General features: G+C 40.2%; 2 protein-coding genes and 2 non-coding genes across 9 annotated transcripts; 1 reads left to right on the top strand and 3 right to left on the bottom strand.

The window, feature by feature from the left end:
* The first annotated feature begins 11,136 nt into the window (after positions 1 to 11,136).
* On the top strand, positions 11,137 to 184,109 carry PPP2R5E (protein phosphatase 2 regulatory subunit B'epsilon). 6 transcript variants are annotated; one of them, XM_005561447.4, is made up of 14 exons: positions 11,137 to 11,735; positions 14,787 to 14,947; positions 100,148 to 100,344; positions 131,640 to 131,741; positions 138,225 to 138,317; positions 158,834 to 158,964; positions 159,988 to 160,047; positions 161,335 to 161,443; positions 163,220 to 163,273; positions 163,377 to 163,427; positions 165,502 to 165,621; positions 170,764 to 170,891; positions 173,189 to 173,290; positions 179,348 to 184,109. In XM_005561447.4, exons 2-14 carry the CDS (start codon positions 14,791 to 14,793, stop codon positions 179,445 to 179,447), a joined length of 1,404 nt encoding a protein of 467 aa, XP_005561504.1. In that variant the 5' UTR covers positions 11,137 to 11,735; positions 14,787 to 14,790; the 3' UTR covers positions 179,448 to 184,109. The 6 variants fall into 6 exon arrangements, with proteins under 6 accessions (XP_005561504.1, XP_005561505.1, XP_005561503.1 ...); XM_005561448.4 differs by having other exon boundaries at positions 14,784 to 14,947; positions 173,189 to 173,275; XM_005561446.4 differs by having other exon boundaries at positions 14,784 to 14,947.
* On the bottom strand, positions 11,174 to 11,707 carry LOC123574557 (uncharacterized). The gene has a single exon (XM_045396547.2). The coding sequence runs from the start codon at positions 11,705 to 11,707 to the stop codon at positions 11,174 to 11,176; it is 534 nt and encodes a 177-aa protein (XP_045252482.2).
* Positions 75,048 to 75,189, bottom strand: LOC123575006 (small Cajal body-specific RNA 20). The gene has a single exon (XR_006700178.2).
* LOC123574799 (U6 spliceosomal RNA) lies at positions 76,583 to 76,685 on the bottom strand. Its single transcript, XR_006699987.2, has one exon. It is a non-coding gene; the product is annotated as a U6 spliceosomal RNA (small nuclear RNA).
* Positions 184,110 to 219,890: the final 35,781 nt, after the last annotated feature.

Here is a 219,890-nt window from a genome sequence, read left to right as displayed (position 1 = left end):
CTACCTGCAAAGTGTGCTTCTCTCCAAAGACAGAATAGGGTTTCTTTATGTGTTTTGAAAAAGACTTAAATATCAAGGGAAACGAGCTGGAAAGGCATTATGTTTTCTAGATACTCTACACAGCACTATATATAGACCAGAATGTGTCGAACAGGGGTCCCCAACCCTGGGCCACGGACTGGTATCAGTCCAAGGCCTGTTAGGAACTGGGCTGGACAGCAGGAGGTGAGTGGCAGGCAAGGCAGCATTACTGCCTGAGCTCGGCCTCCTGTCAGATCAGCTGCAGCATTAGATTCTCATAGGAGTGCAAACCCTACTGTGAACTGTGCACACAAGGGATCTAGGTTGCATGCTCCTTATGAGAATCTAATGCCTGATGATCTGAGGTGGAACAGTTTCATCCTGAAACCACCTACCCAAGTCCCCACACCCCAGTCAGTGGAAAAATTGTCTTCCACAAAACCAGTCCCTGGTGCCAAAAAGGTTGTGGACTGCTGGTATAGAGGATTTCCACGGGGGAAAGGTAATAAACTAGTTTAGAATTTCAGCGCCTTTCTTCTAGTTAGAATTCCTACCCAAGCTCTGCCACTTACTAGATGTATAACCTTGGAAAAGAAACTTAAGCTTTCTAGCAGATATGGTGGCACCTGCCTGTAGTTCCAACTACTTGGGAGGCTGAGTGGGGGATTGCGTGAGCCCAGGAGTTTGAGGTTACAGTGAGCTATGGTTGAATCACTGCACTCCAGCCTGGGTGACAGAGACTTTGTCTCTAAAAATAATAATAAAGGCTGGGCGCGGTGGCTCACACCTGTAATCCCAGCACTTTGGGAGGCCGAGGCGGGCAAATCACAAGGTCAGGAGATTGAGACCATCCTGGCTAACACGGTGAACCCCCATCTCTACTAAAAACACAAAAAAATTAGCTGGGCATGGTGGCGGGCACCTATAGTCCCAGCTACTCGGGAGGCTGAGGCGGGAGAATGGCGTGAACCCGGGAGGCGGAGCTTGCAGTGAGCCGAGATCGCGCCACTGCACTCCAGCCTGGGGGACAGAGTGAGACTCCATCTCAAAAATAAATAAATAAATAAATAAAAATAATAATAAAATAAAGAAACTTAAGCTTTCTGTATCTTAGTTTCTGCATCTAAAAAAATGGAATAATAGTGCCTACATCAATAGGCTATTTTGAGGATTAAACAAGATAATACGGCCAGGCTTGGTGGCTCACGCCTGTAATCCCAGCACTTTGGAAGGCCGAGGAGGGCAGATCACCCGAGGTCAGGAGTTCGAGATCAGCCTGGCCAACATGGTGAAACCCCATCTCTACTAAAAATACAAAAATTAGCCGGGCATGGTGGTGGGCGCCTGTAATCCCAGCTACTCAGGAGGCTGAGGCAGAAGAATCGCTTGAACCTGGGAGGTGGAGGTTGCAGTGAGCCGAGATCGTGCCACTGCACTCAAGTCTGGGTGACAGAGTGAGACTCTGTTTAAAAAAAAAAACAAAAACCAAACCAAATAACAAAACAAAACAAACAAAACAAAAACCAAGATAATACAAGTAAAGTGTCTGCCACAGTTCCTAGCTCATAGTGTTCAATGAATGGGAGTTATAGTGATGCAGGACTTGGACCATTGTTTCTACTTTCTTTACTTTATGATCTCATAAAAGGTCACAGTTAACCTCTGTATCTTATTAGTCTTTCCTTTGTAAGACAGAGAAAATAGTAGCCACATATTCAATTACTTGGATATACTAGTAGCAAATGACTTAAACACAGAGATAACCTGGTATATAGTGTGAAAAGACCTGACCCTTGGACGAACAGGATTCAGATTGTGGCTCCACTCGTTACTAGCTGTCTGACATTGGGCAACCTCCTTGATCCTCAGTTTTCTTATTTTTGAAATGAAAATAATATGTATCTACAGAGTTAAGGCTTAAATTAAAAAGTGCATATGAAAATGCACTAAATTGCTATGCACATGCTTGCAGTTATTTTTACCAGTACCATATGAGATTTTTACAAGTACCATACTATGCATTGTCCTTATTGGTTTATTTTGTTTCAATAACAGTGTGCTCAGATTTCAGTTTTCACCCTCTTTTGGTTGTCTTGCCCCTTAGAATGTGTTAGCTCTGATTTGTACTATGTGCATAGATTTTACCCAATTATATTGATATCTCAAAAACAATGTTCTTTCTCTATGATAGATAAGAAGCCTAGATGTAACACTCAATTGTAGGTTGCATTTTCTAAAACATGGCCTTGATGTATTAAGAGACTCAGTAAAAATAACCTATTGAAAAGCAGCATACAGTTTGCTAAATAAGGCTTATTTCCATGTTTAGTAGGTCATTGCACTATTCTTTCCTTGTGTTCTAGAAGGATTTAACTCTATATGCATAATTCCTTTTTCAATTTTTTTTTCCTGAGCTCCCTGTCACTTAGCAAATGCATAGTTTTTATTTTTTATTTTATTTATTTATTTTGTTTGAGATACAGTCTTGTTCTGTTACCCAGGCTGGAGTGCAGTGGCACCATCTTGGCTCACTGCAACTTCTGCCTCCTGGGTTCAAGTGATCCTTCCACCTCAGCCTCCCGAATTGCAGGGATTTCAGGTTGCACTACCATGCCAGGCTAATTTTTTGTATTTTTAGTAGAGAGAGAGTTTCACCATATTGGACAAGCTGGTCTTGAACTCCTGACCTCAAGCCATCTGCCTGCCTCAGCCTCCCACAGTGCTGGGATTATGAGTGTGAGCCACCACGTCCGGCCAAAAATGCATAACTCTTAAGAATATCTTCTTTGAGTCTAAACTTTGAAGAAAAACAGAAATCAGCTGGGTGTGGTGGCTCACACCTGTAATCTCAGCACTTTGGGAAGCCGAGGTGAGTGGATCATGAGGTCAGGAGTTCAAAATCAGCCTGACCAATATGGTGAAACCTCTCTCTACTAAAAAATACAAAAATTAGCCAGGCTTGGTGGTGCGTGCCTGTAATCCCAGCTACTCAGGAGGCTGAGGCAGGAGAATTGCTTGAACCCAGGAGGTGGAGGTTGCAGTGAGCCAAGATCACGCCACCACACTCCAACCTGGGTGACAGAATGAGGCTTCGTCTCAAAAAAACAAAAACAAAAACAAAAACAAAAACAAGAATAAATTACACTTGATCAATTACATTAGGAAAGAACTCCTGGCAGGGTCACTTTAAATTATTTCCTTTCATGCTTAAGATTCATAAAGGGTTCATTTAGTTCTCAACATTTAGAAAACCTCAGATTCAGGGTCTAAAAAGTAAACTGAAGCTTGAAGAGGTTAAGTGACTTGCCTGCCAGTATTCTTTTGGGTTTCCATTGTAGAAATCAAACTCTACAGTAGCTTAAACAAAAAAGGGAATTTACTGGCTCATATAACTGAAACTAGCTTAGGTATAGCTGAATCTAGCAGTTCCAACAAGGCTGATGGAACTTTGGCTTCCACTAGGATGAACGAAGGAAAAGGGAGACAGTTATATCATTTCATGGTTTCTGATCCAAGAGGAAGAGAGGCATCCCTCCTCCAGCATTCAAAAAGCAAATCTTGGGGAAGACCCAGTTGAGTCATGTACCCATCTTGAGTCATGTACCCGTATCTCTGGGGGAGGAGGGAGGGAAGAAGGAAGCACCATGAGTAACAGTCCCATCAGAATCACATGAAGTGAGGGAGGGTGCGGGCCTCAAAGGAAAAGAAGGGGACGGTTGGGAGGCACATATTCAAAACACAAGGCCAGACCATTATTAAAGGCAGGGCTAGGATGATAAACTGGACTCTCAGTCCTGGTGCAATTTTAGAGGTTACAATGAGGAAGAGAAATAGATAAGCTTAGAGCAAAAATACTTTGAGCCTCTTTTATTTTTTGTGTGTTTGTTTTTTGAGATGGAGTCTCACTCTGTCACCCACGCTGGAGTGCCATGGCGCGATCTCGGCTCATTGCAACTTCCACCTCCCAGGTTCAAGCAATTCTCCTGCCTCAGCCTCCAGAGTAGCTAGGATTACAGGTGTGTGCCACCATGCCCAGCTAAGTTTTGTATGTGTGTGTGTGTGTGTGTGTGTGTGTATATATATATATATATATTTTTTTTTTTTGAGATGGGATCTCTGTCACCCAGGCTGGAGTACAGTGGTGCCATCTCAGCTCACTGCAAGCTCCGCCTCCCGGGTTCACGCCATTCTCCCGCCTCAGCCTCCTCAGTAGCTGGGACTACAGGCGCCCACCACCATGCCTGGCTAATTTTTTATTTTTTTATTTTTAGTAGAGACGGGGTTTCACTGTGTTAGCCAGGATGGTCTCGATCTCCTGACCTCATGATTTGCCCGCCTTGGCCTCCCAAAGTGCTGGGATTACAAGCGTGAGCCACTGCGCCTGGCCTAATTTTTGTATTTTTTAGTAGAGACAAGGTTTCCTATGTTGGCCAGGCTGGTCTTGAATTCCTGGCCTCAAGTGATTTGCCCACCAAAGCGCTAGGATTACAGGCGTGAGCTGCCATGTCTGGCCACCTCTTTTTTGTTGTTGTTGTTATTATTTTTTTTCAGAGACAGGGTCTCATTCTGTTGCCTGGGCTAGACTGCAATGGCATGATCATAGCTCACTGCAGCCTCAAACTCCTGGGCTCAAGTGCTCCTCCCATTTTAGCCACCCGAGTAGCTAGGACAACATTTGTGTACTACCAGACCTGACTAACTTTTAAATTCTTTTGTAGAGATAGGGGTCTTGCTATATTGGCCAGGCTGGTCCTGACTTCCTAGGTTCAAGCCATCCTCCCTCCTTGGTCTCCCAAAATGCTGGGATTACAGGTATGAGCCACTGCGCCCAGCCTGAGCCTCTTTTAAAGAAATATATATTAGAATGAAGGGCCAGGTGCGGTGGCTTACACCTGTAATCCCAGGACTTTGGGAGGCTGAGGCAGGCAGCTCACTTGAGATCAGGAGTTCAAGGCTGGCCTGGCCAACATGGTGAAACTCTGACTCTACTAAAAATACAGAAATTAGCCAGGTGACATGGCATGTGCCTGAAATTCCAGCTACTCAGGAGGCTGAGGCAGGAGAATCACTTGAACCCGGGAGGCAGAGGTTGCAGTGAGCCGAGACTATGCCACCGTACTCCAGCCTGGGCAACAGAGTGAGACTCCACCTCAAAAAAAAAAAAAAATTAGAATGAAGATAAAGCTCTGAAATGAAGTCAAATAACCATTTTGTTCAGTTTTAGAAGTAAACAGATATTCTAAAATGGAAATCCCTGCTATTGCTAATGAATGCTCCCTCACACACATTGTCTAATTTAGTGTGGAAGTAGATTGAGAGGCATGCCTGTGATTTCCCTGCTCCTTGTTTTCTTCCTGTCACAGGGGGTATGCCAGAAGAAAATTTTGAGGGGGAAAAAAAAACTCAACAGAAAACTTCCTAAAGTTCAGTTTTTAGATGGATAAGGAACTTTTTAAATTATTTTTTATGTTTTTATTTTTTTTTGAGACAGTCTTGCTCTGTCATTCAGGCTGGACTGGCACTATCTCAGCTCACTGCAACCTCCACCTCCCAGGTTCAAGCTATTCTCTGCCTCAGTCTCCCAAGTAGCTGGGACTAGAGGCATGCACCACCACACCCAGCTAATTTTTGTATTTTTTGTGGAGATGGGGTTTTACCATGTTGGCCAGGGTGGTCTCGAACTCCTGGCTTCAGTGATCCACCCACCTCGGGCTTCCAAAGTGCTGGGATTACAGGTGTGAGCCACCACACCTGGCCAGATAAAGAGTATTAAAAATAAGAAAATAGATGACTGTAGTCATAAGTAGTATTTATCAAGCAATTAATAGATGCAAGGCACTGTAGTAAATGCATAACATCATTTCAATTTGAGATGAGTATCCTGAGTTAGGAATTGTTAGTCTGCTTATTTACAGGTGAGGAAACCAAGGCTGGAGGAAAGGGTTAATAATCTGCCCTATCTCCTGACTGTCAGAGTTAAGATAACTTTGGATTTCAGAGTGGGTTCTCACCATCATGCTTATTATTAGGTATAGCTTTAAGCTCATTTAATTGTGTAATTTGATTATTTTACAAACAAGATTATTGCTTATGGTCCATTATTTTGTATTTTATCCTGTATGAAATAAAGGACACTTAAATGGACTTTCTCTTCCTGTTTTTTTTCCAACTCTGCTTCTCTGTCGGTGATATAAGGTCTCTCCATCTTGATCCACCAGTGACACAGGACTCTCACTAAGGACAGCGCAAGGGTCTGCTGATAGTCATCTCTGGAATGCAGCTTAAACTGCTAACTAAGGAACTGGAACACCTAAACACTTTAAATCTCAAGCAATAATTATACACATTAATCACATGGAAAGCTACGAATAAGCCATAACCTTTGAAGCACATCTCACAATGTAACCAGAGTATTTAAACTGTGACCCAAGAAAATGTCACTGCTGAGGATGTTTCCTGGTGGATAAATGTAACTCAAAGAAATATGACACCAAAATCCCTTGTCTCCAGTAGCCATGTGTATACTTTTTTCTTTGAGAGGGAGTCTCGCTCTGTCACCCAGGATGGAGTAAGTACAGTGGCATGATCTCGGCTCACTGTAGCCTCCACCTCCCAGGGTCAAGTGATTATTGTGCCTCAGCCTCCTGAGTAGCTGGGACTACAGGTGCGAGCCACCACGCCTGGCTAATTTTTGTATTTTTAGTAGAGACGGTGTTTCACCATGTTGGCCAGGCTGGCTTTGAACTCCTGTTCTCAAGTGATCTGCTTGCCTTGGCCTCCCAAAGTGTTGGGATTACAGGTGTGAGCCACAGCCCCTGCAGTAGATACTCTCTCTATTGTTTTCCTAAGAGGCAACTGTTGCCTCAGGCTTTCTCACCCTCACCATTCTTTCCTCTCAGTCCATGACCAGCTTTATGTATACACCTCCCTGCCCCCCCCCCCCCCCCCCCCCCCCCCGCCCCGCTACTCCAACCACACCAAACTAGTCTACCTCTGATGATGATATCTAATCAGCATAGGTCTTTTCCTCCTCTACTGGTTGACAATTGTTCTGACAATGCTTCTACTTACTATTTTAGTCCTCCTTTAGTTCACCAGTCAGCCATCATTTGATAGTCAGTGCCTTCGTCTCATCACGTGGCTAGCTCACTAGTAGATTCATGATAAGCTCAGCTTTGATATCTGGGAAGTGAACGCTTTCATCTGAGAGCAATAAACTACATTTTGTCACTTGATAATGGCCTCTCAGATGGCTATAATGTTTTTCTTTTTTTTTTCTTTTTTTTTTTGAGATGGAGTCTTGCTGTCATACAGGCTGGAGTGCAGTGTCGCGATCTTGGTTCACTGCAACCTCCACCTCCTGGGTTCAAGCAATTCTCCTGCCTCAGCTTCCCGAGTAGCTGGGATTACAGACACCTGCTACCAAATCCGGCTAATTTTTGTATTTTTAATAGAGATAGGGTTTCACCATATTGGCTAGGCTGGTCTTGAACTCCTGACCTTGTGATCCACCTGCCTCGGCCTCCCAAAGTGCTGGGATTACAGGTGTGAGCCACTGCGCCTGGCCTATGTTTTTCTTCACAGCCTCCATCATGTCACACTACAGAATCCAACTCCTGGGCTCAAGTGATCCTCCAACCTCAGCCTCTGGACTAGTTGGGACTGCAGGCATATGCCATTGTGCCTGGCTTCCAAACTTCTTTTTTTTGAGACAGGTTTTCACTTTCTCTCTCAGGCTGGAATGCAGTGGCATGATCATGGCTCACTGCAGCATCGACCACCTGGGCTCAGGTGATCTTCCTACCTCAGCCTCCCAGTAGCTGGGACAACAGGAGCGTGCCACCAGGCCCGGCTAATTTTGAAATTTTTTTTCGTAGATAAGGGGTTTCACCATGTTGCCCAGGCTGGTCTCTAACACCTGGACTCCACTGATCCACCCTCCTTAACCTCCCAAAGTGCTAGGATTACAGGCACTAGCTGTGACACCCAGCCGAAAAAATTCTTCCAAATATGTGTATTTGCCCATAAAGTACAGACATATGCTACCATCATTAGCTTAACTCAATCAAAATACAAACTTAGAGTGAAGTTCAATTCTCAATAACAGTAGATGTAGGCTGGGCGCGGGGACTCATGCCTGTAATCCTAGCACTTTGGGAGGCCGAGGGGGGGTGGATCATTTGAGGTCAGGAGTTCGAGACCAGTCTGGCCAACATGGTGAAACCCCGTCTCTACTTAAAATACAAAAATTAGCCAGGCGTGGTGGTACATGCCTGTAATCCCAGCTACTTGGGAGGCTGAGGCAGGTGAATTGCTTGAACCTGGAAGGTGGAGGTTGCAGTGAGTTGAGATTGTGCCACTCTACTCCAGCCTGGGCGACAAAGCGAGACTCCATCTCAAAAAACAACAGTAAAAAAAACAGTGGATGTAAATTTACATTTCAAGTAGCCTTGATTTTTTTTTTTTCTAGTCAAAATTTGGTTGAATTTATTTGATTGGTATTTTACTTTTGAAAAGTGGCTGTCAAAGATTTGATACTGGGCCAGGCATGGTGGCTCACGCCTGTAATCCCAGCACTTGGGGAGACTGAGGTGGGTGGATCACAAGGTCAGGAGTTTGAGACCAGCATGGCCAACATGCTGAAACTACTGCCTCTACTAAAAATACGAAAAAAAAAAAAAAGAAAGATTTGATACTGAAGAGTCAGTTCTAACATTTTCTTCTTGTTCTCCCGTGGTTTCTTTGCAAAGGACTCTTAAGAGTCATTTGTCTGTTTTATGAGGGTTAGTTTAATTTAATTTAGATAATATAATCAGTAAGCCCATTTAGTTGAATCCAGAAACTGCAATAAGTAACTGCAATAAGTCAAATGTGGTCAGGGGCTGATTGGGTGGGCCCACCACTGCCAACCCCTAGGAATGGGCAACTCCCAGTTTCCCTAAGGACATCTCCTATGCTGTTCTAGGCCAAAGCACCATTCCATGTACTGAGGGCACAGCCATTCACTCTATATAAAATAGTAGTTGACCGTAATGCCTTTTAGATTAAAATTAAACGTAAATATATTTCCTAATACTTTCTTTTACTGCATCCCAAATAGATCGTCTTGCACTATTCTTGGAGTATCCAAACCCCTGGGATACATGGGAGAAATTACTGGTCCAGAGAACAATTTCTCACATAGGCAAAGATGTTTCCATTTTAAAAAACCTGCTCATTTCAGTTGCTCAGCCATTTTATAGAAAGTGAAATGACTTTGAAATGAATTGTCTTTATAGAGATCCATAATTTGCAAGCAAAATCCCCACTCTGTGACATGTTCTAAGCAACAGCTGTGAGAATTTCAAACGTGCACTATGCTTTTAACAGTTCAACTGTTGCCAAGGGAAATTGAATTGGCTTCAAAATCTTCCTTGGTTTTAATTCTGCATTTACCCTCAATCAAAGATAGAAGAAACAAGTCCTTGGGTGGGACACTGAACTTTCATGAAGACTGTACAGGATATTGAGATATGGAAATTTAAGGTTCTTGAGGGTAGGAACCAGACTGCTGGTATTCTATAGTTCATACTTAGTGGTAATGAACTTTATCACGGCAAAAGTGGGCACTCGCCATACAGTGGCCAATCATCTGGAGTCAGTAGGGGGAGCCTGCTTCCATCTAAGAGTCATCTTTTCGTTTTCCATTTCAGTTCAAAGCAGGAATATTTTTATCTTTCATGGCACAAAATTATTTTTCCACTCAAGAGCCATTTCTGGGAGTGTGCAAAGAAAATTTCAAAACTCTAGTGTTTAACAACACAAACAGGAGAAATGCAAATGCATTTTTCGTTGTCACTTGTACATATGGTACATATAGTTTTATTTATATATAGCTCTATTCCCTAAACGTATCGAAAAGATGATATAATGCTGAGGGAAAAAACTAGGCTACAGATCGACACACATTATTAATATAAAAACTACTAAAAGGAAGTATGCAAATACTGTAGTTGGTTATCTCTGAGTTGAGAAAATATGAATGTTAAATTTTTTTGTTCCTCCCCTCCCCATTTTCTAAGTTTTGAACAATTGGTACTCTGACGTTTGTAGCTAGCATTAATAATTTTTCTTTTTTCCTCTCAAAAAATGTATGTAGGATGCATTCAAATAACATTAATCCAGGAATATTATCTGGAAATGTACCATTTGGCCGTTTGCATTCACCAAGCATAAAAACACATCTCCAAATATCTCAGCACTTGTTCTAGATAGATTTAAGTAGTCTTCTCCATTAACTCTTTCGGGTCCAACTTGCCAATTAAAATCTTGAAACTCCTAGTTTGGAGCTGGGTCTTTCCGAGCTCTGAGCACTCGGCTGACGGGGGCGGGGGGGAGGCGGATATTCTGAATGAATAGATGAATAGACTGCAAACTGTGGCGACAGCGTTTTCCCCACCTGCATTAACTAAACCAGCGCTGGCCTCAACGCTCCAGGGGGCTGATATTCAAAACAGACGTTTAAGGAAAAGGAGACGAGGTGAGAGAGAATTCGAAGGTTCAGCGGAGAGCGACTGCTGGGGGTTTCAAGGGACCCATTTACACAACCAGTGGCGCACCGGCGCGGGCCGGAGATCTTATTCCTGTCTACGCATCGCAGGGTCCCGTCCAGAGTGGGACTCCCCAAGCCCTGAGGGGCCACACTAGCTGCAGGGCGGGATCAAGTCTCCAGGGCTCCCCCACTCTTAGCCGACCCATGCCCTTGGAACCCTCTGGTCCAAGATGACCGCCGCCAAAGGCTCCGCAAAGCACGGAAAGCCAGCCAGCTGATCTGCTAGTCTTACACCTCCCGGAATTTAACAGCTCCTCTCAGGCCCAGCGGCTTCCCACTTCAGCCTGCCCCACCGCCGGGGCGGCTGCACCGCCAGAGATCGCGGCTGCATCCGGGTCCCTCACGCTTCGGCCCAATCCTCGACCTCCTCTCTTCCCACTCTCCTGTTTCTCCGCCCTCCTGCCGCCAATCCCTGATCAGGTCTCAACCGAACATGCTGTCAGGGGAGTGAAGGCGGATACTGGCCAATGAGGCCTCGCTTCCCGTTTGAAGTCTCCAGTGGGCGGGCGCCGGAGGCGGGCGCTGCTGGCCAGAAGGTTCGGTTGCGCGTGTGCCATGGACTCAGCCGCCCGGTGATATTGACAATAGGAGAGAGAAAGGGGCATTGACGGGGACCCACCGCGGGTAGCGAAAGGTGGCTCTGGCAGCGGCGGCTCCAGCTCCTGCGGCTCCTCCTCCTTCTCCTGTCCCCTTCTCTTGCTGCCGCTGCAGATCCAGTCTTCCTCCCTCCCTTCCCCCCCTCCCCACGTCGTCGCCGCCGCCGCCGGGTCCGGGGCAACGAGCTGAGGCGCCGCCCGCCAGGAATGTGAGCGAGGAGCCACCGGCGGAGCCGCAACGGGGTCGGTGCCGATTTGATGGGACGGGCCCGCGGGGGAGGATCGTGAGGCCGCCGCCGCCACCGGAACGCTGAGGTTCGGGTCCGGCCGTGAGGCCTAGAGGCTCCGCCGCCGCGGAACCGGAGGGACCCTGCACCGGACAGCCGTCGCCCCGGGCTCCCTGCAGCTGCCCGGACCTCCCCCTGCACGTCCCGGTCCCGCCGCCCGCCCCCGCTGCGGCCCCCTCGCCCGTCTCCCGCCCCTCCAAGCCACAGATCATCTTCGGATTCTTCCCCAGAAGCTTCAAGGTAACTTCGTTCCTCCAGCACCGCGGCTCGCCCGCTTCTCTTCTTCCTCCCGGTCCTCCTGGGGGACCTATGGGGCACCGGCCTTGGGAAGGCCTGGCCGGGCAGGCGAGGGGTGCGGTGAGGTGGGGTGCAGGAGCGGGAGCGCCCGTCCCACTTGTCTGATTTACCTACAAATGCTTCTGATGATGCCTCACATTCACTCTGCCCCCTCCCCCCTTTTTCTCCACCTTCTGGGATTGGAGGCGTTTTCTTGCCCCCCTTTATGAGGAGGATTCTCTAGCAGCTTATCTTCTCCAGGGCTTGGGGTGTGGGTTAGGAGCAAAGGGTGTATATAAGCATCCCCACAGACAAACCCCTTCCTTGTCTTTCCCTACTTCCCCTTACCACCTTTGGATTATCCTGAGCCGTGGAAATGCCCTGTGCCTGATGATTAGAGGATGATAAAGCTTCGGGCGCCCTGGCCCAGAGCGAAACCTGTTTCCCTGGGCTTTGCACGGACCCGCTGTTACCTTACGTTCAGTTTTGCAATGCTTCAGGGTTGCGATCCCTGATACTTATTCTGGGCCTCGGGCATAAGGGGTAAATGATTTTTTAAAAAGCTACCTATATATCATCTGTAGGGATGAGAGATGAGAGATAAAAAGAGACAAAAAGAACGATGGAGGAAGAGGATTTACTGAAATTTTGTAGTGTTAAGAGTTAGAATGAAGTCTAAATAATTCACATACCCGATTGGAAAATCGGCCCCTAAATTTACAACGTACAAATAAGATGTGGAGCTTTTGGCTGATGCAGTCATTTTGATATTTTAAAGTGATCTTAACATCTGTAGTCATTCATAGTTTGTGATTCTGTTTTGTATCCATCACATTATATTAAGGCTAAATTAGGTGGATTTTTAAAAACTTTTTTTTTTTTAAGAAAACCAAAGAAGACTTCCAAATTCCAAACGTCAACATCATATGTGTGTATGTGTTTTTAAATATTTTTGGTTATTTTTTCATTGTCAAAATCCACGTAATCCAGGTAACTTTTTGTTCTCACGTGTTCAGGAAGAAATTCCCTTACTCTTTTATTTAGAAGTTAAAAACCACTTGTCTTGTGTATTGGAATGACAGGTGAGTAATTGCATTTCAGCATTTCCCCCATATGCATTATTTCTATCCGAGTCTGCCGTTAGTCTTGCATGGAACCTCAGTGCCATGGAAATGATGGCATCTGTTTAAATTGGTGAATGAAATTAAGCTTAACGCTTGTTACTTTAAGGAAATAGCCTTCATTTTAATAACTCAAGAGGGTTAAACAATGCAAAAGTGCGGTTCGGTTCCATAAGTTTGATGGAATGAAAATTGGTATTTGATGATGAACTAAACTTCAAGGTCTAAACCTCAAGGGAACTCAACTTGGTTGTTTCAGTAGGCTGTGAATTTATGTTTTTAGTTCAACTTTGGTGCTTGATTTCCTCATAGTTTTTATTAAGCTTTAATAACGTAAGGTGGCTTTATTCAAAAAGAAGACTTCTTTGAAATATTTTAATTATACCTTTTATGTGTTTTGTTTAAAGTAATGTAGCCTGTCCTCATTTGCAGTGTGGTATAGTTTATCACAGCTTACATAGCACATCCCATTAAAAGTTATGCCTAGATAGTTTCAGTAGTAGTAAATTTCACCTTGCTCTGATACATTGGTATAGATTCTTGAAGTACACTAAGGGTTTTAACTCCAGAACCCATTCATAATATTAAATATCTTGGGAAAATGTATCGATGGAAGTTTTCCAGCTACAGAATAGCTCCAAAAATTACTTGAAGATGTGAAGAGCTTTGCAGTTAGAAAATGGGCAGGCAGCATAGAGTTCTTTAAGCCTCAATGAATATCTTTAATGCTTATAATGGAGTGGCACAATACATTAGAGTTCTGATATTATTTCCATGATACTTATATTATTTTCACCAAATTTTCATGTTTTCCCATTAACATATGACTTTTTTTTTTTCCTTTTTTTTTTTGGAGAAGGAGTTTTGCTGTTATTGCCCAGGCTGGAGTGCAATAGCGTGCTCTCGGCTCACTGCAATCTCCGCCTCCTGGGTTCAAGTGATTCTCCCGCCTCAGCCTCCCCAGAAGCTGGGATTACAGGCATGCGCCACCACGCCTGGCTAATTTTTGTATTTTTTTTTTTTTTTAGTAGAAATGGGGTTTCTCCATGTTGATCAGGCTGGTCTCGAACTCTTGATCTGAGGTTATCTGCCTGCCTTGGCCTCCCAAAGTGCTGGGATTACAGGCGTGAGCCACCGTGCCTGGCCTTTTTTTTTTTTTTTTTGAGATGGAGTCTTGGTCTGTGGCCCAGGCTGGAGTGCAGTGGTGCCATCTCGGCTCACTACAACCTCCGCCTCCTGGCTTCAAGAGGTTCTCCTGCCTCAGCTTCTCGAGTAGCTGAGATTACAGGTGCATGCCACTGCACCTGGCTAATTTTTGTATTTTTAGTAGAAACAGGGTTTCACCATGTTGTCCAGGCTAGTCACCAACTCCTGACCTCAAGTGATCTGCCCACCTCGGCCCCCCAAAGTGCTGGGATTACAGGTGTGAGCCACTGGGCCCAGCCCCTTTTTTTTTTTAAAGACAGAATCTCACTCTGTCACCCAGGCTGGAGTGCAATGGCAGGATCCTGGCCCACTGCAACCTCTGCCTCCCAGGTTCAAGCGATTCTTCCACTTCAACCTCCCGAGTAGCTGGGATTACAGGCACCTGCCATCATGCCCAGCTAATTTTTGTAATTTTGTAGAGGTGGGGTTTCACCGTATTGGCCAGGTTGGTGTTGAACTCCTGACCTCAAGTGATCCACCCATCTCAGCCTCCCAAAGTGCTGGGATCACAGGCGTAAGCCATTGCACCTGGCCAAGATAAGACTTTTCTTAACTGATTTTCTTTTCTTTAGCACATATTCCCATTTTCATGAATATCGTATATGGGAATTTTAGAATTTGTGTAACTCACATGTATGCTTCCACCTTGGGAATGTATGGGTTTATGATACTTCTTTCTCTTCAGTAGGGATATGTCCTCAGCACCAACTACTCCTCCATCAGTGGATAAAGTAGACGGATTTTCTCGGAAGTCCGTCAGAAAAGCCAGACAGAAGAGGTCACAAAGTTCCTCACAGTTTAGGTCTCAAGGCAAGCCTATTGAGTTAACACCTCTGCCGCTGCTAAAAGGTAAGGCTCATGACCAGGTGATGCATTCATTCTTTTTCAATTGATCTTTCTACATCTATATATAATTTCCTTTTTGTAGAGTTTTATATGTATTGCAAATTGAAGGGATGGGATACTTCACACACATTGAAGTTCCTAATGTGTGACCAGATATACCCACTCTCCTTTTTAAAGGGTCAACTTAGTCTGTCTTTGGGCAAGTTAAAAGAAACTTATTATCAGGAGAATATCTCACATTGATGAGTAGGTAAACTAAGTACTAGAAAAACTTTAAGATATCTGCGTTTGTGTTTTTCATTTTTTCTTCTGTTGACATTTAGGTGGATACATTATATACAATGACAACTACAGATTATGCTGCTTTAGGAAGTAGACCCTAGTAGAGGAGATGGTACTTCATTAATTTACATATAGAAAATGGTATTTGGAAGAATTCATTTTTAAAAATCAAGAAAAACATTGTCCATTTATAGTTGTTTACATGCACTCTTGTTTTCAGATAGTACAAGTAGAAAAGATATATGATGATCATACTTGTTTAGTATGATCTTTTCTTTGAAATTTGTTCATTTTTTTATTTTTACTTTTATCTTTTGAGACAGAGTCTCCCTCTGTTGCGCAGGCTGGTTCACAGCAACCTCCACCTCCTGGGTTCAATTTATTTTCCTGCCTCAGCCTCCCGAGTAACTGGGAGCACAGGTGCCCGCCACCATGCCCAGCTAATTTTTGTATTTTTAGTAGATACAGGGTTTCACCAGGTTGGTCAGGCTGGTCTTGAACTCCTGACCCCAAGTGATCTGCCCTCCTTGACCTCCCAAAGTGCTGGGATTACAGGTGTGAGGCACTGCGCCTGGCCTGAAATTTGTTACAAACAAGTTTTTTGGGTTTTTTTTTTATTTTCTTTTGAGACAGTCTGATGCTGTCACTCTGGCTAGAGTTCAGTGGGGACAGAGTGAAAGTGCAGGTTGAGGCCGGGCGTAGTGGCTTACGCCTGTAATCCCAGCACTTTGGGAGCCCGAGGCAGGTGGATCATGAGGTCAGGAGTTTGAGACCAGCCTGACCAACATGGTGAAACCCCGTCTCTACTGAAAATACAAGAATTAGACAGGTGCAGTGGTGGGCACCTGTAATACCAGCTACTTGGGAAGCTGAGGTTCAAGCTGCTTGAACTGGGAGGCAGAGGTTGCAGTGAGCCAAGATCGTGCCACTGCACTCTAGCCTGGGTGACAGAGCAAGACTCTGTCTCGGGAGGAAAAAAAAAAAAAAGTTCAGGTTGAGGCTCACTGTGGCCTCTACCTCCTAGGCTCAAGTGATCCTCCCTTTCCCACGTAGTTGGGATCAACTTCCCAAGTAGCTGGGGCTGCAGGAGCATGCCACCACGCCCAGCTAATTTTTCCATTTTTTTGTAGAGTTGGGGTTTTGCCATGTTGCATAGGCTGGTCTTGAATTGCCTTGGCCTTCCAGTGCCAGGATTGTAGGCGTGAGCCACCATCCTCGGCCCAACGTGTTTTTAATATGACGAGTTTTTTCTAAATTAGGCATTTCAACTTTTGTTTGGGTATGTGGTTAGTTTTTGTCCCTTTTAATTTGCATCATGTTTGCTTCATGTTCATGAACAGGTGTTGTTTGAAAAATATCAGAACATAGCTTTTATAGCGTGGAAACTATCAGAGTTTACCTTTAAAGGTGGATGTTTATGTGCTGAATACTGAAGAATGGGAGAACGGGGATATGAACAACACAATGAGCTTTAGTGGCTTAGAGGAAACCAGGCAACCTGGTTTGCTAGTTCATTATTGCAGACTTATTTCTGTAACAGTTTGTGAATTCAGAAGGTATAAGAAAAACTGGAATGTAACCGGAAAAGATCCTCAAAATTTAGCTTAGGGTATTTCAAGCTTCTATTTTTTCCATATGAATACTTTTTTTTAGAAAGGGAGAGAGATTCATGAATAAGATTCCAATGTTTATACAAAATTTTTGGAAACTGAATACCGATTACTGTAAAGATGATTTATCTACCAGTCAGTAAAGATGAGCTCCTATGAACTTTGGGGGAGACAATTTTGACTAGAGATTTTGCTAGTAAAAATGAAAATAGTCATCATGAGACTTTGGAGAGAAAATGAAGGAAACACTCTAGATTGAACTATGCTTGAAATACAAAGTTGGGAGACACTGATGTTTAGTAATTTATTTAATCTGAAGTAGATATGTAATAGCTGTTAACGTCTATATCTGTGAAGGACTTCATTCTGAGGAATCCAGTTAAACTTTTTTTTTTAGGATTAGAAGGAGTTTAAAAACTTACACTAATTTCTTGGATCTTATGGTAAACAATTAAATTAGGACTTCACTGGTCACTCATAGTCAGGGTATTAGTTTTGTGGGTAGTGAAAAGCATGCATGAGAAGAATTTGGACACATGCTTTTTTGTTTGTTGTTTTTTCTTTTTTTTTTTTTAATTATACTTTAAGTTCTAGGGTACATGTGCACAATGGGCAGGTTTGTTACATATGTATACATGTGCCATGTTGGTGTGCTGCACCCATTAACTCATCATTTACATTAGGTATATCTCCTAATGCTATCCCTTCCCACTCCCCCCACCCCATGACAGGCCCCGGTGTGTGATGTTCCCCTTCCTGTGGACACATGCTTTAATGTCTTTTTTTCTTTAATGCTTTAATGTCTTTTTTCTCATTTTTAAAAATTATGGTAAAGTATACATAACATAAAATTTACCATTTTAACCATGTTTAAATGTGCATTAAGTACCTTGACATTGTCATGCAACCCTCCCTACCATCCATCTCCAGAACCTTTTCATCTTCCCCAACTAAAGCTCTGTACCTATTAAACACTCACTCCCTGTTTCCAGTTCCCCAGCCCTTGGCAACCACCATTCAGTTTTTTGTCTCTAGGAGTCTGACTACTCTAGGTACCTCCTGTAAGTGATGCCATGCAATATTTGTCTTTTTGTGACTGGCTTATTTCACTTAGTCAAGTGTCTTCAGTGTTCATCTCTGTTGTAGCAGGTGTCGGAATTTCGTTCTTTTTTGAAGGCTGAATAATTTCAGTGTCTAGACGTACCGTATATTTTTTAATCCATTAATTCATTGATGGACTCTTGGGTTGCTTCCACCTTTAGGCTATTGTGAATAATGCTGCCGTGACCATGACATACAGATACCTGTTTAAGTTCTGGCTTTCATTTCTTTTGGGTATCTACCCAGAAAGTGTAATTGCTGGATCGTATGTTGAATTTTTTCAGGAATTGCCATACATATTGCCACAGCAACTGGACCATCTTTCATTCCCATTAGCAATGCATGAGGGTTCCAGTTTTCTATATCCTCACCATCACTCATTTTCTGCCTTTTAATTTTTTGATAATAGTCATTATAATGGGTATGAAGTGGTATTTCAGTGTGATTTTGATTTGCATTTCCCTAATGATTAGTGATGTTGAGCATCTTTTCCTGTGCTAATTGGCCATTTCTATATCCTTTTCTCACTTTTAAAAGTGAAGTCTGCTAGTATTGCCAGTTTTCCAAGCACGCTGCTTTCCAAGAATGTGATTTTTTGACCTTGTATATTTTGCCAGCATGAGAGAATTGGAGAGTAACAGGACTATATACTCACAAACCTAATTCCAGATTGACTAACAGTGATTGTTAGGTAGTAAGCACATTCTGGGTAAATATTCTGGAAAGTATTCTATAAATTAGATATCCATCTCTGTCTATGGAATAACATAAGGAAGTATAATCAGCAATAGACTTCAGTAATGTATTTTTGCTCTTGATTTTTTAGGAAGTAATTTATGGAATATAAAGAAAATATAGGAGGAATTTCTTTTCTAGGATTTTATTTTTTTGGCCATTGCCTTAAGAGAAACCAGGATAAACACTATATGCATGCTAAAGGATAATTATTGATTTAATTTTCTATAGTATTGCTTTGACTAAATTGGGTTAATTTTATTTGGGGTATAATAAAAATGTGGTTGAATTTTGTGAATGGTTTTAAATAATGAAGTAAAAGAGGTGTCCTTAAGGTCTTTAATTTCAGGGGAGTTTAAATATGATAATTATATAAACAGAATGATTATATAACTCGTCTTTTTAGTATGTCATTTTTGAATGCTCAGATACTCATTAATAACCACTTGTTTTGTGCATATGCATTATCAGATTGTCTATTATATGCATCAAAGTCTTTGACAGATTTATAAATACTGCATTAATTCTTAGCATTTTAAAGTCTGTTCACTTGCAAAACTGCAACATAATGTGAAGGAAAAGTTTTTGTTTTGCTCTATTTCTTTTTTTTGAGACCGAGTTTTGCTCTTGTTGCCCAGGCTGGAGTACAGTGGTGCCATCTCAACTCACTGCAACCTCTGCCTCTGGGTTCAAGTGATTCTCTTGCCTCAGGCTCCTGAGTAGCTGGGATTACAGGTGCCCACCACCACACCCGCCTAATTTTTTGTATTTTTAGTAGAGACGTGTTGGCCAGGCTGGTCTCAAACTCCTGATCTCAGATGATCCACCTGCCTTGGCCTCCCAAAGTGCTGGCATGAGTCACTGCACCCAGCCTATTTTGCCCTATGTCTTAATAGGTGAGGTTTTGAAATCTGTATCACTGATGTTATTTCCTGTAGAAAGCAACACCACCTGTAATTCTGTATAAATATACCTGTTTTTTTTTTCTGTATCTGTGTGTTAGGAAATTATAGGATGAACTTTGCAAAGATAGACATTTACATTTTCTCCATCTTTGTATGCTTTTGTGAAAGTGTTTTTAGAGAGTCTTAACATTTTTGAGACCGGGTATGATGACTCACGCCTATAATTCCAGCACTTTGGGAGACTGAGTTGGGAGGCTCGCTTAAGTCCAAGAGTTTGAGACCTGCCTACGCAACATAGGGAGACCTCATCTCTACAAATAATTTAAAACATTAGCTAGGAGTGGTGGTGTGCGCCTGTGGTCCCAGCTACTTGGGAGGCTGAGGCGGAAGGATTGCCTGAGCCCAGGAGGTTGAGGCTGCAGTGAGCTGTGATTGTTCCACTGTGTCCAGTGTGGCTGACAGAGTGAGGCCTTTGTCTCAAAAGAAAACATTTTTTTCTTTGAGTCTAAAACATTCTTACTCATTCACTGATAGGGAAAACCTAGTAGGGTTTAGTGCCTTACTTGCTTGAAAAGAAAGTAAAATCTTGGGGGAGGCCCAGAGGGGGCGGGTCATTTGAGGTCAAGAGTTTGAGACCAGCCTGGCCAACATGGTGAAGCCCCATCTCTACTAAAAATCCAAAAATTAGTGGATGTGGTGGTGTGTACCTATAATCCCAGCTACTCCGGAGGCTGAGGCAGGAGAATCACTGGAACCCGGGAGGTGGAGGTTGCAGTGAGCTCGTATTGTGTCACCACAGGCATACATAGACATAGACACTGTCTCAAAAAAAAAAAGTAAAGACTTGGATACCTTCCTTACGCTTACACAGCAGGACATGAAGCAAGCCTTGAGTGTTACCTAGGTAAGTTGTTGAATATGACAGTCAAACTGAACACTTAGGCAAACACACAAACACACACACACACACAAATTTATGTTAATAATAATCAGTGGTAGGACCACCTGGTTGGGTGATTTATGTTCTCTCCTCATCCCAGCCTCCCATGCCTCATTTCTTTGCATTGACTTTAAGCGATTCTGTAAGTTTAAATTTGGGTGAACGTTTTTTGAAAAATACTGCCTCTTTGAAGATGGAATTATAGTGAAAGTGGCATTGTTATTTCTTTTTTTGTTTGTTTGTTTTTTTGAGACAGAGTCTCGCTCTGTCACCCAGGCTGGAGTGCAGTGGTGCAATCTCGGTTCTTTGCAACCTCCGCCTCCCAGGTTCAAGCAATTCTCCTGGCTTAGCCTCCCGAGAGTAGCTGGGATTACAGATGTCTGCCACCACACCCGGCTGATTTTTGTATTTTTAGTAGAGACTGGGTTTCCCCATGTTGCCTGGGCTGGTCTTGAACTCCTGACCTCAGGTGGTCCCGCCCACCTAGGCCTCCCAAAGTGCTGGGATTATTGGTGTGAGCCACTGCGCTCAGCCGCCATTGTTATTTCTTGTTTCACCATTCATTATACATTTCCGAGGCATTTTGCAGATAGTCTGTACATTCACTTTTAGATATTCTTACAACTATGATGACTAGAGGTCCCATTTAGCAGAAAGAAACCCTTTGCCTCTTTGGTGTTGATACTCTTTCTCTAGTGAAAACACTTAAAAAAAAAAACCCACCATAGTTTTAAGGTTCAGCTTACATTTTTACTTTTTAGGGTGACACCTTGTAAGAACTTTAAAAATTATAATTTGAAACTAGTTTTCGTGCCTTTTTTTTTTTTTTTTTTTAGACGGAATTTAGCTCTTGTTGCCCAGGCTGGAGTGTAATGGCGCAATCTTGGCTCATCACAGTCTCCGCCTCCTGGGTTCAAGGGATTCTCCTGCCTCAGCCTCCCGAGTAGCTGGGATTACAGGCATGTGCCTCCATGCCTGGCTCATTTTGTCTTTTTAGTAGAGACAGGGTTTCTCCATATTGGTCATGCTGGTCATGAACTCCTGACCTCAGGTGATCTGCCTGCCTCGGCTTCCCAAAGTGCTGGGATTACAGGCGTGAGCCACCGTGCCTGGCCATTTTTGTGCCTTTTTAATGATTGGGTTGGTTAATTGTTTTTCGTCTATATCTGCTTTGTGTATAGTAAAGCAGGCACATGCAATATAATACCAGATTTTTATAACAAGTGAATACGCTAAAACCTAGTTAGGATAAGAATAGTCTCTTCAGAGGCCAGGTACAGTAAGTAGCTAACACCTTTAATCTCAGCACTTTGGGAAGTCGAGGCGGGAGGATTACTTGAGCCCAGGAGTTCAAGGCCAGCCTGTGCAACATGGCAGGCCCATCTCTAATAAAAAAATAAAATACAAAATTAGCTGGGTGTGGTGGTACACGCCTGTAGTCCTAGGTACTTGGAAGGCTGAGGGAAGATAGTTTGAGCCCAGGAGATCGAGGCTGCAGTGAGCTGTGATTGTGCCACTGCACTTGAGCCTGGGCAACAGAGTGAAACCCTGTCGCAAAAAAGAATAGTCTCTTAAGGAATAATGTCATCGATTTTAGTGTTTACTACGCTCCATGTCGTGATACAGTGTCGCATGGGCTTTGTTGGTCCACAAGAGTCCTTGCTTACCGCTAGCTGGGTTGCCTTGGACAAATGAGTTAACTGCTGAAAGCTTTGGTTTTCCTCGTCTGTAAAATGATGATGATGATAATAGTCAATAGATGTGACAGTGCTACATTCAGTAAATACTAGCTGTTGTTATTTAATGGGGGTTTCAGAAGTTAGAATATGAATAATATGAAATTTTTATGACATTTTCCTAGTAAAAAGGTGGAAATTGGAAATTTCTCTGAAAATTATGAAGAGCATATTTTTGCATCCACAAATGTATTTCAGCCAAAAAATTGAAAGAAGCAGTTTTTAAGTATGGTGAATTTAATAGAATAGCTATTCTAAATATCTTCACCTGAAGAGTTTCATCTACTGTATTAGTATCTTGCCATGTTACTTAGTGTAATGCTTTTTATTTTTTATTTATTCATTTTTTGAATAAATAATAGTCATATGGTTCAAATTCCAAAGGTTACGAAAGGATGTGTAGTGAAAAACCTTCCATCCCTTCTCCTAGTTTCCCTTCCCAGAAGCAACCAGTCATTATATTCTTGTATAGTAGATATAGAGATTCTTAAATCCTTGGTTGGATTTAAAATGCAGTGAGCAGCCTAAAATTATGTGAATATTTTATATGTGTATATCCATTTTAAAAATGGGGAATCAATAGCATTTTTCAGATTCTCAAAGGGGTATCTGACTTGAAATGGGTTAAGATCTGTTGATCTAGTTTGTACCTTGGATTAATGATGTGTGTTCTTTAGGCATCTAAGGGGTGGGTGGGGGTGTGTGTGTGTGTGTGTGTGTGTGTGTGTGTGTGTGTGTGTGTTCAGAGACGGAGGTTCGCTTTTGTTGCCCAGGCTGGAGTGCAGTGGTGCGATCTTGGCTCACTGCAACCTCTGCCTCCCAGGTTCCAGCCATTCTCCTGCCTCAGCCTCCCAAGTAGCTGGGATTACAGGTGTGCGCCACCACGCCCAGTTAAATTTGTATTTTTAATAGAGACAGGGTTTCACCATATTTGTCAGTCTGATCTCGAACTCTTGACCTCCAGTGATCCACCCATTTTGGCCTCCCAAAGTGCTGGGATTACAGGCATGAGCCAACGCACCCGGCTGTGTGTGTGTGTTTTTAAAAAATAACCATAAGCTTTACTTTTGAACTTAAAGAACATCTATACGTTAATAGATGTTAAAGTTCAGTTTTAGACCCTTTGAAAAAGTGTGGTAATAATTTTTTGGGGGGGAAGCAATTTTAAGATCTTGCACAAAAGCAAGTGCCAAACTATGTTATGTTTTTCTTTCCCTTTTTTTTTTTTTTTTGAGATGGGAGTTTTGCTCTTGTTGCCCAGGCTGGAGTGCAATGGCGTGATCTAGGCTCACTGCAACCTCCGCCTCCTGGGTTCAGGAGATTCTTCTGTATTTTTGTGTGTGAAAGATTGTACCCTGTTTTAATGAAGAGCTATTTCATTCATTTTTAGGCAGGAATATATATGTTTTAATACACCCTAATAGTTTGCTTCTGTAGCATAGATAAAATTATTGTACAGAGTTTTATGTGGGCCAAGAGAAACTGGCCAGGTGTGGTGGCTCACACCTTTAATCCCAGCACTTTGGGAGGCTGAGGTGAATCACTTGAGGTCAGGAGTTTGAGACCAGGCAGGCCAACATGGTGAAACACCGTCTCTACTAAAAATACAAAAAAATTAGACAGGCATGGTGATGCGCGCCTGTAATCCCAGCTACTTGGGAGACTGAGACAGGAGAATCTCTTGAACTGGGAGGCAGAGGTTGCATCACCGCACTCCAGCCTGGGTGACAGAGTGAGACTCTGTCTCAAAAAAAAAAAAAAAAGAAATCGAGAGTCAGTGTACCTGATATATTCATCACTTAAAAGTAGGATAGAAGCTTGCATTCATATTCATCCCATTAAGAACTACTTACTTAGTTCTGGCAGAGTGCTATGGCTTATGCCTGTAATCCCAGCACTTTGGGAGGCCAAGGCGGGCGGATTGCCTGAGGTCAGAAGTTTGAGACCAGCCTGGCCAACATGGTGAAAACCCTTCTCTATTAAAAATACAAAAATTAGCCGGGCATGGTGGCACGCGCCTGTAGTCCCAGCTATTCGGGAGGCTGAGGCAGGAGAATCACTTGAATCCGGGAGGCAGAGGTTGCAGTGAGCTGAGATCGCACCATTGCACTTCAGCCTGGGCAACAAGAGTGAAACTCTGTCTCAAAAAAAAAAAAGTTCTTAACTTAGGGTTCATAAATTTCTGGTTGGGACAGTGTGCATCTGGATGGGCTTCAGGGTTTTTAGACCTTCCTAAAATTATATGTAAAGTTTCTGTGTATGTGCATTCTTTTTTTTTTTTTGGAGACGGAGTCTTGCTCTGTCGCCCAGGCTGGAGTGCAGTGGCCGGATCTCAGCTCACTGCAAGCTCCGCCTCCCGGGTTCATGCCATTCTCCTGCCTCAGCCTCCCTAGTAGCTGGGACTACAGGCGCCCGCCACCACGCCTGGCTAGTTTTTTGTATTTTTTAGTAGAGACGGGGTTTCACCGTGTTAGCCAGGATGGTCTCTATCTCCTGACCTCGTGATCCGCCCGTCTCGGCCTCCCAAAGTGCTGGGATTACAGGCTTGAGCCACCGCGCCCAGCCTGCATTCTTTTTTGGAGGAGAGAATTCATTGCTTTCATCAGATTCTTAAAGATTCAGCCCTTCCATTCACACTGTCTCTCTATAGTTAAGAACTTTTGGCTTAGACTAAATGAGAATTGTGTTGTTACTATTTTATGAGTATCGTGTTAGCTGCTATGCATGCACATATGCATCTACCCTTACCATAAAACACTGTAAGGCATAAATAGCATTCATCATAATGTGCGTCCGTCCAGGATGTAACCTGGATATTTATATGCAATATTTATATGCAAGACAGAGCATATAAATATTGAAGTGCCAAATGAATGTTCTCATAAAATGAGGTGGTCCTTTTCTACCTAGAATTTTCTTTCCCAACTCCTTATCATTCAAGTTTTAGCTCCAGTGGGACGTCCTTGGGGACTTCCTTGATGAGTTTAAAAAATAGTCTTTGGGCTGGGTGCGGTGGCTCATGCCTGTTATCTCAGCATTTGGGAGGCTGAGGTGGATGGATCACCTGAGATCAGGAGTTCGAGACTAGCCTGGCCAACACAGTAAAACCTCGTCTCTACCAAAAATACAAAAATTTGCTGGGCATGGTGCTGTGCACCTGTAACCCCAGCTACTCGGGAGTCTGAGGCAGGCGAATCACTTGAACCTTGGAGGCGGAGGTTGCAGTGAGCCGAGATCATGCCACTGCACTCAAGGCTGGGCGACAAGAGCGAAACTCCATCTCAAAAAGAAAAGAAAAAAAAAAAGTGGCTGGGCACAGTGACTCATGCCTGTAATCTCAGCCCTTTGGGAGGAGGCAGAAGGATCTCCTGAGGCCAGGTGTTCAAGATCAACCTGGGCAACATAGTGAGACCTCTGTTCCTACCAGAACATTAAAAAATTAGCTGGAAATGGTAGCATGCACCTGTGTCCTGGCTACTTGGAAGGCCGGGACAGGAAGGAGGATTGCTTGCTGTAGGTGACAGCAAGACTCTTGTCTCTTGGGAAAAAAAGTGTTTGAAGTTTCTATTACTCTGCTGTTTCTTATAATCTGTAATTATTTTATCTTTGTTTGTTCACTTGTCTGATATATCTCCCCTTCCCCATTAAAATACGGTCTTCTTCCGTGTAGAAATCTTGTTTTTCTTATCTCTAGGGCTTAGAACAGTGCCTTGTACATAATTGGCATTCAATAAATATTTCTTAGTAAATGAGTGAACACTTTTAGTTCACATTTAGGTTGACTTAGTTGACTAATAAGTAATAAAGGCATTTATTTTTCCTTCATAAATATTTAAGCCCTCTTTTTTTTTTTTTCTCAAAGCCCAGGCCAATTTTATTTAAAATAAAATTTTAATGCCAATTTTTAAACTTACAATTTACACAAAATTATAAACTTGTTTAATGAAAACTTTTTAGTTTGAAAGGATCACATTGCTGAGTGTTCACTTAAAATCTTGAGTGGGTTTGTGCTTTGGTAATTCTGCACATTTCAGGTTAAAAACATAAGTGGTATCTTCTATAGAGAGAATGGAGTGGATTTTATAGATGACAAACTTAGAGTGATTCCTTTTACTTTGCAAATTCATCACTTTCATTTTACAAAAGTTAAGACGTTAAGTCCAGTGAAATCCTTCTGTTCTGCGTATTTGAGGACTGATAGGCTAATCAGATCACCAGACTTTATATAGTTTAAGAGAGAATAGCATATCTGAATATTATAATGGACTTTCAGAGCAGGGTTTTATGGGCAAATGTTCTCTGATTTGTAAAACTTATATTTTATAATAATATTGGCTCATAATAGTAATTAGATTTTGTAGTGCTTGAAAAGGATCAGTAAAGTTTCTAGATATTTCGAATAGGCTAAAGTAGTTCTTTTCATTTGCAAGTGATGACATCCTCTTTTAATACTTAAAAATGGTTTTCTACCTTTTGTATCTGAAGATTATTTTTTTGAAAACTTATATGGAATCTTATTTTTATGTTACAGTAGAATTAAGCATAGTTTCCTTCAGTAAGAATGTAAGCCCTGGGGTCACACATACCTGAGTTTGAATTCTAAGTCCACCATTAGAAGCCATTTGACTTTTTTTTCTTTTTCTTTTTTCCCTTGCATTGTCACCCGGCCTGGAGTGCAGTGATGCTATCTTGGCTCACTGCAACCTCCACCTCCCGGGTTCAAGCAATTCTTCTGCCTCAGCCTCCTGAGTAGCTGAGATTATAGGTGCCCACAACCATGCCCAGCTAAGTTTTTGTATTTTTAGTAGAGATGGGGTTTTGCCATGTTAGCCAGGCTGGTATTGAATCCCTGACTGTGTGATTCACCCACCTTGGCCTCCCAAAGTGCTGGGATTACAGGCATGAGCCACCATACTCGGCCAGAAGCTGTTTGATTTTCTTATATCTTGATTTTCTTATATCTAAAACTGGGAGAGTAATAGAAGCCATATCATAGATTCAAATTAAATTCCAGAAAGCAGGTAAAACATTTAGCCTAGTGCTGGATACATTGTATGAGTTGAAGAATATTAACTACTATAATGATAGGAAAAGTGCGCTATGGGAAGTGTTTACTAATGTCTTTTAGTTGATTTTTGTTCCTTTAACACATTACATGGATTCTTTCCATTTAAGGAAGAAAAATATGGAGTATATACAACTGTGAGAATTATACTTTTAAAGCAAAAAGGAGAAACTAGTTCTTATGGAATTTTCTCAGCATTACTGTTTAGTTAATGTCAGTCTGAGACAGATTTGTTGTTTCTGGAATCAGAAGTTAAAGTGGCTAATGTAATTATTTTCAAGGGAAATTCCATTTATGGAGCATTACCAGGTAAAATTATTATTAGATAAACTTTTCTTTTTTTTTTGAGACAGAGTTTCCCTCTTGTTGCCCAGGCTGTGATCTCAGCCCCCTGCAACCCCCACCTCCTGGGTTCAAGTGATTCTCCTGCCTCAGCCTCCCGAGTGACTGGGATTACAGGCATATGCCCCCACACCTGGCTAATTTTGTATTTTTAGTAGAGATGGAGTTTCACCATGTTGGTGAGGCTGGTCTCAAACTGCCAACCTCAGGTGATCTGCCCGCCTTGGCCTCCCAGAGTGCTGGGATTACAGGCGTGAGCCACCGTGCCCGGCCTAGGTAAACTTAATTTGGAAGTTGTTAGGCCGGGCGCGGTAGCTCACACCTGTAATCCTACCTAGCACTTTGGGAGGCTGCAGGTGGGAGGATCGCTTGAGCCCAGGAGTTCAAGACCAGCCTGGGAAACATGGGAAAACTCCATCTCTACAAAAATTAGGAAAATTAGCCAGGTGTGGGGGCATGCTCCTATCGTCCCACCTACTCTGGAGGCTAAGGTGAGAGAATCACCTGAGTCTGGGAGGTCAGGGCTGCAGCAGTGAGCCGAGGTCATGCTGCTGCACTCCAGCTTGGGTGACAGAGTGAGACCCTGTCTCAAAGAGAAAGAGAGAGAGAGAGAGAAAGAGAGAAAGAGAGAAAGTTGTTTACCAGGACAGGATATTCAAACGTTTTTGTAATTGCTTATTTCTATCAGAGAATATAACTTCAGCACTCTCCTTATATTTGTCCTATTATGCAACATTAAAACATATACAAACATAGAGATGTTTAAAAAGAATGATATTGAACAATATGAAATAGAGTTCTAATACTTTTGTGCCTCCATTTCTCTTGCCCATTCCCCAGCATACATACTGGTCTGGAACACAGCTTTGTTCTGATACTTTGATTCAAAGAGGGAACTTTTTCTTCCAGTTTTGAGCCATGTGAGTTTTGCAGCATTTTATTTTGAACCAGCAAAGGACTTAAGAGGGCCAGGCGAAGTGGCTCACTCCTGTAATCCCAGCATTTTGGGAGGCCGAGGCAGGCAGATCACTTGAAGTCAGGAGTTCGAGACCAGCTTGGCCAACACCCCGTCTCTATTAAAAATACAAAAAAAATTAGCCAGGTGTGGTGGCAGGTGCCTGTAATCTCAGCTACTTGGGAGGCTTAGGCAGGAGAATCTCTTCTTGAACCCATGTGGCGGAGGTTGCAGTGAGCTGAGATTGTACCACTGCACTCCATCCTGGGTACAGAGCAAAACTCCATCTCAAAAAAAAAAAAAAAAAAAAAAAAAAAGTTGAATGAGAAACTTCTTTCTTAGTGTACCTTCTTGAGGTCTTTCATTGGCTTTTAAGTTTATTGCACCTTAAGGAAACAATCTGAATTGAGGATTTTACCAGTTTAAAGAGTATCCCAGATGGCTCTTTGTTGATGGCTCTTATCCTGTGGTCAATGGGTGAGTTTTAGAGGGTCCTTGACCCTCTTGAAATTCCAGGGAGTATTTTATGTTTCTGTGCAGACTGACGCTTTTCTGGACAAAGGTTTAGAGTTTTCATCAGGCTCTCAAAGGAGTTTCTCCAAAGGCTAGGAACAGTTGCTTTGGGTGGTTGGCATGTTTTCTCACTCAGAGTGGAGAGAGAATTTGTCATCTCTCTCTGTAGAAGGAAGCTCTTATGACTAGAGGTTTCTTCTCCTATATTCCTTTCCTGATTTTTAATTCTTTTTGATACCAAATAGAATTTTAAAAGGTAGTTGAAGGGAGAAGTTACTACATGACTCTGGTGTGCGGTTGGCTGGAAAATTTTGATCTGCATCCTTTGAAAAATTCAGCTGGGTGAATAGGAATACCAGTGATAAAATTGAATGTGCCTCTAAAGAAACATTTTTCTGGAATGGCTGTGGACCTAGGAGAATTTGGGAGGAGAAACTCAAGTTGCTTCTGCTGGTAAAGAAATAGGTTAGCAATCAGTGAAGAAGAGATGTCTGTTGGTTTTTTGGTGTGCCAGGCAGTGTACCACATGGCGTCTTATTTAAGCCACATGCCCAACACCAAAAACAAGGGATGTTTGCTTTTAACTGAGGGGAAAGTAACTTGCCCACTCCAGCAGAGAGAGCCAGGGGTGGGACCCTAGGCCCATCTGGCTCTAAAGCTGGTAACTTCCTTGTTGTGGCCGTTAGCCATAAATGTGTGCAGGTGAGAACAGCTAACCACAATCTCGCTCATGCTGTGCTGGGGGTGATTTACGTTTTTGCAAGTACTCTAAAAATTACGAGGAGACTGAAGGTGGTGAGAAAGCAAAGTGGAGAAGAGAAGAATGAGGGGAGCAGCCAGGCCTGCAGCAGCACTGTGGGTGGTGATGGGGAGAGGTGTGGCGGAGTGGCCGGCTGTGGGCTCTGGGCTCCTCAGGAAGGCTGGCTAGGCCAGGGAGCTGGGCACAAGACGCTTCCCTGGGCCCCCCTGTGCAACTCATGCTGTGTCCTGGTGAAGGCATGTCGGTCATGTCAGTCACGGCATAGTAAGGAAGGGTTTGGTAAACTGGTAGCATTCTGGCTGCAGTGTCCTTGAACACTCATCCCTCCATCTTTGGGGAACTAACTTATTGTAGGAAAGAGCCTAGGTTCAAGTCTAGGTGATAATCCTAGCTTTGTGAACTGAGGTGCGTTACTTAAACCTCTTTGGAACGTCAGTTTCCCTTTTTGTAAAACGAGACTCATGCTGCCCAAGGTGGTTGTGAGGAATAAGTGAGGCATTGTGGGTAAACTGCCTGAATAGTGGTTGGCTGCTTAATAAATATGCGTTCCCTCATCTTTCTGTTTGCCATTGATCTTTCTTGAAGTCAGCCCTGTGGACCCGGATCTTGTTTCAGAATATGCAGTGTTGTGAGAGAAGCAGTCTGGCAAAAGTTCATCTGTTATGTAGGCACCATGAAAGACTTTTATCTCACAGTGATGTTAAATTTTAATTTAATTAATTCACGGCTGCTTGTGCCTGGAACACTGTTCAAAGTAAAGTGTTAAAACATTAAAAAGAACATGTAGCAAATTGAGACTTGGCACCATTTCAGGAAAAGTACTGTCTTCTAATAAGGGAGATACAGGCTTGAATTAACCTTTTACTGAAGTGCCCCCAGGAAACAATATCTGGCAATAGTAGGGCATACTCCTCCACCATATCTTATGAGGAAATATAGTGAGAATTCAGAGTAGGTTCAGGCTCCTAAGGGCTGTCTTCTCTTAGCAGTGTAGAAATCACAGCTGTTGTGTGCCTTACATATCATAAGCAAACAACACTCGTTTTGAATGAATGAGTATTTTGAATGCAAGGATATTTATAGCAAAGGTGAAGAGTTTTTTTGAGGGTCAGAAGGCTACTTTTGATCTTTATCTCATCAAATTAATTTTTCAGGAAGATAGCCATGCATCAGAAGGACTGGTGTTTTCCCTCAATTTGTGAGCAAAGATCAAAAGGACTGGAAAGCAGATTGACACAGGGGACTTTTTAAAGTAGAAGGAAGTTTCAGTACTCCCTGTCCTGTGAGGTGTTCTATACATCCATCTGCACTTGTCTCTCCAACTCCACCTACAACTGATACAACTAACTGGTGTTTTTTTTTTTTTCGAGACTGAGTCTTGCTCTATTTACCAGACTAGAGTGCAGTGGTGTGATCTCAGCTCACTGCAACCTCTGCCTCCTGGGTTCAAGGGATTCTCCTGCCTCAGCCTCCTGAGTAGCTGGGATTATAGGCATGTGCCACTATGCCTGGCTAATTTTTTCATTTTTAGTAAAGATGAGGTTTCTCCATGTTGGTCAAGCTGATATTGAACTCCTGACCTCGTGGTCTGCCTGCCTCCGCCTCCCAAAGTGCTGGGATTATAGGCATGAGCCATCATGCCCAGCCAGCTAACTGGTGTTTGTAACAGTAACCCGTCATCCAGAAATAATGCTCGTTTCACTTTAAGAAATTTAAAGATATTTTAATCAAAAACAGTTTAGATGAAGTTCTAAAACTTATGTTGAATAGAGCTGTATTGTATTATATTTAGATTTATGTCTTAACATTTTAAAAGGCAGTTCAAGTAACTGGAATTTATTTTAACTGTATTGGTTTAGTGAGATGTTCTAGAAATGGTATATGCTTTAGATACTCTTGGGCTTAGGAGTGGCAGACTCCACTCATACTCTTGAACTGTGGCAAGATGTGAATAAAATAAATTATACGCATGTGTTTTTCTTTTTTTTCTTTTTTGAGACAGAGTCTTGCTGTGTCGCCCATGCTGGAGTGCAGTGGTGCGATCTCGGCTCACTGCAAGCTCTGCCTCCCTGCTTCACACCATTCTCCTGCCTCAGCCTCTCCAGCAGCTGGGACCACAGGCGCCCTCCACCACGCCTGGCTAATTTTTTTTGTGTGTGTGTTTTTTAGTAGAGACGGGGTTTCACTGTGTTAGCTAGGATGGTCTCAATCTGCTGACCTTGTGATCCGCCCGCCTGGGCCTCCCAAAGTGCTGGGATTACAGGTGTGAGCCACTGCACCCGGCCATGCATGTGTTTTTCTAAACGTGTATGAAGCAAACAGCTGTGAAAGAAGTTCGTCTAGGACCTGGCTAACTCAGTCTCCTCAAGGGCTTTAAATTCTCATTTTTATAATCGTTAACAGTGGGCTGTGCAATTCTGTCCATTTATTCATTCGTTCAACACATTTCTGTTGAGCCATATGATACACCAGACATTGTTCTGGGAATACAGTGGTGAGCATAACAGGATTGGTCTCTGATATGGAGAGATAGATATTAATCAACTGAACAGACAAAGATAGAATTCCAACAATGGCAAGTGCTTTTGGAGAAATAGGGGGGGCATTCAGGGAAGGTTTCTCAGAGGAAGTGATTATGCTGAGAGAAGAAGACAGGGCAGGTAGGTTGATAAGGTTCTTCTCAAAAGACTGTTGTAGCTGGAGATCAGAGACTGGATGGGCTATTAAAGTTTTCTGGGGTGAAATCCTCAAGGCTGAATTAAGAGTTTGTCTGTAGGAGCCAGGCACGGTGGCTCATGCCTGTAATCCCAGCACTTTGGTTGGCCAAGGTGGGTGGATCCATGAGGTCAGGAGTTCGAGACCAGCCTGACCTACATGGTGAAACCCCATCTCTACTAAAAATACAAAAATTAGCCGGGCGTGGTGGCGCATGCCTGTATGCCTGTAATCCCAGCTACTCAGGAGACTGAGGCAGGAGATTGCTTGAACCCAGGAGGTGGAAGTTGCAAAGAGCCGAGATCATGCCGCTGCACTCCAGCCTGGACAACAGAGCAACTCTGTCTAAAAAAAAAGAAAAGAGAGTTTGTCCTTAGGCCAGGCGCGGTGGCTCAACATGCCTGTTATGCCAGCACTTTGATCACCTGAGGTCAGGAGTTCGAGACCCCCCCGGCTGGCCAACACGATGAAACCCTGTCTCTACTAAAAATACAAAAAAAAAAAAAAAAAAAAAAAAAAAAAAAAAAAGCTGAGCTTTGTGGTGTGTGCCTGTAATCCCAGCTACTCGGGAGGAGAATCACTTGAACCCAGGAGGCAGAGGTTGTGTCTCAAGGAAAAAAAAAAAGAAAAAAAAAGACTGGGCGCGGTGGCTCAAGCCTGTAATCCCAGCACTTTGGGAAGCCGAGACGGGCGGATCACGAGGTCAGGAAATCGAGACCATCCTGGCTAACACGGTGAAACCCCGTCTCTACTAAAAAATACAAAAAAATTAGCTGGGCGAGGTGGCGGGCGCCTGTAGTCCCAGCTACTAGGGAGGCTGAGGCAGGAGAATGGCGTGAACCCGGGAGGCGGAGCTTGCAGTGAGCCGAGATCGCGCCACTGCACTCCAGCCTGGGCGACAGAGCGAGACTCCGTCTCCAAAAAAAAAAAAAAAAAGAGTTTGTCCTTGATTCCAAGAACATTTGTACACCCTCAAATATACAACCACAGAATATATAAATCACCTCTGGATCCCCCACCCAGTCATAAGGAATAATATTTTCTCCTCATGTTTACATATTTTTTCTTTTTTTTTGAGACGGAGTCTCGCTCTTGTTGCCCAGGCTGGAGTGCAATGGCGCGATCTCGGCTCACTGCAAGCTCCGCCTCCCGGGTTCAAGCGATTCTCCTGCCTCAGCTTCCCAAGTAGCTGGGACTATAGGCATGTGCCACCACGCCCGGCTAATTTTGTGTTTTTAGTAGAGACGGGGTTTCTCCATGTTAGGCTGATTTCGAACTCCCGACCTCAGGTGATCTGCCCGCCTTGGCCTCCCAAAGTGTTGGGATTACAGGCGTGAGTCACTGCGCCTGGCCTCTTTTTTTTTTTGGAGTCTCGCTCTGCCGCCCAGGAGTGCAGTGGCGCGATCTCAGCTCACTGCAAACTCCGCCTCCCAGGTTCATGCCATTCTCCTGCCTCAGCCTCCCGAGTAGCTGGGACTACAGGCGCCCACCACCACGCCCGGCTAATATTTTGTATTTTTAGTAGAGACGGAGTTTCACCGTGTTAGCCAGGATGGTCTCGATCTCCTGACCTAGTGATCCGCCCGCCTCGGCCTCCCACGGTGCTGGGATTACAGGCCTGAGCCACCGCGTCCAGCCTTTTTTTTTAAGTGAAAGCAAGTTTAAGAAAGTAAAGGAATAAAAGAATGGCTACTCTGTAGGCAGAGCAGCCTGCATATTCTTGTATTTTTATTGTTCCATGTGATAATTTATAATAGCATTATGATGGAAGATCACTTTGAGGTAGTCTTATTGTTGGAGTTGGAATTTTAAAAAGTTCTTTTGTCATGGTAACATTGTGCTTATTGTATTTTTATGATATTGAGGTTTCCAGGAAAACAAGTTACTTCATCATTGCTTGCCTTTTAAAAGTATTGCTGATTTACTTTTAGACCATAAAAATGAAATGTACCACAACAAAAACATCAAGTCTCTTAAAAAAAAAACTGTAGATAAAATCTGTGCGGGCACTGTGGCTCACCCCTGTAATTGCAGTGATTTGGGAGGCTGAGGTGAGAGGATCTCTTGAGGCCAGGAGCTTGAGACCAACCTGGGCAGCAGAGTGAGACCCCTGTTGCTACAGAAGAAAAAAAAATTAGCCTGGCATGCCGGTAGTCCGAGCTACTCCAGAGGCTAAGGCAGGAGGATCCCTTGAGCCCAGGAGTTTGAGGCTGCAGTGAGCCATGATTGCATCACTGCACTCCAGACTGGGTGACAGAGTGAGACCAATAAATAAACAAACAAACAAATCTGGGCCGGGAATATTGGCTTATGCCTGTAATCCCAGTGCTTTGGGAGACTGAGGCAGGAGGATCGCTTAAGGCCAGGAGTTCGAGGCTGCAGTGAGCTGTGATTGCATCACTGCACTCCAGCCTGGGTGACAGAGCGAGATCCTGTCTGTAAAAAATAAAATTAATAAAATAAAATCTATCTGTAGGCTCAGCTATGTGTTCTATGGATGCCACTGTGTTATTAAAGTATACAATCTTAAGTTTTTATGTGTTTTAATTCACTGTTTTATGAACTACTGCTTGGAATAGTGGGGAACATAATGTAATAGATTTAATTCATTAAGAGATTAAAAGTTTAGAAGATTAGATCTAGTATTATCATCAGTACCAGTTGAAGTTCATTAAATGAGAAAGCAAGCAACAGTTAAACCGCAGTTAGGCGAAGCAATTAACATTGGTGGTGTTATGGTTACTGTGAAGACTGGAAAAATAAATAATTGAAAGTATTTCGAATTTGACAAATTGAATGAAGTTAAAAATTGAATCCACCTCCTTGTCACTTGCTAATTTTAAATTTTCCTGAGCTATTATAGTTTAAATTATTGAGAATTATCTGCACTGCATTTTGTGGGTGGTGAAAATTGAGTGGAGTGAGTGCTTTACAGTACCAGTGCTTGAAGCGGAACTGGATTTGTGATGGTTTACATAAGGAAGAAGGCATCATCCATGATTATGTCAGACTCTGACCTGACAGAGAGAGTCTAACAAAACAAATAAAGGACTGTAGAGCTTGGGGCTTTTGATAGTCAGTGCTTAAATGACCACTCTTGTACCTAAATGGTTAATTAATTTCAAAATGTTTTTAGTCATTTCATGGCTAGTCAGACTGTGCATTCCTGTGATCCCAAATCTATATTTAATATCAAAATATTCCTGGTAAAATTATGTTTCTTCACAGTTTTACTTAATGGAATATTCTTTTTCATTCGTGTGTTAATGTAGGGCACTACACCTACATTTCTTGACTGGGAGGATATCCTATTTTTATTTTATTATTTTTTTTTGAGCAAGACTAGTAATAATTATGTACTGTCGTAACAGAATAATTTTACCACACCAGGGTGGCCTAGTTAACAAATGATACTCATTTGTGCCCACAGATGCAAGGATAGTTGACCAATTCTCTGCCTCTTAAATAATACATATTTTTTGAGTCATAAGACTTAGGTTTCAAGTGGATCCTGTAAAGTTGATCTCTTTGTATGCTACATTTAGGGAAGTGAGTGTTTGTTTTTAAAAATCTATTTAGTTTGTCCATAGACTAAATTGTTTAAGCAAAACAATATATCACTATATATTATATATTAGGTTTGCTATTGAGCTCTAAAAAGCGTTCAGAGAGAATTTTTGAGTGAAGTAACATTTGGAAGCTGTCAAAGTTAGTACATTTCTGAAACGAAGGATTAGCCTAGCCAAATGTAAGCTGCTTTGCTTTATGACAGATGTGAAAGCATTGTGTTCACCTGTCTTCCCAGCTGGTGTGTGTTGAGTTGGGGAGGTTGGAGATTGGGGAATTGGATGTGTGTGATGATCTTGGCTATCTTGCCTGTGAAACATTGGGATTGGTGGTGGTTGCCAAATGTAGGAAAGAGGTTGATGCTACGTGGACAGATAGGAAATAGCTGTTAACCTAACACCTTTCATTCAGTGGGAGCATTGAAAAGTCTTTTAAACAAAATCCAAAGAAGTTGCTAGGAGTTTTGCAAAAGTATCTTTGCAGCAGGTGGCTTAGAATATGAATTTCATATTGTGTTAAGCATTTTTTCTTCATCTGTGAACTTAAAGCTATTTTTATGAACTGAAATTATGGATTTGTTGCATGCATGCAATTTTGATTAGCAATGAAACCTGTATTTAGTCTTTATTCTAACTTAGATTTTTTCTTTTTCTTCCTCATGGGAAGTTATGGTTATTACAATGTCCAAAACACTCATTTCTCATTCTTATCTCAAGATAATGAGCGTTGTCATTGACATGTCTTCAGTTTCTGTTGAGATAAGAAAATGTATTCACCCTTGTGGAATTTTACTTTCATAATGAATTTAAATAAAATAAGTGGCTATGATCTGGTATGGTGGCTCACACCTGTAATCCCAGCACTTTGGGAGGCCGAGGCCGGTGGATCACGAGGTCAGGAGTTCGAGACCAGCCTGGCCAACATGGTGAAACCCTGTCTTTACTAAAAGTACAAAAATTAGCTGGGCGTTGTGGCAGGCGCCTGTAATCCCAGCTTCTCCAGAGGCTGAGACAGGAGAATTGTTTGAACCCAGGAGACGGAGGTTGCAGTGAGCAAGATCACACCATTGCACTCCAGCCTGGGCAACAGAGTGAGACTCCGACTGAATGATACTGTTCACAAAAACAACATTATGTATGTTTGAAGTAAGTATATAACGAGGGAAACCAAGGCTCCAAGAAATCACTGACAGTGCAGAATTCAGTAAGTGTGATTGAATTGGAATGTCAATCAGAATTATTTTCTAAGTTATCTTCTTGACTTGGTAGATGCTGAAGTTTCTATTCTCCCTTGAGTTCTTACTTTTTATTCTAAAGAATTTGAATAATTCTCAGACTCTCAAGCGAAAGCTTCAATCAGAGGAGGGTATTTCAGTTGTGTTTCTTTGCTGTTTGACCTCAGCTTTATTGAAGCTTGAGATAGTGTCCCATATAGTTGTTTATTTTCTCCCATCTGTTAACACTTTTGACATTTATTTTTTTCTTCTGTTTTCCTCTCTCTTAGTAGTTTTGCAGGTGGGCTTGCTTAGGGTTGTACAGAGGTATGGCCCGGTCAGAAATACGGAAGTGGCATGGGAGCTGGGGAGACTGAAGATAAAGACATAGAGATAATACTGCATGTTTAGCAGGGTAGAGTTACGGAAAGAGGGATAGGTTTGGGAGCTAGGCAGAAATCTTAGAATTCTAGTCAGTTTTCCTTGTAAGCTAGGTGACTTTGGACAGATGACCTTCTCACAGCCTCTGTTTGCTTATCTGTAAAGTGGTGATAATATCGTCTGCCTTGCAGGATTCATTTTAGAGGTGATATATGTGAAATGCCTAGAGTAGCAGCTAAACATGATAGGCGCTTGATAATTGACAGTTGTCATGATATTTCCATCTTTGAGGTCAGAGAAATGGTCAATATTCCATGTCCATTTATGATTATATTCTTGCTCTCTAGGATAGTGCCCCTCTCATCTTCACTGCTTAGAGTACCTGCTGAGGGAAACTATCCTTTCAGGCAGAAAAGGAATTCTTCATGTTTTTAAAGCAGTGCCGATTCTTACTATAGTATTGCTTCTTACTCATTACTTTTTCTTTTCTGGTTTGCATCTTAAATATTCTTCTAGAGAGTCTCTCTCTCTCTCTTTTTAATGAAGAGAGTTTTTGTGTAATGTAGTGTAATAAACTGAACATAGCTTTAAAGGCAGAGATGTATGATTATGGCTTGCTCTGGTTAGCAGGAAAGGTGTGCTTTGGACAGAGCATAGTCTGTGAAAGACCCATGAGTATCAAAGGTGGCCAAACGCTTTGAAAGACTCTGGGCATAAGGTTCCTTTTCTGGTTTTATCATCAATCTTTTCAGTTGTGACTGAGAGCTGGCGGTGTCTGGCATGTAGGAGGTGTGGAGTAAGTGTTTACTGAATGAATAAATATGATGATACTTCAGATATAAAGATTTAGTGGGGTCTAAATTTATTGGGTAGTATTTATTTGATTAGATTTGAAGAGCAGAAATAGTATACAAACATTAAGTGACTTTTGCTGCAGCCTTGACAATAAAACAAACTGAGTTTCCTGTCATATCTGGGGCTTACACTGGACGGAGATTTGTTGGTTCACAAGAATTGCTGCTGACATTAACCTGGCACTTTGCAGTTCTCCTTGAAATATGCCATAGAAAACACTGGGCTGGAGCCCAAGACCTAAAGAGCACAATACCTTTGTGTCTGGCGGATGTGCAAGTGGAAGAGTGAGCTGAGAGCGAGGGTGTGATATTCTAGTCCTTTCTCTTACCCTGGCCCCTCTTGGCTTATAGGGATTCATATCAGCTCAGAGGCCCCAGTTCTGGCTCATCACCATTAATGAAAGATAAGTGCTATATAAGTTCCTTCTCTGGTCTTCCGTGTAGTTTCCCTTCCACTCACATGGACACCCAGGCTCTCTTTATTTTTGTTTGATGTGTGTTCAGGAAATATAAAAAGCTTATTTTAATTCCAGCTTTCAGTAAACAATTAGAAAGGAAAAGTTTCTGTTTGTTGTTGCAGGAACCCCTCCCCGTCTCAATCCCCTGCCTCCTAGCCTCTACAATTGGTTCATTTTTTTTTTAATGCAGGAAGTGAATTTTAGGTTCTCCATGTTTTTATCCCTTCATTAGTATGTATAATTAAGAGGTAACAGGATTTGATGTGGTTTTCTAAAGTTTTATGTAACATGAGAAGCACACTTAGTGAGTGGTTCATATTTTTGAAAGATTATACAGTATTTGAGGGGAGATTTTCTTTTACTAGAACCTCGTTTTCCACGCTCTTCATTTTGCTGGGCATAATTTGATAAGACTTAGCCTACCCTTATCCTTTTTACTTGAGGGCAATGCCGTGTGTAGTTTGAATACGCCAGTGCATGATCCTGAGAGGCCTTTCTTTGGTGAGTGTATCTTCAGAAACAGAATCAGGATCCATCTTCAGGAATTTTCTTTCTTCCTGAAGACTCATTTCCACATGTCAAGTATAAACTAGGCCTATAAACTCTAGTGAGTGGTTTCATGTAACCATCCAAAGAGTTTCTGTTTCAGTTCCAAAAAAGGCAATTTTTCCCCCCAGCCATTAAATAGCTGAGTTTTTTTTGTTGTTGTTGTTATTGTTTTTTTCCTGGCAGGGGGCAGGGCGGCCGAGAGTGGGGTTTTCCACTGCTGCTGGTGGGTTTTCTTTGGTGATAGGTGATGAGATGTTTCAGAAACCAAGCCATCTTAATACTAGTTGTTTAAAACTCAATATATAATACTAATGTTAGGTTTTTACAGAGTTTGAAAAGCTTGACAGAACATTTATAGGTAGGGAGGATTCTACTTAATTTATAAGGGTAGCTTGGAAGATATGTTTTAGTTTCCAAAATTACAGTATGTGACAATTAACTTTGTTTTAAAATTTTTTTTTATTTTTTATATTACATTAGTTATCATAAGTAACAGCAATTAATTTGGAAAAGAGAAATGGCCTAGAAGGAGATACGAGGAAACTTAACACTGGTCATCTTTGGAGAATAGGAATGGAAGGTTTCACTTTCTACCTTGACATTAAAAAAATTAGTTAAAAACAGAACGGTAGTTATGTGTCTTAAATCTGCCTTTCCAATTAATAGAAAGTAACAACTACTGAGAAGAAAAATGATATCTGTGAACATTGGTGATCATCACATTAAGCCTTTGTATGATCAGTTACAGAGTCTACCAGAGACTTTCAATACAGCATAAATGCTTCTACTCTTAAGTATTATTTGTGGTATGTATGTTTGCCCTCTATCCTTCCATCCACCCAACATCTGTCTACCCATCTGTCTGTATCTGCTAAGGAAGAGAAGTGCAGCTTGGTTTCTTTTGTGTAAGGAAAGAGCTTAATTGCTCCTCTATCTAGATGATCTTGAAAGAGCCTTATTTTTGATGTTTGGCAAGAGGGTAAAGTACTTAGTAGTTTTCAAAAATGGTATGTGGGACATTGAAAAGATAAATTGTATTGGTGTGAAATCTTTTGTTTTCAGTGTTCTGAGATTCTTTTTTTTTTTTTTATGACAGAGTCTTGCTCTGTCGTCCAGGCTGGAGTGCAGTGGCACAATCTCAGCTCACTGCAAGCTCTGCCTTCCAGATTCAAGCAATTCTGCCTCAGCCTCCTGAGTAGCTGGGATTACAGGGGTGCGCCGCCACGCCTGGCTACTTTTTTGTATTTTAGTAGAAACGGGGTTTTACCATGTTGGCCAGGCTGGTCTCAAACTCCTAACCTCATGTGATCCACCCACCTCAGCCTCCCAAAGTGCTGGGATTACAGGCGTTAGCCACTGCACCTGGCCGAGATTCTTATCTTGGTAATTTTTTGCACAGAGAACTCAGCTCCCTATCGTACCACATTTTAATGAGCTACACAGTAATTTATGACTTGAGCTCTTTCCTTTTCTAATCAGCTCATCAACACCAAGACCGTTCTATGTCAATTTACTTTAGAATTGAAATTTTACTTTTTGTATAATGCTATTAGGTGGCTTGTATTTGATTTGGGGGATGAATAGATTTTGAGTCAGCGTTTGCTGCTTAACAAACCACTCCACAACTTGGTGGCTTAAAACAACAGCCATTTATTTAGTTCACCATTTTGTGGTTTGGCAGTTTCAGCTGGACTCAGCCATGTGATGGTTCTCATTTCCTCTGGGCTCACTCATGAACATGCCGTTAGATGGATATTCTCACTCACATATCTGATGGTTGGCTAGTGCTACAGGGATACCTGGGCTTTGTGAGTTTCATCATCCAGCAGGTTAGCCTGGGCTTGTCCACATGGTGGCTTATGGGTTTCTCTAAAGCAGTAAGAGAGGGCAAATGCAAATGCAAATGCTTAAGAACTTTTCAAATCTCTGTTTGCATCATGTTTGCTATTGTCCCATTGGCCAAAGTGAGTTACAAGGCCAGCTGAAATTCCAAGGATGGAGAAAGACTCTACCACTTTGTGGGAGGAGCTCTAAAATTATACTGCAGTGGCATGAACACAAGGAGGGAAAGAATTTGTGGCCATTTCTACCATCTGCCATAAATGTACTTGGGACTTCCCACCTTGGTTCAACGGATATTGTCTTTATTTTGAAATATGTCTAGAATCCAACCACTTCTCACTATCTTCTCTGCCTCCTTTGCTACCTCGTAGTCCAAACCACTATCATCTTTTGCCTCCCAACAGGTTCCCTGCTGCTTCCATCTTTTCCCCTGTGTTCTACACAGCAGCCAGAGCAAGCTTTTAAAAATAGAAGTCAGATTATGTCACTCCTCTGTTCAAAACCTTCCACTGGCTTCTCATTTCATTCAGAATAAAATTTAAATTACCTTCTGAGGCTACAGAACTTTACATGATGTGGCTCTTTCTTCGACCTCATCTTAACTCACTGCTCTTAGCCACACTCCCTCCTTGCTGTTTCTCAAACACACTAACAGGCCGTAGGGCTTTGCATTTGTGGTTTTCTCTACCAGATACTCAGCATGTCTCCTTCCTTTACTTCTTTAAGGTCTCTGTTTATATGTCACTTTCTCAGAGAGGTGGTCAATGATACACTGCATAAAATAACATTCTTGCTTACCAGTCTCTGGCTTGCTGTATTTTACTCCTTAGACTTACCACCACCTGACAATTGTTTATTTTCTATCCCCTCCAGTTAGACTGTGCGCTCCATGAGGCAGTGACCTTGAGTATTTTGTTTGCTGTTTATCCCCAGTACCTAGAACAGTGCCTAGTGCAGAGTATATGCCACTTAAGCCTCAGCAGAATCACTGTCCAGTGACATTCATCACCTGGTCTTAGTGTTGGCTCATCCCTAGAAGTGAGGTGAGGTCTGTGTCCCATTGTTGCTGGGCTAGAGGCAGCTGATTTCCTCCCATTCTTTGATGCTCAGTTGGACCAGTATCGTGATATTTAAGGAAAGGTTCATCCTATCCCCTTTTGCCAACACAATTTTAATTTGATGACTTTGTGGTCATTTTTCTTTATAAATACCCATCTTCATGGATTTAAATATATAATCATTGGATGCTTATGGTTTACATAAGTGTATGAATATTCATATGTATGTTTTTTTGAAGAGGGTGGCACATGGAGCAAACACTTTTTACTTAGGCATGGATGCTCAGGTAGTGGTGTTGATGCCTTCTTTGTGTATTCTTGAAATTTCTGCAAGCTCCCAAACCTTTTTATACTCAGATCTATGTACCAAATTGCTCAGGTCCCAGTGGGCCAGACTTCCACTGAGTGTTAGCTAACTCAGGGATAGAGTTGCTGTCCTTCAAGTATAGTTTGTCTCTCAGATGGCTTTCCCATAGCTGATTCTCAGGCTTTGAATATGGATTCTGTTAGTCCACAGGCATTGACTCCATTTGCAGGTGTGTGCTTGTAACAAACATATAGTCAAACCTCTAACATTTGGAATAATGAGATGAGATGGGAATGAGTAGGAGGAAGGGCAGCCTGGTTTAGTGAAATATCTGATGCACAGAATATTTAAAAATAGGCCTGGCATAGTGACTCACGTGGCCTGTAATCCCAGCACTTTGGGAGGCCGAGGCGGGTGGATCACTTGAGGTCAGGAGTTCAAAACCAGCCTGGCCAACATGGCAAAACCCTGTCTCTACTAAAAACACAAAAATTAGCTGGGTGTGGTGGTGTGCATCTGTAATCCCAGCTACTCGGGAGGCTAAGGCACGAGAATCGCTTGAACCTGGAGGCAGAAATTGCAGTAAGCTGAGATCGTGCCACTGCACACCAGCTTGGGTGATAGAGCAAGACCCTGTTTAAAAAAAAAAAAAAAAAAAAAAAAAAAAGGAATATTTTAAAATAAAGGTAATTATGTTAATTATATGATTTTAAAATTATAGCGCATGTCATAGACTAAGATACAACTGGGATATGAGTCCCATAAGCAACTGTAATGGAAATATTTGCAGTCTACACAGGCCTAGAGAAGAAGTGAAGGATTTTAAGCAGCAAAGTCTGTGGAAGAGTTATTTGACTCAGACTTTGAAGGCTAAAGAACTAGATAAATCTAATTTGTTGAAACCTTTGATTTAAAAAAGTTACTGATTTTTATATTAATGGACCTGAAGATGTTCAGGTGCAGATTAACTTGTACTTGATTAGAATCACATTCTTCAAGTGTAAAATAGAAATTTTGCAGTGGAAAAGCTGAGACATGTGATTTCTCTGCCTGGCTTCTTCTGGACATTAAGGTAACTCTCACTGGAGATGTCTCCCATTCCAGAAGTGGACATTTATGTTTCGCTGCCCCAAAGCTGGTTGAATTAGAAAGCTGGAAAGCAAAGCAAGAGCTTTAAATATTTAGTGGAACGAGGGTGCTGATAATGACAGTCGGGATTGTGGGGCTCTTCTGGACTCTGGCTTCTTATGAGAGGAAGGGTTAAGAACATCCCCTTTTGGGGAAGACAAGCTAGGACTTCAGTCCAGTTTTGCCGTTTACTATTGGAGTGATCTTAGATAAGTTATTTAACCTCTCTATGCCTCAGTTTCCTTGGTGGTAAAAAGGGGGATAATGAGAGGGCTCATACTTTAGAGTTGTAAGGATTCAATGCAGTCATATGTGGGAAAGGCTTATTGTAGATGCTCAGGAAATGTTAGCTAATATATATAGAAGGCCTATTTTCTTAAGAATTCAGGAAAATGATACCAGAAGGGCTTAAATGGGCACCCAGGACACAGTTTTATGTGCCATTGTGGTCCCTATGAAACTAGTGAATATATGCAGTTGTTTTGTGAGAGTGACAGAACAAAGAGTGACAGAGGGAGGGGGTTGCCATAGCATTGGGGTAAACAAGTGAGCGGAGTGGTCTAGAGAGGAAAGCATTTGTGTGCACAGTGGCTCCAAAGAGGTGTGTGAGGTGTGCAAGGAGGGAAGAGCATACACCTGGTAATGGGGGCCTGAGAGCTGCAGGGGTTGGAAGATAACACTGGTATGTGTAGAAGTGTGTGTAGGGGTGGGAAGGAGGGTGGAGTGAGGATTTATGGGCTTGGATCAGGCTATTAGGTTGGATCCCAAAGGCATTAGGTGCCACTCAGGCTAGATCTCTACGAAGAGGAATCACGCAAACTGAGGCTCCAGAAGAAAAGAGTTCTTTCTGTGGGTTTATGCTAGATTCCTAGGGTCAGGCTTCTCAAACTTATCTAATCAAGTGCCCCTAGGCATAAGAGAGTTACCCTTGCTGGGACCTGCGCGGTGGCTTGCGCCTGTAATCCCAGCACCTTTGGGAGGCCGAGGTGGGCGGATCACGAGGTCAGGAGATGGAGACCATCCTGGCTAACACGGTGAAAACCCATCTCTACTAAAAAATACAAAAAATTAGCCGGGCGTGGTAGCTGTCGCCTGTAGTCCCAGCTACTCGGGAGGCTGAGGCAGGAGAATGGCGTGAACCCGGGAGGCGGAGCTTGCAGTGAGCTGAGATCGCGCTGCTGCAAGGACTCCTGCCTGGGCAACAGAGCGCAACTCCGTCTCAAACTTGCTGCAGTTTTTTTGAAGTCTTGTTTATTTATTTTTTAGTTTTTTTATTTTTAAAAATTCAGAGATTTTTGCATTTCATATTTGTTTCTTTTCATTATAAACATTGGTGTTTTTAGTAAAGTTAATCGCACCGAGGGAGAAGTGCCATGTTTATCTTATGGCTTCTAAAAGAAACCCACACTGCCCTTCTGAGATTAATCCAGGAGCAAGGTAATTAACAGTTAGGGTAGTTGGATGCCAGGAAAGAGAGAGGTCTTTAGAAGGGGCCTCGTACTCATAGCAGGTAGGCAGTTGGTATTCCCTCATTGCTTCTTCTAGGCCTCTGAGGCCCCAAATCCTTTCTGTAAGGCAACTTGTGGCTTTTTGAAGGCCCACTGATGGTCCTTTAGTGCTCACTACTTACCCAAGCTGCTGAGATTCTTCCTTGTGCCCACTGCAGCAGTGGCCTGGGACAGGAAGTAAGGTGCATTTAATACTCTTGTCCCAGGCTGAGCGCCTTGGCTCACACCTGTAACCTCAGCACTTTGGGAGGCTGAGGTGGTTGGATCACTTGAGGCCATGTTTTGCTTCGCTTTGCTTTGCTTTTAAAACCAGGACTCTGCCCTTCTTAGTGAAGCATATTGGGGGGCAGAGAGGCATACTGATTGGGATTTTTCCAAATGGTTTTCCTCACATCCTGACATCCGAACCTCTTAAATAAGGACTTTCAAGGCCCTCATGCAATTCTGGTAGCTTCAGTATATCTAAGAGAAGACAGATTATTAATGATTTTCAGATGTGAAATTCATTAAACTATATAAGAAATGAAAGTGCTTTTGGGGAAGGATAATACTAGGGAGTATTGAAACAGAACATCTAAAACAATTGTTTTCCTTGCAGTGTTAACATGTGATATAAATGTGGTGTTTTTGTCTTTACTGCTTGCCTTATGTTACCTCCTTGCTCTGGAACAGTTGTTTTCAGACTTCAGTATGTATAGGAATCACCTGAGAAATTGGTTGGAGTTGTTGATTTGCTATCTTTTACCTGGGGATGTGCAGTACAGATGGTTCAAATGCTTTTTGAGCAGACTGGATATTGCTTTGGAAGTGTCATAGTGTTAGTTTCTAACCTCTACATAGTGGCCTGTTCCTGCCTGTCACCTCACACCCTGCATTCTTCAATGACCTCAGTGCCTTTGCTTTATTCATTCCTCCCAAGATGGAAATTAATCTTCTGTCTCCTTAGGGCTCAGCTCAAGAGGAGACCTTCCCAAGAAGCTTTCTGTCTAGTCTAGCTCACTCTGATGATGCCTTTCCCAAAACCCCTCTGTACATACAGTAGTTAAAAAAAAAAAAAAAAGGCTAACTTTCCCTGTTTGGCTCTTGTAGGTATTATGTAATTTTTTATTTATGGTCTGTATTGCTCACTGGACCATTCCTGTATATTGCATTGCTTTACTGGTTATCTTTCAAGGTTCCCATGTACAACTTCAGAGGGTGTGCAGTGCATAGTATTAATGTGCTGTTCCTCTGTCTTTGTATTTTTGTTTTTGAGATGAGGTTTCTTGCTATGTTGCCCAGGCTGGTCTTGAACTCTTGGGCTCAAGGGATCCTCCCGCTTTAGCCTCCTAAGTAGCTGTGTGTGCCACTACACCTGGCTTCTCTGTCTTTCTATGTAAAAAATAGTTTATTTCTCTTAAGATTTCAAGTGCCTTGAAAGTAGGAATAATCTTAGATTTTGTATTTTTCATAGCATCCAGTAACTTTATATTTAGGCTTCTCCTCCTTCTCCTCCTCCTCCTCCTCCTTCTTCCCTTGCCTTCCCTTCCCTTTCTCTCTCTTTCTTCGTCTTCCTCTGTCCTCCTTCTTCTCCTTCTCTTTCTCCTCCTCCTCCTTCTCTCCTTCTTCTTCTTCTTCCTTTTTTTTTTTTTTTTTTCCTAATTTAAGACAAGATCTCACTCTGTCACCCAGGCTGGAGTGTAGTGGCGCCATCTCGGCTCACTGCAACCTCCACCTCCGGGCTCAGGTGATCCTTCCACTTCAGCCTCCCAAGTAGATGGGAGTACAGATGTGCGCCACCAGGCCTGGCTAACTTTTTAATTTTTTGTAGAGGTGGCATCTGTCCATGTTGCCCAGTCTGGTCTCTAGTTCCTTGGCTCAAGTGATCCACCTGCCTTGGCCGGCCTCCCAAAGTGCTGGGATTACAGGTGTGAGCCACTGTGCCTGGCTTCTTTTAATCTTTTTAGTCTGCCAGGCACGGTAGCTCATGCCTGTAATCCCAGCGCTTTGGGAGGCTGAGACAGGTGGATCGCCTGAGGTCAGGAGTTCGAGACCAGCCTGGCCAAGATGATGAAACCCCGTCTCTACTAAAAATACAAAAATTAGCCACATGCGGTGGCGGGCGCCTCTCCCAGCTACTTGGGAGGCTAAGGCGGGAGAATCACTTGAACCCGGGATGTGAGGTTGCAGTGAACCAAGATCCCGCTGCTGTACTCTAGCCTGGGCGACAGTTCAAGACTCTCAAAAAAAAAAAAAAATCAATTTCATATAGTAGAAAAATATGGTGGTATTCTTTTGTCTTATTTGGAAGAGTAGAACTGCACTAATGGAAATGATTTAGGATTCGGCCACAGAATCTGAAATTTGTTGAATTTTTTTTTAATTTTTAGAGCTCATTTTCTACCTGAGCTTCATTTCTGTTATAGTTTTCTAAGTATGCGACAAGTAATGTTTTAAGAACCATTAAGGTACTGTTCATTGAATATCATCTTGTAGAATATAATGTTGCTAAAGATTTTGATGTAAAGATTCTAGTTAGAAGCCTTGAGCTAAGTTTTTCTGAATCTTGCCCTGCCATCCCTCCCACCCTCCAATGTGGTTTTTGGTGTTCTTAAAAACAAAAAACAAAAACCTGTTTAAAGTTACCAGAGTCATGCATGTATTTTTGTAGAAAATACAGATGAACAGATGATTATCACTTCAAACATTTTGGTGTGTATTCTTCAAGCTTTTTTGTAGGGGTAGTGGTGGCGGCAGCTGTATTTGTATGGGCTCATGGTCTTACTAGACCAAAACAATTTTTTTTGGAGGACTACTTCTAGCCTATCCCAATGTAGTAATTAGTCTGATAAAAATTTAATAAGTCATCACTGTGGTAATTTATGATGATGCCTTTTTATCAAGTCAAATTGAGTAATTGACTTATCTAATTAGTAGTACATCTCTTAGTCAGATCAGTGCCTGGTTGTTTTTTTTTTTTTTTTTTTTTTTTTTTTTTTTTTTGAGACGGAGTCTCGCCGTGTCGCCCGGGCTGGATGCAGTGGCCGGATCTCAGCTCACTGCAAGCTCCGCCTTCCGGGTTTACGCCATTCTCCTGCCTCAGCCTCCCGAGTAGCTGGGACTACAGGCGCCCGCCACCTTGCCCGGCTAGTTTTTTGTATTTTTAGTAGAGACGGGGTTTCACTGTGCTTGCCAGGATGGTCTCGATCTCCTGACCTCGTGATCCGCCCGTCTCGGCCTCCCAAAGTGCTGGGATTACAGGCTTGAGCCACTGCGCCTGGCCTATCAGTGCCTGGTTGACCCACAAGACAAAGCTTTTGAATATAAAGCGGTCTTCTAGTGTATTAGGGAGTATGTGCTTCTACTTTAATAAACTGTGTATCCTTTTTGAGAACCACTGAGGTGTGGGTGTTTTTTTGTTGGTTTGTTTGTTAATTTGCTTTTTAAAAAGTTTTGAAAACTGAGCCAGAATAGTTTTGCTTATAGTTTGAGGAAGGAGAGTGTTCATGTTCAGCTTCTCTGCATTTTGGAGAATGATGCACAACATAACGTGTACATTTCTCCAGTTGCGTTTTCATCCGTCCCATTTTCCAGGCAGACTAGAATCCATGTAACTGCTGACTAGTGCCATTACACAGTGACACTAGTTCACAGAAGGAGTATGGTATAGTAGAAGAGAACAGGTCTTGGAGATTTGCGGCTTTCTACCTGTACGTTACCCTTAGCAAGACCTTCTTAACCCCTTTGAGTCACAGTTAGGCTTACTGTAAGATAAAAGTAAGCCCAAACACAAAATATTAATTTGATGGATAAAGTCTTAAGGTCCCGCCCTGTTTAATTCCTGACTTCTCCACATGGCCCACCATGAACTACTACCACCTTTATGATGGCCAGCAGGCATGAATTGTCTTGAACTTCATTTTTCCTTCTATTTAAGTGGAGAAGGTATCTCTTTTCCTGTTTATTAAATTCATTTTTCTGTCTCCTGGATTTCTCTCTGCTGCCTCTTCACTTTATGGGTGATCTCTTTTTGATTATCCTAGCTCTCTTTGTCCTTCTTTTCTTCTTGTTGAACTCTTATTGATCTGACATGGTCACCTGCAGGAAGGTAGCCTCCTGTGACTTCGCTGGCTTCAGGGAGGTGTCCTGTCCCCAGCACTCTTACAGCACTCTTCTCACAGAGGCTTTTGAGGTTTACTTGCCTGGTTTCCCAGTACAATGTAAGCTCCCTGAGGGCCAAAGATTGTCTCTTCATTTACCTTGTGCAGGGCCTAGGTTAATGAGTTGAATGAATGGTGAATGGCAGCTCTAAAGAAAAGCACATAATTTTTGATTTAGGGGCAGTATCCAAAGTGCATTAAGATCATGGACTCTGGGGCCATGTTGCTTAAGTTTAGACCCCTGCTCAGCATGTACCCTTTGACAAGAGCCTCAGTTGCTGCTTCTGTAAAGTGGGGCTAGTGACAATAGTACTTATTTTATAGTGTTGTTGAGAGAATTAAGTGACCCAATAGATGAGTAGGGTGGAGAGCAGTGTAGCACATAGAGAGTGCTCACTAAGAATTAGCTCTTTACTGTATACATATGTATATATTTGGATACAGAGACTTGCTCAGTCTCCCTGGCTGGATTGCGGTCTTGTAATCTTGGCTCACTGCAACCACTGCCTCTTAGGCTCAAGCAGTCTTTCCGCCTCAGCTTCCTGAGTCGCTGGGACTACAGGCGTGTGCCACCATACCTGGCTAGTTTTTGTATTTTTTGTAGAGACAGGGTTTCACCATATTGCCCAAGTGGTTTTCCCGCCTTGACCTCGCAAAGTGCTGGGATTACAAGCGTAAGCCATTGCACCCGGCCTAACTATTGAATTACTATATTTCATGAGCTTTCAGACACCTTTTTCTGATAGTTTTCTACTAATAATTTTGCTTTTATAAAATTTTATAAAATTTCAACATGGTAATATTTATCCTTCCTATAGATGGCATTTGAGTATTGTGGTGGGAGTATTTTCTTTTTCTTTTTTTTTTTTTTTGAGATGGAGTCTTTCTCTGTCACCTAGGCTTGAGTGCAAGTGGCATGATCTCAGCTCACTGCAGCCTCTGCCTCCCGGGTTCAAGCAATTCTCCTGCCTCAGTCTCCTGAGTAGCTGGGATTACAGGCGCATGCCACCATGCCCGGCTAATTTTTGTATTTTTAATACAGATGGGGTTTCACCATGTTGACCAGGCTGGTTCAAACTCCTGACCTCATGATCTGCCTGCCTCGGCCTCCTAAAGTGCTGGGATTACATGCGTGCGCCACTGTGTCCTGCCAAGTGGGAGTGTTTTCATCATGCCACCTTCTGTGGGGTCCCCATGGCAAGTGAGATGTTGAGCAGGATGAGTCTTGTCACCCTCAGAACTTCGAGAAGGGAAGTTATGGGTGTCAGGAGGCAGGGCAGCACCTCCTGCCTCTAAATCTGGTGCCCTCTGCTTCATGCTGTGTTGATGGTTCCGTTTAAAAAAACAACTTCCAGCTGGGTGTGGTGGCTCACATCTGTAATCCCAGCACTTTGGGAGACCGGGGCAGGTGGATCACTTGAGGCCCGAAATTTGAGACAAGCCTGGCCAACATAGTGAAACCCCGTCTCAACTAAAATTACAAAAATTAGCTGGGCATGGTGGCGTGCGCCTATAATCCCAGCTACTCGGGAGGCTGAGGTGGAAGAATTGCTTGAACCCAGGAGGTAGAGGCTGCAGTGAGCTGAGATCTCGCCACTGCACTCCAGCCAGGCCGACAGAATGAGACCCTGTCTCAAAAATATAAAAATTAACAAAAAACCCCAATTTTTATTCGGAAATAATTTTAGACCTAAAGTAGCAAAAATAGAGACTCAGACTGCTTCCCCTAATACTGGCAACTAACTATCTTTTCCATTGTTTTTTATTGCTGAGTATGGTTCCGTTTTGACTATATCTCACCACCATATTTTTTAACAGCTTTATTGAGATGTAATTCATGTACTATACAGTTCACTCTTCAAAAGTGTGCAATTCATTAGTTTTTAGTATATTCACAGAGTTGTATAACCATCTCTATATTTAGAACATTTTTATCACCTCAGAATGAAATTCTGTACCCATTAGCAGTCACTCCTCATTCCTCTCGCTACCTTTTCTCCCCAGCTGCAGGCAACCACTAATCTACTTTATGTATCTCTGGATTTGCCTATTCTGGACATTTCATGTAAAATTTCCACCATCATTATATCTTATTAACATTTTCTGTGCAGGTCCTGGCTCTCCCTCTTACAAGTGTCTGACTGTGGCCTTGTCATTTAATTTGTCTCTGCCTTGGTTCCCTGATTTGTAAAGTGGGAGATAATAATAGTATGTAGATGTAGGGTTGTAAGGATTAAATGAGTTAACATGTGGAAAGCAGTTGGCTCCAATTTGTACTGTATAAATTTTAGCTGCTGTTACACTAGGATGTCATAGTTTTTCTTTTCTTCTCTTTTTTTTTTTTTTTTTTTTTTGAGACAGAGTCTTGCTCTGTAGCCCGGGCTGGAGTGCAGTGGCCGGATCTCAGCTCACTGCAAGCTCCGCCTCCCGGGTTTACGCCATTCTCCTGCCTCAGCCTCCGGAGTAGCTGGGACTACAGGCGCCCGCCACCTCGCCTGGCTAGTTTTTTGTATTTTTAGTAGAGACGGGGTTTCACGGTGTTAGCCAGGATGGTCTCGATCTCCTGACCTCGTGATCCGCCCGTCTCGGCCTCCCAAAGTGCTGGGATTACAGGCTTGAGCCACCGTGCCCGGCCTTCTTTTTTTTTTTTTAAGAGATGGAGTCTCACTCTGTCACCCAGGCTGATTGTATAGTGGTGCAGTCATAGCTTGCTGCCACCTTAAAGTCCCAGGCTCAAGAGATCCTCCCACCTCAGCCTCCTGAGTAGGTGGGACCACAGATGCACCACCATGCCAGGCTAATTTTAAAAATTTTCTTGTGGAGATGGCAGTCTTGCTATATTGCCTATCTATGTCGCTCTATTGTCTCAAACTCTTGGCCTCAAGAGATCCGCCTGCCGTGGCCTTCCAAAGCCTGCTGTGCCCACCCAGGGATCTGTCATATTTTTAATTGGTTCATTTATAGTCTTCCATATTGGTATTTATTTTTTCTGTGTCATTACCAGTTAACCATACAAGTATGTAACAATTATTCATATCAGTTTTAGTATTTTGTCCTAAATCCTGAGTTTAGAATTTAGTCAATGTGAACTATTTCCTGTCACAAAAACTTAGTTGGTAAAAAGAACTGCAGCATTTGGCATTGTAAGTATGCATCTTCATTTGGCACCTTAGTGTATTTATTTGAATGAGAGGTGATGTACCCATCTGATTTAGTTAAAGTCAAAATAAATCTAGGGCATTGGTTTCTGAAAACCCAAGTTTTACTTTCATTAAAGTGAATTTCTTTCAAGAAGAGTTGCTTTTGAAACTAATTTTTTAAAAACACATTTATTTCTCATAGACTTTCAAGATCAAAGAGGAGATAAGAGAAATTCATAGTGCCCAAAACATACCTATCCCCACCCCCTCTATAGATGGGAAAACTGCTGAGGTTTAATTTGAGTGATCTGCAGGATAGTTAAATGAAGCTTGAGAAATACCGTTTACAATAGTTATACATTGTCAAAATAATTTTCAACATAAATAATGAGTCAAATCCAGATTAGGATGTGGCAGAGGGATTGTGAAACACCAGACAAAAAAACTGGAGATATTGGGCTAGGAGCCAGAAGGTCTGGGATCAGGACTTGTTACCAGTCAGCTGAATGACCCGAAGCAAGCCACTTAAGTTCTTTGGGCCAGTTTCCTCATCTGTAACATGAGACAATTGCACTAGAATAGATGGTCTCTTGGGGCTTATCCAGAGCAAACATTCCATGGTTTCTTTCTTTCTTTTTTTTTCTGAGATAGAGTCCTGGCCTGTCTTCCAGGCTGGAGTGCAGTGGTGCGATCTCAGCTCACTACAGCCTCCTTCTCCTGGGTCCAAGTGATTCTGCTTCCTCAGCCTCCCAAGTAGCTGTGATTACAGGCATGCACCACCACGCCTGGCTAATTTTTGCATTTTTAGTAGAGACGAGTTTTGCCATGTTGGCCAGGCTGGTCTTGAACTCCTGACTTCAGGTGATCCACCTCGGCCTCCCAAAGTTCTGGGATTACAGATGTGAGCCACTGCACCCAACCTTATTTCTCATAATAAGAAGATACTACCAAATATTGATTAATTTAGAGAAATCTCTACATTTGTGTTTTTGCTGCTCTTTTTCTCATCCTTATTACTGCCATAACCCTTCTAGTTTCACAGTGAGGTGGCTATTTTATGATTTGTATTTTTACATTTCTGCTATCATATATATTTGTCTCTCTTTTAGGCAGCTCTGACCTGTGATACGTTCAAAATTGTATTAAGGTTTTAGATACAGATACTCTGACTGGGTAGTGGAGCTCAAACGAAAACCAACCTTCTCTCTTTGGTGGTGAAAATGGAAGCTGGCACATTCTGTGTTCCAGTGTGTCCTGGGGCCTTTTTATGAGTAGCTGCATTTCTTAAAAAATGCCTGTGATGAAGTAAATGTGCACATATAAATGATTTTCATGACTAATTTTGATTTTAAATTTGGAAATACAGTTTTATAGGGGGAAAACATTGGTACCTGACACACAATAAATTTTCACTTACGATTCCTAATATTTACTTTAAAGAGCCATTCTGCTTGTAACTAGGCAGTTTTATATTTCATAGTCTCTGCCAGTGGTTTCTAATTTTGGGCCACGAATGCTGGAGAGGTATATGAAGTTGTTATAAGGGATTTGATTATCCAAATGAACCCCTGTCTGCAGACCGATTTGTACTGGTGTTTTTCAGATGTATATAGGGATTTGTGACTAATGAAGATTTATTTAAGACTGGATCAGTGGTTCCTGCCTGTGATCCTAGCACTTTGTTAGGCCAAGGTGGGAGGATTACTTAAGGTTGGGGGAAGTCAAGGCTGCAGTAAACCATGTTTGTGCCATCTCACTCCAGCCTGGGTGACAGAGTGAGACCTGTCTGGAAAAAAAAGAAAAGATTTATTTAAAAGTACTTCCTGAATTCATAAAAATGTTTTGTTATTGTGTTTTCTTTAGTGATATTAATAAAGATCCAAGACACTTGAAAACTTTCCAAAGGTTCATATACACACAGCTGGAAAAACATCCTTTTCTAAAACCATGTCAAGCAAAGCATGATGTAGACTGAAAAAGAAAAAAAAAAAAAAGAAAAGAAAAGGATGTCAAGAAGTTAGTGAAATGGACAGAGAGGTCAACCTGATAGTATACATTTGTTTAAAAGTGTGCATATATTACATAGTTTCTTCTGTAAGTAGAACTTAGAGAATTTAAGCAACCTTTGCTTTTTCACTGAATAAAAACCACACTGTTTGTCTTTAGGACATTGAGTCTCAAGAAAAAAACAACAAACATTTAAAAAATCCCTCACTTGGTTGATACTACCTGAAAAAGCTCTCTAAATTATAAAGAAGAGATACTAAGTTCATTTCTGATAAGATGGTTAGTTTTGTTGACTGAATTGACATCATGCTCAAAATAAGACATAAGCTGTAGGAACTAAATTCAGTTATTGTCAGAAGTTCACCACATGCCAAATGTATTATATTCTAACTGAATAAGAAAATGAGATTTATTGATATTCATAATAGAAATATTGGACAGTAGAGAAGTGTGATGCCTGGTGATGCCACTAACATGAGTATGTTTCTGGCCATTAGAGGAGGATGTTGTATGACATCTTGCATCCATCATTGATCTATCTTTCCACTTTCTGCAAAAACCTTGAGCAGTTTCATGTGTGGTTTTTTTTTTTTAATTTTTAATTTATTTTTTTGAGATGGAGTCTCCCTCTGTTGCCCAGGTTGGAGTGCATTGGTGCAGTCTTAGCTCACTGCAACCTCTGCCTCCCAGGTTCAAGCAGTTCTCCTGCCTCAGCCTCCTGAGTAGCTGGGATTACAGGCATGCGCCACTACGCCCAGCTAATTTTTGTAGTTTTTGTAGAGACGGAGTTTCGTTCACCATGTTGACCAGGCTGGTCTCGAACTCCTGACCTCAAGTGATCTACCTCTGCCTCACAAAGTGCTAGGATTACAGGGGTGAGCCACTGCACCTGGCCAGGTTCATGTGTTTTTATACTCATGTAGTTACCCTGTATTTTTTTAGTTATCTTTGGAGATGGAAGAGATGTGGATAATCCAGAGATGATGCTTGTAGTCAAGAAAGAATAACTGTGGCCTTGTGATGGGGAGCCAAGTTTTATGAAATGCCACAGAGTCAGTCGTCAGATCCAGGGTTCTAATTGGCTAGAGATCTTCAAAGTTATTTTGCCATATTGTTGTTTGAAGGGAAAGGAAATACTATCACACATTGATATATCTCTATATAAAATGGTTAGAAATGGTATCATATAGGTATTGTATGTTTGTGATCATAACTGCCTGAATAAAGGTTAAAATGTCATGGGAAAATGGGAAAACTTAATCAGAAGGAAATAGAGATAGTTTATTTTTAGCAATTTAGAATGTTCCATTTAAAAGCAGTTAAACTGGCAGGGGGAGGGGTACTGGGGTGGTTTAAAGGCCATAGCTATTATGGTGAGTGCCTGACATTTTGATTTGAAGTGTGTCTCTCTGCCTGTGTATTTTAGAACCAGAAAAATTCTTGGAAAACTACCTTTTTTTTTTTTAAACTGTGTACCCAGATAAAATAGTGTGTTATTCCAAATCTAGAATTGAGATTTTAATTTTTGTTGTTAGTTCTGTCAGTCTTTCAGTCATTTGGCTTTTTAAAAAAATTTTAATTATTATACTTTTAAGTTCTAGGGTACATGTGCACAATGTGCAGGTTTGTTAGATATGTATACATGTGCCATGTTGGTGTGCTGTACTCATTATTAACTCATCATTTACATTAGGTATGTCTCCTAATGCTATTCCCCCCCCCCAATTTGGCTTCTTTGCTCATTCTTTTAAGATTTAAGTTGGAGAAGAAAAATCACATCCATTAGTTTTGATTACTCAGATCAATAAATTGAAAAGGAAAATTAGAATCATTTGAATTTTAATGCATATGATGAAATTCTGCTAAATTAAACTATAAATTACATGTTTATTAAGCACCTAATAAACACTTACTAAAACAGTGTTCTAAATTGAACTATTTCCCTCTGTATATTTTCTTAGTTATTGATGGGTTATGGTTCAAGAGGGGAGCTGGGTGAGGTTTCTTAACTCTTTGAGGTTGGTTTGGCAAATTTAATTAAGTCTTAAGTGGCTCACTCTTTTTTTTTTTTTTTGAGTTAGAGTCTCACTCTGTTGCCCAGGCTGGAGTGCAGTGGCATTGATCTCGGTTCATTGCAACCTCTGCCTCCCAGGTTCAAGTGATTCTTGTGCCTCAGCATCCTGAGTAGCTGGGACTACAGGCGTGAGCCACCATGCCTGACAAATTTGTGTGTGTGTGTATTTTTAGTAGAGACAGGGTTTTACCATGTTGCCCAGGCTGGTCTCTAACTGCTGACTTTAGGTGATCTGCCCACCTTGGCCTCCTGAAAGTGCTGGGATTACAGGCATGAGCCACTGCACCCGGCCAAGTGGCTCACTCTTGAGGGCTTAAGCAGTGTTGGCATAATGTTACTGGATAAACGGTGAACACCAATACATCCCAGTGTATGATGCAGAATAATCCACAAATCGTGATTTGTAGAAGTAGTGATATTTACCAAAGAAAATCCTAAACACTTAATTTGTAAAATGAACAGTGCAAATTGTTTTTAAGTCTTGGTCTTGAAAAATACTGTAAATGGCTTAAAAAACATATGCTTGGCCGGGCATGGTGACTCACGCCTGTAATCCCAGCACTTTGAGAGGCTGAGGCGGGAGTATTGCTTGAGCCCAAGAGTTGGAGACCAGCCCAGGCAACATAGGGAAACCTTGTCTCTACAAAAGTCAAAGAAACTAGCCAGGCATGGTGGTACGTGCCTGTTGTCTCAGTTACTTGGGAGGCTGAGGCAAGAGGATCATTTCCACCCAGGAGGTCGAGGCTGCAGTGAGCCATGATTGCACCACTGCACTCCAGCCTGGGTTACAGAGATCGAGAGAGAGACCCTGTCTTGAAAAACAAACAAACAAACAAAAACCCAAAAATGCTTGCCAAAAAAATGAAAACAAATTAGTATGTATTCTTTTAGACTTTTTTGTCTATATATACATATATGTAGACATTTTTATTTTGTTTATTTATTTTTAAATGGAGCCTTGCACTGTCACCCAGGCTGAAGTGCAGTGGCACAATCTCAGCTCGCTGCAACCTCTGCCTCCTGGCTTCAAGCAATTCTCCTGCCTCAGCCTCCCTAGTTGCTGGGATTACAGGTCACCACATTGCCCAGCTAATTTTTTTTTTTTCTTCTTTTTGTATTTTTAGTAGAGATGGGGTTTTACCATGTTGGCCAGGCTGGTCTTTACCTCCTGACCTCAAGTGATCTGCCCGTCTCAGCCTCCCAAAGTGCTGGGATTACAGGCGTGAACCACCATGCCTGGCCAGACATGTTTATTTTTATAAACATAGTACTGTACTCTTTCTCTCTCACTATATATATATATATATATATATATATATATATATTTTTGGTCTTTGAGACAGACTCGCTCTGTTGCACAGGCTGAAGTGCAGTGGCATGTTCTTGGCTCACTGCAACCTCCTTCTCTCAGGTTCAAGTGTTTCTTCTGCCTCAACCTCCCAAGTAGCTGGGATTACTGGTGCACGCCACTGGGCCAGCTAATTTTTGTATTTTTAGTAGATACGGGGTTTCACTGTGTTAGCCAGGCTGGTCTCAAACTCCTGACATCCGGTGATCTGCCTGCCTCAGCCTCCCAAAATGCTGGGATTACAGGGATGAGCCACCATGCCCTGCCTTTTCGGTTTTTGTTTTTTGAGATAAGGTCTGGTTCTATTGCTCAGGCTGGTGTGTAGTGGCGTGATCTTGGCTCACTGCAGCCTCCGCCCCTTGGGCTCAAGCCATCCTCCCACCTCACCCTCCCAAGTAGCTAGAACTACAGGCACGCACCACCATGCTTGGCTAGTTTTTGTATATTTTGTAGAGATGGAGTTTTGTCATGTTGTCCAGGCATGTCTTGAACTGGTGAGCTCAAGTGATCCACTCACCGCAGCCTCCCAAAATGCTGAGATTACAAGCATGATCTACCATCTTGGCCTCTGCGAATGTTTCATTTCCTACTGAAAAATTTGTCATTTTTTTTGTTGTCTTTTTTTTTTTTTTAAATGGCTGTACAGCTGGGCGTGGTGGCTCACACCTGCAATCCCAGCACTTTGGGAGGCTGATGGGGGCAGATCACCTGAAGTCAGGAGTTCGAGACCAGGCTGGTCAACCTGGTGAGAGACCCCGTTTCTACTAAAAATACAAAAAATTAGCCAGGTGTGGTGGTACACACCTGTAATCCCAGCTGCTCAGGAGGCTGAGGCAGGAGAATCACTTAAACCCGGGAGGTAGAGGTTGTAGTGAGCCGAGATTGTGTCACTGCACTCCAGCCTGGACAACAGAGTGAGACTCTTGTCAAATAAATAAATAAATAAATAAATAAATAAATAAATGGCTGTACAGTCTTCCAAGGTGTGAATAAGTAGTAACTTACTTACGGCCACTTTCTTACTGATAACATCTGGAGCATTTTTATTTTACTGCTGTTGTAAACAACATTGGTGGGGAACTACTTAAGACATATCTCTGTGTTCACATAGGGGAGTATGTCTGTAAGATAAATTCTTAAAAGTGGAATTCTAGGTAAAAAATAAAAGCCTTGGTAGGTGCTGCTAAATTGCTTTATACATTGCGTTTTACATTTCTAGTAGAGTATTTGAGAATACCTTCTTCCTACAGTTTAATTAAACAGTTAAAATTTAAAACCATAATTTTAAAAAGAACAAGTAACCTGACTTTAGGAGTTGGAACATCATCTGAATACTCGACCATCATTACTGGTTAATTGGATTTTTAGAAGTTTACAGACTAAATGAGGCAGATACTATTAATTCCACAGTGATTTAAGAATCCTGTGTCATTTGAAGCTTACCTGGTTAATATTCCTAGAGTACTTCATTATATTGTTATCCTTCATGTTTGGTAATATCAGAAATTTTGTCAGAAATATGTCTTGCCACATGTGCAAAACTAACAGCTTGAGTACAGTTTGTCACGCTGGATACAGTGTAAGCAGCCTTTATTTAGCAACTGTTTTCGGTGTCTTTGCTCTCTACTGATGATTCTCACCTAGGGGTTCTTTTGCACCCCCCCCCCCAACCACAGGGTAATTTGGCAATGTCTGGAGATACCTGGTTGTGAGACTTGAGTGAGGAATGAAGTCAGAAACAGTAAGGACTTGCTATTGGCATCTAGCGGCAGACAGGCCACGGATGCTGCTGAATATCCTACAGTTCACAGAAGAGCTGCTCACAATAAATAGTTATCTCGTTAGCTTGGCTTGGTGGTGAGTACCTGTAGTCCCAGCTACACAGGAGGTGGAGGCAGGAGGATCACTTGAGCCCAGGAGTTTGAGGTTAAAAAAACAAACAATCCACAAAACCAAAAAAGAGTTATCTGGGCCTGACTATCAACAGTGCTGAGGTTGAGAAACCCTGCTTTACACAAAGGAGTTAGGGTCCTCTATCATACAACTATCTGATGATTCCTTTGCTTAAACCGATTCTACCCTATTTCTTATGGCTGCATGCCACACTCACCTTTAGTAGATCAGAATTTCTTGCCTAGAGCGGCTGGCTGCTCTTGACTTTGTGTTGTTGTTTCTAGCTTTTTCATGTTTTGCTCAGCGGTAGGGACAGGCAGGCCAATTTAGTAGAGCTTGGCAAAGTGAAGCCTGGTATCTTCTATGAGGCTATAAAAGTTGTCTAAAGACTCCATGTCTGATAAGGCTTCTGGTAATTTCTGGACTGGAAGACTTGGCTATCATTGTTTTGCTGTTAAGTACCCCTTTCCACTCAAATGTAAAAGTAAAACACACACATGCCACCATCCTTCCCAACCAAACCAAAACAACAACATTAAAAAACCCAACAAACAAAAACAAAACACTTGATGATCAAGGAGAGCCTAAGATAACTCTTCTTATTCCACATTTCAAGTTTGTGCTTGATCTGTGCCATCATACAAGAAACCCAACTGGTATGACTGTCCTGAGTGCATTTCCAGTGAAGAGGCTGGGAGAGTCCAAAAGAATGTTTTGAGTCATCAGATCCTTTTAAAATGTCAGATTCTTTCCATGGGATTAATTTAAATCTGTTATGACCCTTTAAAAATCTTTATAAGAGACCTCAGAGCCATAATAACATGGAATACTGCTTGTTTAGTGAAAGTCTTCCTAAAGAGCACCTTTATATTTGGTTTAATTTTTTACATTGTCAACCATCATGTAAGAGAGAGTCAGGAATTTTTGAGTCCTTAACTGGAAAGAACAGCTGTGTGGTACAGAAAGTCTCATGAAGTAAGTCTCCTTATGAATAAAAAGGAAGCTGTCCCATTAGAAAATAAAGCATTATTATTTTTTTCTTCCTTTGTCATGACAATTTAGGTTTAGGCAAAGCGTATTAGGTGTATATAAAGATGTAAAAAAATCAGTGTGCCTTTAAGATAAACCTGTAATTCTTGTTCAGAGGTAGTAAGCTGTAGGTCAGGTTATTGAAGAACAGAGAATGATTAGGTTTCTTTTGTGAACACAGAGTAGAAAGTTTCTGGGCTCTTCCAGGGCCTAGCGAATGGAAAGCTTTCCCCTTTGTTTCTTGATGTGTTTCTTTGTCCCCTTTGTTTCCTTTATTGTCTTACTTTAGTGCTCCCCAAAAAAAATATGATACAGACCACAAATGTGGGACACATATGTAATTTTAAATTTTCCGGTAGTCAGATTTAAAAAAAGTAAAAAGAAACAGAAGAAATTAATTAATTAATTAATTTTTTTGAGATGGAGTTTCATTCTTGTCACCCAGACTGGAGTGCAGTGGTGCGATCTCTGCTCACTGCAACCTCTGCCTCCCGGGTTTAAGCGATTGTCCTGCCTCAGCCTCCTGAGTAGCTGGGACTACAGGTGCATGCCAGCATGCCTCGCTAATTTTGTATTTTTAGTGGAGATGGGGTTTTACCATGTTGGTCAGGCTGGTGTCGAACTCCTGACCTCAGGTGATCTGCCCACCTTGGCCTCCCAAAGTGTTAGGATTATAGGCGTGTGAGCCACTGTCCCCAGTCTGAAATTAATTTTAATAATATGCTTTCTTTAACTCAGTATATCTAAAATATTATTTCAACATGTAACCAATATAAAAATGAGCTATTTTTAGATTCTTTTTTTCACACTACATCTTTGAAGTCTCATGTGTATTTTATTTTATTTTATTTTTTATTATTTTATTTTTTTATTTTATTTTTTTATTTTTTGAGACGGAGTCTCACGCTGTTGCCCAGGCTGGAGTGCAGTGGCGCGATCTCGGCTCACTGCAAGCTCCGCCTCCCGGGTTCCCGCCATTCTCCTGCCTCAGCCTCCTGAGTAGCTGGGACTACAGGCGCCTGCCACCGTGCCCGGCTAATTTTTTGTATTTTTAGTAGAGACGGGGTTTCACTGTGGTCTCGATCTCCTGACCTTGTGATCCGCCCGCCTCGGCCTCCCAAAGTGCTGGGATTACAGGCTTGAGCCACCGCGCCCGGCCTCATGTGTATTTTATATTTACAGCGTACCTCAATAAGGACTAGTCATATTGCTGTTTTTTAAAATTATAAATTCAGGGAGTCCATGTACAGGTTTGTTACATGAATATATCACTCAATGCTGAGGTTTGGATTTGAATTGAACTTGTTATCCAGATAGTGAACATAGTATCCAGTGGGTAGTTTTTCAGCCCTTGCCACCTGGCTTCCCCCTTCTGAAGTCCCCAGTGTCTATTGTTCATACCTTTATGTTCACGTGTACCCAATGTTTAACTCCTACTTATAAGTGAAAATATGCGGTATTTGGCTTTCTGTTCCTGTGTTAATTCAGTTAGGATAATGACCTCCAGCTGCATTCACGTTGCTGCAACGATGAATCATGCTGCATGATTTCATTCTTTTTTTTTTTTTTTTTTTTTTGAGACGGAGTCTCGCTGTGTCGCCCAGGCTGGAGTGCAGTGGCCGGATCTCAGCTCACTGCAAGCTCTGCCTCCCGGGTTTTTACGCCATTCTCCTGCGTCAGCCTCCCGAGTAGCCGGGACTACAGGCGCCCGCCACCTCGCCCGGCTAGTTTTTTGTATTTTTTAGTAGAGACGGGGTTTCACCGTGTTAGCCAGGATGGTCTTGAACTCCTGACCTCGTGATCCACCCGTCTCGGCCTCCCAAAGTGCTGGGATTACAGGCTTGAGCCACCGCGCCCGGCAATTTCATTCTTTTCTTATGCTGCATAGTATTCTATGGTGTATATGTTCCACATTTTTTTTTTTTAATCCAGTCCCCCGTTGAAGGTTGATTCCATATCTTTCCTATTGTGAATAGTGCTGTGATAAACATGAGAGTGCAGGTGTCTTTTTGGTTGAACAACCATTTATTTTTCTTTGGGTATATACTCAGTAATGGAATTGCTGGGTCAAATGGCAATTCTATTTTTAGTTCTTTGAGAAATCTCCAAACTGCTTAACATAGGGGCTGAACTAATTTACAATTCCATCATCAGTGTATGAGTGTTCCTTTTTCTCTGCAACCTTGCCAACATGTTATTTTTTGACTTTTTAATAGTACCCATTCCGACTGGTGTGCGATGGTAACTTGTGATTTTGATTTGCATTTCCCTGATGATTAGTGATAGTGAGCATTTTTTGATAGGCTTGTTGACTGCTTGTATGTCCTCTTTGAGAGGTGTTTGCTCATGTCCTTTGCCCACTTTTTAATGCGGTTGTTTTTTTCTTGTTGATTTGCTTGAGTTTCTTCTAGGTTCTCGATGTTAGTCCTTTGTCAGATGCAAAGTTTGCAGATATTTTCTCCCATTCTGTAGGTTGTCTGTTTACTCTGTTGGTAATTTCACTGTGCAGAAGTGCTTTAGTTTAATTAGGTTCCACCTGTCAACTTTTGATTTTATTGTATTCCAGAATGATATTTCCTACGTTTTCTTCTAGAATTTTTATAGTTTTGAGATCTTACATTTAAATCCTGAATCCATCTTGAGTTAATTTTTATATATGGTGAAAGATGTAGGGGTCGAGTTTCGTTCTGCATATGGTTAGCCAGTTTCCCCAACACCATTTACTGAATAGGTAGGACTAATCATATTTCAAGTGCTCAGTAGTTATACGTGGCTAGTGGCTGCTATATTGGTTAGCACAATTTTATTTGGCCTAGTTCTTCTACTCTGCAAGAATTTTACTACTTATTTTTTTTTTTTTTTTGGAGACGGTGTCTCGCTCTGTCACCCAGGCTGGAGTGCAGTGGCTGGATCTCAACTCACTGCAAGCTCCGCCTCCCTGGGTTCATGCCATTCTCCTGCCTCAGCCTCCCGAGTAGCTGGGACTACAGGCGCCCGCCACCTCGCCCGGCTAGTTTTTTTGTATTTTTTAGTAGAGATGGGGTTTCACCGTGTTAGCCAGGATGGTCTCGATCTCCTGACCTCGTGATCCGCCCGTCTCGGCCTCCCAAAGTGCTGGGATTACAGGCTTGAGCCACCGCGCCCGGCCTAATTTTACTACTTATTAGCTATAGGTCATTCAGACTTAGGTATTCATATACTAACATATACATAAAATTTAAGGAAAAAAGTATGTTTATAGTTACTTACCTCAGCTACTTGTTTTTAAGATACTCAAAATATATCATGTTTCAGCATTGTAGGTGATGATATAAATTGGCCTGGACTTCATTGGATTTGTGGCTGTGCGCGTGCCACTTTTCTAGTTACATGTATTCTTTAAACATTGATATGTAGCTGAGAAAGGCATCACTCAAAGAAAAGGAAGATGACTTGTACTTGAATTAAAGTCTGACATACCATGATAGACATATTCTAAATCTCGGTGCCATCAGGAAACTTGTTGATAACTGAAATTAAGAATTTTGATATTGACTAGGTGCAGCAGCTCATGCCTGTAATTCCAGCACTTTGGAAGGCCAGAGGGCACACTGTTTGAACTTAGGAGTTTAAGACCAGCCTGAGCAACGTGGCAAAACCCCATCTCTACAAAAAATACAAAAATTGGCTGGACATGGTGGTGTGCACCTGTAGTCCCAGCTACTTGGGAGGCTGAGGTGGGAGGTCAAGGCTGCAGTGAGCCATGATTGGGCCAGTGCGCTCCAGCCTGGGTGAGAGTGAGACTCGTTCTCCAAAAAAAAAAAAAACAACAACAAAAAAGGAAAACAACAACAAAAATTATGGTATTTGGTGACCAACATTGAGTTTGGGGCTATATAAATCCATGAAGAAGAGTTTTGGGACGAATAGTTTGTATTGAGTGAGGGTATGTGAGAGGCAATGATACCTGAAAAGTGAATTAGCAATTTTTTATGTTCATTTTTTGCTTTCCAAATCTTCTTTGGTGAGCCTATACTACTTTTTATAATCAGAAATAAACTACCCCCCCCAAATTAATGCAAAAAGTAATTAAATCAAAGCAAGAATAAAACCAAAAAACCAATACCACTAATAGTACACAAAAGTAAAGAGGTTCGAAGACCTGGATTCTAATTCTGGTTCTGTCGTTAACATCTGTGTGATTTTGGATGAGTCAGTTAACCCCTCTGGGTTTCCACCTCTTCATCTATAAAACCAGAAATTAAAGTTGCTTAGATTCTTTAGGTCTTTTTGGTCATACAGTTGGGTAACACAGTTCCATGATAGCTTTCATGAAAGTCTTTTTGGGAATTTTAAATTTATATTTATATTTTATTTATTTAAGATGGCGTCTTGCTCTGTTGCCCAGGCTGGAGTACAGTGGTGAGATCTTGGCTCACTGCAACCTCTGCCTGGGGTCAAGCAATTCCCTTGCCTCAGCCTCCTGAGTAGCTGGGACTACACATATGTGCCACCATGCCAGGCTAATTTTTGTATTTTTAGTAGAGACGGGGTTTTACCATGTTGGCCAGGCTGGTCTCGAATTCCTGACCTCAAGTGATCTGCCCGACTCTGCCTCCCAAAGTGCTGGGATTACAGGTGTGAACCATAATGCTTGGCCCCTTTTTTGGGAATTCTTTAGATGGAATTAGAGAGTCTAGGAGATTCTCCTAAAATCATTCACATGGCTAGGTACAGTGGCTCACACCTGCAATCTCAGCACTTTGGGAGGCTGAAGTGGGAGGATTGCTTGATCTCAGGAGTTTGAGACTAGTCTGGGCAACATAGCAAGACCCCATCCCTACAAAAAGAATAAAACAAAAAATTAGGTGGACATGGTCGTGTATGCCTCTAGTCTTAGGTATTTGGGAGGCTGAGGTGGGAGGATTACTTGGACCAAGGAGTTTGAGGCTTCAGTGAGCAATGATTGTGCCACTGCTCTCCACCCTGGGCAACAAAGCAATAACCTGTCTCAAAAAGAGTCATTCACTGAAAGAATATTTATTAAATGCCTGCTAAGTAGCAAGCAGTGCCCTTTGGCAGGAAAGCATTTGGAAGAAATTGTCCTAAGTAGGTGTGCAGGTGAGATGGGGGTGGAAAGAAGCAAAAACATGAGAACGAATAATAGAAATAAAATATTTATGTAATACAGTATAATGTAAAAGGTGCTTCCTGGTTTTGTGTCTCATTTGATGTCATTTTTTATATTGGAGACATGAGGGAGAATATAAGGAAGCAGTTGAGACCATGTGAAAGACAAATAAAGAAGAGGAAGTTACTAAAAGCTTGATGGTACTGTAATAAAGCAGTTGGAGTCACCTGAGAAAAGAATATTTGGACTGAATCTGAGAGGAAAATTAAGAAAAAGTGATTGTGTTGAGATGATCAATGTGAGGATGGAATCCTGAAATTAAGTGTTGAGGAAGTATTCTTTGACAGAGTAAATACATACAGCATATACTGTTGGGATTATTACTGGGTTTAAAGATGTTTTGAAAGGTGAAACACTAACTTGTTTAGAAAGGACTAAAAGTACAAATTTGTTAAGACCCTCAAAACATAGATATACTTCTCAGGCTTATATAGCAGTCTCTGAATGCTTTTCAGAAATCATTGGATTGATTTCAAAATGCCTACATCGTTGGCACTGACCCCATCCATTTATCCACACTTTGCACTTCCCTTATTTTTAACCAAGCTTCTGTTCTCCAAACTACTCACCTGAAGAAGCAAAACATCTATTGGTGTTACCGGCAACAATGTTTAGGAGCATTGGAGAAAAAGACAAGAGGAATTTAAGAGAGGCAGGGTAAACAATAATAGTTTTAATTCCAAATCTGATTTCCTACTGGACTGTATCACATTTCTCTTATTTTAAAATGTCTTAACAACTTGAGCTAATGTTTATTTTCACTTTCAAGTAATATGACATTATGGAAATTCAGGCAATGTGTTAAAATACTAGGATACTGGTTTTGTGTTACTTTTCTCGACAGATAACTTTCTCAGATTCTTCCTAAGGTAGGAAATATTCTTGTTAGAGGGCCTGGGTATAGGTGTGGGTTTGAGACAGTTCAGCTGTATTCATGTTATGTGCTGGTCTCATAGGACTACAGGGATGCAGATATAATTATATATAATTCAAGAGGGCAGATATGATTGCATGATACAGTCAAATTAAGTACTGTGAGAGAGATGTGAGTGAGGGGCCCCTGCGGCTCAAAGGATGGGAGAGATCACATCAGGTTCAGGGAATCAGCCAGAAAAGTCTTCATGAAAGAAGTGACATTGGAGAGAACCCTCTAAGAATGGGTGGAGAGAGAGGCTGGAGCGGAAAGGGGCTTTCAAAGTAAACAGACCAGGGTTCAGACATGGGGTTAGCTGAGCCACAGACTGGGACTGAGAGTTTATGCGGGATGGTGGGGAAAAAGAAGGCAGGAAAGCAGAAACAGGATAGGAAAGGAAATGGGAGGGTGGGAAACAGTGGAGTACTGTGGACCCACGTGTGTTTTGCAGCTTTATATTCTGGTATAACCCAAATGATTTTGTTGGTAAATACTTGTGATGGGATTTTATATCTAGTGTGTATATAATTTAGTATACATTTCAAAATAAGAATACTGGCCTATATACATAATAGGTATTTATGTATGAATGTGTGTGTAACTGATACCAGAAAAGAGTGCTTCTTTTGGGATTGGTTAGGGAACCTACCATTTGTGCAAATGTTTCTACTTGTGGGCACCATGAAAAAAAAATTGCTCCCTGGTAGAAATGTTTAAAGGATCTCTCTGTGTGTGTGTGTGTGTGTGTGTGTGTGTGTGTGTGTAATGGGGAAAGATAGATGGGTGGGGTAGGGGGAGGAGAAATCAGGAGAGGGGAGGAGAGAAGTGGGAATTGGGAAAAGAGAATCTAGAACTTTAAAATGTGATTAGGGTACATTTTTTTTAGAGGAAATGCCTTTAGGGCACTTCACCATCAAAAACATTTGTTGTCAGCCAGTGCAGTGGCTCATGCCTATAATCCCAGCACTTTGGGAGGCTGAGGTGGGTGGATCAGCTGAAATCAGGAGTTTGGGACCAGCCTGGCCAACATGGTGAAACCCTGTCTCTACTAAAAATACCAAAATTAGCTGGGCGTAGTTGTTCATGCCTGTAATCCCAGCTACTTGGGAGGTAGAGACAAGAGAATCACTTGAACCCGGGAGGTGGAGCTTACAGTGAGCTGAGATCGTACCACTGCACTCTAGCCTGGGTGACAGAGGGAGATTCAGTGTCAAAAAAAAAAGTGTTTGTTGTCAGTATATGTACAATGACAAAAACAATAGTGTTAATTCTTATGAATTACTAAAAGTTAAAACACTTGCAGACTTTTATTTTTCTCTACCTTAAAAAAAATCGTGGCTGGCCGGGCGCAGTGGCTCATGCCTGTGATCCTAGCACTTTGGGAGGCTGAGGCAGGAAAATCGCTTGAACCTGGGAGGCAGAGGTTGTGGTGAGCCGAGATTGCACCGTTGCACTTCAGCCTGGGCAACAAGAGTGAAACTCCGTCTCAGAAAAAACCCCCCAAAAACAAAAAAAAACAGCAAACCATGGCTTAGTGCCTGTAGTGCCAGTTACTCTGGAGGCTGAAGCAGGAAAATTGCTTGAGGCCAAGAGTTCGAGACCTGCCCGAGCAACATAGTGAGACCTCCATCTCTAAAATAAATAAAAAATAAAATAAAATAAAATGGAAGAGGGCATTCACATATCTTAATTCATATTGTTGCCAGTATGCTTTTTATTTTTATTTTTTAAAGAGTGTAGCAGTACCAGTTCTTTTGTAAATTATCTAACAGGCTAAAATTCTTTTATTTATTTATTTATTTATTTGAGACAGAGTCTCACTCTGTCGCCCAGGATGGAATGCAGTGGCGCGATCTTGGCTCACTGCAACCTCCGCCTCCTGGGTTGGAACAATTCTCCTGCCTCAGCCTTCCAAGTAGCTGGGATTACAAGTGTCCGCCACCACGACCGGCTAATTTTTGTATTTTTAGTAGAGACAGGGTTTCGCCATGTTGGCCAGGCTGGTCTTGAACTCCTGACCTCAGGTGATACACCCACCTCAGCCTCCCAGAATGATGGGATTACAGGTGCACACCACCAACCCTGGCTCAGGCTAAAGTTCTATAAAAGAAATTGATGTTTCATTTGGATAGAACGTTTACTTTTGTGAAAACAATACAAGTCAAAAAGCTCTTGAAAGAAATGACTGTTGAATTTGAATATATTAGTTGCTTCAGAGGTGTTTATTTTTCTTAAAGTGCTGAAAAACTATTTAATTTTAAAATAAGAGTGCTGTTGCATTGTTCCTTAATACAGAAGTATTGTTGAAAGTGCAGCCTCTCAGGAAAGATGAGCGAACTTGTTTTTTGTGGGTAGTTCTTTGCTGCTTAGGATTCCTGTAAATTTAAAAGATGTTATTGGCTTATATGTTGTTATTGTGAATTACTAAAATATTAGGCCATAAAAATCTAACTTTGTGGTGCCCTGATAGTGTTTTTTAAATCTCTCCGTATCTTTTGCTAGCTTAAGAAAATTGGGAAGGACTTTGAAAATATACTTGGCCTAGACTTAGAATTTATTGTGTCTGGCCTTCCTGATCTTTTGAGTAGGTTCGGAATACTTCTCTTTGGTTTGGATTATAATTTTATTTCTTGTGGTTCCAAAAGTTATCTGTAACAGCCTCGTTTTTGTCATTGCCTCATTCTTAAGAAGCTGCTTTTTTTGCTTTTGGTTATTTGTGGGGGTTTGACACAGTGTATGCTTAAGATAAATGAAAAAAATATTAATAATAGTGTTCATGTGAGCAAGTTCTTTCTGAAAAAGGAAATGCTTAGACGTCCTTGGTGCACTTCTTTATGCTTGATACTATTCTTTGTGTGTGTGTGTGTGTGTGTGTGTGTGTGTGTGTGTGTGTGTCGGGGGGCGGGGGGAGAGAGAGAGACAGAGAGAGAGAGAGGTGGATCATATCTATTCTGATGCCTTCAGTTTCCCTTCTCAGGCTTTTTAGTCTGTATCTCCAGGCTAGAATTTTCTCCAGTCCAGACTTGTATTTCTAGCTACTGCTCGGTCCCTTTCACAGGTTTTCTCCCTTTAGGGAGTGGCCCCATCATCTCCCTCGTGGCCTGAGCTTCATTGCTTTGGGCCCTGAGTGTCTCTGCTTCTAACGGCTTGGGAGTTGCTGTTTTTTTTTTTGTTTTGTTTTTTTGTTTTTTGTTTTTTTGGCGGACTCTCACTCTATCGCCAGGCTGGAGTGCAGTGGTGTGATCTCGGCTCACTGCAACCTCCGCCTCCCCAGTTCAAGCGATTCTTCTGCCTCCGCCCCCCGCTACAGGCGCGCGCCACCACACCCGGCCAATTTTTGCATTTTTAGTAGAAACAGGGTTTCACCATGTTGGCCAGGCTGGTGTCGAACCCCTGACCTCATGATCCACCCGCCTCGGCCTCCCAAAGTGCTGGGATTACAGGTGTGAACCACCGTGGCTGGCCTCGGGAGCTTTTTGAGTTTGTGCTGCTCTCTCCTTCCCCGATCTCGGCTCTGCTCTTTCCTTTCTTCCTGTCGTGGGAGTGTCAATAGGTCTCTGTCTGTAGCGTGGCCCTTGTGGACCCACCTTTGGGAGCTGCCTCCAGGAGCTGGTAGTGTACTTCCTTGGCCCTCACAGCAGAAATGGAAGCTCTTGGATCTGAACCTGCCCAGCTTCTCTATAGTGGCGCCCTCTTACCTCCTCCAGGTTCACTGCCTGCCATGAATGTGCTGTGTACGTGCACCTACCTCTCTGTGCCCTTTCTGCACGGGCTATTTATTCTCTTGACTGGGAGAGCCCTTCTTCCTCTTGTGATTCTGGCCAACTTCTTTTTGCTCTCTCAAGAGTTGGCTCATATATCACTACCTCTTTGAGGGAGAACTAGGTATCTCCTCGTCATTCCCACTGAGAGCCTTAATCTCCTATAGTACTTACCACACTGATGTCATAATTAGGCAAATATCTATCTTTATGTCTGCGAGTGCATTCTATTTAAAATTGTGATCCCCCTCTCCCCATGTTCCTTTCCTTGCTCTGCTTATTTTTTCTCTTGCACTTGTCCCTTTTCAATATACTATATGATTTTTTAAAAAAACTTCATTTATGTTTTAAAAGTACAGACGAGATCTTGCTATGTTGCCCAGGCTGGTCTTGAACTCCTGGGCTCAGGCAATCTGCCTGCCTCAGCCTCCCAAAGTTCTAGGATGACAGGTGTGAGCCACTGGGCCTGGCCTGTATTATGTTCTTATTTGTAATGTTTATTATCTGTACATCCTGCCCGAGCGTAAACTCCAGCAGGACAGTGATCTTTGTCAGTTTTGTTCCCTGCAGTATTGTCGGTACCTAGAACAGTGTCTGAGCCCTGGAAAATGCTTAAACTATTGAAGGAACGTGTACTTGTATGTCGAGGGCCCAGCTCGCAGTAGGCACTGCGTAAATTAAACTGATGATGAACAGTTTATTCTGTTAGATTTTCTAGCGGGTGTCTGGCTATGCCCTGTTTTGGTACTTAAAAGTAAATATAATTAAACACTTTTTAAGATTTTTATGCATTCAGATAAAATGTTTTGTTAACAGTCTGGTTTACTCTATTTATTAGTTTCAGATGTCCCAGTCAGCCAGATGTGTTTCATGCCTTCTCATATTACCCCCCTTTATTGTGTAAACCAAAACCCAACAACTAAATAAATAAATATTTCCCCAAAGGTCGTGTTTTCAGAATACCATCTAAATAGAGGCTAAAATCACGCATGACCCATGGCAACAGTTTGTTGTTGTTGGTTTTTTTTTTTTTTCCGAGACTGAGTCTTGCTCTGTCACCCAGTCTGGAATGCAGTGGCGCGATCTCGGCTCACTGCAACCTCCGCCTCCTGGGTTCAAGCAATTCTTGTGCCTCAGCCTCCTGAGTAGCTGAGATTACAGGCATGCGCCACCACGCCTGACTAATTTTGTATTTTTAGTAGAGACGGGGTTTCACCATGTTGGCCAGGCTTGAACTCCTGACCTCAGGTGATCTGCCCACCTCAGCCTCCCAAAGTGCTGGGATTACAGCCATGAGTCACAGTGCTCGGCCTCCATGCCACCAGTTTTCAAACCTTTTTGCTCATATAGGCTTGAAAGAATTTTGTAAAACAATGTATTTTTTGTATTGATTCTGAAAAGTTTTTTTTTCTACATGTTTACATAGTTGCATAGCATGTAATTTCTAGGATATTTTAAAATGTTGACATTTAATAATTAAACTGTTTCATTACTTTTATTTATGTATTTAATGATACTTGTGGACAGCAATTTGTTTCCTACCATCATCTTCTAAAAAATTGAATGAATTCTTTAACTGTATGCTTGTTGAAGTTGTATTTCCATTGTACTCCAGAATTTTGTCAGAAAAAAATATTTGTAGACTGGAAAGTCTTATTAACTGTTAACCCTCTCATACTTCTCATACTTTAAAAATATATCATTTTAAAATAAAAAAAGTTAAAATGTCTTGTGACCATGAGGCTCTAAATGTTAATTGAATTCAGAAGTAAACAGAATTTGCCATTGCCATTATCACATAATTCAAACTAATATAAAGGTATTATGTTTTGATAAATGATTGTTAAAAATATTAAATAGTTATTGGAAATGTATCTCGATGAAATGCATAGGACTGTGGCTTTTTTTTTTTTTTAAATTAAAGAAATGAGCTCTTCATACATGGGTGAATATTGATTATTGCCAGAATGGGGATTTAGCATCAATTTCTTTTTTTTTTTTTTTGAGATGTGTCTTCCTCTGTTGCCCAGGCTGGAGTGCAGTGGCATGATCTCGGCTTACTGCAACCTCCGCCCCCTGGGTTCAAGCAATTCCCCTGTCTCAAGCTGAGATTACAGGTATCCACTACCACGCCCAGCTAATTTTTAAATTTTAAGTAGAGGTGGCGTTTCAGCATGTTGGCCAGCTGGTCTCGAACTCTTGACCTCAGGTGATTCATCTGCCTCAGCCTCTCAAAGTGCTGGGATTACAGGTGTGAGCCACCACACCCGGCCAATTCTATTTCATACTCTTCTTTTTTTTATCGTGATAAAGCACTGACAAATCCTAATTATATAAGTAAGAGATAGGAATGGGAAGTGTTCTGTTATTGCAGCATCACTCAATCCTTTGAACTATTTCTGAGTTTTGTGTCAAAAATCAATCTATCACCAAAAATTATTTTTGGTAACAACTGGTTAGATCCTCCTTCAGTATTGTTGAAAGCAGATAAACTACTAGATTTGCAAAAGAATTTGTTTTCCAGTTGTTATTTTCTTAACACTCAAACTGACCCTTTGTTTGGTGACAGAGAATGGAAGTGAGCTGTGCTAAGGTTTGGGACCAGTGAGCAGGTGTGTTTCTCTTTTTAATGTGAGAGAAGGAAGATTTTGAAAGTGAAGCTGAAAAAGGAGAATTTGCAGTGCCATCACAGACAAGATTTCAGGCTGGTGGTTTTAGGATGGAATACATAAAAAAAATGGAGTCTTTGGCCAGGCACAGTGGCTTATGCCTGTAATCCCAGCACTTTGAGAGGCTGAGAAAGGAGGATCGCTTGAGGCTAGGAGTTTGAGACCAGCCTGTGCAAGAAAATGAGACCCTGTGTCTGCCAAAAATAAAAAAAAAAGCAGGGCGTGGTGGCTTGTGCCTGTAGTCCCAGCTTCTTGGGTGGTTGAGGTGGGAGGATCCCTTGAGCTCAGGAGTTCGAGGCTGCATTGAACTCTGATCACTGTACTGCACTTCAGCCTGGGTAACAGAGTGAGACCCCACCTGTTTTTTTTTGAGACTGGGTCTCGCTCTGTTGCCTAGGCTGGAGTGCAGTGGCATGATCTTGGCTCACTGCAGCCTCTGCCTCCCAGATTCAAGCAATTTTCCCACCTCCGCCTCCCGAGTAGCTGGGATTATAGGCATACCAACACACCTGGCTAATTTTTGTAGTTTAGTAGAGATGGGGTTTCACCATGTTGGCCAGGCTGGTTCCAAACTCCTGACCTCCCATGATCCACCCTCCTTGGCCTCCCAAAGTGCTGGGATTACACAGGCATGAACCACTGCACCATGAACCACCGCACCTGGCCGAGACCCCAACTCTTAAGAAAAAGAACATTGAGACTGTGGAAATGGATTTCCTTAAAATTATCTGTGGAGTAAGATTGGTAAAAGGTTGGTAATTGTTGATCCTGGGTGATGAGTATGTGAAGGTTTATTATACTGTCCTTTCTACTTTTGAGTATATTTTAATATTTATGTTACAAAAAGGAAAAACAAAGCAAAAATTCTTTGTGGAAAGTTTCACCATGTATGCATTCAAATTTGAGTAGTGACCTTTGGCGCCACTAACACCATTAGTCTGAGTGTTAACAAAATAAGGCATTCTTTTAGGTTGAACTAGATGAAATTTCCAATATTTGACCATCTTGATGTATAAAATTGGCACTTGCATATGGTTTAACCTAATCTTTTATTGCATATATTGGTTCTTCCCTCTCCATCAGTTTCATTTCACTAACTGGGACTCAACTTGATGGCTCAGGGAGAATTTTTTTTAGGTTCTCCCATTCTCAGAGATATCCTTTTCAGTTAAGATTTGTTGAAAAGAATTTTAGTTTGTTGTCAGTATGGTGTTAGGTGCTATATAGACTGAATTAAACAGGCAGCCACTTCTTAACCCTGAAGAGTTAAGTTATGTTTTGTTCAGTGTCTATTCTAAGTGTGGACAAACAAATCAGTTCATTTAGCAAGGGCCAAGTGAACGGAACTAGAACGTTTGGGGACAGGCAGGTGAAGCTTTCACCTGAATGGTACCTGAGAAGTTGGCTTTATTTATTTATTTATTTATTTTTACTATAAATGTGTGAGGTAGGAAAACAAGGCTGCCCAGCTCATGGCAGTTCTGAGGATGATCCTTGAGGGCTGATGTCGGCCTCCAGTCTTCGCTGAGGAGAAAAGCACCCTCCCTCCCCCACCCACAGCAGCATGGGAGAGAGGCCCTGGAAGTTGGCTTTATATAGAAGTTAATCTTCCAAAGACCTCGGAGTGTATCTCTGTGTGTTTTCATCTTTATTGTGAAACCTGGAAATAACAGACTGGAGATAGGTATTGTTCTTAATGATTTCTTTCTTTCTTTTTTTTTTTGAAACAGTCTCTCACTCTGTCACCCATGGTTTACTGCAGTGGCATGATCTCAGCTCACTACAACCTCCTTCTCCTGGATTCAAGCATTTCTCATGCCTCAGACTCTCAAGTAGCTGGGACTACAGGTGTGGACCACCATACCTGGCTAATTTTGTTTTTGTATTTTTAGTACAAGATGGGGTTTCTCCATATTGGCCAGGCTGCTTTTGAACTCCTGGCCTCAAGTGATCTGCCCGCCTCAGGCTCCCAAAATGCTGAGATTACAGGCATGAGCCACTGTACCTGGCCAATTTTTTCTTTATTGGGAAGGAGATTGGCATCTAGAGAAGTTAAGTGACTTAATCTCCTCTCAGGGTAAGTCAGCATTGGAGCCAGGTTCTCATGGTTTCTCAGTATGTACTTCATATCCTAGATCAGTGGTTCTCAAAGCATGCTTTGGGGATCCCCAGAGGTTCCTGAGACCTTTTCAGGGGTCTGTGAGGTCAAAACTAATTTTATAGTAATACTAAGACATGATATGTTTTTCCCTCTCTCATGAATATACTGTGTTTTCCAGAATCTACATTACCTGTACCGTTGCAAGAAATTGAAGCAAAAGTGGGTTTTGGGAATCCAGTTGCTTTATATTAAGCCAGACATTAAAGAGATATATAAAAGTGTAACCTGGTGCCACTTTTCTCACTCATTTTTTTGAGGAAAATGTAGTTTAAAAAAAATTTACAATTGTATTGAAATGAATTAATACATATTAAAATTTTTCCCATTTTTAATTTTAAAGTGGTAAATGTTGGTAGATATAATCCATATTTTTAAAAAGTTCTTTGAGATCCTCAATAATTGTGAAACTAAAAGTTTCAATGAGACCTCTGGGTTTCAGTTTCATCATTCTCAAAAAGAGGCCAGATGTTAGGTTGTAGAGGACCACAAGTTGTCATTCGATGTGTCCCAAGTCATTTGAAAATAGTCTGTTTTCAGTTCTACAGGATAGATATCCACATCATAAAAACCTTTATTCAATTTGCCCTTCTTTGGTTTCCTTATATGTAGTTTCAGCAGGTAACCAAGTATTAACTGAAGCTAAGCTGTGTCATTTTTATTTCCCCATTTGAAGTGGGAAAGCAACCTCAAGTGAATATTTGAAGGATCTCCAAGCTGAATTGTTTGTCCATGTTTTGCGTAAGAGCAATGTCAGTTGGATTTCATTGTTTCTTTCATGGATTTTTGGATTTGTAGTTTCAGTATACATTTAAATATTTTTTATATATATATATTTAAATTTTTTTCTCTTAAAAGGGGCCATGCTAATCCTCTCTGTATCATTCCAATTTTAGTATATGTGCTGCTTCAGTGTATGTTTTTATTAAGAGCTTTTTCAGTAGGATTCTGTATTGTATAGATAAGAGACCCTTAACGTTATGGCTGCCTTACACTTTTCTTTGAAAAGGTTTAAGAACCTTTCTTAAAATTAATATTTGCATTTATTTGGCAATTAAGTTTTATAGGTAATGGATCTAATTTATTTTTCCCTTTTTTTCTTATTTCCTCTTCCCCTCTCCTTCCCATCTCCTTTCTCCATTACTGCTTTTTTTCTCTCCTTCCCTCCCCTCTTTTAATTGCCAATATGACCTTGGGTGAAATACTTAGTCTCTATGTATCTTGGATTCTCCATTTGTAATGTGTGATGTTGTGAAATAATTTCTGTAAACCACATAGAACATTGCCTGGCTCATTATCAAGGCTCAGTAAATGTTAGCTGCAATTTTTGTTGTTGTTATCATTAAAGCAGGTTGGCAGTTCCTGGAATGTATTGAGTACTCAATAAATGGTGGTTATTTATATTATTTAATATTACCATTTTGCACGTTTGCTTTTAGATGGTCTATTGTGTTTGGCTGAGGCAGATGTGTAGTAGGTGTAGTAGTAGTATTATATGCTGTCTTGATTTTTTAATGATAACGGGTTTCTTTTTTATGAAATGGTGCAGATGCTGATACTCCATGGCTGTAATCCAAATATTTAGTAGGTATTGTGGCCTTTATAAGCATACTCCCGAGAACAGCCCATGAATTGAATGGGAGGTGTGGAGATTTGGTCCTTGTAAATCACCGTTTAGAAATGGAGATGTATTGGATTCATATTTCGTGTGTAGTAAAGTCATAAAACAGACTGTACTACTTTACAGTCTAAGTGATTCATCTTGTTCTTAGTTTTCAGCTGTTAGTGGACACTAGTCAGGTATAATAAAGCAACTTCTTATTCAGTTAAGTTTGTGTTAAATATATGATCTTATTTGTGAATGTCATGAATAAGTAATTTATAGATTATTTTATGATTACTAATTGTTAATGGATCTAAAGGCTCTTAAAATTCTAAGGATAGAAGAACAGTGACCACCAGTAGTATGAGTTCTGTGTGCTGGTAATACACCTACATAGTAGGGCATTGAGTGCCTAAGAACTGCTAACCATTGATTGATTAATATAACTATTACTTGGGTGGATAGTAGAGTCTGATTTAGAAGTCAGAGTATGGTATGTGATATTTGAACTGATTCAGCAGGGATTTGAAGTCTCCTTATTAAAGGATATGTTGTTAATAATATAAACTTTAGTGGAAGGAGGAGTGGTCTTTTTGTAGCCTATAGGATATGTACTTGAATATGGTCTCTGTTACTGAAATATATGTAATTTTGAGCAAATCCTTTATCTTTGGTGAATTTGGGTTTTTCAGTTGCAAAGTAAGTATCAAACCTAGCCAGTCTAGCTCACTGGGTTGGTAGGGTCATTACATGAAATAACTCATTTTGATCCAGTGTTGTGCCTTCCACGAGAACAACAACAACAACAACAAGCAAAAGGCGGGGAAAAAAGAAGAAATAATACATTTTGAGAATGCTTGAAAACCTTGAGCATTATACAGGTTTAAGTTAGCATTCTTCCTACTTTCAAATGTGAGGGCATCGTTTGTGGAATATTCTGACTCCAGCTTGTGTTAATGTTTTACTTTTTTTGTTGTTGTTTAGGTTTATCAATGACATATACAAGATTTGAGTATCATAATCCTCTATTTTTATGGCCATTAATTGAAATGAAGAATGTGTGTATTCAAGTTTGAATATATAGACATGCATACAATAGCAGTGCTGTTCATGACACTGTAGTTAAGCATTTGTCAGAGTTTCCACTGTAAACTTCCCTTTGAATGTTTTTTCATTTTAGCTTGGCTTTCCTGTGGGTTAAAATTATAGGGCCTGAATATTTTTGGATGGAAACTTTTTCCTTCTTTTTAATAGGGAATGAATGCATGCTATTAAAAAAAACTATCTTTTCTTACATTTTTAAAACATTTTATCATAAAAGTTTTAAAAGCCACTTCTAGGCAGCTTTTTTCTTTAAATCATTGTGTTAAATGTTGTGACTTCATCCCTATAAACAGTTTTTCTTTACCTTTGTAGTTTTTCCTCTAAAAATTGTCAGTCTTCGATGTATTATCTAAATGAGAGATTATAAATAATTTTTGTAAACTAATTGTAAGATATAAAAAACAGTCATATATTGATAAAAATATATGGATACCCATCCCAAGTTAAGAAAAAGTAAACTGCCTAGAATTTATAAGATTCCTTAGACTTTCCTCACTAAAATTGTTCATTGGTCTTTGATTTAAGTATTTGTAAAGTGTGTTGGAAACAGGCCAGGACTTAGACTGCCCCTTTATATCCAGAACACCCCCTTCTACTGGGTGTCATGTGGTACGTGTGTTCTGGTTTCACGTGACCGGATTGGGTGGCTCCGTGATCCAAGACCATCCAATCTATAGGCAAGGCATAATGTGGCCCAGAGCTTCTACCCAACAGAGATGAGAGTGAAATGGTGTTCCAGCAGAACCTTTCTCTAGGGAAGTTTGAATTTGAGAAAGAGTTGTCGAAGGCAGGAATAGATGCTGAAAGACCCAAGAAAAAGAAGCAAAGAAGTGATAAGCTATGTTGATAGGGCAGGGAGGGTGAGGTGTGGGTTGATCTGCCTTGATCATCGCTTAAATTACTGTTGATCATTCACTTATATTACTGTTGTCAGGGCCACCTCCATGTCTCATGTCTCTCAGCAACATTGGACACTTGTCCAATTTTGTGGAAATTTTCCTTGTGGAAACATGCTCTTCTTTGGCTTCTGTGACCCTGCTCAGGTTTTCCTTTTGCCTCTGGCTATTTCTTCTCATTCTTTTAGCTGGCTCTTCCTCCTCTACTCAACTTGTAAGTATTGGGTTTGTTCAGAGCTCCTTCTGCTTCACTTTTTGCACCCTTGCCATAGGTGAGTTCATCTGTCCTATTGGCTTTAAGGCCACTTATATATTACCATTTATATATGGTTGGTGCCCCCATTTCTTTTCTTACTTTTTTTCCTCCCAAATATGACATTCCTTTTGCTTTTCTTATTTTATTTTATTTTTTTTTTGAGATGGGGTCTCACTGTCTTGCCCAGGCTGGAGTGCAGTGGTGCAGTTGTGGTTCACTGCAGCCTCAACCTCCCTGGGTTAAAGCCATCCTCCCATCTCAGTCTCCCAAGTAACAGGAGCATGCCATCACGCCCAGCTGAGGTGCCCACATTTCTATCCCCACCTCACCCTTTTCAGACTTTGGTCTTGTATATACAATACATCTCCATGTATATGTCTTATAAACATCTCTAATGTAACACATTGTCAGTGAAACACTTGATTTCCCCTACCAAACTATTTCTTCCCTCTTTTACCTGCTGACTCCGCTGTTCACCCAGGTGCTCAAACCAGACAACCCGGCTCCCACACACTGAACGTGGAGAAGTGGGGCAAGTGCCAGGAGTCACCTTTGACCCCTCTCTGTCTTAGTCACTTTTCACCTGTGTACTCTCCCCCCAGAGTAGTTTCTATCAGCAAGCACAATTGATTTCTACCAATTCTTTCTACAGTAAATTATCTCTAATTTGTCCATTTTGTCTCCAGTCCTTATCATGATTCTGTAACAGTTGCCTCCTGTGTAGCTGTAGTCTCCTAACTGGTGTCCCTGTTTCTTGTCTTGCCTCTTTTCCATTCATTCAACTCATAGTGACCAGAGTGATCTTTTTAACAATACGAAGCATATTCATATTTCTCCCTCAGGTTTTAATAATATAAACCATATGCGTACTCCAACTTTAATACTATCATGATTCTTTACTGAATCTGGAATTAAATCCAGGTTCCTTCTCTTTACCTTTCACTATTTTCTTTTCACCTTGGCTTTTCTATTGCACTTTTTCTGAAATCACTAATTAGAATTTAATGTTAAAGTCAAATGCATGTGGTTTAAAACTCCCAAGTTTCTAAAAACTTTAACAGACTTGATTTTCTCTCTCCATCTCATCCCCCTTTCCTGTTACTCTTTTTCATTTAATAAAATCCACACCAAAACCAAATTACAATTAGCCCTGTCCCAGCCTCTTGAGTCTGATTGCATCAGACATTTCTCAGACTTCCTAGAGAGCTGTTTTGGTTGTTTCATTAGCATTTAGAGGCATTTCTTTAAAATTACAGAAGGTTTTACTCTTGTATATCTTTAGTACACTGTTAGCACTGGAAAATGTCTCAGAGCTTTACTTCGTTTTTGCGGGCACTTCATCTTGGTTCTCTGTCTCTTTCTATGCTGAGTTTTCTGCCTCATTGTTGAGTTTATCTTGTCTCTAGCTGCCCCATGGTTCCATTTTTAATCTTCTATTCTTAGTTTTCCACTTACTCAGTCATTGAGCTATCTGTTCCTTTGATTTCAACTTACACCTTTATGGGAAAACTCTGGAATCTCTACCGTTTAATTTAGCCCCTTGTTTCCAGTTCTATTTCCAGTCTTTTTCTCCTTTGGAGTTACCTCACATTCCATTGTTGCCACTACAGTTCATGAACTTCCTTGACTAACTTCTCTGTCTGATTATTTCATTTTTACCGACAGTATCATCATTCTCCCAATCTGGAAACATTAGTAATCTTTGACTGTCTTTCTTTTCTGTTATATCTAATGTAATTTTAAAAATCCCTTTGTTTCTTACCTTTTGGTATCTCAGTCTTCTTTTTTTTCTGTTCTTCCACGGCCATCAGCTTCGTATAAGCCCTCACAACTCTTCATGCTTGGTTCGATGACATTGTTTTTGGCTAATTTGATTGCCTCCCATCAACCCCCCCCCCAAACCCTTCTCATTATGTTTGCTCCTGTCCAACATTTCTGTGTGGTCAGCCACATGAAACCCAGGTTACCCTGCAGTTTGTAAAGTCCTTGCTGGCCAGGTATGTCCTCATTCCTCCCTCTCGTTTCCCACTCTTTCTAGTCACCTGTCTTCTATGCCCTAGACATGCGTCTCTTATAATTTCTTCCGTAATGTGCTCACTCTCACCTCCATGCTGTTCTTGCCTAAAATATCTTCTACCTTTCCTTTGTTTATTCCTTGTTTTATTCATGCTTCTTTTTGGTCCCATCACTAGCTGAAAGCAGTTCAACCTAACTGACTTTCTTCTTGACCTTAGGCTGTGCTGGTGATAATACAGGTTTGAACTCTCAGTTAGACTCCAAATCGTATGCGAGTTCAACAAATGTCAGGTGTTCAGAACAAAATGAAACGACCAAACCTCTGTGTCATTACATTTTCCTGAACAGTAAATGAAATCCAAACAAAGAAGGTTGAAGTCTTAAAGTAAGCCAGCTTTAGTGCAAAGGAGAAGGCTGGAAGGTTACAGAAGGCTTCGAATCATCTTTTGAGAGACTTAACACTAATGTGAAGGGGTTCTTTATTTTATTTTATTTTTTGAGACGGAGATTCACTCTTGTCGCCCAGGCTGGAGTGCAATGGTGTGATCTCAGCTCACTGCAACGTCCGCCTCCTGGATTCAACCAATTCTCCTGCCTCAGCCTCCCGAGTAGCTGGGATTACAGGTGCCCGTCACCATGCCTGACTGATTTTTGTAGTTTTAGTAGAGATGGGGTTTCACCATGTTGGCCAGGTTGGTCTCGAACATCTGACCTCAGGTGATCCACCTTCCTTGGCCTCCCACAATGCTGGGATGATAGGCACGAGCCACTGTGCCCAGCCTGAGAGGGCTTTTAAATATTAACAGAAATAACAGGCCAACTGGAGAATCTTTCTAACCCTTGGTAGTTGCATTTTGCTTGGTGCAAAGAGGAGATAGATGACAGAATGCTTGTCTGCCTCAATCTATGTTAAGGAGTCTGTTAGGAAGATTAACCCTTCCAGATGGTCCTCCAGTGTGTGTTGTAGGTGTTAGATGAAAACAAAAATGATCAGTAGTGAGAAGCCAGCTCTCATTAGTCTTTAGCAGAGGTGGGATAGTGTACAGGTACCAGGTTGTGGAGGTCTGAAGCTCAGCAGGGCCCGCTTTCCAGCTGTGTGATGGTGGGCAAGTTACTAAATATCTTTGGGTCAATTTTTTATATGTAAAAATAAGGTTGGTAATACCTACCTCACAGCGTTGTAGAGAAGGTTAAAGGAGTTAATACATGTAAACTCCTTAGAACAGTGGCTGCCACAGAGTAAGTGCTTACTAAGTCTTTACTATTATGTATACATGATATGACTGGGAAAAGATGACTCATTCAAGATTTTCAGAAAGAACTATTTATTGTGAAACAGGAAATGGCTCTTTAGAATGTGTTATCTTTTTCTAATACTTGACCTGTCTTCAGTGACTCTTGTTTATTTTGGATTATTCATTCATTAATTAACAAGTATATTTTGACATTGTTTATAGTCAAGATCCTAAAAGAGTATACTGTCTGTAGGAGATCATGGTATTTTCAATAGAGGATAGATTCTGAAAAATTGTGAGAGTTGTATGAATGAGGTTCTTCTGGCCCATCTGGGTCTATGAACAATCTAGACATAAGACATCTGGTTTTATCAGAAATTTGAAACATACACATTTTTATGTGTACTCTCCATTCCCAAAGAGAGCCTGGTGCGTGTTTTTGCAGATTTATGTAATATGAGAGTTTCTGGAATCTAGATGAATGTCATTCAGAGTGGTCTCTCTTGAACTTGCCCCACTTGGTTTTTTTCAAAGAAGTGTTGTCATCTGCATGCTATGCTTGTCTTTGGACTTCAGGGTGGTGTAAGAAATGGCTCAGAAGCTATTGCTTGGTCACTTTTGTAATATCAGGGTGCATTAATGGTACAAGCAAGCGATGTGAATTGTCAAAATATCAGAATTAGACATTTTCTCTTTTTATTAGGATGCTTTAATTTTTTTTTTTTTTTTTGTAGAGACGGGGGTCTTTATGTGTTGATCTTCCCACCTCAGCCTCCCAAAGTGCTGGGATTATAGGTGTGAGCCATTGTGCTCAGCCACTTTTTTTTTTTTTTTTTTTTTTAAATCTGTTGATAAAGGCTTGCTTTATGATCCTGTGAAAGTAGATTAGATGTCAGTAGAGTCTTCAGATAATTTGCTTGTTTTATGCTGGAAATTCCTATTAAAATTATGCAATTGGATGAAGCCATTTTGTTATTGTTACTGTGAAGTGTTTTTTAATAATATAAATATGTTCTTCCTAGAGATAATCCCTTAACCCTTTAGCAGACAGGATAATCAACCACCACATTATCAGAGGGCAAGTCGGGTTTTTTTTTTTTTTTTTTTTAAAGTATGGAAAAGTTGTGAGTGCAGAGTGTGATTGTGGAATACTGTGTGCCTTGGGAGTTGGAAGTGGGCTATAAAGTAGGGAGGTAGGAGGCCGGACGCAGGGGCTCACGCTTGTAATCCCAGCACTTTGGGAGGTCCAGGCGGCAGGATCCCTTGAGCCCAGCAGTTCAAGACCACCGTGGGTAACATAGTGAAACACTATGTTTACAAAAACTACAAAAATTAGCTAGGTGTGGTGGTGCATGCCTGTAGTCCCAGCCACTTGGGAGGCTGAAGTGGGAGGATTGCTTCAGCCAGTGAGGTTGAGGCTACAGTGTGCTGTGACTGTGCCACTGCACTCTGGCGTGGGTGACAGAGTGAGACCTTGTCTCAAAAAAAGTAGGGGTGGTGGGGAGGTAGGAGATGAAGAGGACAAAAATCATTGTTTATGCTTTATAATCCTACTGCCACATTTGTCTGTCCAAATAAGTGGAGCGGAAGTATTTCATTTTGGTGTAAAATTATTCCTTCTGGTTCTTTGTAGTGAAGTTGTTTCTACACGTTAGCCATTGACCCAGAATAATAAAACTGAATATAATCCAGCCTCGGTTCTCTTATAGGTAAAATGGGAATATTAACATGTATTAGGCAGGATTTTTGTAAGATTTTAATGAGAGGACATAATGAAGGACCTAAGCTGGAGGTCCATTTCCTTGCCAGGTGCTTTATTCTTTTCTGTCTCTCAACTTGGTCCATGAGATTTAGATACTTTAATTGTATTTTTGCTGTTATTAATATGTGCAAATCTTGCTTCCACCTGGACTGTGCTTTTTTTGAGAGTAGATCCATTTGTTTTCATTCTTTACAATATATGCTCTTATAATATCTTCTTGTACCTTTTTTTGTAATGTAAAATGTTTTAACTTTTACGTTTATCTATATGGTCATTTAATTAGGGTTTCTCTCCATTTGGTCTGTAAGCTTCATGAAGGCTAAGAACATGAAGTTTGGTTTTGCTTAATAATGTATATTTATAGCCTAGACTAGTGCATGGAATGTAAAAAGTCTTCTGTAAATATTTGTGGAATGAGCGAATGAATGATTGGGTTAAACATGGTAGATTCTAAACAAATTCGTGTTGTGGGAAGGTTGAAATCACCTATCATATCCCTTCCAGACTTAGTCTGAACCCTTCTAGGAGGCAATTAAAAGTTTGCAAAATTTTAGTTAAGACCTTAGATCTCTAAATAACAGAGTGTGTGGGGAAAAGAAAGGTTTATAAATACTTTGAAGTAGTTTAGTATTTTATGTTATTTTAGTGGGGGGTTAATACTGTTTATTTTGAATATGTTGTAAAGAACTCTAAGTGTTAAGTTACTATTATTACTTTTAGTATGTATAAGTATTAATATTTGCGAGTATGATACTAATTTAAAATGTTGACTCCAAGGACAAAGCTGTCAAACATTGCTTATTTCCTTTGCACACTTAGCATAAACCTGATTATATAAGAGGAAGCCTTGATGTGTGAGACCCAAGTGTGTCCTTATTTTGGCAGTGCTCATCCAGATTGTTGCAGTCTTCATAAATTCTTGCTTCTCTGTCCCAAATGCTCTGTTTGTCATTCATTCTTCCATCCAAATGTTAACTCTCTTCACCCTTCAGTATTTTGACATGTTGACGATGCATGTACTGACAGCTGACTCATTTCACCTATTGAGTCAGCATCTTACCTTTCCTCTAATCAAGTTACAACTTTATTTGAAGTTATTTCACTGGGTATTAGTAGGTCAAGCTCAATATTATTTTCTTCAAATATGCTTTACACAACCAGACATACCAAAAAGGGAGGGGAGATCTATATGTATCAACAATTTATATTGTTCATTTTTGAAAAAAACCCACAAAAACCTGGCATTGTGTTTTACACAATGCCTAGAATATGGAAAATATTCAATAAACATTCTATGTCTCAAACACTTGAGCTATCACTGTGACAGAGCTACTGTTTCTAGGCTCATTTTGTAAAAGATACTAAAGCTCCAGTGGTGCTTTTTAACAACAACATTAATTGAGCAGCTAAAGTTTACTGACCACCAAATGTGTCCCAGATACTCTTCTATGTGTTTTTATTTTTATGTACTCACTTAATGCTTAAGTAAAGTCTGTGGGGTAGATGCTGTTATTATCCCCTCATTTATAGATGAGGAGACTAAGGGCCAGAGACTCACCTAAGCTTTCCCAGCTAGGAAATGGCAAAGCTGACCTTGGACTCCAGGCAGTCTAACTCTGTAGCCCATCGTCTTAGCTGTCACACTATACTGCCCAAAATTGCCCAGCTGGAGCCTGATTGGAACCCAGGTCCCTCGATTTCAAAGTCCGGGTGTGTGTGACCCTAAGGACAACCTCAATCATCTGGAAGAATGCAGAATGGGCTTACATTTTTTTTTCAAGTTCCCAATTATGCTGAAAGAAATTGAATTCATTTGACATCTTAAACATTTCTGTGATGTTTTTCCAGAATTATAACTGACAGACTTTTGAGATAGTGGACCTAGTTGCTGAGCTTAGTTTTAACTTTATTATACTTATTAAGGCCAACTCTTATTTCTCATATGTGATCTGGCTCCTTGAGTGGAAGATAGAGTTATATAATATGTTTCTGAAAGGGAAAGTAATTTTCAGTATAATCTGAAGAGAAAATGTTTGTACTACCCCGTGGCACGTTTAGCTAAACTCTGGGTTGCAATATTAGACATAGAATGCTGAATTATATCAAGATTGAGAAAAAGACTGTGCTTAGAATTGCACTGTAGGCATGCATATCTTTAGGTTTCAGTGACTGTCTTACCCTTGGAGATGGATGTTTTGTGGCCAGGAAACCAGCAGCATAGAAGGAACATGTTGTAAATAGTGTTTTTTCTTTTTGTTGAGATGGAGTCTCGCTCTGTTGCCCAGGCTGGAGTGCAGTGGCCCGATCTCGGCTCACTGCAAACTCCACCTCCCGGTTCACGCCATTTTCCTGCCTCAGCTTCTCGAGTAGCTGGGACTACAGGCGCCCACCACCACGCCCGGCTAATTTTTTGTGGTTTTAGTAGAGAAGGGGCTTCACTGTGTTAGCCAAGTTGGTCTCAATCTCCTAACCTCGTGATCTGCCCGCCTCGGCCTCTCAAAGTGCTGGGATTACAGGCGTGAGCCATCGCACCCGGCCAATAGTCTTTTTAAATACTTTTCTGTTCCGAAAGTGTTAAGCTGCCCAGACATGTTTGCTGTCCTTTTTAAACTCTCTGCATTACTATTCTCCAAGTTTTTATTTTGGAGTCATATACTCAAAACTGTACATAACCGTATACACACATACATACATAAGTACACACTTGGAAGTTTCTCCGTCTTTATTGTTTTATGCTTGAATAATTTTGCTTTTATACACACTAGGAAATGAAGCTTTGAAATGGGTTTCATGTCTCTTGGCATGGTATTTCAGATTTGAATTTTGGTTTTCCTCAACTCTTTTATGTGGGCTTACATTTGTATTTAACTATAATAATTAAGTAGCGTCCTTTGTATGAAGCATGGGAGAGCTTCACAATTAGGGACTGTGTACTACATGCCTGTGTACTCCATGCCATCCCTGGATTTTACTGCCGAGATTATGACTTTAATTATAAATGTACACTCTGTATTACTCTTGGGATTAGAAGCTATTCCTCTGTACTCAGTCCTGTGTCAATCTCAGGAGCTTAAGCTCTCATACTTTAAAACTCCCAACAGAGGTTCAAAAATAGCATCTCTAAGCTGGCATTGCAACATTGGATTAACTCTTGCTGTTGTTGTTTTTTGTTTTTTGTTTTTTTTTTTGTATTTTTAAAACTTTTTTTTAAGTTTCATGGTGACTTTGATCAACTATAAATTATGAATTAACAGATAAGTGGACTGTTAAAATAGCTGCAGGTTCATTTTATTCTGAAATAATTGGCGTTGACGTTAATCTTCAAAACAAATGGAAAGTAGATAGGCCATTTTATCCTTGAAATGCTTGAAAATAGTGTCTTCTTTTATTGCCATTTTTTTTGGATTTGGAAAAAAATCCAATCCATTTGGGTTTGGAAGAGGGGAGGTCAATTGAATGTTATGTGCTTGCTGAAAATCTTTAGTTCCATTAACTTATTTCCTTACCTTATAAGCATGGCATAAATAGAAAATAATCTTTTTTCTTGAAGATTTTTGTTTCTCATACTTCTGAACCTGACTGAACATTGGGCTTCAGTGATGCTGACTCTCAGGCACATCCTGGAAGTTTGTTCCATAATTCCTTTTTATCAAATTATGCTTTTATGATTTGCTCCTTGTCTTAAAAGACAAGTGCAGAAGAGAAGACAAGTTATGGTTATTTCAGAGTTCTAAATAGACGGCCTTTGTTTAATTCCAGTTTGATATTACTAGAATAAAATTTTAACAAAAAATTAATGTTTCTTTAAAAAAATTTTTTTTTGAAACGGGGTCTTATTGTGTCACCTAGGCTGTAGTGCAGTGGTGTGATCATGGCTCACTGCAACTTCTGCCTCCTGGGCTCAAGCCATCCTCCAACCTCAGCCTCCTAAGTAGCTGAGACTGCAGGCCTGGCTAATCTTTTGTTAGTTGTTTTTTTGTTTTTTTGTTTGTTTTTTTGGTAGAGATGGAGTTTTACCATGTTGCCCAGGTTGGTCTCGAACTCTTTGACTCAAGCGATCCTTCTGCCTCAGCCTTCCAAAGTGCTGGGATTATAGGCGTGAGCCACCATGCCCGGTCAAAAATTTAATGTTTCTAGAAACACTTCAGAATACATTTAAAAAATTGTTTAAAAATAATTTTGAAGATGTGCCAGAAAAAGCAAATATAAGTATTTCTGCACAGAAGATAGTTTTAATAAGTTATGAAATAGGAAATCGATTCCATACAGTATTTATAGATACTTGATAAATATTTGTCAAATGAATGATGACTTTTTTGTGGAAAGCACTTTCCACCCTAGAAGTGATTTTTCATTTAATCTTTACTCAACCCCGTGAAGTACATTTTCTTTTTCTTTTTTTTTTTTTTTTTGAGGCAGAGTCTCTGTCACCCAGGATGGAGTGCAGTGGCACAATTTCAGCTCACTGCAACCCTTGCCTCCCAGGTTTGAGTGATTCTCCTGCCTCAGCCTCCCAAGTAGTTGGGACTACAGGCACACGCCACGACACCTGGCTAATTTTTATGTTTTTAGTAAAGATAGGGTCTCACCATGTTGGCCAGGCTGGTCTCGAACTCCTGACCTCAGGTAATCTGCCCGCCTTGGCCTTCCAAAGTGCTGGGATTATAGGCGTGAGCCACCGAACCCAGCCAAAGTATATTTTCTTAATTTTACATGCAAGGAAACTAATGCTCAGAGAAGTAAGTGGCTTGTCCATTGTCAGTAAACAGGAAAAGTGTGATTCTAATCAGAACCAGATTCCAGGCCAAAGTCTTCACCGTGTCTCACAAGACCCAGGATGATCTTCTGCAGCCGCTTGTCCTTTCTTCTGTCCTTTTCTTCCCCACTTTCCACTCCAGCTCCAGCCACATTCACTTCTTTGCTGATCGTCCGATTCACCAGCATGCGCCTTCTTCCTGCCAGAGTACCTTGCACTTGCCATTTCCCGCCTTGGACCCTCTTCCCCAGACAGCCTCGGCTGACTACCCCACTTCCTTCAAGTATTTGCTCAAATGTCATCTTCCAGGTGAACACTCTGTTTAACATTGTACCCTTCAACCCCAGTGTGCCTAGTCCCCCTTGCCCTGCACACTATTATTCCCCCTAGTATACACATTATACCATGTTTATTATTTTTAGTTTCTATTATTTGCCTCTTCCTGCTAGAATGTAAAGCTCAGGACTTTTGTCTCCTCTTCGTTATATTATCACAGTAGTCCCTGGCTGTTGGTGGGTGTTCAATGAATATTTGGCGAATCAGTGAATGATAGAGTGAGTGAATGAAGAGAGGAGCCCATGCCCTTTGCACTAGACCTTCCCATTTTTCATTTATAAATGATAAATGACAAATTTTTCAGGTTATTTTGCTATAGGGGGCATTTCCAAATTATACTACTTAATGTTGTATACTCATCTTCATTTTGAATTTTTTTCCCTATTTTTCTCTTATCCTTGAATATAAACCATTCTGTTTATTTTAAAAAGTCAATTCCGAGTTTTAAATAAGTTGTTAAAAAAAATGAGACATTACCTTACTGGATATTAATAGGGGAACATAGTTCAGGGAACTGAGGAACTGTGCATTTTTTTTTTTTTTTTTAGTTAGGTTCTTTCAGATAAGCTGGCTTGTTTCACTCCTTATATTCATACATATTGGGTCATTAAAAACCATCTTGCCTGTAATCCCAGCACTTTGGGAGGCCGAGGTGGGCGATCACGAGGCCAGGAGTTTGAGATCATCCTGGCCAACATGGTTAAACCCCGTCTCTACTAAAAGATACAAAAAATTAGCCGGGTGTGATGGCGCACGCCTGTAGTCCCAGCTACTCAGGAGACTGAGGCAGGAGACTCTCTTGAACCCAGGAGGCAGAGGTTGCAGTGAGCAGAGATGGTGCCATTGCCTCTAGCCTGGGTGACAGGGAGAGACTCTGACTCAAAACAAAAACAAAAACAAAAAAAAGTCTAGTTTTTTTTTTTTTTCCTGAGACGGAGTTTCGCTCTTGTTGTCCAGGCTGGAGTGCAATGGCGCCATCTTGGCTCACTGCAACCTTCGCCTCCCGGGTTCAAGCGATTCTCCTGCCTCAGCCTCCTGAGTAGATGAGATTACAGGCATGCGCCACCACACCCGGCTAATTTTGTATTTTTAGTAGAGATGGGGTTTTTTCATGTTGGTCAGGCTGGTCTCGAACTCCCGACTTCAGGTGATCTGCCCACCTCGGCCTCTCAAAGTGCTGGGATTACAGGCATGAGCCACCGTGCCTGGCCATAAAACCATCTTAGTTTTAAAATTTGCATTTCATGACTTGATATTATTAATATACTAGGAAATAATTTATTTTATTAAATGCATTATATCAAGCCTTTTCCTTTATTCTTTAGTCTAATCTTATTTCTAGAGGAATAAACTTATAATTTAAAAATGAAAACATGGGGAAATAAGATGCAATATGTAGAATTTACTTACTCAACTAACATTATGTACCTACTATATTCTAAAACGCCCGCTACGAACAGTTTATTAAAACGTGCAAGGAAGGTATAGTGCTAGTTAAAAAAAAAAGTTGCAGTATAATGTAGCAAGTGCTTGAATGGAGGTATGTGCAGTTTCATGGGAATTTTGTGTTAAGAGTTTTAAGGACTCACATGGCTGCTGTTCCTTCACAATTGCAGAACGTGTGATTTATCCTCTCAGCTTTTATGATGATCTAAATACAGTTGAAGGCCCGGAGAGGTGGCTCACACCTGTAATCCCAGCACTTTGGGAGGCCAAGGCGGGCGGATCACGAGGTCAAGAGATCGAGACCATCCTGGTTAGCACAGTGAAACTCCGTCTCTACCAAAAATACAAAAAATTGCCTGGGCATGGTGGCTGGTGCCTGTAGTCCCAGCTACTCAGGAGGCTGAGGCAGGAGAATGGCGTGAACCCAGGAGGCAGAGCTTGCAGTGAGCCAAGATTGCGCCACTGCACTCCAGCCTGGGCAACAGAGTGAGACTCCGTCTAAAAAAAAAAATACAGTTGAAATCAGTACTGTCATTACAGCTAGAATTCTGTTTTCTGTGTTTCTAGAAAAATGTTGGAACAAAGAAGTAATATGGCTCAGAGATCCCCAAATACAGGCCCTTGGAAAAGTTGTTGGCTGTACTGGGAAAGGTGAAAAATAAGGAGAGAGAGGAAGGTCAAGGGAGAGAATATACAACTCTATGTGTGTATGTGTGCACATGAATGTGTATGTGTGTGTGTCTATGTATGAGGGATGATTGCCCACCCTCTTTTTTGTTTTTATTTATATCTTTTTGAGACAAAGTCTCACTCTATTGTCTAGGGTGGAGTACAGTAGCACACTTAGGGCTCACTGCAGCCTGGGCTCAAGTGATCCTCCCACCCCAGCCTCCCAAGTACCTGGGACTACAGACACATGCCACCAAGCCCAGCATTTTTTTTTTTTTTTTGATTTTGTAGAGACGGGATCGCGCTGCGTTGCCTAGGCTAGTCTCAAACACCTGGCTTTTAAACGATCCTCCCACCTTGGCCTCCCAAAGTGCTGGAATTTTGTGTGGGAGCCAATGTGCCTAGCACCATCCCTCCTTTTTAAAGGAAGGATTGTCTTTTATTCTATGATTGTTCTTTCTCTTCTTTTGTTATTATAAAGGAGCTTTATTTTTATGAAATTATAGTGAAAATAAATGGTGGCTATGTTTTTAATGCCTTTACCTGAAGAAAAATGGAAAAAATGCTTTTTTTTTTTTTTTTTTGTAATTTTACTGGCACCTAACATCCTCAAAAGAGGGAACCACTGACATGCATACTGTAGAATACTGTATAATTCTTGCAGCTCTTTTTTAGTAAAGTCCATCAAACTCCAGGAGTTCCTCATATTCAAAAGGCCTCGGTTCTTTTCCTCCTGGCATCACTGCCCTGGAAATAAGCCCTTAGGAAATGAATTAATAATAAAGACATTGACTTTGTCAGAACCTTTGGTGGCATCTGTCCTGTGGTGAGTTTGGTGGCAGGAAAATAATTAAACCTCTAATTAGGAGTTGATCAGTTTTAAAATATTGTTTCCTGTGTTGACAAGTTTCAGTAACCACCTTGGCATTAGAAGATAAAGCATGACGGATAACATGCAGTGTTGGAAACACTGTGTCATTTATCACTATGTGCATTTATCACTTTGTGTCATTTATCACTGTGTGCATGTGTGTATGTGTGCCTGTGAGCATATTTTCTTTTTCTTCTGATTAGATCATAGTGTCAAAATAACATGAAAGCCCTGAATCATGTAATTTTGCTGCTTGAAGCCATACTAGTCTGTACTAGTAGTGGTGACCTTTGGTTTTTATTTATAAATTGGAGAGCATATTGTTAGCTTTTGGGAAAGGGAAACTGGAGAGCTTCATGACACAATAATAATAAATACATGTTGATTGTCTAATTTGGGAAGAATAATTAATATGTTATTATCTAAAACTTAAACTTACCTGTGTATACTTGTTCACTAGCTTAAGGCTGATTTTATACTGTTTCAAGTTTTAAAACGTGAACATTTGTATTTAATAGAAAAGTTAACCAATTTTTTTTTTATTTTTTACTTTTATATTGCAACTTCTCTTAAATAACTAGTCGTAACAATGGAAGTATATCTACAGCTCTAATGGGGGTTAGTTGCTGTTATTTAATATGATCTTCACCATTATCATCATCGTTATTGGGATGTTCCTTCCCTCCCCTGCAGTAAGACTGCTGGAGCAGTAAGCTACTGGGGTTCAGATACTAGCTGCAGCCGTTCCTAGTGTGTGATGTTGGACAAATGACTTAGCCTTTCTGGGCATCAGTTTTCTCATTTGAAAAACTGGGATATTAATAGTGGCCACACCTAAGATATTCTGAGGATTAAAAGGGATAATGCATGTCAGGAGCTTAGTACAGTGCTTTATAGTAGTAAGTGTTCATGATTATTATTGTTTCTGTTCTTTTTACCTGGAAATTTCAGTCAGTACCCACACCTTGATCTCATCCTTTCATCCTTTTGACACTCTTCTATCTGTGCTAGTCACTCTATGACACATGTTTTGAACCTTTAAAAAATATGTGTGCTAATAATCAGCAAAGTGTTTTTCCAGCTTCCTAACAGATTGGCAAGATTTCTAAAAGCTACGAACTCCACATTCACATAATGGAGAGAAAGAATTTCAAAGGAGGAGGGAGTGAAAGAAGGATTTTAGAGTGCTTACTTTAAAAACAGTGGTTTTTAACCGTAGCCACATATTGAAATCACCGGAGTCACTTTTATAAAATACAAATGCTTAGCAGTGAAATATCCCATCACCACCATCATCAACAACAAACATCTTTGAACTCACTTCTTTTTACAATAATAAAGTAATTGGAATGGTCAAGTGTTTGATGCTTATTTTAGTTAACAGATTGGTTCTGGGTTAGTTTCTTACTTGCTTATGTGCATTGAAATATCCTGTGTAATCAACATGTTATATTTGGCTCCAGTTCATAGGACATGAAGTCTAAGTTTATTATTTGATTCATTTTAAAGGCTTATAGTTGTCTCCTCGTTTTGAGGAAATATTGTTGGTTATATCTGTGATTTACTGGTGTCAAAAGCAATTCCTATAATGGAAGCTTAATTCTACTAATAAAATAGGATTATTTTTAGGTTTCTTGAAATACGTGCTCCAAAAAGGTAGAGGTAAAATTGATGGCAATGATTTGGACAGACTACATGGGCAGGCAATTAGGCATTTTACCACATTTCTTAGTATACCTAGCTTCAGTCTATCATGGCTCAATCTACTTCGTAATGTTTTATTTATGATAGTGTTTCAGTATTAAGCATCTCCTTAGAACTATGAGACACTGTTAGTTTTCTGTAAATATAGACTCATATGTCTTATGCAAGTAAAATTCTCAGTGATTTTGTTGAAGTTTATGGAGAGTTGCACCTGAAGGACAGAGAATACACGGATAAGGATTTGTACACCTTAAGAGAAAGTTCTGTGGGATTAGAGGCCATACTTACTACTCTTGTTGTGTGCTGGTCCTGTTATTTTTTGTGAAAGTTGGAGAAATAGAAGTAAAAGGGCCAAGTGATTAATACCTTAGGACATTTTCAGGTAAGAAGTATTGTTAATTTAGACAAATTTTATTTTAGATCTTTTGAATGGAAATATAAATATAATTTATAGATATTCATTGAATATTATAAATATTGTTCATTAGCTCAAGTAATGTTATAGTTTAGCTTCCAATGCAAACATATGAACGTTTTATAGAAATATTTGTTCACTCACATTTCCACATGCATTTCAGTAGTTTATGTGTAAATAATTTACCAGTCCACATTTTCTTTATTAACTTATTTTTTTAAAACAATTTACCTTATTTTTATGATATCATGGGTAATAGATATAATGATGTGGGCCTCTTTTATTTACTTGGCTGGCATATTTGCAAATGTGAATTTAACGTTCTGATTTTTAACAACTTTTGTTGATTGGAGTCCCAGAGTATCAAACCCAGGAGATTGGGCACATATTTTATTTCTTCTACCTTTGTTACTTTTTGCTTTGCAAAGTGCTGAATGAGCTAGGCCTGAAGAAAATGTGGGGTGATATTGGATCCATGATTCTGTGCCCCAAACATTAGATAGGGTGGAATGATGGAAGCGGACTAGTGGGGAAGAATGAGCTGCTTCTGCAAATTGTAAACAACCCTCCCTTTAAATCATGATTAGGGTGAGGGGAGTGCCCCTCAGCAAGAGCTAAACTGTATGTAGATCCTGTTGACTTCTTTAGATACAAAGAGAATCTTTGTCTTAATCTGAGATTGCATCCTCACTTTATGTTGAATTTTATGTCCATTTTCCCATTACATGTAACACTCATAAATTTAAAAATTATTCAGAGGTAATGAACACCTTGGAGGTAGGAGTAGTCATTTTCTCCTGCTTATTGATGAAAATTGATAGGAGAGTACTGGGAGACGGTGATATAAAGACATACGGGGAGAATGGCTACTGCTAAAAAGTAAAGAGAAGTACAGTACAGTGAGAAATACAGTTTAGCTGGTCATTGCATTCTTTTCTTGGTGGAGAAACATATTCTGGAAACCAACTTAATTTTAAGAATTCTTCCAGAGCAGTGGAATCTGACCTTATGGGATCTTATCAAGCTGTGATAATGGGATCAATTATTCTCTCTTTTGAACACATACTAACCTTGGATGGAGGAGTCATTGTGCCAGTGACCTTCACGGTATTATATAATCGCTTATTGATTGCTCATTATTTATGGCTGTGCTTCTGTGGGATCCCTTTCCTGGGAGCAGGGATGGCCTCTGCTGGCCAGAGGTTTTCACTGGAAGATAGATGACAGAAGCATCCACTGCCTGGTCTGCTTTGGGATTCTAAGATGACCTTTAATTTTCCTAATTCACATTTATTTCTTAATGACTATAATTTGTTTTTTTCTTCAATCTTGACTTCTGAAGTTTTTAGATTTCCAGGTGACTTGGATTTTGGAGGTGGGTGGCTTTGACTTGTTAAAATCTAGTGTTACTGTATTGTGGTCAGAATTCTTGCCTTTATGATATCTTTTTGTTTTTTATGAGATTCTGTTTATGGCTTCTTAAGCAATCCTTTTAATAACTGTTTCTTTAAAAAGAATATTTGGATCTACTTCGGGGACTGCTTACATAGACACTAAACTTTTCTTATATAGTGGAAACGTTCTACACTACTCAGAGATTGTTCCTTCTCTGATCTCTGGCCTGTCCTGCCTTCTCACATTCTACCTTTTCACACTCCCCTGCGACTAGGTAGATGAGGGAGGAGGTTGGGAGCAGTCTTAGCTATGTGGGACAGTCTGAGGCCCAGACGTTACAGGAAGAACCTCTTGTTTGGACTGGTCATCCTTCAACATGTACAAAACTTTCCTAAATTGTTACCATAAGGGAATTCCTCTTTAAGAACCCCCTTTTGGTTCATCTTGACTGTGTAAGTTTTTTAATTTAATGAAGGTAGGTCATTTTAGAAAGAATTTAGTCTATGATAAAGGACAAATCACAGCTTTTGCTCTATGTGTGAATCCTTGGGGCATGGGCTAGAGGGGAGATAGGGAAGGGGTTTAGCATGATACTTTATGAATGGGGAGTCATTTGTTAATTTTGTCTGCTTTCTTCCTCCTCTTCTGTCTTTGCACACACGCTGTGTTCTGGAATAGGGTGTTACTCTGGTCTTTCACTGTGTTTCAGTGTTGCATTGCACAGTGGTGAAGGGTCCAGGCTCTGGAGCCAGTCCACTTGGGTTTGAATCCTGTCTCCACTGCTTATTAATGTGTAACTATGGGCAAATCACTGAATCTGTGTTTTGGTTTACTCATGTTTTTTTTTTTTTTTTGAGACGGAGTCTCGCTCTGTCGCCCAGGCTGGAGTGCAGTGGCGCGATCTCGGCTCACTGCAAGCTCTGCCTCCCGGGTTCACGCCATTGTCCTGCCTCAGCCTCCCGAGTAGCTGGGACTACAGGCGCCCACAACCGCGCCCGGCTAATTTTTTGTATTTTTAGTAGAGACGGGGTTTCACCGTGGTCTCAATCTCCTGACCTTGTGATCCGCCTGCCTCGGCCTCCCAAAGTGCTGGGATTACAGGCGTGAGCCACCGCGCCCGGCCTACTCATTTGTTAAATTAGAAATAGTACCTACTGCAGAAGGCCATTGAAGGGATTAAAGGAGATATAATATGTATAAGTGCTTAGACAAAGTGCCCAATACATGTACCCAGTATATTCAATAAATGTGAGTTATTATCCTTATTCCACTGGACAGGTGGATAGCCTGCTTCACATTTGTCTATGACATTATATCAATTTGCACAAATAAAGGATAAATTTCAACTGCCTAACATTAAAAAGCAGGACTAAGTGTTAACTGCCTGAATTTTTTGAACTGCTAAGTATGTGAATCTCTTGAGTACTATTGCAGTGACCACAAATATTAATTGTTATTGTCATTGCTTAAATGATGATGTACTTTTGGAGGAAAGGCTACAATTCATAGATGCTTTTATGATTTATATGTGCAGTGTTAAGGATTTCTCCATGTAAATAGTCTGATTTTTAGACTTTATTAAAGTCACTGTATCAAAAATTGAATTAATTAAAATTTCCCTGAAGATTTTGAACTGTAATGAATGCTACATTAATAAGCTTTTTCTTGGCCAGGGCGGTAGCTCACACCTGTAATCCTAACACTTTGGGAGGCCGAGGTGGGCAGATCACCTGAGGTCAGGAGTTCGAGACCAGCCTGGCCAACATGGCAAAACCCTGTCTCTACTAAAAATACAAAAATTAGCTGGGTGTGGTGGTGGGCGCCTGTAAGCCCAGCTACTCAGGAGGCTGAGACAGGAGAATTGCTTGAACCCTTGAGGCGGAGGTTGCAGTGAGCAACCACTGCACTGCAGCCTGGGTGACAGAACGAGACTTCATCTCAAAAAAACAAAAAAAAAACCAAAAGGTTTTTCTTGCCCCATTTGCAGCGTCAGTATTCCCATTTGGTTGCCAGGTCTGGGGTCTGATTTCGATCTCAAAAAATTTTAGTAATTAACCGTGATGGTCCTGTGCATGAATTAGTCATTGGTTAAGGATATAATCATGCTCATAAGCAGCCTTATTTCGTTTTTATGTATTTATTTTAAACGCCTAAAGCAGGTAGCACTTAGAGAGTTTGGTCTGACTGAATTTAGTTCTTATAGTCTAAGGCTAAATATTTTAAAACCGATTAAATGTTGGGGGGCATAGGATAAGACCTATATCATGACTGCAAGATACATTGTGCTTTTGGGGACCTAGGAGTGATGGGGGAAGGGAACTCACAGGTTAATAATTTCTAAATTCACTACTGGTTTTTTCTGAGAGTAGCAGTGATGCTATACCTTCAAAAATATGGACTGCTTCTTGTTCTGTAATGTCTGGTAGAGAAAGCCTATGTATTTAGGTGTCCTATCTACTCTCATCTAGGTTTACTTAACTGGCAGTGTTTTGCGGGAATTGCCTGTGAGGTCCCGGGTAGCCATGCTGGCATTTGAGTTGTGGGGTGTAAGGCAGGGTAGAAGGTTGTAGAGAGGAGCCTGGTGGATCCCGGGAAAATGAGGCTGGCCCTCACTTTCTGCTGCTGGTGGCTTTAAGCGGGGTGCTGTATGCTGTTCCCCTCCTCCTCAGGGAGCAGGCAGCCCAAGCCAGGAGTCCATTGTAAAGCATTTACCAGAAGACTGGCCACTGAGGATGATTGCAAGTGACTACACACTGTTAAGGTCCTTCTTGATTAGTACAAAAGGAACATGGGAGTGTGGTTAGAGACCTGGGCACTTTGCCCAGCTCTGTAACCCATTCATAGTGGGACCTCAGTGATTGTCTCTATTTTGTGTGTGTGTGTGTGTATGAAAAATGGAGAATAATGCCACCTGCTTCTTTCTAAGGATGTTCTGAGGATTAATGAGCTAATCACCTTGGATGAAGGCAGCAGAGCCTACCCTGGTTATAGTTTTCATTGCTTTTCCAGGGAAGCTCTGGTTTGGGGGAATAAAATATTGGAAAGAAGATAGGAGGGAATAGGCTGTCTACAGCTTAGTTGGTATATTTGAAGTCCAACTGTAGATCAGGCTCCTTTCTGGCTGGGGAATTTCAACTAACCTAAAATTTCTACATATTTTTTAGAAACAACACCAAGCCAAATGTCTGACCTGCTGTTTGTGGGAAAAGAGCAGATGTCCATTCTGGGAACATATTAATATAAGATGTTAGTGGTTTTCTCTCACAGTACAAGAAGATGGGTAAAAAGAGAATGTAGATTTATGTGGCATTTACTCTTATTTTCCTGTTACTGGTGTGCTCTTTTTGAGAGTTGGTATTGTTTCATTTTGTAGATTTTTCAGATTTCTTTCACAAAGAAACTTCATACAGATCAAGCCAAAACAAAACAAAAACATATAAACACACAACAATAGCTTTAAATACCAAGGATGTCAGCATGAAATTAAAATGAATCAACTGACACTTCTGCTTTGAAATTTTTTAGTAAAACTAATTTAAACCAACAGCGAAAGCTTTCTTGTAAGGGAAGGTTTGACCTTTTTCAGTGTTTTTAGATTTAAAGGTATTGACATTGGGGTGTTTTTGGTTAAAATTTGCTTCAACCTTGTAAAGTCTTTTGGGATTTTGGTCAATCCTTGGTTGTGGAATAGCAAATACAGTCAATTTTGTTGGTACAATGTAGTTTTCAAAGACAAGGTCGCTGAAGTAGTAGATACGGTATCCCCTCCCAATCATGTGTAACTGTGAAAAAGAACACTGTTGTCATGTGAATTCTTATTTTTTTTGAGCTTGCCTTTGAAGTAACTTTCACAGAGAATTCCTGTTACCTGGAAATTGATGACAGACTTACACCATTTCCTTTTTTTTTCTTAGACGTTCCATCCTCAGAGCAGCCTGAACTGTTCCTAAAGAAACTTCAGCAGTGCTGTGTCATTTTTGACTTCATGGACACGCTATCTGATCTTAAAATGAAAGAATACAAGCGCTCCACTCTTAATGAACTGGTGGACTACATTACAATAAGCAGAGGCTGTTTGACAGAGCAGACTTACCCTGAAGTAGTTAGAATGGTGAGTTTCTTTTTTTCTCCGCGGACACTTTTAAGCATCTTCCATAGTGACTCACAGGTGTATATATTGCAAGAGTGAGGTCATTGGAGGTCAACTCCACAAATGAGAGCCAACCTTTGGAGAGCTAAGCAAAAGTAGTCGGCACAGTGCTAGAATTTGAAGAGCATGATTTCATGAGAACGAAATCCAGAACTTTCAACTACGAGAGTGCTGAAGCAATGAATTACTTCAACATATGAAGCCAAGATTGCCAGGGTATTATTGGATTTCTGGCTTTGGCAAAAGAAAAGACACAGGAAAATAACAAAAGTCTTAGATCCATGTTTGAAAAATATTCAAGCCTGTTGGATATCTTTTTTTTTTTTTTTTTAAATCTTATTCATTGTGGTATATTAGAAATGGCTTTATGCTTAATAAAATTAAGCCTCTCTTGACTAACCCTTCTCTTTATAATCTCCTTGAAGTCAAGGTTGATACCTTTCATGACTTTTGAATAGTGTCATAGATTTTGTGTGGTCATTAGGAGTTACAAGAAAAAACATTATTAACATAATGTGAGTAATTACGTTCTTATTGTGTGAACAATTATTTTAGTTTTTCAAAAGCTGAGCCAAAATGTGATTTTTCTGATAGATTTCTGTGGGAGAGTTGCCTTCCTTGGCATCCCAGAGGATCTTGGAGCTGGAGAGTGCATGCTATTTGGGGATGGGCTTTGCAGGGTGGGGAGGCTGGTATACTGACTGGTGAAATAGCCACAGAGATCCCTTAAGGTCGGTGCATCATTCAGGAGCCCATTGCAGGGTCTGGCACACTCTCTGTGTACTGCTGAACATCTGCCTGGCTTTTGTATTTAGTTCCTTATCATTTGTATTCAACCAATGCAGAAAAGAGACTTTTGTGATGGAGTAGATATGCTTAAAAATTATAGTTCAGATTTGCAAAGGGACTTGAATGATCTCAGCGTGAGAAACTGTGACTGATAATGTGAAGGTCATCTGAAAACGATGCCTAATATATTCCTCAGATCTATATCTGAATGTGTATTGGATTTGTTGTTAATTTACAGGAATGTAGCACTAGAATGTTTTGTAGGTTAAAGATGACCGTGTGGCTCTTGAGCAGTGCTTCTCAACCAGGTGTGATGTTTGCCTTACAGGGGACATTTGTCAATGTCTAGAGACATTTTTGGTAGTCACAACTAGATGTGGGAGGAGAGTACTACCAGCATCTAGTGGGAGAGGCCAGAGATACTGCTAAACATTTTACAACGTACAGAGTGGCTCCCACAATAAAGAATTACCTGGCCCCAAATGTCACAAGTGCCACTGTTGAGAAACCTTGCTCTTGAGTTTGCATGCTATCTAAATCTCTTAATTTGATGCAGAGGATCTTCTCTAGTCTACCTGCCTTCTGCAGAGCACAGTCCCTGGTTTTAGCCTACCTGTATCATCAGCCAACAGAGGTATCGGTTATGACTTTCTTCTGTATCTTTCTATGGATAGTTCATGAATATATAAGTATATGCAAACATATGTATAAATATTTTTTGTAAGCACACAAATGGTGGCACACTACACATTTTCTGTACCTTGCTTTTTTCACTTAGCAATATATATTTCAGTACATATAAAGTTCCCATATTCTTTTTATAGCTGCATAATATTTATTATGTGAATGTACCATATTTAAGCAGTACTCTATGAATATTCTTATACACACATCAGTTTGCCTTTCTATGAGGACATCTGTATATTTATTTTTGAAAATTTAATTTTTTAAGAGCAGTTTTAGGTTCACAGCACAATTGAGAGGAAAGTACAGAGATTTCTCATATGCCCCTGTCCATACACAAGCACAGCCTCCCCCATTATCAACACCTCCCCCCAACTCCCACCAGAGTGGTACATTTGTTACAATTGATGATCCTACATTGACACATCATTATCACCGAGAGTTCGTAGTTCACGTTAGGGCTCATTCTTGGTGTTGGACATTCTATGAGTTTAGACAAATGTGTAATGATGTGTATCCACCATTATAGTACCCTACATACCATACATCACTGCCCTGAAAATCCTCTGTGCTCCACTTCTTCATCACCCACCACCTTCAACTCCCTAGCAACCACTGATCCTTTTACTGTCTCCATGATTTTGCTTTTTCCAGACTGTCATATAGTTGGAATCACACAGCATGTACTCTTTTCAGATGGGCTTCTTTTACTTAGTGATATGCACTTAAGGTTCCTTCATGTCTTTTCAAGACTTGATAGCTCATTTAGTTTAGTGTTGAATAACATTTTATTGGTTGAATGTACCATAGTTTATCCATTCACCTACTGAAGGACATTTTAGTTGCTTCCCAGTTTTGGCAATTATGAATAAAGCTAATATAAATATCTGTGTACAAGTTTTTTTATGCACATAAGATTTCAGCTCCTTCAGGTAAATACCAAGGAGTGTGATTGCTCTATGTATTGTATGGTAAGAGTATGTTTAGTTTTTTTTAATTTGCATTTACTTTTATTACTTGTTATAGATAATGAGCATGTTTAGTTTTATAAGAAACTGCCAAACTGTCTTCCAGGGTAGTGGTACTATTTTGCATTCCTACCAGCAGTGAATGAGAATTTCTGCTGCTCCACATCCTCACCAACATTTGGTATTGATTTGATTTAAATAGCCTTTCTTTATTTCCCTGTTTCTGGACTTTTACGTATTCCCCACTCCCTCACCTCTAGTTCTAATTCTCATTTTCCCTTCGAGGGCTGACTTAAAGTGCTACTTTTGTTTCCTGAAAAAACACAGTGCTTTTTCCTTCCTTCAGTTTGTCTGCTTCTTGGCAACTCACCATTTTGGGAATTTGTTCATTTGCTACTTTTTTTTGTCTTTTCACATATTTATCTGATTTTTCTAATTAGATGTAAGCACTCCCAAGAAGGAACTGTGTCCTGCACATCTCTGTGGCATCCATAATACCTCCTACCTAGTCCAGGTCTTCTTGAAATTTATTAAATGAATGAATTCCTCCTTAAAATGTAGGCATTTCAGTCTCTCAAATTATGATTAAGATGTTGGACGTCATTAGATTATACCCAGATTTTAAACTGAGTGTTTAGCATAATCCAAAAATTCTGTGATTCATATGGACCAGCTTGGTCTTAAACCAGCTTTGGTCTCCTAAGGGAGACCTCCCCTCTTTTCCCTCTTTTCCTCCGTGTTCTCCAGGCAAAAAAAGAGACTCCCATTTGTATGTGTTTTAAAATACACTAGAGCTTTACCTTAGGAGGCATTGAATCTGTTGGTGTAAATGCTGTTCTAGGGCATTAGAAAATTCTACATGGTAGTTTAGCCTTCTTAGAAGTATAACTTATTTTTCATATTTGATGATTTCTGAAATTGTTAGCTACTAATTATTTATGGTACTTAGACACTCTGGAGCATTTACAGAAAAGGGGATATTATGATAGAGTAGAAAGAGACAAGGCGCTGGGTGTGGTGGCTCACGCCTGTAAGCCTAGCACTTTGGGAGGCTGAGATGCGTGGATCACTTGAGGCCAGGAGTTTGAGACCAGCCTGTCCAACATGGTGAAACCCTGTCTGTACTAAAAATACAAAAATTAGCCTGGCATGGTGGCACATGCCTATGATCCCAGCTACGTGGGAGGCTGAAGCAGGAGAATCACTTGAACCTGGGTGGTGGAGGTTGCAGTGAGCTGAGATTATGCCACTGTGTTCCAGCCTGGGCAACAGAGCAAGACTCCATCTCGAAAGAAAGAAAGAAAGAAAAAGACAAGGCTTTGGAACCTTACAGACCTGGGTTCAAATGCCAGCTCTGGCCATACTTGTTATATCAGTGTGAGCAAGTTACTTTAACTTTGGGGTCCCCCATTTTTGTGTGGTGCTAAGAAGTATATAGGGTGGAGGGAGGGTAGCCATAGTTTTCCCAACCCCTCTGTAAATATTCCACCTACGTAATATGCTTATGCTTTTGTTTGCATATCAGGGTACTCAGCACCTCATATACATATACAGTCCAGAGAATGTGTGCTTACTGTTCTGTAAGGAAAACTGGAACCACGTCCCACTTGGTGCTCTCATTCCCTTCTATTTTGCCACCTCTAAGCCCCTTGTATATATACATCCTGGCACTGCTCACTTTCCTAATTTGTGTAATACCTGCCTTTGGGGGATTTTGTGAGGATTAGCTACAATATTTGTAAAAGTTTTAGAACAGTCTCTAACATGTGGCAAGTATTCAATAAATTTTTTTTTTTTTTACATTTCAATGATTTTATTAGATACTTGATTTTACAATTGTTGGTGGAACCCACTGTTAACTCTTTGTGCTTAAAATACTCTGTCAGTGAGATGTGTTTTATTCCATTGCCCAGCGGTTCTTAAGTTCTCTAATTCCAAGACGATCCTGCCTGTTGGGTAATCGCTGTCCCCACCGATTTCTCTTTCATGTTACTGTAAAACAAAATCACTTCACTAGAATTAGTGAGGGAAATGGTAGTGTTTTTTATGAAATATTAATGAAGCGGTAGATGGGTTTTGCAAACCAGGATGAGTAATGACGTATAATGGCATGTTACGGTATCAGCATTAGCTTTTGATCCAACTTGATGGGACTTGTACTTTGAGAACTGGTGTTCCTGTTAGGGGAAGAAAAGAGTAACAGATAAAAACAATCTATGTGTTGTGGAAACCATTTTTAACATTTAAATGAAGTCTGGATACCACCTATAGACTACTAGAATTGGGACAGAAAAGCACTCTTATGGGTGTAAACAAATCACATGCACACCTCGTTTTATTGCCCTTCACAGATATTGGGCGGGGGGGGTTGCTTTTTTTTTTTTTTTTTTTTGGAGAGGAAGTCTCGCTGTGTCGCCCAGGCTGGAGTGCAGTGATGCAATCTCAGCTCACTGCAACCTCCGCCTCTCGGGTTTAAGCAATTCTTCTGCCTCAGCCTCCTGAGTAGCTGGGATTATAGGCAGGTGCCACCACACCTGCCTTATTTTTGTATTTTTAGTAGAGATGGGGTTTTACTCTGTTGGTCAGGCTGGTCTTGAACTCCTGACCTCGTGATCCACCTGCCTTGGCCTCCCAAAGTGCAGGGATAACAGGCGTGAGTCACTGCACTCAAACAAATTGAAGGTTTGTGGCAACCTTGTGTGGAACAAAACTGTCGGTGCCATTTTTTCCAACAACATATGCCCCTATCATATCTCTGTGCCATAGATTGATAATTCTTGCAATATTGCAAACTTTTGCATTGTTGCTGTATCTGTTATAGTGATCTGTGATGAGAGATCTTTGAAGTTGCTATTTTAATTGCTTTGGGACACCATGAAATGGGCCCCTACAGCATACTTAATCGATAAATGTTGTATGTGTTCTGACTGCTCCGCCGAGCAGCTGTTTCTCAGCCTCTGTCCCTCTTCTCAGGCCTCCCTATTCCCCGAGACACAACAGTATTGAAATTAGGCCAATTAATAACCCTATAATGGCCTTTGAGTGTTCCAGTGAAAGGAAGAGTCACATGTCTCTCATTTTAAATCAAAAGCTAGAGACGGTTTAGCTTAGTGAGGAATGCATGTCAAAAGCTGAAACAGACCAAAAGCTAGGCCTCTTGCATCAGACAGACAAGTTGTGAATTTAAAGGTAAAGTTCTTGAAGGAAATTAAAATTGCTACTCCAATGAACATATGAATGATAAGACAGTAAAACAGCCTTGTTGCTGATAATTGAGAAAGTTTCAGTGGTCTGGATAGAATATCAAACCAGCCACAACATTCCTTATGCCAAAGCCTAACCCAGAGCAAGGCCTTGGCTCTCTTCAATTGTATAAAGGCTGAGAGAGTTGAGGAAGCTGCAGAAGAAAAGGTGGACAGTAGCAGAGCTTGGTTGGCTTATGAGGTTGAAGGAAAATAGCCATCTCTCTAACATAAAAGTACAAGGTGAAGCACCAAGTGCTGTTGTAGAAGCTGAAGCTGCAGCAAGTTTTCCAGAAGATTTAGCTGAGACATTGATGAAGGTGGCTACACAAACAAGAGTTTCAATGTAGGTGAAACAACCTTCTATTAGAAGATGTTGCCATCTGTGACTTTTACAGCTGCAGAGGAGAAATCAATGCCAAAGCTAGGGCCAGGCTGACTCTCTTGTTAGGAACTTATGCTGCTGGTGTGACTTAAGTTGAAGCCAGTGCTCATTTACCATTCTGAAAATCTTAGGGTGTCACGTAAATCCACCCTGCCTATGCTCTGTAAATGGAACAGCAAAGCCTAGATGGCAACACCTCTGTTTATGCATGGTCTACCAAATATTTTGTATTCACTGTTGAGGCCCACTGCTCACAAAAACATTTTGTTTTTCTTTTTCCCCAAAATATTACTACTCATTGACTATCCACCTGGTTACCCAAGAGCTCTAATGGACATATACAAGGAGATGAATGTTGTTTCCTTTCCTTTCCTGCCCTGCCCTGCCCTGCCCTGCCCTGCCCTTTTTTTTTTCCGAGACGGAGTCTCGTTCTGTTGCCCAGGCTGGAGTGCAGTGGCACGATCTCGGCTCACTGCAAGCTCCGTCTCCCAGGTTCACACCATTCTCCTGCCTCAGCCTCCCGAGTAGCTGGGACTGCAGTCGCCTACCACCACGCCCGGCTAATTTTTTGTATTTTTAGTAGAGACAGGGTTTCACCATGTTAGCCAGGATGGTCTCGATTTCCTGACCTCGTGATCCACCCACCTCAGCCTGCTTCCCAAAGTGCTGGGATTACAGGCGTGAGCCACCGCACCCGGCCAAATGTTTTCATGCCTGCTGACACACCATCCAATCTTCAGCTCATGGGTCAAGGAGTAATTCTGATTTTCAAGTCTTATTATTTAAGAAATTCATTTCTTAAGGCTGTAGCTGCCATAGATAGTAATTCCTCTGATGGATCTGGGCAAAACAAATCGAAAACCTTCTGAAAAGGTTTCACCATTTTAGATGCCATTTGGAACATGTGTGATTCACAGGAGGAAGTCAAAATATCAGCATTAACAGGAGTTTGGAAGGGATTGATTCCAACCCTCATGGATGACCTTGAGAGGTTCGACTTCAATAGAGAGAATAGCTGCAGATGTGATGGGAATAGCAAGAGAACTAGAATGAGAAGTGGAGCCTGAAGATTTGACTGAATTGCTGCAATCTCATGATCAGTCCTCAACAAATGAGGAGTTGCTTCTTATGGATAAGCAAAGAGAGTGGTTTCTTGGGAGGGAATCAACTCCTGAAAATGCTGTGAACAGTGTTGAAATGACAACAAAGGATTTAGAACATTACATAAACTTAGTTGATCAAGCAGTGGCAGGGTTTGAGAGGATTGACTCCAATTTTAAAAGAGGTTCCATTGTGGATAAAATGCTGTCAGACAGTATCACATGCTACAGATAAATCTTTCATGAAAGGAAGAGTCAATCAAAGCCACAAACTTCATTGTCTTTTTTTTTTTTTTTTTTTTTTTTTTTTGAGACAGTCTTACCCTATTGCCCCGGCTGGAGTGCAGTGGCACAATCTCCGCTCACTGCAAGCTCCACATCCTGGGTTCAAGTGATTCTCCTGCCTTAGCCTCCCAAGTAGCTGGGATTACAGGTGCTTACCACCATGCTCAGCTAATTTTTGTATTTTAGTAGAGATGGGGTTTCACCATGTTGGCCAGGCTGGTCTTGAACTCCTGACCTTGCAATCTGCCCGCCTCGGCCTCCCAAAGTGCTGGGATTACAGGCGTGAGCCACCATGCCCGGCCTCATTGTCATCTTATTTTAAGAAATTGCCACAGCCACCTCAGCCTTCAGCAACCACCACTATGATGAGTCAGCAGCCATCAACATGAAGGCAAGACCCTCCACCAGCAAGAAGATTACAACTCGCTGAAGGTTCAGATGATTGTTAGCATTTTTTAGCAATAAAGTATTTTTAAATTAAGGTATGTCCGTTTTTGTTTTTTAGACATGAAGCTATTGTGCACTTTATAGACTACAGTGTATTGTAAACACAACTTTTACATGCACGGGGAAACCAAAAAATTTGTGTGGCTACTTTATTGAGATATTTGCTTTATTGTGGTGGTCTGGAACTGATCCTATAATGTATCTGAGGTATGCCTGTAAAGCAAAATAGCCCGTAACTTACCTGTAGAAGAGGAGAGTGGGTAGTGGAAAGAGTACCAGACAGAGAACACGGAAGCCACTGTCTTCATTTCTCATCTTCCGCTTAACTAGTGGTAAGAACTTGAGTAAGTAATTCTCTCTCTAAGCCTCAGTTTCTTCTGTTATAAATGGAGAGAGTTGATGATGAATCCCTCACATCTTTCCATCTCTGAAAACTAACAACTCTTTTGATCAACACAGTCTAAGAAATTTTGAATGGATTACGCCTTTCTTAAAGTTTACAGGCCATTGTGCAACGTAGTTGCTTTGGAAAGTAGTTTGTTTCATGTATTTCTCATGGGGTCTCCCGGAGTCATATCTGATGAAAAATGAGAATCAGGACTTCCAGCTCCTTTAGGCTTTGCTGCATTCTGCTTCACATCATCTCAAGTGTCAGGTGTCTGTCCCTGAGGCATATTTTTTTTAACCGTATTATGCTAATGCCTTTTTGGTTTTGTTGTTATGTATCCATTTGAAAGATTTCTTGGAATTTCTGGCTTTCCAAATCACCTTGTGTAAATTTTTATTTACCTGAGTTTGAACTCTGTATATTTTATATTCTTTATATTTGCACATCCATCTTCTTTTCTTGAAAATGTTTCTTTTGGGGATACTTCAAATGTGAGATGAAATCTCATGGGTGAAGACATTGTTTTAGTTAATTCTTAATGTTTATTTAAATGACTCAGTGTCACACTTTGACATTTTGCTGATAAAAAAGACAGGACTTCACTTTGCCAGTGAGCTCAAAATCTGGTAGAGGGAATACTCATGTGAACAGTAACGAGATAATGTCGTATGTGTAGTAATAAAGTCTGTACAAGGCAAGGAAGGAGTAAAGGGATATGAAGGTAGATAGAAGGGTGGTTAAGGAAGGCTTGACAGAATGATTATAGCCTCAGTAGGGTATTAAAAGATGAATGTGGCTGAACTTAAAGAGAATTATGTGATGCAAAGGAATTCCCAAACCACATGATATATACAGGGAAACACAGTCATGCTATGTTGTTACAGTGTTATTGTTGGAGAGTGGGAGGAGGTGAATGATGGCAGCTGAAGATGTGGATGTGGCCAGAGTCTGAAAGAACCTCACAGACAACGGTTGAAAGGTTCTATGTGGGAGAGTGACATGGTCAGATTTGTATTTCGGTGGCAGTGGGACGGAGAGATTGGAGGAGGCTGAGATTGAAGGCAGAGAGGAATCAATTAGGAGACTGCTTTAATGGAGAAATTGTGGAGGGCCTAAGCAAACTGCAGGCATGGAAGTAGAGAAGGAGAGGAAAGGAGCATTTGAGATTCACCTAGGAGGTATAATTGATGTCGCTTATTAGCACTTATGTGAACTTTTGGAGTGTGAGAGAGGAAGGAGTCTCGGATAGCTTTGGCAGTTGGGTAGTTTGTGGTGTGGTGCTGTTGTTTGGGAAAGGTACAGCAGTAGGGAGAGCAGGCTTCGGATGGAAGCTGAGGAGTTGGTTTTTGATGAGTTAATGTTGAGGTTCCGATGGGAGACCTAGATATGGAAAGTAGGGGGTGGAAATCGGTAGTTATCAGAATGAGAGTAGGGCAGGGGAGGGAGGGAAAGAACAATGAAGGAACTCTAGATGATACCAGTGAATCATTGTTTCAGTGCAGTGGTACAGGTGGGAGCTAGCGGGTTGAAGAGTGGATTACAAAATCAAGAGGTTGAGATGATGACTGGAGATAATAATTGCTCACACTTTGGGTGTACTGTCTTCATTAGAGTAAAATTCTGTCACTTCTCTCCTACAAAAAGTATACAACCTTGTCACACTGATCATTTGCTGTTATTATTTTTATATTTTGTCTCTAGGACTTGGCTTTTCTTGGTTTCAAAGTCTGCTTCAGTATATACCAGAGGTATAATCTCTGGTTATACCTCAAATGGTAGAATATGTAATTTTCCAAAGCTAATTTAGTTTTAAGATAAAATATATTCGCTGGTTTTTCCTTCTTTGCTATTGAGGTCTTTCTTTGAGTTTTTTACATTGTTTCTTGGCCACCATCAGCTTTGTTTTTTCCCACTCTCAAATTATATCATGTCCCTTGGTTATCTAGTGCTTTTTTTTTTTTTTTAAATACATTGTTTGATTTACCTGGAAACCAGAGCTCTGGTTAGCCTCTTAATACAATAATATGACTTTGTAGAAAATTATGAAGTTGCAATTAAATATCTCAGAGTCTGGCCACATGTACTCTTAGTAGTGCTTGGTTAACCTCGCTACATTAGTAGCTGAAGGGCAGAGTTTCTTTTAATAAAATAACAACTATCTAAAAGTAGCCTTGGAATGATAGCTACTGGAGGGGGGGGAATATGAAATTTCCATTTTTCATCTTCCTGCGTCTGATAAAGAATATAACCATGATAGTCCGCCCTTAACTGTGGGAATATGTTCCGAGACCCCCAGGGATGCCTGAAACTGTGGATGGTACTGAATCCCATACGTATATCCTATGTTTTCCCCTATACATGCATACCTATGATAAAGTTTAATTTATAAATTAGTCACAGTAAGAGATTAATAATAACAGTAAAATAGGATAGTTATAACAATATATTGTAATAAAAGCTATGTAAATATGGTCTCCCTCTTCCTTCTCTCTCTCTCTCTGTCTCTGTCTCTCTCTTTCTCAAAATATCTTGTTGTACTTATTCCATGGGTGACTGAAACCATGGGAAATCAAACCACAGATAAGACGGGGACTACTGTATACATCCCGGCCAGAATCTGCCTTGGAGGTGACTCTTTAGATCCAAAGGGGAGATAAGATTTGTAGATACGCATTAATAGCAAAAGAGCCATTGGGGGTGGGTGGGTGAGGGTGGACTGCTTATAATATTAGAATTATACATAATGGAAGAGAATTGAGTGATATCTGAGAAGCGCACTTAATAACTGAAGCTGGTGGGAAATTTGAAGGATAGGATAAGCGTAAAAGATAAGACCTGAGAATTAGATTAGAAATTAAAGAATTCCTTGGTACAAAGGAAATAATTTAAGGATATGATAATGAGATCTCCCAAAGACATTTGTAGAATGAAATCAGGAGGAATTTACTGCTCAAGGTTAGGAACAGATTGTTAGCATTCATGATTTTTCAAAGGGTAGGGAACCTGGTCTGTACTTCCTCAATTCCCATCTTACACTGTCACTCTGTGCTAATCCAGTTAAAGCTCATTTAACGGTATTGATTTAGCAGCTTGGGGTGCCCATAGATGGATTTCTTGGGGTCACTGAACCCTCTGATGTTAACTACAAAATTTTGTGTGTTCTGTGTATTTTTTATTTTTTATTATTATTATTTTTTTGAGACAGAATCTTGCTCTGTCGCTCAGACTGGTATTTTTAGTCGAGACGGGGTTTCACCGTGTTAGCCAGGATGGTCTCGAGCTCCTGTTCTCATGATCTGCCCGCCTTGGCGTCCCAAAGTGCTGGGATTACAGGCGTGGCGCCCGACCGTGTTCTGTGTATTTTTATAGGAGAAAATAACTTTCTTTTGCTTAAATTTCAAAGGTACATGTGAGTCAGAAACGGTTTAAGCATGATTTTACCCTGTGTGCAGTAGATGTCTATGCTGGGTGTTGCTCACTTGGAAAAAAAGATTGGAAATAGGGTCCTCCCATTTCTGGCAGTAACTAAAGATGAAAAATGAAGTTGTTAGAATGATTTTACCAGTGAAACCATTTGGGCTAGAGTTTCTCTGTGGGAAGGCTTTTGGTAGTAAACTCAGTATCTTAAATACATGTCTGACTGTTCAGATTTGTTTTATATGGTGTGAGTTTAGGTAGATTGTTGTAAAGTTACACAATTTAGACTTGTGGCCATATACTTAATCCTTAGAGTCTCTTCACACAGGTGTGTACTAATGAAAGAAGATGGCCAGCACCTGTATACCTTCCATTGTTACCTGCATAAAAATCTGCAGGAACTGCAATGTCTGAGTTAATTCAATCTTCACATTGAATGAGAACCACCTGTGACATAGGTAGTCTCATAATAGATGTCATTTTATAGATAAGGTAAAGGAAGAGAGAGCTTAAGAAACTTATCCAGAGCCACTCATCTGGGTGATTGAGATTTGAACCTCGGTGATCTGGTTTTAGAACCCATACTCCTTTTTTTTTTTTTTTGGAGACAGAGTCTCACTCTGTCCCCCAGGCAGAGTGCAGTGGCGCAATCTTGGCTCACTGCAAGCTCTGCTTGCCGGGTTCACGCCATTCTTCTGCCTCAGCCTCCCGAGTAACTGGGACTACAGGCACTCGCCACCAAGCCCGGCTAATTTTTTTGTTTTGTTTTGTTTTGTTTTGTTTTTGGATTTTTTAGTAGAGATGGGATTTCACCATGTTAGCCCGGATGGTCTTGATCTCCTGAGCTCGTGATCCGCCTGCCTTGGCCTCCCAAAGTGCTGGGATTACAGGCATGAGCCACCGTGCCTGGCCCAGAACCCATACTCTTAAAGGCTAAGCCGTAATGCTTTCCTGGAATTATTCTTTCCAATAGGAATGAGGACTAAAACCCCTAAAAGTTGGAGTTTTGCCTCTGTACTATGCTTTTTTCTTGAGCTCTTCTAAATAGGTAAAAAGGCCTTTGATTTAAGCCCTTCCCTGTATTTTGCTGCTTCTCACAAGGCCAGACCACATAGTATGCTCTGGGGTTAAATGTTCTTTTTTTTTTTTTGCTTAAGAACAGTTTCTTCTTCACTCCCTCTCCCCTACCACTTCTGCTGCCCTGTATAATAGCTTTACACGGCCTTTGTGTTATTCTTGAATTGTTAACGCTGCTTCTCAACTTTTCTGTCTACCCTACCACTTCTTCCTAGTCTGGGAAAGTAAATAGTGATTGAGGAGGTGAGGAGAAGCCCAGGAGGAAGGCTGTGTATTTCAGAACACCCCTCTCTTCCACCCAGACTGCAGTCCCCTGAGTTCATGTGCTTTCCCACTCCACTTCTCTCTCTGCCCCACCATCCAAAAATTAGGCTCCTCTGCCTGTTGGTGCTCCTTATGTGGTAACATTGGCGTGGTGATACCTTACCCGTGCATCATAGAGGGCCCCACCTTGTAGCCTTGTTTGTTGAATTGGTAGGACCCACAGAAAACATATGGAAATTGAAAGTGCCAGTGTATGAATTCAGAGTGAGAAGGGCACTGCTCAGTGGATAGCTGTTTGAGTATATTTGAACTGTGCCTTCTCTGCCTACAGCAAATTATGTGAGCTGCCAAGGAATCCTTAGGTTGGTTGGTTAGCCTAGATTTGGAGCAAGGGGAGTTAATTAGATGATTCAGACATCCCTCCATCTCCGTGATGGGCATCCTAATCCTTGGAAGCACTTGTGTGTGTTCAGCCTGCTTTTCCTTTTTATTGTCCTTCCTGGGTCAGTGGCATAGACAGACAGACAAGGACCCAGTCTGGCCACTTACTGAACTATGTGATTCTGGGTGAGTCTCAACCCTCTAAGCTTGTTATTGTACTGTAACTCTATAAGGTTGTTTTGAAAATTAATTTATGAACAATGCTTAGCACTGTGGTAAGCATTGTTGAAGTAGCCATATCATTATTATCATTATTCATGGGACCACGTCTAGCACCCCAGTAGACTTACCTGTCTCTTTATATTGGTTAATACATTTTTCTGGTTACAATGAAGTCTTGCTAACCTGAAAGCTTTTTTTCTCTTTCAGATGACTTTCCATATCTTTTGTCTGTCTATCGATTTCAAACTCTCTACGAAGTTTTATTTTCATATCTTTTTTTTTTTTTTTGGGAGAATTCCCTGTGAATCTGCATATGCCCATGTGTTTATAGTTACATATACATTTGTATATATACTGCCCTAAGTTCATCTAAATGAATTTTTCCTCATATACTTGCATATTCATGTCCCCACTCTAGTAATAATTTAGCATTTCTCTCCTGCAAGCATTCTCTCTTAAGGAATCTGACAGGGATTTTAAAGTGTTTAGTTTTAATTTAAATGTGCTCAAGAGAGGGTTTTTACTCAGGAAGCCACTGAGCTACTCAAGATTGCTGTTTGCTTCATTTACAAGCTGTAGTCCTTCTGGCTTAACTGCTTTAAAGGTTGTTCAGAGTTTTTAATATACTTAAAATTGTTTGACAGCTGTGACTTGTCTGGCACTGATATATCCAATAATATCATCTCACTGTAATGAGAATACTCCCCCTGTTTCTACCCCTTCCCCCAGTGGCTAGCAGCAGAATTTTGCAGGGTAAGTTACAGTACTGCATTCAAGTTTTGGTTTCTCTTTTCTCCCACCTTTCAATTTAACCTTGAAGCGGAAAATGTGGTTTAAAGGTATAAGCAGTGCTTCTGGGAAAATCTATTAAGCACATGGATGACAAAGTGAGAAATCTTGCTTGTGGTATGTGCATGTGGGTCTTGGATAATCCCAGCTCTTGGTGTTAGTTTGTATGATTTGGCTGTCTGTCTGCTGAGGAGACACAGAAATGAAAGAGAGGAATTTATTGGCTAATTCTTTGGAGAAAGCTGGTTACACCACAGTGGTGCATGATGAGCAGGAAAAAGCTGAGAAAATGAGTGTCCTCAATGTGGAATTCACAGAGACAGGAGTGCCTGGGGCAAGAATCTGGCAAGCAGACAATGAGCAGGTCATTTCCAGGAGGCAGTTGGCTGCTGACCAGTATTTAAAGCCAAACTTGATCTGTAGGAAAACAAGAAGAAATACGCTATCCAGTGACTTTTCAGGAGCAAGTTGCCTCTGAGAAATGGTGCAAAAACACAAGACTCTAGAGTAGAAATGCCATTTCAGTGATGAATAAGGAGAGGTGAGGGTTGGCCGAGTAGTAGAGAGGGAAAGCTGTTGGGGTCATGGTGAGGAGGGTCAGGAGTAGCACACGCAAGAAAAGACATTTCTCAGCAAAAATAGGGCTGGTTATAATTATTTGCTAAGTTGGAGAACAAGTGTTTTTTTTTTTTGACAAAATGGATAAGCAAGCTCTATTGGAAAATATGTTTCTATACTTTTCAGAAAGGTAGGGATTGGGGTCTTGGGAGGATAATGTTAGATGCTAAATGGGCTGCTTTGAAATACTTCGGAATTGGCCTTCCTGCAGAAGGTAAGGGCTTTAGGAGAATAGGATAGACCACTCTCTGGAATAAGGCAGGCCACTTACTTTTCAGGGATTTCTGGCTTTTTTCTCTTAGACAGATTAGGAAAAAAAAAATCGTAGACAGTAGAGAAACTGTTGGAAAATTAAGTTTTGTATTTGTGCTACCCTTAATAACAAAGTGGAAAATGTGTTATATCCTATTCTGTAAAGTAAGAGTAGTTGTGTTACTGAAAAGGGGTCCCGATCTAGACCCCAAGAGAGGGTTCTTGGATCTTGCGTAAGAAAGAATTTGGGGTGAGTCCATAGAGTAAAGTGAAAGCAAGTTTATTAAGAAAACAAAGGAATAAAAGAAGGGCTAGTCCATAGGCATAAAAATGGTTACCCATTTTTATGGTTACTTCTTGATTATATTCTAAATAAGGGGTGGATTATTCATGAGTTTTCCAGGAAAGGGATGGGCAATTCCTGGAACGGAGGGTTCCGCCTCCCGCCACTTTTAGACCACATAGGGTAACTTCTTGACATTGCCATGGCATTTGTAAACTGCCATGGCATTGGTATGTGGTACCATGTAGTACCATGGTGTAGTAGTGAGGACGACCAGAGGTCACTCTCCTTGCCATCTTGGTTTTGGTGGGTTTTTTCTGGCTTCTTTATGCATCCTGTTTTATCAGCAAGGTCTTTTGACCTGTATCTTGTGCCGACTTCCTGTTTCATCCTGTGACTAAAAATACCTTAACTTACTGGGAATGCAGCCCAGCAGGTCTCAGCCTTATTTTACCCAGCCCCTGTTCAAGATGGAGTTGCTCAGGTTCAAATGTCTCTGACAGTTGTTTGAGCAGTAAAATAATCAGAAGGCAGTGGTGTTTAAAGCACATTTAAAATGTAAGCTCACAGGGTTGGTGGTCAGTTCCTGCCCCTAGTTCCCTCTCTTGGTTTCCTTCAGAAGAACTAAGATGAGGCCAGCTATGTGTCACTGTCAACAGGGAGGGCAGGCTGTCCTGTCCTCCCCTGGAGGCATATCCTACTCAATTCATTATGAAGCAGTAGTTTTGGGATAAGGAGGAATGTTAATCTGTGGACAGAACCTATGGTTATATGTGCTAAATGTGGTTATATGGTAATGGTTATATGTAGGTCAGATGTGTTTTAATTACTCACCGTCTAGCTCAGGGCTTTCTTCTGCGAATGAAAGGTCACACACACAGAGAGACATGCACATAGACACAGAGTATAAGAGACAGTGACAGTTAGTTTTGGCAGTTTTTCTTGTTTATTTTTAGTGATTTCAATTAATAACACATACCTAGTAGTCAGAAACATACATCAGGAGCCTCAAATGTTTTGTGTATGCTTTTTAAAAAATTTGCAATTCAAGAGGCTTAATTTTTCTTTGAGCATTAGCTGATTTTGAACCATAAAGTCCACATAGCAGATATCTAGAATTTGTGTTCTCAAAAAAGCCTTATGTTGGTATTGTTTTATCAACTTGTGCACTGTGGCTTTTACAGAAAACGCTGAATTCAGTTTTAGTAACCTTCTAGGACTTAGGACCCACAGTCCCCAGATGGTGAAATGCAGCAAAGCCTTGGTATCACATGGTTAATCTGTGTGGGGCGGGAGTGCTTGAGGCTAACCCAGGCGGTAGGAGGTTCTGCACTGATTTATACACAGTAAGCACTATGACTATTGCAGTGTTTACACCTCTATTTTTGGATTCTAAGATTTAATATCAACAATCTTCACTTTTGGACTCACTGCTAACATTTCCAATTTTGGAGAGAGTGCAATACAGTCGTTTCTGTGTGAAGTATCATTTCCCTGTAATAGTTTTGTGTGAAGATAACAGACGCTAGAGATAATTAATTTAACATTGCTATCACCGTTTCAGCAGGTAAAAAGTTGCCTCCTATTTTGAGCAAAGTTTAATCTTGAAATAGGAGCCGAATGGGAGCAGAGGGTTCGTGGTCAGAATTTGTGGGCAGTAAGGTGGAGAGAGGCAGGGATGAGTTTAGATTAGAGAGGGCTTGGCAAACTAAGCAGAGGAGGTTAGACTTAATCTTGTAGATGGCGAGCAGGGAGTTGTAAGGATTTTTGAACAGGAGGTGAAATGAAACTATATTCTTACTTTTCTTTTCTCCAGACCCTGTGAAGAAAGTCTGTGCTCCTTTAAGGAAGATTAGGCTGGCAGATATAACCCAGGATGGCCTGTGGCAGAGGGCTGTTGTCTTAGGTTTGTCAGATGATTGCAGAGGAAGAAGAAATTAAGAATATGTAAAGAACTCACCATCTTCTGTTTTTTTTCTCTACCCTTATCAAAGAATCACCCATAGTTTCAGTATTTAAATTCAATCATTACCCACATTTTGGCCAAGTTGCTCCTAGTCTGTTTTTTTTTTCTTTTTTTTTTTTTTTTATATGACTTTTTTTCCCTTTAAAAAATTTAGATATACTTAACTTACAATAAAATTTGAAGAACAGATCTTAGGCAATGAACGTTCAGTGAATTTAGCAATTATATATGCTTGTATAGTCATCACCCCAAATGAGATCTAGAACATTGCCATCTCCCCAGAAAATTCCCCTTTTACCTCTTTCCTGTTTTTCCTTGTTAAACCTTTTTTTTAAAAAAATCTTACTATATATGCAGTTTTGGATTCTGTTTTTTATTTCATTATCATTATGATGTAAACATGCTTTCCTGTAATTAATCTTTTAAAAGCATAATTCTAATGGTTCCTAACAGTCCGTTATGTGGATGTACCATTGTTTACTTAACTGTTTTTCCAATTTGGGATATTTAGACAATTTCCAAATTTCCACTATTAAAAGTAATACCATCATGAGCACTAAGGAGACATTTTGAAGTAATAAATAAAATGATTTGTTGAAAATTGTATATAACAAATAAAGGAAAAGAGTTAACAAAAACTCCAAAGGGTTAAAAAAATAGTGAACTTCTTGAAAGAATGGGGATGGTGGGAGGAGAATTCTCTTTGAGAGATAAATGGAGTCCAATGAGGGTGAAATTGGTTTTGACCAGCCTGAATTTGAGATGATAGTGAGATGTCAAAACAGCTCTGTATATAACTGGAAATAAAGAAATTAAGGATATCCATGTGCCCTGGACACAGAGGTCATAGTGGAAAAGGTGATAGGGGACTGAGTATTGAGAGGAGAGCAGCATACTAAGGGCTGGGATTTGTTCTACATTACATTCTAGTGCTGACCTTTATTTTTATTTTTGGGGAGGTTGTGTACTTCTTCATTGGATGAAATCATGACTTGGAGGCGTTCATTTGAATTTGGCATTCAGTATTCCCAGATCCTGAACATGCTTTATTTTTCTATTTTATTTTATACTAAGACCTACTAATGTAGTTGGTGCTAATTCTAAGAAAGAAAACTCTTGTGAAGATCTCTCAGTTTATTTTGGCTAAGATTAGAGCACCTGCCATTTGTTTGTTTGTTTGTTTGTTTGCTGTTTTACTGGACTCTTCCCCACTAAAAAGAGACTGATATATTTTTTGCATAAGCAAATTAAATTACTTGAATTAGCAAAAATTACTGGAGAATGGAAGAAATAACTTAATAAGAAATAATCAGCCGGGTGTGGTGGCTCACGCCTGTAATCCCAGCACTTTGGCAGGCCGAGGCGGGCGGATCACGAGGTCAGGAGATCGAGACCATCCTGGTGAACACGGTGAAACCCCGTCTCTACTAAAAATACAAAAAAAAATTAGCCGGGCATGGTGGTGGGCACCTGTAGTCCCAACTTCTCCGGAGGCTGAGGCAGGAGAATGGTGTGAACCTGCGAGGCGGCGGAGCTTGCAGTGAGTGGAGATTGCGCCACTGCACTCCAGCCTGGGTGACAGAGCGAGACTCCGTCTCAAAAGAAAAAAAAAAAAAAAAAAAAGAAATAATCACTAACTTTTGAGTAAATAGGGTATATTGAACTCATGCGTATGTTTACTTTTTTTACCTAAAATCTCCCCACAATTACTGAAATAAAAAAGTTATTACTGAAAAGAAAGAAAACCCACAAGAACAAAGCAAAATAGAGAGATCTCAAAATTAACATTTTAGAAGCTAGAAAGCAAATGAACAGTGGTTACTATCTTGATTGATCAGAGAAAACGGAACCCGAAGCAGCAGCAAGGAAAGTCAAGACATAGCCAAGTCATGTGCACAACTCCGAGGAGCTTCAGAAAGATAACCTCTCAAAGGAAGGGTGCATGGGGGCGAAACAGGAGATTCGCTGGAAAGTCCGTATGAGAAGCAGCCAGAATTCCTTTTCTCCCATTCTCCCAAAACCAGGTAGCCATGTAACTGCTGTCTCAAATCCCAGCAGAACACTGAAGGTTTACTCTCTGGAGAGGCTAAACTAGAGGGAATCTAGACTTGGGGACATTACGCACAGCTGAGAGCAGTGTGCACCTTTCTGAAAGTAGGACACTATGTTGAATTGAGACTAAACCCACACAGTTCCCAGATACCTTACGCCCTCTAGCCAGGAGGTTAGATGATTCTTCTCTGGAGAATCAGGCAAACCGAAGAGAAAAGACCTAAAGACACAACCTACAAAGGAGTTCTGGAGGGAGGGGCATGAACAAGCGGTAAGGAATTAGCCCAGCCAGTCTCACTGTAGGCAAGCCCACTAGTCAGCTGGTGACATGTACCCACAGAGCCCCTATTTTAAATATGACTGTAGACGGTGGCTCACTCCTGTAATCCCAGTGCTATGGGAGGCTGAGGCAGGTGGATTGCCTGCTCTCAGGAGTTTAAGATCAGCCTGAGCAACATTGTGAAACCCCATGTCTACTAAAAATATAAAAATTAGCTGGGTGTGGTGGCACGTGCCTGTAGTCCCAGCTACTTGCGGGGCTGAGGTGGGAGGATCACTTGTGTCCAGGAGGTTGAGACTGCAGTGAGCTGTAATCGCACCACTGCACTCCAGCCTGGGCAATACAGTGAGACCCTGTCTCAAAAAAAAAAAAAAAAACCACTGTATGTGGCCCTGTGATTAAGAGCTATGTGTAGGGCCCTGTGGCTAAGACTTTCTAAGTTTGAGTTCTCTCTTCTGACATTAATACTTAATTAAAGCTTAATTAGTTTGGCCTAATTTAGAACTTTATATGAATGGAATTAAACAGCATATATATGTTTGGGGGGTTTGGTTATGACTGCTTATCCTTTATACTGTTTGATGAACGTTTAGGTTGTTTCCAGTTTGCAGCTGTTATAAATTCTGCTTGTATTAACTTGATTATACTAGTTTGGCATTAATGATCACTACATAGAGGGGGCCAACTCAAATGTGTTTTTCCCTCGAATCTTTCTTTCTTTCTTCCCTCCCCTTCCCCAGTCTCTTCTCTTTTCCTGCCATGGCACCTCTGTCATCTGATGAACATGGCACAGGTCAAGGAGAGTGGAAACAAAAGACAAAATTCTTTCTTTCACTCAGTTTTCCCCTTTTGTCCCCTTCTAATGAAGTGTTGACATAGTCTTCCAAACCATGCCTGTATTTACATTTGATCTGTATTCAAATTCTATTGTTTCTCTATTCTTGATATCTCATGGACAGATTCCTTTCTTTCATACAATTGGCAGTGCCCCGATCTTCTAGAAACTCCTTGTCTAAGGGGACTAAATTATTTATAGAAGCAATCACCGTATGTTAAATCTAGTTATACCAATTCATCATAACAATTATCAACTAAATACTCTGACTGCTTCTAATAGGAGTAAGCAGCAATCACAATGAAAACGGTGTTTGTTTTTTGGTCTGTGTAAATCTGTAGGGTATACCCAGTAGAGTAAAAAATAAATACTTGATACAGGAAATATAAATAAAAATGATGTCTTTCTTGTGTGTTATGAAAATAGTACATGGCTAAGACTTCTATTACTTTAATATTGTCTTTTGAATACTGGCTATATTTAAAAATTCTAATTGGGTATCATAAGTTTTAAGCTTTTTTTTTTTTTGATATTCCTTTTCTTAAATTGCCTGTTAAACTTTTGATCATTTTAATATGTTCTTTCTGCCTCATTTCAGAATCAGGTTTAATAGAATAGTTGTTATGTCCTAGAAAGCCCTGCTAATACAGATTTAAGTGTGACATTAAAATGTGTAACAATAATTACTAATTTTTCCTAAAGTATATTTGAATAATTACTAATTATTTCAAAATGTGTAACAATAATTACTAATTATTTCTAAAGTAATTACTCGCTTTAGAAATCTCCTTTTAAATCCTCTTCCAGATTTCTAGATGTTGTAAAACAAACCTCACAGCTGTCACAACTGCTTGTTTCTTAGTCACATGTAAACAATGCACTCTGTCATTGGTTAAGTGAACATCTTCACAAAAGTATAGAGCTTTGTCCACAAATGCAGTTTTATGATAAAGATATGGACAGGCTTGCTGGAGTGGCTTGATCACACCTATATGTTACAGTATTTCAGATAGTTCTCATCATGCAACTGAGATCTACACTTGTGATAAACAAGGATATTGAGGAGATGGTTTTGACTCAAGGAATCGTAGGTAACTCAAATGAACATGTTTGGAATAATAATGTCTGAAAATTATAATTATTGATGATATTACATAGCAAATACAGTTAAATATTTAATATGTTAGGCAATAAAGCTAGACCTGCAGTGGATGGCCTATTCTAGGAAATTGTCAAACTGACTTAAGTTTAAATTTTCTGCTCCTTAGAATTAGGTGTTAAGGACATGCCCCCCCCCCCTTTTTTTTTTTTTTTTAAAGGTAGAATCTAGCTCTGTCACCAGGCTAGAGTGCAGTTGCGTGATCTTGGCTCACTGCAATCTCTGCCTCCTGGGTTCAAGCGATTCTCCTGCCCCATTCTCCCAAGTAGCTGAGACTACAGGCATGTGCCTCCGTGCCCAGCTAATTTTTGCATTTTTAGTAGAGATGGGGTTTCACCATGTTGGCCAGGATGGTCTTGATTTCTTGACCTTGTGATCCGTCTGCCTTGGCCTCCCAAAGTGCTGGGATTACAGGCGTGAGCCACCATGCCTGGCCAGGACATGCCTTTATGCTATAATAACAGATTTGAATGGTTTCTTAAATTCAGATTTAAAACTTTTAAGTAGCTGGGTTAGTTCATATAGATGGCAAGGTTTAAAAAAAGACTTTATACCTAGTCTGAAGTGGAAACTACAATATATTATGGTGATTAAGATACATAGTTTGGCTTTAGAAACAAATTATTTGATTGAACAAATTACCAGTGAATTAAATTAAATGGTAATTGAAAGCTTACAAATTTTGCCATTTGTTTCCTAATCAAAGCATCGGCTTAAAAGATATTTATCTGCTCTGATTCTGAGTCCCTCAAGCATAATTACAAATGCTTTGGGATCTTTCTATGTTTATCAATAATTATCTATAATTAATTTAAAGGAGCTGACATTTAAAGATGTCAGATTTGAAAGGTTCTTTATTATTGAGACCATTAACAACTCTTAAATGTGGTGTTACCAAAAGTAACTTGACATTATATATGTGTTGTTTATTGTTTATTATTTTTATGTTAGAAAATTTTGTTAGAATTTTAGTTCTTATGGTTGAATATTTATGTATGTATGTATGTAGACACGGGTTTTCTGAAAACATTGTGACCACTCTGGTCTCCAACTCCTAGCCTCAAGTGATCCTCCTGCCTCAGCCTCCCAAAGTGCTGGGTTTATAGGCACGACCCACTGCTCCTGGCCTTAGGGTTGAATATTTAATATAAATTCTGGTATGTTTGAAAATAGTCTTAGGTGTTTAAATGTCTGATTTAGAGATTTAAAGTAAGTCTTGCTTATATTCATATTTTTGTTTCAGATTTAATTGTGTTTTAAAAATGGCATTCATGGTAAATATTGATGATTTGCCTATTTTCTTTCAAGGTTCAATTTTACCATATCTACTTAGATCCATCTTTTGTGCTAATGTAAAATATTATGAAAATAATAGATCTGGGTGCAGGGGCTCATGCCTGTAATCCTAGCACTTTGGGAGGCTGAGACAGGTGGATCACCTGAGGTCAGGAGTTCGAGACCAGCCTGGCCAACATAGTGATATCCCGTCTCTACTAAAAATACAAAAAATTAGCTGGGTGTGGTGATGGGTCCCTGTAATCCCAGGTACACGGGAGGCTCAGGCAGGAGAATCACTTGAACTGGGAAGGCGGAGGTTGCGGTGAGCCAAGATCGTGCTATTGCACTCCAGCCTGGACAACAAGAGTGAAATTCCATCTCAATAATAATAATAACAACAACAACAACAACAATAAAAGTAATAATACATGATGGCCTAAGTGTCTCCTGGTTGTAAATGATTAAATCATTTTGGTTTCTTTTTAATACATAATGAATTATTGAATGAATGAATGCTTAAACTGGATGAGAAAACTCAGGGATATCATTGAAATTGTTACTTGCATGAGGTCTTAATGTGAATAGTGCTGGAGAAATAATGGCAGCTTTAAATTTGCTGGAATGTTTTCTGTTTAGCATCATTCACATAGTCTTTTTGGTTAGAAAATTTACCTTTTAGATGTAATCTTAAAATTCATTTTATAGCCATAATAACATTCTCTTTGTATTTATAGTTGATAGGCTTGCAATATTGTGTAATTGTATGAACTTACAGTTTCACAGATGAAAGGGGGAAACATCTTTAAGGTCAGCTAGTTCTGCCTTTATTCAAGAGAGATGATACTCAACCGTCTAGAAAATATATTCTAAATCACAAAGATGATTTAAATTGACTTGTTATACTGTGGTACAAGTGATCCCCTGATCACATTACATGCCCAGTGTGCCAGACCCTCAAATCTTAGCAAATATATAACTACAGGAAATTCAAAGTATTCATTAATTTAAAAAAACATTCATTGTATTATCCTTATCTTTTGTACATTTTTTATTAATATTGGCAGATATTTAATGAGTAGCTCTTAGGTGCTAGCCACACTCTGTTCTATTATAATATTTTCCTTAACAACAATAAAATGCCAGTCAAAATCATAGTGCAAAACTAGTAATTTCTATGGAAATGGATTGGGAATGGTGAATTTTTTTCTGCAGTAATTTAAAGAACTATTAGAAATATAACAGTTGTATTTTGCTCTTGCAAGTGAAAAAGTAGTAAGTTTAATCAAAAACTGATAAAAATATGCCTAAATGCTTCTTCCTCTTTTGTTTATGAGGCCATGAACGCGGAAACTTTGTAGTCTCATCTTTCACATTTGGCCAAGAATTTGACTGTTTTGGTTTTTGTTGCAGCACCGTAATTAACAATAGCCAGCAGTAAACTAACGTACTGAAAAATGAGCAGCTGGACCCTCAAAGCAAGCAGTTAGAGGTTCTTAATATTAGTGTTATTTTAGGGTTGTCAGATTTAGTAAATAAAAATACAAGGCCTCTAATTAAATTTGAATTTCAGATAAATAGTGAATTTTTTTTAGTATAAGACTGTCCCAAATATTGCATGGGACAAACTTATACTAAAAAATTATTTGTCATTTATTTGAAAGTCAGATTTCACCAGTGTCCTGAATTCTATTTGGCACCCCCAGTTATTTTCATTTATTGTATATTAGGTGCCAGACATTCTGAGATGAATAAGGAGTCCTTAAGTGCTTCAAAATCCAATTGGGGGAGACAAAAAGAAGGGATGTGAGGAAGAGAACACCGGAAAGGAAACAGTGCGGTAATCAAGATGTTTGCTGCTGGAGGTCTGAACCAGCAGTGGGGATGAAGAGATCGTTATAGTTCTTTGTTAATGCTGAGTCATCCTTTGAGTGGCACTGGCAGGCAAAAAAACTTGGAAGGAGATGATGAGAAAGGAGAGATGAGAAAATGAGAGTAGTAAAAATGTTAAAAAAGAAATGGGAGTAGGGAAGATCAGAGGAAAAAGAGAGAAATAAAGAAGTCAGGTCCATCCACAGTTCAGGGTTGGGTGGAAATGGTGTATCAGAAGGAACCCTAGGAACTCTCCCTGGGAACTCTGCGTTTCATGGTAATTTGTTACCTTGAAAAACTTGCAAGCTCTTTGAACCACAATTTCCTTATTTCTAAGATGAAGGGGCTGGATGAGATAGTTTCTAACCTGATCTGATTCTAAAAGCTCGTTAGTGGAGGTTTTCTATCTTTGAAGAGGGGTTGTCCAGGTTTTGACATCCTTTCCTTCCATCCCTTCAGCCTCGCTTTGTCCTTATAGCCACTTTTTGGAGGCCAGGCCAGTGCCTTCAAGCCTCCTTTTTTTTCTTTCTTTTTTCCATAGAGAGGTGGGGGGGTCTTGCTATGTCACCAGAGCTGGTCTTAAACACCTGGCCTCAAGTGATCCTCCTGCCTCAGCCTCCCAGGCATGAGCCCCTGCTCCCAGCCCCTTCAAGCCTTTAGTTTGATCCTAACATCCACTGTGTATTCTAATATCTTTGGAATGAAAAGGAATTAGACTACCTCAGAGGCATTTATTTCTTTTTTCTTTTTTTTTTTTGAGACGGAGCCTTGCTCTGTCGCCCAGGCTGGAGTGCAATGGCACGATCTCAGCTCACTGCAAGCTCCACCTCCTGGGTTCACACCATTCTCCTGCCTCAGCCTCCCGAGTAGCTGGGACTAGAGGCGCCCGCCACCATGCCCGGCTAATTTTTTTGTATTTTTAGTAGAGACGGGGTTTCACTGTGTTAGCCAGGATGGTCTCAATCTCCTGACCTCGTGATCCCCCCGCCTCGGCCTTCCAAAGTGCTGGGATTACAGGCGTGAGCCACCGCACCCGGCCGCATTTGTTTCTTAAACTTTTTTTACTTTGCAGTGACACCAGTATAGTTTAAAATACAATATTTGAAAAATAAATTTATCTAATATACTTTAAAATTTCCTTTTGTACATTTTTGGTAGTCTGCTTTTGAATGAATAAAATAGGAGGCGTAGGGCTAGAACCTCATGTATTTTAATATAATAGAGACTGTGACTTTGGAAATACCTGAATGCATTTTAACCTAGCCGCATAGGTTCTTCACAAAACTGTTGTGTGGTGGGGAGTAATATTGGTGGTTACTCATGGCTGTGATACATTTGGGTAAGTATGCAACTGCCATTACCTATTTAATAATCCATTTAACCATAGACTATAAATTAAAAGTGACTGTCAGTGATAAAGGAAGATTTAATGGAAGCAAATTTACTATTTAGGACCTTGGTTTTTAACCGTTTTTAGATCTTGGAAGTCTTGAAAATCTGATGAAGGCAACTGGACTTTTCCCAAATTGGACTAATATACAAACTGTTGCAGATAAATCAGGGGATTTAGAGACACTCCTCCCCTCTTCCTCCCCCGCACCCCAATGGAAGCCCGTCCATGGATGACCTGATTTTAAATTTATGATTTTGGAGCTCAACTGTACAGTTAAACTGGTTCATTCATGTAATTCTTAAATCATTCATTCATGAGCCAAGCTCGCTGGTATTGTGGGAGGCTGTGATATATATATATTTTTTTTCTGATAAACCTTTGGCACTCCTGGAGGCTGTGGTTCTTAACTCTCGCTTGGCAGCAGTAGTCTTATATAATAAACAAGTTCAAGACCCATTTTCATCTTGGAGTGGAAGGTGTAACTCACATAGTGTATGTCTTTAACGTATGCTTTTTATAGATTTAGGACTGTGTTTATCATCCATAGTCCTCTTGCTTTAATATAGCTTTTAATTTCCATTTATAGTTAACCATTTCCATTCTTATCCTTATAGTCACACAATTTTCAATTGCCTTTCCATATAAATCTTTATTTATAAACTTTTTTTTGGTACTCCCATAGAGCCATCATCTTTAATGCTGCACAGTATTCCACTGAGTTGATAAACCTCTCTGATGCTGGACATAAGGTTATTTTCAGTTTTACATTTTTTGGAGAATGTTGCAAGTGACAGCTTTAAGTAGCTTTTTCACTCTTGTCTTGGATTAGTTTCTCAGGGCAAATTCTCAAGGATGGGAGTAATGGCTCATTTATAACATTTTTATTAAGTACCTAGTATATTCCAGGCTGGGTCAAAGGTTTGGCCATTTCCATGACACTTGATATGCTTTGCCATTCTTTCCCATTGTGGTAAAGAACTACTTAACCAATCCAGTCAACTCTGAATTGTCCAACCCAGCAGACATGTGCTTCCTCATTCGTCATCTGGTGAATGTTTAGAAGTAAACTAAATAAAGCATGACAGGAAGATAAATCTGAAGAAATGACAGTGTGTAGCTAAATGAGATGTATATACTTCTAGAACTACCTGCCTTTTGGATTATTTACCCAACGTGGCCTTCTTTTGCTGTGTTAACTGAGAGAGGAAGTTTTGACCAAGTCAGAAGATGAGAACACAATACAGGGATGAACATCCTTAGAAATAACTTGGATTTATTCAAGTTACCTAGACAATTTTGAAATTTGTTTAAAGCAAAACCACAATACACAGCTTTATTAATATATCCAGACTTTTACTTTGTGAATATTTATTAAATGCTGAGTATATGGTGGGAAGACAAATGTATTGTATATTCCTGATTAGTTATTAGTAAGGAGAGACAAATAACCAAACAGATAGTTGCTGCAGCATGTGGTGGGCACTGTAAGAGAGTTTATATGCCCAGGAGTACAAAGGAAGAGAAGTTTCTGTTTCTTTACCCAGATTTTTTAGTGTAGAGAAGCCCCTTTTTTCCCCCTCTCATGGTTTACTTTCATGTCTTAGGAGAGGAAAAACACTTGTTAAAGAGTGCAGTACATAATAAATGACTTAGTTGGGATGAAGACTCAGTTTTTGAAATACATGTATAGTTTAATGAAGATTCAAAGTTGAGTAATTAAAGAACCTTTGCCCTGTCAATTACATTATAGCTGGCTGGTTGAAGGGAAGTCATTACCTGAAAAGTCACTTATTTCTTCATAAAAATAATTTCTAGTAATCACTGGAAGGGACAAAAATAAAATAATAGAACTGTGTTTGCTGTCATTAGCCATAGCAAAAGCGTATTCTCATATGATCATTTTTTTCTGTCCTCTAAGCTAATGAATAAGAAAGTTGGTGTACCTTTTCTTCCTGACAGTCTGGGTCCAGTTATAACTCTCCTGGTTACTAATTGTAACCTTAGAGCTTAACAACATCCATGCTTCTATTTCCTCAGTGGTAAATTAGGGATCATAATAGTGTACACTTCATAGGACCGCCAAGTCCAATAGATACTGCTCTGTGCTCTTCTTAGTCAACCTCTGAACAGCATTTGCTGCTCTTGACCTCTTCCTTAAAACGCTATTCTCTCTTAGCTTCTGAGACCCCAAACTCTAGTTCTTTTCTATTATCACCTGCTTCTTTTCATTTGCTCTCCTTGGCTCTTCTTCTTCTACCTAATTTCTAAATATTGGGTGCCCAAGGACCCTTTCTCTCTCTCTCTCTCTCTCTTTTTTCTCTTTTTATTTTTTTTATTTTTTTTTGAGATGGAGTCTTGTTCTGTCGCCCAGGATGGAGTGCAGTGGCCCAATCTTGGCTCACTGCAAGCTCCGCCTCCTGAGTTCACGCCATTCTCCTGCCTCAGCCTCCTGAGTAGCTGGGACTACAGGTGCCTGCCACCACACCTGGCTCCTGCCTCAGCCTCCCAAGTAGCTGAGACTACAGGCGCCCGCCACCACACCTGGCTAATTTTTTTAATTTTTAGTAGAGATGGGATTTCACCGTGTTAGCCAGGATGGTCTTGAGCTCCTAACCTTGTGATCTGCCCGCCTTGGCCTCTCAAAGTGCTGGGATTACAGGCGTGAGCCACTGCTCCCAGCTGACCATTTCTCTTCTTTTTGTTTACTTCTTTCCAAGGTGATCCCATTGGTCCCATGGCTTTAAGTATTATCTATATGCTGCTGAGTCTTATATGTCTCTGGTTCTGACCTGTCCAGCTCAGAGGTCCAACTTCATATTTCTAATTGCTTCCTAGATACTGCTCCTTTAATACGTCTCTAACTAGATCCCTAGATCTCTCCGCTAAAACAAGCCAGCAAAGAAATAAACTTTTCCCTTTTCCAGTAATCTCTATCTTCAGTTTATGGCCTCAGATCTATATCTTGTCCTTAATTCTTTCTTTCACATCATATATCCAAGCCAGCAGCAAAGCACTACCTTTTTGAATCAATCTATTTCTGTCTGTCTTCCCTACCATCCTTGCCAAGCCAGCGTCATCCCTTGTCACATTCACAGCCTAACTTGTCCTCTTCCTGCCTATTCTATACATAGCTGTTGGAGTGATTTTTTTTTTTTAGGCAGAAATCAGATCATGCCACTTCTCTGTTTTAAGATCCACTAATGGCCTCCCATTGCACTAAAATAGAATTGGATCTCCTTCCCATAGCTTATACATCTGAGCTCAGTTTCCATAACTAGGAAATGGGGATAATTGTGGCTTTAACTAGAATACAGTAAGTTCCATGATGGCATGGATTTTTATCTGCTTTGTTCACTACTGTTTTCCTAGTGCCTAGAACAGTGTGTACACATAATAGGCATTTAATAAGTATGAAATAAATAATAAATAAAAATATATTTATGAAATAAATACTTATTAAATGCCTGTTATGTGTACCCACTGTTCTAGGCACTAGAAATGTACACATTCAGATTATATGGGTACCCCAAAGCCTTTCTTCATTCCTCTTTCAGAGCAGCATATTAGATAGCTCAGTATTTTCTGCATTACATAGGAAGGCCAGCAAAGGCTTCTGATGCAATATCTGCTTTCTTTTTCCCTTCTCACTTTTTACACATGTTCTCCTGTCCCTCCCCGTCTTATTCTTCAGATCTAGGGATATGTTCGGGTCATTAGGAGAAAGATGAGTGGGTGAGTGGGGCAAGAAACAGAAACTGGAAAGGAATCCTGAGACTGGTAGCAACAACATTTAAAACATAAACATTTTACTATAGAAATCTTTTAATAGGCCAGGTGTGGTGGCTCACACCTGTAATCCCAGCACTTTGGGACTGACGTGGGTGGGTCACTTGAGGTCAGGAGTTCGAGACTAGCCTGACCAACATGGTGAAACCTTGTCTCTACTTAAAAATACAAAAATTAGCCGGGTGTGGTGGCATGCACCTGTAATCCCAGCTACTCGGGAGGCTGAGGCAGGAGAATCACTTGAACCTGGGAGGCAGGAGGTTGCAGTGAGCCAAGATTGCGTCACTGCCCTCCAGCGTGGGTGACAGAGCGAGACTCCATCTCAAAAAAAAAAAAAAAAAAAAAAAAAAAAAAAGAGGAAGTGTTGTAACGTATATAGAAATAATAGATAGTATAATGAATCCTCATCTCTTTATCACCCAGTTTCAACAGTTACCAACTCATGGCCATGTTTTGAACAACCATTGTTTAATTTGGATCTTGCCTATGGTTAAGGAATACCTAAAAGTTTATAGAGGTTTATATCAAAGATACAGTTTTGCTCTGGGTATCGTTACTATTTTGTAAACCAACTCGTTGAGGACAGATAAGGAATATTTTTAAGGTTATTAGAAAAGCCTGAAATTTCACCATTATTTCAATCATAAGTTTGCAAATAGTGACTATGCCTGATAAGGGAAGTACATGAAGCCCATTAGCAGTTATTTATTTTTTAGTGTCAATTGGTTAATCAGAAACATGCTTGACTGGTAAGTAACCAAGAGCAGGCTTTGATGGGAGGTATAAAATCATGGCAACCTAGGGTGGAAAGGGTTAAATAAGGACAATGAATAGTGTTCAAGAGAGTAGGATGGTGCTGCGTTGCTACTTCCCAGCTTGCCTGGAGGTGGTCCCCACCTCAGAGCCTGTAGAAAGAGGTCCTTATTCTAGTTTGGTGATGTTCCTTGTGCATTGTTATCTGGGTTCCCCTCAGCTTGGCTCCAAGGACCTTGTGTAAAACTGCGCAGAAGGTGCTTCCCGTTAACTCTGCTGCTTGTTTATTTTTAGGTATCTTGCAATATATTCAGAACTCTCCCTCCTAGTGACAGCAATGAATTTGATCCAGAAGAAGATGAACCTACCCTTGAGGCATCGTGGCCACACTTACAGGTACTTTGAAATACCATTCGTTCTAAAAGAAAACTCCATTAACTCATTAGCTGATTAGCATGGGAATTCCTTGAAGGCCTTTATTCACCAAGAAATCAAATTAGAGTACATTAATGGAAAGTTAGAGAATGCTTTTTATGTTTCTTACTCTTGATAATTAGGATGCCAAAAGAATAAAATAGTGTCAGTGTGATGCTTTAGTGTCCCCCCACCCCATGTTGCAGGTACAGCCAGCAGTTCTTATTCGTCTGTTAGAGCTTCTTTATGATCCTGCCCTCTAGAGCCTCAAACAAAGCACAGAATTATTTTCACATTAGTTATTAGTTGGATGTGATTAGCTCACAGAATATATATCTCATTTTTAGCAGTATGTACCCTGGGAACTTTGTATGCCTGTCTTCACGTTAACTACAAATGTGTTTCTTTCGTTAGAAGGACAAAACCAAACTGTAATAGCTATTTCGTTCACAGTATTGTAAGGAAGAGTAACAGCTGAGAGAAAGCTTGGGTGAAGGCCAATTCTGTTCTCTTGCACTGAGAAGGCCATGTTTTCCAATCATACTCATGTGCCAGGATGGATCAGGGGCATCACTGCATCTCTGTTTCCAGCACTAGAGCCGTCTGTATTGTATTAACTTGTATAATACATACTGGTAATTTTCCAGCTCCTTCCTCCCTTGTGCTGCCTTCTCTCAAGGCCAAACTTTCTCGAAAGAATAGAGCAAGGAAATTTGTACATGTTGAACCCCAAAGTCACCCTTCCATTGAGTCAGAATATCCTCAGGTTGCTTGACAAATAGCAAGGGGGAAGGGGTGGAAGAAAATGAATAATACCTTGTACACCTTCACCCCTAGGCAGAAGCTGCTGCATTTTCATAGAAATGTATTCATGGTTCAAGTTGACTTTTTGAAGAGCAAACAAACTGTGCAGCAGAGAGAGAAAGCCTAGAGATATTCTAAGAGTTTTTTCCCTCTACTTCAGAATTTCTGACGTAAATTTGCAAGTCTGTCTGTCCTGCTTTGACAACTCAAAGTTTCTGCAGGTACACACATGTACTATTTCCCTTTGTTACGTGGAAAACTTTTGGGGGCTCTGTTTTCTCAGCTCTTACTCAGGCATGTTATGCATATGTATTCCTGCCTCCATTGCTAAGACTGGGTAAATTAGTTAAAACACTGTAGTTGATTTCCTATCTTAGATGTTTGATTTTTTTTTAAGGTCCCAGACATACTATCTGCAATCTAAGAAACTTGTAAAACTATTTGTGCTTTTCGTAGGTATATCCCAGATTGTGACACAATCCAAAAAATAATTACTTTTTTGAATGGGTGAATTGTTATGTCTTATTCTTAATCTTTGGTGCCAGTTCATTGAATTACAGTTTAGTCTGGAAGAAACTTAACAACAACAAAAAGATGGTCTTCTCAGTCGTCTCACATCTTACGGCGGAAAGGACACGGAAAGAGATGTCTTTAAAGCCTCAGTGTGTTGTCTTCTCTGTATTCCAAAGAAGACCCTGCGGACCACTCTTGCCATTTGCAAGAGCTTTTTGACTATTCTAAATCATGGTAACCATAGACATAAATTTCCCCTAAAGTACAATAAAGTTTTACTCAATATTACAGTTAATCCTTCCCATACTTAATGACTCTATAAAATACAGGACCAAATCAATTTCTGAAACTCGTAAGTTCTACCACAAAAAACCACTCTAGCTTACACTGTGATTACTGCAGGAATATTAACCATTAGTTTATCTGAAACCCTAAAACCAAAGAAACAATGAAGAATGGTAATGAGACCGGTGCCCTTTTGGATATAAAGGCAGAAACGGTATTATAAATGGGCTGGTTTCATCTGTGTTGACATCCTGTTCAAGGTTATTATCCTTTGGTCCTTTCTTTAGCTCAAGGGGAAATATGACCCACTAATGCTGGATCAGGTGAAGGAAACTTTTAAAATTTGTAAATCAACCTTCATTCATAGTAAAGGTTAGGTAACTAGGCACATTGTTGCCTTCACCATCTGTTGCTTTTGGAACAAGGCTCCTGACTTGGTCTCAAGAGTCCTGCCTTTCCTTTGTAAATTCCTATAGCACAAATTAGTCACCTTCCCGTTTTCGGTTTTAGGTGGTTTTAGCACTAATGAGGGCACTCATTGAATGTATAAGAAATCTCTTTTTCTTTTCATGATAGGTCATTCATGTCATAGTCACCTATCATGAAGTTTAACATTTTACTTTTTAGTTGATCCAACTTACATTTCTGACCAAAACACAGCATAGTTTTAGACCTTTTCACTTTTTATTAACTTCATAATTAGCAGTACGCTTCCTTTTCTGGGACACATTTTGCAAGGAAAAAACTATAAATACCTGACAGGAGGTCAAAACAACAAAATGACATTGAGATGTGGTTGTTGAATGGTTGGCTGTGCTCATTGCCCAGCTAATTGACTGCTCCTGCATACCTTTTTGATTTAAATCTGTGGCCTATACAAATTACTGATTGGCCGGATGTAGTGGCCGGTGTCTGTAATCCTAACACTTTGGGAGGCCAAGGTGGGCAGATCACTTGAGGCCAGGAGTTTGAGAGCAGCCTGGCCAACATAGGAAACCTCGTCTATACGAAAAATACAAAAATTAGACAGGTGTGGCAGCACACGCTTCTAATCCCAGCTACTTGGGAGGCTGAGGCACGAGAATTGCTTGAACCTGGGAGGCGGAGGCTGCAGCGAGCCAAGATTGCACCACTGTACTCCAGCCTGGGCGACAGAGCGAGACCATGTCACCCAAAAAAAAAAAAAAAAAAAGTAAAAAAATTACTGATTATAACAAATTGTGGATCTTTTGGGATCTTTAAAAATAGACAAAAGAATAATTTTTAGTTCAAATGTGTCAAAGGGGTCTACTCTGTGTATGTTATTCAACCTTTCGATTATCTGAATTAGTATCTTGTTTCTGTATTTTCTGAAATTAGGTGTGTCTTCAGTAGAATACAATTTTATAGGAGTTTCATTTACAATTAAGGGTTTGTTTTTAATGTTTTCCACTTGAGACTGACAAACAGGAATGCTAGCCTTTTTACTAAAGTTCCTTGGAGAATTCACTTACGTAACCTTGAAAAGTAATTTGTCCTCCCCAGGGCCCAGTCTTTCTCTTTAGAAACTTAAGGGAGATTTTTGATTTTGACGTAAAATCTTTCTTTTAAGTGCAGAGAACACTTATGCTTATTAATAAATATGTCTGAAGTGTTTCCACCAAACCATTTTAGACCATAACTGCTTTCAAGGGAACAGAGATGAGAGAGCACTTTGCCAGTCTTGCTGGAAAGCCTTGCCAGTCCACAGGTCAGCTTAGAAGATGAGAGTCTCCCCTTCGTGACAACCAAAAGAGGGCTAAAACCCACTTGATGGGGTCATTTGAATAAGGCTGACATTCTATTTGTAAAACTGAGAGCTGACAGATGAGCGTATTAGAAAAGGAACAATTCTCTGAGGTCTTAGGACTTGGGCATTATTTTGACTAGCAAAATAACGTGTGAAACTTGGCAACGTCCGGATCATTAGGAAAGAAATTTTTCTGAATTCAGAGAGTTCCAAGGAGAAAAACAGTTTTATAAGGAAGTAAAATGCTAATGTGAATCCCTTATTTAAGTCTTAAGTTAGAGTCTGACGTGACAAGAAACGTTTAAATCAGTGGTGTCTGGACCTTTAGAGTGGCTCTGAGACCTGATTTTCAGTGTCCCGCAAGGTCAAAACTACCTTTATAACAGTGCTGTATATATGATTTGTCCTTTCACTGTGTTGACGTTTGTACTATTCATTGCAAAAGTGGTGGTGGTTAAAATTGCTGCCACCTTAACGAGAATCAAGGTTACTTGTGTCAAACTGGTCGAGTATTCTTCACTACCATGTACTTGTAATTAAAAGTGTAAAAAAAGCCAATTTCACTTGAGAACATCTTTGAAGAAACAGCAAAAATAATTTTATTAAATTTTGACGCTCAAGCACACATTTAAAAATATTCTACATGACACAATGGGAAGTATGCATCCACTGCATATTGAAATATAATGGTTATCTTATGGAAAAGCATTTGTAAAATATAATGGTTATCTTATGGAAAAGCATTGTGTAATCGTTTTTGAGTTGTAACCTAAACTAGCCTTTTTTTCTTTTCTCCTCATGAAACATCATTTTTACTTGAAGGAATGACTAACAGACTATGATTATTCAGACGGGTATCTGACAGATATTTCTCTGAAACAAACAAGGAAACCATTTGACAATATTTGTTACCACTGACAAAATTAGAGTATTAATGCAGAATTTAGAATTAGAATTTTAGAAAACTTATATCTGTCTTGCATCTGTCACCTTGAGCTTGCAGCTTCCAAAAGCTTACAGACTTTTTAAAAATAAAATTGAGATAATAAAGAATGTGATATTTTTAGATACTGTATAATAAAATGTGTCAACATTTGAAAGAGCTGCATAACTCAGTGAACCAATATTTTCCAGTTGGCAAATGATGTTAGGAATCCATGCATGGATAAAGATCCATTCAAAGTGCAAGACAGATGATTGGGTTTTAGTGTAACAAAGTATGAAAAGTTCATTGATATCATTTCAGATTGTATGTTGCAACTAATCTTTAAGAAATGACAATTTGTTGAATTTAGTGTAGCATCAAAGAAGAAGATCCACAATTATGTGGGAGAAAAAGAAACTAGTAAAATATGCTCCCTTTTTTAAACTACTGGATCTCCATCAGGCTAGATTTCTTTATATGCTTAAACCAAAATGACATATCGCAACAGATTGGATATAGAAGCAGATGAAAATCTGTCTTACATTAAGCCACATATTAAAGAGATTTATAAAAATATAAAACAATGACTTTCTTCTCAATTCTTTTGGAAAGTAAAGGTTTTTTTTTTCTTTTTTTTCAGGAACATAATTATGTTAACATATAATGCACCTTGTTTTTAAGTGAAACAGTAACATTTAAAAGCTTTTTTCACTTTTTATTTCTAATTTGATATATATATATCATATATATGATATGTATCTCATATAAACAAAAGCTTTGGGATCCTCATTAATTTTTAAGTGTAAAGGAGTGAGACCAAAAAGTTAGCAAATGTTATTTTAGGAATAGTGATGATGATACATGTTAGTCATTGTGCAGAGGGCTTTATGTGTGTATTATCACATTTAAACTTAGAGACTATCCATCTCCATTATAACATTTAAGAGACAAAGTTTCAGAGAAATTAACTTGCTCAGGGCTACACAGTTAGTAAGGGAAAGAGTTAGATGTTCAGGAATATATATATATATTGTTATATATATATAATATATATATATAGTTATATATATAATGTATATATATTTTAAAAAGTTCTTAAAAAGTTCTAGATTATATACATATATATTTTAAAGAAACAGAGTATTGTTCTTTTGCCCAGGCTTGACTCAAACTCCTGGGCTGAAGCAGTCCTCCCTCCTTAGCCTTCTGAGTAGCAGAGACTACAGGCGCAGGCAGTTGCACCAGTTAAAGGTTCTGGTTTTGATATACTGTTGCATACCTCATCAGGATCTAATGTAGCCTTTAACATAGACTTATTATGCAAAGAGAATAGGCAGTAATTCCCCACTGTTTATCAATTATTTGAGGCTAACTTTTTGCAGATGGGTATATTGTGCCACACCATCTTATGGGATGAGTAGAAATTGCCATAAACTTTCTGAAAAGGAATTTGTCAGTGAGTATCAAAATTCTGAATGTTTGGATATCTTTTGATCTAGCAATTCCATGTTTAGAAACATTTCCTCATGACATAATTGAACAAGTACATGCTGACGTATGTTATGTGATGCACGTTGATGCAGAATGATGGAGAAATAATTCAGAAACTACTTAAATGTCTAAGCCTGGGAGATTGGTTAAGTTAATTATGAATAATGGAATTATTCATTATAAATTATAATGGACTACTTACAGCTACTAAGAATGATAGTTTAGATATTATTGATGTAAATTGTTCATAATACATTGTTTAAATGGTAAAAGTAGTCTGTAAAACTGTAAAAGTATATTTATATGGTATGTTAAATGAAGTATATACATAATATATTGTATAAATGGTACAAGCAGTTTGCAAAACTGTAAGAATATGTTTATAGTACATTAGTATGTTGTAGAAGGAGATACATACATTGAAATGTTAACAGTGGTTGTCTCTGAATGGTAAGATTATGGGAAATTTTTCTTTGGTTGTATTTTCTAATTTTAAGTTTTAAAAGTTGAAAGCATAACAGCAACTGTGAGCCACAAGACAGGCTGGCGTGGTTTGTTGATTGATTTTAAAATCAATTTTCTAAGCCCTGTCACTTTTAGTGTTACAGGCTTTTGGTGGTTTGTAGTACTATTCCCAGTGAATCATAATTTGAAATTAACCATAATCTGTTTGTTGCAGCTCGTATATGAATTTTTCATACGATTTTTGGAAAGCCAAGAATTCCAACCCAGCATTGCCAAAAAATATATAGATCAGAAATTTGTATTACAGGTAAGCAAATTATTGTGGATGTGTGTATTTGTTTTCTAGTTAACACTTTATCTCATTTTCTAGTCATGTCTGTTAAAAAAATTTTGCAATGACAGTTATGTCAACCACAAAAATATATATAAACAGAAGTTAATTTCCATTACTGCCTATTAAAAGTAATAGGTACATTTAAGTTTATTTGTGGTAGAAATCAATTACATTTCAAATAGACAGGAATGCTAATGCCTAAATCCCTATAGTTTTCTCTTAAAATTTAATTATAAAGGAATTTCATGTATATAACCTTGGTTTGTGTGAATCTTCATATAGCTTAAAATTTTATATTTGCATAAGGATTCTTAAAGAACTGTGGTGTAGATCTGTTAAAACTGAGTAGGCAAGCTCAGACTTCAAAGCATGAGTAACCTGTAATAAATAATCAAAGTCAGGGTACTGATGAGATTTCATTGCTAGAAAATAGCACAGCTTAACATTCTAAAATTTCCCTAAAGGGATTAACTCTCATTCCTCCATTTGGAACATCTCCAGGAACACTTTTTTTCCTGACTCCTCATTGTACATGTTATAACCGTGGATTTTCCTTTTTACCTGGGACTTGGATGCTTTCATGGCACTGAAGTTTTAGATAACACTTCCTTGCTCCTGTTGTTGATATATTCATCTCTAAAAATGGATGCTTGAGCCACACTGGTGTAGCTCTTTTCTGAGTGGCATATGGGGCATCTAATGTAGGAAAGAATAAATGTTTATCTCCTAGTAAGCCAGTAAGAAGAATTTCAAATTTAAAACATTAATTTGATCTAGCCTGGGCAACAGAGCAAGACCCTGTCTCTAAAAATAAAATAAAAAATAAAACATTAATTTGGCAGGAAATTGATCTCCTGTGCCTTACTGGGAGGGGGCTGATAACCTTTGTGATCTCATTTCCTTCCTTAATTAAATTAATACATTTGGAATTTAGGATATGTAGGTTGAACCATACCCAATTTTTTGACTGTTTTTAACACTCAAAACAGCAGTTTCATAGGGTTCAATCCAACAGGGGCAGGCAAACTTCCAGAGAGCTGAGGGGCGTGGAGGCCTCTCCACATCCTAAGTAAGGCTGAGTGGAATGAAACTCAAAGTTCAGGTGTCAGCTCAGAGCTGAAAGGCGCTTTGGTGCCTTGCCTATGGGGCTCATTAGTACCTGTACACCCTATTCCCCTAGGTACATGGGACTGATCCTTGATCTTTACTTCACATTTAGAGTACTTTGGTACCACACTGTTGAATCCTGGCTCACACTTTAACATGAGAGGGTTTGGAAAAGTGAAGTCTGAAATAGAAATGGAGAGGTAGATAAATAGATGGATATGTGGATCATGGGGTAAATAGGGAAATTGGTATGGATTGCTATGCCAGGGAAGCATAATTTATTTCAAAAAAATGTAAGTAATACATAGTAGATCTACATTTTGTATTGGAAAGCCTTGCATGTATATAGTGCTGTCTAATTGTCAGAACACCTTTGCCTGCATTATTTGATTTGTACAACAATCTTGTAAAGTAGACATGGCTAAATTTTTATGCCCTCCCTTTCCCCCTGCCCCATTTTATGGATGCATAAACTGAGGTCTAGAAAGAGTGTCAAGTTTGCTCAAGCACATTTCGTATTCTGGTTTTCTGTCCATCGTGCCATGATGCCTCCTTGTGATTCCCTCACTGTAACTTGGAGTGACTTCGAGGGAGAAGTAGCCCTCACATCTGAACACTAATGAAATAATAGGGTTCTCCTATTTTTTGTGAATTAATGTGCCTGAGAAGATCAGATAGTAATTCTGTATTAGAGCCTGTATTTAGTTGACATGGAATCAGTAAATCCTATGGTCGTACTATGAAGCCAGTGCTTTTCTCACACAAAAAACATTCAGGGCTCAGCCTAGTGTGCTGTCCATGGTAGACGGTACTGAAGATAATGAAACTTATAATACGAAAACATCAGAGAAACCCAGATTTGGAAAGGACGTTTTTTGGGTTATGTATTCTAGTTCTTTAGCAAATTAGTCTCCTTTGAGACCCTTTTTCAGTGAAGAAAAGCCATATACACAGGCAGCTTGTTCCGTTTTTGTTAGGAAGTTCTTTTTTATGTTGAACCTGTCTATGCCTTGTACCCTTTGTCCTTATTCTCCTCAGAATAATATCTTAGTATATCTCTAGCCCAGACATAACCTTTCAGGTCTTAGAACACAGCTTTTGTGTTCACCCTTTGACTCTTTTTCTCTGCATCAGTGGTTGCAATTGAAATGCTCATAGCCTCACTCATAGTAAGTCTGAAAGCCGGGGGTCAGACAATAGGATGTAGACTGGTTCCTATTAAATGGGGCTTTGGCTACCCCTCTTCATTCAGTTATCCCCAGATTTTTCTCCTTGCCAACCCCCAAGATAAATAGAAATCCAGATTCTTCTGTTAAGTTTTCTGGTATTACTAAAATCCTGTGCAGAATGAACTAGCCCATTTGCCTTCTGGATCTAGCCTACCAGCTGTCAGTATGCACTTTCTCCTCCAGACTGAGTTCTTGGGTCTCATGGGTTAGTTTTGAAGTATCCTGGATGTGTCCATTTGTCCCCTAATATGACATCTATATCCCAACAGAATGCCCTGAGCCTGGTCAGCCCGGTGTGGCTTCAAGTTGGCCTTTTCATTCCCTTGTCATGACTCTAGGTTTCTTAAAGGAAAAGTCTCATGAGCATTTCTTGCTGTAGCATGACGTTGCCAACTTATGTTAAGCTTCTGGCTATAGCTGGCTTCTAGTTGAGCTTTCTGCATATTGCTGCATGTTTCTCTTCTTTTCTCGTTTTTAAACAAACAGGGTCTTGCTCTGTAGCCCAGGTTGGGCTCAAGTGATCCACCTCAGTCTTCCAAGTAGCTGAAACTACAGGTGTGCACTACCATGCCTGGCTTACTTATTGTTGGTTGTTACACAGTTTGCTTTTTTATCTAAGTGTAGTACTTGGCATATGTTCCTGTGGAATCATTTATCCCTTATTCATGTCTACCTTATTTACTGTGTCTTCCATCTTTATGACATCTGTGATCTAGATATGCTATTGGCCTCATCTAAGTCATTGATTAAAGTTGTTTAACTAGGATAAAACACTACCTGTTGGGTACAGTGTACACTATTGCGTATGGGTACACTAAAAGCCCGGACTTCACTGGCATGCATCTATTAGTCCATTTTGTGTTGCGGTAAAGAAATTCTTGTGGCTGGGTAATTTATGATGAAAAGAGGTTTATTTGGTTCATGGTTCTGCAGACTGTACAAGAAGCATGGCACTAGCATCTGCTTCTGGCGAGAGCCTCAGGAAGCTTATAATCATGGTGGAAGGCAAAGGGGGAGCATGTGTGTCACGTGTTGAGAGAGAAGCAAGACAGAGGGGGCGGAGGTGCCAGGCTTTTTTTTTTTCTTTCTTTCTTTCTTTTTTAACAACTAGATCTCACAGTAACTAATAAAGTGAGAACTCACTCATTACTTCAAGGACAGCACCAAGCCATTCATGAGGGACCCACCTCCATGATCCAGATACCTCTCACTAGGCCCCGCCTCCAACATTGGGGATCACATTTCAACACGAGATTTGGAGGGAACAAAACTCAAACTAGTATCAATGCAATATATCCATGTAACACAACTGCACTTGTCCTCCCAAAACTATAAAAATAAAAATAATTAAAAAAAAGAAAAAGTTGTTAAACTAGCCAGGGCTGAGATAGGAGCCTTTAGAAATTCCCTATATTATTTTAGAAATTCCCTATATTACACAACTTCATAATCAGTAATCTTTGAGTTTTATCCTTGATCCAGAAAGTTACTAGTACATTATCCTTCCTGCATTTCTTAATTTTGATTGTAAGGAGAACATAGAGACTATTAGATGCTGTGGTAAAAGCCAGGACTCTGTGTTTACAGCATTACTCTCATCTATAGGCCTTGTAACTTTATCATAAAAAGGAATGCCATTCATCTGCCATGTGGTATTAGTGAACGTCTAGAGCTAGTGCTGTTTACTGATGATCCTGCCCTAAGTGCTTGCAAACCATGGGTTTGTTCATCTGTCCTAAAATTTTGCCAGAGACAGGAAATAAGTGTCAGTAGTGAAGTTCATTTATATACTTTACATTTTCAGCCCCTTCCTCATTTTTCCAATTGTTGCCTTCTTTACTTTCCATCTGCTGGATCTGTTATAAATTTGACCTTCACGCCAGGGCTCACCCCAGTTCCTGAATGAATCGTGAAAGTGGCAAGCAGGGGTTTTGGCAGAATCAGCACCACCACCGAGAGCTTGATTGAAATCATCTGACCAATCAGTGCATTAACTTCTATGTTGGGAATAAGCCCTGGGTGCCTGTTAGCTCCCATTTTCCGGAATACTCTGCTCATTCATGTTGGTAACCTGTAAGTTGGCCTCCTGTCCTTTTCCTGACCCTTTAGTCTGCTGATGACTTACCTTCGTTCCCAATGCCTTCTTAGAGGGGGCCTTAATTTCTTAACTGGTTCTCTTGATATCCCTTCCTGGCCGGTTTGGTTCTGCTGGGGAGTGGGTGGGATCTTTGGGGCTTGAGGGATTGATGCTGATATTTTACCCCATTATCCCCCATCTCACTCACTCGTCCTCCTCTTTTCCACCATGACTTAACTGTCCTTGAATTGACAGGTCCTGCCAACCTCTGCACTCTGTAGTCGGGTCTTGTTCACACCCCTGCTTGTCCTTGCATTTTTCTGAACTCCACAGTCTCCCATGGTGCCACCTGGTCCTAGGGTGTTTCTCTTGGAAACCTACATCCTTTTCCTTTTGACAAATCAGGATAACGTTTACTCTGTTTCTTTTCTTTGGGCAGATTTCTATTTTCTGTGGGTTTTCAATGATCTCAAAAAAGATTCTTGGTAATCTCAGCTTAAAATTTCTTTCTTCAGTTAGACAGAATGTATTGTATCCATGAGATTTCAACTTATTTTCTGTAGCAGCTGAATATGTTCTTTGCAGTCAGTCTTCCGACTCATTCCTCTGTCAGTGAATACAAAAACAAAATACGAATTGAGCTGTTTTGCTATGACGTAGTGGAAAGTTAGGAAGCTTTGGACTTGAATATTGACTTCCCTATGTATTGTAAGTATATTTTAGGAGCTGAGAATGTGAGCTATGGGGTCAGAAGAAACTGCATACAAACTCTGGCTTCTCTGCCTACTTGCAGTACGACTTTCAGCAAGTTTGTATACCCGTTGTGTAAGCCTGAGTTTCCTCATTCATGACATGGGATAACAGGATAAATAAGATACTGTTAAGTAAAATAGGAGACACCTCAAAATCGACAGTTGTCAAATCTGCTTAGTTCACTTGGCAGCGTGGATACAAAGACAGGATCCTTGCCTTTAGTCTTAAACAGGTGACTGAAAACCTTGGGCACTTGATCCTTAGTGTCTTTTTCTATAAAATTACATTAAGAGTCACCTGTCACAACAAGTCACATCAAGTGGGCTTGTTATGAGATAAAATGAGATGACTTGTAAAAATGTCTATTGTTATCACCTATGGAGTATAGTAGTTGCTCATTAAATATTTATTCATCTTTTCACACCCCCCTCATATATTATCTGGCCACATTGATAGAATGTATTATTTTTCTTGATTCCAATAATTTTATTTTTTTTAATTTATTTTTTTGAGACAGAGTCTTGCTCTGTTGCCCAGGCTAGAGTGCAGAGGTGCGATTTCAGCTCACTTCAACCTCCACCTCCCAAGTTCAAGCAATTCTTGTGCCTCAGCCACCTGAGTAGTTGGGATTATAGACGTGCACCACCATACCCAGTTAATTTTTGTTTGTTTGTTTGATTGTTTTTTTGAGACACAGTCTTGCTCTGTCACCCAGGCTGGAGTGCAGTGATGCAGTCTCAGCTCACTGCAACCTCCTCCTCCCGGGTTCAAGCAATTCTGCCGCCTCAGCCTCCCGAGTAGCTGGGATTACAGGCACTCACCACCACGACTGGCTAATTTTTTGTGTTTTTAGTAGAGATGGGGTTTCACTATGTTGGCCAGGCTGTTCTCAAACTCCTGACCTCATGATCCTCCCGTCTCAGCCTCCCAAAGTGCTGGGATTACAGACATGAGCCACCATGCCCAGCCCTAATTTTTGTATTTTTGGTAGAGACATGGTTTCACCATGTTGGCCAGGATGGTCTTGAACTCCTGTACTTAAGTGATCTGCCCACCTTGGCCTCCCAAAGTGCTGGCAATATAGGCATGAGTCACTGTGCCTGGCTTCCAATATTAATTTTAAAATCTTCATTTTTTGAAATAGAATTTTTAAAATGTATATGAAACTTAAAGAAGGCTTGAGTAAATGCAGAAATGTGGCATATTCCTAGATGGGAAGACTATCAGAAAGATGTTCATATAATCTCCAAATTATTTCTACATTAGTACAGTTCTAATTAAAATTACAATTTTTAAAAAACTTCAAATGTTTAGAGTTCATGAAATAAATTTTTGAAAAAGATGACTAATGATACTTATTAAATAATATACTACAAAGGAAAAGGTAAATTAATTAAAATGGTATGGCGTCGGAACAGGAGAATGGAACGTAATAGCACCTTAGGTGGAGATGACCCTGCTGAGTGTGCCATAAAACTCATAAGAAGTTGTACCAAATAAATGAATGAATAGACATATGAATAGATGGCTATATACACACATACATTAAATTGGCATAATTGTCCTGAAGAGGAAACCGATAGTATTCTATCAGCTTAAATTTAGACCCAGCAAGTCCACGAGAAACGATCAGATATGTACAAAAGATGTATATACAAAGGTATTGAATGCACCATTGTTAATAATTATTAGAAAATTAGAAAATAACTTTGAAGTTCCTTAGTAGGAGGTAATTGAACTGTGGACATTCATATAGTGAAATATTCATCAGTTTGTAAAAAGAATGTGATTGACCTACTCATGATCTATTTTTAAGTGAAACATGCATTGTTATAGAACAGCATAATGTTTGAGCCTGTATCTGTTATTTTAGGGAAAAATAATGTTAGTATTTTTGTTTTAGTTCTTTTGTGCTGTTTTAACAAAATGCCTCAGACTGGGTAATTTATAAAGAACAGAAGTTTATTTCTTACAGTTCTGGAGGCTGGGAAGTCCAAGATCAAGGTGCTGGCATCTAACGAGTGCCATCTTACTGTGTGTGCCCTCACGTGGTGGAAGGCAGAAGGGCGAGAGAGAGTGAACCCAGGTCCCAAATCCCCTTTTATAGTGGCATTAATTTATTTATGAGGGCAGAGCCCTTATGACCTTGACACCTACCAAAAGGCCTTACTTCCCAACACTGTTTCATTGGGGATTAAATTCCTATCACATGAATTTTAGGGGAAACATTCAGACTATAGCAATATGCATTAATGATTTTGAAAGGAGTTCTACCAAATTGTCGTTAATTGGCTGGAAGGGGGTGATTATGTGTGATGATCTTCGCTTCCTGTTTTTTAGATATCTCTGTTTTTTACATTTAAAAAATAATGAGCATATATGTTATAATCAATAAGAATAATAAAAAATTTCATCTGCAAGTACATTCTCATTTTATTGCCTTGCAATTCTTCATAAACCTCAGCTGATTTTGTGCATTAGTCTTCCTGAGACTATTTTTGTAGGATAGCCCATTGTTTTATGCCCAGTATTCATTGCTTCCTTCCCTTCAGCATTTATATCTGCGCTTTTTAAAATCTAAAGCGCAAAGGAAAGCTTCCTGTGTTGCCTCAAGTGCCTTTTTCATTACCTTGAATTTTTCTTCCTCAGGGAACGGTATAGATTGGTGGTTAAGTGTACAGACTGATTTGAATTTGGGCTCTGCCATTTTTTTGGGTTTGACCTTGGACAAGTGACATAACTACTCTGTGCCTCAGTTTCCTCATCTAGAAAGTAGATGCAAAATATCCGTAATATAATCGCATTGTAAGGTTGTTGTGGAGATTTAACAACTAAATACCTATACAAGCTCTCAGAAGTATTCCCAACATGTGGTTCGTATTCAGTAAACGTTATGCTAGTGCTGTCACTAATATTTTTATTAGGATTTTTGTTTTGAGAACTTTCTTAAGCTGTGTTTTCTTTAATAGCTTCAGTCCATGAAATCATATAGTGTTAGCCTGTCATGTCTTACCTAGCACATTATGAATTATTTGAAATCCAACTCTTATTCTAAAGATCACTGATATCCATTGGACTCTACGTACATGGTTCTTCACAGGCTGTTGGGTTCTCTTAAGATGTTACATGGGTCTCCTGTGCCTCTGGATTCTTTTCAGTTCCACACTTTGCCAACTGATTTCCTTCAATCAGTGTTGGACATAAATGTTTATTAGTCCAGGAATGTATAATTTATAATGTGTGAAAACCAGGGATAGCTCATTTAAATCTTTACAGAGGACAGACAAATGGTACATAATGAAGTAGTGTGGGTGTGACCAAAGGAGTGATGGAAACTGTGGTGATTTAGAGAGCTTAGATCCTGTTGCCAATCCACTCCCAGAACGGTTGGTCTCTAGGTAAGTGAGCCAAGTATTGCTGGATCTTTTGGTTTTTCTTTTTTTTTTTTTTCTTTTTTTTTTTTTGAGACGGAGTCTCGCTCTGTGGCCCAGGCTGGAGTGCAGTGGCCGGATCTCAGCTCACTGCAAGCTCCACCTCCCGGGTTCACGCCATTCTCCTGCCTCAGTCTCCCGAGTAGCTGGGACTACAGACACCCGCCACCTCGCCTGGCTAATTTTTTTGTATTTTTTAGTAGAGACGGGGTTTCACCGTGTTAGCCAGGATGGTCTCGATCTCCTGACCTCATGATCCGCCCGTCTCGGCCTCCCAAAGTGCTGGGATTACAGGCTTGAGCCACCGCGCCCGGCCCTCTTTTGGTTTTTCAAGAGAATCTGGAAAGCCATATTTTGGTAGGGCCAGACAAAGCAGTCTGTTGTTTTTCTTTTCTTTTTTTTTTTTTTTGAGATGAAGTCTAGCTCTGCCACCCAGGCTGGATTGCACTGGCTCGATCTCGGCTCACTGCAACCTCTACCTCCCGGATTGAAGTGATTCTTCTGTCTCAGTCGCCCGAGTAGCTGGGACTACAGGCGCGTGCCACCACGCCTGGCTAATTTTTTGTATTTTTAGTAGAGAGGGTTTCACCATGTTGGGCAGACTGGTCTCGAACTCCTGACCTCGTGATCCGCCCCCCTTGGCCTCCCAAAGTGCTGGGATTACAGGCATGAGCCACCATACCCGGCCAACAGTCTGTCGTTTTTCATTCAAGGGTATTGAATGTTTTTGTTTGAAGTGTTTTGTTGTTTTTTTATCCTAGAATAGTATGACTGGCTCACTTGAATTTCATTGTGATTTTTATTAAATCTAGATTTACATAACCTGTAGCATTTTTTGTGTACTCACTTAAGTGTTTGCACAAGAAAGCTGTTAGAGATTTATCAAAGATAGTCAGTTCATTGCATAGTGCACTTTTGTCTGTGGTAATGTTGATTTTAGACTTAATTAACTTGGTAAACTGCCTTCTAGAGCTATGAGTATGTAGACTTGCCTAGGCTTATGGAACAATTTTGTCTATTATCAATAAAGATAATTTTCATCTGTATTGGGATGATTGGGAAAATGGTTGCTTTATGATCCCCCAACCGCTTGTTTAGACCCAAATGAATTGTCAAACCTTGTATTATTTCATTGGGTGGATTATTGTGGCAAGAGTTTAGCAACATATTTCTAAAGATTGCTTTCAACTACTCTGCAAATCTGAAACAGTCAGTGGTTGCTAAGAGACATACTATTCAAGTATCCCCGTAAACATATGTACTGCTGGAGATTGCTATTTAGTAATTTGTACTTCACATTTGCTGTTATATTTAGCTGAAAGGTGCTGTAATTATCATGTAAATTATGCAAATCATGCAAATCATTCAGCCTGTCCTTAAAAGTGACCTTTTGTTATTGTGTTTTTAAAAACTCAACACAAATTGGACATGAGATAAACCAACCTGTTAAAAAATTTTTAGTTCTAGACTGAAATAAATTCCACGAGGCCTTGAATCTCAGCTCCAATACAAATGAGTTTGTATTTTCCGACCGAGTTCCTTGAATGTGTCAAAATGTTTACATTTCCCTCCTACAGCCTGTAGCAAATAAGAGTTTAGAGCATTTATTTCTACCTGGAATTTTATGAGATAGCCGTTACCAATTACCAGTTAACAGCAGATCACCTCATCCTGTCCTGTCCAGTGTGTAACTCAAAAATCTTGTAAAAAGGGCTTTATTGCTCTGACTCCTGCATTCAGAGCCAGCTTCCTGGTTGTGTAATTTGTGCAGTTACACTGGGCCCTGTGCTTGGAAGGGCCCTGTGCTTGGTTTAGTGCTCTGCTCTTGCTGTCTTGAAACTCCTAATACTTTTTGAGCAAGGACCACTGTATGTTCATTTTGCCCCACAAATTATGTAGCTAGTCCCTGCCTGCTTCCCACTAAGTGCATCGTTATTTAGCACAATAGCTCTTTCTTGAATTGCTGACCAAACTGGTTGTCTTAAAAACTTAACTCATAAGGTTGTCTTGAAATAGATAGAATGCTCAAGGGGAAAAAAGTGAACTTCTTTGGTTTGTGGAAAGAATGCCTGAAATTAAATGGAGGAAAATAAAAGCGTGTGACTTGGTGGAGTTATTCATATTTGTACGCCTTACACTTTCGAAAGTTTTATATTGAATTTCCATAGGAGTCTTGGAGTCAGAATTGCCAGAAGCTGGTGATCGCAACCATTTGATCCCTTGTCCCCATTGTCCTTTCTCAGTGGTTGCCCCATAGGTTGCTTCGTTTCATACAGTGCATCCCTTGAGTCGATCTGATTCATTGGAGCCAGACTACCTTTGGCTCTGCCTTCTTTGTTCTGGGCTGTTTTCTCTGTATTTGGCCAAGGTGAAAGTATGAGGAAGGTAGTTTTCAGATAGTAGGAGAAAGTTGCAAACAAAGCCAGAAATGTGGACATCTGATTTGAGTGCTCTGTGGCACTTTGGACGAAAACATTTAGAGTACCAATTTTATCGGTTATCTACTTGAAGATTTCTGATGTTCTCTAAAATCTTACTTTACATGGAGTAGGGCAGGGTAATTATTTATTGTAGCAGAGAGGATCTGGGTTTTTTTTGCTCGAAATCTTTTGCTCTTAATGACTTTTAAAAATAGTTTTGATAATGCCTACTTTTAAAATTCAAATATGTTTATATGGTTTTTAATGAAAAATGGCAAATCTCTTGCCTCATCTTTCTCCAAACCAGAGTCCTGTTTCCTGGAGGTAACCACATTTAAGTCTTCCAGTTGTTTCTATATATTTATTTCCATCTTTCTAAACAGCATGCTTATACTGCTATTTCTTAACTTGTCATTTTAGATTTTATTTATGTCTGTCGACTTCCTACTGTAAGCCATTATGTATCTCCCACTATAACTCCCTCTCTACATCCAATGTTATATCACAAAATTTGAATGAATCAGATGATAGAATGAGTACTATTGTATACATGTTGTTCATTACAAGGCACATAATTACATTTCTTTTCTTGTAGAGCTTTTTTTTTAATTTTAGCCCTGGAAAATAGTTGCCTTATTTTTTACTTACTTTCCTGTGTATTCATCACTAGTATTAAGATATACTAGTGTATACCTTAATTCTCTGAGAGTACCATACAGCCCTTCTCAGTATGACCCACATATCAAGTAGTCTATCAGTTCCTTTTTTTTTTTTTCCCTTGGAGACCTTATTCCTGGAGCCCTGGTCATCCTGCTCTTATTGGCAGTGGTTGCTTGCTCTGGGCCACCCACACAGTCATCCCAGCACTTCCCTTTGCTGCCCTTCTACACTGTGTCCTTACTTGTTTAACTTCTTATTTGGTGGAACATACCTTCTAGATTCTTCCTAAAAAAGCATGAATGGGATGTAAATGTTCTGAGATCACTTGTCTGAAAATGTCTTTATTCTGCCTACTTTTTTTTTTTTTTTTTTTTGGAGACAGACTCTTGCTTTGTTGCCCGGGCTGGAGTGTAGTGGCACGATCTTGGCTCACTGCAACTTCCAGCTGCTGGGATTACAGGCGGATGCCATCACGCCAGGCTAATTTTTGTATTTTTAGTAGAGATGGGGTTTCACCACGTTAGCCTAGGCTGATCTCAAATTTCTGACCTCAAGTGATCAGCCCGCCTTTGTCTTCCAAAGTGCTGGGATTATAGGTGTGAGCCACTGTGCCCAGCCTGCCTACCTACTTGATTGACGTTTTGGCTAGGTGTAAATTTGGAACTTTCCCAGATGTTTTAAGGAATTGATCCATTGTTTTCCAGCCTCTAGTGTTGGTATTAAAAAGCCCTGCACCAACTGAATGCCTTATCCTTTATAATGACGTGTCTTCTTTGTAACTTCTTTGAGATATTCTCTTTGTCCCCATGTCCAGAAAGTGATGTGCTTTGGTGTGGGTCTTTGTTCATTTATTGTGCAGAACACTTAATGGGCCATATCTGTATTGACATTCATGACTTTTTTTTTTTTCCTGGAAATTGAATTGAATTATTCCCCAGATAATTTCCTTCTGTTCATTTTCTATTTTTCTGTCTCCATGTCTTTCTAGATTGCTATTATGTATTGGATCTCCTGGTTTTAAAAATCTTCTTCTATATATTAACTCTGTTTTTTGGTTGTATGTTCAGGGGTAGATTTGCTCATTTTAATGTTCTATTGCTTCTGCTAAAATTTTTGTTATATGTTGAACTTCTGAAAGCTTTTAAAAAAATGTCCTGAATATTTACCTGAATAACAGCACTCTGTTTTATTTCAAGAATCCAGCATATTTGTTTATCTTTGAGGATGTTATAGTTTCCTTTTTGCAATTTTTTTGGTACTCCTAGCATTGTGCTTGTTTCCTCTGAGTTCCTTATAATTGTTTGTTGTGGTCTTTTATGTTAAAATATCTGGTGATCTTTGACTTCATAGCCATAATTACATGTTAGTCTACCGAAAAGTTGCTTAGAACTTGTGTATGTTACAGTGTGCACATGTGTGTTTATATTTGCATGGTGACACATGGCAACTGGTGACTTTGAATGGGATAACTGGTCAAGGACCTTGCCATTTCATTAGGAAACCCTCAGCTGTTAGCATATCTGTAGGTCTTTCCTCTTGAGGCTGTCAGTTTCTTCCAAAAGGGACTTTCTGATCTTCTGACTTACATAGCACTGGGAGCCTGGTCAGGGAAGAAAGCTGGCAAATATGTCCCTTTTAGGTATGCAGAGTTTTATTTCATCCCATTATTTCCAACAAGTGATTTACTTAACGTGTATGATGTCTCCAAGACTAGATACTTACTCATTCTCTCCAGACTTACATTGTAAATCATCAGTACACTACATGGGATCTGGGGGGTCTTCTACAGACTTTCAACCAGTCCTCCTGTTTTTAGCTATTTCTCACACCCTTACCATCAAATATATCTGGTGCCTTTAGTTTCTAAGCCTTTTAAGGGTTCTGTGGAGTGAACTGGCCTGCTTCTTGTTGGCTTCCTTCCCTGCTTGCAGAATGGAAAAACACTTAGCAGACTGGAGAAAGAGGAAACCTAAGATAGTTACCTCTTGTCATCCACTTCCATCTTTGAGAAGTCTACAAATAAGTCCAAATTTTCTCTCCAGTCCTCTCTATGCCAAGGCTTTCTTCTATTCTTATTCTTTCACTGTCATTTTAGGGAGGATTCAGGAGGAGAGAGGTTCAATTCCCCTGCCTAGCTAGAAGACCCTTACAGCCCTTTTTCATTTCACTCTTCTCATTTCATTGTAGATTTATGAGTTCAAAGAAAGGTTATTTGGCTAAATCACTATGTAGTTTATCCCTATTTGTGAGCTTCAAGAAGGCTGGTTTCTGTAAACTTGGAGTTAGTGTGTTGACAAGTCTGTCTTTCCTCTGTAATCACCTTGGAAATGCTCCAGCTTCTTAACTTCTTTTCTTTGACTACAAGCTGCCTGTTATATTATGGATGGCACAGTCCACTTAGGCATTTACAGGTGTGGGCGTATATTTCTTTTTTTGTGTGGAAGTGATTGGGACTATAGATATGACTAAGCACACTCATATTATTTTGTTTTGGAAATCAGAGCTCATCCTACTCCCCCTTTTTTTGGCCTGTGCACTATTATATTTCTGTCTCATGCATCATAAAATCATCAAAAGCATGTTCTACAGAGAAGCAGAAAAATAGTTTAATACTGTAGTTCATCTTTCTCATAGAACATGATACATTTAATATTTGTGGCTTTGTAAATATCTAAAGTTAGGCACCCGGCAATGCATTTTGTTTGAGAGCCTAATGAAAACATCAGTTAAACATTTCTTGCTTAATTATTATGTATTCATTAAACTCAAGATTAAGAGTATGCAAGGAAAGTTGATTCAAGTTTTGCTAATATTACACACCCTCAAACCTCCTCTTATGTTGGTTATAAGTTATTCATTAAAGCCTTTTGAAACACTTAAAAGTAGAAACCAAATTTAAAAAATAAAACTTACAAGGTTAATTATTTCTATTAGCCTTGGAATGGGATTGGGTCGATGGGTGGACTGGATGGGTGGATTAGAGAGCTTATGTCATTTGGAACTTTATTATAGATAAAGAGATATTGGGTCTATATGGGGCCTTTTTTTTTTTTTTTTTTTTTTTTTTTGCTAGCTGGAGCTACATGCCTTTCTTTCCTAGATAGAATGTTTTCCTGTGGAAATGAGTTAACTTGCCCATTGCCTCCCCTGATGGGCTCCACAATTGTTCTACAATGTGTATGTCCAGCAATGAGGACCATCGCTGGCACATAGAAAGAACTCAGTACGTATGTAGTTATTGTATTGCTGAATGGGCAGAGAGCGGTAGTTCACAACATCTTCTGTTTGGATAGGCTGCTAGTAAAAGCATGTACTATTGAGCCTGTGAGGAGCACTCTTATCCCACTTCTAACTCCTCATTTCTTCATGGGTCGGCCTGGATGTCTCTTCCTTTAGAAGCCTTCCCTGATCACTCCACCTCTTCCAAATACAGTAGATGTGTCTGCTGTGGATTTATACAACATCCTGAACTACTTAACATGCTGTTTATTTAATTGTTTGTATTCCCCATTAGAATAGGCTCTGAGAAAGCAAAGACTGTATCTGTCTTGCTTATCATTGTATCCCTGACAGCTTGCCCACTGGCTGGCCCTTAATAAGCACACCATAAATGTTTACTTGAAATACTCATTTTTAAAATGAATGAATGAATGAATGAATGAATGAATGATAGATGGATGGTGGATGGCATTGTGTAGCTAAAAATTGTGTCCTGTCTGTCTACCTATTTTTGAAGACCATCCTTTAGTTTGTGTTTCCTGCCATGTTTGAGGGGCCTTTTTTTTTGTCCATAACTCTGTCTTTTATTTAAAGTAAAACACCAAACAAAAGCACATTCGATTATTGACCATGAAGTTTTAATTCTGCTGTCAGTCTCAACCTCATGTCTTAATCACCTGAGGTCAAACTTACATATGTCTTGATAGTCTTTTTGATGACGATGGTAGTCTGCTTTAATTTGTGTGCTATGTGCTCTTGAAATGTTTTGCTAGAAAGACACTAGAACCGAATTTTGCTTTATTTCCATGATGATGAATGTAAAAAAAAAAAACAACTCAGTAACATTCAAACCGATTTCCAAGTTTGTTCTTCAGCCAGAGGAACTTGCACACTGACTTTTTGTAAAGGTAGCAGATTTATTGTGTTGTAATTCATACACCATAAAATTCGCCATTTTAAAGTTTCCAATTTAGTGGTTTTTAGTATATTTACAGAGTCATGCAACCATCACCACAGTATCATTGCGGGATGTTTTCATCATCCCCCGAAGAAATTCAGACCCATGGGAGGCTGAAGCAGGAGAATCTCTTGAACCTGGGAGGTGGAGGTTGCGGTGAGCTGAGATAGCGCCATTGCACTCCAGCCTAGTGACAGAGCAACACTCTGTCTCAAAAAAAAATCCAGACCTATTAGTAGCCACTCCCCATTCTGCTTTCTGCCACTGTGGATTTGCCTATTCTGGTTATTTCACATACATGGAATCATACATTGTATGGCCTTCTGTGTCTGGTTTCTTTTACTTAGCATGATGTTTGAAAGATTCATTCATGTTGTAACATGTATCAGTACTTTGTTCCTATTTATGGCTGAATAATATTCCCTGGCATCACATTTTGTTTATTAGCTGACAGATATTTGGGTTGTTTCACTTTTTAGCTATTATGAATTTTGCTCCCATGAACATTTGTGTACACGTTTTTGTGTGGACATGTGTTTTCGGTTCTGTTGGATATATACATGAAAGTGGAATTGCTTAGTCATATGGTAACTCTGTGGGAGATTGAGGAACTGCCAAACTGTTTTCCAAAATAGCTGCACCATTTTACATTCTTACCAACAATGATGAGGGTTCCAGTTTCTCCATATCCTCGCCAACACTTTTTATTATCCCTCTTTTTCATTATAGCCTTCCATTGAGTATCTCCTTGTTGGGTTTTCTTTTTTTTGTTTCCAAGGTGGAGTCTTGCTCTGTTGCCTAGGCTGGAGTACAGCGGTGCGATCTCGGCTCACTGCAAACTCTACCTCAGGTTCAAGCAATTCTTCTGCCTCAGCCTCCTGAGTAGCTGGGAATACAGGCGTGTGCCAGCACGCCTGGCTAATTTTTGTGTTTTTAGTGGAGATGGGATTTCAGCGTGTTGGCCAGGCTGATCTCAAACCATCACCTCGTGATCTACCCCCTCAGCTCCCAAAGTGCTGGGATTACAGGTGTGAGCCAGGGTTTGCTTTTCTGTAATGATCAATAAAATAGAGCACTTTTCATGTGTTTATTGACCAAAATTTGTATACTTCCTTTGCGATTTAGCTGTTAAATAAAATCCTTTGTCCATTTTTAAACTGGGTTTTCTTCTTATTGTTGAGCTTTTAAAATTATTTTTTCTTATTTTTTTTTTTTGTTGTTGTTTTTGAGACAGAGTTTCTCTCTCTGCTGCTCAGACTGAAGTGCAGTGGCACGATCACGGCTCAGTGCAGTCTTGATCTCCTGAGGCTCAGGTGATATCCTCCCACTTGAGCCTCCCAAATACCTGGAACTACAGGCATGTGCCACCAAGCCTGGCTAATTTTTGAATTTCTTTGTAGAGACAGGATTTTGCCATGTTGCCAAGACCGGTCTCAAACTGCTGGGCACAAGCGATCCACCCGCCTCTGCCTCCCAAAGTGCTGAGATTGTAGGCGTGAGCCACCATGCCTGACCTAAAAGTTCTTTATATATTGTGGATACTAGTCCCTTATCAGATATATGGTTTATAAATACAGTTGACCTTGAACAGTGCAGATATTAGGGGCAGTGAACCCCTGAGCAGTTGAAAAGTATATGTATAACTTGACTTTCCAGAAACTTAACTACAAATAGCCTGCTGTTGACAGGAAGCCTTACTGATAACATAAACAGTTGAATAACACATATTTTGTATGCTATCTGTATTATATACTGTGTTCTTACAATAAAGCAAGCTAGAGAAAAGAAAATGTTAAGAAAATTATCAAGAAAAGAAAACACATTTTCTGTTCATTAATGGGAGGTAGGTCATCATAAAGATCTTCATCCTTGTGGTCTTCACGTTGCGTAGGCTGAGGAGGTTGGGAGGAAGAGGAAGGGTTGGTCTTGCTGTCTCAGGGTAGCAAGAGTGGAAGAAAAAAAAATTTTTTTTTAAAAATTGAGACCGAGTCTTGCTCTCTCTCCCAGGCTGGAGTTCAGTGGTGCAGTCTCGGCTCACTGCAACATCTGCCTCCCAAGTTCAAGCAGTTCTCCTGCCTCAGCCTCCTGAGTTGCTAGGATTACAGGCACCCATCACGATACCCAGCTAATTTTTGTACTTTTAGTAGAGATGGGATTTCACCATGTTGGCCAGGCTGGTCTCAAACTCCTGACCTCAAGTGAACAACCTGCCTCAGCCTCCCAAAGTGCTGGGATTACAGGGGTGAACCACCACGCCCAGCCAAGAGTGGAAGAAAATTTGCATGCAAGTGAACTTGCACAGGGTCAGCTGTATCTTCTCCCAGTGTGTGCATTCTCTTTTCACTTTGTTGATGGTGTCCTTTGAAGCATGAATGGTTTCAATTTGGGGGAAGTCTAATTTATTTGTTTGTTGCTTATGGTTTGGGTCATATCTAAGAAATACCACCTAATCTAGGGTTATGAAGATTTATTCTTTTTTTTTTTTATAATTTAGCTCTTAATTTTAGGTTGATTTCATTTTGAGTTAATCTGAATGTATGTTGTGAGGTAGAAGTTCAACTTACTCTTTTGCATGTGGATATGCTGTTGTTCCAGCACCATTTGTTGAAAATGCTATTCTTTCCCCATTGAAATGACTTGGCATTCTTGTTGAAAATCAGTTGACCATAAATGTGAGGGCTTATTTTGGGGCTCTCAATTCTATTCCATTAATCTGTATGTCTGTCTTTATGCCAGTACCACACTGTCTTGATTACTGTATTTGGACTAAGTTTTGAAATAGAGAAGTGTGAATCTTTCAAGTTTTGTTTCCCTCAAGAGTATTTTGGCTCTTCTGGCTCTCTTGCATTTCCATATTAATTTTAGTATCAGCTTGTCAATGATACAAAAACAAAGCAGCTGGAATTTTTGATAGAGATTGAGTTGAATCTGTTGTGCCCACTGGCATTTGGCTGAAACTTTAGCTTGTTACCTCTTTTGGACTAGTTGCGTGGACTTCATTTTGAGCACATAGATGTGATGTTATCAGGATTTGGTTATTAACTTTAGATTACAAATGTTTGGGAACTTAAACATGTTATCCATGGCTGGGCATGACCAATATGGCGAAACCTCATCTCTACTAAAAATACAAAAAGTTAGCTGGGTGTGGTGGCAGGTGCCTGTAGTCTCAGCTACTCGGGAGGCTGAGACAGGAGAATTGCTTGCTTGAACCCAGGAGGTAGAGGTTGCAGTGAGCTGTGATCGTGCCACCACTCCAGCCTGGGCAACAGAGCAAGACTCTGTCTCAAAAAAAAAAAAAAAAAAGAAAAACAAAACTTTTTCACATATAATATAAGTACGGAAATAATCAACGTTCACTTCGATGACTGTTTACAGAGTGAGCACACCTACGTAACAAGAGTCCGGATCTAAAAAGGACCGTTGCCAATATCATTGAGACTTTTCGATGCTTGCTTTGATTCAGAATTTTTTCATTTTCCTGGATGTTCTAGTAGAGCTGAAGGCTTATCCTTTTTTTTTTTTTTTTTTTTTTTTTAAAAGACTGAGTCTCGCTCTGTCACCCAGACTGGAGTGCAATGGTGCGATCTCGGCTCACTGCAACCTCTGCCTCCTGGGTTCAAGTGATTCTTCTGCCTCAGCCTTCTGAGTAGCTGTGATTACAGGAGCCCACCACCACACGTGGCTAATTTTTGTATTTTTACTAGAGACAGGTTTTCACCACGTTGTCCAGGGTGGTCTTAAACTCCTGACCTCAGGTGATCCACCTGCCTCGGCCTTCCCAGGTGCTGGGATAACAGGCGTGAGTCACCACGCCCAGTCAGCTTATTTTAACTGTGTATTTGGAATATCAGTAGGTAGCATAGTGAAGTGGTTGAGATCATGGACTTTTGGCCTCAACTGCTGGGATTCAAATTCTAGCTTTACCACCTATTAGCTGTGAGACTGTGGGCACATTTCTTTTTTTTTTTTTTTTTTGAGACGGAGTCTTGCTCTGTCGCCCGGGCTGGAGTGCAGTGGCCGGATCTCAGCTCACTGCAAGCTCCGCCTCCCAGGTTTACGCCATTCTCCTGCCTCAGCCTCCCGAGTAGCTGGGACTACAGGCGCCCCACCTCGCCCGGCTAGTTTTTTGTATTTTTTAGTAGAGACGGGGTTTCACCGTGTTAGCCAGGATGGTCTCGATCTCCTGACCTCGTGATCCGCCCGTCTCGGCCTCCCAAAGTGCTGGGATTACAGGCTTGAGCCACCGCGCCCGGCCTTGGGCACATTTCTTAACCCTTATGTGCCCCAGTTTCCTCTTTTGTAAAAGGGGGACAAAACTACCTCATCGGGAGGATTAATATGTAGATTGCGTGGAAAATTGCCTAATGATCACAGTAAGTGCCATATGTGTATTAGCTATTATTCATATTATTACTTTTATTGTTGTTATTTTGTATTTGTATTTCTTTAGTGGAATATAAGCTCCTTCTCTGACTTGTTTATCATGATATGCCCAAAAACTAGCACTGTGCCTGGCACATAATAGATATTCAACACATTTTTGAGGAAAGAAGGAGGGGATTTTAAATAATAGAATTCCTAAATCCTTTTCTGAAACTGCCTTTGACAGCTGTAATGTCTCATTTACAACAGCTTCTGGAGCTATTTGACAGCGAAGACCCTCGGGAACGGGACTACTTAAAAACAGTCTTACACAGAATTTATGGCAAGTTTCTTGGTCTTAGAGCATTTATCCGAAAACAGATTAACAATATTTTTCTAAGGTAAGTGGAGGGTAATGGGGGAATAAAGAGAAGCAAAGTTGGTGTTTTTATGGAAGTATTAAGTAAATCTCAAATATCTGAAAACAGTATACTGACTTCTCTTTTTCCCTTTCTGCCTTCCTTCCTTCATTCTCCTGTCCTCTCTCCTTCCTCTCCCTCTACCCGCTTCCCCCTTCTCTCTTCCCCCATCTTCTCCTCCCACCCTCTTCCTCCTCTATTCTTCTTCCTCTCCCCCTCCTCCCCTCCCTCTCCTTCTTCTCTACCCCTCCTCTCCCTCTACTTTCCCCCTCCTCCTCCCTCTCTCCTGCTTTCCTCCTCCCCCTTCTCCTCCTCCTCCTCTCCTCCTTTCTTCTCCTCCTCCTCTTTTCTCCCCTCTCCTCCTCCTGTCTTACTTCCTCTCCTTCTCTCCTCCACCATCTTCTCCTCTCCTGGCCCCTCCCCCTTCTCCTCTGCTTTTCCTTCCTCTCCTCCTCTCTTCCCCCACCTCTCCCCCCACCTCTCCCTCCCCCATCTTCCCCCCTCTTCGTCTCTTCCCCCCCTTCCTCTCTTCACCCCTCTCCTCTTCTCCTCCCCCCTTCCCTTCTTTTCTTCCCTCTCCCCCTTCTCTTCTCCTCCCTCTCCTCCTCTCTTCCCCCTCCTCCTCCCTTCTCCCTCTGCTCCTCCTCTTTTCCACCCTCTCCTCCTCTCCTCCCCCCTCCTCCTCCCTCTCCTTCTCTTTTCCCCTCCTCTTCTCCCCCTCTCTTCCCATCTTGTCTTCCCTCTCCTCTTTTCCCCTGTCTCTCCCCCATCCCTTGTCTCCCCTCTCTCCTCCTCTTTTCCCTCCTCTCCTCCTCCTCTCTTCCTCCTCCTCCTCCTTCTCCCCCTCTTCCCCCTTCTCTTCCCTCTCCTCCTCTCTTCCCCGCTCTCCTCGTCCTCCCCCTTCTCGTCCTCCCCCTTCTCGTCCTCCCCTCCTCTTCCTCTTTTTCTCCCTCCCTTCTCCTCCTCCTCTCCTCCTTTCTCCTCCTGTTTCTTCTCTTCTCTCAGGTTTGTTTATGAAACAGAACACTTCAATGGTGTAGCTGAACTGCTGGAAATATTAGGAAGGTGAGCACGGTTTTTCTAATTGCTAATTTCAGGTGAATGTTATTTTAAAAATTAGGTTCAGGTGGCACCAGGAGATGCTCACCTAGTTCTCTTGCTGTATGTACATTGGGTCTCTGTCATTTGTGCCTGTTAGCATATTTTCCAACTGACTGTACAAGACACAATTTCATTTCCATTCTTCCACAATTGTGCATTGCCAGTTCCACTGGAATGACTGAAAGAGCTAACAGTTCATTCATTACTAGAAAGATGATACATCTAATTATGGTCGGGCCAGTTACTCCAAAACATCTTATTCTCATTAGTTTTTAGGCTATCTGGTCCTTTGCCTTATCTGTTGAAAGCAGGTTGATAATAATTGGAAGGATTGCCATTTTCAAAGGAGTTGTGTATCCGGGTATAGTCCTTGAACAGCTGCTGCTTGGAGTAGTGGAATGAATTGGAAAGAGCTGTGGTCTAAGTTTCTACACACAAGGAAGAATAATGTAGCTGGACAACGTGATTACTTAATCTTTTCTCCTAACATGAAGAGAAAAAGAAGGTGAAGTCACACAGCTTTCTCTCAGTGACTTTCCTAGGCTGGGCAGCGGTTTCAGGAATGAGAAGGAATGATACCTGGAAATGGAAAAGGTCATATTTAAGGCGGAAGCAAGCAAGGCGGGCCATTATTTGGAGAAGGAAAAGGGAGGGAAAATAAAGGGTTTTGATAAATAACTTTTGGAAACCATCTGACTAATTTTAGGAGCACAGGAGCCTTTGTTGGGTGATCAGAAGCAAATTTTCTTCTCTTAAATTTCCTTCCAACTTATTGTATGCCTTGAAGTCATTGAGAAATCCTGGCTGGGTGTGGGGGCTCACGCCTATTATCCCAGCACTTTGGGAGGCCGAGGCGGACAGATCACTTGCTGCGGTTAAGAATTCTAGACCAGTCTGGACAACATGGTGAAACCCCGTCTCTACTAAAAATACAAAAAAATTAGCCAGGCATGGTGGTGGGTGCCTGTCACCCCAGCTACTCGGGAGGCTGAGCATGGGAATGGCTTGAATCCCAGAGGTGAAGGTTGCAGTGAGCTGAGATTGGTCCACTGCACTCCAGCCTGGGCAATAGAGCAAGACTCTATCTAAAAAAAGAAGAAAAGAAAAGAAATTCTGAATGCCACTGGGGTGGGTATTATGTTGTTTTGTACAAACAAACTGATTAAGTTTAACTAATATCACAAGAACAGTTTGTCTCAGTTTAACTTGTTGTGGTAACATTGCTAATTTGTGTCTCTTTTTTCTCCCTAGTATTATCAATGGCTTTGCTTTACCTCTTAAGGCAGAACACAAACAGTTTCTGGTGAAAGTATTGATCCCCTTACACACTGTCAGGAGCTTATCACTCTTCCATGCACAGGTAGGAGGATTTTGTACAACTACTTTTAGAAGCCAAATAAAAATTTTGCTAACTCATTGTTTTTTTGATATTGATATAGCCTTTTTTTTTTTTTGGAGATGGAGTCTCGCTCTGTTGCCCAGGCTGGAGTGCAGTGGCACAGTCTTAGCTCACTGCAGCCTCCGCCTCCCTGGTTCAAGCGATTCTTCTGCCTCAGCCTCCCGAGTAGCTGTGACTACAGGCGCGCACCCCCACGCCTAGCTAATTTTTGTATTTTTAGTAGAGACGGGGTTTCACCATGTTGGCCAGGATGGTCTGCATCTTCTGACCTCGTGATCCGCCCACCCTGGCCTCCCAAAGTGCTGGGATTACAGGTGTGAGCCACCGTGCCGGGCCTATAGCCTTCATTCCTAAAGGAAGGAGACTTATTAAAGTTTAAAATACTCCATGAGGGAAATAAAAATGTATGCGTTTTTTTCTATGCACAGTAGAATCATGGAAATATTTTTAAAGTGGGAGGAGCCCTTGTTTGGTCATTTTATTTTACAGAGAACTTAGATGACTTGCCCAAGTGCACACAATAACATACTGAACATATTACATATAATAAAATGCACAGGAGCCTAGCAGATGTGGATCTTTGGACTATGTAATCATGTTTTAATGTTCTTGAATATTTTGTTCCATCCTATTTGCATTAGTCTATCAGTTGCCCTTTTTGCCTCCTGTTCTAGGTCACTCACCACATCTTTATCACTTTCTACACATAAACACTCTCACAAGTAAACAAATCAATCAGTATTTTCACATTTTTTTTCCCTTTAAGCCTTCATCACTTTAAAAAGCATACACTGTCTTGTCCGCATTCTAATTTTTGTGCTAACACTGCCTTGCATGGTCAGTATGTCACTGGGGGTAGATAAATTATTGGGTAGTGTTTTAAATTTTGGATAGGAAAATTTTAAATACGACTAGACTCTGACTCCTTCTTACCCCCATTGGGAAGGTTTTGAGGTTGCATAAAAACGTAACACATTTTTCTAAGCACTGTTCCTCTTTAAATGTGAAATTCTGTATTTCGAGGAAAAATTAATCCATATGTTTCTAATTTAGAACACCATCAGAATGGTCTTTTGCAAGAGTGGTTTTCTTGTCCGAGAATCTTTGCAAGCCCTTTTACAAATCTTGCCTTTGGTTTTGAAATGGGATATCATATTTCATGATTATTATTTTAAACAATCTTAGTTAGATGCGTTAGTACCAGATGTAGAAATATTCTTCCATTTCTCCAGGTTCTGACTGGCAGGTACAATCTTTCATCTCCTCGTGAAACTGCTTTAGTTTGCATGTGCCATTTCAGGCAATTGGCAAAGTTTTTTATTAAGTGCTTATTTCCCATAGAGGACTCTTGTGGAACTACAGTAAAACTTAGTACTGTTGATATTAGCAAAGAGAGAAAGGAAGCCCCTGAGATGTAGCTCAAAGTGTATGTAGGTGAGATAATTCCACAATATGCTGAGTATGATGTCTCACCTCTGCTTTTCATTAGCTGCATACTTCATGTCCTAATACTTTTTTTAAAAAAAAATTCCCTGGAGCCATGTTAATATTAGTCTTTGGCTTGAAAAAGTAGTTTCTTATTTTGCTTTATATAGATTTTATTTTTATGATAATTAAAATGAATTGAATGTGAAGTTATTAAAACCAGTCTGGAAACCTTTTAGGAAGTTTTAATATTATATCTTTTGAGCCCTTACTGTATAGAATTTAAAATTTTGCCTTTTATTTTTTACTCAGCTGGCATATTGTATAGTACAGTTTCTGGAGAAAGATCCTTCACTCACAGAACCAGTAAGTCTTTCTTCCATAATTTCAAAAACTTCACAAAAATTACCTTTCCCAGAAATATATATGAAAAATTAAGTGCCATTTGTTTTTCTCCTTTTCATTTTAGGTTATTAGGGGGTTAATGAAATTTTGGCCTAAAACATGTAGTCAAAAAGAGGTAAGTGTTTACTGTCAGAGAGTGTTCATAGTTTACTGAGTATTTTACTGAGTGCCAAGCATTGGGCTAAGCATGTGTAAAACCACATCATCAGGGCCAAGCATGGTGGCTCACGCCTGTAATCCCAGCACTTTGGGAGGCTGAGGTGGGCAGATCACTTGAGGTTGGGAGTTCGAGACCAGCCTGACCAACATGGAGAAACCCCATCTCTACTAAAAATACAAAATTAGCCGGGCGTGGTGGCACATGCCTGTAATCTCAGCTATCCAGGAGGCTGAGGCAGGAGAATCGCTTGAATCCGGGAGGTGGAGGTTGCAGTGAGCCGAAATCGTACCATTGCACTCCAGCTTGGGCAATAAGAGTGAAACTCTGTCTCAAAAACAAGACAAAACAAGCAAAACACAACAAAACAGCATCATCTCATTTAAACCTCATTGTAACTCTATAAGGCAGCGCTGTCAAAACTCTTGTTTTACTAGTTTTGAAACTGTTAGGTTAAATAGCCTGCCCCAGTACACTAAGTAAGTACAGATGATTAGGCCCTAACTCGCCTGCTTAACTCCTGAACCCTGGCTTTTTATTCACTGTGCTATTCAGCCTCAGGTAAGGCCAGGCCAGGCTCCAATCGTGTGTCCAGTTGTCTAGCTTTGTTGATGTTCCCTTCCTAGTGGCCCCGTTCATAAATTGAAGGTTTTGCTGTCACTGTAGAAAGATGCTAGAGCAGCCTGCCCAAATACTCACTTTAAAGCATAGTATAGCTGGATCTTACTGTGTCATCTTAGGATAGACAACAGACCTTTAGTTTCAACCATTCACAAATTACCCTGGAGGGTTCAGACCTACAATCATTTGTACCTTTGCTGAGAACTCACCAGGCAGGTGCTACTTTGTGAGGTTGCTTTAGGGTAGTGCGTGAGTTTCTTAGCTGGATGTGAGCCTAACTGAGCACCAGATCTGCAGCCACGCTTCTGGCAGGTTAGCAACCATGTGGAAAATGGCTCAGAAAAAAAGATCAGCTGTTAGTTTTATATTTGGTTAAAATTTTGGGAGAAATTCCATTTACATATTAACAAATGGCAAGGGTCTACTATATTTTACTTTTAGCAGAAATACCTTCCTTCTCAAATCAGCTTCAATTCTCCAAACCCTATTTTAATTTCAGAAAGTCATTTAATTAAAATCTGTTAGGTAATATTGAACTGTGCATTGCTACCCAGATACATTTCAAAATATGAAGGCATTGTTATTTTTCATACTTTGATTGCTCACTTTATTTTTTTTCAAAGTAATTATTTTTTTATAGCTACATACATAAACTGGTTTTTATTTCTCTGTCATTTTCCCATTATATTTAAAACAATTGACTCTACTGTGGATTTGGCTCCATACTGTGATCTAAAAACTCTGTTTCTTGCGGCACCCGGTGCTGAGTTCACAAGATTCACTCTGCTCTGTAGAGAGCAAGCGTGCATGCGTGTGTGTGTGTGCATGTGCGTGTGTGTGTGTCTAGAATGCGTCAGTGCGTGCTCATGGGTTTAAAGTGGCACCTGCATGTGGGTGAGTCTGCTCATTTGTGTTTCTTGAACTTTTTGTTGTATTAATGAGTGCGTTCTAGAGCATCAAGCATGTAGCAAGGGGCTATAAGTATTTGGCAAATGACCACATTTGAACTTTTGCTCTTCCATGTAGGAGGGCTACCTTCTCATTGTTTAAAAAGAAAACAAAAAAAGTGTTGTGGAAAGAGAGCTGGGTTACTGGTAATAGAGAGGAAAACCCTACGGGGTCAGTTTTGCTTCTCAGGGGCCGGCGCAGTGTGTGAGTGTCCCTCGTTCTGTGTAACATATGTAACAAGTAAGAGTATTTTTTCCAAGTATGTAGAATTTTTCCAAGTACCCTGTGGTGAATTCTTTGTGGAACAAACATCTTCTAACATGGGATAATGCCTAGTTCATTTATGTTTGGTGTTATGTGTAAATTTTTCTTACAGTAGTCCAAACTCTTATTAGTCCTCCTTGTTCTTACAGATTTTTTTGTGTGACATGCCTCACATCTTGTGTTTTGCTTGTACTTACAGGTCATGTTCCTTGGGGAACTGGAAGAAATATTGGATGTGATTGAACCTTCACAATTTGTTAAAATCCAAGAACCTTTGTTTAAACAAATCGCCAAGTGTGTATCTAGCCCCCATTTTCAGGTTAGTAGTAAAGAGGACATGAGCCAGGGAGCATGAGTTATTTTGGTTAAATTTTATTTGTTTCAAAAGCAATGTAATGGACACTAGCTACCTCTTGTTTATTTGCTATCTCCTCACAGGATAATAATTTTAACAGTGGCCACCTTATCTTGAGCGCTTGATACCTAACAGCCACAGTAATGGTGCTTTCTCTCCAGTAGCTTTAATTCTCCTAACACCCTGCAAGGAGGGCATTATGTTTTTTTTATAGACATGCAGATATGAACACTGAAGCTCAAAATGGTCAAAAGTATTTCAGATAATTCCTAAATAAGTGGGCTGGTGGGGTTTCTCTACTGTGTAAGAGAGAATGCTAAATAATGTTTAAGAGGAAAAAGGAGAAAACCTAATATTCCATACTATGCTAGATACTTTACGTACATTGTTTATAAATGTCCCATTATCCGCTGAAGCTTTTCTAGATGGAAAAAAAAAAAAAGAGGCTCAGAGAGCAATTTACTGTAGGTCCCAAGTCGATAGAGAGTAGAGTCAAATTTTGATCTTTGGTGTAGCTGCTTGCTAAAGCCAGTGACCTTCCCGTGACACTGCTCTGCCTCCTCGTGGCCACTCAGGGGCAACGCTTTTCTTTCTTGGGGCCATGGCTGCTGTGCTGTGGAACCCATACGGGAGGGAAGAAGGGTAAACTGGGGGAGCACACATTAGGTTTGATCCTTTGGCTGTCTCACCTAAGGCCCGTTTCATAAACTTAGACTCTGCCTATTGATTGGAAGAGATTGTTCAGAGTGTGGTTCTTAGCACAGAACCAGACCTCTAATGGTGTCATTTGATGGTGGACTTTTTCCCTAAGCTGTCATTATGCTGCATAGTTAGAGACACTGGCTGCTGCTGCTGTTTTGATTTCTGACCAAAAGACATGTTAATATGTTAAAGCAGTAACCTTATGGCAATCCAGCAGTTGTACCACAAAGCAAGAAAAAAGAAGGTAGAAACTGTGACAAGCCTGAATAAAAATGGAAAAATTACAGAACGGTATATAGATATTTTGATACCACCCAGGGCCTTTAGTGCTCACATATCTGGATTGTTTGCCTTAGTTTTTTTCATTTTTCAGCGGGATGTTTGGCATTATGGAGGTCAAGGAACAAGTATCTTTTTTTTTTTTTTGAGGCAGAGTCTCACTTTGTTGCCCAGGCTGGAGTGCAGTGGTGCGGTCTCGGCTCACTGCAAGCTCCGCCTCCCGGGAAACAAGTATCTTTTTAAAAATGAGCATCACCAGCCGGGCGCAGTGGCTCATGCCTGGGATCCCAGCACTTCGGGAGGCTGAGGCGGGTGGATCATGAGGTCAGGAGTTTGAGACCAGCCTGGCCAACATGGTGAAACCCTGTCTCTACTAAAAATACAAAAATTTAGCTGGGCGTGGTAGCAGGCGCCTGTAATCCCAACTACTCAGGAAGCTGTGGCAGGAGAATCACTTGAAACTGGAAGGCAGAGATTGCAGTGAGCCAAGATTAGCCATTGTACTCCAGCCTGGGCAACAAGAGCGAAACTCCATCTTAAAAAAAAAAAAAAAAAAGCATCACCAGAAAGGCCTAAGTGATACCCAGAAGCTTAGAAAAGAGAGGCCATATCTTGGTCAGCTTGGGCTGCCATAATATAACACCATAGACTGGCGACGTAAACATGTATTTTCTCACAGCCCTGGAGGCCAGAAGTTTGAGATCAGGATGATAGCATGGTTGGTTTCTGGTGAGATCCTGCTTTCTGGCATGCAGATGGCCCTCTTCTTGCTGTGCGCTCATGTGGCCTTTCCTGGCGTGTGCATACAGAGAGAGGCAGTCTCACTCTCTTCCTCTTCTTATAAGACCCCCAGTCTTACTTGGTTAGGACCCCACCCTTATGAGCTCATGTAACCTTGATTACCTCCTAAAAGTCATGTGTCCAAATACAGTCATGTTGGGGGTTAGGACTTCAACATATGAATTGTGAAGGGCACACAATTCAATTTGTAGCAGAAAGAAAAAAGAATTTTCAATTATTTGGCAGAAGTAAAATTGAGAACAAAGGAAAGAGGCTCTTATTTATTAAGTGTTCATTAATAAATGTTTACTGGATAAACCAACAAATACATTAATAAATGTTTGCTGGTTCATCCATAAACATTTATTAATGAATTTGCTGGTTCATCCATTTATTGAGTGGCCGCCCTATGTAGCCAGACACTTCTCATTGTTTGCCTCAGGTATGTCATTAGGATCTGAGGTCTGCACGCTGGTGACACTGCCTCTGTGTGTGCAGAAGGACAATGGATCCCAGGAAAGTAGTGGCTCTGTCCTATTGTCAGACACAGTAATTTTTAACTTTGCATAAACAATACCTTTCCTCTTTAAGGAGCTGGATACATACTTCTGTTAGTGGGTTTACATATTAAAATGGATATATAAGAGATTAAGAAAGTTGTTAGAGTTAAATGGCAGGTAAGTATTGGACTCTGGAGGAACATCCAAAGAGACCATGGGAGGATGCTAGTGAAGAAGGAGGCACCTAGGATTTTCCTCCAACCAGTTAGAATGTTCAAAACAGCCTCATTCTTACTCTTTTTTTCTCCCTCTCCTTGCCTCCTGCTTTATCTGCATCAGCTACCTCATTTGCTTTGATGATTCCCAAACACATTGTCCTCATCCATGCCTCTGCCTTCCTTTCCTTAATACCCTCTACCTGGAATGCCCTTTCCTTCATCCTTCGAAGCCCAGCTTAAATGCCACTTGCCTATGTTACATTTCTTTTTTTTTTTTTTTTTTTGAGACGGAGTCTTGCCGTGTCGCCCAGGCTGGAGTGCAGTGGTGCAGTTGTAGTTCACTGCAGCATCTGCCTCCCGGGTTCAAGCGATTCTTGTGCCTCAGCTTCCCGAGTAGCTGGGACCACAGGTGCGCCCCACCATATGCAGCTAATTTTTATGTTTTTAGTAGAGATGGGGGTTTTGCCATGTTGGCCAGACTGGTCTTGAACTCCTGACCTCAAATGATCCACCCACCTTGGCATCCCAAAGTGCTGGGATTACAGGCGTGAGCCACCACACTCAGCCCCACCTATGTTACATTTCTGCCACTCTTCTGTTTCCCAAGTCATCTGGATTATTGATTCTACTCTTTTCCCCTCCTTCCCCTGACACTTTATTCATGTATCTGATATAGCATGTGTCACAGTTTACTTTGGATAGGCTTGTAGATGCCCCTTCTCCCACCAGCGTGTGAACTCTTTACAGATAACAGAGTAAAGAGGTTAAGAATAGGGACTTTGGAATCTGCCACTTACTAGCCATGTGACCTTGAGCCAATGGCTTATCTCTCTGAGTCTCAGATTCTTCATCCACAAAATAGAAAAGTAATGGTACCAACTCTGTTGGTTGTGAGGAAATGAGATATTATAGATGTGGGACACTTAGCACAGCACGTGGCATATAGTGAACATGCAGTAATGATTGTTTTCTTTGTACTCTCAGGGTCTAGTGCCTAATGAGTCCCAGGGTTTGGTTTTATTTTGTTTTTTTGAACCAAGCTGAATAATATAAATGGAAAAATTCTGATTTCTCAGTGTCTTCCGGTAGATACATCTTATACCATTTTGTTCTCTTCTAAAACACAGCTTCTTAATCTGTATAAATGAAAGAAGCCACCCCTTTTTCCCTTTTCCCCTATAACTACCCTTTTTAGAGATTTTAGGTTTTGTTTTTGAGATGTTCCTTTGAATTCATGAAATCCAAGATGAGCCAATCAGGCCCAGCAGACCAAATTAGAGCCAGTTGATAGCTTGGTGGGCAGAGAAAAGGGATCTAAGAGATCTGAGAGGGTAGGTGCAGCCAGTGTCCCTGAGACCAGAAACTGAGCAGAAATCTCCTGGCTTTCACAGGAAGGGACCAGAAACACTGGAAGAAGCCCTAGAAGTGAGGCCCCAGTCTTTACCATTTATTACCAGTGTAACCTTGCCTATATTATTCCGCCTCTCTGAATCTCTGTGTCCTCTTCTGTAAAATGAACATAGTGGTATCTCCTTTTGGGATGGTGGTAAGGATGATACATTCTACTTGCCGTGTAGGCACAGTGCCTGCCCATAGGAGGCACTTAGTAAATATTGGCTGCTTTACAGGGATGGACAACTGTGGGTGTTCCTCAGTAGCTGTGACTGAATGCTAACTATATGCTGGGCACTGGGTTTGATCTAAGTGTGTGTGATGAAAAACGTGAGCCAGGAAAGGGGACCGGTAAGATGTGCTAAAGTGATGTCAGGAAAGTGTGGAATCAGATGACCTGGCAGAATTAGAGAAGAATATAAACAAACAGGAAGACTTCTTTTCCATCCCTGAGTTGATGAACCACTTGAACCACTCTGGATTTTTTTTGGGTAGGAGGGGAAGACAGGGTCTTGCTCTGTCACCCAAGCTGGAGTTCAGTGGTATGATCTTGGCTCACTGCAACCTCTGCCTCCTAGGCTCAAGCAATCCTCCCACCTCAGCCTCCCAAGTAGGTGGGACTATAAGCACATGCCACTAATCCTGGCTAATTTTTGTGTTTTTGTAGAGGCAAGGTCTCCCCATGTTGCCCAGGCTGGTGTCAGACTCTTGTGCTTAAGCGATCTGCCTTCCTCGGCCTCCCAAAGTGCTGGGATTACAGGCGTGAGCCACCGTGCCTGGCCCACTTTGGAATTTTCTAAGACGTTTAAAATCCGCAAACATTTAAAATGTGGGCTGGGCACGGTGGCTCACGCCTGTAATCCCAACACTTTGGGAGGTTGAATGGGCGGATCACAAGGTCAGGAGATCGAGACCATCCTGGCCAACATGGTGAAATCCCATCTCTACTAAAAATACAAAAATTAGCTAGGTTTAGTGGCGCGTGCCTGTTGTCCCAGCTACTCGGGAGGCTGAGGCAGGAGAATCGCTTGAACCCAAGAGGCGGAGGTTGCAGTGAGCTGAGATCGCCACTAGTGAGACTCCATCTCAAAAAAAAAAAAATTAACGTGATTAATATTTAATTTTAATGGAATGGTTTAAAAATGGCCTTTTAAAAATCTTTTGTTTGGAAATATAATTTTGTTTTATCTTTGTCTTTTTCTTTCTCTTAACATTTTATTTTTCTTTTCCCAAAGGTGGCAGAAAGAGCACTCTATTATTGGAATAATGAATACATCATGAGTTTGATAGAAGAAAACTCTAACGTCATCCTTCCCATCATGTTTTCCAGCCTTTATAGGATTTCAAAAGAACATTGGAATCCGTAGGTTTTCAGTTTCTTTCCTCTGTTCTCTTCGTCCCTTCCTCTCTTTCTTTCCCTTCAGCCTTATTATGTGCCAGATGCTGTCCTTGTTGCTGAAGACGTATGTGAAAAGATAAAATCCTTACCTTCTGGGGATTCACTGACTGGAGAAAATAAACAGATACTTTAACAAAATACCAGTCAAAATATCTTTTTACTAGACAGTCTTCTTGATCTGTCTGTGAAGGTAGCAGATCTTTTGGGGAGGCACTGCAGCTGAGAGGAGAGGTGTGTAGATACTGACGGCATGGCCATGCTTAGACTGAATCTGAAAGGAATTTGGCAGGTGGATGGCATGGGGAGAGCCCTTTCAGACGGTGGGTCCATCCATCATATTAAAAGTCACAAAGATGTCAAAAGCACCTGTCAGTTTCTGAGACCTGTGAGTTTGGGAGGGCTGAGGCACAAAGTCTTTTGGGGAGGGTGCTAGAGGATGTGGCTAGAAAAGATTGTGGGACTCGTGTGAACCTTCACCAAGTAGATGATGAGAAAGTACTGAAGGGTTGTGAGTGGGGAAGTGGTCTGACTAGGTTTGCGTTTTAGTGTGATCTGTTTCTTAACAGCTAACTCAGTTGCTATATGTATCTCTTGGAAAGGAATAAGTTTAAAATAATCAAGGAGAAGTTTAACATCCAGCCCGATGAAAGTTAAAGCATTCTGAATTTGAATGCCTTTACATTTTTCTCTGTGGAATAGAAGGAAAATTTAATGTGGCATTTAAAAATTGGTAGATACAATTCAGTATATTAATAATATGTTTATCTTTAAACATTTTGCATGTAATTATAATATGTCACATTTCTCATTTTTCAAATTTGCCAAATTTTATTAATAGAACTTGTAAAAATAAGGAGCTGGTGGTAACAGTTAAGTCCCTTTATACAGATAGTCCCTTGAGGACGTTCTAGCAAGTGTCTGTAACTACTCAGTATACTATATTTGGTGCTTTCCCATCACTGCCCTTGGGAGGAAGGTCATTCTGGAACCTTAACAGAAAAGAACTTAAATTTTCCTTTTAATGGCACAAGGCAGAAGCTACACAGCAAGTGTACTTTCTTGTAAATGTTTTGGAAACATCAGACTCATGGTTTATTTAATATATGGCTAATTTTTACCAATGCCTTTTTCAGTGATATTAGGAGCATGTTTGTTGCAAAACGGAAGCAACGGATATTTTTGCAAAAGGAAAAGCTATTTAGACTCTAGTCTGAAGCTATCAAGCCCATCAGAACCTTGTCCTCACATTGCCTAAGTATGGGCTACCATTTTGGCTGTTTAGCTGTTTAGTGTCCCATAGCTAATAGCAACCATCCCAGCTTGCCAGTTATCTTATCAGCATATATTTTGGGTCAGCAGGACTGGTGCAGATCACAGCTAGACAAATAACTCATGTTGAACCACCCAACGTACATGGGGGCTTGATTTCATTTCTGTGGATAAGAATTATATGTGTATATATATACACACACACACACACACACACACACACATTTATATATAACATTCGTTTCTATGGAAGTAGCTTCTGATTTTGATGAATTATGTGTTATTTAGAAAATAGAATTCTATGCAAATTCAGGTGTCTAAGGTTAGTGCTGTCACAGATCCTTATTTTAGGGTGAAGTTGCTTTACTATTATACTTGCCTTTTTATTAAATGAAATTATCAAATGCCCACAGGCAGCTCTATTCTGGGTGCCAATAATTAGAAGGGCAGGCCGGGCACTGTGGCTCACGCCTGTAATCCCAGTCTTTGAGAGGCCGAGGTGGGCAGATCATCTGAGGTCGGGAGTTCGAGACCAGCCTGACCAACATGGAGAAACCTCGTCTCTACTAAAAATACAGAATTAGCTGGGCATAGTGGCTCGCGCCTATAATCTGAGCTGCCTGGGAGACTGAGGCAGGATAATTGCTTGAACCCAGGAGGCGGAGGTTGTGATGAGCCAAGATGGTGCCATTGTACTCCATCCTGGGCAACAAGAGCGAAACTCCATCACAAAGAAGAAAAAAAAAATTAGAAGGGCAAAATTAGATTTTTTTTTTTCAAGTTCCACCACCCCTCAGAAAATTATCTTGCCTTGAAATCTCTTAATGTAGAAGTGAACTGTAGGTCATTCTCAGTTGTTCCAACTAAAAAGGGATACAGACAACGTGCGGTGCGAGAAACCATTCAGACAAAAGTTGTGCTTTTGCTTTCTTCATTCAGTATCCCATTTTATAAGACTGACTAACACGTTCCCTTTCTTCTGTGCTTTCCAGGGCTATTGTGGCGTTGGTGTACAATGTGTTGAAGGCATTTATGGAAATGAACAGCACCATGTTTGACGAGCTGACAGCCACATACAAGTCAGATCGTCAGCGGTAACTTTTTAAAGCTTTTTTGTCAGCTGTGCATAAAACTATTGAGTTTTTTCCTTGCTCTTTGCTGAAGTTGCCTAATTGTACCTCAAATCTTAAGCAGCACAGTTTTGTTTACAGTCATGCATTGCTTAACAACCAGTATATGTTCTGAGAAATGCATCCTGCGGCAATTGTATTGTGTGAACAGCATAAGTGTATAGTAATTACACAAACCTAGATGGTATAGCCTACTGTGACACACCTGAGCTGTATGGTATTGCCTGTTCTTCCTAGGCTACAATCCTGTACAGTGTGTTACCATGGTGAATACCGTAGCCAATTGTAACACAGATCACTAGGCAGTAGGACTTTTTCAACCCTGTTAAAATTTTATGGGACCACCGTGGTATATGTGGTCTGTGTTGACCGAAATGTTATTATTTGGCACATGACTGTATTTATATATTCATTTTTGCACCCTTATTACCTGTGTCTTTATTACTGTGCCACTGAGTAACAAAGCTTTGTGACACTGTCCTTTTGATAAAGCCTGCTTTCCTCCCTTTCTTTAATAATAGTTTAGTTCTGCCTCAGGGTTAAGAGCCCAGCATATAACTGGTATTTTAGGTTCACTTAAAGGGACCATCAGGTAGTTTTCTATCTGGGATTCACTCCCACTCTGAACTTACTTGAAGTGTAATTGGGCAGATCTTGTACTTCACTCCAATAGCAGGGGGAATGAGGCACCATTTTTCTAGCTCTTGGGCCCAGGACTTACTAGAACCCAACAAGTTTATTACAATTTAAAGAACAGTGAAAAGAACATGAAGGTTAATAGTCTGGTATTAACCAGAAATGTTTGAGACCATATGGGAGAACAAAACAGTGGAACTCTTTACGATACATGCTTATGGCTTACTAAAGCCTTTGTTGGTTTCATTTAGAGGATTCTTCAGTTTTGTTATATCTTGTCCAATGTGTTCTACTTTCCAAGAGATGTACTTGGGGAGATTATAGAACTCTAGGGAGCTCTTAGTAGTTGAGCCTCTGGTTTGACTTTGATCACCCATAAACAGGTGTCAGCTTTGTATATCATAAAACTATGGACCTCAGAGGACCCAGAGGTGTGTGCGAGTGTTCATACCCAGGGTCTTGCTGAACCTCTCTGGTTCCCGTGGTGCCTTGTCTCATTTTTAGTCTGTCACTTGCATTTTATTGATAAAAAAGAGCAATGAGGAGAACGGTTTGATGGCAGAGGGACCATTGCAATGATTTTCTTTTTTAAGTTACCAGGGATGTGGTTTATGAAAACCAACTTAATTATGGAATATGGTGAGTATTTAGCTGAGAATCTCACAAGCGGCTCAGATTTTGTACCCAGAATATTGGGATTAATATCAATTATGTGATATGTTATTCCACATGTACAGTTTAAACAACTTTTAATTCACTATATTAGCAATTGTTGCAAATTATAAATTCATAATAACCCTCCTTGCCCCAAACTTAAAATCTTTAAAGGATGTTACTTAAAAAACAGGCCAAGGGTACATTTTAATACTGTGGTGTACCATTAAAGGTGCATTGTGCATAACATCTTCTCTTTTAGAGCAACTGAAAACTCATTATTATTATCCTAGTTGAACCAGGATTAAATTTGTAGAATCTCATCAAGAATATTGAAGAACTTGGCTGGGCACAGTGGCTCACACCAGTAATCCCAGCACTTTGGGAGGCTGAGGCAGGCGGATCATCTGAGGTCAGGAGTTCGAGACCATCCTAGTCAACATGGTGAAACTCTGTCTCTACTAAAAATATGAAAATTAGCCAGGCACAGTGGCATGTGCTTGTGGTCCCAGCTACTAGGGAGACCGAGTTGGGAAGGTCACTTGAACCCGGGAGGTGGAGGTTGAGGTGAGCTAAGATCACGCCACTGTACTCCATCTTGGACATTGGAGCAAGACTCTGTCTCAAAAAAAAAAATATTGAAGAACTTATTTCTACTCAAATTATTTGGTTTGTATTTAGTGAACTTTAGTAATAAAACTATTTTCTGATTATTATCTGAACTAAATAGATCAAACCCTCAAAAAAGCTAAGAATTAACTAGGGGGACCAGGAATAGATAAAACTATGAGGTTGATTGTGATATTCTGGCATATTACAGTTATTTATAATGAGTGCACTTTCTTAATGAGAAAATGGGGGCCAGGCGTGGTGACTCACGCCTGTAATCCCAGCACTTTGGGAGGCCGAAGCGGGCAGATCACCTGAGGTTGGGAGTTCACAACCAGCCTGACCAACATGGAGAAACCCCATCTCTCCTACAAAGTACAAAATTAGCCAGGCATGGTGGCACATGCCTGTAATCCCAGCTACTCGGGAGGCTGAGGCAGGAGAATCACTTGAACCTGGGAAGGGGAGGTTGCCATGAGCAGAGATTGTGCCATTGCACTTCAGCCTGGGCAACAAGAGCGAAACTCCGTCTAAAAAAAAAGGCTGGGTGCGGTGGCTCACGCCTGTAATCCCAGCACTTTGGGAGGCTGAGGCGGGTGGATCACGAGGTCAGGAGATCGAGACCATTCTGGCTAACACGGTGAAACCCTGTCTCTACTAAAAATACAAAAAATTAGCTGGGCGTGGTGGCAGGCACCTGTAGTCTCAGCTACTCGGGAGGCTGAGGCAGGAGAATGGCGTGAACCTGGGAGGCAGAGCTTGCAGTGAGCCGAGATTGTACCACTGCACTCCAGCCTGGGTGACAGAGCAAGACTGTGTCTCAAAAAAAAAAAAAAGAAAAAATGGGTTTTTAAAAGCAAGGATAATAATTTGTCAAATGAGCAATAGAAGGGTGTACTGACAGATGGAAACATTGGTTTCTCCATAGGTGTGGGAATAGGACAAGAGAATGAAGAAATGTATTTGGTACTATCAGAGAATAACTGAATGGACAGTTTTACTTCAGGATGGCGAGAAGTTAATGGTTTCAGTTCAGATCAAATTTTGAAATATTACAAATCTGAAAATGGTGGGTGGAATAAGTAGTTAACACTGTTAGATACATATGCCAACATCAGTGCTATGTAAAATTGAAATTAGAAGAGAATTTGACAATATCCCCTGCATGACAGTGTGGTTAAGTGTTAAAATTTCCACCTACAGGGAGAGAGAAAAGTGGGAAGGATTGGGGGTGACAATAACTATATCAGCAATATTTAGAATTTTTAAAGATGAAGTTGTCAGTGTGAAAGCTGTGTTATGTGATATGCTTAGTTATGTGATAACTAAGCATAATGCTCAGTTGGAAGAAAAGCCCCACAGGATAAATTGCATTGATTGCCATAAATCTCTTGATCAAAAACACAAAACACTTTGGTAACAAGATGATGAATGTTTTAATGATGTCAACACTTAATTAACCCATTTATGCCTAGTGTTCCATTATTGTAACGCTAAGCTTGTGGGAGTTATTTCTATCCCACTGCTCAAGGTCATCGCCAAGTTCTGATTTTTCACAAAAAAATTTTGCAACCTTTGGCATAAATTGGTTAAAACTGCAAATTAGGGCAATGTGAACCTGAAATACATTGAAATGTTTTTTAGTTGAGTAAAATTCCAAGCCCTTGGTTATCATCCCCTTCTCCCTCCAAATAAAAAGGTCATATTCATCGAAAGTCAGCAGGATCTATAGAATCGATTTATATATATCCAAATTGTGTTCTTTGCTAATATTTATTTAGTCCTTGTATTATCCCCAGACTGCACTTAGAATGTGATAATTTGCCAAACAGCTTGATTATGTTTAGAACCTGGAATGCACCAGGAGTGGTGGTGCACACCTGTAGTCCCAGCCACTCAGGAGGCTGAGGCAAGAGGATTGCTTGAGCCCAAGTGGTTGAGGCTACAGTGAGCTATGATTGTGCCACTGCACTTTAGCCTGGGTGACAAAATGAAACCCTGTCTCTAAAAAACAAAAAAGAAGAATCTGGAATCCGTAATGATTAGATTGGAGGATTATCTAATCTTGCCCTTACTGTCCTATAAGTGCCATTTTTTCAGGGTCAAAATTAACAAATAGTTAATTATATGAAAACTGTTCTGCTCACTGAAATTTATATTGTGCAGATTTGTATTTGAGATAGCTGAAACTAATTATAGTAAACAAGGCCTAAGTTATGAAAATATTACCTATTAAGTGATACTAATTACCATATGGTTTTAGTAAGCCATAAGCATGTATTGTAAAGAGTTCCACTGACTTGTGCTCCCATATGGTCTCAAACATTTCTGGTTAATACCAGACTATTATGGTATTATAATTCAACATTTCCTCAAGTCTCTAGTGGAATAAGAATATAAAATTACTTAGGTTTTTCTAGAGTTTTTTGGGAGTTGGAGGGGATGAAGATTAATCTCTATTGCTCTATTAATTAAAAGTTATTAATATACCTTTTAAAAACATTGGTTATAATGTTTTAAAAAATGAGGCATTGGAATTACATACAAATTTCACTCAACCCATGTGGATTTCCCTGAGTAGAAATTGTACTGTGGCTGAAGTTTTAATCCTTGCTGCGTGAGGTAGTGCATGGATTATATCCCCATGCCTGAGATCGTGGAGCCCCCATTTTCAGGAATTATCTGAATTCCTGGATTTATGAATGTTAATCTGGGTCTGCCTTTTTTTTTTTTTTTTTAATTTTGTTTTGTTTTGTTTTGTTTGAGATGGAGTTTTGCCCTGTCGCCCAGGCTGGTGTGCAGTGGCGTGATCTCGGCTCACTGCAAGCTCCGCCTCCCGGGTTTATGCCATTCTCCTGCCTCAGCCTCCCGAGTAGCTGGGACTACAGGCGCCCGCCACCACGCCTGGCTAAGTTTTTTGTATTTTTAGTAGAGACGGGGTTTCACCGTGTTAGCCAGGATGGTCTCGATCTCCTGACCTCGTGATCTGCCCGCTTCGGCCTCCCAAAGTGCTGGGATTACAGGCATGAGCCACTGCACCAGGCCTTTTTTTTTTTTTTTTTTTTTGAGATGGAGTCTCGCTCTGTCACCCAGGCTAGAGTGCAGTGGTGCTATCTCAGCTCGCTGTAACCTCTGTGTCCTAGGTTCAAGCGATTCTCCTGCCTCAGCCTCCTGAGTAGCTGAGACAACAAGCACACGCCACAATGCCCAGCTAATTTTCGTATTTTTAGTAGAGACGGGATCTCACCATTGCTGGCTAGGCTGGTCTCGAAATTCTGACCTCGTGATCCACCTGCCTCGGCCTCCCAAAGTGTTAGGATTACAGGCATGAGCCACTGTGCCCAGCCTGGGTCTGCTTTTTATTGGTCCACTGCAACATGGAAAAACCAGAGACAGTGCAGTGAATTATTTTTAATAAATGTGAATGCATTTAACTTAGAATATAGTCTTACATTCCTGCATCATGTACTTCCTACTTGGTTGATGTTAAAAAATCCTTTTTTTGTAAAAATGTGGTAATTTTAAAATATCCTTGGCAAAATAAAGTTTGTTGATTCTTACTTGGACATCCAATTTTTGGGGGAAATTTTACCAAACAGTGAAATCCCAAAGTCTGAAAATCACTAAATTTAAAATCAGTAAAATTGATACTGAACCCAATTTGAAGGCTTGATGCATTAAAATTTAATACATAATAATATCAACCAAGTTCTTTTCAGATCATTAAAAGTGAAATCACAAGTTTTCAGTTTCTTCTAAACTGCTGAAGAATTTAAATGTACATGAGGTAGGAAAAATAGATATGAATAAAGGAGCAGATATATTTTCTTGACCTACTATATTCTCTGTATCAGTGTCATCTCCAGCATCCTTTTTGGTAAACTATTTGGAGATAAACAAGAATTAAGATTTTTACTAAGCTGCAAGTGAAAATCACTAATATGCCCTTAATTTTACAATAACTGATGCATATAAGTCATTCCCATTTTTGTTTCTTAGTAGTTTTAATTTTCTGAATTAAGCTAAGTATAAAGGGGTGTCAAGGTGAAATTGTAAAATATTCATTGTTGCATAATCTCATTAAACCTCAGCTGTTTACATTGTATTGTATTTCTTCCTCAGTGAGAAAAAGAAAGAAAAGGAGCGTGAAGAATTGTGGAAAAAATTGGAGGATCTGGAGTTAAAGAGAGGTCTTAGACGTGATGGAATAATTCCAACTTAACAAAAACAATGACAACGACATTACTAACCTGTGGAGTCACACATTTATGTAGTAGAAGATGGAGCAACAGTTTTCTGTATTGTGCAACTTTACAGTAGATTTCACATTTGTTTCATTATTACAACAGCACTGTATATACCTGTCTCTAAGTAAAGGAAAAAACAAAATAAGGACTTCAATCCAAAGTTTGGACAGTAGATGGACTTCTCAGAACTTTGCAAACATAATCATTGTTCTAACCCTCTTTTAAAAAAAAAAATCGGTCTTCAAAGATCTGTTGATGAAATTGCTATGTTAAAATTCCATTATCGGGAGTTCCTTATTTATCACTAGCAGAGAGTATGATACAATTTTCAAATGTGAACAATCTTAAATTTAGCTTGTCTTTCTGCTAAGCTGTTAAATGTATTTATAGTAAAGGAAGAAAAAAAGACTGTCATTTCCTTATAAGTTTGTATAACATCCTCCTCTGGATAACTTGACTGTAATTTGACATCTTTTTCTTTTGCACATCTTCCTGAGTTGAATGTCCATGTGGAATGGGGTCATGAATTATAAAAGTCCCTGATAAAAGTTCTGTTTACTGGGGTGAACATCTTTCCAGTAAGCAGGTAGTCCTGGTACTCCTTCAGTTTTAAAATTAGGAGTTAAAAGAGAAGAGGTGATAAACATAGTAGGGAAGGGAATATTGGATTCATGCATCAGTTTATGGTGAATCCAAATCAATGTCTTGAATCCTTTGAAAACAGGCACTGGGACATCACAGACTTCAGTACCTGACCAGTATTAGTTGCATATATCATTGAACACACATACCAGAGATGTTTTAGAAATGCGAGAAAAACATCCTTTTGGACCATTTGAAATAAGAAAGACAAACACTAAACAATACAACCATGAAATTGATCGCCAGGATTGCAAATCTAATTGGGAAAAGAGTTGAGCAAACAGCTTGGACTGTTTGGAGTTGTTGCCTTACTTTTTAATATGTATTTATAAAGTATTCCAGCAAAAGAGGATGTAGCCTCTGGGAAAAAACAAACATGTTACAGTGTTTTTTGTAGATTCTCGTTCTATATCTCATCACAGCGCCAGCCCTGTTTTTAGCCGGAAAGGATTCAGGATAAACATTATTATGCATTCTGAATTGGATGCATATTCCTAACTACTGTATTTGTTACCAAAAGTGGTTCTACAAATGCTACTGAAAAAAAATCTGGAAATTCCTAATGTCCTGAGTATTAATAATAAAGTTTAAAAAATGCTTTTATATCAAAGGTGCATCGTGACCAAATTGTTTAAGAAAAAAAAAAAAAACAAAATCTAGGGCTGTATTATATATATATATATATCTTATTGGCTCTCTGCTTTGTATTTAAATGAAGAATCTTACATCTTGGGTAGGCAAACTGCTGATAAAACTTGTGTACAGTATGTACTTACCTAATGCAGTTGAATTATTATGTACTGAAAGATATGTGTTTGGGGGTTTATTTCCAGGATGCTTTTGCTTGTTATGGACATGGCAGCAGTGAGTTGGTAATCCTAAACCATCACTTCCAGCAGTATTCATGGAATAGAGCTGATTCTGTGTTCATGTGTTGAATTGTGATAGTAGCAAACATGAACATTTGAACTATTGTTGCTCTTAATAGAAATACAATATAAATATGGGCTTGTATATTTTCTTCCTTACATTTGAATATAAAGTAGAATATGCAGTTCTATTATTTTCAAGAAAAAGGAAGAAAAACTGCTGACCTTTCTCCCCCATAAAGTTTTTCAGGATGATCAGGTCACAGTGTGTATGTAAGAGTCAGCTAATTATGGATATTGTCATCTGGGTAACTTTGTAAAAAAACAAAAACAAAATTGGCATTGTTAATTCCAAAAAAACCCCCAAAAAACCAGCAGTTAAAAAAAAAAAAAAAGTCATATGCAACACCAGGCACAACGTGGTTTAATGGAATTAATAGTTTTTTTTTTGTTTTTTTTTTTTTGTTGTTTTTTCTTTTTAAAGAACATTGATGGGGATTCACTGTAAAGTTGGCAGAGGCTGCCAAAGACAAAACAACTGACTTTAAAAATGCTGGAACAAAGTGATAAAAAATAAATTTTTAACAAATCTTCTCCTTTTTAGCCCTTGTCATTTTAGCCCTTTAGTTTCCACTTTGCATTATATTTATTTTTGATAGTATAAACTTTTGTTTGCCATTAATTCATCTTTTTAGGTAGAAGACATTAAAATCGCAGGTTTATGAAGAATCTCTGCCCATTGGGATGAAATGCAGTCATTTGAAATGAGAAAGGCCAGGATCCTTTTTTGCACCTTACCCTGTCTTCAAGAGGAAAGGTGAACACTTACAGCTCTCCTCCTTGATGTCAATTTTGTATGTTGATCATTCCAAACTGAGAAGAATAAAATTTTAGACATATTTAGAGAATCAATTAAGCTATATGTCTAAAATTCATAGGGCAACTTCTGAGAAGAAACACTGTCTTTTTCTTTTTTAGTGGAAAGTGACAATGTGACATAGTCACGTTGTGTGCGGTGACGCAGAGTAACTGAGGTAATCTGACTGTTGCACTATGTGACATATTTCAGGACGTACTTGCTGCATTTGCAGCAGCCCTCTCTCTCCGTCCCTTCCCACAATTCTGCTGTTGCTGCAACTTGAGTTAATTGTGACAAACGCATCTTTGTGTTATATTTTGTTTGCTTCATAATTTCCAGAACTATATATAAATATATTTTTAAAATAGCAAATATTGTAGTTAGCGAGTGATGATCACTCCAACCTTATCCTTACCATATTGGTTTCAGGGATAGGATTAAGAGTGTCTTTGGAAGAGAAAAGTACAAACAACCCTGTGGTTTAGAATGATGCTGAGGCCTTAGGCTGTGGGCCTAGAACAACTATGTGAGTGAATTCACCCATCTCATACTTTGAATCAAGCATGCATTCCTTTTTCTCATTGTGCAAGTATCCCCAGTTGTTTTCCTTCAGTGTTGAGTTTTTGTCCTTTTAAATTTTATTGTATTTTGCTCTCCCTAACATTTGACTGTTTTTTATAAAAGAAAAGAAAAAATAAAAAAAAAAAAAAGAAAGAAATAATACCCTTGATGCCGCTGGATACTCACAAGCAGGGTTATGCTCCTTTATCTTAGGCTTGTTTGCCTAAATGAAAGGGTTTAATTTATTTTGTACCTCCTATGCGTGGGATAGTCCAGGGTGCAGAGCCAGGACTTGCTTGTAATTGCACCTGCTATACTTAAATGTATAGCCCTAGGCTCAATCACACTATGGAAAGAAACAAAAAAAAGTATATTTAGAGCTTTAAAAGCTTTTTTATTTTTTTGTGGGGATGAGGGTGGGATGGGAAAGGGATGTATGGATGTTACTGGCATTTTTAAGTGTTTTAGAGTTTTTTGGGGTTTGGGGTGGTTTTTTTTCCTTGTTTTCCTTTTTTCCTTTTAATTGGATGCACTGACCTGGCCCAGGAAATGAAGAGATTCTCTTTTGATGCTATTACCAATGTTATCATAAAGTGACAGTCACCTGTAACAAAAAGGTGGCACCAGACATGATCACTGATGTTTTATTTGCACATCAATATTTTTATTTTTGTATTCTGGCTCAGCTGCTTCTCTGAGTGGAGTTAAGGAATGAGCCACAAAGGATTTTTGTAGTAGGTATATTGGCATTGCATTTTATATTCCTCTATATTTAATTTTTAAAATCTAAAAGAAGGATTGTGCATCTTGAGAGAAAGTTGAGCAAATTGTGATCTAGCGGAATGTTAATTTGTGCTGCTTCTTGTGCACGATAGCAGCAGTAGTATCTCTTGGAAATAAACATCCCATATTATGATGTCTATGAATATAGGTTTCCTTTTCTTCCTTCCCTCCCTGCTTCCCCCACCTTTCTCTTTTTTTTCTCTCTCAGCCTCTCCTTTCCTCCCTCCCTCTTCCCTTCCTCTTTCTTTACTTTTTTTGAAATCACTTATTGTAAATAAGTTGTAATCCAAACCTCATGTATCAATGGGGAACTTTCAAATATAAATATTACCAATGCATTTTCTGGTTGTTGTCTGATTTTTGATTGAAATATAATGAGAATGACATGTCTGTTGCTTTTGGTTTGAGGACTTCACTTTAGCTTCATAAATCTTTTGGTATTTTAGTATTTCATTGTTTTAGCAGGAGAGGGCAGCAAAAGTTCATTTTCCCTGTTAGTAATGCTGTGGTTCATGATCGGTTTTAAATTTAGCTGTGTGTGCGTTTTTTTAAACAGCATCTCTTTGTGAGTAGAGGTAAAAATGAAACATTTTTGATATGAAAAGTTGCATATGAAAATTATAGACTGGTTCAACCAGACAGTGAAGACTTCTGATCCACCTCAAACGTAAAATGCCACAAAACAATCTTCCACCTCTGGCTAAAACATGCTACTTCCTTTTCAAACACCATAAAATACAAGCTGAGTCTTAAACACTTGGAATTTAAAATGTTTTTCTTTGGAAATGATTTGCTTTCTTCAGAGTGGTAACAGAAACAAAAACGAAGGTGCTCCCCAAAAAGAAATGTAACCTTCCCCTTTCACAGATGTGTGAGAGGTTCTGTACTGTGGGTGCATCATAATAAAGAAGCAGTGAAGAGTTTTCAGGTGCCTGACTGTTTTTGTTTGTTTGTTTCTGAACTCCGTGGCCTTTTGAACCATACAAATACTAGATTTGATTGACTTAGCTCTGAGGCAGTGGGGTTGGTATGTTCAGGCTTTCATTTTGAGAATTCAGTTTATGATTATGAGTATGTAATATTGGGAAATAGTCCAGTATCTATTGCTGTATAACATACTACTCCAAAAGTAGCAGCTTAGAAGAACAACAATTTATTCTCATCACAAATCTATAGTTTGGGAAGGACTTAGCGAGAACATCTTGTCTCTGATCCTCGAGTGTCAACCAGGGTGTCACAGGTGGGGCAGGAATCTTCACTTCCAACATGACTCACTTACATGGTTGACAAGTTAGTGCTGACAGTTGGCTTGGAGTTCAGCCAGGGGTCTCAGTTCTTCCTCACAGTACTTTCTTCTTGGGCTTCCTCACAGCATGGCAGCTGGGTTCTAGGAGGCAGGAAGTGAAAACTGCCTCTTCTTTGAGGCCTGGGCTCGGAAACTATCATGGCATCACCTCCATCATATTCTATTGGTCAGGCGGTCACAGAGCCGCTCAGATTCAAGTGGAGGGGACATAGTCCTCACTGTGAATCAATGAGAAGTGTTTTCAGTAATTTGCAGTTATCTGTAAGCTACCATAGGATAGTTTTTTTTTAAGTAAATTAATTGATTTAGGTGTGATCTACTCCCTTAGCTAATTAAATTACATCAAATTTGGAACCTTGTGGAATTAACCAATTTATATTTCATATTAAAATTAACCGGTTTGGAAAGGAAAAGCCCTTGTAAATGTCAGCAATTTTGTATTTCAAAGCATAACCACTTGTAGCACCTGAAGATCACCTCCTGGTAAGTTAGAAGAAACTTGTAACAAAAAATTTTAGGGTTCAAGAGACTTAAGAGATGATTTTAAGAAAATACCTAATTCTTTGCATAATGTTGCTTCCTGTCTATAAATATTTATAAGAATGGAGGCAAAATAAATGTACAATAAAGATACAGATTTTTATATAAGTAGTATGTCTATTAGTAATGTTTCTATTAGATTAAGTTTACATTATGCTTTTAAATTTTTTTAAGGGAGACCAAAGTATGTGATAGTTAAAGGGGAATTAGTTTGACTTTTTTTTTTAATGATAGTATTGCTTTTTTATTATTAGGCACGTACTTTTTGTGGACCACTGGAAACATGAGTAGATAAACATTTATTGCCTCTCAGCCAAGTGAGAGAACCTCTGGATAGATTCTTAATTTTATTATTTAAAAAAATCAATGAGATTATTAGCCTTATTAAACACATGGGGAAATTGAGACTCACAAATTAAATAATGGGTCCAAATGTACATGATTGATTCATCTATGATGCATGTTCATACACATTCTCAGAAAGGCAGAATTATTTGCTTTTATGATTGTTTTTTGTGACCTAAGAAACCATTCTTCCCCTGTTTTCCTATCCCAGGCCGAAAAACATTCTCTTACATTTTTCTGTAAGAGCTTTATAATTTTAGCTTTTATATTGAGGTCTGTGATTCATCTTGGATTATTTTCTTATGTGTAGGTTGTAAAATAGGAATCTAGATGCAGTTTTTCCATGTGGATTCTCAGTTATTGTGGGGCCAGTTGTTGAAAAGTCTCCCAAAGAACGGCTTTCTTGTCAAAACGCTACCTTAAAAGTGTGTATCTAAGTCTGAGTTCTCTTTTCTGTTCTAATGGTTGATATTTTTATCCTTATGCCAGAACCACACTGTCATGATTGCTGTAGCTTTATAATAGTCTTGAATCAAGTTGTCTTTCAGTTTTGTATTTTTCAAAATTGCTCTCAGTATTCTAAGTCCTTTGCATTTCTACATAAAATTTAGAAGCAGCATGTAAAAAAAAAAAAAAAAAAACCAGCCTGGGTGGGAGTATGATTGGGGTTACATGAGGGCTGTGCTCTCATGAATGGATTGATGCCATTACTGGAGACTGGGGGTGGGTTTGTTATTACAGGGAGTGGGTTCATTGTATTTAATAAAAGGGTGAGTTTGGTTCTCTCTCTCTTCTCCCTCTCTCTCTCTCCCTCCCTCCCTTTCCTCTCCTCCCCCTTATACCTCCCCATCTTGCCTTCCATCTTGGGATGAAAAGCAGGAAGGTCCTTGCCAGATGCCAGCACCTTGATATTGGACTTCCCAGCCTCCAGAACTGTGAGAAATAAATTTCTTTATAAGTTACCCAGTCTCTGGTATTCTGTTATAACAGCACAAAATGTACTAAGACATAATCCATAAACATGGTATTGCTCTTCATTTAGTCTTAATTAAATGTGTTGTTAGCCGTAGATTTTTCCTAGATGCCTTTTATCAGATTGAGGAGGTACCTTTTTATTTCTAGTTTGCTGAGAGTTTTTATCATGAAGAATGTTATTTGTTAAATGCTTTTTAAATATATTAAAATGATAAGAATTTTTTATTGTGCTTAATTGCATTAAATTTCTGGGATAAACTATCTGTGTAGGTTGTAAGATGGGAATATAGATCTCTGTGTGTGTGTGTGTGTGTGTGTGTGTGTGTGTGTATCATTGAACTTAAATCTCTAAATTTATAATCTTTCATGATATTTGTGGTAAGTTTCTAGTCAAATATTTGAAGAATTATTTTTCATATATTCTCTCTGCCCCATTCTTTCTGTTGTCTTCTTCTGTGACACTAATTCTTTATTAACTTTTTGGTATTGTACTATAGGTCACAGAGGTACTGTTGATTACAAATTGTTTTTAATTGAGATGAAATTCACATAGTAAAAGTAGCCATTTTATAATGTACGATTTATTGGCATTTGATATATTCACAATACTGTGCAACCATCATTTCTATCTAGTTCAAAATATTTTCATCCCCCTAAAAGGAAACACAGTACCCGTGAGGCAGTCACTTCCTATTCTTCTCTCAGCCCCTGGCAACCACTAATCTGCTGTCTGCCTTTGTGCATTTACCTATTCTGGATATTTCATATCAATAGAATCATATAATATGTGACCTTTTGTGTCTGACTTCTTTCACTTAGAATAATATATTTGAGGTTCATTTATGTTGTAGCATGTATCAGTACTTCATTCTTTTTAATGGCTGAATAACCTGTCATATGGATATACCACATCTCTTTATTCATTTATCAGTTTATGTGCATTTAGGTTATTTTTACTGTATGGCTCTTATAAATAGTGCTTCTAGAAACATTCATTTTAGTTTTTGTTTGAATACCTATTTTTAATTCTTTTGGCTAATTCTTTAATTCTTTTTGGTAATTGTAGAATTGCTGTTTCACTTTTTGAGAAACTGTCAAACTTTTTCACAGCAGCTGCATTATTTTACATTCTTGCCAGCAGAGGGTTCTAATCGCTCCACATCCATGCCAGGACTCGTTTTCTCATTGTTGTTATTGTCATCTTAGTGGGTGTGCCATGTTCTTTCTTAAAGAGTGTCTTTTTTTTTTTCAGTGTTCTTTAAATTAGATAACTTACTGATTTATCTTTAAGTTCACTGGTTGTTTCCTGTCATCTTTATTTGCTGTTAAACCCATACAGTACTTTTTTTCTTTTAGATATTGCATTTTTCACCTTAGAATTTCTCCTTGGTTCATTTTTATAGTTTCTCTTTCTCTGTTGAGATTGCCTATCTCATCATTCACTGTATCTCTTAACATCACTGAGCATAATTAGAATATTTGTCATAAATTTCTTGTTTGCAAATTCCAACATCAGGGTCATCTCAGGATCTGTTTTTAAGTCTTTTTCTTGAGAATTTGTCACATTTTCCTGTTTTTTCATAGGTCAAGCAATTTTGGATCCTGTCCTGGTTATATTGAATATTATGTTATGGGAACTTTGTATTCTGTAGTATTCCTCTGAAGAATTTTGATTATTTTGTTTTAGCAAACAATTAACTTGGAAGGACTCAAACTGCCACCACCTCTGGGGCAGCAGCTGAAGCTCAAATCTCAGTTCAATTATTTTATCCTTCCCTGCAGTTTGTTCCGTGTATGCAAGGGCCGGGTTAGCCATAGATTTGGGCTGAGTTATATGCAGGATTTGGTTGGCTCTTTTCTGAGTCTCTCTTTTGTGGGGTATACCCTCACTCCCAGTGTCTATGGTTGCCCTGAACTCTCTCTTCTGATTCTTCAGACTAGAAAGACAGTTTTTCTGTTGGTGTTCTACCTCACGTAGTGTTGACTCTCAGCCTAAAACTCATAAACATGGAAACCTTACCCAATATCATCCTTTTCTTCCTGAGTTGACTTCCCTCCAGAATATGCTTTTCAGGGCTTTCTAGTTGCTTTCCTTCCTTTGTATTTTGCACTTTATTCTTTGTATTTTGGCTAGATTTTATCATGTTTATCTGCAAGAGGAGGTTTAGTAGGATTTCAATCAGATATTCTGAAAGCAGATTTTCCCTCAAATGTTATGTTATGGAGACCCATAGCTTTTTCCCCTGACACATATCTATTCTGCATATCGGGCATCATGCTAAGTCAAGATTATTATAGTTTCCCACATATCAGCCATTTACATATCACTGTCACGAATTTTGCCATAAACAGTTGACTCTTCAACAACATGGGCATTAGGGGCATTGACTCCCCTCACAGCTGAAAATCTTTTGACTCCCCAAGAGCTTAACTGCTAATAGCCTACTGACCAGAAGCTTTACCAGTAACATAAAAAGTCAGCTAACATATGTTGTGTATGTTTGCAAGTTTTGTATGTTATATGTATTATATACTGTATTCTTACAATAAAGTAAGCTATAGAAAAGAAAATGTTATTTAGAAAATCATAAGGAGAGTATGTTTACTGTTCACTAAGTGGAAATGGATTAGCATAAAGGCCTTCATCCTTGTCATCTTCACGTTGAGTAGGCTGAGGAGGAGGAGGAAGAGGAGGGATTGGTCTTGCTGTCTCAGGGGTGGCAGGGGCAGAAGTAAATCCATGTGTAAGTGCTATTCAAACCCATGTTGTTCAGTGGTGATATGTACTGTGTTTTACTTGTAACTTAGCTTATTTAAAAATGACTCATTTTAATTCAAATTTATTTGTTTTTTAAACTTTTTATTTTTAGATAATTTTTGACTTAAGGAAGTGTTGAAAAATAGTACCAGGAATTCCTGAGTACCCTACTTCCTCCTCAACTTCCCCTTGTGTTAACATCTTCTATAACCATAGAACACTTATCCTTGGTACAATTATCTTAGATAAAGTACTATTAACTAAAATACAGAACTTATTCCAATTTCACCAGTCTTTCCTTTAATGCCCTTTTTGTCTTTCAGAATTCAGTCCAGACTCCACATTATATGTTATGTCTCCTTGGTCTTTTCCAATCTGTGACAGTTCCACAGTCTTTCCCTAAATTCCACAACTGATACTTTTGTACTTTTCCAGTGGATTTTCAGAAAGCCCCTCAATTTGGGTTGGAAATTGCAATCTAATCATGAGAAAATATCAGAAAAACCCAAATTGAGGGGCTTTCTGAAAATCCACTGGATTTTGCCTCTTTTAGTGCATGATATCGGGGGTACATGTTGTTAGTGTGTATACTGGTGATGTTAACCTTGATCATTTGGCTATGGTTCTGTTTAGAAGGCCTTTGCCCCATAAAATTACTATTTTTCTTTTTATAATTACTAAATACTTCGGAGGAAATACTTAGAGACTATGTAAATGTCTGTTTCTGCTCAAACTCTTGTCTGCTGATTTTTAGTACAGTGTTCTAATGGCAGTTTTCTATTTTCTCTCATTCCTAATAAATTTATGAATTGAAATTCCTCTGTAAGGAAGAGTAGTTACTTCTTCCCCATTTATTTATTGCTTCACATATTTATATGTATGTGGACTTGTGGATTTAATTTTATCCTTTGGGTTATAATCCAGTACTCTTATTATTTTAAGTTGTTCCATTGGGAGCTTTTTCAGGTTGGCTCCCATGACCTTTTGATATGTGCAACCCACTCCATACACACACCTGTCTTTTTTTAAAGCACTTTATTTCTTTCTGGCACCACTACATGCTTCAGGCTTATTTTACATTTTTCCTGCCCTAGCCCCAGGAACAACCAGTTCTTTAGTGAATGTTGCCTTCTTTTATTAGAGAATGGTATTTAGAAACCAAGATCTGGATGCTGGATGTGTTCATTGCTACTGTTTCTAGCCCCTCCCAGAAATCCTAGAGATTTCTAGAATATATATGTATGTACACTACTGCATACATACATCTGTATTTCCATATTTATCTGCATATATTTTAAAAAACATGAATACATTATTAAGACCTCCAACTCTAATCCAGCACCACAGAGTTCATTCTAGCTTCTCCCTTTCCTTATTCGTAACTCCCTTCTCCAACAGTGATAAAACTGGTAATGTGATCTGTAATATATTTACTTATTTGTTCGACTTTCGTATACAAGTAAGGTAGTTTCAGAGTTCTTAACCAATACCTATATAAGAAACAAATGTACCAACTATAGTACAGCATCTGTATACAGTTCTTTTTGTCTTTAGCTTCACAGTATTCATTTAAAGCACTGCTTTCCACAGCAATTTAGGTCAACTCCTTTCTTCCACATCCACTTCAGTGTGGTTATTATAATTAATTTGTAATAAAGTTAGTCATTTGTCATAGTCTTCTTTTTGTCTTTTCCTTCACATCTTGGTTGATTTAAAAAACATTAAATATAGCACAATTTATTTCTTTGTCTTTTACAGTCCTGTGGTTTGGACAAATGCATAGAACCCGGTATCTACCACCACAGTTCCATGTGGAAGAGTTCCAGTGCCCCTCAAAACTTCCTCATGCTCCTCCTTTATAGACAGTTCCTCTTGTCAGCCCAAGTCATAGGAACCACTAATCTATTTTCCTCCCTATGGTTTTTTCTTTCCAGAGTGCCATATAAATGGGATCATACAATATGTAGCCATACAGATAGACCTATCTTATTTCACTTAGCAAAATGCATTTAAGATTCATCCATGTTGTGTGAATCAATAGTTTACTGCTTTACTGCTGAGTATGTTCCATTGTTTGTCTACTTGCCAGTTAAAGGACATCTGGGTTGTTTCCAATTTTTGGTAAATAATTTTGAATAAAGCTACTATAATCATTTGTGTGCAGGCGTTTGATAACAAGTTTTCATTTCTCTTTGGTATATACCTAGGATTACCCAGATTCAGATTTATAGGGTCCACTGGGTGGCCATAAAAATGGGTGAAAAAGACTCTCATCAAGGTACATACTTCTGTAATTTTCACAACATATGAAGAATAAAGAGTAGACAGATTTTAAAATCTCCCAGTAGGGGGAAAACATTTAGAGAATCAAGAATCAGAATGACTGATCTCCTCAAAAGTATCACTGGGTGAAAAAGACAATGGGATAATGCTTTTAAATTTTTAAGGAAAAGTGATTTTCAACCTAGACTTCCATATGCAGCCAATCAGTTGTGAGGGTTGAGGTTTTAGCCATGCTGTATTCAGAAAATTTACATCTCATGCATTTTACTTAGGTTCAAAACTGCTTGAGGATGTACTCCAGCAAAACGAGAATAAAACAAGAAGGCAGAGGACAGGATCCCGGAAACAGTGGATCCCTCCTAGGAGGGCACCAATGGGAAATACAATAGTTATATAGCAGGCCTAGAAAGCAACCAGTGCAGATTGAAGCATGGGGATAAAACACTCTGCAAGCAACAAAAAAGGGGCAGGGGAGGGTCGAAGGAAGGACTTTGTAGAAAAACTGATATAATAATTGGAAAGGATTAATGAAGTGTAAATGGCAGGGTAAGAGAATAAGACAGGGAATTAGAGACTCTAGGGGAAAAAGCTTCATAAGAGGAAAAGTAATCAGTATATTACTGGGCTGGCAGAGAATATTTATAGTCATATTAGTCACAAACTTTGATTATTGATTTAATTAATAATGGCACTATAGCTCTATTAGGGTAGGAGTGAAGAGGTATAGGTGGTACAAGAGAGCTGAATCCTTAATGTTTGTAGAGTTGCTAAAACAAGAAAGAGCAGTATAAGCAAATTGGAAATGTGGAAGCAATTACTGACAGTTTAAGAAGTTAAAATTAGTTAAAAGTAGTCAAAAAAGGAGAGAAGAGAGTGTTCATGTAGGAGGTATAACCATGTTTTACTGAAGTCTCAATGCTTGAAAAATGGGTCAAATAAATAGCCTGCATTCTTTTTTCAAAAGCTCAGTGTCACAAACCTGAGACAGACTCAGCAGATTGAGACAGGCCTATTGGTATAAAGGGGCTTTCTTTGAGGCCAGCGTGATGACATATATAAAGAGAAAGCAGATCCACATCAAGCGTTAGGAAGGAACAGGTTGCCTGATACCTACCCAGATACATTAATTTTTTTTTTTTTTTTTTAGCTTTTGAGAATGCAGGGGTCAGGAATTGATTTGTGCCACTGTTTATTGTATCCCAGATTAGAAAGAAACCTGGCACAAATAGCCTCCTAGTTTGCTTGAATGAGGAAATGTGAACATCAGATGGTGTTAATGAGTTAGGCGTTTACAGGCTATTTCACTGACACAAAACGGATATTATCACTGTTCCCCATTGCACTTCAGCACCTGGAGCGTCTCAGACAATGGTGGATTCACGTAATGAGCAATCTGAAGTGTCAAGTGATGATGACTGAACAAATCAAGCTTGTGGATTTGCAAAGGAAGGCCAATTTCTTTGTGAGAACTCCGGAACAACATTGTCTCTTTAGAAAGCCCAGTGCTGGCTACAGGAGGTCTGGCTGGCTGGGAAGGGACCACATGGAGGGACCTGAGAGAAGGCCATTGGCGGGAGAGGGAAAGGAAGTTTATTGCTTCCGCAGACTGTAAATCTCAGGGCCAAAGGTCACCAGGCAACCTTGTGGGGGCTGTAGTTTCATATCCTTCTTATTGGTAATTTGATGAGGAATTGTCACAGAGAGGAACCTCTGAAGATCCATAAATGCTGGCTGAAAGGACAATTTAGCTAAATTACAGCAGATGGGGGAGAGAAGGGAAGTGCTGGGGAGAATCATTTTAAAAGCTTATGAATAAAAAACACATCAATAGGAGGCTTTATTTTCATTAAGAAATTACATGCATCCTTTCATTTTTACTGTTTATCAAAGTGTAATATCCTTGCAGAAAACTGCGTGTGTCATACATGAGTGGCTTGCTGAATTTTTACTGGTTTCTTTTTAAAGACAAAAACGAGAAACTGAAGTGAGAGAGAGAAGATAGGTTGGGAAAGACTGTATTCTGCTCTGTCACCATCTAGTGACAAGAGGCTGTGGTGCTCCAGTGTATACCTGGTGACCAGGTGTGGCTGTGTCTCCGCTTCTAGAAGGACCAGTCATGATTTCCTCAGGCGTGACTTCCTGTGGGGGTGCCCACAACAATGACTGTCCTGGCCAACTTCATGGTTGTATTCAGCAACACCTGGGAGAGCGGTACGTCTCCAGGTTTAGGTTATAAAAGAAACAGGACTATGAGCACCTAAAGGAATACATACAAATATCTTGCTATGTTTTTTCCCAGGAAACTCATGGTTTGTTTCCATCCCGTGGTTCATCACTGATTCAGATAAACGACAGAAAGCCTGAAGAAAGGGCAATGGATTGATGTCACTCCTCTTTCTAGAACCTTTCCAAAACTACCTGATACGCAAGGGATAAAAACTAGACTCCTGACCACGGCCTTCAAGGTGATGCTACCTCTCATCCTCTCTCCCACTGCTCCTCTCCTTTTCTCACCCATCCTAACCCCACTGGCCACCGTCCTGTCCTTGGCCATGCCTCAGGGCCTTGCAGTTGCTGTTTCCTCTGCCCCTGGCACTTTGTATGGTTGGCTGCTTTTCACCCTCTTTGCTTAGATGTCAACTCGTCAGTGGACTCTTTTGATTGGTCTACCTAAAACAGGGTCCCTTCTCCCAAATCAATCCCATCTCATCATCATCTTTATTTACTGAATAGCTGACCGCCATTTGAAATTACCTTTTACTTAATTTGTTTACTTACCTGTTGACTACCTCCCTTTCTAGAATGTCAGCTCTATCATGGCAAAGGCTTTGTCTCACTCATAGCAGTAGCCCAGCTCCTAAAATAAAAGTGCCTTGCACATTGTTGGTACTCAGTAAGCATGTGTTGGATAAATAAGTGAATGAATAATAAATGCATAATAAACATATCCACTAGCTAAGTATTTGCAGAGTGAGCCCATTTTTTTTCTCTGTGGGAAGTCGCCACAGGGCCTTGAGCATAGAAGTCTGAGTGCTGTGCTCTACATAGAGACTCCTGGAAAGCCCTGGCTAGTTTGCTGAAGTTTTTATCAGTTATCTGTTGCTGTATAACAATTTATTACAAACTTAGCAATGTAGAACAAAACACATACATTGTCTGAGAGTTTCTGCGGATTAGGTATCTGGGCGTGGCTTAGCCGGGTCTTCTGCTGAGATCATGAGGCTATAGTCGAGGTATAGTCCAGAATTATGGTCTATTATTAAGGACTGACTGGGGAAGGATCTGCTTCCAGGCTCACATGGTTGTTGGCAGAATGCAGTTCCTTGCAATTATAAAACCGAGAATCTGTCTCTTGCTGGCCTTTGGCTGGGTGCTACCCTCAGTTTCTAACTGGCTGTTGACCAGAGACGATCCTCAGTTCCTTACCCTGTGAGCCTCCCCACCATGGCTGCTTGCTACAGAAAGGCAGCAAGGAGTCTTCTAGCAAAATGGGCATTACAGCCTTATGCAGCGTGATCACAGAAGTGGCGTGTCATCACCTTTGCCGTATTCTATTGATTAAAAACAGTCATGAGCACAGGCTGCACTCAGGAGACAGGATTACACAACAGTGTGAATGCCAAGAAGCGGGGATCAATAAGGCCATCTCAGAGTCTGTCCACTACAGTTTGCTCTCTGATTCTCAATGATTTGCCCCCTCCTACGTGTCCCTTCACATGCAAAATACATTCATCTTCTTCCAAGGGGTGAAGAGTCTCATCCCATTATGGCATCTGTTCAAAGTCTAGAATCTCACTGTCTCTCAGAAACTTCACTCTGGGTGAATTTCCCTTAGATCTGTCAGTGTTTAAAACTAGAGAAACAAGTTATCACCCTGCCACAACAAACAGTTGTGGAATAGGCATAGGATAATAGCTATAGATATTTCTGTGTAAAAGGGGAAAATGGGAAGTACAAAGGAGTCCTGGGAATAATCCTCTTTGGCTCTTGACTTTGTCCTTTGAGTTCTTGGTTCCACCCTCCGAGTCATCCATCCTTTTTTAAAGTAGAAGATAGCAGGCATTTGCAGCTTAGTTGTATCAGCTTGTTTTCTTTCTCTTTCTTTTTTTTTTTTTTTTTTTCTGAGACAGAGTTTCGCTGTGTCACCCAGGCTGGAGTGCAGTGGCATGATCTTGGCTCACTGCAACCTCCACCTCCTGGTTTCAAGCGATTCCCCTGCCTCAGCCTCCTGAGTAGCTGGGATTACAGGTGCCTGCCACCACGCCTGTCTAATTTTTTGTATTTTTAGTAGAGATGGGGTCTCACCATGTTGGCCAGGCTGGTCTCGAACTCCTGATCTTGTGATCCGCCCTCCTCGGCCTCCCGAAGTGCTGGATTTCAGGTGTGAGCCACCGCGTTCAGCCAGCTTGTTTTCTGTAAGTAGGATTTTGGGAGTCCAAATGCACCTCTACATTTTGTACTATCTCTATTCCCTTCAGTCCAATTTGGCAGTGGTTTTGCCGAAATAACTTCCTTGAAAACTTTGTAGGTCTTCCACGAATTTCATTGGGGTTCATGTCATTCAACAAAAGCCACACCTACAGATCTTTTTGAGATAGCCCTTCTCTACTTTGGCCTGTTGCTGAGAAGACTGAGGGAGAAGGGTTTTAGGCTTCCCAGGTCCGTCTGGTTTGATGAAAGCATCTGTGAGGCATGCCTTTAATGTGTTGAAAGGGCCCTTTGAGTGACTGAAAACTACTCTGTCTTAGATTCTGTCTTAGATTCTAATAAAAGGTTATTTAGTCACAGTCTTGGCCTTTTCTCCATGCCACATTTTCCTGACAGTGCTAAGAAGCCATTTCTTAATTTTAACGTATTTTGCTATCTAGGCAATCTAATACTTTCCCAAATGATTAAGTCCTGGTTCTTTGTTGTTTAACGGTTTTCCTTCAATTTATCTGTATCCTTGTGCAATTTATTATAAGCAGCAAGAAGAAACCAGGTAGTTCTTTCTTCGTCTCGCTTGGAAATCCCTTTAGTTACATAACCAAGGTCATTCCTTAACGTTTTGCTTTCCATATACCACAGGAAACAACTTTGCTCAGCTTTCTGCCACTCCAAGCATCTCCCTTCCTCTGGTTTCTAATAATGTGTTATTTCCTTCTGCACCTTCATCAGCAACCATCCTCAAAATCCCTTCTACTTATAGCCTATTTGAGCCAATTTAGGTTTTCTCTACCATACTCTAAAATTCATCCAGTCTCTGCCCAATTCCAAAGCCACTCTGACATTTTTAGGTATCTGTCACAGTAGCACCCCACTTCCATGTGTCAAAATTTCTATTGATAGGCTTTGTGTAAGCCTTTCATCAAGCAGAGTTAAAGAAGGTTGACAGTTGATTCACTTGCATTCCAGAAGTGCTGAGTGAAGGTTTACCATTCTTCCAGCAGGGTTATAGATGTAAGAAAAGTTATTGGATGACAGTTAGCTTTTTTGGGCAAGGATGATACTGTTGTCCTGGCCCTGTTATTTTATCATCATAGACAGATTTATCTTCTCTGCACATTTATATGCCTTTAGGGTTCACTATCTCTGTGCTTCGTGAGTGGGACAAATTCTCTTGAAGCTAAGTTATTGGTATAGATTCTGGGGTTCTTGGGAAATATCAGCATCAAGGAGGACACAACTGGGTGAGAGTGGCTTAAAGGGGAATTAGGGATGGGACATTTGGGGATGGCTTTGTGCTTTGTGATTCCTAATCCACCTGGAAAGACATGAACTACCCAGCAGGCTCTTGGATCACTGCCCACATATTTCCTCCAGCAGACTGACCTTCGAGTAGGATGAGCACCTCCCATGATGACTGTCCCCTGGAGTGGCAGTCAGGGAACCTCAAGCATCCTGACACATGATAAAAAGGCTTCAGGCTGGAAAAACCATATTCTGCTTCTAACAAGCCAAGTTGTCATGGTAGGCCATGGCTGATGTCCACTCCTGGGGATACTCCCTGAAGGTGAGCCTTGGGATCCCAGCTGGGGGCCTCCCGCAGCTCAGGAGTGCTGCTTGGCATTCATGGTTGGTCCCTATTAATCTGGAATGTTTCTCTGTAGCAGATACCAAAGTGACAAATCTCCAGACATTTGAATGCCCTGAGGATCATGCCTGTCTAACTTGGTATGTATCTCATGAACTTAATTCAGCATGATATCTTGAATGTCATGGGCATGTCCTTCCGTCTTGGCGTCCTTACATCATGGTTGACCAAGTGCATCATTCTTCTGCATGGGAAATTGCTACTGCATGAGCAGCAGCATCCTTACAGATGTTTCCATTTCATCCAGATTGATGTAATCCTTAGTCCTAGTGAGGATCCTATTCTCTACGGTTATGTAAATATATTATCTTTCTCTTTTGGAAGATTCATTTCTACCCCTCACTATTGGGAAAGCTCCTTCGATGGTGGCTGGCTCATATTCACCCTTGAGAGTCTTTGTCCAACTTCCCAACCAATTTTAATTAAAACTCACAATCTGTTTCCCGTTTTGGATGGAGACGGGGCTCCCAAGGACAGGTCATATAGGTAACGATCATTTTAGTCGATGTGATAAATAGGCAGTTTTACAGTCTCTTGCTAAGTAGAAAATGCTAATTCTTTTAAAAAAGATAATTCTTATTAACTCTTAAAAAGTAGTTTCCAATTCACGTCAAGTTGTGTCACATTATGTCTCGCCATCAAGCCTAGAGTGTAACCTGTTCAGAGACAGAGGACGGGTTGGCTGAGCAGAGCCTCCTTACCATTTCTCCACCCCAGCCTGTCTCCTGTTAAGAGCAGCTGGGCTTTCCTATATTGTCTTCCCTTGAGTGTAGTGAGTTGAATAGTGCCCCTCCAAAAGGTACGTCCATCAGGAACTGTGAATGTGACCTTACTTGGAGTGGGGTCTTTGCAAATATAATCAAGTTAATGATCTTGATATGTGATCATTCTGGATTTAGAGTGGGCCCTACAATGACAGATGCCTTTATAAAAGAGAGAGACAGAAACACAGACACACAGAGGAGAAGGTAATATAAAGACAGAGGCGAAGATTGTGGTTATGTAGCCCTAAGCCAAGGACTGCTGGCAGCCCTGAGAAGCTAGGAGAGAGGGATGGAATGGGCTCTCTCTCGGGGCTTTCAGAAGGAACCACCCCTGCCCACACTTTGCTTTTGGACTTCTGGCCACGAGAAGGGTGAAAGAGTAAGTTACCACTTGGTGGTGATTTATTACAGCACCTAGGATGCTAATGAATAAGGTATGTGGCAGAAATATGAGACATTATTGCTTGCAGCATTATCTGATATGGGGGATAATCTGTATTATCTTCAAGAGAAAGAGCTAAGCATCAGAGGAAATTATTCGGAGTTGGTGTTGTGGGTCTAGGATGGCTACTGCAAGGTCTTCAAAATCAAAGGAGGCCAAGATGGGGCAGAGGCTACTGTGGCTCAGTCACACCAGGTACTTGGCTGAAGGAGTATCTCAGAAGAGTGTACTTCTGTCATATCAGACCAGCCCATGCTTTCTAGCTGGAAAATTAACACTTGCTGGGACAAGATTTGTTTTCATGTAAAGAATTTTAAAGAAAAATGACCCCAGCCATTGCCAGTGGAGAGACTGAATTGGAATTGGAAACTCATTTTCCTCTCACTCAGCGGAACACCATTCTCCCTTTGGAGCCATAAAAAGTCTGTGCTTGGGAAAGTGTTCATTCGCATCTGGCTTATGCATATGCTAGACGTTGCCAGATATGAATAAGGGCAGAAGCTACAGCCTCATTTTTCATGTGGTGAGGAGTGGAGTTTCCTGGAGGGTGAGGGGACATCAGTTGGGAATGAGAGGGTCTGTGTGTATGTGTGTGTGTGTGTGTGTGTGTGTGTGTGTGTGTGTGTGCAGGGAAGAGGGGATATCACCTACTTCCCAAGTAAGGATTTGCTCTTTGTGGTCTGACATGTCGAGAGGACTGCAGGTCAGCCTAGCACTCCTCAAGCATAAGGAGATGTCTGCAGATTGTGCCCCTCTAGGCCAGTACTATCAAGAGTCACCAAAGAGGTACTCAGGTTCATTCTGAGTATATCTGGATTAAGAAACATTGGCCTGATGCCTTGGCAGAGTCCCTTCTAGCCCCGAGTTGTACAACTTTATGGATAGAAGTTGAAAGCTGGTTTATTTGACATTTTATCAGCCAGACATCTCTACAAATGCTGACACATCTAGATCCCTACAGGGTAACAATAATTGGAAATAGTCTAAATAGAGAAGAGGGAAATAATTGGCTGCTCTCCATTATGGTCAGCCATAATGGCAAATCTATGGACTTTCATGAATGACAGCATTGCAGCCGGTGGAGGAGCCGGAGGATCTGAGTTCTAGCCAGTTCTAGCCTTGTCTTCATTGAGATAGAACAACTTACTAAAGCAGAGGGGAGAGAGCCCAGACTCATGACCATGAGACCTGGGTTCCAGTTGCAGCTGTGCTGCTAATTTGGTATACATTTCTTGGGTTTTCAACTGCCAAACACCTGAATCTCTTTCCTACCCTTGAGAAAATCCAGAGCTCATCTCCCACCCCTTTTCAGAGTTGTAGAATCTAGAGTAATGCCTCTAGAAGAGACATCATTTCATTGCGTCATGAGGAGAGTTCCACTGGATGTCTGGTAGGGGAGGCACAGCAGAACGGTTTGGTGCCAGAGGGCAGGGGTACCAGTGATGGCTTGTACTGTCCAGGGCCACCCCATGTCAGCCTGACTGAGGCAGTCCTGCCCTGCTAATGTCTGAGCCTGTTCTCCAGACTTTTTTTCTCATTTCTCTCTCTCTCAATCTCTCATTTTTTTTTTTTTTTTTTTTTTTTTTTTTTTTGCGGGGGGGGACAGAATCTTTCTCTGTCACCTAGTCCGGAGTGCAGTGGTGTAATTTCAGCTCACTTCAACCTCTACCTCCTGGGTTTGAGTGATTCTCATCCCTCAGCCTCCTGAGTAGCTGGGATTACAGGCATGCGTCACCACACCTAGCTAATTTTTTGTATTTTTAGTAGAGACGGGGTCTCACCGTGTTGGACAGGCTGGTCTCGAACTGCTGACCTCAAGTGATCTGCCCGCTTCAGCCTCCCAAAATGCTGGGATTACAGGTGTGAGCCACTACGCCTGGTCTTTTCTTATTTATTTCAAGTTCACTAGAGTTGGTTTCTCTTATTTGCACAGTTGTGTAATTTAAATTAAACTTTCTGGAATTCTGTTTAAAATGAAGCTCCTTGGAGCTCTAGAATGAAAAATTGGAAGCTAACAGGATCAAGGGGCTGGCTAAGGGGTTAGAATACGAGCATGCTTACACTTTCCTCCTGATCAGGAGGTGGAAGACTAGGTTTAAAAGACAGTCATAATGTGTTCAGTTATTCATTGCAGCATGGTTTGTGGTAGCAGAACACTGGAGACAATGAAGCAATAGGGAACTGATGGAATATCCTTTGCCATAGCATGTAGCAAAAAATAAAGGATGAGGAGCTCTCTATGAACTGGCAAGGTGAGATCTCAAAGAGGTATCATTTTGTGGGGGGAAAAAAAAAGTAATGTCTGAAGAGTTTAGAGTATGCATTTTTTTTTTTTTTTGGTACAAAAAAGAGGCAAATATAAGGATTTTTTGTTGTTGTTGTTATTTCCTTGTATTTGCCTAAGGAAACACTGGAACCGTAAGTAAGAAATTAATATAAATGGTTGCCTGAGGGAAGAACAGGATAAAAGGGGTCAGAGTGGTAACAGAACTGTTAATATTGATTGCTTTAAAAATCATATAAATGTATCTTTTTTAAGAAAAGGATTTCTAAGATGTTGTTTCTTAAGTGATAAATACTATATGTAAAATCTGTCTCTTTCTTATTCCTGTCATTTATCTAACTAGAATTTTAAAAATTCAGTGTGGTATTTAGTCTTTTGCTTGGAGTGAAGGCCTTGAGAAGATAGATGTTCCAAGTGGAGAGAGAGCAGGAGCCAGGCTGGGGAAGCAGGCAGGGGCTAGATCACACATGGCTTCCAAGGTCATGACATAGGGTTTGGATTTTATCCCAAGAGCAATCTAAAGTTACTGAAAGGGCTTAAACAGGGGAAGAACTGAGTCCAATTTCCATATATTGACTTTTTGCTGCTCAATTTTTTGGTCATTTCATTGATAGAGGAAATGTAAGTTGTTTGCAACTCCCAATACTGTATCTGAAATTCAACTTTGTTAATGGATTAAGTGTCTAATATAAAGGCCCTTCTCCAGTTAAAGCAGCTTTTCCTAAAAACCATAGGAATTTGATTTTGAAATCTTTGGTAATCAGTGCGAGTCAATGGGTTGCTAACCTCATGACTATTAGTCGAAGTTGGTGAATACCTTTTGGAAAATGTATTGAGATTTTGTTTGTTTTAGTTCTACCATGAGTAAGGTTAGGTTAAAAAAAAAAAACAGTGAGTTCTAGAAACAAATGAGCAAAACATCAAATTATCTCTCTCTCTCTTTCTCTCTCTCTCTTCCCCTTTCCCTCTTTCTAGTTTTAGTTTATATCTTCTGTAGGGCCATGGTTCTCAAAGTGTGGTCTTCAGACCCTGGGATCTTTTCAGGAGGTTTGCAAGGTAAAAACTGTTCAAGATGTCATTTATTCTTTTAGATGTATTGACATTTGCGCTGATGGCACAAAAGCAGTGGAGGACAAAAGTGCTCGTGCTTTAGCATGAATTAAGGCAGCAACACCAAACAGTAAAAGTAGTCATTAAAATTTTTACCACCGGCCGGGTGTGGTGGCTCACACCTGTAATCCCAGCACTTTGGAAGGGCGAGGCAGGTGGATCACCTGAGGTTGGGAGTTCAAGACTAGCCTGACCAACATGGAGAAACCCCGTCTCTACTAAAAATACAAAAAAAAAAATCAGCTGGGTGTGGTGGTGCGCCTGTAATCCCAGCTACTCAGGAGGCTGAGACAGGAGAATCACTTGTACCCAGGAGATGGAGGTTGTGGTGAACCAAGATTATACCATTGCTCTCCAGCCTGGGCAACGAGTGAAACTACATCTCAAAAAATTTTTTTTTTTTTTTACCACCACATGGTTGGATGCAGTGGCTCATGCCTGGCATCCCAGCACTTTGGGAGGCCAAGGTGGGTGGATCACCTGAGGTCAGGAGTTTGAGACCAGCCTGGCCAACATGGTGAAACCCTGTCTCTACTAAAAATACAAAAACTACCTGGGTGTGGTGGTGCGTGCCTGTAATCCCAGCTAGTCAGGAGGCTGATTCTCCTGAAGCTCAGGAGAATCACCTTGAGCCTGGGAGGCGGAGGTTGCAGTGAGCCGCAGTCACGCCACTGCACTCCAGCCTGGGCAACAGAATGAGACTATCTCAAAGAAAAAAAAAAAAAATTACCACCGCACATTCTCAGTTAAAAAAAAAAAATGCTAGTTTCACTTATGAAAATTCTTGATAAAGCAGCAAAAAGTATTAATTTTACTAAATTTCCATCCTTAAATCATCTTAATATTTTGTGTGATGATGCTATGAGAGATTTACACGATGTGGGTGTGCCACATTTTGAACTATAACTATTGTCTTCAGGAAAAGTGCTTGTGTGATTGAGAGCGGGATTAGCTGACTTTACCCCCCATGGAACACAATTTTTACTTGACGGAATGACAGACAAACTGTGATTATTTAGAATTGGATACTTGGCAGATATCTTCTAGAAAATGAAGTGAGTGACCTGTCATTTCAAGGAAAATAACTGACAGTATTTATTGTCAACAATACAATTTGAGATTTCAAGGAAAAATTAGAATTTTGGAAAACCTGTTTCTGCTACTGTGAACTTGACAGCCTCCAAAAATTTCAAGATTTTTCTGATGAGAATGCTGGTAACATTAATTAATGTATTTTTTTTTTTTATTTTGTATGATAAAACATGAGAACACTTGGAAGGTTTGCCCAAGTCAGTGAACTAATGTTTCCTAAGTGATTGATGCAGGATATTACAAACTCCTGCCTGGGTAAGAGATCCATTCAAAATGTAAGATAGATCAACAGATTCTAAGCTAATTCAGTATAAAAAGTTTATTGATATGGTTTCAGATTCTACATTACCACTAACCTTTAAGAAACTACCACTTGAGAAAATTAAAATTTTTACCACCACAAATTCTCAGTTAAAAAATTGTACTAGTTGGCTGGCTATGGTGTCTCACACCTGTAATCCCAGCACTTTGGGAGGCTGAGGCGGGCAGATAACCTGAGGTCGGGAGTTCGAGACCAGCTTGACTAACATGGAGAAACCCCGTCTCTGCTAAAAATACAAAATTAGCCAGGCGTGGTGGTGCATGCCTGTAATCCCAGCTATTCGGGATGCTGAGGCAGGAGAATTGCTGGAATCCAGGAGGCAGAGGTTGTGGTGAGCCGAGATCATGTCATTGCACTCCAGCCTGGGCAACAAGAGTGAAACTCGGTCTCAAAAAAAAAAAACAAAACAAACAAACAAAAAAAAACCATATATATATATATATAGTACTAGTTGCACTTCAGAATGTCCTTGATAAAGCAGCAAAAATTATTAATTTTGCTAAATTTCAGTACTTGAATCAGTTTAATATTTGGGGTGATGATATAAGTATGCTTAATGTACTTCTGCTGCATATTGAAATGTAAGTTTTGGTTGAGTTTTGGTTTAGTATCAAGGAGTATCCACAATTATCTAAAAAGAGTATTAAAAGATTCCTCTTGTTTCTGACTATGTATCATTGTGAGGCTAGATTTTCTTCATATAAGTCATCTAAAAAAACATAATACAATAGACTGAATATAAATATACCCATGAGAATCTAAATGTTTCTATATGTCAGACATTAAAGTGATTTGTGAATGTGTAAAAGAAAGCAATGTTCCTTGCTATTTTTTGACAACATGGTAATTTTTTCCACAAAAATGTGTCATTTATGTTAAAATGCAATGTTTATTATTGTTATTTTAAAATTAACAGGTAGATATTTTTTAATTACTGAGTTTTAATTTTTATTGTGGTAGATATTGATGAATAGAACCAACAAAAACAAAAGCTCTTGGGGGACCTCAATAATCTTTAAAAGAATAAAGGGATCTTGAGACCAACAAGTTTGGGAAACAGTGATCTAGACAACGCTTATGTCTATTCACATGTACAGCCAGTATTACTTTTGTGTTCAATGATTTCATGTGATTACGTCTTTTTTGTTTAAATACATTTTTTAAAGAGACAGGCCTTGCTCTGTTGCCCAGGCCAGAGTGCAGTGGTGCAGTCTTGGCTCACTACAGCCTTGAGCTCCTGGGCTCAAGCAATGCCCCCTGCTTCAGCCTCCTGAGTAGCTAGGACTACAGGTAGGTACCACCATGTCTGGCTAATTTTTAAATTTTCTGTATAGATGGGGTCTTGTTGTGTCACCCAGACTGGAATCCAATGGTGTGTCATAGTTTATGTAACTTCAAACTGTTGGCCTCCAAAAAGTCCTCTTGCCTCAGCCTCCCAAAGTGCTGGGATTACAGGCATGGGCCGCTGCGCTCAGCCTAAAGTTTTAATTTCTAAATTATCAGTTGAAGTGAAGCACATACAAATACGTGTGTAGGACAGGGAATGATTGAGTCAACAAGTTTTCAACATCACTTTTGATAGTTTATTATTCTCTTTTCCTGTAAAATGAGGTTAATATCACCAAACTCATAGGGTGGTTGCTGGATTAGATAATACATGTAAAATGCTTGATACGATTCTACTGGTTTCTCAATTTTTTTTTTCCTAGTAGATTTATAAATATGCTTTAATATATGGACTTACCTGAGTGGTACATTTCTCTCTTGCAGCTTTACTAGCACATTTCATTGTGGTATATATATTCCCATAGATTTCTCCCTCATCACCAAATGAAAGTTTTATACAAAGAGTAGTTTAGATATTTTTCTTCGTGAGGAGAGTGAGTGCAAGTAGTAACCTCTGAGTAACAATTGTTGTCGCTTTTCTTCAAAGAAAAAGCTGGTCTGCTACGGAATACTTACAGAGAGCTAGAAAACCCAGTATGACACCACATTATCCTAAAGCTATCCTGGAACCTCAATGAATTTGAGTGACAAGTTCCTAAGAGGAGAGATTACAGAATTCCTTTAGTGCATTAAAAAAAAACTCTACTCATAACCTTTTTCCTCCATTTGACAGACTATTTCTAAAAAGCATTACCATTACTATTTTCTGTTTTTCAGATTTACCTACAATCCCTCTCAAAAATTTTTGGCTGTGATGTCTGAGATTTGAGAACAATCACAGTCATTCTTGTGACTAGAAACCAGATAATGAAATTTGTGTTTGGCTTAACTACCAGGGAAAAAAGCATGGAGAAATAAGCCACATGTATTCTCCTTTGATCAAATGTCATGGTTATAAATAATAGAAATTGTGGTTTACTTGGAGAGTTGTCTAAATGGTATAGAGTTACTATGTTACTCTAAAGTAAACAAACATATCTCTTTGTTTTCTTTGTGGTTTCTTTGTAAGATGTGTTTTAAAAAGTTTTATATTTTAATGATGTGGCTTTCATTACCATTGGTGACATCTAATTGGTGGCTTATGAACATGAAAAGAAAATTAATTATCTAGGGGAAACTTTGAAAATGGCTGGAGAATGTTTCAGTAATATGTGGATATGCTTTCTGAAAGAAACTTTCCCCGGATCTAGTCGTGGAAGGAGTGAGGTAGAAATCCACTTAGAGCCCATGAAAGAGAAATTGGATAATGGAATTGGAAGAGACATGTAAAAGTTAACTTTTCCAAATTATCTTATTCTAAATTCTGAATAAGTTGGCTTTATTTGCCTACACACTGATTAGGTTTACTGTAACACTTGATTACTGGGGTCTCTTGCATTTTTGTGTTCTTTCTCTCATTTTCTGATAATTGCATATTGTATTACTTATTAACATTAACACCAAAGGGTAGATTATAACAGAGAAGAAACTTAACAGCAAGATAGGAGTCTGATGGTTACTTTCAGCTTGACTTCCCTCCCATTTCTAAAATGGAAATGATAATATTCTCTACTTCATAGGATTGTCCCAAGGATTAAAAGGGATAATTTGTATGAAGTGCTCAACATAGTGCCTGGTACGTAGTAAGATCAACAAATATGAATTGTAAACCATTTTATATGAATTTGTTTTGTTGATTGAGAGGAAGGGGGAGGTCAAATTATTGGCTGATATGAGGCTTAGATTTTATCTGTTTCCATCAGTCTCTCTTGAATTAATTGGTCAGAAATATCATCAGCAATATCCCCATGGACCAACCCTAAGTAATCATGCTTCTGAACTTCCTGACCTAAATTCATGAATATTTCAGGTTAGTGAGTTCAATGCCATCTCCCCTGTTGCAGCAGCCTTGTGTAACAAAAACCTGCAAGGTGAGGGACACTGTTTTGGTGTCATTGTGTCAGGCGGGATGGAGCTGCAACTAATAGAAAATAGGAATAACCATGGCTTATGGAATGAAAACATTTATAAACTCACATAATAAGTCTGATGATTAATTTTTTATACCGAAAGGGCCAGGGACTTTACTGTCACCCCTCTGCTGTCCTCATCGTACTGATTTTCATTCACAGGCTGGTATCCTCCTGCTTGCAAGATGGCTGCCACAGCTCCAGGCACCATGCCCTCATATCGTTACATCAAGAAGGAGGAAGAAGAATTTCTCCTTACAGATCTCTTTCCACTGGAGAGGAAATTCTTTTGTAGACGTCTCCCAGGAGACTTCCCTGTCTTTGCTTGAGTTCCCCAAAATGCAGAGCCTGAGTCAAAATTTTAGATCTTGAAAGGCGTGGCAAGGGAAGCAATGAAGAACCCAAATGAAGTAACAAGGATGAACAGAATTAACAATAATGGTGAACTCTGTCCGATGGTGACCCTGGTCTTCTAGTATAGTATATAAGACGCTGTCTCTCTCTCTCTGTCTCTCGCTCGCTCTCTCTCTCAATCTCTCTCTGTGTGTGTGTACACTCAGGATTGTGTGTGAATTCATTTATCCATTTCACTCATTCATTCATAAACTCAGTAGAACATTGAGCATCTACTATTCTGGGTGCTGGAGATTCAAAATGTGACATGGCTCTTGCTGCAAGAACCCCATGGGCTGTCTACTCTCCCTGTTCCTCTCTCCCTTCCTCATCTATTTAGCTCAGACTCCTGCCTCATTCTCTCACCCACTTTTTTGGTGACACAGAGTTCTCAAGCCTCTTGCCTTTCAGCTGGCCTGGAGATCTTGGCTCAATTTACTTTGCTTTCTGCTTTTCTGTACCCTTGCTGGCCTGGGGTGCTGGTTGCTGCTGAATAAAGTCATGTAGACCTGGGAATTGGCGTCTCTGCAGATGCGTCATTTCATCTCATCTGACCCCTTATTGCAGCCTGTCTGCCTATTTACTCAGCTTAAACCCCTCTGTCTCCATGCCACTCAGTGACTATTTTAAACATCTGCTTGTCTTCTATCGACCCCCAGTCCATTTTTTTCTTCTCTCTTGCTTGCTTTCCATTTTAGAGAGATGTATACTTCCTAAACTTCTTTTTGGTCCCTCTCTGGCAAACTCGTCTGCTCTTTTACTGAACCCTGTTTTGGTACTATGCCATTTACCTTCAATAAGAAGCAACTTGAGACAGCCTAAACTTGATCTGATACTGTCTATGGAGATGGTGTGGGAACCATCAGTGGGAGATGATTCTCATCAGTGGGAGAAAGTTCTCACGAGTCCTGGAACCAGGAGTTGCTGTGATTTTTTTTTTTGAAAAACTTTATTTCATATATGCTATATGAAATATGTATCTATTTCATATATATTTCTACCTATATTACTCTAGTTTCCTTCCTTCCTGCCTTCCTTCCTTCCTTTTCTCTCTTCTCTTCTCTCTTTGTCTCACTCTATCACCCAGACTCGAGTCCAGTGACACCATCATGGATCACTGCAGCCTAGACCTCCCAGGCTCAAGTGATCCTCCCATCTCAGCCTCCCAAGAAGCTGGGATTACAGGGGTGCATGCCACCATACCTGGCAAATTTTTGTATTTTTTGTAGAGATGGGGTTGCGCCATGTTGCCCAGGCTGGCCTCAAACTCGTGAGCTCAAGTGATCCGTCTGGCTTGGCCTCCCAACGTGCTGGGATTATAGGCATGAGCCACTATCCCTGGCCTATTTACTCTAATTTATATGTCTTTATGGATATTTAAATCTTCACCAGAACTTTCCTTTGGATGAAAAGAACCTCAGAGTTATGTCTGTGCTTTACTACACAGCATAAGAGCGGGCACCAACTGGGTGTATAGCAAGACACACCAGAAAGGGAGTTGGCCATCTCCTCAGGGCATTGTAGCAAAAGGATCCCTGGGCTGGGGGTCTTGCACCTACAGTCTGCTCCCAGCTCTGTTCCTTGCTGGTTGTGTATTCTGGAGCAACTTGCATTGACTTTCTTGGTTAGTAATACAATAACATGCCTCTTCAGATCGCCTACCATTCCCTCTCATTCATCGCAAAATCAGTAGATATTTTTAATGAAAGTTCTTATAAATTCTGGATAATGTCGGGGCTCATGTCACATGAATACCAGAAGCCCTTTGAAGAAGACAATTAGAAAGAAGCAAGAAAGTTATGCTCAAAGTGTTATCTTTTCTGTTGGGAACCAAAGGCTTGCTTTGCTACATGTTGTATGCAGCCTCCAGCATTGAGGGCTGGGGGGAGGGGGCCAACATACACCAGTTTAGGTGTATCTAACGTTGAGAAAAGCAGCATTTTCAAGGCATATGAAATATCCACCCTAAAATGTCTCAGTATAGTAAGTGAGGCCTCAACAGATAATTAAAAAGAAAGAGTCATATAGGGATTTTAGGGAAGGAGTCACAATGTAACAATATGATTGAACCTCTTTCAGGAATGACATACTAGATGTCAGTCTGTGTTTTTGCAGCAGGTGAAATAGGATATTGCATGTGGTTCAAAGGGTAGGCAAGACCTCAGATGCTTTTCACTGAATGTCTCCTTGTCCTCTATTCTCTAGTAAATCACCCCAACGCAAGAGATGTGCCCAGAGCAACTTCTTAGTCAAACTATTTGTTTAACACTTTAGATTGTCTGGCTGGGGACGTTTTCAGTAATTTACAGCCTTGCTCATTGTGCTGACAAAATACTTTCTCCTGCGCTGAACTGCTGCGTTTATTCACATTGCCTGAATATGAGTTAAATGACCTTTAATTTATGTGGAGGAATATTTCACTTTGTAGATGCTTTGTACTTTGATATCAATTTGGAAAAACTGCTCTCTGTGAAATGTATTTTGAATTATTGTTTCTATCTCCTTTTCCCTTTCAAGAAAGAGTTGTGTTTATCTCTTTTTCTCAGAGCTCAGGCTTTCCCAGGAGGAAAAGTGTTGAGGCAGCTCCCAATCTAAGAGTGGAACTTAACTCAAAAAATATTCCAAGTCAAGGACTGTGTTCCAAGATCTCAGGAGGCCGGTTACTCCACAAAAGAAGAGTTCCCTAAGCTTGAGGAGCTCCTTTGGAGTCAGAGATTTTAGTGGTCGTGGTTCATTGTCTATCCAGGATCCATTTTCTCTACTTCTCACTTCCACATACAATTTTGATTTTCTTCAGGCATCTTCCCGCCCCTTTCTCATGCAATGACTTGAAGCTGCGGAGGCTGACACCAGCCTTCTCTACAGGTGGGTCCTGATTCATGTGAACCAATCATGGAATTCCCTCCTGCTCGTCAGTGATTGGTTCAGAGGTGGGCGCATGAACTAAAGGGGACCAATCAGACTGAAAGGAATGACCTGGGAGAGACTTGCTCGCTCTCAGTGGACATGAAAGAGAAAGTACCTTGCTCCAGTGGCTGCTGCAGCCATCTTGTGACCACGAGGGCAGCCTCCATGTGAGGACAAAGCTGATATGCTAAAGAGGGAGGAACAGAGAGAATCTCAGGGATAAAGAAACCAAGCTTTGCTCTTTCCTTGAGCCTGTTATTCTACCTCTGAAATTTTGCTACTTGAAACAACAAATTTCCTGATTTTGAAACCTATATGAGTCAGGCTTTCTCTTGCTTCAACAACATATTCAGCCTAAGTCTGCTATGTGCCAGGCACTGGCGTAGATACTAGGTATGCAGCAGGGTACAATATGGTCAGAGTATTTACCTTCATGAAGCTGGCTTTCTGGTAGCAGAGAAAACAACACACAGATACATCTACACTTTAGCACCAGGGAATAAAGCAGGGTCAGGGGATAGGGAGTGTTGCGGGGGTCCTGTGAGAGGCATGCTATTTAAGGCAGTTTGGTAAGGGAAGTGAATAAAGTGAGAGAGTGAGCATTAAAACATCTGAGGAAAGAACTTTCCCGGCAGGGGAAACAAGTTCGGAGGTCCGAAGGCAGGAATGTGCTTGGTGCGTTTCAGGAAAAACCAGAAGGGCTGATAGAGCTGAGTCGGGTGGAGACTGGTGAGAAGAGGGCGGCAGTGGTGGGAACGTAAGAGGCCTTGGAGGCCGGGGTAGGGACTAGGAATTGTCTGTTTAACTACTGGAGAAAGTTGAGAATGGGTATTGTTTGTAGCACAAAGCATCTTAATGAGCACAGAGGTAAAGTAACTTGGGCTGAAGACAGAATCTGGGAAGACCGCTCTTTAATAGCAGGGCCTGCTCCGAGCCTTTGAACGGTCATTGTGCCCATTTAGTCTCCAAGGGACTCATCAAATCAAGCGTCTCTTGCTGAGTTTTTATAGGTTTGAATAATCAAAATTCAGTATAACTATGCACATATGCATATATGTATGTATATACATATGATATTGAGAAAGTACCCATTATTCTTGTTGGACTAAGAAATTAAGTATTGTTTTAAGTCAAAAATAAATGTTACATCTATTTTATCACATGCTTTTGCAGCCTCTGTTGAGATGACATCATGTGTTTTTCCTCCTTTGGTCTATTAATATGGAGAATTATATGAACAGATTTCCTGTTACTGAATCATCCTTGCATTTCTGGAATGAGCCCAACTTGGTCATGGTATATTATTTGTTTAATATGTTGCTGGATTCAACTTGCTGATATTTTCTTTAGCATTTTTACATCGTTACTTATAAGAGAAATAATACAGTTTTCTTTTCTGATGTTCTCTTAATTTATTTTTGTTTTTGCGTTAGTGTCTTTGTAAAAAGAATTGGGATGTTTTCCTCCCTGGGATTGTTTAAATAGTGTCATAATTTTCTTTCCTTGAGGTTTGAAATAGTTAAGTTTTAATGGCTAACACAATCCACTCACCTTAAAAAATTAATTGTAATTTTTCATATGACTTTCCAGTTATGTCCATAGGCTTACATAATTGTTAAACAGGTGTAGCTCTAGCATTTATTATGTATAGTTCTGGATTTTGATTTTCCTCCTTAACCTAATGTCAAATGTTTTTCCACATGCTGTCGTCTTTATAATAATTTTAATGGATACGTATTATTCCATTGTGTAGATGGAACATACTTTAATATTTTCCTATCCTTGCATGAGTAGAAAGTTTTCTGTTGCTATTTTTATAAGATAATGCTGTAGTAAATACATTTTGCATGTATTGTATTCTCATTTAAATTCTTTTCCTTTAAGATAAATTGCCAGGAATGGGAAAGTAGAAAACTTTCTATGACTTTTGAGACACATGGGCAAATCATTTTCCATAAGATTTGTGTCAATTTGCATGGGCTATAGAATTTGGTTACATTATTTGCATAACATCATCAGTATTGGGTGTTATTTTAATATATTTTCTGTTATTAGTTATAAAATGGCACCGTAAACATCTTCTAGTCCCCAGTCTCAAGGGTGGGGAAAGGAAGAGGAGAACTTTCCTTTAAATGCTGCCCATTCCGTTGAGACTTGGGAGTTGATTTTGTCACTGTCATTTCCCAGATGTAGTAAGAGTTAGGCCTGAGCTCTGAATGGGGTCCCAGTCCCAACTATCGGCTGTGTTGTACTAACTAAAGCTAAGTCCCAGTCCCAGAACTCAGACGTTGTCACCTTTTGTTTTTGTTTTGTTTGGTTAATATTGATTGAGTTCTTATAATAGACTAAGCGCAGTGCCTTAACTGTATTTGCTTCCAGTTTGTTACCAAGCAAGACACAATGGCTGGGAACATGAGATTCTATAGGCAGATAGTCCTAGAGCCTGCTCTTTTAAAGATAAAAGAGCTACCTTTTAAAGATAAAATGCTTTCCATCTTTACTTCCTCACTGACTCTCTGATTTTGTGACTATATACACAGATCACTGTCTTCTGAGTATTTAGGTAGCTGGCTTAGGGAGGGGAGAGAAATCTTGCTCTTCAACACTGCGCTTGTGGTTCTTGCCTAGTTAATTTGTAAAAAGCAAAACACAACTTGCCACCTTAGCAGAGAAGACAGTCTTATTCTTGTGAAATCAAAGTACTTTGTAACCATGACGAATTTCCAATGTTAATAAACTGTCCCCAGGGAGAGGTTCTGATTGCAAAAGCCTCCCATAGAATAATCGAGCTCTCTTTTTCTCAAGCTGGGATGCTCACACCGGTGGTGTCTCCAGCCAGGAGGCTCATCTCGCCCGCCTTGCCAGGGACTCGGAGAAGGAGTAATTGGAGAGCAGAAGTCAGTCAAGACCATTTCTATGGTTTTTAGTTTTAAAAGTGAACTGGGGACATTCAGAAATATAAAATACTCTTCATAGTGAGGAAAAAGCAAATGGTAGAGTCTAGAAACCAGATTTGTGCTCTGAAGTGAGTAAAGTGAAAGGGGGGCAGAGAGGGGAAAGGAGTGGGTTCTTCCATAAAAGTTGGTTTTGAGTGACACGCTAAAAACTGGTAATTTTTTGAAATGGAAGCACGTCAGAGTTGCTATTTTTCTCCCTCTCTTATATGAATATACCACCATTGTTTAATAAATATTTATTGAGCATGTTGATGTTCTTAGTTGTGTGTTTGATCCTGGGGATACTAAATCAAGATTTTGTCCCTAGCTTTAAGTTAATTGTGTTTAATGTGAAAAAAAATTACATGAACTTAAAAACGGTGATTGTTAGGTCAAGGCGCTGTGGGATCCCTGAGGAGATAAACCCTTGGGTCTAAATTAGTAGGTACTAAGCTACTCTGTATTCGATTTTTTGCGCCTTTTCTTTACTCCACATAATTCCTGGAAGATCTTGTTCATCCCAAACCGTTTCTACCAACCCTGTGTGCAAACAAAACAGTTGTTTTCTTTCTTGCCCCAACCTCTTTCTGGAGTGCAGACCTACTTTTCTACCTGTGAGTAATCTCTACTTACTGTCTGGCAAATCTTTCAAAGTCAGCAGAGTACACTCACCTGCTCCCAAACCTCTTCCCCCAAACTCCCCTGCTAGCAGAGTACACTCACCTGCTCCCAAACCTCTTCCCCCAAACTCCCCTGCTGGCCAATAGTACAACCATCTATCCCATCAGCAAAGCCAGACAAGCCACTGGACATGTGTCCTCTTCCATCATCCTTTATAACTAGATTCTGTCAAGTGTCAACCTTCCAGACAGATTTTGATTGCTCTTTCTCCCTTTTTTTTTTTTTTTTTGAGACAGTGTCTCACTACGTTGCCCAGGCTGGAGTGCAGTGGCATGGTCATGACTCACTACAGCCTCAAACTCCTGGGTTCAGGCAGTCCTCTCACCTCTACCTCAGCTTCCCAAGTAGCTGGAACTACAGGCACGTGCCACCATACCTGACTAATTTTTGTATTTTTTGTAGAGATGGGGTCTCACTGTGTTGCCCAGGCTGGTCTCAAACTCCTGGGCTCATACAGTCCACCTGCCTCAGCCTCCCAAAGTGCTGGGATTACAGGCCTGAGTCACAGTGTCTGGTCTCTCTCCTCTTTTATCCACACTTCCATTATTTTCTCGGGATATCTCCCCTCATTAACTCAGTGGTCTCATGTCTGATCACTGAGTCTCAATCTCACCTTTCGATTCCTATCACACACACACTTTAGTTTTCAGGATTGGATTCCTATCACACACACACTTTAGTTTTCAGGATTGGATTCCTATCACACACACATTTTAGTTTTCAGGATTGGATTCCTATCACACACACACTTTAGTTTTCAGGATTGGAAGGATCTTTTTAAAACTCCTATCTGAAGGCTGGGTGCGGTGGCTCATGCTTGTAATCCCAGCACTTTGGGAGGCCTAGTCAGGTGGATCATGAGGTCAGGAGTTCAAGACCAGCCTGGCCGACATAGTGAAACTCCGTCTCTACTAAAAACACAAAAAATTAGCCGGGCATGGTGGCAGGCACCTGTAATCCCAGCTATTGGGAGGCTGAGGCAGGAGAATCGTTTGAACCCAGGAGGCAGAGGTTGCAGGGAGCCGAGATCACGCCATTGCACTCCAGCCTGGGTGACAGTGCAAGACTCTGTCTCTAAATAAATAAATAAATAAATAAATAAATAAGACTCCTGTCCGATCATTTCACTCCTCTGAGTAAGATCCTTAGTGTCTTCCCAGCAGAAACTGGACCCTGCTCACCTCTGATGTGCCCTTCCTTTCCTATTACTTCTCCCTGTGTCTTCATGACTTTCAGTTCCTGAACTTTCTGAGTTACTGCTTACTTCTGAGCCTTAAAATGTGTGCAGAATGCCCTTTTCTGTCTCTTGGCACATTTACTTCCCAGCTCTTCACATGCTCAGAAGACATTTCATCCTGGAAAGCTTTCTCTGCCCGCTCCAGGCTGGTTTAAGTGTCCTTCTAACCTGTAGCTCCCTACACAAATCTCTATCATGGCATTTATAGTTGTTGTGATTGTTGGCTTATTTTTCAGCTGTTTCTTTAGACGAAGAGCTCCTGAATGATAGGGATTTTAGTATGTTTTACACCTCTATCCCAGAACCCGGAATGGTGCTCGACAGATGACTGTAGGATGAATGTTGCTGAAAGAGGCAATTAAACCCTCACTCAATGAATATGGTCAAGAATCTAGGACCTAACAAATTACATTCTAATAGATCTTATAGAAATGACAACAAAACTATTTTTGTGAACTTTCAGAAGCATGGAGGGCAGCAGTAGTGCCAAGAGATCAATGAATGTTGCCCAAATTAAAAAAAAAAAAAAAATCAAAAGATGAGTTGTTGAAATGAGAAAGGTAAGCCTGAAAGGTATATGTTACTTAAGAAGGCAATATTCATTGGTAGTCAACATGAGCTCACCAAAACGTCATGTCAAACTAAAAAAAAAAAAAAAAATTCTTCGTAAAAAAAAATTCTTTTTTTTTTTTTTTTTTTTTGAGACAGAGTTTTGCCCTGTCACCCAGACTGGAGTGCAGTGGTGTGATCACAGTTCACTGTGGCCTCAACCTCCCAGGCTCAAGTGATCCTCCCACCTCAGCCTTCCTAGTAGGCTGGGACCACAGGCATGCACTACCTAATTTTTTAATCTTTTGTGGAGATAAGGTCTCACTGTGTTGCTTAGGCTGATCTTAAACTCCTGGGCTGAAGTGGTCCTCCCACGTTGGCCCCCCAAAGGGCTGGGATTACAGGTATTAGCCACCCAAAAATTTTTGGGTCAAAAAAATTTTTTTGAGAGGTTTATGAAGTCATTAGATAAGAAGGATATAGTGCCTCTTGATTTCAGAAAAATGCGTAAAATATCTTATACTTTTTTTGGTACAGTGGAGGAGAGGACCAATGTACATGGGATCACTACTGATATTCGAGGGGCTCTGTCTGTGGCCCTGATATGGTTTGGATTTGTGTCCCCACCCAAATCTCATGTCGAATTGTAATCCCCCATGTTGGAAGTGGGACCTGGTGGGAGGTGATTGGATCATGGGGGTGGATTTTCCCCCAGGTGCTATTCTTTTTTTTTGAGACAGAATTTCACTCTTGTCACCCAGGCTGGAGTGCAATGGCACCATCTTGGCTTACCACAACCTCCGCCTCCCAGGTTCAAGCAATTCTCCTGCCTCAGCCTCCCAAGTAGCTGGGATTACAAGCATGTGCCACCATGCCCAGCTAATTCTGTATTTTTAGTAGAGATGGGGTTTCTCCGTGTTGGTCAGGCTGATCTCGAACTCCCGACCTCAGGTGATCTGTCCACCTTGGCCTCCCAAAGTGCTGGGATTACAAGTGTGAACCACCATGCCTGGCTCCCAGGTGCTATTCTTGTGATAGAGTTCTTATGAGATCTGGTTGTTTAAAAGTGTGAGATACCTCCCTTCTCTCTCTCTTCCTCCCTCTCCAGCCATGTAAGATGTGCCTGCTTCCCCTTCACTTTCTACCATGATTGTAAATTTCCTAAGGCCTCCCCAGCCATACTTCCTGTACAGCCTGTGGAACCATGAGCCAATTAAACCTCTTTTCTTTATGAATTACCCAGACTTAGGTATTTCTTTATATCAGTATGAGAACAGACAAATTCAGACCAGATGTATTGTGACCAGCCCTTTCCCTTTTCCCCTTGAATTTCTTCAGGAAGGCGGGGGCATTGGCAAGTTTTTTTTTTTTTTTTAATTGGATGAAGGAGAAAATATTCTGCTTGGGGTTCAAAAAAGGTGTTATGTATGTGCACATTTGCCTTGTTTCCTTTTTCTCTCTTTGACCTTTTGAGGTCATAATAAGGGCCTAGGTGAGACTTTTGGGTAGAATAAAGGAAAAGATTATAAAAACATATTTATTTATTTTTAAATTTTTTATTTCCATAGCTTATAGGGGAAGAGGTGGTATCTGGTTACATAACTTCTTTAGTGGTGATTCGTGAGATTTTGGTGCACCCATCACCCAAGCGGTATACACTGCACCCAATTTGTAGTCTTTTATCCCTCACTCCCTTCCCGTTCTTTCTCCCTAAGTCCCCAAAGTCCATTGTGTCATTCTTATGCCCTTGCATCCTCATAGCTTAGCTCCCACTTATGAGTGAGAATATACGATGTTTGGTTTTCCATTCCTGAGTTACTTCACTTAGAAGAATAGTCTCCAATCTCATCCTGGTTGCTAGGAATGCCATTAATTCATTCCTTTTTATGGCTGAGTAGTAGTCCATCTTATATGTATATATGCAGTTTATTTATCCACTCGTTGACTGATGTGCATTTGGGTTGGTTTCACATTTTTGTAGTTGCGAATTGTGCAGCTATAAACGTGTGTGCAAGCATCTTTTTCACATAATGACTTCTTTTCCTCTGGGTAGATACCCAGTAGTGGGATTGCTGGATCCAGTGGTAGTTCTACTTTTAGTTCTTTCAGGAATCTTCACACTGTTTTCCATAGTGATTGTATTAGTTTACATTCCCACCAGCAGTATAAAAGTGTTCCCTGTTCACTGCATCCATGCCAGCATCTATTATTTTTTGATTTTTTGATTATGGCCATTCTTGCAGGAGTAAGGTGATATCACATTGTAGTTTTGATTTACATTTCCCTGCTCATTAGTGATGTTGAGCATTTTTTCATATGTTTGTTGGCCATTTGTATATCTTCTTTTGAGAACTGTTTATTCATGTCCTTAGCCCACTTTTTGATGGGATTTTTTTTTCTTGCTAATTTGTTTGAGTTAATTATAGATTCTGAAGATTAGTCCTTTGTCTGATGTATAGATTGTGAAGATTTTCTCCTACTCTGTGGGTTGTCTGTTTACTCTGCTGACTGTTCCTTTCACCGTGCAAAAGCTCTTTAGTTTAATTAAGTCCCAGCTATTTATCTTTGTTTTTACTGCATTTGCTTTTGGGCTCTTGGTCATGAAATCTTTGCCTAAGCCAATGTCTAGAAGGGATTTTCTGATGTTATCTTCCAGAATTTTTATAGTTTCAGGCCTTAGGTTTAATTCCTAGATCTATCTTGTGTTGATTTTTGTACAAGGTGAGAGATGAGGATCTGGTTTCATTCTCCTACATGTGATTTGCCAGTTATGCCAGCACCATTTGTTGAATAGGGTGTCCTTTCCCCACTTTATGTTTTTGTTGGCTTTGTCAAAGATCAGTTGGCTGTAAGTATTTAGGTTTATTTCTGGGTTCTCTATTCTATTCCATTAGTGTTTGTACCTATTTTTGTACCAGTACCATGCTGTTTTGGTGACTATGGCCTTATAGTATAGTTTGAAATCAGGTAATGTGATGCCTCCAGATTTGTTCTTTTTGCTTAGTCTTGCTTCAGCTATGCAGGCTCCTTTTTGGTTCCATATGAATTTTAGGATTGTTTTTTCTAGTTCTGTGAAGAATGATGGTGGCATTTTGATGAGCATTGCATTGAATTTGTAGATTGCTTTTGGCAGTATAGTCATTTTCATGATATTTATTCTACCCATTCATGAACATGGGATGTGTTACCATTTGTTTGTGTCATCTATGATTTCTTTCAACAGTGTTTTGTAGTTTTCCTTGTAGAGGTCTTTCATCTTTCACCTCCTTGGATGGCTATATTCTTAAGTTTTTTTCTTTTCTTTTCTTTTTTTGCAGCTATTGTAAAAGAGGTTGAATTCTGATTTGATTCTCAGCTTGGTTGCTGTTGGTGTATAGGAGAGCTACCAATTTGTGTATGTTAATTTTGTATCTGGAAACTTTGCTGAATTCTCTGATCAGTTCTAGGAGCTTTTTGGAGGACTCTTTAGGGTTTTCTAGGTATACAGTCATATCAGCACACAGCAACAACTTGACTTCCTCTTTACCAATTTGGATGCCCTTTATTTCTTTCTTTTGTCTGACTGCTCTGGCTAGGAATTCCAGTGCTGTGTTGAAGAGAAGTGGTGAGAATGGGTATTCTTGTCTTCTTCCAGTTGTCAGAGGGAATGCTTTCAATTTTTCTCTATTCAATATTGTGTTGACTGTGGGTTTGTCATAGATTGATTTCATTACATTGAGGTATGTCCCTTGTATGCCGATTTTGCTGAGAGTTTTAATCATAAAGGTATGCTGGATTTTGTTGAATGCTTTTTCTGTATCTATTGAGATAATCATGTGATTTTTGTTTTTAATTATGTTTAAGTGGTGTATCACATTTATTGACTTGCATATTAAGCCATCCCTACATCCCTGGTATGAAGCCCACTTGATCATGGTAGATTATGTTTTTGATATGTTGTTGGATTCAGTTAGCTAGTATTTTCTTAGGGATTTTTGCATCTATGTTCATCAAGGATATTGGTTTATAGTTTTCTTTTTTGGTTATGTACTTTCCTGGTTTTTGTATGAGGGTGATACTGGCTTCATAGAATGATTTAGAGAGGATTTCCTCTTTCTCTTGTGGAATAGTGTCAGTAGTATTGGTACCAATTCTTCTTTGAATGTCCGGTAGGATTTTGCTGTGAATCTGTCTGGTCCTGGAATTGTTTTGTTGGTCATTTTTAAATTACCATTTCAATCTTGCTGCTTGGTATTGGTCTGTTCAGCATATCTAATTCTTCTTGATTTAAGCCAGGAGAGTTGTGTCTTTCCAGGAATTTATCCATCTTCTC

The sequence above is a fragment of the Macaca fascicularis genome, chromosome 7, assembly GCF_037993035.2.
Source record: "Macaca fascicularis isolate 582-1 chromosome 7, T2T-MFA8v1.1".
Taxonomy (NCBI): domain Eukaryota; kingdom Metazoa; phylum Chordata; class Mammalia; order Primates; family Cercopithecidae; genus Macaca; species Macaca fascicularis.
This window is presented reverse-complemented; position numbering and strand designations above follow the sequence as displayed.

Bases quoted from the DNA above. Each gene is read 5' to 3' on its own strand.
- LOC123574557 (XM_045396547.2), bottom strand. From the start codon at position 11,707: ATGATCTGTGGCTTGGAGGGGCGGGAGACGGGCGAGGGGGCCGCAGCG.
- PPP2R5E (XM_005561447.4), top strand. From the start codon at position 14,791: ATGTCCTCAGCACCAACTACTCCTCCATCAGTGGATAAAGTAGACGGA. The intron at 163,428-165,501 runs GTAAGTGTTTAC...TTGTACTTACAG, and splicing joins AAACATGTAGTCAAAAAGAG to GTCATGTTCCTTGGGGAACT. The intron at 173,291-179,347 runs GTAACTTTTTAA...TTTCTTCCTCAG, and splicing joins TACAAGTCAGATCGTCAGCG to TGAGAAAAAGAAAGAAAAGG.